At 51.0% G+C, this 284734-nt stretch overlaps 5 protein-coding genes across 6 annotated transcripts; 1 reads left to right on the top strand and 4 right to left on the bottom strand.

The window, feature by feature from the left end:
• Positions 1-19751: 19751 nt before the first annotated feature.
• Positions 19752-21211, bottom strand: FOXS1 (forkhead box S1). Its single transcript, XM_060233187.1, has one exon. The coding sequence runs from the start codon at positions 21209-21211 to the stop codon at positions 19760-19762; it is 1452 nt and encodes a 483-aa protein (XP_060089170.1). The 3' UTR covers positions 19752-19759.
• A 3569-nt stretch (positions 21212-24780) lies between these two features.
• On the bottom strand, positions 24781-64368 carry LOC132567506 (interferon regulatory factor 4-like). Its single transcript, XM_060233185.1, has 8 exons — positions 64190-64368; positions 55518-55710; positions 53259-53350; positions 51640-51751; positions 47053-47187; positions 42059-42454; positions 36527-36645; positions 24781-25226 (listed from the first exon to the last, which is right to left on the bottom strand). Exons 1-8 carry the CDS (start codon positions 64361-64363, stop codon positions 25089-25091), a joined length of 1359 nt encoding a protein of 452 aa, XP_060089168.1. The 5' UTR covers positions 64364-64368; the 3' UTR covers positions 24781-25088.
• A 36269-nt stretch (positions 64369-100637) lies between these two features.
• On the bottom strand, positions 100638-127820 carry DUSP15 (dual specificity phosphatase 15). Its single transcript, XM_060233184.1, has 7 exons — positions 127690-127820; positions 120104-120137; positions 116638-116720; positions 112642-112691; positions 107513-107587; positions 103897-104071; positions 100638-101350 (listed from the first exon to the last, which is right to left on the bottom strand). The coding sequence occupies exons 1-7, from the start codon at positions 127708-127710 to the stop codon at positions 101144-101146; spliced, it is 645 nt and encodes a 214-aa protein (XP_060089167.1). The 5' UTR covers positions 127711-127820; the 3' UTR covers positions 100638-101143.
• An 11637-nt stretch (positions 127821-139457) lies between these two features.
• TTLL9 (tubulin tyrosine ligase like 9) lies at positions 139458-228456 on the top strand. Its single transcript, XM_060233183.1, has 14 exons — positions 139458-139535; positions 158285-158331; positions 164491-164583; positions 169123-169234; positions 190048-190233; positions 206554-206622; positions 213365-213455; positions 215054-215094; positions 215184-215271; positions 216375-216433; positions 219938-220134; positions 221398-221511; positions 224522-224644; positions 228331-228456. The coding sequence occupies exons 1-13, from the start codon at positions 139521-139523 to the stop codon at positions 224556-224558; spliced, it is 1149 nt and encodes a 382-aa protein (XP_060089166.1). The 5' UTR covers positions 139458-139520; the 3' UTR covers positions 224559-224644; positions 228331-228456.
• A 10691-nt stretch (positions 228457-239147) lies between these two features.
• On the bottom strand, positions 239148-260458 carry PDRG1 (p53 and DNA damage regulated 1). 2 transcript variants are annotated; one of them, XM_060233181.1, is made up of 5 exons: positions 260291-260458; positions 254592-254667; positions 247937-248011; positions 245428-245508; positions 239148-239618 (listed from the first exon to the last, which is right to left on the bottom strand). In XM_060233181.1, exons 1-5 carry the CDS (start codon positions 260378-260380, stop codon positions 239536-239538), a joined length of 405 nt encoding a protein of 134 aa, XP_060089164.1. In that variant the 5' UTR covers positions 260381-260458; the 3' UTR covers positions 239148-239535. The 2 variants fall into 2 exon arrangements, with proteins under 2 accessions (XP_060089164.1, XP_060089165.1); XM_060233182.1 differs by lacking the exon at positions 247937-248011.
• Between the last annotated feature and the right edge of the window lie 24276 nt (positions 260459-284734).

The following is a 284734-nucleotide window of genomic DNA, read 5'->3' as shown; positions in this document are numbered from 1 at the left end:
AGTATTTGTGAATGTCCTGCATTGTGCATGGGGTTGGACTAGATGACCCTGGAGGTCCCTTCCAACTCTGTGATTCTGTGACCTTCTTGAGGTGGAACAGAAGCCAGTTGGGGTGGGTGCAGAAGTATTTGTGAAGGTCCTGCATTGTGCACGGGGTTAGGCTAGACAACCCCGGAGGTCCCTTCCAACTCTATGATTCTGTGATCTTCTGGGGGTGGAATACAGGTCAGTGGGGGTAGGTGCAGAGGTATTTGTGAATGTCCTGCATTGTGCACGGGGTTGGACTAGATGACCCTGGAGGTCCCTTCCAACTCTGTGATTCTGTGATCTTCTTGGGGTGGAACAGAAGCCAGTTGGGGTGGGTGCAGAAGTATTTGTGAAGGTCCTGCATTGTGCACGGGGTTGGACTAGACAACCCCGGAGGTCCCTTCCAACTCTATGATTCTATGATCTTCTGGAGGTGAAATAGAGGTTAGTGGGGGTGGGTGCAGAGTGTTTGTGAAGTTCCTGCATTGTGCACGGGGATGGACTAGGGATCCTTCCAACTCTATGATTCGATGATCTTTTGGGGGGTGGAATAGGGTTCAGTGGGGGTGGGTTCAGAGGTATTTGAGAGCCAGTTTGGTGCAGAGACTCTCTGCACACCAATGCTCTACCACTGAGCTATGGCCCCACTCTCAGGATTCAAAAGTGTTTCCATTTGGGGCAAGTTCACAACATCTGCACGGACCAGTCGTGCCAGGGGGTTTAGCGCCCTCCACGGCTGATTTCTTTGGGCTGCTCACGAGTAAGGTGAGCCTCTTTCAAACCACAAGCGCTCCAGCACGTGAACGGAATGCAACAGGTTTGACCACCCACATGGGCTGAGCCTGCACAGTGAAGAATTCAGTGATCTTTGTGGGAGTGACACAAGACCCATGGGGAGCTTTTCCCATACTTTCCTTGCCTCGGTCCCTCTCTGTTGGGCCATCCAGTTCAGAGCTATCCGGGAGAACCGGGTTTGATTCCCCACTCCGCCACTTGCAGCTGCTGGAATGGCCTTGGGTCAGCCGTAGCTCTCGCAGGAGTTGTCCTTGAAAGGGCAGTTTCTGTCAGCGCTCTCTCAGCCCCACCCAGCTCACAGGGTGTTTGTTGTAGGGGAGGAAGGGAAAGAAGATTTTAAACTGCTTCGAGACTCTGATTTATAGAGAAGAAAAGGGTATAAATCTACGGTCTTAAGAACATAAGAACATAAAAGAAGCCATGTTGGATCAGGCCAACGGCCCATCAAGTCCAACACTCTGTGTCACACAGTGGCAAAAAATTTTTTATATACACACATACACTGTGGCTAATAGCCACTGATGGACCTGTGCTCCATATTTTTATCTAAACCCCTCTTGAAGGTGGCTATACTTGTGGCCGGTCACCACCTCCTGTGGCAGTGAATTCCACATGTTAATCACCCTTTGGGTGAAGAAGTACTTCCTTTTATCCGTTTTAACCTTTCTGCTCAGCAATTTCATCGAATGCCCACGAGTTCTTGTATTGTGAGAAAGGGAGAAAAGTACTTCTTTCTCTACTTTCTCCATCCCATGCATTATCTTGTAAACCTCTATCATGTCACCCCGCAGTCGACGTTTCTCCAAGCTAAAGAGTCCCAAGCGTTTCAACCTTTCTTCATAGGGAAAGTGCTCCAGCCCTTTAATCATTCTAGTTGCCCTTCTCTGGACTTTCTCCAATGCTATAATATCCTTTTTGAGGTGCGGCGACCAGAACTGCACACAGTACTCCAAATGAGACCGCACCATCGATTTATACAGGGGCATTATGATACTGGCTGATTTGTTTTCAATCCCCTTCCTAATAATTCCCAGCATGGCGTTGGCCTTTTTTATTGCAGACGCACACTGTCTTGACATTTCTTCTTCTTCTTCTTCTTCTATTTCTGAATTTCCTGCATGGTGCAGGGGGTTGGACTAGATGACCTCTTTAGTTTGGAGAAACGTCGACTGCGAGGTGACATGATAGAGGTTTACAAGATTATGCATGGAGGGAGAAAGGAGAGAAAGAAGTACTTTTCTCCCTTTCTCACAATACAAGAACTCGTGGGCATTCGATGAAATTGCTGAGCAGTCAGGTTAAAACGGAGAAAAGGAAGTCCTTCTTCACTCAAAGGGTGATTAACATGTGGAATTCACTGCCACAGGAGGTGGTGGGGGCTACAAGCATAGCCAGCTTCCAAGGGGGTTAGATAAAAATATGGAGCAGAGGTCCATCAGTGGCTATTAGCCACAGTGTGTGTATATATGTGTGTGTGTGCGTATATATATACACACACACACACACACACATATATTGGCCCCTGTGTGACACAGAGTGTTGGACTGTATGGGCCACTGGCATGATCCAACAGGGCTTCTCTTATGTTCTTATGTGACACAGAGTGTTGGACTGGATGGGCCACTGGCCTGATCCAACAGAGCTTCTCTTATGTTCTTATGTGACACAGAGTGTTGGACTGGAGGGGCCATTGGCCTGATCCAACAGGGCTTCTCTTATGTTCTTATGTGACACAGAGTGTTGGACTGGATCGGCCATTGGCCTGATCCAACAGGGCTTCTCTTATGTTCCTCTGTGACACAGAGTGTTGGACAGGATGGGCCATTGGCCTCATCCAACATGGCTTCTCTTATGTTCTTATGTGACACAGAGTGTTGGACTGGAGGGGCCACTGGCCTGATCCAACAGGGCTTCTCTTATGTTCTTATGTGACACAGAGTGTTGGACTGGAGGGGCCACTGGCCTGATCCAACAGGGCTTCTCTTATGTTCTTATGTGACACAGAGTGATAGACTGGATGGGCCACTGGCCTGATCCAACATGGCTTCTCTTATGTTCTTATGACCTCAGAGGTTTCTTAACTCTATGAGATCCCCACTTGGCCGTGAAGCTCAGTGACCATGCATGAAGCTCCCTTCCAGCGTTGCCATCGTGCCTTCTGCTCTCTGCACACCCCCCCCTGCTTCCCATCTCAGCAGTGAAAAACAATATTTTGGGGACATACATCACGCTGGCGTCTGAAACGCGGCTGTCGGCACAGGGAAAGTCTGGCTGCAGTTTCCCTCCTTCGGACGGTCCCTGGGGGCACGGAAGGAAGCCAGCTCGGATGAAGCGTGCCCGGGGCTGTCTGGTTCCCACAGACCCAAGCTGGGCCTGCTTCACCCGAGGCCTGGAGGGTCCCAAACCGGGGCTGGGAACAGGCCCTCTGAAACGCAGCTGCCTGCCTTTCCTCTCCCAGGGATGAGAAGCGCACAGCATGAGAGCCAGGCTGCCGGAGGACACAGCCGTGGGGCCCTGGGGGAGCAGGCTTGCGTTGGCAAGAAAATTGCCCTCGAAGAGAAGCCCCCACTAGAGTCCAGGAGGAAGCCGGGAAGACTGAGAAGCCAGGAGTTGCCTTAGGGAAGAAGAAGAAGAAGAAGAAGAAGAAGAAGAAGAAGAAGAAGAAGAAGAAGAAGAAGAAGAAGAAGAAGAAGAAGAAGAAGAAGAAGAAGAAGAAGAAGAAGAAGAAGAAGAAGAAGAAGAAGAAGAAGAAGAAGAAGAAGAAGAAGAAGAAGAAGAAGAAGAAGAAGAAGAAATTGGACGTATATCCTGTCCTCCACTCCGAATCTCAGAGTCTCAGAGCGGCTCACAATCTCCTTTATCTTCCTCTCCCACAACAGACACCCTGGGAGGTGGGTGGGGCTGAGAGAGCTCTCCCAGAAGCTGCCCTTTCAAGGACAAAGTCTCAGAGCGGCCTTCCCTTCCTCTCCTACAACAGACACCCTGTGAAGCAGGTGGGGCTGAGAGGGCTCTCCCAGAAGCTGCCCTTTCAGGGACAGAATCTCAGAGCGGCCTACAATCTCCTTTCCCTTCCTCCCCAACAACAGACACCTATGAGGTGGGTAGGGCTAAGAGGGCTCTCCGAGAAGCTGCCCTTTCAAGGACAAAGTCTCAGAGTCACCTACAATCTCCTATCCCTTCCTCCCCAACAACAGACACCTATGAGGTGGGTAGGGCTAAGAGGGCTCTCCCAGAAGCTGCCCTTTCAAGGACAAAGTCTAGGAGTCACCTACAATCTCCTTTCCCTTCCTCCCCCACAACAGACACCCTGTGAGGTAGGTGGGGCTGAGAGAGCTTTCCCCAGAAGCTGCCCTTTCAAGGACAGAGTCTCAGAGCGGCCTACAATCTCCTTTATCTTCCTCCCCCACAACAGACACCCTGTGAGGTAGGCGGGGCTGAGAGAGCTCTCTCAGAAACTGCCCTTTCAAGGACAAAGTCTCAGAGTGATTTACAATCTCCTTTATCTTCCTCCCCCACAACAGACACCCTGTGAGGTAGGTGGGGCTGAGAGAGCTCTCCCAGAAGCCGCCCTTTCAAGGACAGAGTCTCAGAGTGGCTTACAATCTCCTTTATCTTCCTCCCGCACAACAGTCACCCTGTGAGGCGGGCGGGGCTGAGAGGGCTCCGACAGCAGCTGCGCTTTCAAGGCCAACTCCTGCGAAAGCTGTGGCTGACCCAAGGCCATTCCAGCAGGTGCAAGTGGAGGAGTGGGGAGTCAAACCGGGTTCTCCCAGATACGAGTTCAAGCACTTCACCACTACAACAAACTGGCTCTCAGGAACGGTTGACGGCAACAGGAATAGAGGAAGAGCCAACAGTAGCCTGAAAAAGCTCTTTAGAGGCATGTTTGAGGAAAAGAAGAACGTTTCTCAGAGAGGGACTGAGGCAAGGAAAGTATGGGAAAACCTCCCCGTGGGGCGGCAGGCTCGGCCCACGTGGGTGGTCAAACCTCTTGCATTCCGTTCACGTGCTGGAGCGCTTGTGGTTCGAAAGAGGCTCACCTTACTCGTGAGCAGCGCAAAGAAATCAGCCATGGAGCGCTCTAAACCCCCTGGCACGACTGGTCTGTGCAGATGTTGTGAACTTGCCCCAAACAGAGGGGGCCGTAGCTCAGTGGTGGAGCACTGGTGTGCAGAGAGTCCTAGGTTCAAACCCCAGCATCTCCAGTTGAGGAATAGGAGAAGGATATTGGATTAATACCTCTCGCTTCAGTCAGACTCTCAGAGCAGCTTACAGTCTCCATCCCCCTCCGCACAACAGACACCCTGCAAGGCAGGTGGGGCTGAGAGAGGTCTGAGAAAAATGCTCTTGAGAGAACAGCTCTGACAGAACACGTGACTGACTGGGTAAACATCCGGAGCAGAGGTCCATCGGTGGCTATTAACCACCGCATATTGTTGGGGGAAAGACATGGAAGTAGTGACAGACTTCACATTTCTGGGCTCCAAGATCACTGTAGATGGTGACTGTAGCCAGGAAATTAAAAGACGTTTGCTCCTTGGGAGGACAGCTATGGCGAACGTGGGCAGTATAATAAAAAGTAGAGACAACAAAAGTCCGTATAGTCAAAGGGATGGTATTCCCAGGAGTAATGTATGGCTGTGAGAGCTGGACCATAAGGAAGGCCGAGCGCAGAAGAATAGATGCTTTTGAGATGTGGTGCTGGAGAAGACTCTTGGGAGTCCCTTGGACTGCAAGAAGATCCAATCAGTCAGTCCGAAGGGAGATCAACCCAGACTGTTCCCTGGAAGGTCAGATGCTGAAGCTGAAGCTCAAATCCTTTGGCCACCCAATGAGAAGAGAGCACTCCCTGGAGAAGACCCTGATGCTGGGAAAGGGAGAAGGCAAAAGAAGGGGATGGCAAAAGAGGAGATGGCTGGACAGCGTTACTGATGTCACCAACAAGAATTTGAGCAGACTTCGGAGGATGGTGGAAGACGGGGGGCCTGGCGTGACTTTTTCCATGGGGTCGCAAAGAGTCAGACTCGACTGTGCGACTGAACAACAACAAATTGTTGGAGCCAGGGCTGGTGCGTGGAAGTTGGCGAAGTAGGCAGTCGCCCAGGGCGCCACCTGGCCTAGGGGGCACCACTGGACGACCGCTCCCCGACGCATGACTCTGGCTCCTGACCGCTGTCCCCTTGCCCTCTCCCATCACCAAGCTGCCCTCAACAAAGCCAAGCCACCCCCTTCTCTCCCCGATGCGCCACTTGGCCTCCCACCTCATCCTATCCTCCCACCCTCCTTCCTGGCGTGGCCGGCAAACGCTTCTTCGCACCGTTTTTCAAATAACTTTTCACATTTTCTTTTGGAAAAATTAAAATTAAAAATCAGTAAATTAAAAATGTGAAAAGTTTCAAGTTTGGCGCTCTTCGGTTTCCCTATATTTTTTAGTAATTGGGGGGGGGGGGGCTCTGGTGGATGATTCGCCTAGAGCACCAGAAAGCCTAGCGACCAGCCCTGGTCGGAACTCTCTGTCTGGGGCAAGCGATGCTCTGTATTCTTGGTGCCTGGGGAAGGGGCAACAATGTAAGGACTTCTAGTGTCCTGGCCCCACTGGTGGACCTCCTGATGGCACCTGGGTTTTTTGGCCACTGTGTGGACTGGATGGGCCATTGGCCTGATCCAACATGGCTTCTCTTCTGTTCTTATATGGAGCAGAGGTTCATCAATGGCTGTTAGCCACAGCATATTGTTGGAACTCTGTCTGGGGCAGTGATGCTCTGTATTCTTGGTGCTTGGGAGGGGCAACAGTGGGAGGGCTTCTAGTGTCCTGGCCCCACTGGTGGACCTCAGAGTAATGGACTAGATGGGATATTGGCCTGATCCAACATGACTTCTCTTATGTTCTTATGTCTGGGGCAGTGATGCTCTGTATTCTTGGTACTTGGTGGGGTAACAGTGGGAGGCCTTCTGGAGTTCTGGCCCTACTGGTTGGCCTCCTTATGGCACCTGGTTTTTTGGACACTGTGTGACACAGAGTGTTGGACTGGATGGCCCATTGGGATGATCCAACATGGCTTCTCTTGTGTTCTTATGTGACACAGAGTGTTGGACTGGATGACCCTTTGGGATGATCCAACAGGGCTTCTCTTATGTTCTTATGTGACACAGTGTTAGACTGGAGGGGCCATTGGGATGATCCAACATGGCTTCTCTTATGTTCTTATGTGACACAGAGTGTTGGACTGGATGGCCCTTTGGGATGATCCAACAGGGCTTCTCTTATGTTCTTATGTGACACAGTGTTAGACTGGAGGGGCCATTGGGATGATCCAGCATGGCTTCTCTTATGTTCTTATGTGACACAGAGTGTTGGACTGGATGGCCCTTTGGGATGATCCAACAGGGCTTCTCTTATGTTCTTATGTGACACAGTGTTAGACTGGAGGGGCCATTGGGATGATCCATCATGGCTTCTCTTATGTTCTTATGTGACACAGAGTGTTGGACTGGATGGCCCTTTGGGATGATCCAACAGGGCTTCTCTTATGTTCTTATGTGACACAGTGTTAGACTGGAGGGGCCATTGGGATGATCCAACATGGCTTCTTTTATGTTCTTATGTGACACAGAGTGTTGGACTGGATGGCCCATTGGGATGATCCAACAGGGCTTCTCTGATGTTCTTATGTGACACAGAGTGTTGGACTGGAGGGGCCTTTGGCCTGATCCAACATGGCTTCTCTTATGTTCTTATGTGACACAGAGTGTTGGACTGGATGGGTCACTGGCCTGATCCAACATGGCTTCTCTTATGTTGTGAGCCGCCCTGAGTCCGCTTGCGGAGAGGGCGGGATATAAGCTTAATGTAATAAATAACAAATAAATAAATAATGTTCTTATGTGACACAGAGCGTTGGACTGGATGGCTCATTGGGATGATCCAACATGGCTTCTCTTACGTTCTTATGACCCAAGGTCACCTAGCAGTCGCACGTGGAGGAGTGGGGAATCAAACCCGGTTCTTTAGATTAGAGTCCACCACTCTTAACCACTGCACCAGACTGTGATAGGAAAGACCTCAGCCTGAGACTGTGGAGAGCGGCTGCCAGCCTGAGTAGCCAAAACTGACCGTGATGGACCACAGATCTGGTTCAGTAGTAGGCAGCTTCATGTGGTCAACCTTTTAATGGGGAGAACCCCATTGCTCTCTCCCCAGCCCCCCCATATGCTCTTCTTTATCACTTTGGCAATTCCCTTTTTCCCCCAAGGAAGAAAAGGTTTGGGGAAGGGAGTTCTCTCACCACAACAACCCGGTGAGGGAGGCCAAGCTGAAAGTCTGTGACACCCAGGGCCACCCAGCTAGCTTCCCTGGGTGTCACAGCGGAGATTCAAACCCTGAGTCACCCGGAGTCCTAAATCCAGCCCTCTACCCACTGCACCACTCTCCCTCAAGGCCTCTGCTGTCCACTTCTTAGGGTTGCCAATCCCCAGGTGGGGGCAGGGGAACCCCCGGTTTGGAGGCCCTCCCCCCGCTTCAGGGTAATCAGAAAGTGTGGGGAGGGGAGGGAAATGTCTGCTGGGCACTACATCATTCCCTATGGAGACCCATTCCCATAGGGTATAGCGGAGAACTGATCTGCCAGTATATGGGGCTTGAGGGGGGCTGTTCTTTGAGATTGAGGCACCAAATCAGCGTAGCATCCGACGCTTCTCCTCAAAAGGCCCTCCAAGTTTCAAAAAGATCGAACCAGGGGGTCCAATTCTATGATTCCCCCCAAAAATGGGATGGAGAAAGTAGAGAAAGAAGTCCTTTTCTCCCTTTCTCACAATACAAGAACTCGTGGGCATTCGATGAAATTGCTGAGCAGTCAGGTTAAAACGTATAAAAGGAAGTACTTCTTCACCCAAAGGGTGATTAACATGTGGAATTCACTGCCACAGGAGGTGGTGGCGGCCACAAGTATAGCCACCTTCAAGAGGGGTTTAGATAAAAATATGGAGCAGAGGTCCATCAGTGGCTATTAGCCACAGTTTGTGTGTATATATAAAATTTTTTGCCACTGTGTGACACAGAGTGTTGGACTGGATGAGCCATTGGCCTGATTCAACAGGGTTTCTCTTATGTGACACAGAGTGTTGGCCTGGAGGGGCCACTGGCCTGATCCAACATGGCTTCTCTTATGTTCTTATGTGACACAGAGTGTTGGACTGGAGGGGCCATTGGCCTGATGCAACATGGCTTCTCTTATGTTCTTATGTGACACAGAGTGTTGGACTGGAGGGGCCACTGGCCTGATCCAACAGGGCTTCTCTTATGTTCTTATGTGACACAGAGTGCTGGACTGGAGGGGCCATTGGTCTGATCCAACATGGCTTCTCTTATGTTCTTATGTGACACATAGTGTTGGCCTGGAGGGGCCATTGGCCTGATCCAACAGGGCTTCTCTTCTGTTCTTATGTGACACAGAGTGTTGGACTGGAGGGACCACTGGCCTGATCCAACAGGGCTTCTCTTCTGTTCTTATGTGACACAGAGTGTTGGACTGGAGGGACCACTGGCCTGATCCAACAGGGCTTCTCTTATGTTCTTATGTGACACGGAGTGTTGGACTGGATGGGCCATTGGCCTGATCCAACAAGGCTTCTCTTATGTTCTTATGTGACACAGAGTGTTGGACTGGATGGGCCATTGGCCTGATCCAACATGGCTTCTCTTATGTTCTTATGTGACACAGAGTGTTGGATTGGATGGGCCATTGGCCTGATCCAACAGGGCTTCTCTTATGTTCTTATGTGACACAGAGTGTTGGATTGGATGGGCCATTGGCCTGATCCAACAGGGCTTCTCTTATTTGACACAGAGTGTTGGATTGGATGGGCCATTGGCCTGATCCAACATGGCTTCTCTTATGTGACACAGAGTGTTGGACTGGAGGGGCCACTGGCCGATCCAGCAGGGCTCCTCTTATGTTCTTCTGTGACACAGAGTGTTGGACTGGAGGGGCCACTGGCCTGATCCAACAGGGCTTCTCTTATGTTCTTATGTGACACAGAGTGTTGGACTGGAGGGGCCACTGGCCTGATCCAGCAGGGCTTCTCTTATGTTCTTATGTGACACAGAGTGTTGGACTGGAGGGGCCACTGGCCTGATCCAGCAGGGCTTCTCTTCTGTTCTTATGTGACACAGAGTGTTGGACTGGAGGGGCCACTGGCCTGATCCAACAGGGCTTCTCTTATGTTCTTATGTGACACAGAGTGTTGGACTGGAGGGGCCACTGGCCTGATCCAGCAGGGCTTCTCTTATGTTCTTATGTGACACAGAGTGTTGGACTGGAGGGGCCACTGGCCTGATCCAGCAGGGCTTCTCTTATGTTCTTATGTGACACAGAGTGTTGGACTGGAGGGGCCACTGGCCTGATCCAGCAGGGCTTCTCTTATGTTCTTATGTGACACAGAGTGTTGGACTGGAGGGGCCACTGGCCTGATCCAACAGGGCTTCTCTTCTGTTCTTATGTGACACAGAGTGTTGGACTGGAGGGGCCACTGGCCTGATCCAACACGGCTTCTCTTATGTTCTTATGTGACTCAGAGTGTTGGACTGGAGGGGCCACTGGCCTGATCCAACATGGCTTCTCTTATGTTCTTCTGTGACACAGAGTGTTGGACTGGAGGGGCCATTGGCCTGATCCCACAGGGCTTCTCTTATGTTCTTCTGTGACACAGAGTGTTGGACTGGAGGGGCCACTGGCCTGATCCAACACGGCTTCTCTTATGTTCTTAAGTGACACAGAGTGTTGGACTGGAGGGGCCACTGGCCTGATCCAGCAGGGCTTCTCTTATGTTCTTAAGGTGCCCCTATCCTTCCTTATTTCCAATGGAGGGAAGGCATTTCAAAGGTGTGCGGTCTCTTTAAATGTGATGGCCAGAACTCCCTTTGGAGTTCAGTCATGCCTGTCGCACCCTTGCTCCTGACTCCACCTCCAAAGTCCCCAGAGATTTCTCTAACTGGACTTGGTAACCCTCCAGCTTCCGCTGCAGGCGGGTGGGCTCCGGCTTTGCAAAACGTCGCAGACCCCAGAGTTCAGGTGAGCGATGCCCCGGGGGTGGATTCGACAAGGACTTCCTTCCTTTCACCAGCAGACCAGCCCCTGGCACAGTGGCTCCAACAGCACAAGGAAACTGGAGGCAGAGGGGAGGACTTCCTGCCTCCTCCTCCCAGAGGCTGGCAGTCCAGATGTTGACGGGCTGAATCTTTTGGATGTATCCCAGCTGGTGAGTCTGCTCTCTGTTCTTTGAATGGGGTTGCCGATCGCCAGGCGGGGGACAGGAGAAACCCCTAAGGGTCCGTGACCACCAACCTCATGAAGAGAAATTCTTTTACGCGGAATGAAAACAGGAATATGTCAAAACGCTCGCCTATACAAAATATATTCAATAAGCACACCCCGATGTACAAAACACCCACACTAAGTGCACCAGTTTGCAGGTGAGAGCGTTTTGAAACACTATTAAGATTTTAAAAACCTTGGAGGTTTTTCGGCAGAGGCTCAATGGCCCTCTGGCAGCGATGAAGATCCTGTGGATTTAGGGGGAGGGGTCTGTGAGTTTCCTGCATTGTGCAGGGGGTTGGACTAGATGACCCTGGAGGTCCCTTCCAACTCTAGGATTCTATGCTTTAACTGGGCTCTCCTTCCTTGGAGGTTTTTCAACAGAGGCTGGATGGCCATCTGACAGCAATGAGGATCCTGTGAATTTAGGGGGAGATGTTTGTGAGTTTCCTGCATTGTGCAGGGGGTTGGACTAGATGACCCTGGAGGTCCCTTCCCACTCTAGGATTCTGTGTGTAAGAATTTCTCTTTATGAGGCTGGTTGTCACGGAAGGGTTTTCTCCTGTCACTCTCTGCCGCGATTCTCTTTTGGTTTGCACAATCCCCAGGTGGGGGCAGGGGATCCCCCGGTTTGGAGGCCCTCCCCTCGTTTCAAAGTCATCAGAAAGTGGTGGTGGTGGGGGGGAAATGTCTGCTGGGCACTCCATTGTTCCCTATGGAGGCCGATTCCCATAGGGTAGAATGGAGAATCGATCTGCCGGTATCTGGGGCTCTAGGGGACTGTTTCTCGAGAAAGCGGCACCAAATTTGCAGCATAGCATCTGATGCCTCTCCCTAAAAGACCCTCCAAGTTTCAAAAAGTCTGGAGCAGGGGGTCCAATTCCATGAGCCCCAAAAGAGGGTGCCCCTATCCTTCATTATTTCCAATTGAAGGGAATTATTTCAAAGGCGTGTGGTCCCTTTAAATGTGATAGCCAGAACTCCCTTTGGAGTTCAATGATGCTTGTCACACCCTTGCTCCTGGCTCCACCCCCAAAGTCTCCTGGCTCCATCCCCAGAGTCCCCAGATATTTCTTGAATTGGACTTGGCAACTCTAGCTGGCAACTCTAGCTGGACACTACATTATTCCCTATGGACACCGATTCCCATAGGGGTATAATGGAGAACTGATCTGTGATATCTGGGGCTCAGGGGGGGGGGGCTGTTTTTTGAAGTACAGGCACCAGATTTTCATCATAGCATCCAGTCCCTCTCCTCAAAACACCCTCCAAGTTCCAAAAGGATTGGACCAGGGGGTCCAATTCTATGAGCCCCCAAAGACGGTGCCCCTATCCTTCATTCTTTCTAATGGAAGGGAATTATTTAAAAGGTGTGAGGTCCCTTTAAATGTGATGGCCAGCACTCCCTTTGGAGTTCAGTCATGCTTGTCAGACCCTTACTCCTGGCTCCACCCCCCAAAGTCTCCTGGCTCCACCCCCAAAGTCCCTAGGTATTTATTGAGTCAGACTTGGCAACCCTATCTTCGAAGGGATCGGTGACCCATGAAAGCTACTACCCTGCCACAAATGCAGTTCGTCTTTCAGGTGCTAAAGGACTCTTGGACCGATTTCCCACTAGCTTTATGCTGCCCTCACTCTGTTCTCTGTAGGGCTTCCGTGGGATTTCACACTCTCTGCCCCGGGGCTGTAACTTGCTCTGCCCCTTTCACGCAGCAAACAAGAGCCTCTAAAAACCAGCTTCTGTTTGCCGTGTGAGAAAGGCGAAGCTGGCTGCAGCCCCCGGGAGAGATGGTGTGAAATTTGACAGAAGCCCTGCGGAAAATAAAAGCGTGGGAGCGGTGGAAGGCGAGTGGGAAATCAGTCTTGCTCTTTTCAACTGTTCCAGACAGACTAACGTGGCTGCCTGTCTGGATCTATCTCAATGGAAAGCGCCACAATTTTTGTTCCTCTTGAAGGTGCTTGAAGGAGAGCCAGTTTGGTGTTGTGGTGAAGTGTGCGGACTCTTATCTGGGAGAACCAGGTTTGTTTCCCCACTCCTCCACTTGCAGCTGCTGGAATGGCCTTGGGTCAGCCGTAGCTCTCTTATCTGGGAGAACCGGGTTTGATTCCCCACTCCTCCACTTGCAGCTGCTGGAATGGCCTTGGGTCAGCCGTAGCTCTGGCAGAGGTTGTCCTTGAAAGGGCAGCTGCTGTGAGAGCCCTCTCAGCCCCACCCACCTCACAGGGTGTCTGTTGTGGGGGAGGAAGGTAAAGGAGATTGTGAGCCGCTCTGAGACTCTGTCCTTGAAAGGGCAGCTGCTGTGAGAGCCCTCTCAGCCCCACCCACCTCACAGGGTGTCTGTTGTGGGGGAGGAAGGGAAAGGAGATTGTAGGCCACTCTGAGACTCTGTCCTTGAAAGGGCAGCTTCTGGGGGAGCTCTCTCCACCGCACCCACCTCACAGGGCATCTGTTGTGGGGGAGGAAGGGAAAGGAGATTGTGAGCCGCTCTGAGACTCTTCGGAGTGGAGGGCGGGATATAAATCCAATATCTTCTTCTATCTTCTTCTAAAGGACTCTTGCTCACTTCTATAGCTACAGACAGACTAACACAGTAACCCGTCTTGATGAGTCTGATCTTGTGCATTTAACCAGCGTTTGGTGCTCAGAATTACAGAATTAAAACGGTAAAAGGGGCCCATAGACCATCCGGTCCAGCTAGGTTTGCGGGTCTTCTCCCCTATCTACAAGACGTGGGTGGGGGTTTGGGTTACCAGTTCCAGGTCAGGAAACTGATGCTTGGTGTTGTGATGAAGTGTGCGGACTCTTATCTGGGAGAACCAGGTTCGATTCCCCACTCCTCCCCTTGCAGCTGCTGGAATGGCGTTGGGTCAGCCATAGCTCTTGCAGAGCTGTCCTTGAAAGGGCAGCTTCTGGGGAGAGCTCTCTCAGCCCCACCCACCTCACAGGGGGTCTGTTGTGAGGGGAGAAGACATAGGAGATCGTGAGCCACTCTGAGTCTCTGATTCAGAGAGAAGGACGGGGTATAAATCTGCCGCCGTCTTCTTTTTATAGCACCTAATAATGTAGTTTTAAATTGTTTATATGTGTTTTATTTTTTATAATTGTATTTACATTATTAGGGTTTGTAGAATCTTTCGGGCTCAAGTGCCGTGTTCTACTGGAGAAAGTTTTTCTTCCAGACGTTTCGTTCACAGCTGCGGAGAACATCCTCAGTGGCGTTGCAGCCGGAGCAGGCGCTCTGACCTTCTTGGCTGCTGTGCGTTGAGTCAACGCAGCCAAGAAGGTCAGAGCGCCTGCTCCGGCTGCAACGCCACTGAGGATGTTCTCCGCAGCTGAGAACGAAACGTCTGGAAGGAAAACTTTCTCCAGTAGAACACGGCACTTGAGCCCGAAAGATTCTACAAACCCTAATGATGTTACCAGCCGTGAAAACCTGAAATCTTTGTATTTACATTGTTTTACTCCGGCTGTTACAGAGTCCGCTCGCGGAGTGGGCGGCATATAAATCTAAAGTAAATGCATAAATAAATTCTTCTTCTACACAGGCCCTGATAAGAAGAGCCACGCTGGATCAGACCTGGGATCTATCTAGTGCAGCCTCCTGTCTCACACAGTGGCCAACCTATTCTGCAGCAGAGGGTTAGCAATATGGCATAGAGGCTGAGGCCTTCATAAGAACATCAGAAGAGCCCTGCTGGATCAGACCACGGAGGGTCCATCTTAGTCCAGCCTCCTGTCTCACACAGTGGCCAGCCAGTTCCTCTGGAGGGCCAACAACAGGGCAGAGAGGCCGAGGCCTTCCTCTGAGAAGAACATCAGAAGAGCCCCACTTGGTCAGACCAGAGAGGGTCCATCTAGTCCAGCCTCCTGACTCACACAGTGACCAGCCAGTTCCTCTGGAGGGCTGACAACAGGGCAGAGAGGCTGAGGCCTTCCTAAGAACATCAGAAGAGCCCTGCTGGATCAGGCCAGTGAAGGTCCATCTAGTCCAGCCACCTGTCTCACACAGTGGCCAGCCGGTTCCTCAGGAGGGCCAACAATAGGGTATGGAGGCCGAGGCCTTCCCCTGAGAAGAACATCAGAAAAGCCCTGCTGGATCAGGCCAGTGAAGGTCCATCTAGTCCAGCCTCCTGCCTCACACAGTGGCCAGCCAGTTCCTCTGGAGGGCCAAAACAGGGCAGAGAGGCCGAGGCCTTCCTAAGAACATCAGAAGAGCCCTGGTGAATCAGACCAGGGAGGGTCCATCTAGTCCAGCCTCCTGTCTCAGCCAGGGGCAACCATTTCCTCTGGAGGCCAGCAACAGGGCATAGAGGCCGAGGCCTTCCCCTGATGTTACCCCCTGGGCCAAATACCTGCTCTTCCATGGAAGTTCTCTGGGTGACCTTGGGGCCAGTCACAGTCCCTCAGCCTAACCTACCTCACAGGGCTGTTGCAAATATAAAATGGAGGAGGGGGGACCAATGTAAACCACTTTGGGTCCCCATGAGGAGAGAAAGATTGTGGCATCAATGAAGTCAGTCAGTAAACTAAATAAAATACAATGGAACTGGGTTGGAGGGGGAGCGGGAGCTGTAACTAGTTCTGTTAACTTTGGTTGTTAAAAATTCTAGTCCTGTCAGCTGAGTGCATCTGAGCATATGCAGAACGCCTTCACTGTAGGGAACCGAATAGTTTTTAAAAACTGAATTAAGGAGCACACATTTGATTATTGGGCATTCGATGAAATTGCTGAGCAGACAGGTTAAAACGGATAAAAGGAAGTACTTCTTCACCCAAAGGGTGATTAACATGTGGAACTCACTGCCACAGGAGGTGGTGGCGGCCACAAGCATAGCCATCTTCAAGAGGGGTTTAGATCAAAATATGGAGCAGAGGTCCATCAGTGGCTATTAGCCACAGTGTGTATGTATATATAAAAAATTTTTGCCACTGTGTGATACAGAGTGTTGGACTGGATGGGCCATTGGCCTGATCCAACATGGCTTCTCTTATGTTCTTATTATGTGTGGACTGCCTTTCCCCGCTGACGGAAAGCAGCTTTTAAAATGCATGGATGCAAAATTGGCCTGTTTCTGAGCATGTGCAAAGGGCCTCCTTCTTAAGATGCCATTAAATTAATTTTAAATAACCTTGGATAAAGTGGGGAGGATAACTGAAATGCAGAAAACATCCCCCCCCCCCCCAGCTTCACTTTCTGACTAGAATGACTTTCTGACCAGCCCCGTAGAATTGCCAATGGACATTCTCAAACAACGTTCCCTCTAAGCTGAGTTTAGCGTGAGCTAGCTCACAGATTTTTAGCCTCAAGCTCACGCATTTTTGTCACTTCTGATTATATGCAGGCCCTGCGAAACCTCGTACAGTTCTGCCGGGCCTGCAAGACGACACTCTTCCACCAGGCAATTGCAGGTTAGTTCACTGGCTACTAAAGTCTCCGAATAATATCGGGACCACCTCTTACAATCTGCTTCATATAGAACATCTGGACCATTAAGACCTGCTTCTCCCACGAAAATGGACTTGGTGGGAAAAATCCTGGAAACAGCAGAGCTGGACTTTCTATCCCAGCTGTCGGCTGGGAGATCTAAGGAAGAAGCAAGAAAATATTGGATGAAATTCTATGCTTGGGTAGACACTCAAGACTCTTAAGATTCTCTGGTGTGAACGCATTTCTCCCTTTCCCCCCTGTATTTTATATTACAAAATTGCCTTTACTGGAATTGTCAAAACCAATAGATATCTTAACCAAAAGATTTCTAATATAAAATATTAAAATGTTGATGATGTTTAGCTTAGAGATAATAATATGGGACAATTTAAGTAAAGTATCGTAGCTGTAGGCTTGTACTCTTTGAAAATATCTTTATGCAGAATAAGGTTCAAATGTCTTGGGCTATTCCCTACCCCTATTTGTTCTGAAACTAATAAAACTTTTTAAAATTGTAAGATCTGCTTCTACTGAGAACATCTCGCTGGAATAGCCAGACGACACACCTAAGATCATAGTGCCTGAAATGTTAATTTCTGTGTTTGGAATTGTTTTTATTGTTTTAATGTTTTATGGTCTGTTTATATTCGTGCGTATGCATGACCATGTGAGCCCCCCCCCCCCCCCGAGCCTGCCTCGGCGGGGGAGGGCGGGATACAAAGTGAATAAAATGAATAAATAAATACGAGGACTGCCTTTCCCCACTAACAGAAAGCAGCTTTTAAAATACATGGATGCAAAACTGGCATGTTTCTGAGCATGTGCAAAGGACCGCCTTCTTAAGATTCCATTAAAGCTAGCTCACAGATTTTTAGCCTCCAGCTCACACATTTTTGTCTTAGCTCAGGAAGGACGATTCGCATGCTCATGCTCCTAAAATCAAAGGTTTGCTCGATTTTTTAATTTTACTGCATACTGCCGTTTTGTTGCTTTCGCACGCTCATGCTACTCAGATCAAAGGTTTGCTCAAGTTGTCAATTTTACTATTCTGTCATTGTACCATTTTACATTCTAAACCACTGGCCTACCAGACAATTTGACTTCACTGTCATTGGTTCTTAAATCTGTACCACGTTGCATTCTGGGCCACGGCCTACCAGCTCTGTAGGGCTCTGTTCAGCTCTGTATGGCTTTGCTCCCTGTGCTGGATTCCTCGTCCGATGATGTGTGCTTAAGAGCACACGAAAGCTGACGTTCTCAAAAAAAAATGGGTTGGTCTTAAAGGTGCCACTTGGGTTTTAAATAAAAATGGGTTGGTCTTAAAGGTGCCTGCTTTGTTCAACTGCTTCAGACCAACACGGCTGCCCGCTTGGATCTATCCACTTTGAGACCAGTAGCTCACAAAGTAGGATTTTTGCTCACAAGGCTTCGCAGCTTAGAGGGAGCATTGTTCTCAAACCACACTGTGAAAGCAGTCCACCCCCTCCTCAAGGGGACTTCTGGTGAAACTGGCTGTCCCCCAAGATGAATTGTCGTCATCAGAAGATATTGGATTTATATCCCGCCCTCCACTCCGAAGAGTCTCAGAGCGGCTCACAATCTCCTTTCCCTTCCTCCCCCACAACAGACACCCTGTGAGGTAGATGAAGATATTGGATTTATATCCCGCCCTCCAATCGGAAGAGTCTCAGAGCGGCTCACAAGCTCCTTTCCCTTCCTCCCCCACAACAGACACCCTGTGAGGTAGATGAAGATATTGGATTTATAACCCGCCCTCCACTCCGAAGAGTCTCAGAGCGGCTCACAATCTCCTTTCCCTTCCTCCCCCACAACAAACACCCTGTGAGGTGGGTGGGGCTGGAGAGGGCTCTCACAGAAGCTGCCCTTTCAAGGACAACCCCTGCCAGAGCTATGGCTGACCCAAGGCCATGCCAGCAGGTGCAAGTGGAGGAGTGGGGAATCAAACCCGGCTCTCCCAGATAAGAGACCTCACGCTTAACCACTACACCAGACTGGCTCTCCTTACCATCAGGTAAGGGGTGGCCAAACTTGTTTAAAATAAGAGCCCTGTGGAATAAATGTCAGATGTTTAAGAGCCACAAGACATGGACATCAGATGTTTGAGAGCTGCAAGACATGAATGCCAGATGTTTGAGAGCCGCCAAATGGGAGGGCGGGAGGAGAGGTGGAAAGAAAGCATTTTTAAATGCCTTCTCCAAGCCGGCCAATGAGGCATTGGGGGCTTTGAGAGCTACACGATATGTGTGAAAGAGCCACATGTGGATCCCAAACCACAGTTTGGCCGCCCTTGGCTCTTAAGTTATGTTAGATACTATTTTGTTAATTCTGTGATTCTATAATTTTATAGGTTTTGTAATTATGATATTGTCTAGTCTGGAGAAGAGTCCCGTGGCGCAGAGTGTTAAAGCTGCAGAACTGCAGTCCTAAGCTCTGCTCACGACCTGAGTTTGATCCCCGGCGGAAGCTGGGTTTTCAGGTCACTGGCTCGAGGTTGACTCAGCCTTCCATCCTTCCGAGGTGGGTAAAATGAGCACCCAGCTTGCTGGGGGGAAAGTGTAGGTGACCGGGGAAGGCAATGGCAAACCACCCCGTAAAAAAGTCTTCCGTGAAAACGTGAAAGCAACATCACCCCAGAGTCGGAAACGACTGGTGCTTGCACAGGGGACCTTTCCTTTCCTAGTCCGGATGTGGTTTGTTTAATGTTTCTGTAAAGTTTTTAACGTTGCAAGCTGCCCACAGCCCGCTTGAGGGAAAGGGTGGGGTACAAACAGAAAAGTAAATTAAATTATTCAAGACAAACCGTAGGCTGGCCGGTTACACACCTGTAGCAAACATGGCAACCGTCTTGCTGATCCCGTGGCATCACCCATTCAACCGTGCCCCCCACCCCTTCTGTTCAGCGCCCACCCAGACTCACAGGTAGAAACGCAGCATCTGTAAATGGAGTATGCATTTATTCCAGTGGCTAAGATCCAAAAACAAAAAAGAGAGAGAACACAGTGTCATCTATGGGGCGGGAGATTTTCCGTGGGGCAGTCTCTGTTCCATGCAGTCCCTTTTGGCCTTGCTGGGCAGCTATCAATAACTTACGTGGGATGTCAGAGTGCTCGAGGTCCCATCCTCTGGGGTGCTGAGGAAGAGCAGAATTGGAACCCAGCTCTCCCCCGCCCCGGGTCACTCGAAGAACAGCATGCCGGGTGTCCTGTAGAGACAGTGGGGGAGACTCATCTGGTAACCGTTTCCCCCCTGGAGGGAGAAAGGGGTCCCGGCCCAGGACTCCTGCTCCCCTTGAAGCTGCATGAAGGGGGCGGGCGGGAGGGGGGCCGCGGAGACAGGGGCCGCGGGAGCTGCCAAGAGGTGCTCCAAAGCCGCCCCGCAGCCGGGGTCGTTGACGCAGAAGTTCAAGGCCTGCAGACGGCACTGGTAGTTCCCGCCCAGGGTCTCCGGGCCGGAATACCCCAACGAACCAAAAACAGGCAGCGCCGATGGCTTGGCGTAGCTCTCGCCGTCAAAGGCGGGCAGGCAGCCGGGGGGAGGTTGCCCGCTGCACCTCTGAGTGGCCTTGCCGGGCCCCAGTAGAGTTGCGAAAGACGGGCTCGGCGGGCACAAGGACTGGGGCGCCTCCTTGCCGTCTTGCCCCGCCTTGGGAGACGCTCGAACCCCTTTAGGGTTGCTTGGGAGGCTCTCCTTGGCATCAGCGTGCGGCCGGGTGAGCCGCTGGGTCATCCTCTCACCAAGGAGCGTGCCCTGCCCGAGCTGGTGACTCTGGATGTCCCTGAGAGGGGCTTCTTTCCCTTGAGAGCTCTCCGTCAGGGAAGGGTAGCTGAGATCTTTCTCCAGGAGGCAAGGTTTGGATCCCACTGGGTCCTGTGGGTACAGGCAGAGCGGCCTAGAACTCGGGACGCAGAGCTTGGCACACGCCAGGCTTCCGGAGCCTGGTTGTTCTTGGCAAGAGAGGCCTACGGCAGGCGCCTCCAAGGCCAGAGCCTTCCCCAAGGCTGCCATCTCCGAGCAGGAGCTGTGAAGCCGGTTGGCGGCCGCAGGGGAAGACGGATCCCTTTCCACCTTGATTGCCTTCGCAGGCACAGTCGGCCCAGTTTGCTCCAACCGGCCGTCGGGCCGAGTCTTCTCACCCTGGCCGCTCTCCGTAGGCCGCGCCGGGCCCCTTTTGCGGGTGAAACGCCTCCGCCGTCGCAAGAAGCTGCCGTTCTCGAACATGTTGTAGCACTCGGGGTCCAGGGTCCAGTAGTTGCCCTTGCCCGGCTTCTTGTCATCGCGGGGCACCTTGACGAAGCACTCGTTGAGCGAGAGGTTGTGGCGGATGGAGTTCTGCCAGCCCTGCCGGTTGTCCCGGTAGTAGGCAAAGCGGCCCATGATGTACCGGTAGATGCCGCTCAAGGTGAGCCTCCGCTCCGGCGTGCTCTGGATGGCCATGGTGATGAGGGCGATGTAGCTGTAGGGGGGCTTGGCGGTGCCCTCGTTCGATGGTTCTTGGGGGCCCTGGAAAGGCTCCAAACTAGAGTAGAGGCCCATGCCCAGGCCTAGCTGGCTGGCTGCTCGTTGCACGCCGACGGGGTTCAAGCTGGCCCGGGATGCAGCAACGGCTGCGGGATATCCCAGCTGCATCCTCTGTCTAGCCACAGCGGCCGAACCAACCTTCTCCCACCACTGGCTTTAAACTCCGCAGCCGCCCAGCCTCCTGCGTCTACAAAAGGCAACTGATGGAGCTGCCCGGCTCCACCTCCTGGCTGCAGAGAGCCAAAGGAGGGGCCGGCCTGCTCTCCGTTCCCGTTCTCAGGGCAGGAGGAAACACCCCCTCCGGACACTGGCTCAGCTGTTGCCAGACAGAGTGGGTGGATGGAGGATGGAGAATGCAGTGGGAAAACTCAGCCCCCCCCCTCCCTTCACTCCAAGGAGATTTCGAAAAGACTGCCTGCCCGGGGCACAGAATTTGGACCAACAGGTCATCACCTCTTGCTCTGAAGCTTTCCTTGCAGTAATGCAGTTGTTTTAGGGAATCTCTTTCCTTACTACTCAAAAGCTCAGAGAGCCCATGTGATCAGGGCAAAGAGTGCCTTTTCATTGATAGCCCCTGCTGGGTCAGACCAGGGAGGGTCCATCTAGTCCAGCCGCCTGCCTCACACAGTGGCCAGCCAGTTCCTCTGGAGGGCCAACAACAAGGCAGAGAAGCCGAGGCCTTCATAAGAACATCAGAAGAGCCCTGCTGGATCAGACCAGTGAGGGTCCATCTAGTCCAGCCTCCTGTCTCACACAGTGGCCAGCCAGTTCCTCTGGAGGGTCAACAACAGGGCAGAGAGGCTGAGGCCTTCTTAAGAACATCAGAAGAGCCCTGCTGGGTCAGACCAGTGAGGGTCCATCTAGTCCAGCATCCTCTCTCACACAGTGGCCAGCCAGTTCCTCTGGAGGGTCAACAACAGGGCAGAGAGGCCAAGGCTTTCAGAAGAACATCAGAAGAGCCCTGCTGGATCAGACTGGGGAGGGTCCACCCAGTCCAGCCTCCTGTCTCTCACAGTGGCCAAGCAGTTCCTCTGGAGGGCCAACAACAGGGCAGAGAGGCTGAGGCCTTCATAAGAACACCAGAAGAGCCCTGCTGGATCAGACCAGTGAGGGTCCATCTAGTCCAGCATCTTTTCTCACACAGGGGCCAATGACAGGGCAGAAAGGCTGAGGCTTTCCCTTGATTTTGCCTCCTCACTCTGGTATTCACACAAGTGTGTATCTAGGTTTCTCTTTGAAATCTGTGACCCAGAGGTGAGAAACGTCAACTGCGGGATGACATGATAGAGGTTTACAAGGTGGGGTGGAGAAAGTAGAGAAAGAAGTACTTTTCTCCCTTTCTCACAACACAAGAACTCATGGGCATTCAATTAAATTGCTGAGCAGTCAGGTTAAAATGGATAAAAGGAAGTACTTCTTCACCCAAAGGGTGATTAACATGTGGAATTCACTGCCACAGGAGGTTGTGGTGGCTACAAGCATAGCCAGCTTTAAGAGAGGATTGGATAAAAATATGGAGCAGAGGTCCATCAGTGGCTATTAGCCACAGTATATATGTGTGTGTGTGTGTGTACACACACACATATATTGGCCACTGTGTGACACAGTGTTGGACTGGATGGGCCACTGGCCTGATCCAACATGGCTTCTCTTATGTGACACAGAGTGTTGGACTGGATGGGCCATTGGCCTGATCCAACAGGGCTTCTCTTATGTTCTTCTGTAACACAGAGTGTTGGGCTGGATGGGCCACTGGCCTGATCCAACAGGGCTTCTCTTATGTTCTTATGTGACACAGAGTGTTGGACTGGAGGGGCCACTGGCCTGATCCAACATGGCTTCTCTTATGTTCTTATGTGACACAGTGTGTTGGACTGGATGGGCCACTGGTCTGATCCAACAGGGCTTCTCTTATATGGAGCAGAGTTCCATCAGTAGCTATTAGCCACAGCGTATTGATGGAACTCTCTGTCTGGGGCAAGTGATGCTCTATATTCTTGGTGCTTGGGGGGGCACAGTGGGAGGGCTTCTAGTGTCCTAGCTCCACTGGTGGACCTCCTGATGGCACCTGGTTTGTTTGGCCACTGTGTGACAGAGTGTTGGACTGGAGGGGCCACTGGCCTGATCCAACATGGTTTCTCTTATGTTCTTAAAAAAAACCCATCTGGAAAAGCCCTGAGAAAGTGAAATTAGCCATGGGAATCAAGATTGAAAGACCGCTCTCTTTCTAAGCGGGTTCCTGGTGCCCTCTAGTGGCGCACGCCAGAAATGAATTCAATCCCAAAGACGCCTCTCTGCCCATTTGTGTGTGTGCAGTCTGCCATTAAATTGCTTCCCACTAATGGTGACCCTTTGGAGGAATATCATCCAGAACGTTCTGTCATTCACAGCCTGGCTCAGGTCTTGCAGCCTGAAGGCCCTTGAGGCTTCCTCGGTGGAGTCTATCCATCCCACATTGGACTCACCTCTTCAGCTGCCTTCAGCTTTTCCTACAAGATACTGCATGGGATAGAGAAGGTAGAGAAAGAAGTCCTTTTCTTCCTTTCTCACTGTACAAGAACTCATGGGCACTCCATGAAATTGCCAAGCAGTCGGGTTAGAACAGATAAAAGGAAGTCCTTCTTCACCCAAAGGGTGATTAACACGTGGAATTCACTGCCACAGGAGGTGGCGGCGGCTACAAGCATAGCCAGCTTCAAGAGGGGATTGGATCAACTTCTGGAGCAGAGGTCCATCAGTGACTATTAGCAACAGCCTATTGTTGGAACTCTCTGTCTAGGGCAGTGATGCTCTGTATTCTTGGTGTTTGGGGGGGGGGCACAGTGCAAGGGCTTCTAGCCCCACTGGTAGACCTCTTGATGGAACTTGGGGGTTTTTGGCCACTGCGTGACACAGAGTGTTGGACTGGATGGGCCATTGCTCTGATTCAACATGGCTTCTTTTATGTTCTTATATGAAGCAGAGGTCCATCAATGGCTATTAGCCACAGGGAACTGTGGAACTGATGGAACTCTCTTTCTGGGACAGTGATGTTTTGTATTCTTGGTGCTTGGGGGGGCACTTGGTGCTTATCCAGATGGGTTTTTATAAGAACATAAGAGGAACCATGTTGGTTCAGGCCAGTGGCCCATCCAGTCCAACACTCTGTGTCACACAGTGGCCAAACAAACCAGGTGCCATCAGGAGGTCCACCAGTGGGGCCAGGACACTAGAAGCCACTTGGTGCAGTGGGAGGGCTTCTAGTGTCCTGTCTCCACTGGTGGAACTCCTGATGGATGGGTTTTTTGGCCACTGTGTGACACAGAGTGTTGGACTGGAGGGGCCACTGGCCTGATCCAACATGGCTTCTCTTATGTTCTTATGTGACACAGAGTGTTGGACTGGAGGGGCCACTGTCCTGATCCAACAGGGCTTCTCTTATGTTCTTATGTGACACAGAGTGTTGGACTGGAGGGGCCACTGGCCTGATCCAACAGGGCTTCTCTTATGTTCTTCTGTGACACAGAGTGTTGGACTGGATGGGCCATTGGCCTGATCCAACATGGCTTCTCTGATGTTCTTATCCTTGAACCCAAGTCTGTCTGGATTGACAATAGCACCCCCTCTATGCAAAGCGGGCACTCTCAGCCATGACCACATAAGCCGTGGTTCGTAAGAACTAAGCCAAACACAGACACTTTATTCATTAAAAACATTTCCCGGTTGTTTTTCTACCAAACGAGGTGGGGTGTAAAAAAGCATTCGAGGTGGCTCGATTCGATTTTCACAGACGTTCATGGCACACATTCCAGAAGCTCGTCAGTCTAGGTGGTTCAGATGCGGCAGACGGGCCAAAATTAGGATGGGAAACATGTCCGACAAACACACCCTGGACAGCAGAACTGGAGGCTGCCGAGAATGGCCAAACCTTCTCTTCCAGAGGAGGCGTCTCGTCAACAGTTGTCGTTCACGTCCCCCAAAAAGCGATCTCGTCCTCATTCCAGAGTCAAGGAGGACACCTCTGTTTCAGAATCTGGACAATATTCTCAGGACCAGCCAAAGGGCAGGACGCAGAATCCGGCAGCGACCCCGGCCCGAGCCGCTGGGCGTGTTGGAAGAGATCGCGGGCAAAGGCCGGCTCCACCTGGAGAGCAACAGTTGGAACGTCATTGCAAGGCTGGGATTTGGGGCAAGTGCGAACGGATGTTTTCTAGCCCAAAGGTTGGGCCCGACGCGACACGGTTCTCTTGTGCAAAGTTCTCGCTTCTTCTACGAGACAGAGATTGCAAAAGGGAAAACCAGGGGCGGAATTCTAGCAGGGAGCTCTTTTGCTTACAAGGCTCTTTTTTTGTAAGCTCTTGGAGGATTGGCTACATTGTGGGGGGGAAGGGGCAGGCCTGTAGCCACGAGAGGCCGGAGGGGGCCCGGTCCCTCTGTTCACCCCCCCTTCAGCTGTATGGCTGCTGAGGGCTCCCCTCGAGCTGCCCTGGCGTGACCGCACGCCACCGCTCCCCCTCGCCTCTGCCATGGCCCCTCAGCCTCGCCTCTCCTTGGCTTCCCCCCTCTGCCTCTCAGCCTCCAACCGCTGTCCACCCCCAGCCAGGAGGCGTGAGGAGTGGAATGGGAAGGGGCAAAAGAGGCGCCGCTTTCTCCTCAGCAGGAATTTATAGAGCTGTGCAATTTGAAGCTCAAAGAGCCCCATCGGCCCGCACAGGCGCGCGAGAAGCTCCCCGACGTCCAAAGCCGCTGCTGTCCGCTCCGGTGGGGGTGGGAGGGCAAGACAGGAAGCTTCTTGCTAGCAAAACAAGCGTCTCCCCCTCCACACACACACCCTGAAGCGGCACTGCTGTTTGTTTCCCCTCCTCCCCCCCCCGCCGGCCCTCCCTGCTTCGCGCCTCTGCTGGGACAATTCTACGGCTGCCACCGGGATGACTATGGAGGGAGGTGGTTGCTGCTCCTGAGAACTGGAAGGGACGGAGAGGCAGGAGGAATCCTCTTTTTGACGCTTTTTAAAAAGTGCCATTATTTTGGGCCCGGCGCCTTCCCCCCATGCACCTAAAAATTTACCCTGTGGGCCTCCCAACCTAAAACTTTCTGGCAATGGGCCCGTTTGGGTGGGGGTGATCCAACATTGGCCTGATCCAAGATGGCTTCTCTTATGTTCTTACTTGACACAGAGTGTTGGACTGGAGGGGCCACTGGCCTGATCCAACAGGGCTTCTCTTATGTTCTTCTGTGACACAGAGTGTTGGACTGGAGGGGCCACTGGCCTGATCCAACATGGCTTCTCTTATGTTCTTCTGTGACACAGAGTGTTGGACTGGAGGGGCCATTGGCCTGATCCAACAGGGCTTCTCTTATGTTCTTCTGTGACACAGAGTGTTGGACTGGAGGGGCCACTGGCCTGATCCAACATGGCTTCTCTTATGTTCTTCTGTGACACAGAGTGTTGGATTGGAGGGGCCACTGGCCTGATCCAACAGGGCTTCTCTTATGTTCTTATGTGACACAGAGTGTTGGACTGGAGGGGCCACTGGCCTGATCCAACAGGGCTTCTCTTATGTTCTTATGTGACACAGAGTGTTGGACTGGATGGGCCACTGGCCTGATCCAACATGGCTTCTCTTATGTTCTTCTGTGACACAGAGTGTTGGACTGGAGGGGCCATTGGCCTGATCGAACATGGCTTCTCTTATGTTCTTATGTGACACAGAGTGTTGGACTGGATGGGCCACTGGCCTGATCCAACAGGGCTTCTCTTATGTTCTTATGTGACACAGAGTGTTGGACTGGATGGGCCACTGGCCTGATCCAACAGGGCTTCTCTTATGTTCTTATGTGACACAGAGTGTTGGACTGGAGGGGCCACTGGCCTGATCCAACAGGGCTTCTCTTATGTTCTTATGTGACACAGAGTGTTGGACTGGAGGGGCCACTGGCCTGATCCAACAGGGCTTCTCTTATGTTCTTATGTGACACAGAGTGTTGGACTGGAGGGGCCACTGGCCTGATCCAACAGGGCTTCTCTTATGTTCTTACATGACACAGAGTGTTGGACTGGAGGGGCCACTGGCCTGATCCAACAGGGCTTCTCTTATGTTCTTATGTGACACAGAGTGTTGGACTGGAGGGGCCACTGGCCTGATCCAACAGGGCTTCTCTTATGTGACACAGAGTGTTGGACTGGAGGGGCCACTGGCCTGATCCAACAGGGCTTCTCTTATGTTCTTATGTGACACAGAGTGTTGGACTGGAGGGGCCACTGGCCTGATCCAACAGGGCTTCTCTTATGTGACACAGAGTGTTGGACTGGAGGGGCCACTGGCCTGATCCAACAGGGCTTCTCTTATGTTCTTATGTGACACAGAGTGTTGGACTGGAGGGGCCACTGGCCTGATCCAACAGGGCTTCTCTTATGTTCTTATGTGACACAGAGTGCTGGACTGGAGGGGCCATTGGCCTGATCCAACAGGGCTTCTCTTATGTTCTTATGTGACACAGAGTGCTGGACTGGAGGGGCCACTGGCCTGATCCAACAGGGCTTCTCTTATGTTCTTATGTGACACAGAGTGTTGGACTGGAGGGGCCACTGGCCTGATCCAACAGGGCTTCTCTTATGTTCTTATGTGACACAGAGTGTTGGACTGGAGGGGCCACTGGCCTGATCCAACAGGGCTTCTCTTATGTTCTTATGTGACACAGAGTGTTGGACTGGAGGGGCCACTGGCCTGATCCAACAGGGCTTCTCTTATGTTCTTATGTGACACAGAGTGCTGGACTGGAGGGGCCACTGGCCTGATCCAACAGGGCTTCTCTTATGTTCTTATGTGACACAGAGTGTTGGACTGGAGGGGCCACTAGCCTGATCCAACAGGGCTTCTCTCATGTTCTTATGTGACACAGAGTGTTGGACTGGAGGGGCCACTGGCCTGATCCAACAGGGCTTCTCTTATGTTCTTATGTGACACAGAGTGCTGGACTGGAGGGGCCACTGGCCTGATCCAACAGGGCTTCTCTTATGTTCTTATGTGACACAGAGTGTTGGACTGGAGGGGCCACTGGCCTGATCCAACAGGGCTTCTCTCATGTTCTTATGTGACACAGAGTGTTGGACTGGAGGGGCCACTGGCCTGATCCCATAGGGCTTCTCTTATGTTCTTATGTGACACAGAGTGTTGGACTGGAGGGGCCACTGGCCTGATCCAACATGGCTTCTCTCATGTTCTTATGTGACACAGAGTGTTGGACTGGAGGGGCCACTGGCCTGATCCCACAGGGCTTCTCTTATGTTCTTATGTGACACAGAGTGTTGGACTGGAGGGGCCATTGGCCTGATCCAACAGGGCTTCTCTTATGTTCTTATGTGACACAGAGTGTTGGACTGGATGGGCCATTGGCCTGATCCAACAGGGCTTCTCTTATGTTCTTATGTGACACAGAGTGTTGGACTGGAGGGGCCACTGGCCTGATCCAACAGGGCTTCTCTTATATTCTTATGTGACACAGAGTGTTGGACTGAAGGGGCCATTGGCCTGATCCAACAGGGCTTCTCTGATGTTCTTATGTGACACAGAGTGTTGGACTGGAGGGGCCATTGGCCTGATCCCACAGGGCTTCTCTTATGTTCTTATGTGACACAGAGTGTTGGACTGGAGGGGCCATTGGCCTGATCCAACAGGGCTTCTCTTATGTTCTTATGTGACACAGAGTGTTGGACTGGATGGGCCATTGGCCTGATCCAACAGGGCTTCTCTTATGTTCTTATGTGACACAGAGTGTTGGACTGGAGGGGCCACTGGCCTGATCCAACAGGGCTTCTCTTATATTCTTATGTGACACAGAGTGTTGGACTGAAGGGGCCATTGGCCTGATCCAACAGGGCTTCTCTGATGTTCTTATGTGACACAGAGTGTTGGACTGGAGGGGCCATTGGCCTGATCCCACAGGGCTTCTCTTATGTTCTTATGTGACACAGAGTGTTGGATTGGAGGGGCCACTGGCCTGATCCAACAGGGCTTCTCTTATGTTCTTATGTGACACAGAGTGTTGGATTGGAGGGGCCACTGGCCTGATCCAACAGGGCTTCTCTTATGTTCTTATGTGACACAGAGTGTTGGAGCGTATGGGCCATTGGCCTGATCCAACATGGCTCCTCTTATGTGACACAGAGTGTTGGACTGGAGGGGCCACTGGCCTGATCCAACAGGGCTTCTCTTATGTTCTTATGGGGCACAGAGTGTTGGACTGGAGGGGCCACTGGCCTGATCCAACAGGGCTTCTCTTATGTTCTTATGGGGCACAGAGTGTTGGACTGGAGGGGCCATTGGCCTGATCCAACAGGGCTTCTCTTATGTTCTTATGTGACACAGAGTGTTGGACTGGAGGGGCCACTGGCCTGATCCAACAGGGCTTCTCTTATGTTCTTATGTGACACAGAGTGTTGGACTGGAGGGGCCACTGGACTGATCCAACAGGGCTTCTCTTATGTTCTTCTGTGACACAGAGTATTGGACTGGAGGGGCCACTGGCCTGATCCAACAGGGCTTCTCTTATGTTCTTATGTGACACAGAGTGTTGGACTGGAGGGGCCACTGGCCTGATCCAACAGGGCTTCTCTTATGTTCTTATGTGACACAGAGTGTTGGACTGTAGGGGCCACTGGCCTGATCCAACATGGCTTCTCTTATGTTCTTATGTGACACAGAGTGTTGGACTGGAGGGGCCACTGGCCTGATCCAACAGGGCTTCTCTTATGTTCTTATGTGACACAGAGTGTTGGACTGGAGGGGCCACTGGCCTGATCCAACAGGGCTTCTCTTATGTTCTTATGTGACACAGAGTGTTGGACTGGAGGGGCCACTGGCCTGATCCGACATGGCTTCTCTTATGTTCTTATGTGACACAGAGTGTTGGACTGGAGGGGCCACTGGCCTGATCCAAGAGGGCTTCTCTTATGTTCTTCTGTGACACAGAGTGTTGGACTGGATGGGCCATTGGCCTGATCCAAGAGGGCTTCTCTTATGTTCTTCTGTGACACAGAGTGTTGGACTGGAGGGGCCACTGGCCTGATCCAACAGGGCTTCTCTTATGTTCTTCTGTGACACAGAGTGTTGGACTGGAGGGGCCACTGGCCTGATCCAACAGGGCTTCTCTTATGTTCTTCTGTGACACAGAGTGTTGGACTGGATGGGCCACTGGCCTGATCCAACAGGGCTTCTCTTATGTTCTTCTGTGACACAGAGTGTTGGACTGGATGGGCCATTGGCCTGATCCAACAGGGCTTCTCTTATGTTCTTATGTGACACAGAGTGTTGGACTGGAGGGGCCACTGGCCTGATCCAACAGGGCTTCTCTTATGTTCTTCTGTGACACAGAGTGTTGGACTGGAGGGGCCACTGGCCTGATCCAACAGGGCTTCTCTTATGTTCTTCTGTGACACAGAGTGTTGGACTGGATGGGCCACTGGCCTGATCCAACAGGGCTTCTCTTATTTTCTTCTGTGACACAGAGTGTTGGACTGGAGGGGCCACTGGCCTGATCCAACAGGGCTTCTCTTATGTTCTTCTGTGACACAGAGTGTTGGACTGGAGGGGCCACTGGCCTGATCCAACAGGGCTTCTCTTATGTTCTTATGTGACACAGAGTGTTGGACTGGAGGGGCCACTGGCCTGATCCAACAGGGCTTCTCTTATGTTCTTATGGGACACAGAGTGTTGGACTGGAGGGGCCACTGGCCTGATCCAACAGGGCTTCTCTTATGTTCTTATGTGACACAGAGTGTTGGACTGGAGGGGCCACTGGCCTGATCCAACAGGGCTTCTCTTATGTTCTTATGTGACACAGAGTGTTGGACTGGAGGGGCCACTGGCCTGATCCAACAGGGCTTCTCTTATGTTCTTATGGGGCACAGAGTGTTGGACTGGAGGGGCCATTGGCCTGATCCAACAGGGCTTCTCTTATGTTCTTATGTGACACAGAGTGTTGGATTGGAGGGGCCACTGGCCTGATCCAACAGGGCTTCTCTTATGTTCTTATGGGACACAGAGTGTTGGACTGGAGGGGCCACTGGCCTGATCCAACAGGGCTTCTCTTATGTTCTTATGTGACACAGAGTGTTGGACTGGAGGGGCCACTGGCCTGATCCAACAGGGCTTCTCTTATGTTCTTATGGGGCACAGAGTGTTGGACTGGAGGGGCCACTGGCCTGATCCAACAGGGCTTCTCTTATGTTCTTATGGGGCACAGAGTGTTGGACTGGATGGGCCACTGGCCTGATCCAACAGGGCTTCTCTTATGTTCTTATGTGACACAGAGTGTTGGACTGGAGGGGCCACTGGCCTGATCCAACAGGGCTTCTCTTATGTTCTTATGTGACACAGAGTGTTGGACTGGAGGGGCCACTGGCCTGATCCAACATGGCTTCTCTTATGTTCTTATGTGACACAGAGTGTTGGACTGGAGGGGCCACTGGCCTGATCCAACAGGGCTTCTCTTATGTTCTTATGTGACACAGAGTGTTGGACTGGAGGGGCCATTGGCAGCGGCGTCACTAGGGCGGGGCCAAGGAGGGCATCGGCCCTCCCCCAGAGCGTTCTCATTGGCCCCAGGCACTGACCCATGGCCCCCCCAACAGGAAGGGGCTGGAAGGGGGATCCATTCCTTTACAAGCGAGGGCACAGGCTGCAGAGAACTCTCCTTAGCGCCTGCTCACGTTTGTTCCCCGCCCTCTTTGCCCGATGCTAAAATGCTGCAATCCTCATAGCTTATCAGGAAAGGCAAACCCTTCCTTTGGAATTCCTGTTTGCTTAGAAATAAAGTGCAAGTGCTGCGGCTTGCCACGGGACTTTGCAACCTCTTTTTCAGTGCGCGGTAAGCAAACCTCGGCCTTCTAAGGCTTGCACGGTGAACCAACCTCGGCCTTCTCCTAAAGTTTGCACTCACTCGTCCCAAAAAAGCCTCCACGCGCAAACTCCGAGAAACTAACTAGGTCGTGAGCAATGCGCGTTCCAGAGCCCAGCCTTCCCTGTGTGTCTGCTCGTCTCTTGATTGGCAACGCCACGTTCCCAGCGGATTGGTCGGATCTCCCGGAGTCGGAGACGAACCACCAATGGGAAATGGGCATGGGGAGAAGGAGGGCGGGCTCAGAATGTTCCCCGGGAGGACCCGTCGCTGGAGGATCCCGGGAAGCCGATCTTCCAAACTGGGGGTTTTGCAAACTCGCTTTTATTCTCTGCAATCGTCTTTTTCCGCCGCCGCAGGCGCTTTGAGAGCAGGTAAAGGGAAGCGGTGGGCGGGCCGAGGTGCTTTTCCTCTGGGAGGAAAGCCTTGTTGAGAAGCCGAACTCGGGTCCTTGGTTCACCCGGCTGGGCCGGGTGCGAGGAGAGGGGAGATTCCCTTCTTTGCCCCGTGTGTGCGGAGGGGGTGACGCAGCCCTCCAAAAGGGGTGATGCCCAATGGGGGGGGGGGTGACTTGAATCACTTACACCCCAGGGTGCAACCCACCCTAGTGACGCCTCTGGCCATTGGCCAGATCCAACATGGCTTCTCTTATGTTCTTATGTGACACAGAGTGTAGGACTGGAGGAGCCATTGGCCTGATCCAACATGGCTTCTCTTACGTTCTTATGTGACACAGAGTGTTGGACTGGAGGGGCCACTGGCCTGATCCAACATGGCTTCTCTTATGTTCTTATGTGACACAGAGTGTACGACTGGATGGGCCATTGGCCTGATCCAACATGGCTTCTCTTATGTTATTATGTGACACAGAGTGTTGGACTGGAGGGGCCACTGGCCTGATCCAACAGGGCTTCTCTTATGTTCTTATGTGACACAGAGTGTTGGACTGGAGGGACCACTGGCCTGATCCAACATGGCTTCTCTTATGTTCTTATGTGACGCAGAGTGTTGGACTGGAGGGGCCACTGGCCTGATCCAACAGGGCTTCTCTTATGTTCTTATGTGACACAGAGGGTTGGACTGGATGGGCCACTGGCCTGATCCAACAGGGCTTCTCTTATGTTCTTATGTGACTCAGAGTGTTGGACTGGATGGGCCACTGGCCTGATCCAACAGGGCTTCTCTTATGTTCTTATGTGACGCAGAGTGTTGGACTGGAGGGGCCACTGGCCTGATCCAACAGGGCTTCTCTTATGTTCTTATGTGACACAGAGGGTTGGACTGGATGGGCCATTGGCCTGATCCAACAGGGCTTCTCTTATGTTCTTATGTGACACAGAGTGTTGGACTGGAGGGGCCACTGGCCTGATCCAACAGGGCTTCTCTTATGTTCTTATGTGACAAAGAGTGTTGGACTGGAGGGGCCACTGGCCTCATCCAACAGGGCTTCTCTTATGTTCTTATGTGACTCAGAGTGTTGGACTGGATGGGCCACTGGCCTCATCCAACAGGGCTTCTCTTATGTTCTTATGTGACTCAGAGTGTTGGACTGGATGGGCCACTGGCCTCATCCAACAGGGCTTCTCTTATGTTCTTATGTGACAAAGAGTGTTGGACTGGAGGGGCCACTGGCCTCATCCAACAGGACTACTCTTATGTTCTTATATGACACAGAGTGTTGGACTAAAGGGGCCACTGGCCTCATCCAACAAGGCTTATCTTATGTTCTTATATGACACAGAGTGTTGGACTGGATGGGCCACTGGCCTGATCCAACAGGGCTTCTCTTATGTTCTTATGTGACACAGAGCGTTGGACTGGAGGGGCCACTGGCCTGATCCAACAGGGCTTCTCTTATGTTCTTAAGTGACTCAGAGTGTTGGACTGGATGGGCCACTGGTCTGATCCAACAGGGCTTCTCTTATGTTCTTATGTGACTCAGAGTGTTGGACTGGAGGGGCCACTGGCCTGATCCAACAGGGCTTCTCTTATGTTCTTATGTGACACAGAGGGTTGGACTGGATGGGCCATTGGCCTGATCCAACAGGGCTTCTCTTATGTTCTTATGTGACACAGAGTGTTGGACTGGAGGGGCCACTGGCCTGATCCAACAGGGCTTCTCTTATGTTCTTATGTGACACAGAGTGTTGGACTGGAGGGGCCACTGGCCTGATCCAACAGGGCTTCTCTTATGTTCTTATGGGGCACAGAGTGTTGGACTGGAGGGGCCACTGGCCTGATCCAACAGGGCTTCTCTTATGTTCTTCTGTGACACAGAGTGTTGGACTGGAGGGGCCACTGGCCTGATCCAACAGGGCTTCTCTCATGTTCTTATGTGACACAGAGTGTTGGACTGGAGGGGCCACTGGCCTGATCCAACAGGGCTTCTCTTATGTTCTCATGTGACACAGAGTGTTGGACTGGATGGGCCACTGGCCTGATCCAACAGGGCTTCTCTTATGTTCTTATGGGGCACAGAGTGTTGGACTGGAGGGGCCACTGGCCTGATCCAACAGGGCTTCTCTTATGTTCTTATGGGGCACAGAGTGTTGGACTGGAGGGGCCACTGGCCTGATCCAACAGGGCTTCTCTTATGTTCTTATGTGACACAGAGTGTTGGACTGGAGGGGCCATTGGCAGCGGCGTCACTAGGGCGGGGCCAAGGAGGGCATCGGCCCTCCCCCAGAGCGTTCTCATTGGCCCCAGGCACTGACCCATGGCCCCCCCAACAGGAAGGGGCTGGAAGGGGGATCCATTCCTTTACAAGCGAGGGCACAGGCTGCAGAGAACTCTCCTTAGCGCCTGCTCACGTTTGTTCCCCGCCCTCTTTGCCCGATGCTAAAATGCTGCAATCCTCATAGCTTATCAGGAAAGGCAAACCCTTCCTTTGGAATTCCTGTTTGCTTAGAAATAAAGTGCAAGTGCTGCTGCTTGCCACGGGACTTTGCAACCTCTTTTTCAGTGCGCGGTAAGCAAACCTCGGCCTTCTAAGGCTTGCACGGTGAACCAACCTCGGCCTTCTCCTAAAGTTTGCACTCACTCGTCCCAAAAAAGCCTCCACGCGCAAACTCCGAGAAACTAACTAGGTCGTGAGCAATGCGCGTTCCAGAGCCCAGCCTTCCCTGTGTGTCTGCTCATCTCTTGATTGGCAACGCCACGTTCCCAGCGGATTGGTCGGATCTCCCGGAGTCGGAGACGAACCACCAATGGGAAATGGGCATGGGGAGAAGGAGGGCGGGCTCAGAATGTTCCCCAGGAGGACCCGTCGCTGGAGGATCCCGGGAAGCCGATCTTCCAAACTGGGGGTTTTGCAAACTCGCTTTTATTCTCTGCAATCGTCTTTTTCCGCCGCCGCAGGCGCTTTGAGAGCAGGTAAAGGGAAGCGGTGGGCGGGCCGAGGTGCTTTTCCTCTGGGAGGAAAGCCTTGTTGAGATGCCGAACTCGGGTCCTTGGTTCACCCGGCTGGGCCGGGTGCGAGGAGAGGGGAGATTCCCTTCTTTGCCCCGTGTGTGCGGAGGGGGTGACGCAGCCCTCCAAAAGGGGTGATGCCCAATGGGGGGGGGGTGACTTGAATCACTTACACCCCAGGGTGCAACCCACCCTAGTGACGCCTCTGGCCATTGGCCTGATCCAACATGGCTTCTCTTATGTTCTTATGTGACACAGAGTGTAGGACTGGATGGGCCATTGGCCTGATCCAAGATGGCTTCTCTTATGTTCTTATGTGACACAGAGTGTTGGACTGGATGGGCCATTGGCCTGATCCAACAGGGCTTCTCTTATGTTCTTATGTGACACAGAGTGTTGGACTGGATGGGCCATTGGCCTGATCCAACATGGCTTCTCTTATGTTCTTCTGTGACACAGAGTGTTGGACTGGATGGGCCACTGGCCTCATCCAACAGGGCTTCTCTTATGTTCTTATGTGACAAAGAGTGTTGGACTGGAGGGGCCACTGGCCTCATCCAACAAGGCTTATCTTATGTTCTTATGTGACACAGAGTGTTGGACTGGAGGGGCCATTGGCCTGATCCAACAGGGCTTCTCTTATGTTCTTATGTGACACAGAGTGTTGGACTGGAGGGGCCACTGGCCTGATCCAACAGGGCTTCTCTTATGTTCTTATGTGACACAGAGTGTTGGACTGGAGGGGCCACTGGCCTCATCCAACAAGGCTTATCTTATGTTCTTATGTGACACAGAGTGTTGGACTGGAGGGGCCATTGGCCTGATCCAACAGGGCTTCTCTTATGTTCTTATGTGACACAGAGTGTTGGACTGGAGGGGCCACTGGCCTGAGCCAACATGGCTTCTCTTATGTTCTTATGTGACACAGAGTGTTGGACTGGATGGGCCATTGGCCTGATCCAACAGGGCTTCTCTTATGTTGCCACGCCAATAAGGAAGCAAGACCTGTCTGGGTTCCCCCCTACTTTGCAAGGCGCTCGACAGATTCAGGAGCGGGGCAAGGGTCGATTTCTTTAGAACCGCAAAACTCCTGCAGAGCCAATCAGGTATGCTGTACTTTACGGCTGGGATACTCACCTGGGCCATGATAAGCTTGTGAAGTCTCTGACCAGGGGCGGCAGGATACTCCTCTCCGAAACAGAGGCGAATCTGGTACTGGGGGGGCTGCTCTCCATAGCACAAGTAGCCTCGTAACTCTGGGGGGCAGAAGAGATTCCAGCAGTGAACATAAGAGAAGCCCTGTTGGATCAGGCCAATGGCCCCTCCAGTCCAACACTCTGTGTCAAATAAGAACATCATAGAATCCCTGTTGGATCAGGCCAGTGGCCCATCCAGTCCAACACTCTGTGTCACATAAGAACATCATAGAAGCCCTGTTGGATCAGGCCAATGGCCCCTCCAGTCCAACACTCTGTGTCACATAAGAACATCAGAGAAGCCCTATTGGATCAGGCCAATGGCCCCTCCAGTCCAACACTGTGTCACATAAGAACATAAGAGAAGCCCTGTTGGATCAGGCCAGTGGCTCCTCCAGTCCAACACTCTATGTCACATAAGAACATACGAGAAGCCATGTTGGATCAGGCCAATGGCCCCTCCAGTCCAACACTGTGTCACAGAAGAGAAGCCCTGTTGGATCAGGCCAATGGCCCCTCCAGTCTAACACTCTGTTTCACATAAGAACATAAGAGAAGCCATGTTGGATCAGGCCAATGGCCCATCCAGTCCAACACTCTTGAGTCACATAAGAATATAAGAGAAGCCCTGTTGGATCAGGCCAATGGCCCATCCAGTCCAACACTCTGTGTTACACAGTGGCCAAAAACCCCCAAGTGCCACCAGGAGGTCCACTAGTGGGGCTAGAAGCCCTCCCACTGTGCCCCCGCAAGCACTCAGAATACAGAGCATCACTGCTCCCGACAGAGAGTTCCAACAATACACTGTGGCTAGTAGCCACGGACCTCTGCTCCATAGGCTTATCCAATCCCCTGTCTATGCTTGTGGCCTCCACCACCTCCTGTGGCAGTGAATTCCACACGTTAATCACCCTTTGGGTGAAGAAGGACTTCCTTTTATCCTTTTTAACCCGACTGCTCAGCAATTTCATGGAATGCCCACGAGTTCCTGTATTGTGAGAAAGGGAGAAAAGGACTTCTTTCTCCGCCTTCTCTATCCCGCGCATAATCTTGTCAACCTCTCTCGTGTCACCCCTCGGTCAACGTTTCTCCAAGTGAGCCACAGGTCTCTGAACTTGGCGAGGAGGGGGAGCAGAGAGGTCAAGTTGCTTCACATTCCCTCCCCGGGCCGGTCCTGGAGTATCTGGTGCCCCACGCATGGCTAACTTCTAGCACCCTCCCCCCCCCCCCCGCCCCACACAGATAACCAGTTTTCAAAAACAGATTTATTGTCTCCATGACTTCCAGGTGCACGCACACACACACAACAAAAAAAAAACACATTTAAATCAGCAGAGAGAGACTTACATCCTGGTACAACTAGGTGGGAAAGCTCAAGATGGGAAATGGAAATGGAAACAACCCTCAGGGTTATAGTGACCACAATTACTCAAATTTCATGCACTATAATTCCAGATGTATCTCTCTCTCGGCTTGACTTCGCGAACGAAGATTTAAGAAGGGTGCAGTAGTCCACGTCTGCTGCAACGTTAGGAAACACTCTCAAAATTGTCCTGACACAACAGAAGCTCGCAATACAAAGCAGAGTCCCATTATCACAGGAGGTGGACTTCATATCCCGCTTCGAAGTTCTAACAAATTCTTCATATAGTACGTTGACAGCCGACATCAAAGTCTTATCTATTTCCTAATAGGCAGCTGCTCAGAAAACGGCTGTAAATGTACTATATGAAGAATTTGTTAGAATAATTGAAGAAGGAAGAATATGAAGTTGTCTTTAAGAACATAAGAGAAGCCATGTTGGATCAGGCCAGTGCCCCATCTAGTCGAACACTCTGTGTCACACAAGAACATAAGAGAAGCCCTGTTGGGTCAGGCCAATGGCCCATCCAGTCCAACACTCTGTGTCACATAAGAACATAAGAGAAGCCCTGTTGGGTCAGGCCAATGGCCCATCCAACATTCTGTGTCACATAAGAACATAAGAGAAGCCCTGTTGGGTCAGGCCAATGGCCCATCCAGTCCAACACTCTGTGTCACATAAGAACATAAGAGAAGCCCTGTTGGGTCAGGCCAATGGCCCATCCAGTCCAACATTCTGTGTCACATAAGAACATAAGAGAAGCCCTGTTGGGTCAGACCAATGGCCCATCCAGTCCAACACTCTGTGTCACATAAGAGAAGCCCTGTTGGGTCAGGCCAATGGCCCATCCAGTCCAACACTCTTTGTCACATAAGAGAAGCCCTGTTGGATCAGGCCAGTGCCCCATCCAGTCCAATACTCTGTGTCACATAAGAATATAAGAGAAGCCCTGTTGGGTCAGGCCAATGACCCATCCAGTCTAACACTCTGTTTCACATAAGAACATAAGAGAAGCCCTGTTGGATCAGGCCAATGGCCCATCCAGTCCAACACTCTGTGTTACACAATTGCCAATACACACACACACTGTGGCTAATAGCCACTGATGGACCTCTGCTCCATATGCTTATCCAATCCCCTCTTGAAGCTGCCTATGCTTGTAGCCGCCACCACCTCCTGTGGCAGTGAATTCCACATGTTAATCACCCTTTGGATGAAGAAGGACTTCCTTTTATCCGTTTTAACCTGACTGCTCAGCAATTTCATTGAATGAAATTCATTTGGATTGCGCTTGAAATTACTGGAGTAGCCTCTGTGAAAAAAGACTGTGGAGTGCACCTTTGCTGGAAGGAACTTCGAAGCGGGATATGAAGTCGCCCTCCTGCGACGATGGGACTCTGCTTTGTATTCTGAACTTCTAGTGTGTAAAGACAATTTTGAGAGTGTTCCATAACTTAATGTATGTGTGCTTTTGCAGTTCACCTATAAATTTGGAATTACAGTGCATGAAATTTTGGTAATTGTGGTCACTATAACCCTGTGGGTTGTTTCCATTTTGCAATCCAGAGTGATCTCTCTCTGTGTTTTCAATTCAAACTCCAGGTGGGACCAGCAAATATCCAGCTATTACAATGGCTCTCCGGCCAACAGAGATCAGTTCTTCTGGAGAAAATGGCTGCTTTGGAGGGGGATTCTATGGCACGGGTCCTTTCTGAAGTCCCCACCAAGGCCAATCTTCGCCAAGCTCCAGCCCTCACACCTCCAGATATTCTTCACATAGAGCTGGCAGGAACTCCTACCTAATGCTCAGCAGCGAATGTTTTCGAACAAAAAGTTAGGTGAGAGATGCTTAATTTGGCGCCCCCTCAGGGCCGGCACTCTAAGCCATTGCCTAATTTGCATAGTGGAAGGGCCGGACCTGTCCCCTCCTTGGATGGAAAGGAAAGCAGAAGACCGAACAGGGAAGCATCCAAAGGGGCCCAGCTGAGGTCCATCAGTGGCTATTAGCCACAGCTTATTGTTTAAACTCTCTGTCTGGGGCAGTGATGCTCTGTGTTCTTGGTGCTGGGGGGTGCACAGTGGAAGGGCTTCTAGCCCCACTGGTGGACCTCCTGATGGCACTTGGTTTTTTGGCCACTGTGTGACAGAGTGTTGGACTGGAGGGGCCACTGGCCTGATCCAACATGACTTCTCTCATGTTCTTATATCTGGGGCAGTGAAGGTCTGTCTTCTTGGTGCTTGGGAGGGGCAACAGGGGAAGGGCTTCTAATATCCTGGCCCCACTGGTGGACCTCTTGATGGCACCTGGTTTTTTGGACACTGTGTGACACAGAGTGTTGGACTGGATGTGCCATTGGCCTGATCCAACATGGCTTCTCTCATGTTCTTATATCTGGGGCAGTGAAGCTCTGTATTTTTGGTGCTTGGGAGGGGCAACAGTGGAAGGGCTTCTAGCATCCTGGCCCCACTGGTGGACCTCTTGATAGCACTTGGGTTTTTTGGCCACTGTGTGACACAGAGTGTTGGACTGGATGTGCCATTGGCCTGATCCAACATGGCTTCTCTTATGTGACACAGAGTGTTGGACTGGATGGGCCACTGGCCAATTTAAAGTTAAAGTTGTTTTCTTTCCCCCTCCCTCCTCCATCTATTTTCCTTCCTTCCTTCCTTCCTCTCTCCCTCTCCACCTTCCTCCCTATCTCCCTTCCTTCCTCCCCACCTTCCTTCCTTCGTCTCTCCCTCCCCACCTTCCTTCATCTCTCCCTCTCCACCTTCCTTCCTCTCTCCCTCCCTTCCTTCCTCCCCACCTTCCTTCCTTCTTCTCTCCCTTCCCACCTTCCTCTCTCCCTCCCTCCCCACCTTCCTTCCTCTCTCCCTCTCCACCTTCCTCCCCACCTTCCTTCCTTCGTCTCTCCCTCCCCACCTTCCTTCATCTCTCCCTCTCCACCTTCCTTCCTTCTTCTCTCCCTTCCCACCTTCCTCTCTCCCTCCCTCCCCACCTTCCTTCCTCTCTTCCTTCCTTCCTCTCCACCTTCCTTCTCTCCCTCCCCACCTTCCTTCCTCTCTCCCTCCCTCTTTCTCTCCATCTTCTTCCCTCCCTCTCTCCCTTCCTTCCTCCCCACCTTCCTTCCTCTTTCCCTCTCCACCTTCCTCCCCACCCTCCTTCCTTCCTCTCTCCCTCTCCACCTTCCTCCCCACCTTCCTTCCTTCTTCTCCCTCCCGCCCCACCTTCCTTCCTCTCTCCCTCCCTCTCTCCCTCCCCACCTTCCTCCCCTCCTTCCTCCCCACCTTCCTTCCTCTCTTCCTCCCCACCTTCCTTCCTCTCTCCCTCTCCACCTTCCTCCCTCTCTCCCTTACTTCCTCCCCACCTTCCTTCCTTCCTCTCTCCCTCCCCACCTTCCTCCCTCTCTCCCTTTCTTCCTCCCCACCTTGCTTCCTTCCTCTCTCCCTCCCCACCATCCTCCCTCTCTCCCTTCCTTTCTCCCCACCTTCCTTCCTTCTTCTCTTCCTCCCCACCTTCCTTCCTTCCTCTCTCCCTCCCCACCTTCCTTCTTATCTCCCTCCCTCCCTCTCTCCCTTCCTTCCTCCCCACCTTCCTTCCTCTCTCCCTCTCCACCTTCCTCCCTCTCCCCCTTCCTTCCTTCCTCTCTCCCTCCCCACCTTCCTCCCTCTCTCCCTTCCTTCCTCCCCACCTTCCTCCCTCTCTCCCTTCCTTTCTCCCCACCTTCCTTCCTTCCTCTCTCCCTCCCCACCTCCCTTCTTTCCTTCCTCTCTCCCTCCTTCCTCTTCCTAGCTGCCCTGAGTCTGCCTTTGGCGGGGGAGGGCGGGATACAAAAATAAATTTATTATTGTTATTATTATTATTATTCCAACTTTGGCCACTCTTGCCATATATGCTGCAAGACCACCAGTGGGTGTGTGTGTGTGTGTGTGTGTGCGCGTGCTGGAGACCCTGCCTCCCACTCCAGGTCCTTCCAGATCAGGCCTAAAAGGCCCCAGCCCCATTCTGGGAATGCATCCCCCCAAAGAACAGCCAAGGTTGTACCCTCAGGCCAAAGCGAGCTTCAGGGACCTGCCGCCAGGGAAGCGGAGAGAGCCGGACGCACTCACGCTGGAGGAATTGCTGTGTGTCCATCAGCTTGTACGTCTTCTCCCTCTCTAGTTTGTTGGGTCGGTCGCTGTGGGCTGCCAGGGGGCCCTTCCAGTAAACCCGGCCTTGGCACTGGCGCTTCAAGAAGAGCCCTTCGGGGGCCACCCAAAGGAGAACCCCCCGGTGCAAGTGGGGGAGCAGCCGCTGGACGATGTCGGCCATTTGGGTCGCCCGGCCGTTCCCAGCCAGGGCCTCCGGCGAGGGCAGCTGGATCTGCTCGATGCTGCTCGGACCGTACAGGCACTCATCTTCGGCCGGCACCGGGCAGTAGGTGATCCGGCACCCCTCTGCTGAGTTGGTGGTGACTTCTTTCACCAGCACTTTTGTGTAGTAAATGCGGATGTACAGCCAGCAATCTGGGGTCCAACGGCAGGGAGAGGCAAGAGAAACGTCAGTTAATTTTCAAGAACACACACCTGTCAATCTGTCTGAATGCTCAGGCTGGCCGATAACAGCACAAAGCAATCAAAATTAGAGGTGTGGAGGCCTGGAAAAGACCCAGAAAAATTCGGGGAGGGGGGGCCCTGCAAGACTACCCTCTTTCAACCGGCTTTTTCTTAATGCGGAATCTATTGTACCGTCGTCATGTAAAGTTGTGTCAAGATGAGTAACATCGAGATTGTAGCACCAAATTAAATTGTTAGTTTTAAATTTGATGGTTTTAATTAGAAGGTTTTCATGTAATAGGAGAGCCAGTTTGGTGTAGTGGTTAAGTGTGCGGACTCTTATCTGGGAGAAGCGGGTTTGATTCCCCACTCCTCCACTTGCACCTGCTGAAATAGCCTTGGGTCAGCCATAGCTCTTGTATGAGTTGTCCTTGAAAGGGCAGCTGCTCTGAGAGTCCTCTCGGCCCCACCCACCTCACGGGGTGTCTGTTGTGGGGGAGGAAGGGAAAGGAGATTGTGAGCCGCTCTGAGACTCTTTGGAGTGGAGGGTGGGATATAAATCCAATATCTTCATCTACCTCACGGGGTGTCTGTTGTGGGGGAGGAAGGGAAAGGAGATTGTGGGCTGCTCTGAGACTCTTCGGAGTGGAGGGAGGGATATAAATCCAATATCTTCATCTACCTCACAGGGTGTCTGTTGTGGGGGAGGAAGGGAAAGAAGATTGTGAGCCGCTCTGAGACTCTTCGGAGTGGAGGGCGGGATATAAATCCAATATCTTCATCTACCTCACAGGGTGTCTGTTGTGGGGGAGGAAGGGAAAGGAGATTGTGAGCCGCTCTGAGACTCTTCGGAGTGGAGGGCGGGCTATAAATCCAATATCTTCTTCTTCTTAATTGTAATATAATTGCCATATAATTATTTTTATTACTGTATTATTGTAATGTCTGCATTCTATGCCATGTAAGCCACTTTGAGCCTGCTTTGGCAGGGAGGGCAGGATATAAATTAAAAATTATTATTATTATTTTTTTTCCTGAAGCTTTTTTTGGGTCCCCCCCCCCAAAAATTGGGAAAATTGGGGGAAATAAAAAAAAATGATTATGGAACATTTTATTTTAACACGATGAATAAAGTATTTTTAGACAAGTTGTTCAAATATTTTCCAAATCAGTTCTAAAAAATATGTACGGTATCAGATTATTCTAATTTCTGCGCACTGAGGACAAGCAAGTCCTAGGACATGCCCATTCCTTGAAACTTAGTCCTACACTCCCTTATATACACTTCTCCCCTCTTCCATTCTTTTTAGGAGAATGAGTTTTTTATTTTTGTTTAATACTGTGAAGAGGAAATATGAATCATTGTTACTTCTGGATTTTTAAAAATTGTTTTGTGGAGGGTTTTTTTCGTCTGTTCCACATAAACTAGTAAACAGTTCGGGAGATTGTTGCGCCATTTCTTACAATTACAAATAAATATTATTTTAAAAGTCAATCCTGTTTAAAATAATAGTATGGATACACTCTATTTTTAAGATGCTAGTTGTGATAATTTCATGCCAAGTAAAATTGTCCATAGTCATATTTTATGTTCCTAAAGCAACAGAATGACTTTCAATCCGGAAAAGAACAAAGAAGCGCTAATGTAGTATTTTTTTTTTTCAATTTTTCTGAAAATCTCCGGGGGGGGTTTTTTTTGGGGGGGGAACGGAAAAAAACCTGGGTTTTTTTCTGAGCTTCAAAATTACCAGAAATTTTACATCTCTAGTAAAAATCAAGTAAAAGATATCCAACAAAGAAGAAGACCACTGTAGATTTACACCCTGCCTTGTTTCTGAATCATAGTCTCACAGCGGCTTACAATCTCCTTCATCTTCTCCCCCCACAACAGACACCCTGTGAGGTGGGTGGGGCTGAGAGAGCTCTCCCAGAAGCTGCCCTTTCAAGGACAGAGTCTCAAAGTGGCTTACAATCTCCTTTATCTTCCTCCCCCACAACAGACAGCCTGTGAGGTGGGTGGGGCTGAGAGAGCTCTCCCAGAAGCTGCCCTTTCAAGGACAGAGTCTCAGAGCAGCCTACAATCTCCTTCATATTCTCCCCCCACAACAGACACCCTGTGAGGTGGGTGGGGCTGAGAGAGCTCTCCCAGAAGCTGCCCTTTCAAGGACAGAGTCTCAGAGTGGCTCACAATCTCCTTTATTTTCCTCCCCCACAACAGACACCCTGTGAAGTGGGTGGGGCTGAGAGAGCTCCCCCAGAAGCTGCCCTTTCAAGGACAGAGTCTCAGAGCAGCTCACAATCTCCTTTATCTTCTTCCCTCACAACAGACATCCTGCGAGGCGGGTGGGGCTGCGAGAGCTCTTACAGCAGCTGCCCTTTCAAGGACAACTCCTGCAATAGCTATGGCTGACCTAAGGCCATTCCAGCAGCTGCAAGTGGTATCCAAAGTATCAGGTGCAACTGACCTGTATCCCCTCCCTTTTTTTACAATCAATGAAATTTGGGCAAAGAAATGCATTGTGTAAACCCCACCCGTGACTCTAAGCTTGGGGTTTTTTTAAAATCAAAATTCTGTGCCAAGAAAAGCCAGGCCGTGTGATCCATGAGCCGGACTCCGTTCTGAAGAAATTATTCACAGCTGTTTTATGATTTCAGTCGAGGATTCATAAATGGAAGTTGCTGTGCTAGTTAAGGAACACCCGGGGGATTTTTCATTCTGCGAACAGAGCAGAGAAGAATTCCCAGTCCCTTCGCAAAACTATCATTGGCATGTCATATTTTTCAAAAGCGTGCAAAATGTACTGGATGCCCATACACATCATTTACAATTCCACAAGGGCCCTCGCTCATGCGTTGGCCATCTAATAACAAAAAGACAGGGTGAGACGGGAAGTGAAGATAATCACCACATCCAGAGTTCCTTGGGAAAGTCATCACAACGGACGTGCTTTCACTACCAAGCCAGCTTTTCATTTCAAGGGAAGAACAGCTTTAAGAACACAAGAAGAGCCCTGCTGGATCACACCAGTGAGGGTCCATCTAGTCCAGCCTCCAGCCTCCTGCCTCCACTTCCTCTGGAGGGCCAACAACAAGGCAGAGGGGCTGAGGCCTTCATAAAAACATCAGAAGAGCCCTGCTGGGTCAGACCATTGAGGGTCCATCTAGTCCAGCCTCCTGTCTCTCACAGTGGCCAGCCAGTTCCTCTGCAGGGCCAACAACAGGGCATAGAGGCCGAGGCCTTCATAAGAACCTCAGAAGAGCCCTGCTGGATCAGACCAGGGAGGGTCCATCTAGTCCAGCCTCCTGTCTCACACAGTGGCCAACCATTTCCTCTGGAGGGCCAACAACAGGGCATAGAGGCCGAGGCCTTCATAAGAACCTCAGAAGAGCCCTGCTGGATCAGACCAGGGAGGGTCCATCTAGTCCAGCCTCCTGCCTCACACAGTGGCCAACCAGTTCCTCTGGAGGGCCAACAACAGGGCAGAGCGGCAGAGGCCTTCATAAGAACATCAGAAGAGCCTTGCTGGATCAGACCAGGGAGGGTCCATCTAGTCCAGCCTCCTGTCTCACACAGTGGCCAGCCAGTTCCTCTGTTGGGCATGAAGGCCGAGGCCTTCCCCTGATGTTGCCTCCTGGCTCTGGGATCCAGAGGATTGGTGCCTCTGAATGTAGAGGTTCCTCTCAGTCACCAAGGCTCACAGCTATCGACAGACTTATCTTCCATGAATCTAGCTAATCCCCTTTTAAAGCCGTTTATTCCTTTGGCCACCACTACATCCTCTGACTCTCTCTGGTCATGGACTTCTAGGGTTTCTGGCAAATAAACTTAAATTTCCTCTCATCCTATTAATTTTCATGCACGCAGTAAGTCAAGGGGTCAGAAGGAACTAGGGATCCAACAACAGGGCAGAGAAGCTATAAGAACACCTCTGGAAGAAATCGGAAATGTGAATGTTCTTATCTGCCAATTCTCCCAAAGTCCCTCCTTTCCTCAGACTAGGGGTCCCCAATCTTTTTGACGTTCTGAAACGGCGTAATGGTTGCAGCCACAAAATGGCTGCCACAGATTGCCTTCAGTCGCGCAGTGAAGAGCCTTGGGCTGTGGTGGCAGTTCCTGTTAACGCAACTTTTTAAACAATCTACACAGCCAATCAAATCTCCAACACCCAATCAGAAGCCTCGCTGGGCAAAAGCCCCACCTGGCCCTGCCTACTTTTTTTTTATACCCCACCCTTCACTCTGAATCTCAGTCTCAGAGCAGCTGACAATCTCCTTTACCTTCCCTCCCCCCACACAACAAACACCCTGTGAGGTGGGTGGGGCTGAGAGAGCTCTCCCAGAAGCTGCCCTTTCAAGGACAACTCTGCGAGAGCTATGGTTGACCCAAAGTCATGCCAGCGGCTGCAAGTGGAAGAGTGGGGAATCAATCCCGGTTCTCCCAGATAAGAGTCCACACACTTAACCACTACACCAAACTGGCTCTTCTTTTGGAAGTGTACCCACTGGCACTGTAAGCAATCCAAAAAGGGGGCTGGGGGCGACCTGTGGGGCACGTTCTTTTTCCCTACCTGAATTGACGTTTTCGGGGGACACGGGAAACGAAGGATTCAGACCCTGGGTCCAAGGACTCGCGAAACGAAGACCCGGATGACTGCGTAGCTGCGCTAAGTTCCAGTTGTAAAAATACCCTTTTATTTGGTAGCCTGGGAGAAAGAAATACAAGCCACGGCATTTAACTTTTATTAATCCGGTCTATTTGAAGCGGCGCACTGATTCCAACACGGATACTTCTCTGACCGATTTCCCACTAGCCTTCCGCCCCTCCCACACTCCTCTTCTCTGCGGGGCTTCCGTCGGATTTCACCCTATCTGCCCCGGGGCTGCGACTAGCTCTGCCTTTTCTGCGCAGCAAGCAAGATCCTCTAAAAACCAGGTTTTGTTTGTGTCAGAACGTGTAACTTTTGCTTTACTTGCCTTGACCAAACTGACTCCGTGCTGTAACTTAGTAATAACATAGAGTGCCTGACCACAGCAATTAACCCTGGCCCCTGTGCTATGCCAAATATTTAGGGCAGTAGGGCAGGCGGCAGATAGTCTCTGCTTAACATCCAGAGGTGCCCTTTGAAGACAGGCCGTTTGGCCTTCACAACAGGGGAGCATCCTCCCTTCTGATAACGAAGGCTGGGAAGAAGAGACACTTGTCTGAGACCGTGTGAATGATGGTTTTATTGTGCTTTGCTGATGGCATAAAATGTAACCAACTGCCAAGAAATGGCATTACTGTTATTTCGTTGCTCTAGTACTGTAGTTCTTCAATAAAGATCCTAACTTGTAACAAGTATTGGACTCGTCTGAAGTTCATCCAAGTTCTGACAGTTTGCTGCGTGAAAAAGGAGCTAGCTGCACCTGGGAGCGGGGGTTGAAATCTCACCCTCAGTGAATAGTGAGGGCCAGTGGAGACTGTACAACAAGCCGTCACCAACCCTACACGGACTGCCGCTGGCAGCGGAAACATCTATGGTAGTCCCTGAGAAGATTCTAGCAACAGCCCCTGAAGGAGAGACGGGAATTTGGCATTTCTCCTGGAAGGCATCAGGAGGTGGCATCCCCAAATCCCCTCCAGTACCACAGGGCTGTTCCCCAAATCCTGGCCCTCAAAAGCCAAGATACGAAGAAAGAAATCATAGAATCCTAGAGTCGGAAGGAATCTCCAGGGTCATCGAGTCCAACCCCCTGCACAATGCAGGAAACTCACAAACACCTCCCCCTCAATTCACAGGATCTTCATTGCTGTCAGATGGCCATCTAGCCTCTGTTTAAAAATCTCCAAGGAAGGAGAGCCCACCACCTCCCGAGGAGGAAGCCTGTTCCACTGAGGAATCGCTCTAACGGTCAGGAAGTTCTTCCTAATGTCAAGTTGGAAACTCGTTTGATTTAATTTCAACTCCTTGGTTCTGGTCTGACCTTCTGGGGCCACAGAAAACAATTCCACCCCGTCCTCTACAGGACAGCCCTTGAAGGACTTGAAGATGGTGATCCTATCACCTCTCAGCCGCCTCCTCTCCAGGCTAAACATGCCCAGCTCCTTCAACCTTTCGTCATAGGACTTAGTTGGAAGGGACTTCCAGGGTCATCTAGTCCAACCCCCTGCACAATGCAGGAAACTCACAAACACCGGCCCCTAAATTCACAGGATCCTCATTGCTGTCAGCTGGCCATCTAGCCTGTTGAAAAACCTCCAAGAGAGGAGAGTCCAGTTAAAGCATAGAATCCCAGAGTTGGAAGGGACTTCCAGGGTCATCTAGTCCAACCCCCTGCACAATGCAGGAAACTCACAAACACCGGCCCCTAAATTCACAGGATCTTCATTGCTGTCAGATGGCCATCCACCCTCTGTTGAAAAACCTCCAAGGAAGGAGAGCCCACCACCTCCCAAGGAGGAAGCCTGTTCCACTGAGGAACTGCTCTAACCGTCAGGAAGTTCTTTCTAATGTCGAGCCGGAAACTCTTTTGATTTAATTTCAACCCATTGGTTCTGGTCCTACCTTCTGGGGCCACAGAAAACAATTCCACCCCATCCTCTATAGGACAGCCCTTCAAGGACTTGAAGATGGTGATCCTATCACCTTTCAGCCGCCTCCTCTCCAGGCTAAACATCCCCAGCTCCTTCAACCTTTCTTCATAGGACTCGATCTCCAGACCCCTCACCATCTTCGTCGCCCTCCTCTGGACCCGTTCCAGCTTGTCTATATCCTTCTTAAAATGTGGTGCCCAAAAGTGAACACAAGACTCCAGGTGAGGTCTTACCTGAGTGGAGTAAAGCGATACCATCACTTCACATGATCTGGACACTAGACTTCTGTGGCAAAATCGCATTTGGCTTTTTAGCCACCAAATGCCAGTTTTAGACTTCTCCCTTCCAACCTGATTACAAGTTCAGAGGGCAGCCGTGCCCGGCTGCTGAAGAAGAGCAAAACATGAATCCAGGAGCACCTTATCGGCCAACAAGATTTTTGGGGAATGACCTTTTGAGACTCGAAGCTCCTTTTGTCCAGAGGCAGGGGGCTGTGGCTCAGCGGTAGAACATCTGTTTTGTCTGTGGAAGGTCCCAGGTTCAATCCCCAGCATCTCCAGTTAAAAGGACCAGGCAGGAGGTGATGGGAAAGACCTCAGCCTGAGACCGTGGAGAGCCAGGAGGAGGAGCCGCGTGGCTCAGGGGAAGAACCTCTCCTTGGCAGGCAGAAGGTCCCAGGTTCAATCCCCGGCATCTCCAGTTAAAAGGACCAGGCAGGAGGTGATGGGAAAGACCTCAGCCTGAGACCCTGGAGAGCTGCTGCCAGTCTGAGTAGACGAAACACTGACTTTGATGGACTGATATAGGAGGAAAAGGAGGAGATTGAATTTATACTCCACCCTTCACTACCCAAAGGATTCTCAGAGCAGTTTATAATCTCCTTCCCCTTCCCCTCCTCACAACAGACGCTCTGTGAGGTAGGTGGGGCTGAGAGAGCTCTGACAGAAATTGCTCTTGAGAGAAAGTGCTCTGTGAGAACTGCGACTGTCCCAAGGTCACTCCAGCAGCTGCATGTGGAGGAGTGGGGGATCAAACCCGGTTCTCCCAGATAAGGGTCTGCACACTTAATCCTACACTCGGATTTAGCCACCCTAATTATGTATTTGTCCCCAGCTTTAGACAGGATTTTTAAAAGGAAGACACAGTACTGTGGTCTGAACTCTCTGCTCATGACCTGAGTTCGATTCCGGCGGAAGCTGGGTTCAGGTAGCCGGCCCAAAGTTGACTCAGCCTTCCATCCTTCCGAGGTCGGTCAAATGAGTCCCCAGCTTGCTGGGGGGAAAGTGTAAAAGGCTGGGGAAGGCAATGGCAAACCACCTCGTAAAAAGTCTGCCATGAAAACATTGTGAAAGCAACATCACCCCAGAGTCGGAAACGAATGGTGCTTGCACAGGGGACCTTTCCTTTCCTGGTGCCACTGCTACAAATTGTGGGCAAGCAAGTCTATTTGAAGCAACACTGACAATGAAACGCAAGATATCCCCCATGAATTCCACACAACCAGGATGCGGCCTAACATTTTCGCGAGATGTGAGGTACCACATGCTCCTTTAGCAACCACTCACTGGACTCCCTTCATCGCTCAACAGAGCCTGAACAGTTTACCTCACTGATGTCGTGAGGTAAACTACCACTTGGCCAAACCGAGTGGGCAGGCAGCTGTGGTGCAGAAGAATTTGAGAGACATGTCTCTAACGCCACGCCATTGCTACGCCATGCTGTCCTTTTGAAAAACTCACATCCCCCTCTCCAATATGTCTCAAGCTAGATTTCTATGCTAAGGAGACAGCCCATAGGTATCTGGTAGCAATAATTCCTGAGATGATGTACAGGTGGTATATGACTCCGAAAAAGCTGGCTAGGATGAGTAAGAAGATATCGGATAGATGTTGGAAATGTAGAAAACACGAAGGTTCTTTTTTTCACATGTGGTGGACTTGTAAAAAAGCGAAAGAGTATTGGAAGATGATACAACAAGAAATCTCCAAAATTTTGGGTTAGGACTTCAAGAAAACTGCAGAGACTTTTTTGCTTGGGTTACAATTAGAAAAATTTCCAAAGGAAGACAGGACTTTAATTTGGTACTTGCTCTCAGCTGCTAGGACATTGTATGCGCAGCTGTGGAAACAGGGAAAAATACCAGAGAAATGGGACTGGATTGTGAAAGTTTTATCGTGGAGTGAGATGGACAAATTAACTAAAACTTTAAAAGACTATGATCTAGATATATTCAAAAAGGAGTGGAAGAAATTTAAAAGATATATGGAGAAAAAATGGAATATAAAAAGTCATTTTATAATTTTTTTAGTAGTAATGAGAGAAGAAAAATATTGAACTTTGATTGGTTAGCGGTACCTTTATAATTGAATTTAAATTTATAACTTTGGGGAAGTCAAATATTGGAGGGAGGGGGGGTTGAAATACCATATGGGTTAGTATAGAAAAGAGACAATTAATTACTGTAACCATATGTTATTAATAAATTGTTAAAACAATAATTCCTGAGAAGGGGGAAGCTAACTCCCTCAGGAATGCCCGGGCCTGCCATGAACACTTCCCAGTCAAGACGCTTTGCCGTTACCTGGTTGCTCGTCTTGGTTTGGCTTCTGCACATTCTGTCGGGCTGAGGCCGCCTGAAAGGTCCCCGCTGGGCCGTCCGTGCTCTCTTGGCCTGACTCTGAGGACATGTTGGCCTACAGAGGAGGGACAGAGATTGAGCGAGATTGAGAGCTAACTTCTGTGGTCCAGGACTTCACATGATTTCTCAGGGCATCCATTTTCTTTTTGGGTGGTGGTGGGAAACACGGTCAAGTCATAGACAACCCATGGTGACCCCAGAGGGTTTTCAGGGCAAGGGACATTTAGAGGCGGTTTTCCATTGCCTGCCCAGTCCAATCCCACCTTACAGGCCAACAGAATTTTCCTGGGTACGGCAAGTACCCCCTGTCAATTTCCCAGAAGTTGCAAGAAATCATGCAAGAAAGGGGGAGGGACGGTGGCTCAGTGGTAGAGCATCTGCTTGGGAAGCAGAAGGTCCCAGGTTCAATCCCTGGCATCTCCAACTAAAAAGGGTCCAGGCAAATAGGTGTGAAAAACCTCAGCTTGAGACCCTGGAGAGCCGCTGCCAGTCTGAGAAGACAATACTGACTTTGATGGACCAAAGGTCTGATTCAGTATAAGGCAGCTTCATATGTTCATATGTTCACACAGTCCATTCTTTGGGGAGGTTTTATTCCTTAAACAACATGGAGGCAAAACAGTGTTTTGCTAAGACTGACGTCTTCCCTCAGGGGGTCCCTTATGCAGCTCACCCTAACCGTTCAAGAGCCTCGTGGCGCAGAGTGGTAAAGCTGCAGTACTGCAGCCTGAACTCTCTGCTCACGACCTGAGTTCGATCCCGGCGGAAGCTGGTTTCAGGTAGCTGGCTCAGGTTGACTCAGCCTTTCATCCTTCCGAGGTCGGTCAGATGAGTGCCCAGCTTGCTGGAGGGAAAGTGTAGATGGCTGGGGAAGGCAATTGCAAACCACCTCGTAAAAAGTCTGCTTGCATAGGGGGACTACCTTTGCAAGGATGACTCAGCCTTCCATTCTTCTGAGGTCAGTAAAATGAGGACCCAGCTTGCTGGGGGGAAAGTGTAGATGGCTGGGGAAGGCAATTGCAAACCACCTCGTAAAAAGTCTGCCGTGAAAACGTTGTGAAAGCAACGTCACCCCAGAGTCGAAAGTGACTGGTGCTTGCACAGGGGACTACCTTACCTTACCTTAACCGTTATACATTCAAGCAAAGCGGGAAAGGCAAGGCGGGAAGGGTTTTGACGGGTCCCCTGCCCCAAAATCCTGGCAACCCAGGTGCAGGTTAATCACACTCTAATGCAGCAACTGACCTTGGGCCTGGATGGAAACATCATGAATAACAAGTTTCACAGATAAGCCAAGCTGGTATACAAAGGGAGTAAATGCAATAGGAAAGCATGCAAGAGACATACAATAGTGTTCAAATTAAAACTTACTGTGGCAACCAGACGCTTGACACCTCCCAGAAATCAATCTTCCGGTTGCATTTTCTCATTCCATAACCCACCGCTGCACAGATTGACTGAACTTGTTTTCTATGTTCTGCAATCCGCCTTGGATCTCCGTGGAAAAGGGGGGCTATCAATAAAGTCAATACTTTTTTTTTTAAAAAAAAGAATGCTTTTACCTTGCTTAGCTGACCGCCCGCTCTGCTCTCTTGGTGCCCAGAGGCTGAGGGCTGGGCAGGATCCAGGATGGTCTCCTTGCCGTTTTCCTTGTCTTAAGAGAGGGAGAGAGCAAAAACACATAACATAAGAGAAGCCATGTTGAACATAAGAGAAGCCATGTTGGATCAGGGCAATGGCCCATCAAGTTCAAAACTCTGTGTCACTCAGTGGCCAAAAGAACCCAAGTGCCATCAAGAGGTCCACCAGTGGGGCCAGGACACTAGAAGCCCTCCCAATGTGCCCCCCCCAGCACCAAAAATTCAGAGCATCACTGCCCCAGACACAGAGTTACAACAATACACCGTGGCAAATAGCAATTTATGGACCTCTACTCCAGATGTTTATCCAATCCCCTCTTGAAGCTGTCTATGCTTGCAGCTGCCACCACCTCCTGTGGCAGTGAATTCCATGTGTTAATCACCCTTTGGGTGAAGAAGGACTTCCTTTTATCTTTACTAAGGGGCACCGTACAGAGCAGGGAACCAATGGCCCAGTGTCTCTACCAGACCAGGTGGTTAACAGGATCAGAGAAAGACAACTGAGCAGTGCAGAAGATTCATTCAGGTAAGGCTATGAAATGAGGCCGATCTCCGGTCTTTTATTCCATTTCCTCACCCACTCCCGGTGTACACTGTCATTGGCCAGTTTTCTCCCTCAGCTTCCAGTCTGTTTGTCTCCCACAACAGCCACCCTGAGGGTTCAGCCAAAAAAACCAGGTGCCATCAGGAGGTCCATCAGTGAGGCCAGGACACTAGAAGTCCTCCCACTGTGCCCCCCCTAAGCACCAAGAATACAGAGCATCACTGCTTCAGACATAAGAACATAAGAGAAGCCATGTTAGATCAGGCCAGTGGCCCATCCAGTCCAACACTCTGTGTCAAGAAGTGGCCAAAAAACCCAAATGCCACCAGGAGGTCCACCAGTGGGGCCAGTACACTTGAAGTAGGGTTCCCATTTTCCACAGTTATTTGTTTGCACTTTTCCTTTACTGTGGTACTCTAGGTTGCTCATTCTCCAGGTGGGGCCTGGAGATCTCCCAGAATTACAACTGCTTTCCAGACGACAGAGATCGGTTTCACTGGAGGCAACGGCTCCTTCCAGGACCAGGTTCTATGGCCTTATGCCCCCCTGGGTCCCCCCCTTCCTTCCCAAACCCTGCCTCCTGACATGAACATATGAACATCTGAAAGCTGCCATCTACTGAATCAGACCCCCCCCCCTTGGTCCATCAAAGTCAGTCTTGTCTACTCAGACTGGTAGCGGCTCTCCAGGGTCTTAAGCGGAGGTTTTTCACGCCTACTTGCTTGGACCCTTTTGAGTTGGAGATGCCGGGGATTGAACCTGAGACCTCCTGCTTACCAAGCAGATGTTCCACCACTGAGCCACTGTGCCTCCCCGATAATAAACATACGAAGCTGCCTTATACTCTCAGACCCTGAGTCCATCAAAGTCAGTCTTGTCTACTCAGACTGGCAGCGGCTCTCCAGGGTCTCAAGCTGAGGTTTTTCACGCCTACTTGCTTATTGTTATGTGGGATCTATTGTTGGAAGCCGCCCTGAGCCATTCGTGGGAAGGGCGGGATATAAATTCTAAATAAATAAAAAATAAAAATGCCGGGGATTGAACCTGGGACCTTCTGCTTACCGAGGAGATGCTCTACTCCTGAGCCATGGCCCCTCCCCAGCTAGTTCCTAACCGAAGCCCTTCCTCTGAGACCCTGGAGATCAGCTGCTGGTCTGAGCAGGCGATACCGCCTTTGATGGCCCAATGCTTTGGTCCAGTACAGGGCAACACGTGCTAAGAAAAGAGGAAAGGTCCCCTGTGCAACTCTGAGGTGATGTCACATCACACCATTTTCACTGCAGACTTTTTACGGGGTGGTTTGCCATCACTTTCCCCAGTCCTCTACGCCTTCCCCCCAGCAAGCTGGGGACTCCTTTGACCAACCTTGGATGGATGGAAGGCTGAGTCAACCTGGAGCCGGCTACCTGAAAACCCAGCTTCCACCAGGGATCGAACTCAGGTCGTGAGCAGAGCTTAGGACTGCAGTACTGCAGCGTTAACACTCTGCCGTCGCCTCTGCAAGAGGCCCGGGCTCTCACCGCCCCACCCCTCGCAACACCGAGAGGCCACTCACCGCACCCAGCCCCTGCAGAACCTGCAAGGCCAGTAACCCCCCCCCCCCCGCAAGAAGCGCCCCCCCCTCCCCAGGACGGTACCGGCATCATGGGCTTCCTGCGGCGAGACGACGCGGTAGACCTTGTAGGGTTCGGAGATGTCAAGGTGGCTCCGCTCGGGCACCTCCTGGAAGTCGACGCTCTTGTTGAGGGCGCAGCGCAGGCGCGTCTTCCAGACCGACGGGTCCGCCTTGTCCAGCCCTTCGTGGAACTTGCCTTTGTGGATGGCCCAGGCCTGATGGGGGGTGGGGAGGAAGGGCGCAAGGAAGAAGAAGACGACACTGGATTTATATCCTGGCCTCCACTTAGAATCTCAGAGCGACTCACGATCTCCTTTCCCTTCCTCCCCCACAACAGACACCCTGTGAGGTAGATGAAGATATTGGATTTATATCCCGCCCTCCACTCTGAAGAGTCTCAGAGCGGCTCACCATCTCCTTTCCCTTCCTCCCCCACAACAGACACCCTGTGAGGTAGATGAAGATATTGGATTTATATCCCGCCCTCCACTCTGAAGAGTCTCAGAGCGGCTCACCATCTCCTTTCCCTTCCTCCCCCACAACAGACACCCTGTGAGGTAGATGAAGATATTGGATTTATATCCCGCCCTCCACTCTGAAGAGTCTCAGAGCGGCTCACCATCTCCTTTCCCTTCCTCCCCCACAACAGACACTCTGTGAGGTAGATGAAGATATTGGATTTATATCCCGCCCTCCACTCCGAAGAGTCTCAGAGCGGCTCACAATCTCCTTTACCTTCCTCTCCCACAACAGACACCCTGTGAGGTAGATGAAGATATTGGATTTATATCCCGCCCTCCACTCTGAAGAGTCTCAGAGCGGCTCACCATCTCCTTTCCCTTCCTCCCCCACAACAGACACCCTGTGAGGTAGATGAAGATATTGGATTTATATCCCGCCCTCCACTCAGAAGAGTCTCAGAGCGGCTCACAATCTCCTTTCCCTTCCTCCCCCACAACAGACACCCTGTGAGGTAGATGAAGATATTGGATTTATATCCCGCCCTCCACTCCGAAGAGTCTCAGAGCGGCTCACAATCTCCTTTCCCTTCCTCCCCCACAACAGACACCCTGTGAGGTAGATGAAGATATTGGATTTATATCCCGCCCTCCACTCCGAAGAGTCTCAGAGCGGCTCACCATCTCCTTTCCCTTCCTCCCCCACAACAGACACTCTGTGAGGTAGATGAAGATATTGGATTTATATCCCGCCCTCCACTCCGAAGAGTCTCAGAGCGGCTCACAATCTCCTTTACCTTCCTCTCCCACAACAGACACCCTGTGAGGTAGATGAAGATATTGGATTTATATCCCGCCCTCCACTCTGAAGAGTCTCAGAGCGGCTCACCATCTCCTTTCCCTTCCTCCCCCACAACAGACACCCTTTGAGGTAGATGAAGATATTGGATTTATATCCCGCCCTCCACTCTGAAGAGTCTCAGAGCGGCTCACCATCTCCTTTCCCTTCCTCCCCCACAACAGACACTCTGTGAGGTAGATGAAGATATTGGATTTATATCCCGCCCTCCACTCCGAAGAGTCTCAGAGCGGCTCACAATCTCCTTTACCTTCCTCTCCCACAACAGACACCCTGTGAGGTAGATGAAGATATTGGATTTATATCCCGCCCTCCACTCTGAAGAGTCTCAGAGCGGCTCACCATCTCCTTTCCCTTCCTCCCCCACAACAGACACCCTGTGAGGTAGATGAAGATATTGGATTTATATCCCGCCCTCCACTCCGAAGAGTCTCAGAGCGGCTCACAATCTCCTTTCCCTTCCTCCCCCACAACAGACACCCTGTGAGGTAGATGAAGATATTGGATTTATATCCCGCCCTCCACTCTGAAGAGTCTCAGAGCGGCTCACAATCTCCTTTCCCTTCCTCCCCCACAACAGACACCCTGTGAGGTAGATGAAGATATTGGATTTATATCCCGCCCTCCACTCCGAAGAGTCTCAGAGCGGCTCACCATCTCCTTTCCCTTCCTCCCCCACAACAGACACCCTGTGAGGTAGATGAAGATATTGGAATTATATCCCGTCCTTCACTCCGAAGAGTCTCAGAGCGGCTCACCATCTCCTTTCCCTTCCTCCCCCACAACAGACACCCTGTGAGGTAGATGAAGATATTGGATTTATATCCCGCCCTCCACTCCAAAGAGTCTCAGAGCGGCTCACAATCTCCTTTCCCTTCCTCCCCCACAACAGACACCCTGTGAGGTAGATGAAGATATTGGATTTATATCCCGCCCTCCACTCTGAAGAGTCTCAGAGCGGCTCACCATCTCCTTTCCCTTCCTCCCCCACAACAGACGCCCTGTGAGGTAGATGAAGATATTGGATTTATATCCCGCCCTCCACTCCGAAGAGTCTCAGAGCGGCTCACAATCTCCTTTCCCTTCCTCCCCCACAACAGACACCCTGTGAGGTAGATGAAGATATTGGATTTATATCCCGCCCTCCACTCCAAAGAGTCTCAGAGCGGCTCACAATCTCCTTTCCCTTCCTCCCCCACAACAGACACCCTGTGAGGTAGATGAAGATATTGGATTTATATCCCGCCCTCCACTCTGAAGAGTCTCAGAGCGGCTCACCATCTCCTTTCCCTTCCTCCCCCACAACAGACGCCCTGTGAGGTAGATGAAGATATTGGATTTATATCCCGCCCTCCACTCTGAAGAGTCTCAGAGCGGCTCACCATCTCCTTTCCCTTCCTCCCCCACAACAGACACCCTGTGAGGTAGATGAAGATATTGGAATTATATCCCATCCTTCACTCCGAAGAGTCTCAGAGCGGCTCACCATCTCCTTTCCCTTCCTCCCCCATAACAGACACCCTGTGAGGTAGATGAAGATATTGGATTTATATCCCGCCCTCCACTCCGAAGAGTCTCAGAGCGGCTCACCATCTCCTTTCCCTTCCTCCCCCACAACAGACACCCTGTGAGGTAGATGAAGATATTGGATTTATATCCCGCCCTCCACTCCGAAGAGTCTCAGAGTGGCTCACAATCTCCTTTCCCTTCCTCCCCCACAACAGACACCCTGTGAGGTAGATGAAGATATTGGAATTATATCCCGCCCTCCACTCCGAAGAGTCTCAGAGTGGCCCACAATCTCCTTTCCCTTCCTCCCCCACATCAGACACCCTGTGAGGTAGATGAAGATATTGGAATTATATCCCGTCCTTCACTCCGAAGAGTCTCAGAGCGGCTCACGATCTCCTTTCCCTTCCTCCCCCACAACAGACATCCTGTGAGGTAGGTGGGACTGAGAGAGCTCACTCGGAAGCTGCCCTTTCAAGGACAACCTCTGGAAAAGCTAAGGCTGACTCAAGGCCATTCCAGCAGCTGCAAATGGAGGCGTAGAGCATCAAACCCGGTTCTCCTCACTTAACCACTACACCAAACTGATTTATATCCCGCCTTCCGTACTGAATCTCAGAGCGGCTTTCAAGGATAACTCTGCCAGAGCTCTGGCTGACCCAAGGCCATTCCAGCAGCTGCAAGCAGAGGAGTGGGGAATCAAACCCGGTTCTCCCAGATAAGAGAGCTTTGGCTGACCCAAGGCCATTCGAGCAGCTGCAAGGGGAGGAGTGGGGAATCAAACCCGGTTCTCCCAGATAAGAGAGCTCTGGCTGACCCAAGGCCATTCCAGCTGCTGCAAGGGGAGGAGTGGGGAATCAAACCCGGTTCTCCCAGATAAGAGAGCTCTGGCTGACCCAAGGCCATTCCAGCAGCTGCAAGGGGAGGAGTGGGGAATCAAACCCGGTTCTCCCTGATAAGAGAGCTTTGGCTGACCCAAGGCCATTCGAGCAGCTGCAAGGGGAGGAGTGGGGAATCAAGCCCAGTTCTCCCAGATAAGAGAGCTCTGGCTGACCCAAGGCCATTCCAGCAGCTGCAAGTGGAAGAGTGGGGAATCAAACCTGGTTCTCCCGGATAAAAGTCCGCACACTTCATTTGTTCTGAGGGCCCGATCTGACATAAATGAGACCTTGTTGGACCGAACTATGTTGGGCCCTGCCGTGTGTGTATCTGTGTAAGATAACGTTGCAGAGGTATAAACTTTATAAAGGACACGGGCCAGAGGAGAGAAATCCATCCACCTGGATAGAATTAAAGATTTTTTTTAAAACTTAAAATAAAACCTGCTGGAACTTAAATCTGGTACTTGCTCTCAGCTGCTAGGACATTGTATGCGCACTTGTGGAAGCAAGAAAAAAAATACCAGAGAAATGGGATTGGATTGTAAAAGTTATGACATGGAGTGAAATGGACAAGTTAACAAGGACCTTAAGAGACTATGATTTAGAAGTATTTAAGATGGAGTGGAAAAAGTTCGGAAGATATGTAGAAAAAGAGTGGAAAATAAAAGGATATTGGACAATTTTTGATAATGACTAAATACAAGAGGGAGGAGGATATTAATTTTGGTTCTTATTAATTAAGGGTACCTTTAATATTAAGATTTTAAGTCTATAACACTGGCGGGGGTCAAGTAACGGGGGGAGGTGTGGGTAGAAAGTAATATATGGGATAGATTAAAAAAAAGTAATTATTAATGAAGTAAGAAATTGAAATTTATTACCATATGTTACTAATAAAATTGTTTGAAATCAACAAAATAAAACCTGCTTAAAACATTAGCACTCGTTGGACTTAAAGGTGCTTTCTTGCTATCTCTCCCATGGGATCCAGGGAACGTGGCAAAGGAAGCTCTGGCTCTTTCCTTCCTTCCCCAGGGGACCAGGAGGGGGAAGGAGCCTCAGCCAATAGAAATAAGAGAGGCTTGGCTCAGTAGTTCTGCTGCGCAATTGAGAGAGCCTGGCAAAGCAAGCTCTCCCTCCCCCCTTCCTCCCCAAGAGAAGAGCCTCAGTCAATGAAGAAAATAGAGGCTTTGCTCTGTAGCTCTTGTGTGATTGAGCGAGCCTTGCTATTAAGCGAGCTCAGAGGTCTGATAGGAGCCCTCTGAGGGCCTAATTAGGACCCTGGGCTGCATAGAATGATAGAGTTGGAAGGGACCCCCAGGGTCATCTAGTCCAACCCCCTCCCACACACAATGCAGGAAATTTACAAATACCGCCTCCTAAATTCACAGGATCCTCATTGCCGTCAGATAGCCATCTAGCCTGTTTAGATCTACATCTAAACATCTACATGCGCCCCCTTGCCCAGATTGCCCGGAGATACGGGCTGGGTTGTCACCAGTATGCGGATGACACCCAGCTCTATCTACTGATGGGCGGCCGGGCTGACGATGTCCCTATAAACTTGGACCGGGCGTTGCAAGCTGTGGCAGATTGGATTAGGTCAAGTGGGTTGAAATTGAATCCAGCGAAGACAGAGGTCCTTTGCCTAGGGCGCGGCGGTCCGGAGGGAGGGATCTCCCTTCCAGCTTTTGACGGTGCGTCACTGGTACCAGTGCGCAGGGTCAGGAGCTTGGGAGTGCTACTGGAGTCTTCCTTGACAATGGAGGCCCAGACAGCAGCCACTGCCAAATCCGCCTTCTTTCATCTTAGGCAGGCGAGGCAGTTGGCTCCCTTCCTGGAACGCAATGACCTGGCAACTGTGATCCATGCAACGGTTACCTCGAGGCTAAATGCCCTCTACGTGGGGCTGCCCCTGTGCCGAATTCGGAAACTGCAGCTAGTGCGGAATGCAGCAGCCAGACTGCTATTGGGCCTACCTCGGTGGGAACATGTACGGCCTAGGCTGCGGGAGCTGCATTGGCTGCCAATTGTTTACCGAGTTCGTTACAAGGTGCTGGTTATTACCTTTAAAGCCCTATATGGCCGAGGACCTGCCTACCTTAGGGACCGCCTCTCTCCATATGTTCCCCAGAGAGCACTACGACCCAGTTCTCAAAACCTTCTGGAAGCACCTGGGCCAAAAGAGGCCAAACTAAAAACAACTAGAGAACAGGCCTTCTCTATAAAAGCACCCCAATGGTGGAACCAGCTGCCGGAAGAGGTGTGGGCCCTGCGGGATCTTGGCCAATTCCGTAGGGCCTGCAAAAGCGCCCTCTTCCGGCTAGCCTTCTAAGATGGAGCTTGGAATAAACACCACGCCATCATTAACATAACTGAGAGAGTAGCACTATTAGATTATATTTTTGAGACTGTTTTTAGATTATTTAAATATTTAATTGTTAACTGTATTGAACTGGATAATCTTGTTTTATTGTTTTAATATGGCTTTTGCCATGTCCTGTAAGCCGCCCTGAGCCTGCCTCGGCGGGGAGGGCGGGGTATAAATAAAATTATTTATTATTATTATTATTATTATTATTATTATTATTATTATTATTATTATTATTATTATTATTTTAGAGTTGGAGGGGACCTCCAGGGTCATCTAGCTCTTCCCCCTGCACAATGCAGGAAACTCACAAATACCGTCGTCCCCCCCTTAAATGTGCAGGATCAGAATTGCATGTTTAACACCCCTGCCCTACACCACACTGGAGGGGGGGATTGGAGGCTCCAGCAGGGCTCTCCAGTGCTCCCTGCTGGCTGCGTCTCATCACTTAGGGGGCGGTGTTTGTGAGTTCCCTGCATTGTGCAGCGGGTTGGACTAGATGACCCTGGAGGTCCCTTCTCATTCTAAGATTCTATGATTCTAAGATCCTGTGAACTTAGGGGGAGGTGTTTGTGAGTTTCCTGCATTGTGCAGGGGGTTGGACTAGGTGACCTTGGAGGTCCCTTCCACTCTATAATTCTATGATTCTAAGCTTCCACAGGCTTTCTCGGGAGGTGGTGGGCTCTCCTTCCTTGGAGGTTTTTCAACAGAGGCTAGATGGCCATCTGACAGCAATGAAGATCCTGCGAATTTAGGAGGAGGTGTTTGTGAGTTTCCTGCATTGTGCAGGGGGTTGGACTAGATGACCCTGGAGGTCCCTTCTAATTCTAAGATTCTAGGATTCTAAGATCCTGTGAACTTAGGGGGAGGTGTTTGTGAGTTCCCTGCATTATGCAGCGGGTTGGACTAGATGATCCTGGAGGTCCCTTCCAACTCTAAGATTCTAGGATTCTAAGATCCTGTGAATTTAGGGGGAGGTGTTTGTGAGTTTCCTGCATTGTGCAGGGGGTTGAACTAGATGATCCTGGAGGTCCCTTCCAATGCTAAGATTCTATGATTCTAAGAGCCTGTGAACTTAGGGGGAGGTGTTTGTGAGTTCCCTGCATTGTGCAACGGGTTGGACTAGATGACCCTGGAGGTCCCTTCTAATTCTAAGATTCTATGATTCTAAGATCCTGTGAACTTTTGTTAAAATTTTTGTTAAAATTTTAAGGTTTTTTAGGTTTTTAAATGTTTTGACTTTTAAATGTAATAATTCTGAACTCTGTTTACTGTTTTATTGTTTGCTGTGAGCCGCCCTGAGCCATTTTGTGGGAAGGGCGGGATATAAGTTATAGAATAAATAAATAAATAAACTTAGGGGGAGGTGTTTGTGAGTTCCCTGCACTGTGCAGCGGGTTGGACTAGATGACCCTGGAGGTCCCTTCCAATGCTAAGCTTTTATGATTCTAGAATTCTAAGATCCTGTGAATTTAGGGGGAGGTGTTTGTGAGTTCCCTGCATTGTGCAGCAGGTTGGACTAGATGACCCTGGAGGTCCCTTCCAACTCTAGGATTCTAAGATCCTGTGAACTTAGGGGGAGGTGTTTGGGAGTTCCCTGCATTGTGCAGCGGGTTGGACTAGATGACCCTGGAGGTCCCTTCCAACTCTAGGATTCTAAGATCATGTAAATTTAGGGGGAGGTGTTTGTGAGTTCCCAGCATTGTGCAGCGGATTGGACTAGATGACCCTGGAGGTCCTTTCCGACTCTAGGATCCTAGGATTCTAAGATCCTGTGAATTTAGGGAGGTGTTTGTAAGTTCCCTGCATTGTGCAGGGGGTTGGACTAGATGACCCTGGAGGTCCCTTCCAACTCTAAGATTCTAGGATTCTAAGATCATGTAAATTTAGGGGGAGGTGTTTGTGAGTTCCCAGCATTGTGCAGCGGATTGGACTAGATGACCCTGGAGGTCCCTTCCGACTCTAGGATCCTAGGATTCTAAGATCCTGTGAATTTAGGGGGGTGTTTGTAAGCTCCCTGCATTGTGCAGGGGGTTGGACTAGATGACCCTGGAGGTCCCTTCTAATTCTAAGATTCTAGGATTCTAAGATCCTGTGAATTTAGGGGGAGGTGTTTGTGAGTTCTCTGCATTGTGCAGCGGGTTGGACTAGATGACCCTGGAGGTCCCTTCCAATTCTAAGATTTTATGATTCTAGGATTCTAAGATCCTGTGAATTGAGGGGGAGGTGTTTGTGAGTTCCCTGCATTGTGCAGGGGGTTGGACTAGATGACCCTGGAGGTCCCTTCTAATTCTAAGATTCTAGGATTCTAAGATCCTGTGAATTTAGGGGGAGGTGTTTGTGAGTTCTCTGCATTGTGCAGCGGGTTGGACTAGATGACCCTGGAGGTCCCTTCCAATTCTAAGATTTTATGATTCTAGGATTCTAAGATCCTGTGAATTGAGGGGGAGGTGTTTGTGAGTTCCCTGCATTGTGCAGGGGGTTGGACTAGATGACCCCGGAGGTCCCTTCCGACTCTAGGATTCCACAATCCGACCCTGTCCCCAGCGCCCCCTGCCGGCGGCGCCCCGAAAACGCGCCGGGCTCCCAGGCTCGACGGGGCGGGCCCGACGGTACCTTGAAAAGCGCGGCGTCCTCCCGCTGCCGGTAGTCTTGCTTGGCGGCGTGCTTCCAGGGGATGCGGAAGAGCTGCCGCTCGCGGTCCTCCCAGCGCAGCCCCGGGTAGCGCCCGCTCTCCACCTGCGCGATCAGCCACTCCTTCAGCCGCAGCGGGGGGCTCGCCTCGGCCATGAGAAAATCCCTGCCTCCCGCCGGCTCCGGGAGCTCTCCCGGAACGACGCGGGCTGCGGCCCAGAGGAAAGGAAGCCGGTACCCTGGAGAGAGGCGGGAGCTTGAGAGGGCGCCGTCGATTCCACGACAACGTCCCCCCCCCCAACCCACCCCTTCTGCACCCCCGCCGGGAGCTGGCAACCGGCGGCAGCGGCGGCAGCCCCCCTCGGCTTTACCTGCCTCGTGGACGCCTCCCCCGATAGCAGCTCCTTTTTGTGTGCCCAGCGCCACCCAGCAGGCGAAACCGAAAGCGCCGCGGGCGGTTTCGCTTTCGCTCCGGCTCAAGCGCCTCTGCCCTCCTCCCCCACCTCCCCGTTGCCTTTTTCCCCGGGCGGCGCGCAGAAAAGGGAAACCTGGAAGGCACCGCCATGCCCAGCCGCGCCTCCCAGGGCCCGGGGAGGGAGCACAGAGCGGTGGCGTTATCTGACACAGATAACAATAGAACAAAGCAGGAGTCCAGCTGCACCTTCAAGACCAACAAAGTTTGTTGACAGCAATGAAGATCCTGTGAATTGAGGGGTCCCATGCTCTTTAACTTGTTCATAAATGATTCGGAGTTGGAAGTGAGCAGTGAAGTGGCCAAGTTTGCGGATGACACTAAATTGTTCAGGGTGGTGAGAACCAGCGAGGATTGTGAGGCACTCCAAAGGGACCTGTTGAGGCTGGGTGAGTGGGCGTCAACGTGGCAGATGCGGTTCAGTGTGGCCAAGTGCAAAGTAATGCACATTGGGGCCAAGAATCCCAGCTACAAATACAAGTTGATGGGGTGTGAACCGGCAGAGACTGACCAAGAGAGAGATCTTGGGGTCGTGGTAGAGAACTCCCTGAAAATGTCAAGACGGTGTGCGTTTGCAATAAAAAAGGCCAACGCCATGCTGGGAATTATTAGGAAGGGAATTGAAAACAAATCAGCCAGTATCATAATGCCCCTGTATAAATCGATGGTGCGGTCTCATGTGGAATACTGTGTGCAATTCTGGTCACCGCACCTCAAAAAGGATATTATGGCATTGGAAAAAGTGCAGAAAAGGGCAACTAGAATGATTAAGGGTGTGGAACACTTTCCTTATGAAGAAAGGTTAAAACGCTTGGGGCTCTTTAGCTTGGAGAAACGTCGACTGAGGGGTGACATGATAGAGGTTTACAAGATTATGCATGGGATGGAGAAGATAGAGGAAGAAGCCCTTTTCTCCCTTTCTCACAATACAAGAACTCGTGGGCATTCGATGAATTGCTGAGCAGTCAGGTTAAAACGGATAAAAGGTACTTCTTCACCCAAAGGGTGAGCCGCCCTGAGCCACTTCGGTGGGAAGGGCGGGATATAAATTGAAATAAACTCGAAACTTGATGAACATGTGGAATTCACTGCCACAGGAGGTGGCGGCGGCTACAAGCATAGCCAGCTTCAAGAGGGGGTTAGATAAAAATATGGAGCAGAGGTCCATCAATGGCTATTAGCCACAGTGTGTATATATGTGTGTGTGTGTGTGTGTGACAATGGAAAAACTCATCCGAGAGCTACTGTTTGCTGATGATGCTGCACTCATCTCCCACTCGGTATCAGCTCTGCAGCATATGACGTCCTGCTTTGCAGAGGCTGCCAAGCTATTCGGCCTAGAAGTTAGTCTGAAGAAGACAGAAGTTCTCCACCAGCCTGCACCCCAGGAAGATTATCACCCTCCCTGCATCACTGTGGGTGAATCAGTTCTGAAGACAGTCCAGCAGTTCAGCTACCTGGGGTGCATCATCTCCTCAGATGCCAAGATCGACAAGGAGATTGACAACAGGCTGGCAAAGGCAAACCGTGCATTTGGCCGACTGCACAAAAGAGTGTGGAGCAACAAGCATCTGAAAAAAGGCACAAAGATCAATGTTTACAAAGCTGTTGTGATGACAACCCTCATCTATGGCTCCGAATCGTGGGTTTTATACCGTCATCACCTGCGACTCCTTGAGCGCTTTCATCAGCGCTGCCTTCGCACCATCCTCAACATCCACTGGAGTGACTTTGTGACCAACACTGAAGTCCTCAAGCGGGCAGAGGTTACCAGCATCGAGGCACTGCTGTTGAAGACGCAGCTGCGCTGGGCAGGGCATATTTCTAGGATGGAAAACCACCGCCTTCCCAAGATTGCCCTGTATGGCGAACTCTCCACCGGCCATCGAAATAGAGGGGCACCAAAGAAGAGGTACAAGGACTCCTTGAAGAAATCCCTTAGCACCTGTCACATCAACCATCACCAGTGGTCTGACCTAGCCTCAGATCGCAAAGCATGGAGGCACACCATCCACCAGGCTGTCTCTTCCTTTGAGAACGCACGCATAGCTGGTCTTGAGGACAAAAGGAGATTGAGGAAGAATCGCACTGCTACAGCACCAACCCCAAATCAGACTTTTCCCTGCAGCTACTGTGGCCGGACCTGCCTGTCCCGCATTGGTCTTGTCAGCCACCAGCGAGCCTGCAGCAAACGTGGACTATTGCACCCTTCTTAAATCTTCGTTCGCGAAGCCAAGCCGAGAGAGAGAGAGAGTGTGTGTGTGTATGTATATATATATATATATATATATATATATATATATATATATATATAATTTTTCTTATGTTCTCTTATGTACGAAACCCATTCGTTATCCTGAAGTGGAGTGCAATAAAAGAGAATCTATTGTAATGTTTTTGTTGTTCAATCTCTGGGTTAAATCAAACCTCTAAGTAACCCGTGCCCTCCTTTTAACCCAGCGCAATCAACCTTTTGTACGGGACTTCGTACATAGGACTGTTCATTTTTACTCATGTATGAATTTTGCGTGCTTGTGCACTTCTGTAATATATTGCAGCTTGCTACTTTTGCATTAAGTGTTTGGTATTTTCGGCGCTGTTGTTTTCGGATGCGTAGTTGATACTGTGCCGTCACTGGTTTCCATCTATTCCATGCCCAGAAGATGGCAAAAAAAGAAAAAGCCCTCCAGGATCACTTGCCAACTGGCCTGGAGAAAAATTGCTGACTGACCCCCGAGTGTTGCGATCAGCAGTTTCCCTGGGTGTGTAATCAGTAGGGGCAGGCGGGGAGAAGTTACCCTTGCATAGGGTGCTAGATAGTCTAGGGCAGGCCCTGCAGTTGAAGTTTTCCCAGGCAGGGAGGTGCCGAGATGGAGTTAACCCTCACTCGGTCGGTTCCTGCATGCTGGGCTTCTGTTAAAGAGCTAACAGAAAAGGGTCGCAGGCCAGTTTGGTGTAGTGGTTAAGTGTGCAGACTCTTATCTGGGAGGACTGGGTTTGATTCCCCACTCCTCCACTTGCAGCTGCTGGAATGCCCTTGGGTCAGCCATAGCTCTGGCAGAGGTTGTCCTTGAAAGGGCAGCTGCTGTGAGAGCCCTCTCCAGCCCCACCCACCTCACAGGGTGTCTGTTGTGGGGGAGGAAGGTAAAGGAGATTGTGAGCCGCTCTGAGACTCTTCAGAGTGGAGGGCGGGATATAAATCCAATATCATCTTCTTCTTCTACCCGTAGCTCCTGAGAAAAGCAGACAGATGGATCAGAGCTGTATAAATCAATGGTGCGGTCTCTTTTGGAATACTGTGTACAATTCCGGTCACCGCACCTCAAAAAGGATATTATAGCATTGGAAAAAGTGGAGAAAAGGCAACCAGTATGATTAAAGAGTTGGAACACTTTCCCTCTGAAGAAAGGTTAAAACGCTTGGGGCTCTTTAGCTTGGAGAAACGTCAACTGAGGGGTGACACGATAGAGATTTACAAGATTATGCATGGGTTGGAGAAAGTAGAGAAAGTACTTTTCTCCCTTTCTCACAATACAAGAACTCGTGGGCATTCAATGAAATTGTAGAGCAGTCAAGTTAGAATGGATAAAAGGAAGTACTTCTTCACTGAAAGGGTGATTAACACGTGGAATTCACTGCCACAGGAGATGGTGGCGGCTACAAGCATAGCCAGCTTCAAGAGGGGATTGGATAAACATATGGAGCAGAGGTCCATCAGTGGCTATTAGCCACAGTGTTTTGTTGGAACTCTCTGTCTTGGGTAGTGATGCTCTGTATTCTTGGTGCTTTGGGGGGGGGGCAAAGTGGAAGGGCTTCTAACCCCACTGGTGAACCTCCTGATGGCACTTGGTTGTTTTTTTTTTTGTGGCCACTGCGTGACACAGAGTGTTGGACTGGATGGGCCATTGGCCTGATCCAACATGGCTTCTCTTATGTCCTTATGTGACACAGAGTGTTGGACTGGAGAGGCCACTGGCCTGATCCAACATGGCTTCTCTTATGTTCTTATGTTACACAGAGTGTTGGACTGGATGGGCCATTGGCGTGATCCAACAGGGCTTCTCTTACGTTCTTATGGTCATGGATTGCTCTCTGTGTGAGAAAGATGCTCTTCTTCCTCTAACAGCTCAGTTTCTGGAGGGAATTCTCCAGCTTTTCTCATTGCTGTTTCTCCTTGCTGAGGAGAAAGCCTTCCCTGTTGAATTTCCGCCAGCACCTCCACAAGTTGAAAACCCAGCGCCCCCTATCGGAAAGATGCTAGTGCCGCTTTATGTCCCCTCCCTACCACTCCGTAACGAGACTAAGTGCACTTGCGCTGTCAGAAATTTCTCCGTAGAGAACTCTAGGAAGGGATTTCGCCTAGAATCTATGATATACCATAGAGCAGGGGTGGCCAATGGTAGCTCTCCAGACTTTTTTTGCCTACAACTCCCATCAGCCCGAGCCATTGGGCATGCTGGCTGAGGCTGATGGGAGTTGTAGGCAAAAAAACATCTGGAGAGCTACCGTTGGCCACCCCTGCCATAGAGTCCTGTCTCCAAAGCCGCAATCTGGGGATGAGCTGTAGTTCCATGAGAACTCCAGGTCCCACCTGGAGGGTGGCAGTGTCAGTTGCATGGGGCAGTGCGACCCATGTATGTTGCCTGATCTCCTTGGAGGAAAGGCAGGATACAAATGCATCCCGTAGAAATCCCTTTCCCCTCTCTGAAGAAGCGAGGCGGGAGTTTCGTGTCCTCCCCAGGACTGAACAGGGATATTGGGTTTTTAAAAATCTCATTACATATGCTAAACCCAGTTTCACCAAGGATGGCTATATATTCACAGTAGCCACAGTATCTTTTAGGATAGTGTATCAGAATACTGTTTTTGTATCGACATACTCAAACAAGGGATATTGGCTGTTTATCTCATTACATATACTAAACCCATCTTCCACTATATTTTATTGCATTTTTTTTCTAATGGCAAGCTAGAACGATGTATCTATTTAAGTTACGTGTTAAAAGGTAAATTTGGACAGGAAAAACTTTTGGGAAAGAAATGTCCTCATTTTGTCCCACAACAAAAAATGCAAACGAGTGACCATATACTAAGTAGTATATGGAAATCAGTCCAAATGTCCAAAACATGGATATTCAAGAAGAAGAAGAAGATATTGGATTTATATCCCGCCCTCCACTCCAAAGAGTCTCAGAGCGGCTCACAATCTCCTTTCCCTTCCTCCCCCACAACAGACACCCTGTGAGGTGGGTGGGGCTGGAGAGGGCTCTCACAGCAGCTGCCCTTTCAAGGACAACCTCTGCCAGGGCTATGGCTGACCCAAGGCCATGCTAGCAGGTGCAAGCGGAGGAGTGGGGAATCAAACCCGGTTCTCCCAGATAAGAGTCCGCACACTTAACCACTACACCAAACTGGCTCTCCAAAGTTCAAGTCCCAAAGTAGTGTGGTGACAAGCCAATCGATTAAGTACTTGTTTCTTTCCAGTCTTCATCAGACCTGGGACCACTAACAAAAGAAAATATTATACAAAAATATTAGAAGGGCATTCAGACACCACCAACCCTCTTCCAGTGAAAAAGTATATTATACATATTGATTCAATTATATGGATTTTTTGGGACTTTTTTAGGACTTGTTTTGGACATTTGGACTGATTTCTATATACTTCTTAGTAAATTGGTCACTAGCTTGCATTTTTTGTTGCGTTACCCTTTATAGTGACCTCTCTCAGATTGTACTCTACTCATTTTGTCCCAGGCTTATTAGCAATAGAATAATTAACAGAGATTCTCACATTCTGACATGTTACGGTTTTATTGGCGTCCCAAGCCAATGCAACCCAGATCAAAGGTTTTCTGAATTTGTTCATTTTGCTATTCTGTCATGCAGGGGTGTTTTTTTGAGCAGGAACCCCCCCGGAACGCAGTTCCGGCTGGCTTGGCATCAGAGGGTGTGGCCTAATATGCAAATGAGTCCCTGCAGGGCCTTTTCTACAAAAGCACTGTGGGATGTCAGGAGGTGTGGTCTAATATGCAAATGAGCTTCTGCTGGGCTTTTTCAACAACCCCCCCCCCCCCAGTGCTATGGGATTTTAGCTTTGTACCGCTTTGCATTCTAAACCTCACCAGCTATACGTGGCTCTGCTTATTGTACCTCATTCCTCGTCTGAAGAAGTGTGCATGCACACAAAAGCTTCCCTTCTGAATAAATGTTGGTCTTAAAGTTGCTACCGGACTCCTCCTTTGTTCTGAATAAAAGTTTGTGCTACTGGGCTCCTTTGTTCTACTGCTTCAAACCAACATGTCTGCCCACCTGGATCTATCATCCTTTAAACAGCTGTAGTCTCTCTCTCTCTCTCTCGGCTTGACTTCGTGAACGAAGATTTAAGAAGGGTGCAGTAGTCCACGTCTGCTGCAGGCTCGCTGGTGGCTGACAAGACCGATGCGGGACAGGCAGGTCCGGCCACAGTGGCTGCAGGGAAAAGTCTGATTTGGGGTTGGTGCTGTAGCAGTGCGATTCTTCCTCAATCTCCTTTATAGAAGAACAGAAAAAACTTGAACAATCGCTCTTGACGTATCCTCCAGAGGAAGCGGAGTCCCGGCGGCGGCGGAAGATTGCAGCAGCAGATGACCTGGGAGACAGAACTGCAAGACAGGTTGCCGGCACAGTGCAAAAGTATTTCACATCATCCCTGCGGTTAGCTCTGCAGACAGGAGGCAGTTCTCGTCCCCAGCCTGCAGGTGGCGGTGTCCGTTCGGGCTTTTGTTTCCCGCCGGAGTGCTTGGGGCGCCGCACGCGCTGAGGGCGGGCGAAGCCGTCGGCCCGTCGCTTCCGGCCCGGCAGCCGGAAGCGGGAAGCCGAGGAACCGCCGGAGCGGTTTGGCAGCTGCACGGGGCAAGATGGCGTTCCGGGAGGAGGAGGCGCTGAGGGAGTTCGTGGCCGTGACCGGGGCCGAGGAGGAGCGGGCGCGCTTCTTCCTGGAGTCGGCGGGCGGAGACCTCCAGGTAGCCCGGCGAGGAGGCCAGGCCAGGCCTCCCTCACCAAGGACCCCCAACCCAGCCAGCCTGCCCCCACCCTTGAGGTTGCCAATCCCCAGGTGGGGGCGGGGGACCCCCCGTTTTGGAGCCCCCCGCTTCAGGGTCATCAGAAAGCCGTGGGGGGGAGGGAAATGTCTGCTGGACACTCCATTATTCCCTATTCTCATAGGAAACAATGGAGAATTGATCCTTAGATATCTGGGGCTCTGGTGGGGCTGTTATTTGAATTTGAGGCACCACATTTTCAGCATAGCATCCAGTGCCCCTCCCCAAAATACCCTCCAAGTTTCAAAAAGATTGGACCAGGGGGTCCAATTCTATGAGCCCCCAAAGAAGGTGCCCCTCTCCTTCATTATTTCCAGTGGAGGGAAGGCATTTAAAAGGTGTGCAATGGTCTCTTTCTATGTGACGGCCAGAACTCCCCCTTTGGAGTTCAGTTGTGCTTCTCACAACCTTGAGGGTCATCAGGAAGTGGGGTGAGGAGGGGAGGGAAATGTCTGCTGGGAACTCCATTATTCCCTACGCAGACTGATTCCCATAGGGTATAATGGAGAATTGATCCGTGAGTATCTGGGGCTCTGGAGGGACTGTTTTTTGAGGTAGAGGCACCAAGTTTGCAGTATCCGATGCCTCTCCTCAAAACACAATCCTAGCTTCAAAAGGATTGGACCAGGGGGTCCCATTCTATGAGCCCCCCAAAAGGTGCCCGCATCCTTCATAATTTCCAATGGAGGGAAGGCATTCAAAAGGTATGTGGTCCCTCTAAATGTGACGGCCAGGACTCCCTTTGGAGTTCAATTCTGCTTGTCACACCCTTGCTCCTGGCTCCACCCCCAAAATCTCCTGGCTCCACCCCCAAAGTGCCCAGATATTTCTTGAATTGGACTTGGCAACCCCTTCCCCAGCCCAGAAAAGATGGCCGAGGGACCCCCTCCCCCCACCAGGACTCCGGGGCCTCCCCCAACATGGGCAGCACTCTGGGGGCTTCTCCCCCCTCCTTCCCTCCCTCCCCTGGGGGGCATTGACTTTCCCCCGCCCATAGTCTTTCTCGTGGGCCTTCTCTCCCCTCCTGGTTTCTGCCCACGGGCACTGCCTGCCAACCTCCAGGTGGTATAGAATGATCAGAAGCAAAACCTACCATGAAATCCAGCCTCTATCCAAATAATGTAAACTTAGTCCTCCAGCAGCCCTGGCCCCACTCAATGCACAGCAGCCAAGAAGGTCAGAGCGCCTGCTCCGGCTGCAACGCCACTGAGGATGTTCTCCGCAGCTGAGAACGAAACGTCTGGAAGGAAAACTTTCTCCAGCAGAACACGGCACTGGAGCCCGAAAGATTCTACAAACCCTAATGATGTTACCAGCCGTGAAAACCTGAAATCTTTGATAAACTTAAAGAAATAGTTCATATATTCGTTTTAAACAAGTAGAAAACGTTAGTGAAAAACTTTTGTCGAAATATGGAACGGTAGCACCAGAACACCAGTCCCTCTTTATCTCACAACAGAAAGTCGTAAATTTCTTCGGAAGGCCCTGGTGAGTTGAACGATGTTTAATCCGTTCAGAGTCTTTAAAGATAAACAGCCCGGATTGATGGATTGCGAGCTGTTTAGCTTTAAAGACTCTGAACGGATTAAACATCGTTCAATTCACCGGGACCTTCCCAAGAAAGTTACGACTTTGTGTTGAAACAAATCAGCCAGTATCATAATGCCCCTGTATAAATCGATGGTGCGGTCTCATTTGGAATACTGTGTGCAGTTCTGGTCGCCGCACCTCAAAAAGGATAGCATTGGAGAAAGTCCAGAAAAGGGCAACTAGAATGATTAAAGGGCTGGAACGCTTTCCCTATGAAGAAAGGTTGAAACGCTTGGGGCTCTTTAGCTTGGAGAAACGTCGACTGCGGGGTGACATGATAGAGGTTTACAAGATAATGCATGGGATGGAGAAAGTAGAGAAAGAAGTACTTTTCTCCCTTTCTCACAATACAAGAACTCGTGGGCATTCGATGAAATTGCTGAGCAGACAGGTTAAAACGGATAAAAGGAAGTACTTCTTCACCCAAAGGGTGATTAACATGTGGAATTCACTGCCACAGGAGGTGGTGGCGGCCACAAGCATGGCCACCTTCAAGAGGGGTTTGGATGGAGATATGGAGCAGAGGTCCATCAGTGGCTATTAGCCACAGTGTGTGTGTATGTATAAAATTTTTTGCCACTGTGTGACATAGATTGTTGGACTGGATGGGCCATTGGCCTGATCCAACATGGCTTCTCTTATGTTCTTATGTGTTGTGAGATAAAGAGGGACTGGTGTTCTGGTGGGTGTTCTGGCGCCACCGTTCCTTATTTCCATCAAAAGTTTTTTACTATTGTTTTGTACTTGTTTAAAATGAATATATGAACTATTTCTTTAAAGTGGACTAAGGTTACGCTACTTGGATAGAGGCTGGATTTCACAGTAGCGTTTGCTTCTGATCATTTTATTCCGGTTTGCCGTGATTCTCTTTTCTGGTTACACAACCTCCAGGTGATGCCTGGAGTTCTCCCGGCTGTAGAGGTCACTCCCCCTGGAGGAAATGGCAACGTCAGAGGGCAAACTCTATAGCAGGGGTGGCCACACTTGCCTAACATAAGGTAATACGATTTAGTTTATTAATTATTTAAACACATAACAGAATTGTAACTAGCAAAAGAGGGGGAAAAAACCCAAATTATGACAAAATTCCATATAAACTAGTTACTTACTTGCATCAGTATCTATCCATAGAGAGGCAGAGACGTGAACATCAGATGTCTGAGAGCCACAACAGAGGAAGGCAGGCAAATAGATTTGGGGGGGGGGGTAGGAAGAAGTGGGAAGAAAGCAACTTTAACTTTAAATGATTCCTGGAGCTCTCCTGGAATCACAACTGTGTTGGGTGGAGGTGGAAGGAAAGTAACTTTAAATGGCGCCTGAAGCTCTCCCGGGATCACGACTGCATTCCAGGCTACAGAGGTCACTTCCCATGGAGGGAATGGCACTGTCAGAGGGCAAACTCTATAGCAGGGGTGGCCAAAGAGACCCAGTTTGGTGTAGTGGTTAAGTGTGTGGACTCTTATCTGGGAGAACCGGATTTGATTCCCCACTCCTCCACTTGCAGCTGCTGGAATGGCCTTGCCATAGCTCTGCAGAGGTTATCCTTGAAAGAGCAGTTTCTGTCAGAGCTCTCTCAGCCCCACCCACCTCACAGGGTGTCTGTTGTGGGGGGAAAAGATATGGGAGATCGTAAGCCGCTCTGAGTCTCTGATTCAGAGAGAAGGGCAGGGTATAAATCTGCAGTTCTTCTTCTTCAAAGTTGCTTAGCATAAGAGCCACATAGAATAAGCATCAGATGTCTGAGAGCAAACGAGACATGAATGTCAGATGTCTGAGAGTCACAACGAAGGAAGGCAAATATACGGGAGAGGTGGGAAATTGCATTTTGGGCTGCATCAAGAGTATTTCCTGCTCCAAGGAGAATTTATCACCGCTGTTTTCCCCTTGTACTTGACCTGGGTCATGACCAGGTCAAAGCATCTTTTCCTGTTGTTTCCAGGAAGTCCCTTCCTGTAACCTCTCTAACAGTGAACCACTCCACCTCTATTCCCTGGTTGGAGAATGGGGGGGTGGGTTTCTCTCCTGTCAGCTGCATTAGCATTTCTAAAGAGGTAGCTGTGGTTTCTTTCCCTCTTTGGCTTGTCTTTCACTCAGAGGGAAGAAAATGGTTAAAATGGACAGCGGAGCCCTGCTTGTTGCCAACATCCCAGGAGACAAGAAGAAGATGATATTGGATTTATATCCTGCCCTCCACTCCGAAGAGTCTCAGAGCGGCTCACAGTCTCCTTTCCCTTTCTCCCCCACAACAGACACCCTGTGAGGTGAGTGGGACTGATAGAGCTCTCCCAGAAGCTGCCCCTATAAGGACAGAGTCTCAGAGCTGCCTACAGTCTCCTTTACCTTCCTCCCCCACAACAGACACCCTGTGAGGTGGATGGGGCTGAGAGAGCTCTCCCAGAAGCTGCCCTTTCAAGGACAAAGTCTCAGAGCGGCTCACAATCTCCTTTATCTTCCTCTCCCACAACAGACACCCTGTGAGGTGGGTGGGGCTGGAGAGAGCTCTCAAAGCAGCTGCCCTTTCAAAGACAGAATCTCAGAGTGGCCTACAATCTCCTTTCCCTTCTTCCCCCACAACAGACACCCTGTGAGGCGGTTGAGGCTGGAGAGGGCTCTCACAGCAGCTGCCCTTTCAAGGACAGAGTCTCAGAGCGGCTCACAATCTCCTTTATCTTCCTCTCCCACAACAGACACCCTGTGAGGTGGGTGGGGCTGGAGAGAGCTCTCAAAGCAGCTGCCCTTTCAAAGACAGAATCTCAGAGCGGCTCACAATCTCCTTTCCCTTCCTCCCCCACAACAGACACCCTGTGAGGTAGATGAAGATATTGGATTTATATCCCGCCCTCCACTCCAAAGAGTCTCAGAGCGGCTCACAATCTCCTGCACCTTCCCCCCCTCACAACAGACACCCTGTGAGGTGGGTGGGGCTGGAGAGGGCTCTCACAGCAGCTGCCCTTTCAAGGACAACCTCTGCCGGAGCTATGGCTGACCCAAGGCCATTCCAGCAGGTGCAAGTGGAGGAGTGGGGAATCAAACCCGGTTCTCCCAGATAAGAGTCTGCACACTTAACCACTACACCAAACTGGCTCTCCAAGCACCTTTAAGATCAATGAATGCTAACATTTTAATCATGTTTTAAAATATATATTTGTGTTTGTCTGTGTTCTTTATAAAATTTGTATCTCTGCTACCGAAACTTAAAATAGGTATGCACATGGCCCAGCCCGACAAGGTTTCATTTATGTCAGATCCGGCCCCCATTACAAATGAGTTTGACACCCCTGATCTAATGAATCGCCAGGAGGCCGCCTACACGGGTTAAGTGGGATATCCATACAGGCCTTCTGGGCATTACGGTCTGACCCTGGGACTGCCTCAGCCCAGGGTCAGACCTACGGAGACTCCCAATGCAAAGATCAAATCCAGCAGGTGCCCAGCCTGTGGAGTGGGGTTGGACACATATTGAGAGAGTCCTAGCGCCACCATAAGGCCCCCGTAGCGCAGAGCGGTAAAGCGGCGGCACTGCAGACCGAGCTCTCTGCTCATTACCTGAGTTCAATCCTGGCAGAAGCTGGGTTCAGGTAGCCGGCTCGAGGTCGACTCAGCCTTCCATCCTTCCGAGGTCGGTCAAAGGAGTCCCCAGCTTGCTGGGGGGAAAGCGTAGAGGACTGGGGAAGGCAAGGGCAAACCACCCCGTCAAAAGTCTGCCGTGAAAACGTCATGACGTGACGTCACCCCAGAGTCGGAAACGACTGGTGCTTGCACAGGGGACTACCTTTACTAGCACCACCATGGATGACACTAGGTCCGTCACCTGGGTAGAGGCTGTGTCGCCGAAGACTATAAGCTGAGGGTACTCCAGTGTACAGCCTGCTACAGCCTTCATCAGTAAGACACTGGCTGGTGCGTTAGGCGGTTGGTACACCAGCCGCCTAACCAGCCGCATGCCAAGCAGAGGCTCTAGATAAAGAAGATGATGATACTGGATTTCTATCCCACCCTCCACTCTGACTCTCAGAGTCTCAGAGCGGCTCACAATCTCCTTTACCTTCCTTCCCCATAACAGACATCTTGTGAGGGGCTGAGAGAGCTCTGACAGAAGCTGCCCTTTCCAGGACAGCTCTGTGAGAGCAATGGCTGACCCAAGGCCATTCCAGCAGCTGTAAGGGGAGGAGTGGGGAATCAAACCTTGTTCTCCCAGATAAGAGTCTGCACACTTAACCACTACACCCAACTGGCAGCTTACAATCTTCTTCCCTTCCTCTCCCCACAACAGACACCCTGTGAGGTGGGTGGGGCTGAGAGAGCTCTCCCAGAAGCTGCCCTTTTAAGGAGCTGCCCTTTTAAGGCCATTCCAGCAGCTGCGAGTGGAGGAGTGGGGAATCAAACCCGGTTCTCCCAGATAAGAGAACTATGGCTGACCCAAGGCCATTCCAGCAGGTGCAAGCGGAAGAGTGGGGAATCAAACCCGGTTCTCCCAGATAAGAAAGCTCTGGCTGACCCAAGGCCATTCCAGCAGGTGCAAGTGGAGGAGTGGGGAATCAAACCCGGTTCTCCCAGACAAGAGAGCTATGGCTGACCCAAGGCCATTCCAGCAGCTGCAAGTGGAGGAGTGGGGAATCAAACCCGGTTCTCCCAGATAAGAGAGCTATGGCTGACCCACGGCCATTCCAGCAGCTGCAAGTGGAGGAGTGGGGAATCAAACCCGGTTCTCCCAGATAAGAGAGCTCTGGCTGACCCAAGGCCATTCCAGCAGCTACAAGTGGAGGAGTGAGGAATCAAACCCGGTTCTCCCGGATAAGAGTCCGCACACTTAACCACGACACCAAGCCAGTGACCTGCTTGGGAAGTGGGCAGGGAACCAGATGTGGCCCTCTGACTGGCAAAATTGCCTCTTCAACCCTTGCTCACTTCATTTGCATGGATGTCAGCTGTCTGGCCTCAGTTGTTGCAAGACGGGAGACCATTAGAGACGGGGCAGAAGCGAAAGGGGGGGGGGGAAGTCAAGTGGGTGACCTCATCTAAAACTCTCCGGCTGATGAGGCGATTAATGTACGTTTCAGGCTCTGTGCGGCAATTAGCCAGCATGAATAATTGAACGCTTTTCGTAGGACGACTCTCGAATACCAAAGCCCCTCCGGCTCCCGATGCTGCGAGGAGTGTGTGTGGAACTGCATTTTTTTGTGCAGTAATTGCGAAGAGAGAGATTTCCCCACAGCGGGGCGATCGGATCCAGCGGTGGGATTTGGACCTTCTTTTCGCAAACACACGCAACCCTTCATCCCAAACAGTCCCTCTGGGGATCGAGACATGTAATTCAGACAAGGCTGGGCATCGGACCAAGTAGGCAATTGAGTCTCAAATATTATCTAATAATAGTCCGGCAGTTGAAAATTGAATAATTTATTAGAACGATAAGAGAGGATTTGGCTACCGGCTACAGTGACTGCTTTCGAGAAGGCAGCCAGATTGCAGACAGAAGAAGATGATATTGGATTTCTATCTCGCCCTCCGCTCCGAATCTCAGAGTCTCAGAGCAGCTCACAATCTCCTTTCCCTTCCTCCCTCACAACAGGCACCCTGTGAGGTAGATGAAGATATTGGATTTATATTCCGCCCTCCACTCCGAAGAGTCTCAGAGCGGCTCACAATCTCCTTTCCCTTCCTCCCCCACAACAGACACCCTGTGAGGTAGATGAAGATATTGGATTTATATCCAGCCCTCCACTTCGAAGAGTCTCAGAGCGGCTCACAATCTCCTTTCCCTTCCTCCCCCACAACAGACACCCTGTGAGGTAGATGAAGATATTCCATTTATATCCCGCCCTCCACTCCGAAGAGTCTCAGAGCGGCTCACAATCTCCTTTCCCTTCCTCCCCCACAACAGACACCCTGTGAGGTAGATGAAGATACTGGATTTATATCCCGCCCTCCACTCTGAAGAGTCTCAGAGCGGCTCACAATCTCCTTTCCCTTCCTCCCCCACAACAGACACCCTGGGAGGTAGTTGAAGATATTGGATTTATATCCCGCCCTCCACTCCGAAGAGTCTCAGAGTGGCTCACAGTCTCCTTTATATTCCTCCCAACGGAATTTATTTTACTATATAGTCCATTTTGAATCTTCCTCAGGGGAATATATTATAATTCATCTGATGTCCTGAAGGTCTGGTAATTGGCTTTCTCAAGATCGCTGAGGTCTATAAATAAAGTGCAAAATGTGCAATAACCTTTTCAACATTCACTGTAATTATACAGTATTATTACTGAGCTCATTACAGTACTCACCATTGAAGGATCAACATGAATTGTATGTACGTATCTAGCTTAGGAACACCAAACTTTCCCTGCTCATTGCTGAAAGCGTTCAATGTAACATCGAAAGAGTACTGAAATTGGCGAGAGCCAAGGGTCTAAAACGGGGAGACAAGAATATAAAAGTACTTAAAGACATACCTTGGTCAATTAGGCAAAGACGTTTTGGCTACAAGAAGATTACCACCTGGCTAATTAAACATTCTATCCAATTTAGATGGCTATTTCCAGCAGGTGTGTATTTCTCCTATCAATCCAGGAGGTTCAACGTAACGACTTTGGACGAGATGGAGGAATTCTGGACTAAATTTGTTGACCCAAACAATAAAGACTCTGGATCGGGAGAGGACTCAGATGAGGGAACAGACCCTGATGCCACAGATAAAGACAACCCTCATAATAAGAAAAATGGAAGGGTCAAGACTACGGCACAGACTCAAAAGGAACAGAGGAGGATACTGGATAGTAAAGGATAGTAATGTCGTTTTGTTACATCGCATTTGTCTCATTACATATACTTAACCCATTTTCATTTTATGTATTCTTTTTTTCTAAAGAGAAGCTAGGATGATGTTTACAATGTATAGAATGATGTTAAAAAGTAAATTAGGTGGACAAGATCCAGGAAATCCGTGCCCTTTTGTTTTACCTAGACTTGCAGGGACAGCAATTAACAGGCAGCTTTTATTACCTTTTATTGCTATCCACACCAAATGGTCTTCCAATTTATTACACTATTTTGCCATTTGATCCTAACTTCTATATGTTGTTACACAATGTTCTATAACGTTGTGAAAGCAACGTCACCCCAGAGTCGGAAACGACTGGTGCTTGCACAGGGGACCTTTCATGAACATATGAAGCTGCCTTCTACTGAATCAGACCCTTGGTCCATCAAAGTCAGTATTGTCTTCTCAGACTGGCAGCGGCTCTCCAGGGGCTCAAGCTGAGGTTTTTCACACCTATATGCCTGGACCCTTTTTTGGAGATGCCAGGGATTGAACCTGGGAGCTTCTGCTTCCCAAGCAGATGCTCTACCACTGAGCCACCATCCTTCCTTTCCTTTCCTTTCCTTTCCTTTCCTTTCCTTTCCTTTCCTTTCCTTTCCTTTCCTTTCCTTTCCTTTCCTTTCCTTTCCTTTCCTTTCCCTCCCCTCTATACATTCTATACTTGTCTTAGCAGTATGTGCGAAAAGGATCTAGGGGGTCTTAGTGGACCATACGCTGAACATGAGTCAGCAGTGTGATGCGGTGGCTAAAAAGGCAAATGCAATTTTGGGCTGTATCAACAGAAGTATAGTGTCCAGATCACGTGATGTGATGGTATCGCTTTACTCTGCTCTGGTAAGACCTCACCTGGAGTCTTGTGTTCAGTTTTGGGCACCACATTTTAAGAAGGATATAGACAAGCTGGAACAGGTCCAGAGGGGGGTGACAAAGAGGGTGAGGGGTCTGGAGACCAAGTCTTATGAGGAAAGGTTGAAGGAGCTGGGGATGTTTAGCCTGGAGAGGAGGCGGCTGAGAGGTGATAGGATCACCATCTTCAAGTCCTTGAAGGGCTGTCCTATAGAGGATGGTGTGGAATTGTTTTCTGTGGCCCCAGAAGGTCGGACCAGAACCATGGGTTGAAATTAAATCAAAAGAGTTTCCGGCTCAACATTAGGAAGAACTTCCTGACCATTAGAGCGGTTCCTCAGTAGAACAGGCTTCCTCGGGAGGTGGTGGGCTCTCCTTCCTTGGAGGTTTTTCAACAGAGGCTAGATGGCCCTCTGACAGTGAGGAAGATCCTGTGAATTTAGGGAGATATATTCGTGAGTTTCCTGCATTGTGCAGGGGGTTGGACTAGATGACCCTGGCGGTCCCTTCCAACTCTATGATTCTATGATTCTAACTTTGTATCAGTCTGCACTCTTAACCCACCAACTACATGTATTTCAGCCCACTGTACCCTATCCCCTTGTCTGGAGAAGCATGTATGCATACAAAAGCTGACATTCTGAATAAAACTTTGTTGGTCTTAAAGGTGCACTTGAGTCCTACTTTGTTCTATCGTTTTGTTCCTAATCTATGTAATACAATCAGTCAACACTAGATGGGAGTTGCACACTTGCTGTGTCATTAAAGGTGTTGGTTCGATTTACCGCAATTTCTGTGGATTGCTTTAAAGACAAATAATACACAGGTGACTGAAATGTCATGGCTAGAACTAAGTTCACAAATAGCATGAGCTATCAAAATCCTGGTTTAAACCTGCTGGGTCCTTCATGTTGTATCTAAAGGTATATTTAGCTTCTAACTGTAAGAAAGCCTTCTGAACATGCACATTGTTGTAGGGGGGTGATTGCTATTTGAGAACAGCACTGGATTTTAGCTCTTCTTCGGTGTGACTCATATTAATGAAATGTTGTACTGAAAAGGAGCAGGGATAGTGTGATGACGTAGCTCCTGTGCGATTGGGCAAGCCTGGTAAATCATGCTGTGATGCATCCGTTACAGAAATCTCACGGTCAACGCTTTGAGCCTAAGATCCAGGGGAAGCCATGAAATGGCTGGGCATTGCGAGCTGTTGTACAAAAGTTGCTTCATGTGCTGGTCAGCCAATGGAGAAAAGAGAGGCTTTGCTTTGTAGCTCTGTGTCAAGCATGGTAAAATTCCATTGTTAATTGATTGTTTTATGATCCTGTTTAAGTCTGGTCTGGAGAGTGTCATGAAGGGATCAACCTTGTTGCCTTGTTATTCTTTCCCTTCCCCCTTTTCCCACTTTATGGCTAGGAATTAAAAGTAGTGGGCGTCAACGTGGTGGGTGAGTGGGTGAGTGGGCGTCAACGTGGCAGATGCGGTTCAATGTGGCCAAGTGCAAAGTAATGCACATTGGGGCCAAGAATCCCAGCTACAAATACAAGTTGATGGGGTGTGAACTGGCAGAGACTGACCAAGAGAGAGATCTTGGGGTCATGGTAGATAATTCACTGAAAATGTCAAGGCAGTGTGCGTTTGCAATAAAAAAGGCCAACGCCATGCTGGGAATTATTAGGAAGGGAATTGAAAACAAATCAGCCAGTATCATAATGCCCCTGTATAAATCGATGGTGCGGTCTCATTTGGAGTACTGTGTGCAGTTCTGGTCGCCGCACCTCAAAAAGGATATTATAGCATTGGAGAAAGTTCAGAAAAGGGCAACTAGAATGATTAAAGGGCTGGAACACCTTCCTTATGAAGAAAGGTTGAAACGCTTAGGGCTCTTTAGCTTGGAGAAACGTCGACTGAGGGGTGACATGATAGAGGTTTACAAGATAATGCATGGGATAGAGAAAGTAGAGAAAGAAGTACTTTTCTCCCTTTCTCACAATACAAGAACTCGTGGGCATTCGATGAAATTGCTGAGCAGACAGGTTAAAACGGATAAAAGGAAGTACTTCTTCACCCAAAGGGTGATTAACATGTGGAATTCACTGCCACAGGAGGTGGTGGCGGCCACAAGCATGGCCACCTTCAAGAGGGGGTTAGATAAAAATATGGAGCAGAGGTCCATCAGTGGCTATTAGTCACAGTGTGTATGTGTGTGTGTATGTATGTATATATATATATATATATATATATATATATATATATATATATATATATATATATATATATATATATATATATATATATTTGGCCGCTGTGTGACACAGAATGTTGGACTGGATGGGCCATTGGCCTGATCTAACATGGCTTCTCTTATGTTCTTATGTAGTGAGAACTGAAACCAAGTAATCAGCACCTTCTCAGGCATCCCGTGAAGGGAGTATAGGCCATCTGGAGAAAGCAAGGACGAAGTCCTGATAACGGGATGGGAAACTAGACATTTATGATAGTTTATGTGTGAATGCTACCCCGCAACCCCATCCCTTGGAATCCTTTTGAAGTAAGCCTTAAAAGTATTGTACCAATGTATCAGTTTCATTCTTCTCAAGAACTTGCTATACCAAAGTATCGGTCTATCAATAAAGGTAGTCTTTGTATCAACTTCGACTCGCCATTGAACCCGCATGCTTGACACTCTGGTGCGATTGAGCAAGCCTGGCAAAGCAAGCTGTGATGAAGAAGGAAGCAAGAGAGAGGGAGAAGGAAGCAGACGACAGTGAGTTGCTCACGGGCCTGATAGGAGCCCTCTGGGAGCCTGATCTGGCCCTGGAACCTCACGTTTTACACCCCTGGTCTAGACAGAAGACTCTGTCTGGGGCAGTGATGTTCCACGTGTTTGTGGTGCCCCAAAAAGTGGTTTTAAGGGAAGAGACAAACAGAGCTGGTTTGCCATTGCTTTCCTCCATGTAGCAACCTCAGCTTTCCCTGGTGGTCTCCTGTCCAAGTATCGCGTAGCTTCTGAGACCTGATGAAATCAGGCTAGTCTGGTCTATCCAGGTCAGGGTGTCTTTTTTAATTACACCATTTTAAACACCCTTCTGACAGAATCATAGATTTGGAAGGGACCTCCAGGGTCATCTAGTCCAACCCCCTGCACAATGCAGGAAACCCACAAATACCTTCCCCTAAGTTCACAGGATCCACATTGCTGTCAGATGGCCAGCTAGCCTCTGTTGAAAAACCTCCAAGGAAGGAGAGCCCACCACCTCCCAAGGAGGAAGCCTGTTCCACTGAGGAATCGCTCTAATGGTCAGGAAGTTCTTCCTAATGTTGAGCTGGAAACTCTTTTGATTTGATTTCAACCCATTGGTTCATGTCCTGCCTTCTGGGGCCACAGAAAACAATTCCACACCCTCCTCTATAGGACAGCTCTTCAAGGACTTGAAGATGGTGATCCTATCACCTTTCAGCCGCCTCCTCTCCAGGCTAAACATCCCCAGCTCCTTCAGCCTTTCCTCATAGGACTTGGTCTCCAATTCAAGAAATATCTGGGGACTTTGGGGGTGGAGCCAGGAGACGTTGGGGGTGGAGCCAAGTGCAAGGGTGTGACAAGCATAATTGAACTACAAGGGGAATTCTGGCCATCACATTTAAAGGGACCGCACACCTTTTTTAAATGCCTTCCTTTCATAGGAAATAATGAAGGATAGGAGCACCTTCTTTGGGGGCTCATAGAATTGGACCCCCTGGTCCAATCCTTTTGAAACTTGGGGGGTATTTAGGGGAGAGGAACTGGATGCTATGCTGAAAATCGGGTTTCTCTACCTCAAAAAACAGCTCTGCCAGAGCTCCAGATACCCACAGCTCAATTCTCCATTATACCCTATGGGAATCGGGTTCCATAGGGAATGATGGCGTGCCCAGCAGACATTTCCCTCCCCCCCTCGCTTTCCGATGACCCTGAAGTGGGGGGAGGGCCTCCAAACCGGGGGATCCCCTGCCCCCACCAGGGGATTGGCAACCCTAGTCTCCAGACTCCTCACCATCTTTGTCGTGAGGGACCTTTCTTATGGAAGCCATTCATAAGCCTGCCTTGCTCCCAAGCAACTGGGAGGGGCCACAGCTCAGTGGGAAGAGCATCCGCTTGGCACGCAGAAGGTCCCAAGTTCAATCCCCAGCGTCCCCAGTTAAAAACAGTCAAGCAGAAGGTGATGTGGAAGACCTCAGCGTGAGACCCTGGAGAGCGGCTGCCAGTCTGAGTAGGCGATACTGACCTCGATGGACCCAGGGTCTGATTCAGTAGAAGGCATCTATCCATATGACTCAGCATCTTCTCTCCTTAAGGTGCTCATGAAGCCGAATCAGGCGTTATTACTCCAGAACTGGGGTGGCCAAACTGTGGCTCTTCCACATATTTTGTGTGGCTCTCGAAGTCCCCACCACCCCATCGGTTGACTCGGAGAAGGCGTTTCTCTCTTTTAATCACTTCTCCAAGCCAAGCCAGCCAGCAGCTTGGAGAATGCATTTAAAGTTAAAGTTGCTTTCTTTCCACCACTTTCTCCCTCCTCCCTCTCCATCTTCCTTCCTTCCTTCCTTCCTTCCTTCCTTCCTTCCTTCCTTCCTTCCTTCCTTCCTTCCTTCCTTCCTTCCTTCCTTCCTTCCTTCCTTCCTTCCTTCCTTCCTTCCTTCCTTCCTTCCTTCCTTCCGTTTGGTGTAGTGGTTAAGTGTGCGGACTCTTATCTGGGAGAACCGGGTTTGATTCCCCACTCCTCCACTTGCACCTGCTGGAATGGCCTTAGGTCAGCCATAGCTCTGGCAGAGGTTGTCCTTGAAAGGGCAGCTGCTGTGAGAGCCCTCTCCAGCCCCACCCACCTTTCAGGGTGTCTGTTGTGGGGGAGGAAGGTAGAGGAGATTGTGAGCTGCTCTGAGACTCTTTGGAGTGGAGGGCAGGATATAAATCCAATATCTTCATCTACCTCACAGGGTGTCTGTTGTGGGGGAGGAAGGTAGAGGAGATTGTGAGCCGCTCTGGGACTCTTTGGAGTGGAGGGCAGGATATAAATCCAATATCTTCATCTACCTCACAGGGTGTCTGTTGTGGGGGGAAGGTAAAGGAGATTGTGAGCCGCTCTGAGACTCTTCGGAGTGGAGGGCGGGATATAAATCCAATATCTCCATCTACCTCACAGGGTGTCTGTTGTGGGGGAGGAAGGGAAAGGAGATTGTGAGCCGCTCTGAGACTCTTCGGAGTGGAGGGCGGGATATAAATCCAATATCTCCATCTACCTCACAGGGTGTCTGTTGTGGGGGAGGAAGGGAAAGGAGATTGTGAGCCGCTCTGAGACTCTTCGGAGTGGAGGGAGGGATAAAAATCCAATATCTTCATCTACCTCACAGGGTGAGACCCAACAAGATTTTGGGCATAGGCACTTTTCAAGAGCCAAGTCTTATTATTTATTTATTTATTTGTTCGATTTACTATATCCCGCCCTACCCCACCAAAGTGGGCTCAGGGCGGCTTACAATACAGAATGCTAACAGTAAATCGGTTTAAAATACATTAATGATTATACAATAAAATACATTAAAAATACATAAAACTCACATCAATAAGCTGCTATGCTATGCTACCTCTTCCTTAAGTCAATTCTTCAAGTATTCCAGTGTTCAAAATTCTGATGTTCATAAGTTTAAATATTCAGGCATCCCGATCTCAATCAGTTGTATGCCAACCGGAAGAGGGCTGTTTTACAGGCCCTGCGGAACTGTTCAAGGTCCCGCAGGGCCCTCACCTCCTCCGGGAGCTGGTTCCACCAACAGGGGGCTGCAATTGAGAAGGCCCTGTCTCTGGTCGCTTTCAGATGGGCCTCCTTTGGCCCAGGGATTATAAGAAGGCTCTGAGACCCCGATCTCAGCACTCTCTGGGGAACATGTGGGGAGAGACGGTCCCTAAGGTAGGCAGGTCCTAGGCTCCTAGGACGTGTTACCTATTCTAAGTTGTTCTATTTGGATTATTCTTGAAACAGAGAACAAGAAGCTCTGCTTCTGGAATTTCAACATATGTGTGATTTTTCTTTTTAAAAAGTAATTTGTGTAGGTCTCAATCTACTGCAAGGCTAACAAATTAATACTGTCTGTTCTTAACTGTTATTTAACAAATGCCAGTACTTCAGTGCTTTCTATTCTTAACTTGTCATTTAACAGGATTTGACTGCACGGCTAACCACTATTTTCGGACTGGCGGAACAACCAGTTCCGGAGCATACTCAGATCCAGGTTGTACAAAGGTGAAAGTCGGGGGTCTTATCTGCACAGGTGTGGATTGACAGAGCTGCGGGCCAGTTTGGTGTAGCGGTGAAGTGCACGGACTCTTATCTGGGAGAACCGGGTTTGATTCTCCGCTCCTCCACTTGCAGCTGCTGGAATGATCTTGGGTCAGCCAGAGCTCTTGCAGAGTTGTCCTTGAAAGGGCGGATTCTGTCAGAGCTCTCTCAGCCCCACCTACCTCATAGGGTGTCTGTTGTGTGGGGAGAAGGTAGAGGAGATTGGAAGCTGCTCTGAGTCTCTGATTCAGAGAGAAGGTAAAGGTAAAAGGTAGCCCCTTGTGCAAGCACCAGTCGTTTCCGACTCTGGGGTGATGTTGCTTTCACAACGTTTTCACGGCAGACTTTTTACGGGGTGGTTTGCCATTGCCTTCCCCAGTCTTTACACTTTCCCCCCAGGAAGCTGGGTCCTCATTTGACTGACCTCGGAAGGATGGAAGGCTGAGTTAACCTTGAGCCAGCTACCTGAACCCAGCTTCCGCTGGGATCGAACTCAGATCGTGAGCAGAGAGTTCAGACTGCAGTACTGCAGCTATATACATTTGCAGTCTTCTTAAGCGTGCGGACTCTTAGCTGGGAGAACCTGCTGATGTGACCTTGGGTCAGCCACAAGATCTCAGAGAGCTGTTCCTCTCAAGAGCAATTGGCTCAGAGCTCTCTTTCAGCTCCACCGACCTCACAGGGTGTCTTTTGTGGGGAGGGGAAGGGAAAGGCGATTGTAAACTGCTCTGAGACTCCTTTGTGTAGCAAAGGGCAGAGTAGAAAGCCAGTCTCCTCCTCCTCCTCTATATATCAGGAATACCTAGTCTTTTTGAGCCTGTGGGTACCTTTGATATTCTGAAACAGGCAGTGAGCACAATTACAACATGGCTGCACCAGGAGGTGGGGCCAGTCACAAAATGGTGCTGCAGGAGGTGGAGCCAACCACAAAATGTCACGGAGTGAGGATATATATAACTGTAAAAATAGCTGAAGGGAAATTGCTGTATTCCAAATTGTTACAATGCCTGGAACCAATACCTCCCCAGGACTCAACAGGAATACTGTTGTTGTTTTTTTAAATCTGGTTGCATATGCTAAACCCATTCTCACCAAATAGTGCTACGCATCCACTGTATTCTAGTTTATTTTTTTTGTGTTGGTGTATTGGAATAATGTTTGCAATACCATGCAACATATTTGAGTCGATTTCTCTGACCGAACGACACCTCTAGGAAAAAGAGGTTGTTTTGTTTAACCCGTGTTTGATGGGAGACCAGTGCAGCATGACAACAAACTCTAAATGTATTAATCTTTACAATTAAGAATCCTAATGACAACTTCTCGCTGTCAAGGAACATAAGAACATAAGAGAAGCCATGTTAGATCAGGCCAATGGCCCATCCAGTCCAACACTCTGTGTCACACAGTGGCAAATTTTTTTTGTGGCTAATAGCCACTGATGGACCTCTGCTCCATATTTTTATCTAAACCCCTCTTGAAGGTGGCTATGCTTGTGGCCGCCACCACCTCCTGTGGCAGTGAATTCCACATGTTAATCACCAATTCTCATGTTAATCATATCAATCTCCAATTCTGACATATTTATATCCTTGTGATGCTGTTTCCCCCCACTAGTTGAACCCTACCAGGTCACAACAATTCTGCACCATCACAGAGAGGTCCCGGAAGGTAGGACCGGAACCAAGGGGTTGAAATTCAATAAAAAGAGTTTCCGGCTTTTTTTTTTTTTTTTGAAAATTATAATTTTATTAACACCAACAAGCATACATAAATAAAGAAAAATAACCTGATTAGAGGTTGATTGTGGCTATATCACTACATACCAATAACGCACATCATAAATTATATAAAAGAAACATATCAATAACCATTAAACAATACAGATTTTCCTAAATATCTTCATACACATCCTTTAATCTCTAGCCAACTGTACACTTTTTCCCATTTCTTTATGGCATCACATTTCGATAAACCTCTTACCATATTTGACAAAATATCCATTTCAGCAACGTTTAAAATTTTTTTAATTATTTCCTCCTGTTGGGGGATTTCTTTCTGTCTCCAGACTTCAGCAAATAACATTCTGGCCGCAGTTAAAATATACACTGCAATATACTCATCTTCTCTAGGAATTTCATTTCGTACCATCGAGAGTAACATTATCTCTGGTTTGAGTTGAAAACTCACCTTTCAGATCTCAGTTAATAATCTGTGCACAGCCACCCAATATTTTTTAGTTACTTCACAAAACCACCATACATGAAAGAACGAACCAGTCGCATATCCACACTTCCAACAATTCGGGGAAAGAGACGGGTTTATTTTACTCAATTTTTCTTTATGTATGCTTGTTGGTGTCAATAAAATTATAATTTTCAAAAAAAAAAAAAAGAGTTTCTGGCTCAACATTAGGAAGAACTGCCTGACCGTTAGAGCGATTCCTCAGCGGAACAGGCTTCCTCGGGAGGTGGTGGGCTCTCCTTCCTTGGAGGTTTTTCAACAGAGGCTAGATGGCCATCTGACAGCAATGCGGATCCAGTGAATTTAGGGGGAGGTGTTTGTGAGTTTCCTGCATTGTGCAGGGGGCTGGGCTAGATGACCCTGGAGGTCCCTTCCAACTCTAGGATTCTATGACACCACCTTGAAATGATGGTATCAATTTACTCTGCTCTGGTTAGACCTCACCAGGAGTCTTGTGTTCAGTTTTGGGCACCACATTTGAAGAAGGATCTAGACAAGCTGGAAAGGGTCCAGAGGAGGGCAACGAAGATGGTGAGGGGTCTGGAGACCAAGTCCTATGAGGGAAAGGTTGAAGGAGCTGGGCGTGTTTAGCCTGGAGAGGAGGCGGCTGAGAGGTGATAGGATCACCATCTTCAAGCCTTTGAAGGGCTGTCCTCTAGAGGATGGCGTGGAATTGTTTTCTGTGGCCCCAGAAGGCAGGACCAGAACCAATGGGTTGAAATTACATCAAAAGAGTTTCCAGTTCAACATTAGGAAGAACTTCCTGACCGTTAGAGCGGTTCCTCAGTGGAACAGGCTTCCTCCTTGGGAGGTGTTGGGCTCTCCTTCCTTGGAGGTTTTTCAACAGAGGCTGGATGGCCATCCTGACAGCAATGCGGATCCTGTGAATTTAGGGGGAGGAAAAATAACCACAACATCTAAAGCAGACTGATAGAAATCTTCATCATGCCACTAGAGTCACATAGGAGAAAGCCATTTAAAAAGAGCAATGGGAGTAAGGTTTTCCGATGACAATTCTAATTCAAGAAGCATTTTAAGGTAGACGCTGAGCTGGTGTCATTTAGTCCACCTCCCAGTGATGTCAGGGTGTGTGTGTATTATTATTATTATTATTATTATTATTATTATTATTATTATTATTATTATTATTATTATTATTATCATCATCATCATCATCATCATTATTATTAGGAGAGCCAGTTTGGTGTAGTGGTTAAGTGTGCGGACTCTTATCTGGGAGAACCAGGTTTGATTCCCCACTCCTCCACTTGCACCTTCTGGAATGGCCTTGGGTCAGCCATAGCTCTGGCAGAGGTTGTCCTTGAAAGGGCAGCTGCTGTGAGAGCCCTCTCCAGCCCCACCCACCTCACAGGGTGTCTGTTGTGGGGGAGGAAGGGAAAGGAGATTGTGAGCCACTCTGAGACTCTTCGGAGTGGAGGGCGGGATATAAATCCAATATCTTCATCTACCTCACAGGGTGTCTGTTGTGGGGGAGGAAGGGAAAGGAGATTGTGAGCCGCTCTGAGACTCTTCGGAGTGCGAGGGCGGGATATAAATCCAATATCTTCATCTTCCTCACAGGGTGTCTGTTGTGGGGGAGGAAGGGGAAGGAGATTGTGAGCCGCTCTGAGACTCTTCGGAGTGGAGGGCGGGATATAAATCCAATATCTTCATCTACCTCACAGGGTGTCTGTTGTGGGGGAGGAAGGGGAAGGAGATTGTGAGCCGCTCTGAGACTCTTCGGAGTGGAGGGCGGGATATAAATCCAATATCTTCATCTACCTCACAGGGTGTCTGTTGTGGGGGAGGAAGGGAAAGGAGATTGTGAGCCGCTCTGAGACTCTTCGGAGTGGAGGGCGGGATATAAATCCAATATCTTCATCTACCTCACAGGGTGTTTGTTGTGGGGGAGGAAGAGGAAGGATATTGTGAGCCGCTCTGAGACTCTTCAGAGTGGAGAGCAGGATATAAATCCAATATCTTCATCTACCTCACAGGGTGTCTGTTGTGGAGAAGGAAGGGAAAAGAGATTGTGAGCCGCTCAGAGACTCTTCGGAGTGGAGGGCGGCATATAAATCCAATATCTTCATCTACCTCACAGGGTGTCTGTTGTGTGGGGGGGAGGAAGGGGAAGGAGATTGTGAGCCGCTCTGAGACTCTGTCCTTGAAAGGGCAGTTGCTGTCAGAGCTCTCTCAGCCCCACCCACCTCACAGGGTGTCTGTTGTGGGGGAGGAAGGGAAAGGAGATTGTAGGCTGCTCTGAGCCTCTGTCCTTGAAAGGGCAGCTGCTGTGAGAGCCCTCTCCAGCTCCACCCACCTCACAGGGTGTCTGTTGTGGGGGAGGAAGGGAAAGGAGATTGTACTCCACTCTGAGCCTCTGTCCTTGAAAGGGCAGCTGCTATGAGAGCCCTCTCCAGCCCCACCCACCTCACAGGGTGTCTGCTGTGGGGGAGGAAGGGGAAGGAGATTGTGAGCCGCTCTGAGGACTCTTCGGAGTGGAGGGCGGGATATAAATCCAATATCTTCATCTACCTCACAGGGTGTCTGTTGTGGGGGAGGAAGGGAAAGGAGATTGTGAGCCGCTCTGAGACTCTTCGGAGTGGAGGGCGGGATATAAATCCAATATCTTCATCTACCTCACAGGGTGTCTGTTGTGGGGGAGGAAGGGAAAGGAGATTGTGAGCCGCTCTGAGACTCTTCGGAGTGGAGGGCAGGATATAAATCCAATATCTTCATCTACCTCACAGGGTGTCTGTTGTGGGGGAGGAAGGGAAAGGAGATTGTGAGCCGCTCTGAGACTCTTCGGAGTGGAGGGTGGGATATAAATCCAATATCTTCATCTACCTCACAGGGTGTCTGTTGTGGGGGAGGAAGGGAAAGGAGATTGTGAGCCGCTCTGAGACTCTTCGGAGTGGAGGGCGGGATATAAATCCAATATCTTCATCTACCTCACAGGGTGTCTGTTGTGGGGGAGGAAGGGAAAGGAGATTGCGAGCTGCTCTGAGACTCTTCGGAGTGGAGGACGGGATATAAATCCAATATCTTCATCTACCTCACAGGGTGTCTGTTGTGGGGGAGGAAGGGAAAGGAGATTGCGAGCTGCTCTGAGACTCTTCGGAGTGGAGGGCGGGATATAAATCCAATATCTTCATCTACCTCACAGGGTGTCTGTTGTGGGGGAGGAAGGGAAAGGAGATTGTGAGCCGCTCTGAGACTCTTCGGAGTGGAGGACGGGATATAAATCCAATATCTTCATCTACCTCACAGGGTGTCTGTTGTGGGGGAGGAAGGGAAAGGAGATTGTGAGCCGCTCTGAGACTCTTTGGAGTGGAGGGCAGGATATAAATCCAATATCTTCATCTACCTCACAGGGTGTCTGTTGTGGGGGAGGAAGGGAAAGGAGATTGTGAGCCGATCTGAGACTCTTCGGAGTGTAGGGCGGGATATAAATCCAATATCTTCATCTACCTCACAGGGTGTCTGTTGTGGGGGAGGAAGGGAAAGGAGATTGTGAGCCGCTCTGAGACTTTTTCGGAGTGGAGTGCGGGATATAAATCCAATATCATCATCATCATCATCATCATTATTATTGTTACTATTATTATTTATTTTTATTCCGCCCATTCTCCCACTGGGGGCTCAGAGTGGGGTACTGCAAATAGAAATAAAATCACAATAAAATCATAATAAAACCAGTTACAACATTCATCAGAGTGCAGCAAGATGATTCGGCCAGATGGCATGACAGCAAGGTGGTACCGCACAAAATAGTACCGCAGCACAGCATCACAGTGCAGTAGAGCAGCAGAGCAGTAGGGGGGAGGCCGACCGATCTAATGGATAGATGCCCGCTGCCTCATCCAAAGACCTGGCGGAGCAGCTCCGTTTTGTAGGCCCTGCGAAAGGCCAGCAAGCCCAGGTAGGGCCCGGATCTCCATAGGGAGCTGATTCCACCAGGTCGGGGCCAGGACCGAAAAGGACCTGACCCTGGTAGAGGCAAGAGGGGCATCTCTTGGGCCGGGGACTATCAGAAGATCTTGGGAGGCTGAACGAAGCGACCTCCGGGGCGTATATGGGAGGAGACGGTCTCAGGCCGCGCAAGGCCCTAAAAGTCAAAACGAACACCTTGAAACGGATTCGGTGCTCTATAGGCATCCAGTGCAGATCACGGAGCGCCGGCCGTACGCTCACCCGTACAGGTGATGCAGTCAGCAGGTGAGTCGTGCTATTCAGCTCCAGCACCTCTTTTTCCGGGCAATGACCCCTGAGTATCATCGCTGACATTCTGAAGACCCAGATGGAGAAGATTCTCTTCCCAGTCACAGTGAAACATCCGTTGGTTGTCATCATCTGGCTCAGCTGGAAGATTCCATCGCCCCCTGGATTTGCTACGCAAGAGCGGAATAAGGTTGCCAATCCCAAGGTGGGGGCGGGCGATCCCCCGGTTTGGAGGCCCTCCCCCCGCTTCAGGGTCGTCAGAAAGCGGGGGGAGGGGAGGGAAATGTCTGCTGGGAACTCTATTATTCCCTGTGGAGATTTATTCCCATAGAAAATAATGGAGAATTGATCCACGGGTCTCTGGGGGGCTGTTTGTCGAGGTAGAGGCACCAAATTTTCTGTACAGCATCTAGTGCCTCTCCCCAGAATACCCCCCAAGTTTCAAAAAGATTGGATAAGGGGGTCCAATTCTATGAGCCCCAAAAGAAGGTGCACCTATCCTTCATTATTTCCTATGGAAGGAAGGCATTGAAAAGGTGTGCTGTCCCTTTCAATGCGACGGCCAGGACGCCCTTTGGAGTTCAACGATGCTTGGCACAGCCTTGATCTTGGCTCCACCCCGAATGTCTCCTGGCTCCACCCCCAAAGACCCCAGATATTTCTTAAATTGGACTGGAGATCAGTTGTAAAAGCGGGAGATCCCCGGGCCCCACCTGAAGGCTGGGAACCCCTAAATACAAGGTCAACCTTAGTGGCATTACAGCAATATTACTGGAACATCTCTTATATTTTCAAGCTACGAAAAGGTCATCAAGATTTTTTAACATATTGTCTTATGTTTAAGGGGGCTCACCTCATCGGGGGGCTCACAGGGCTACTTGCCATCGGGCAAGCTGACTGGTCCACCACTGTCCCCAAAGTCCCCAGATATTTCTCGCATTGGACTTGGCAACCCTATATGAAATAGCCAGTGGGAAGATGGGCTTTCGGGGTCCTTCCATTTCCCAGAATGCGCGCGAGAGAAGACGACGACAACTGCAGATTTATACCCCGCGAATGGTCAAGCAGCAGTACCGTGATCTGAACTCGACCTGAGTTCGATTCCGGCAGAAGCTGGATTCAGGTAGCCGGCTCGAGGTTGACTCAGCCTTCCATCCTTCCGAGGTTGGGTGAAATGAGTACCCGGCTTGCTGGGGGGGAAGTGTAAAAAAGACTGGGGAAGGCAAGGGCAAACCACCCCGTAAAAAGCCTGCCGTGAAAACGTGAAAGCAGAGTCACCCCAGAGTCGGAAACGACCGGTGCTTGCACAGGGGACCTTTCCTTTCCTTTTCCTTCTCTCTGAAGCAGAGACTCAGAGCGGCTTACAATCTCCTATATCTTCTCCCCCTGCACAACAGACACCCTGTGAAGTGGGTGGGGCTGAGAGGGCTTTCCCAGCAGCTGCCCTTTCAAGGACAATTCCTGCGAGAGCTCTGGCTGACCCAAGGCCATTCCAGCAGCTGCAAGTGGAGGAGTGGGGAATCAAACCGGGTTCTCCCAGATAAGAGTCCACACACTTAACCACTACACCAAACTAGCCCTCAGTACGGTTAGGCGGCTGGTATACAAACCTGGAAAACCGGGTTTGATTCCCCACTGGGAATCAAAGCTATGGTCAGCCATAGCTCTCGCAGGAGTTGTCCTTGAAAGGGCAGCTTCTGTTAGAGCTCTCTCAGAGAGAGAGAGAGAGAGCAGCCCTCCCTGAGTGAAACAAAAATGATGAATTTGCTGATTCTCTTTCCAAGCGACTCAGCCGGCCAAACTGCTCTCCTCCAGGGAGTGATGACAACGCATGTGCCGCACGAACAATGTGGGGAAAATATGATGCCGTTCAGCATGCAGCCACAGTCCGGCCTGTTGCGAACGCCACAAAGCCCCCTTCCCTGGACATTCTGTGCCACAGCCTGAGTCCTTTTCCTTTCCAAGAAAGGGCTGCTCGCCCCAGGTCAGAGTTCCGGTCTAGGGTTGCCAAGTCCAATTTAAGAAATATCTGGGGACTTTGGGGGTGGAGCCAGGAGACTTTGGGGGTGGAGCCAGGAGACATTAGGGGTGGAGCCAAGATCAAGGCTGTGACAAGCATAATTGATCTCCAAAGGGAGTTCTGGCCATCACATTTAAAGGGACGGCACACCTTTTCAATGCCTTCCTTCCGTAGGAAATAATGGATAAGGGCACCTTCTTTTGGGGCTCATAGAATTGGACCCCCTGGTCCAATCGTTTTGAAACTTGGGGGGTATTTGGGGGAGAGGCACTAGATGCTATACTGAAAATTTGGTGCCTCTACCTCAAAAAACAGAAACCCAGAGCCCCAGATACCTGCGGATCAATTCTCCATTATTTTCTATGGGAATAAATCTCCACAGGGAATAACAGAGTTCCCAGCAGACATTTCCCTCCCCTCCCCCCCCGCTTTCTGATGACCCTGAAGCGGGGGGGAGGGCCTCCAAACCAGGGAATCTCCTGCCCCCACCTGGGGATTGGCAACCCTACCTGGCAACCAGTATTTTTAGACCCAGTCCGCCACTATTTGGGGATGCAGCCAGGAGCAAGGGCGGGACCACACACCGTTTAAACGCCTTCCCCTTTTAAATGCCTTCCCTCCATTGGAAATAATGAAGGATAGGGGCACCTTCTTTTGGGCCTCATAGAATTGGGCCCATTGGTCTAATCTGTTTGAAACTTGGCAGGTCTTTTGAGGAAAGGCGCCGGATGCTATGCTGCAAATTTGGTGCCTCTATCTCAAAAACAGGTCCCCCCAAGCCCCAGATACCCGCAGATCAATTCTCCATTATACCCCATTGGATGACAAATCGTCCATATCTCAAAACCTGTGAATAAAGTCAAACATACAATTATAATGCGTGTGTTTTTTTGCCAGACCAAAGTTTATTTTTACACAGAAAATTAAGGATAAATATGTTTTAGTCATAAAACAGAGCCCATTTGTTTTCTTTTAACAGAGTCCTTATATAAGGCACACTTCTGCTTGTTTTAAGAGCCCCGTGGCGCAGAGTGGTAAAGCTGCAGTACTGCAGTCTGAGCTTTCTGCTCATGACCTGAGTTCGATCCTGGTGGAAGCTGGGTTCAGGTAGCCGGCTCCAGGTTGACTCAGCCTTCCATCCTTCCGAGGTCAGTAAAATGAGTCCCCAGCTTGCTGGGGGGAAAGTGTAGCTGATTGGGGAAGGCAATGGCAAACCGTCCTGTAAAAAGTCTGCCGTGAAAACGTTGTGAAAGCAACATCACTCCAAAGCTGGAAACAACTGGTGCTTGCACAGGGGACTACCTTTTACCTTTACCTTCTCTCTGAATCAGAGACTCAGAGCAGCTTACAATCTCCTCTACCTTCTCCCCCCGCAACAGACACCCTGTGAGGTGGGTGGGGCTGAGAGGGCTGTAAAGCTGCAGTACTGCAGTCTGAGCTCTCTGCCCACAACTTGAGTTTGATCCCGGCGGAAGCTGGTTTCAGGTAGCTGGCTCCAGGTTGACTCAGCCTTCCATCCTTCTGAGGTCAGTCAAATGAGTACCCAGCTTGCTGGGGGGGAAGTGTAGCTGACTGGGGAAGGCAAGGGCAAACCACCCTGTAAAAAGTCTGCCGTGAAAACGTTGTGAAAGCAACATCACTCCAAAGCTGGAAACGACTGCTGCTTGCACAGGGAACTACCTTTACCTTTTTTTCTGCTTGTTTGGTATCTGTTAACTTCTTCTGTTAGAACGAATGAAAGAAACAGTGGAAAGCAAATTCGCTATAGTTTACTCGCCTGCTTTTATTGGAACCAGAAAGAACCCCAATTTGTAATAAATACGAGTTTGCAAAGGGATTCGCACTTGGAGCAATTACATCAAAAATTTGGGATCTACCTAGACATTGTCCAGGTAGTAAAGCCATCATTGATACAAGCCACATAAATGGTTAACTGCTTGTTGTTGGGACTGGCTTTTCAGCAGAACCCTTTATGGGACGTTAGATTTACTGAAGAACTTTGAAAGACTTCTGATCCACAAAGAGGACCTGGAAATACCTTGTGACCCGTGGAGGGGGTTATTTCAGACCTCTATTCGATCTCATGTACGTTCCCTGTAATCCACTGGAACAAAATTTCTATTTTGTAACAACGCACTGAAGGAAAATTTCTATTTTGTAAAATTATAATATATTTGTCAAAGATTTCAGGTTTTCACGGCTGGCATCATCATTAGGGTTTGTAGAATCTTTCGGCTCAAGTGCTGTGTTCTACTGGACAAAGTTTTCCTTCCAGATGTTTCGTTCTCAGCTGCGGAGAACATACTCAGTGGCGTTGCAGCCGGAGCAGGCGTTCTGACCTTCTTGGCTGCTGTGCATTGAGTGAGGCCAGGGCTGCTGGAGAGCTGCTATTTCTAGAATGGAGGGGGTGTGGTGAGAGGGCAATTGGTTTGTGAATGTACCCATTGTTTGGTGGGGCTTCCTTGAATGTACCCACCAAACAACGGGTACATTCACAAACCAATTGCCCTCTCACCACACCCCCTCCAGCCTAGAAATAGCAGCTCTCCAGCAGCCCTGGCCTCACTCAATGCACAGCAGCCAAGAAGGTCAGAACGCCTACTCCGGCTGCAACGCCACTGAGGATGTTCTCCGCAGCTGAGAACGAAACGTCGGGAAGAAAAACTTTCTCCAGTAGAACACGGCACTTGAGCCCGAAAGATTCTACAAACCCTAATATAATATATTTGACTTTATTCACACGTTTTGAGATAGTGAGATATAGATATTTTTCATCATATTTGAGTGTTCTTAATAATTTCGGGTTGGGCTTTTTTTATAGCAGGAACTCCTTTGCATATTAGGCCACACCCACCCGATTGAGCCAATCCTCCAAGAGCTTACAGGGCTCTTCTTACTGTAAGCTCCAGGAGCATTGGCTACATTAGGGGCGTGTGGCCTAATTTGCAGAGGAGTTCCTGCTACAAAAGAAGCCCTGGTACCGGTTGATATTTCTGTTGCATGTGCTGTATGTAGCCTTCTCCTCCTTTATTTTTCGCCTCCAGGTGGAGCCTGGAGATCTCCCGCTTTTATAACCGATCTTCAGCTGGCGGAAATCAGCTCCCCTGGAGAAAATGGCTGCTTGGAAGGGTGAGCTCTGTGGCATTGGACCATGCTGAGGCCCCTCCCCGAACCCCGCCCTCTCCTGGCTCCACCCCCAAAGTCTCCAAGTATTTTCCAACACACACCTGGCAACCCTGTAACCTGCGCCACCCCTGCTTAGCTTCCAAGATCCAATAAGGTTAGGCTAGCCTGAGCCATCCAAGTTGGAGCGTTTTTTTTTGTACAAGACACGCTCTTGTCTCACCTCTGTGCATTAAGTACTTCTTCACCCAAAGGGCGATTAGCACATGGAATTCACTGCCACAGGAGATGGCGGCAGGTACAAGCATAGCCAGCTTCAAGAGGGGATTGGATAAACATCTGGAGCAGAGGTCCATCAGGGGCTATTAGCCACAGCATATTGTTGGAACTCTCTGGGGCAGTGATGCTCTGTATTCTTGGTGCTGGGGAGGGGGCAACAGGCTTACAGTGTCCTGGCCCCACTGATGGACCTCCTGATGGCACCTGTTTTTTTTGGCCACTGTGTGACACAGAGTGTTGGACTGGATGGGCCACTGGCCTGATCCAACAGGGCTTCTCTTATGTTCTTATGTGACACAGAGTGTTGGACTGGATGGGCCACTGGCCTGATCCAACAGGGCTTCTCTTATGTGACACAGAGTGTTGGACTGGATGGGCCACTGGCCTGATCCAACAGGGCTTTTCTTATGTTCTTATGTGACACAGAGTGTTGGACTGGATGGGCCACTGGCCTGATCCAACATGGCTTCTCTTATGTTCTTATGTGACACAGAGTGTTGGACTGGAGGGGCCACTGGCCTGATCCAACAGGGCTTCTCTTATGTTCTTATGTGACACAGAGTGTTGAACTGGAGGGGCCATTGGCCTGATCCAACAGGGCTTCTCTTATGTTCTTATGTGACACAGAGTGTTGGACTGGATGGGCCACTGGCCTGATCCAACAGGGCTTCTCTTATGTTCTTATGTGACACAGAGTGTTGGACTGGAGGGGCCACTGGCCTGATCCAACAGGGCTTCTCTTATGTTCTTATGTGACACAGAGTGTTGAACTGGAGGGGCCATTGGCCTGATCCAACAGGGCTTCTCTTATGTTCTTATGTGACACAGAGTGTTGGACTGGATGGGCCACTGGCCTGATCCAACAGGGCTTCTCTTATGTTCTTATGTGACACAGAGTGTTGGACTGGATGGGCCATTGGCCTGATCCAACATGGCTTCTCTTATGTGACACAGAGTGTTGGACTGGAGGGGCCACTGGCCTGATCCAACATGGCTTCTCTTATGTTCTTATGTGACACAGAGTGTTGGACTGGAGGGGCCATTGGCCTGATCCAACAGGGCTTCTCTTATGTTCTTACGTGACACAGAGTGTTGGACTGGAGGGACCACTGGTCTGATCCAACAGGGCTTCTCTTATGTTCGTATGTGACACAGAGTGTTGGACTGGAGGGGCCACTGGCCTGATCCAACAGGGCTTCTCTTATGTTCTTCTGTCTGGGGTGGTGATACTTTGCATTTGTGGTCCTTGGAGGGGGGCAACAGTGGGAGGGCTTCTGGAATTGCGGCCCTGCTGGTGGACCTCCTGAAGGCACTTGAGCTGGGCCCCTGTGTGGCACAGAGTGTCGGACCGCACAGGCCACCGGCCTGATCCAACATGGCTTCTCTTATGTTCTCAGTCACACTTGAAGACCTGATGCGCCCTTTGCATAGAAAAGCTGTTTACTGCGCAACAACCATCTGTGCGAGAACCAGTCTTCCCCGTTTCTTGTCTTCCACCCCCACCTCCCACCCCCCAGTTCAAGGCAACAGTAACTGAAAAAATTCCTGTTTTCCTGCCAAAGAACCTGCGTTGGGAAGTCTTTGACCAGCAGAGGATTCCCAGTCTCGTGTGAAAAATTCAGTCCGCAAGACAGGCCACGAAGCCTTCGCACCGGGCTTTGCTAGCCAGAGGGCCATTGGAGTCAATCTGCGAAACATTTCCCGGGTGCCTCTTCCTGTATTAACCACCTCCGTCCTGCAGGCGAAAGAAACCGAGGCAGATACTGGTTACCTCTGAACAGCTCCGCCTTCTCAACCGCACAGTGTCCGTTACCACTGAAATTTCCCTCTTTTGTTTCCGGGTGCCAAGTGCGTTCCTTGCCCAGCTCGGGCCTCCGCCAGTCCAATGTGTGTCGTTTCTACGGTTTCCCGGCGTGCCCGAGGGAGGTTCATTTCAGACACCCAGGGAGGCAGGAGAACGTCTCCTTCACTCGCAGCAGGAAGGGGCCCGTGGGCTTGGTACTGTGACTCTCGGGCACCAGAGTTTGCCGAGGCAGGTCAGTGGGAACTCTTTTGTCACCGGGCAGCAGGCCTCGGATATCCTCGTCATCGCTGAAAGGGGACGCTCCGTACTTGCGCTCCAGCCGTCGCCGAATCTGCCAGGGGCATAAAAGAAGTAGTCAGCATAGGTTCTCCCGCCCTGGAGGTTCCCAACCCACAAGCCCAATGGGAACTGCCCCGACGTCGCCAGCGCAATGACGTCAACCGGAAGTGATGTCATCGCGCCGGGGCGCGGCCGGCCACTCTAGGCATTTCCGGGGAAACTCTATGGGTTTTTTTTCCCCAGACACTCTAGCAATTTGGGAGGGAAAACTCTATAGCCACTGGGGACTTGGGAACCCTGAGTCAGCAACAGATGCGGAGCTGGGCAAGCCTTCAGAGGTGCATGCGGCAAGTCCAGCGTGTGGCACTTTGGAAAATAGAATCGCATTTCTTGAAATGATTTCTAAGTCAGACTTGAAGGAATCTGTGAAGTTTGGGGGAAACTTAGAAGATGGGGAGAGGGCTATATCAACAGAAGTTTAGTGTCCAGAGCCAGTTTGGTGTAGTGGTTAAGTGTGTGGACTCTAATCTGGGAGAACCGGGTTTGATTCCCCACTCCTCCACTTGCAGCTGCTGGAATGGCCTTGGGTCAGCCATGGCTCTCTTATCTGGGAGAACCGGGTTTGATTCCCCACTCCTTCACTTGCACCTGCTGGAATGGCCTTGGGTCAGCCACAGCTCTCTTATCTGGAGAACCAGGTTTGATTCCCCACTCCTCCACTTGCACCTGCTGGAACGGCCTTGGGTCAGCCAGAGCTCTCTTATCTGGGAGAACCGGGTTTGATTCCCCACTCCTCCACTTGCACCTGCTGGAATGGCCTTGGGTCAGCCATAGCTCTCACAGAGGTTTTCCTTGAAAGGGCAGCTTCTGGGAGAGCTTTCTCAGCCCCACCTACTTCACAGGTGTCTGTTGGGGGGGGGGGGGAAGGTAGAGGAGATTGTAAGCCATTCTAAGATCTGAGATTCAAAGTGCAGGGCGGGGTATAAATCAAATATCATCTTCTCCTACGTGATGGTATTGTTTTACTCTGCTGTGGTTAGACCTCACCTGGAGTCTTGTGTTCAGTTTTGGGCATCACAGTTTGGGAAGGATATAGACAAGCTGGAACAGGTCCAGAGGAGGGTGACAAAGATTGTGAGGGGTCCGGAGACCAAGTCCAATGAAGAAACGTTGAAGTAGCTAGGCGTGTTTAGCCTGGAGAGGAGGCAGCTGAGAGGTGATAGGATCACCATCTTCAAGTACTTACACCTCTGAGAGAACTTCTGGCTGAGCCAAGGTCATTCCAGCAGCTGCAAGTGGAGGAGCGGGGAATCAAACCCAGTTCTCCCAGATAAGAGAGCTATGGCTGACCCAAAGCCATTCCAGCAACTGCAAGTGCAGGAGTGGGGAATCAAACCCGGTTCTTCCAGATATGAGAGCTCTGGCTGACCCAAGACCATTCCAGCAGGTGCAAGTGGAGGAGTGGGAATCAAACCCGGTTCTCCCAGATAATAGAGATCTGGCTGACCCAAGGCCATTCCAGCAGCTGCAAGTGGAGGAGTGGGGAATCAAACCTGGTTCTCCCAGATAAGAGAGCCATGGCTGACCCAAGGCCATTCCAGCAGCTGCAAGTGGAGGAGTGGGGGAATCAAACCCGGTTCTTCCAGATAAGAGAGCTCTGGCTGACCCAAGGCCATTCCAGCAACTGCATGTGAAGGAGTGGGGAATCAAACCCAGTTCTCCCAGATAAGTGAGCTCTGGCTGACCCAAGGCCATTCCAGCAGCTGCAAGTGGAGGAGTGGGGAATCAAACCCGGTCTCCCAGATAAGAGAGCCATGGCTGACCCAAGGCCATTCCAGCAGCTGCAAGTGGAGGAGTGGGGGAATCAAACCCGGTTCTCCCAGATAAGAGAGCTATGGCTGACCCAAGGCCATCCCAGCAGGTGCAAGGGGAGGAGTGGGGAATCAAACCCGGTTCTCCCAGATAAGAGTCCGCCCACTTCACCAATACACCAAACGAGCCCTCAAACTGACAAGTGCCATCAAATTGCTTCTGACTCATGGTGACCCTGTGACTCTCACATGCTGAGAGCCAGTTTGATGTAGTGGTTAAGACTGGTGGACTCCAATCTGGGAGAACTGGATTTGATTCCCCACTTCTCCTCCACATGCATCTGCTGGGTGACCTTGAGTCAGTCACAGCTCTCTCAGCTCCACCTACTGCCCTGGGTGTCTGTTGTGGGTGGAAGAAGGGAAGGAGATTGTAAGCTACTCTGAGACTGAGTGAAGGATGGGGTATAAATGCCATCTCCTCCTCCTTGTCCAAAACATCCTATCCTAATAGCATTGCTCAGATCTTCACAAAGGAGGGCCCTTGTTGCTATCTTGCTGAAATCCATCCGTCTCCTTTCGGTCTTCTGCTTTTCCTGCAGCTTCCTAGTATCATCATCATTTGCTTTGGGCCAAATGTTTATGGGAATACCCATCCGGAGAACCTGAGCTGGCTTACCAGCTATTCCTAAAGACCCACTCTTCATAGAAACAGAGCAGACCCAGTTGGTACCTACCTGGTTCCCCAACCCAAGCCAGCCCTCCCAACCCCACAACTTCTCGCTCTCACCTTCCGCGCAGACCTGCTTTTCCCGTACTCCTCCAGCTGCTGACGAAATCCAGGGTTCGGGTTGGCAACCGGCCGCACTGCCTTGACGGCCTCCAACGCCTCGTGCCAGTTCAGCTGGGTCACCGCCATGACGTACACCAGGACAATGGTGGTACTGCGAGAGATCCCGGCAAGGCTGTGGCCAGGAGGAAAAGAGACAGACACATCCCTGCCTTAGAATCATAGAATCATAGAGTTGGAAGGGTCCTAGAATCATAGAGTTGGAAGCGACCTCTAGGGTCATCGTTCAACCTGCTGCACAATGCAGGAAACTCACAGATACCTCCCCCTAAATTCACAGGATCCTCATTGCTGTCAGATGGCCATCTAGCCTCTTTTTAAAAACCTCCAAGGAAGGAGAGCCCACCACCTCCCAAGGAGGAAGCCTGTTCCACTGAGGAACTGCTCTAAACTCACAAACCCCTCCCCCTAAATTCACAGGATCCTCATTGCTGTCAGATGGCCATCTTGCCTCTGTTTAAAAACCTCCAAGGAAGGAGAGCCCATCACCTCCCAAGGAGGAAGCCTGTTCCACTGAGGAACCGCTCTAACGGTCAGGAAGTTCATAGAATCACAGAGTTGGAAGGGACCTCCAGGGTGATCTAGTCCAACCCCCTGCACAATGCAGGAAACCCTCAAACACCTACCTCAAATTCACAGGATCCTCATTGCTGTCAGATGGCCATCTAGCCTCTGTTTAAAAACCTCCAAGGAAGGAGAGGCCACCCACTCCCGAGGAAGCCTGTTCCACTAAGGAACCGCTCTAAACTCACAAACCCCTCCCCCTAAATTCACAGGATCCTCATTGCTGTCAGATGGCCATCTAGCCTTTGTTTAAAAGCCTCCAAGGAAGGAGAGCCCACCACCTCCCAAGGAGGAAGCCTGTTCCACTGAGGAACTGCTCTAACGGTCAGGAAGTTCTTCCTAATGTTGAACCAGAAACTCTTGATTTAATTTCAACCCATTGATTCTGGTCCTGCCTTCTGGGGCCACAGAAACCAATTCCACACCATCCTCTATATGACAGCCCTTTAAGGACTTGATGGTGATTATATCACCTCTCAGCCGCCTTCTCTCAAGGCTAAACATGCCCAGCTCTTTCAACCTTTCTTCATAGGACTCGGTCTCCAGACCCCTCAACATCTTCGTGGCCCTCCTCTGGATTTATTCCAGCTTGTCTAGATCCTTCTTAAAATTTGTTGCCAAAAACTGACCACAATACTCCAGGTGAGGTCTTACCAGAGCAGAGGTAAGCAATAACATCACTTCACGTGATCTGGACACTATACTTCTGTTGATACAGCCCAAAATTGTATCTCTGGCCCTCAGCCAGTTTGGTGTAATGGTGAAGTGCATGGACTCTTATCTGGGAGACCCGAGTTTGATTCCCCACTCCTCCACTTGCACCTGCTGGAATGGCCTTGGGTCAGCCATAGCTTTGGCAGAGGTTGTCTTTGAAAGGGCAGCTGCTGTGAGAGCCCTCTCAGCCCCACCCACCTCACAGGGTGTCTGTTGTGGAGGAGGAAGGGAAAGGAGAATGTGAGCCGCTGAGACTCTGATTCAGAGATAAAAGGGGGGTATAAATCCAATCTTCTTCTCTCACCATACCCATCTTACTGGGAGGAGTAACAGCAAATAGCATTGGCATTCCTGGGAAAGAATGCCATTTAACATGCAAAAAGAACTGCACTGAAGCTCTAGCTTGTCCGAACAGAAGCATATCAGAAGAGCCCTGCTGGATCAGACCAGGGAGGGTCTATCTAGTCCAGCCTCCTGTCTCACACAGTGGCCAACCAGTTCTTCTGGAGGGCCAACAACAGGGCAGAGAGGCCGAGGTCTTCATAAGAACATCAGAAGAGCCCTGCTGGGTCAGACCAGTTAGGGTCCATCTAGTCCAGCCTCCTGTCTCACACAGGGACCAGCCAGTTCCTCTGGAGGGACAACGACAGGGAATAGAGGCTGAGGCCTTCATAAGAACATCAGAAGAGCCCTGCTGCATCAGGCCAACAGTTCATCTAGTTCAGCCTCCTGTCTCACACAGTGGCCAACCAGTTCCTCTGGAGAGCCAACAACAGGGCAGAGAGGCTGAGGTCTTCATAAGAACATCAGAAGAGCCCTGCTTGGTCAGACCAGTGAGGGTCAAACTAGTCCAGCCTCCTGTCTCACACAGGGGCCAACGAGTTCCTCTGGAAGGCCAACAACAGGGCAGAGAGGCCGAGGCCTTCATAAGAACATCAGAAGAGCCCTGCTGGGTCAGACCAGTGAGGGTCAAACTAGTCCAGCCTCCTGTCTCACACAGTGGCCAACCAGTTCTTCTGGAGGACCAACAACAGGGCAGAGAGGCTGAGGTCTTCATAAGAACATCAGAAGAGCCCTGCTGGATCAGACCAGGGAGGGTCCATCCAGTCCAGCCTCCTGTCTCACACAGTGGCCAACCAGTTCCTCTGGAGGGCCAACAACAGGGAAGAGGCTGGGGCGTTCCCCGATGTTGCCTCTTAGCTCTGTGATATAAAGGTTTACTGCCTCTGAATGTGGAGGTTCTCCTCAGTCACCATGTTTAGTAGCCATCAGCAGGCTTCCCTCCATGAATCTATGGAATCCCTTTTGAAGCTGTTTATGGCCATCCCTACATCCTCTGGCAACCAGTTCCACATTTGAATAACTCTCTATGTAAAGCAGTATTTCCTTTTGTCCACCCTGAACCTACTGGCCATCAGCTTACAAAGAAGAAGAACTGCAGATTTATACCCCGCCCTTCTGTCTGAATCAGAGACTCAGAGCGGCTTGCAATCTCCTTTCCCTTCCTCCCCAACAACAGACAACTTGTGAGGTGGGTGGGGCTGAGAGAGCTCTGCCAGAAGCTGCCCTTTCAAGGACAGAGTCTCAGAGTGGCTCACAATCTCCTATATCTTCCTCCCCCACAACAGACACCCTGTGGGGTGGGTGGGGCTGAGAGAGCTCTGCCAGAAGCTGCCCTTTCAAGGACAGAGGCTCAGAGCGGCCTACAAACTCCTTTCCCTTCCTCCCCCACAACAGACACCCTGTGAGGTGGGTGGGGCTGAGAGAGCTCTGCCAAAATCTGCCCTTTCAAGGACAGAGTCTCAGAGTGGCTCACAATCTCCTATATCTTCCTCCCCCACAACAGACACCCTGTGGGGTGGGTGGGGCTGAGAGAGCTCTGCCAGAAGCTGCCCTTTCAAGGACAGAGGCTCAGAGCGGCCTACAAACTCCTTTCCCTTCCTCCCCCACAACAGACACCCTGTGAGGTGGGTGGGGCTGAGAGAGCTCTGCCAGAAGCTGCCCTTTCAAGGACAGAGGCTCAGAGTGGCTCACAATCTCCTATATCTTCCTCCCCCACAACAGACACCCTGTGGGGTGGGTGGGGCTGAGAGAGCTCTCTCAGAAGCTGCCCTTTCAAGGCAGGCCCAAGGCCATTCCAGCAGCTGCAAGTGGAGGAGTGGGGAATCGAACCCGTTTTTTTTCAGATAAAGAGTCCACGCACTTAACCAATACACCAAACTGGCTCTCTATTAATGGAATTCCCCCTCGTCTTTGGTAGCGAGAGCCATGAACGTACCAATGCACCAGGCAGTTTCCTCCACGCAGGCGACAGGAATGGATGAAATGAATGCATTCTTTGAAATGCTTCTTGCTGGGGCGGGAGGGAAGCAAAGCAAAAATGTTATGAACGGAGTCACCAGATCGAGTTCCAGACAAAGCAGCACGTAGGCAGTCAAAGGAAGAGGGCATGGGGTTGTAACATCCCCCTTTGCTTGTGGATTCCCAGAGTGGAGCCCTTAGGCGCTCATTCTCATGTCTGTTCAGCAGAGACAAGCTGGCTCAAAGCATCAGCCATTTATTTGCAAGGAGCTGACTCCAACCATCAACACCTTCAGCTAACATGCAATAACTGAAAACTGAAACTAGAGCTCCACCCAATTAAGAACATAAGAACATAAGAGAAGCCATGTTGGATCAGGCCAATGACCCATCTAGTCCAACACTCTGAGTCACATAAGAACATAACAGAAGCCCTGTTGGATCAGGCCAGTGGCCCCTCCAGTCCAACACTCTGTGTCACATAAGAACATAAGAGAAGCCCTGTTGGATCAGGCCAGTGGCCCATCCAGTCCAACACTCTGTGTCACATAAGAACATAACAGAAGCCATGTCGGATCAGGCCAGTGGCCCCTCCAGTCCAACACTCTGTGTCACATAAGAACATAAGAGAAGCCCTGTTGGATCAGGCCAGTGGCCCATCCAGTCCAACACTCTGTGTCACATAAGAACATAACAGAAGCCCTGTTGGATCAGGCCAGTGGCCCCTCCAGTCCAACACTCTGTGTCACATAAGAACATAAGAGAAGCCCTGTTGGATCAGGCCAGTGGCCCATCCAGTCCAACACTCTGAGTCACATAAGAACATAAGAGAAGCCCTGTTGGATCAGGCCAATGGCCCCTGCAGTCCAACACTCTGTGTCACTTAAGAACATAAGAGAAGCCATGTCGGATCAGGCCAGTGGCCCCTGCAGTCCAACACTCTGTGTCACATAAGAACATAAGAGAAGCCATGTTGGATCAGGCCAGTGGCCCCTCCAGTCCAACACTCTGAGTCACAGAAGAACATGGCTGATTTCGCACTGACCTTTTACTGGCGCGACCACCCTCCTCACGCCGGCGGATCTGCAGGGATTTCGCACCAGAAGCGCCGGCGCAGCCAAAAGAGCCGGCAACTTCCGTCGCGAAACCCGCTCAAACGGAAACCGCCAAGAAGCAGGAAAACGTTTGAGCGGGTTTCGCGACGGAAGTAGCCGGCTCTTTTGGCTGCGCCGGTGCTTCTGGTGCGAAATTCCTGCAGATCCGCTGGCGTGAGGAGGGTGGTCGCGCCAGTAAAAGGTCAGTGCGAAAACGCCCCATAAGAGAAGCCCTGTTGGATCAGGCCAATGGCCCCTCCAGTCCAACACTCTGTGTCACATAAGAACATAAGAGAAGCCACGTTGGATCAGGCCAGTGGCCCCTCCAGTCCAACACTCTGAGTCACATAAGAACATAAGAGAAGCCATGTTGGATCAGGCCAGTAGCCCCTCCAGTCCAACACTCTGTGTCACATAAGAACATAAGAGAAGCCCTGTTGGACCAGGCCAGTGGCCCCTCCAGTCAAACACTCTGTGTCACATAAGAACATAAGAGAAGCCACGTTGGATCAGGCCAGTGGCCCCTCCAGTCCAACACTCTGTGTCACATAAGAACATAAGAGAAGCCCTGTTGGATCAGGCCAGTGGCCCATCCAGTCCAACAGTCTGTGTCACATAAGAACATAACAGAAGCCCTGTTGGATCAGGCCAGTAGCCCCTCCAGTCCAACACTCTGTGTCACATAAGAACATAAGAGAAGCCCTGTTGGATCAGGCCAATGGCCCCTCCAGTCCAACACTCTGTGTCACATAAGAACATAAGAGAAGCTACGTTGGATCAGGCCAGTGGCCCCTCCAGTCCAACATTCTGTGTCACATAAGAACAGAAGAGAAGCCCTGTTGGATCGGGCCAGTGGCTCCTCCAGTCCAACACTCTGTGTCACATAAGAACATAAGAGAAGCCCTGTTGGATCAGGCCAGTGGCCCTTCCAGTCCAACACTCTGTGTCACATAAGAACAGAAGAGAAGCCCTGTTGGATCGGGCCAGTGGCCCCTCCAGTCCAACATTCTGTGTCACATAAGAACAGAAGAGAAGCCCTGTTAGATCAGGCCAGTGGCCCCTCCAGTCCAACATTCTGTGTCACATAAGAACAGAAGAGAAGCCCTGTTGGATCAGGCCAATGATCCATCTAGTCCAACACTCTGTGTCACACAGTGGCAAAAAAAAAAGGAGGTTCACAAGCGGGGCTAGAAGCCCTTCCACTTTGCCCCCCCCCCCCCCGCAAGCACCAAGAATACAGAGCATCACTGCCCCTGACAGTTCCAATAATATGCTGCGGCTAATAGCCACTGATGGACCTCTGCTCCATATGCTTATCCATTCCCCTCTTGAAGCTGTCTATGCTTGCAGCCGCCACCACCTCCTGTGGCAGTGAATTCCACATGTTAATCACCCTTTGGGTGAAGAAGTACTTCCTTCTATCCGTTTTAACCTGTCTGCTCAGCAATTTCATCGAATGCCCACGAGTTCTTGTGTTGTGAGAAAGGGAGAAAAGTCCTTCTTTCTCTACTTTCTCTTTTTTTATATATATAAATACACAATTTTATTTGGTAACATGGTAACAAATTATATTTCTTGCATCATTAATAACTTCTTTTATCTATCCCATATATTACTTTTCACCCACTCCTCCCCCCGTTACTTGACCCCCGCCGGTGTTATTTACTTAAAATACTAATATTTAAAGGTACCCTTAACCAACAAAAACAAAAATTAATATTCTTCTTTTTCCCCCTAAAACTTAATCATTATCAAAAATTGTCCAATGCCCTTTTATTTTCCACTCTTTTTCTACGTACTCGTGGGCATTCGATGAAATTGCTGAGCAGACAGGTTAAAACGGATAAAAGGAAGTCCTTCTTCACCCAAAGGGTGATTAACATGTGAAATTCACTGCCACAGGAGGTGGTGGCGGCCACAAGCATGGCCACCTTCAAGAGGGGATTAGATAAAAATATGGAGCAGAGGTCCATCAGTGGCTATTAGCCACAGTTTGTGTGTGTGTGTGTGTGTGTGTGTATATATATATATATATAATTTTTTGGCCACTGTGTGATACAGAGTGTTGGACTGGATGGGCCATTGGCCTGATCCAACATGGCTTCTCTTATGTTCTTACGTATCTTCTGAACTTTTTCCACTCCATCTTAAAAACCTCTAAATCATAGTCTCTTAAAGTTCTTGTTAATTTGTCCATTTCACTTCTTTCTCTGCTTTCTCCATCCCATGCATAATCTTGTCAACCTCTCTCATGTCACCCCGCCGTCGACGTTTCTCCAGGCTAAAGAGCCCCAAGCGTTTTAACCTTTCTTCATAGGGAAAGTGTTCCAAACCTTTCATCATTTTAGTTGCCCTTTTCTGCACTTTTTCCAATGCTATAATATCCTTGAGGTGCGGTGACCAGAATTGTACACAGTACACACAATTGGACCAAACCAAGTCACAGAGATGTAATGGTTGAGAGATAAGGGCAGTGAGGACTATTCAAATGGGACCAATGTTCCCTCTAAGCTGAGTTAGTGTGAGCTAGCTCACAGGCCTTTTTAGCCTCCAGTTCACGCATTTTTGTCTTCGCTTCGGAAAAATGGGCCAATTAATTTATGCAGCAGCTCACAACTTTAATGCCAAATAGCTCACAAAGTAGATTTTTTTTTTGCTCCACGGTTTAGAGGGAACGTTGGCCATAGCTGTGGGCAAAATGCCCAGTTTCTACCCAGGTTTGCAAATGGAGTTCCGCATTGATCGGCCAGAGAATCAAACTGCCTAACCTGTTTCTGCACACCGGAGCTGAGGCACAAATAAAACACACGACTGCAAAACTTGAGCCAAACGATACTGTCTGGATATTGCTCCGGGCAACCGGATTATACAAGAGAACTTGTTTACTGAGTCTCCGCACGCACATTTCCTCCAGTGAAAGGACCTGCCTTGGAGCCAACCCCTTTCCCCCTTGTTTGCCTGCTTCTTTCCTGAGCAGCGAGATACAAAGGAGACGATTTGGGGTGGACGGAGACTTATTCCCATAGAAAATAATGCAGAATTAATCCACGGGTATCTGGGGCTCTGGGGGGGGGGGCTGTTTTTTGAGATAGAGGGACCAAATCTTCAGTATAGCATCCAGTGCCTCTCCCCAAAATAGCCCCCAGGTTTCAAAAAGATTGGACCAGGAGGTCCAATTCTATGAGCCCCAAAAGAAGGCACCCAACAGGGCTTCTCTTCTCTTATGTTCTTATGTGACACAGTGTTGGACTGGAGGGGCCATTGGCCTGATCCAACAGGGCTTCTCTTATGTTCTTCTGTGACACAGAGTGTTGGACTGGATGGGCCACTGGCCTGATCCAACAGGGCTTTTCTTATGTTCTTATATGACACAGAGTGTTGGACTGGAGGGGCCACTGGCCTGATCCCACAGAGCTTCTCTTATGTTCTTATGTGACACACAGTGTTGGACTGGAGGGGCCATTGGCCTGATCCAACATGGCTTCTCTTATGTTCTTATGTGACACAGAGTGTTGGACTGGAGGGGCCACTGGCCTGATCCCACAGAGCTTCTCTTATGTTCTTATGTGACACACAGTGTTGGACTGGAGGGGCCATTGGCCTGATCCAACATGGCTTCTTATGTTCTTAAGGCCGTCGCCACCGGAATAGCACCAACTCAATATTCTGTTTTATTCTGTTTAACTGTTTTAATCATTGTATATCTATTTTATTATTGAATGTGCAGTTTTAATACTCATTAATTTAATTGTTTGTGGGATGTAAATCAAATCAATAAATAAATGCTGAACACTACCAGCCTATATGTGGTTTATGACTTGTTGCCAACAACGGGGATCGTGGTTTCTCTTAATTCTGTAATTAGAATTAATTCTGTAATTCTGAGACTATTTCGTCGGATGTAGTTTGTTTGATGTTTTCCTAAGGTTTTCAATGTTGTAAGCTGCCCAAAGCGCACTTGCGGGATAGGGCCGGGTATAAATCGAAAAATTAAATTCAATTAAATACTTACATGTTAGCTTCCGGCATATCTGGCAGAGCAATCCGAAAGTAGGTGATTCCCTGAAACGGCACAGACAGAGGGTGGGGACTGATTGACTGATGTCATGAGATTTATATCCCGCAAGAGTCCAGAGACACCGGGGGGCTGGTTCTAAGCGCCATCTCTGCTAACTAGCCTGTCGCTTCCACCATTTCACCAAGCGCTTGGGAACATCTTGCGAACGTCGTAAAGTGGCTCGGAATTCTCCGCAAGGGAATCATCTAGGGTTGGCAATCCCCGGGTGAGCAGGAAATAGACACACGTCTCTGTGAAAAACCAGCCTCAGCGGTAATTGCAAATTATACAGGCGATTTATTCTTTAGCAACGTTGCCGCTAGAGGATTCTGAAGCTCAGCTCTTTTGTAAAATGTATGAATGCTCGTAGGAGCTTGCAGAAGCCGCGTTGTGAAACGGGGGATCAAGTACGGCCCTGTCACCTTCTGTGTGCCTTGCTGCACTGAATTATCTTACTGAAACATAGTTGAAGAGACCTTGGAGCGCTGGGCTCCTTAGAAGAACCTACCTTCACCACAACCCGAACTGCATTCCCGGACTCTCTCAGCGTTGATTCGTTTATTGAGAAACTTGGGTGTGGTCTTTGCTTCTTGATCGATTTCACTTTATATTATTACTTCGTCTTTATTTGTAAATCACCTGCATAGTTTGTAATTCCTGTGGAGGCTGGTTTTTCACAGACTTGTGTCTATTTCCTGTTCCATTTTTCCGCGATTCTCGGTCGGTTGCCTAATCCCCAGGTGAGGGCAGGGGATTCACCCAGCTTGCAGGCCCTCCCCCCCGCTTCAGGTTCATCAGAAAGCAGGGGGGGGGAGGGAAATGTCTGCTGGGCACTCCATTATTCCCTATGGAGACCGATTCCCATAGGGTATAATGGAAAATTTATCTGCGGGTACCTGGGGCTCTTGGGGGGGCTGTTTTTTGAGGTGGAGGCACCAGATTTTCCACATAACATCCTGTGCCTCTCCCCAAAATACCCTCCAAGTTTCAGAAGGATTGGACCAGGGGGTCGAGTTCTATGAGCCCCCCAAGAAAGTGTCCCTGTCCTTCACTATTTCCAAATGGAGGAAAGGCATTTAAAAATGTGCAGTCCCTTTAAATGCGATGGCCAGAGCTCCCTTTGGAGTTCAGTAATGCTTATCACAGCCTTGCTCCTGGCTCCACCCCTAATGTCTCCTGGCTCCACCCCCAAAGTCTCCAGGCTCCACCCCCAAAGTCCTCAGATATCTCTTGAACTGGACTTGGCAACCCTAGAAGAAGAAGAAGATGAAGATATTGCATTTATATCCCGCCCTCCACTCCGAAGAGTCTCAGAGTGGCTCACAATCTCCTTTACCTTCCTCCCCCACAACAAACACCCTGTGAGGTGGGTGGGGCTGTAGAGGGCTCTCACAGCAGCTGCCCTTTCAAGGACAACTTCTGCCAGAGCTATGGCTGACCCAAGGCCATTCCAGCAGGTGCAAGTGGAGGATTGGGGAATCAAACCCGGTTCTCCCAGATAAGAGTCCGCACACTTAACCACTACACCAAACTGGCTCTCCCTAGAATCATCTGTTCCACACCCTTGCACACACCCTCGTCAAGGGCTGTTGTGTAGCCCCAAGGTGGCTTCAATGAGGCTTGCAGAACAGAAACTCTAAGGGGATTGGACCCTCCCAGGTCAGATCTGTCTCTCACTCCGCCTTCCCTAACAGTACCGACTAGGGTTGCCAAGTCCTATTCAATAAATATCTGGGGATTTTGGGGGCGGAGCTAGGAAACTTTGGGGGTGGAGCCAGGAGACATTGGGGGTGGCGCCAGGAGCAAGGGCGTGACAAGCATCATGGAACTCCAAAGTTCTGGCTATCACATTTAAAGGGACAGCACGCCTTTTAAAATGCTTTCTTTCCATAGGAAATAATGAAGGAGAGGGGCACCTTCTTTGAGGGCTCATAGAATTGGACCCCCTGGCCCAATCCTTTTGAAACTTGGGGAGTATTTTGGGGAGAGGCACTGGATGCTATACCGAAAATATGGTGCCTCTACCTCAAACGACAGCTCCCCCAGAGCCCCAGATACCCATGGATCAATTCTCCATTATTTCCTATGGGAATAAGTCTCCATAGGGAATAATACAGCTCCCAGCAGACATTTCCCTCCCCCACCTGCTTTCTGATGACCCTGAAGCGGGGGGAGGGCCTCCAAACTGGGGGAATCCCCTGCCCCCACCTGGGGATTGGCAACCCTAGTACCGACTGAAGACCAAACGATCAGCGGTGGGAGACCCACAATTTTTAAAGTGCTAATAGCTTCTATGGGGACGTTCAAACTTTCCTCCCACGTTATTTAGATCCACCCCCCCCCCCCAGTTGTTATTTGTTGTAGGGGAAAAATTTAGAGCTGTACAATACCCAGGCCTTGGATTCAGCAGGAGCTCACAGGAGCGCAGCCCCTGAACCTTTCGGAGGGTCCCCCCTCCTCCTCCCCACCTGCCTTGTCCATTGAATAGGAGGTGCAGCTGCATAACAATCCCTGGATTAGAAGAGGGGGCAGCCAGCCATCTACCAGGATCTTTGCCTCGCCCCCAGCAGCCCTCATGAACCCCTGGAGAAGCCCACGCCACCCTTTCTCCACTCCTTATGTGATTTTGGGCAACGGGTGGCTTGCTGGCCCTTTGACTGTGAAAGGGGGTGGCCCAAGAGAGCCCCAGGTGAGGGAGGCCTGCTTGGGCTGGTTGGATCCTATATGGCCTGGGACCTGCCTACCTGAAGGACCGTCTCTCCCCACATGTTCCCCAGAGAGCACTGAGGTCAGGAACACAAAATCTCCTCACTATCCCCGGGCCAAAAGAAGCCCGTCTGAAAGCCACCAGAGAAAGGGCTTTCTACGTTATGGCCCCCGTATGGTGGAATCAGCTGCCGGAAGAGGTGAGGGCCCTGCGGGACTTAGCGCAGTTCCGCAGGGCCTGTAAGACGACCCTCTTCTGGCTAGCCTATACCTAGCCTACATTTACCTAGGATAACAACTTGAGGAAACTGGCCAGCCATCTGTTTACAGGAAACTGAATTACTCTGTTTTAATGTTTTAACTGTTTAACTATTTAACTGTTTTATATTTGAAATTGTTTAATTTTAAGTTTGTTTAATTGTTGGAAGCCGCCCTGAGCCATTCGTGGGAAGGGCGGGATATAAAACCCAAATAAATAAATAAATAAATAAATAAATAAATAAATAAATAAATAAATAAATAAATAAATCTCTACTCATCCCAAGCAGGCCTCGCTCACCCGGGGCTCTCCTTTCTTGCTTCAGGTTGCTTTTGGCTGGTGGGGGGGTAGCATACGTGAATGAGTGATGATAATGAGCTCCACCACCTATTTTTCTATAAAACGACCCCTGACAATACCTGCAAGTGGAGGAGTGGGGAATCAAACCCGGTTCTTCCAGATAAGAGAGCTCTGGCTGACCGAAGGCCATTCCAGCAGCTGCAAGTGGAGGAGTGGGGAATCAAACCCGGTTCTCTCAGATAAGAGAGCTCTGGCTGACCCAAGGCCATTCCAGCAGCTGCAAGTGGAGGAGTGGGGAATCAAACCCGGTTCTCCCAGATAAGAGATCTCTGGCTGACCCAAGGCCATTCCAGCAGCTGCAAGTGGAGGGAGAGTGGAGGGGGGAAGGCCTAATTCGGTTCCTCTGCCCTGCTGACACCCTAGGCAACCACCAAGTTTGCCTAGTGGGTTAGCCGGCCCTGCTTCTTCCCTCCACGGGGATTACTGACATCCTTAAAGGGAAGTTATTTACTTCCAAGGAGGGCAGACTGCATGGTACAGCCCGATCTTGTCAGATCTCAGAAACCAAGCAGGGTGAGTACTTGGAGAATCTGTATGAGAAACTAGATCCTCCTGTGACATAACTTCCGGGTCTTTGGCCATTTCCTCTGGAGGAATCCGGAGAAGGCAGGTCTACACATCCGTACCGGAATATACGGCTGTGGCGATTCATGAATGGAGAGGATGTGGGTGATGTTGTTCCGGCTCAGCTGGTCGAAATCTTTGGCATCTGGAAGAAAGAAAGGAGTCGGAAGTAGAAGCCAAGGAATGCTTCTTCCAGCCATCGGCAATGTGCTGGCAGCTGTCTATGCCCGGATATCACAAGTTATTATGAAACTTGGAACAAACAACCCCCAGGACAAAACCGGGATATTGGTTTCTTATCTCTTTACATATGCTAAACCCATTCTCACCAAGTAGAGCGACACACCCACTGTATTTCTCTTTTAGAAAAATAATGAAAGAGCCCTGTGGCGCAGAGTGGTAAAGCTGCAGTACTGTAGTCTGAGTTCTCTGCTCACGACCTGAGTTCAATCCCGGCGGAAGCTGGGTTCAGGTAGCCGGCTCAAGGTTGACTCAGCCTTCCATCCTTTCGAGGTCGGTAAAATGAGTACTCCGCTTGCTGGGGGGAAAGTGTAGATGACTGGGGAAGGCAATGGCAAAACACCCCATCAAAAGTCTGCTGTGAAAACTTTGTGAAAGCAACGTCACCCCAGAGTCGGAAATGACTGGTGCTTGCACAGGGGTCTATCTTTACCTTTTTATTCGAGTAATGTCTTTTTTATATTGGCAAACTGGAATAAGGGAATTGGTTATTTCTCTAATGACATATGCTAAACTCATCTCCCACTGTAGTCTGATGTTTTGTTTTGTATTGGCAAACTGGAATGAGTGTTTATAGTGTTATGCTACATGTTAAAAAGTAAATTAGGTGGACAGAAACACCTCTAAGAAAAAAGATGTTCTCAGTGTAACCCAGGCTTGAGGAGAAATAAAGCAATTAACAGACTCCACATTTCTTGCCTTGGGTCATTCTCCAATTCTGACATGTTTATTGCCTTTGCTGTTTTCCCACGCAGCCGATGCTATCCAGACCAAACTTGTTATTCTTTGTTTGTTATTTCACCATTGGATTCTAATGGGACTACCTCGGTGGGAACACGTGTGGCCTAGGCTGCGGGAGCTGCACTGGCTGCCAATTGTATACCGGGTTCGTTACGAGGTGCTGGTCATTACCTATAAAGCCCTATACGGCCGAGGACCTGCCTACCTCAGGGACTGCCTCTCTCCATATGTTCCCCAGAGAGCTCTGACAGAAGCTGCCCTTTCAAGGACAGAGTCTCAGAGTGGCCTACAATCTCCTTTTCCTTCCTCCCCCACAACAGACACCCTGTGAGGTGGGTGGGGTTGGAGAGGGCTCTCACAGCAGCTGCCCTTTCAAGGACAACCTCTGTGAGAGCTCTGGCTGACCCAAGGCCATTCCAGCAGCTGCAAGGGGAGGAGTGGGGAATCAAACCCGGTTCTCCCAGATAAGAGAGCTCTGGCTGACCCAAGGCCATTCCAGCAGCTGCAAGGGGAGGAGTGGGGAATCAAACCCGGTTCTCCCAGATAAGAGTCCGTACACTTCACCACTACCCCAAACTGCCAGGAGGAGGTGCCGAAGAGCAGCAGCGTAACCTTCTCCAGCAATTCTTAGAATCCCCCCGGGATGGATGGATGCCCAGGTTTTATTTCAGACAGTGGAAGCAGGTGGCAGGCACCCAAGGCTGTTCCCACCCCCCCGCCCCCCTCTACTGACGCACGCTTGACATTCTTTCCAAAGCAAACGCTGAGGGCAGCAAATAGTAAACATCCAGCTGGAGAAACCTGGACCCTCTCTACGAGGGCTGCATTTAGCAAGTTGCCAGGAACCAAACAGATACACCCAAAAAGATGGCTGCAAATGTTGACTTTGCTTATGGCATCAGTTAAACAAAATACAAATTCCACGCTAGCCGTTATTGGGACAAGGGCTGCGAATAAAACAGCCAGTATCGCAATGCATAGAAGAGGAGGAGGAAGATGATGATGAAGAAGACGACGAAGAAGCATTATGTCTTATTAACACGTGGCATTCACTGCCACAGGAGGTGGTGGCAGCTGCAAGCATAGCCAGCTTCAAGAAAGCCTTGGATTAACATCTGGAGCAGAGGTCGATCAGTGGCTATTAGCCACAGCGTATTGTTGGAACTCTCTGTCTGGGGCAGTGATGCTCTGTATTCTTGGTGCTGGAGGGGGCACAGTGGGAGGGCGTCTAGTGTCCTGGTCCCACTGATGGATCTCCTGATGGCACCTGGGTTTTGGCCACTGTGTGACACAGAGTGTTGGACTGGATGGGCCACTGGCCTGATCCAACAGGGCTTCTCTTATGTCTGGGGCGGTGATGCTCTGTATTCTTGGTGCTTGGGGCGGGGGAACAGTGGGAGGACTTCTAGCCCTCCTTGTGAACCTCCTGATGGCACTTTTTTTTCTGGCCACTGTGTGACACAGAGTGTTGGACTGGATGGGCCATTGGCCTGAACCAACATGGCTTATGTTCTCTTATGTTCAGAAGAAGACGAAGAAGAAGTTGGGTTTATACTCTGTCCTTCACTCTGGATCTGAGAGTGGCTTACAATCCCCCACAAAAGACACCCTGTGAGCTGGGTGAGGCTGAGAGAGCTCTGACAGAAGCTGCCCTTTCAAGGACACCTCTGTGAGAGCTATGGCTGACCCAGGGCCATTCCAGCAGCTGTAAATGGAGGAGAGGGGAATCAAACCCGGGTCTCCCAGATAAGACTAGATGGACCCTCACTGGTCTGATCCAGCATGGCTCTTCTGATGTTCTTATCAGGGGAAGGCCTCGGCCTCTCGGCCCTGTTGTTGACTGTCAAGAGAAACTGGTTGGCCACTGTGTGGGACAGGATGCTGAACCAGATGGACCCTCACTGGTCTGATCCAGCAGGGCTCTTCTAATGTTCTTCTCAGGGGAGGGCCTCGGCCTCTCTGCCCTGTTGTTGGCCCTGCAGAGGAACTAGCTGGTCACTGTGTGAGACAGGAGGCTGGAGTAGATGGACTTTTCCTGTCTGACCCAGCAGGGCTCTTCTGATGTTCTTATGAAGGCCTCAGCCCCACTGCCTTGTTGTTGGCCCTTCAGTGGAACTGGTTAGACACTACGAGACAGGAAGCTGGACTAGATGGACCCTCACTGGTCTAATCCAGCAGGGCTCTTCTTATGCTTTGATGAAAGCTTCTATGCCCTGTCGTTGGCCTTCCGAAGGAACTGGATGGCCCCTGTGCGAGACAGGATGCTGGACCTGATGGACCATGGGCCTGTTGCAGCAGGGCTCTTCTGATGTTCTAACATTATCCTATTTCCCTCCACTGCTTGACAGGCAGGCATGCCACAGGTAAAGTCTGCCCTGCCATGGAAATGAAGCAATTGGGAAAACTACCGTATATCTAGCCATTTTTCCTCACCCTGCATCTATTCAAAATGCAGGCGTCCTATCAAGGTAAAAGAAATTCCCAGCAATAGTGGCCTCTCTTTCTCACCCAGCTCCCCTCAAGGTCAACAGTGCTCACTCAACTTACCTACAAAGTTCCCGAGGTAAAGTCCGGGGAGAACCTGAAAGACACAACAGTGAAGTCTGTGTGAGCTGAGCATCCTGGTCTCAGGAACAGACAGAGCTTTTTTTAAGGAAAAGCCCAGCAGAACCTCATTTGCATTTTAGGCCACACCCCCTGATATCACCGTGGTTTCACAGAGGGGGGGTTTCTAGGGAAAGCCCAGCAGGAACGCATATGCATATTAGGCCACACCCCCTGACATCTCCATGGTTTCACACAGGATTTTTTTTTAGAAGAAGCCCAGCAGGAACTCATTTGCATATTGAGCCACACCCTCTGGCATCACTGTGTTTTCACAGAGGGGGCATTTGTAGGGAAAGCCCAGCAGGAACTCATATGCATATTAAGCCACACCCCCTGACATCACCATGGTTTCACACCATTTTTTTTTTTGAAAAGCCCAGCAGGGACGCATTTGCACATTAGCTCACACCCGCTGAAGCTGGAACTGTGTTTGGTGAGCCAGTTCGGTGTAGTGGTTAAGTGTGCAGACTCTTCCTTCCTTCCATCCCCCAACATCTGTGTTGTGCAGATAAAAGCTAGGCTTGAAGACTGACACAGGCTGCAAAGCCTGAGCTCCGTTTTCCTTCTTTCCATCCCCCAGCATCCCTGTGTTGGCCTTTGACCTGGAAGTGACACCACAGGACATGACATAATTCCTGTCTCCTGGCTCCACCCCCAAAGTCTCCTGGCTCCACCCCCGAATTTTAGTGGGCCATGAAGGAGAAGTGTAAATAACCGGGCCACGGGGGGGGGCAGAGTTTGGGAAACCCTGGTGTAGTGGTTAAAGTGTGTGGACTCTTATCTGAGAGAACCGAGTTTGATTCCTCGTTCCTCCACTTGCTCCTGCTGTAATTGCCTTGGGTCAGCCATAGCTTTGAGAGCCAGTTTGGTGTAGTGGTTAAGTGTGTGGTTAAGTGGTTAAGTGTGCGGACTCTTGTCTGGGAGAACCGGGTTTGATTCCCCACTCCTCCACTTGCACCTGCAGGAATGGCCTTGGGTCAGCCATAGCTCTGGCAGAGGTTGTCCTTGAAAGGGCAGCTGCTGTGAGAGCCCTCTCAGCCCCACCCACCTCACAGGGTGTCTGTTGTGGGGAAGGAAGATAAAGGAGATTGTGAGCCGCTCTGAGACTCTGAGATTTGGAGCGGAGGGTGGGATATAAATCCAATATCTACTTCTGGGAACAGATCAGCTCCTTAGAGGAGCAGAACTCATCATGGTCTCCCAGCTCTATGCAGAACATCACAGGGTAGGGGTGGCCAAACTGTGGCTCGGGAGCCACATGTGGCTCTTTCACACATATTGGGCGTTTTCGCACTCACTTTCAGCCGGCGCGACCCCCCCTCTTCACCGCGCAGGATCTGCACGGATTTCGCAATAAATGCCACGGAGCAGCCTTTTGCGCCGGAAACTCCCGGCGAAAAAGCCGCTCAAACATAAACCGCCAAAAAGCAGTTTCCGTTTGTGCGGCTTTTGCGACGGGAGTTTCTGGCTCTTCCGGCTGATCTGTGGCATTTAGTGCGAAATCCGCGCAGATCCTGCGCGGTGAAGAGGGGGGTCGTGCTGGCTGAACATGAGTGCGAAAACGCCCATTGTGTGGCTCTCAAAGCCTCCACCACCTTGTTGGCCGGTTTGGAGAAGGGATTTGTCTCTTTAAATCAGTTCTCCAAGCCAAGCCAGCCAGCCAGTAGCTTGGAGGATGTATTTAAAGTTAAAGTTGCTTTCTTTCCACCACTTCCTCCCCTCCTCCCCCATCTATTTGCCTGCCCGCCTTCCTTCCTGCACTCAAACATCTGACGCTCATGCCTTGAGAGCCAGTCTGGTGTAGTGGTTAAGTGCGCAGACTCTTATCTGGAAGAACTGGGTTTGATTCCCCACTCCTCCACTTGCACCTGCTGGAATGGCCTTGGGTCAGCCAGAGCTCTCTTGTCTGGGAGAACCGGGTTTGATTCCCCACTCCTCCACTTGCACCTGCTGGAATGGCCTTGGGTCAGCCAGAGCTCTCTTATCTGGGAGAACCAGGTTTGATTCCCCACTCCTCCACTTGCAGCTGCTGGAATGGCCTTGGGTCAGACATAGCTCTGGCAGAGGTTGTCCTTGAAAGGGCAGCTGCTGTGAGAGCCCTCTCCAGCCCCACCCACCTCACAGGGTGTCTGTTGTGGGGGAGGAAGATAAAGGAGATTGTGAGCCGCTCTGAGACTCTTCGGAGTGGAGGGCGGGATATAAATCCAATATCTTCTTCTTCTTCTTCTTGGGTCAGCCGTAGCTCTCTTATCTGGGAGAACCAGGTTTGATTCCCCACTTCTCTGCTTGCAGCTGCTGGAATGGCCTCGGGTCAGCCATCGCTCTCTCAGGAGTTGTCCTTGAAAGGGCAGCTTTTGTCAGAGCTCTCTCATCCCCACCTACCTCACAGAGTGTCTGTTGTAGGGGGGCGGGAGGTAAAGGAGATTGTAAGCCGCTCTGAGACTCTGAGAGTCAGAGTGTAGGGCGGGATATAAATCCAATATCGACTTCTTCAAACATCTTACATTTATTCTGCATGGCTCTTACATTAAACAAGTTTGGCCACCCCTGTCATACGGCTTGCGGGGAGGGCAGGAAATAAATTTAATAAAATAAAAATAAATAAAACCACCATCTTGTCCACTTTCTGTTTTTCCTGAGAATCCAGTTTTTCTTTTCCTTTGCAGCTCTGAACCTTTCCCTTTCTGGAAGGGACATCAACTGGATACGCAGGAAGGGAGGGGAACAAGCTGAACTTGTTTTATTTATTTAATTGACACCTCCAAGGACAACCCAAAGGCTGAGATCATTCGCCACTCCTCCATTCTCACCACAACAGCCCTAGGTGGTAGGCTTAGGCTGAGAATGTGTGACCAAAGGATATTATAGCATTGGAAAAAGTCCAGAAAAGGGCGACTAAAACTATTAAAGGTTCGGAACGCTTTCCCTATGAAGAAAGGTTAAAACGCTTGGGGCTCTTTAGCTTGGAGAAACGTCGACTGCGGGGTGACATGAGAGAGGTTGACAAGATTATGCGTGGGATGGAGAAGGTAGTGAAAGAAGTACTTTTCTCCCTTTCTCACAATGCAAGAACTCGTGGGCATTCGACGAAATTGCTGAGCAGTCGGGTTAGAAATGTTAAAAGGAAGTCCTACTTCACCCAAAGGGTGATTAACATGTGGAATTCACTGCCACAGGAGGCGGTGGCGGCCACAAGCATAGCCACCTTCAAGAGGGGTTTAGATAAAAATATGGAGCACAGGTCCATCAGTGGCTATTAGCCACAGTGTATGTGTGTATATAACATTTTTTGCCACTGTGTGACACAGAGGGTTGGACTTGATGGGCCATTGGCCTGATCCAACATGGCTTCTCTTATGTTCTTACTTTTCTCCCTTTCTCACAATACAAGAACTCGTATTGGGGGTTTGATTCCCCAGTTCAATGAAATTGCTGAGCAGTCGGGTTAGAACGGATAAAAGGAAGTCCTTCTTCACCCAAAGGGTGATTAACATGTGGAATTCACTGCCGCAGGAGGTGATGGCAACTACAAGCATAGCCAGCTTCAAAAGGGGAATGGATATATATATATATGGAGCAGAGGTCCATCAGTGGCTATTAGCCACAGCTTATTGTTGGAATTGTCTGGGGCAGTGATGCTCTTGGTGCTTGGGGGGGGGCGGGGCAAAGTGGAAGGGCTTCTAGCCCCACTTGTGAACTTCCTGATGGCACTTGGGGGGGGGGGGTTTGGCCCCTGTGTGACACAGAGTCCGCACACTTAACCACTACACCAAACTGGCTCTCAGAAGTCCAGGGTCGCTACGCAGAGGCAGGCAATGGCAAGCAACCTCTGTTCCTCTCTTGCCTTGAAAACCCTACGGGTTGCTCAGAAGTTGGCTGCAAACTGGCCCCGTTTTCGACAATCGCTTTGCCCAAACCTGGATGTCTCAGGTAATGTTCCCCCAAAGCTGAGTTAGCGTAAGGTAGCTCACAGTCTTTTCTCTTCCGACTCACACCTTTTTGTCTTAGCTCAGGAAAAAATGGCCCCAGAGCAAAACTAATGGATGCAGGAGCTCACAAAGTAGACGTTCTGGTCACAAGACTCCACAGCCTAGAGCTTGTATTGGTCCCAGGCTAGCCCTATCTCATCAGATCTCAGAAGATACGCAGGATCAGCCCTGATTAATACTTGGAGGAGAGCCAGTTTGGTGTAGTGCACCGTTTCCCATTTGCAGGGTCATGACCTGGTACTGGGCCATGGAAGCCTCAATACCGGGCCACAAGAAAAGCCAAAGCTAGCCCCGTCCCCAGCAAAGCATGAGCTCTGCTCTGCTTCCTTCCTTTCCAATCTCTCTGTTGTGCAGAGAAAAGCTAGGCTTGAAGCCTGAGCTCCGTTTTCCTTCCTTCCACCCCCCAACATCTGTGTTGTGCAGATAAAAGCTAGGCTTGAAGACTGACACAGGCTGCAGAGCCTGAGCTCCGTTTTCCTTCTTTCCATCCCCCTGCATCTCAGTGTTGGCCCTTGACCTGGAAGTGACACCACAGGACATTACATAATTCCTGTCTCCCGGCTCCACCCCCAAAGTCTCCTGGCTCCACCCCCGAATTTTAGTGGGCCATGAAGGAGAAGTGTAAATAACCGGGCCACGGGGGGGGGGGGGAGTTTGGGAAACCCTGGCGTAGTGGTTAAAGTGTGCGGACTCTCATCTGAGAGAACCGAGTTTGATTCCTCGTTCCTCCACTTGCTCCTGCTGGAATTGCCTTGGGTCAGCCATAGCTTTGAGAGCCAGTTTGGTGTGGTGGTTAAGTGTGTGGTTAAGTGGTTAAGTGTGCGGACTCTTGTCTGGGAGAACCAGGTTTGATTCCCCACTCCTCCACTTGCACCTGCTGGAATGGCCTTGGGTTAGCCATAGTTATCGCAGGACTTGTCCCTTGAAAGGGCAACTGCTGTGAGAGCTCTCTCAGCCCCACCCACCTCACAGGGTGTCTGTTGTGGGGGGAGAAGACATAGGAGATTGTAAGCCGCTCTGAGTCTCTGATTCAGGGAGAAGGGCGGGGTATAAATCTGCAATTCTTCTTTCGTAGGACTTGACCTTGAAAGGGCAGCTGCTGAGAGAGCCCTCTCAGCCCCACCTACCTCACAGGGTGTCTTTTGTGGGGGGGAAAAGATAAAAGAGATTGTGGGACGCTCTGAGAGTCAGAGTGAAGGGCGGTATATAAATCCAGTATCATCATCATCTTCATCATCAGCACCTGAGAACTCCAGAGCTACGACGTGGAGGCAGGTAACGGCAAAACCACCTCTATTTATCTCTTGCCTTGAAAACCTCTCCAAGGGTTATCGTAAGGGTTATCCGCTGTGACTTGATGGCCCCTTTATTTCTTTATTATTTAAATTTATATTCCGCCCTCCCTGCAAACAGGCTCAGGGTGGATCACAACAATAAAAACAGAAGCAAATAGAATCAAGATAACCATTGAACAGCGATAAAGCAGTCTGCGGTTTCTTTAAAAACACAGGGTTTCCACCGGTTCACAGTTCACAGGCTGAGCTCTGTAAGATGGCAGATGGTACATTAACGATGTCCACAGTGCCAGCACGGGGGTTGGTTGCTAAGGTCTTTCCGGATGCCTCAGCCAAAGGCCTGGCGGAAGAGCTCCATTTAACAGACGCTGTGGAACGACAGTAATTCCCGCAGGCCCCTGATCTCTGGTGGGAGCACATTCCACCAGGCCAGAGCCAAGGCCGAAAAAGCCCTTTGGGTCAGGGAAAAACCAGCAGATCTCGACCCATGAGAGCTAGTTGGGTGTAGTGGTGAAGTGTTTGGACTCTTATCTGGGAGAACCGGGTTTGATTCCCCCCTCCTCCACTTGCACCACCTGGAATGGCCTTGGGTCAGCCAGAGTTCTCTTATCTGGGAGAACCGGGTTTGATTCCCCACTCCTCCACTTGCACCACCTGGAATGGCCTTGGGTCAGCCAGAGCTCTCTTATCTGGGAGAACCGGGTTTGATTCCGCACTCCTCCACTTGCAGCTGCTGGAATGGTCTTGGGTCAGCCATAGCTCTCACAGAGGTTGTCCTTGAAAGGGCAGCTTCTGTCAGAGCTCTCTCAGCCCTACCCATCTCACAGGGTGTCTGTTGTGGGTGGGGGTGGGAGATAAAGGAGATTGTGATCCGCTCTGAGATTCTGTCCTTGAAAGGGCAGCTTCTGTCAGAGCTCTCTCAGCCCCACCCACCTCACAGGGTGTCTGTTGTGAGGGAGGAAGAGAAAGGAGATTGTGAGCTGCTGAGACTCTGAGATTCAGAGTGGAGGGTGGGATATAAATCCAATATCTTCTTCTTCAAAGGGATTGGACTCCCCCCCCCCACAAAGAATGTCAAGCTTAAGTGTATCTTAGGTGAAAAAGCACAGAGGGTTGAAGTATATTAAGATTCTAAACATGGCTCCAACATAAAACAAGAAGAAGAGATTGGATTTATACCCCGCTGTTCACTAGCCAAAGAACTCTCAGAGTGGCTTACAGTCTCCTTTCCCTTCCCACAACAGACACCCTGTGAGGGAGAAGGGGCTGAGAGAGCTATGGCAGAAACGGCTCTTGAGAGGAACAGCTCTGACAGAGTTATGACAGACCCAAGGTCACCCAGCTGGCTGCATGTGGAGGAGGAGGAGAAGAATAAAAAGATATTGGATTTATATCCCGCCCTATACTCTGAATCTCAGAGTCTCAGAGCAGTCATCTCCTTTACCTCCTCCCCCCGCCCACAACAGACACCCTGTGAGGTGGGTGGGGCTAAGAGAGCTCTTACAGCAGCTGCCCTTTCAAGGACAACCTCTGCCAGAGCTCTGGCTGACCCAAGGCCATTCCAGCAGGTGCAACATAGCATCCAGTGCCTCTCCCAAAAATACCCCCCCCCAAGTTTCAAAATGATTGGACCGGGGGGTCCAATTCTATGAGTCCCAGAAAAAGGTGCCCCTATCCTTCATGGAGGGAAGGCATTGAAAAGGTGTGTGGTCCCTTTAAACGCGATGGACGGAATTCCCTTTGGAGTTCAACGATGCTTGTCACAGCCTTGATCTCGGCTCCACCCCTCATGTCTCCTGGCTCCACCCCCAAAGTCTCCTGGCTCCACCCCCAAAGTCCCCAGAGATTTCGTGAATTGGACTTGGCAACCCTAATCCATCCCCCCTCCCTGGCCTGTTCCGCACGGCTTCTCCTGCCTCCTGCTCCTCGGCCTGCTCCTTTTCCTACTTGCAGTGCACCGTGGCCTGCTCAGCTCTCCTGGCTCTGGCTGCCACTGACGATGCTTTTGCCAGCTCAGCCGTGGCAAAAAGAAAATGAAAAAAGCAGCCTGTGTGTCGAGGCCTGGGAGTCAGGGGGGCAGTGCCCCCACAACACCCCCCTGTGGCCACTGGCCTGCCGCCACCACCTCTCTACCTGGCTTCCCGCACAGGGCTGCTGTCCTGAGCAAGCGGGAGAAGGGAGAACAACAAAAGCTGCCTCGGTAGGAAAAGCGGGATCAAAACGAAGGAACGGAATCCTATACCTTGGTCATGCCGTTGCCCATGGTCTGAAGCGACTGCAGGCGGCTGTAGCCGAAAACAGGCGTCCTTTCGCGCAGTTCTCCTCTCTTACTGGCAGCGCGCAGAGACCAGGTGAGGTTTGCGCCTCTGGGCCCCGCGCAGCCTGCCACCACCTTCCACCTCTTGAGACGACTGGTGCCTCTGGAGATCTCCCAGCAGCTGAGTATCTGGGGGGTGGGGAGAGCTCTCAGTCTCAGCAGAGGCCCATGGCAGGCTCGTCCTCTTGCGCCTTCCTCCAAGAGGGCAAAGAAGCGACTCTGGAAAGTGCCTTTCCCCTGGCCGTTCCCTGATCTTGGCACGCTGACGGCGGAGGGGGAAAAAAACCCCACCTCTTATGCAACCGCGTGGGTGTGCCAAGGCCGGGCGGCACTGCCGCTCCGCAAGTCAAAACACACAAAGCGCCAGTGTTGGGGAAGAGAACAAAGCCTTTTGTCAGCCCACATCACCCCCCACCGAGGGCCGGCAAGTCCAGGCGTGATGCGAGCTCCGCTTCCTGGCGTCCCCTCCGGGGGCATCCCTGAATTCCAGGATGCTTCTATCCCACCACCGTGCCCCCCAGAGTCCCAGGGCAAAACGGCAGCTATGTTAGGGTGGCCAAGTCTAGTTCAAGAAATAGCTGGGGATGTTGGGGGTGGAGCCAGGAGACTTTGGGGGTGGCGCCAGGAGACTTTGGGGCTGGAGCCAGGATACTTTGGGGTGGAACCAGGAGACTTTGGGGGTGGCACCAGGAGACTTTAGGGTAGATCCAGGAGACTTTGGGGGTGGCGCCAGGAGACTTTGGGGGTGGTGCCAGGAGACTTGGGGGTGGCGCCAGGAGACTTTGGGGGTGGATCCAGGAGACTTCAGGGGTGGATCCAGGAGACTTTGGGGGTGGATCCAGGAGACTTTGGGGTGGAGCCAGGAGACTTTGGGGTGGAGCCAGGAGACTTTGGGGGTGGATCCAGGAGACTTTGGGGATGGCACCAGGAGACTTTGGGGGTGGCTCCAGGAGACTTTGGGGGTGGCGCCAGGAGACTTTGGGGTGGATCCAGGAGACTTTGGGAGTGGATCCAGGAGACTTTGGGGATGGCGCCAGGAGACTTTGGGGGTGGAGCCAGGAGACTTTGGGGTGGATCTAGGAGACTTTGGGGGTGGCACCATGAGACTTTAGGGTAGATCCAGGAGACTTTGGGGGTGGTGCCAGGAGACTTTGGGGGTGGCGCCAGGAGACTTGGGGGTGGCGCCAGGAGACTTTGGAGGTGGCGCCAGGAGACTTTGGGGGTGGATCCAGGAGACTTTAGGGGTGGATCCAGGAGACTTTGGGGGTGGATCCAGGAGACTTTGGGGTGGAGCCAGGAGACTTTGGGGTGGAGCCAGGAGACTTTGGGGGTGGAGCCAGGAGACTTTGGGGATGGCGCCAGGAGACTTTGGGGGTGGCGCCAGGAGACTTTGGGGTGGCGCCAGGAGACTTTGGGGGTGGATCCAGGAGACTTTGGGGGTGGATCCAGGAGACTTTGGGGATGGCGCCAGGAGACTTTGGGGGTGGCGCCTGGAGACTTTGGGGGTGGAGCCAGGAGACTTTGGGGGTGGATCCAGGAGACTTTGGGGGTGGCGCCAGGAGACTTTGGAGGGTAGCACCAGGAGACTTTGGGGGTGGAGCCAGGAGACTTTGGGGGTGGAACCAGGAGGCATTGGGGGGGTGGAGCCAGGAGCCAGGTTGTGACAAGCATAAGTGATCTCCAAAGGGAGTTCCGGCCATGACATTGAAAGGGACGGCACACCTTTTAAATACTTTCCCTCCATTGGAAATAATGAAGGATAGGGGCACCTTCTTTTGGGGCTCATAGAATTGGACCCCCTGGTCCGATCTTTTTGAAACTTGGAGGATATTTTGGGGAGAGGCACTGGATGCTATACTGAAAATATGGTGCCTCTACCTCAAAAAACAGCTCTCTCCAGAGCCCCAGATACTGCAGATCAATTTTCCATTATACCTTAAGGGAATCGGTCTCCATAGGGAATAATGGAGCGCCCAGCAGACATTCCTCCCTCCCCCGCTTTCTGGTGAACCTGAAGTGGGGGAAGGGCCTCCAAACCGGGGGATCCCCTGTCCCCACCTGGAGATTGGCAACCCTAAGCTATGTGCATGGGCCGGAGACACAGGGTGGGTGGGTGGGGCTCTCATTAGCGCATCTGTGTGACTCAGCCAAGCAAGTGTGCAGCATGTGAGAGGGGGAGGCCCAGGGAAGACACTGTTCTGGCGGTGGAATGTGTGCGCAGGGGACGGCAGCAGATCTGGTTACCACCTCAGATGTCACATGGCAAAAATAGAACCTGCCAACGAAAGGACACTATGGGTGGGCTGGAGATGGGTACTTAGTAGCCGGGGAGCAGCTGTAATGGAAACTGGGGAGGCTCATCAAAGAGCTGACTGAGTCTATTTTTTACCTGCACAGTCGCTCTATGGCTGCACACAAATAAAGCAGAGGTCCATCAATGGCTATCAGCCACAGCGTATTGTTGGAACTCTCTGTCTGGGGCAAGTGATGCTCCGTATTCTTGGTGCTTGGGGGGGGCACAGTGGGTGGGCTTCTAGTGTCCTGGCCCCATGGGTGGACCTCCTGATGGCACCTGGTTTATTTGGTGTTGGACTGGATGTGTTGGACTGGATGGGCCATTGGTCTGATCCAACATGTCTTCTCTAATGTTCTTATATGGAGCAGAGGTCCATCAGTGGCTCTTAGCCACAGCGTATTGTTGGAACTCTCTGTCTGGGGCAGTGATGCTCTGTATTCTTGGTGCTCGAGAGGGGCACAGTGGGAGGGCTTCTAGCCCCACTGGTGGATCTCCTGGTGGCACGGGGTTTTTGGCCACTGTGAGACACAGAGAATTGGACTGCATGGGCCACTGGCCTGATCTAACATGGCTTCTCATGTTCATATATGAAGCAGAGGTCCATCAATGGCTATTAGCCACAGCGTATTGTTGGAACTCTTTCTGGGGCAAGTGATGCTCTGTAGTGTTGGTGCTTGGGGGGGGGCACAGTGGGTGGGCTTCTAGTGTCCTGGCTCCACTGATGGACCTCTTGATGGCACCTGTTTTGGGTTTTTTTGGCCACTGTATGACACAGAGTGTTGGACTGGATGGGCCATTGGCCTGATCCAACATGGCTTTTAAAATGTTTTCTTATGTTCTAATGTGAAGAAGAAGGAGGAGGAGGAGGAGGAGAAGAAGAAGTTCGGTTTATACCCTGTCCTTCATTCTGAATCTCAGAGTCTCAGAGCAGCTTACAATACCCCACAACAGACACCCTGTGAGGTGGGTGGGGCTGAGAGTGCTCTCCCAGAAGCTGCCCTTTCAAGGACAACTCTGCGAGAGCTCTGGCTGACCCAGGGCCATTCCAGCACCTTCAAGTGGAGGAGAGGGGAATCAAACCCAGTTCTCCCAGATAAGAGCCTGCATGTCATGACCCCTGACGAGGAGGAGCTGGAAGGGTTAACACACCTGGAAGAGTTGCCAGCCAGTTCCTCAGCTGAACAAGCAGCAGCTGGCCCATCAATCATTCTCCAGGCACCAGTGTCAGCTGTTGATGATCAATCTCCTCCAAGCTCTCCTCCTCCCATCTCAAGAGTTCGAAGCAGGGTCCGGAAAGAACTTTCAGAGCGAAGACATGAGGCATGCCGATACTTCAGATCTCTCAGCCCTGCGTTCTAGCAGAGTCACTTCCTCCAGGGAGCAGGCTGATTGAGACTCCCATATAGCTCCCACCCAGGACCTGGTAACCTTGTGGAAGCAACAAGTCTGTTCTCTGGCTTCCATCCGCCTCCTTCCTGATCCTGACCTGCTTGATTTCCTTGGCACCCTGACCTTGTGGCTTTTGGACATTGACTTCTGATTCCGGTTTGTGTTTCTGCATTGGTGACTTGGCTCCTGCTTGAATTCATGGACTTTGGCCTTGGACTGGCTTGGGACTCCAGCCTGCCTGCACCCGGAGAACGTGACAGAGCGCACTTAACCGCTACACCAAACTGGCTCTATGATGTGGCCTCATTTGGAATGTTATGAACCGTTCTGACCACCGTATTTCAGAAAGAAGAAGAAGAAGAAGATATTGGATTTATAACCCGCCCTCCACTCCAAAGAGTCTCAGAGTGGCCCACAATCTCCTTTACCTTCCTCCCCCACAACAGACACCCTGTGAGGTGGGTGGGGCTGGAGAGTGCTCTCACAGCAGCTGCCCTTTCAAGGACAACCTCTGCCAGGGCTATGGCTGACCCAAGGCCATGCTAGCAGATGCAAGTGGAGGAGTGGGGAATCAAACCCTGCTCTCCCAGATAAGAGAGCTCTGGCTGACCCAAGGCCATTCCAGCAGCTGCAAGCGGAGGAGTGGGGAATCAAACCCGGTTCTCCCAGATAAGAGAGCTCTGGCTGACCCAAGGCCATGCTAGCAGGTGCAAGTGGAGGAGTGGGGAATCAAACCCGGTTCTCCCAGATAAGAGTCCGCGCACTTAACCACTACACCAAACTTGCTCTCCAAGGATTTTGCGGTGATGGGGAAAGTGTTGGCCTGATCCAACATGGCTTCTCTTATGTTCTTAAAGCATATGGGTGTGTGTGTGTGTGTGTGTTCTGTCTGCAACCTCAGGGCCAGACTTCAGGTGGGCAGGACCAGTTGGGGAAAATCTTGGAGCTCAAGGACAGCAGAGGCTTGGAGAGGGCAGCAGGCTTGGCAGGACGTGATGTGGTGATGGGCCACAGATTCGGGGCAGACAAAAGGAGATGCCTCTTTACATGGAGAGTGATTAAGATGTGGAATCTGCTGCTGAAGGATGTAGCGATGGCCAAAGGAACAGACAGCTTTAAAGGGGGATTAGGTGGATTCAAGGAGGAGAAGTCTATCGATGGCTACTAGCCCTGGTGGCTGAGAGGAACCTCCACATTCAGAGGCAGCCAGACTCTGAATCCCAGAGGAAGGGGGCCACTGTGGGGAATGCCTCGGCCTCTCTGCCCTCTTGTTGGCCCTCCAGAGGAACTGGCTGGCCACTGTGTGAGACAGGAGGCTGGACTAGATGGACCCTCCCTGGTCTGATCCAGCAGGGCTCTTCTGATGTTCTTGTGAAGGCCTCAGCCTCTCTGCCCTGCTGTTGGCTCTCTGTAGGAACTGGTTGGCCACTGTGTGAGACAGGAGGCTGGACTAGATGGACCCTCCCTGGTCTGATCCAGCAGGGCTCTTCTGATGTTCTTGTGAAGGCCTCAGCCTCTCTGCCCTGCTGTTGGCTCTCTGTAGGAACTGATTGGCCACAGTGTGAGACAGGAGGCTGGACTAGATGGACCCTCCCTGGTCTGATCCAGCAGGGCTCTTCTGATGTTCTTATGAAGGCCTCAGCCTCTCTGCCCTGTTGTTGTCCCTCCAGAGGAACTGATTGGCCACAGTGTGAGACAGGAGGATGGACTGGATGGCCCCTCCCTGGTCTGATGCAGCAGGGCTCTTTTGATGTTCTTAGGAAGGCCTCAGCCTCTCTGCCCTGTTGTTGGCCCTCCAGAGGAACTGGTTGGCCACTGTGTGAGACAAGAGCCTGGACTAGATGGACCCTCAGTGGTCTGACCCAGCAGGGCTCTTCTGATGTTCTTGTGAAGGCCTCAGCCTCTCTGCCCTGTCGTTGGCCACTGTGTGAGACAGGATGATGGACTAGATGGACCCTCACTGGTCTGATCCAGCAGGGCTCTTCTGATGTTCTTATGAAGGCCTCGGCCTTTCTGCCCTGTTGTTGGCCCTCAAGAGGAACTGGTTGGCCACTGTGTGAGACAGAAGGTTGAACTGGATGGACCCTCCTTGGTCTGATCCAGCAGGATTCTTCTGATCTTATGAAGGCCTCGGCCCCTCTGCCCTGTTGTTGGCCCTCCAGAGGAACTGCTTGGCCACTGTGAGATGGGAGGTTGGAATGGATGGACCCTTCCTGGTCTGATCCAGCAGGGCTCTTCTGATGTTCTTATGAAGGCCTCGGTCCCTCTGCCCTGTTGTTGGCCCTCCAGAGGAACTGGCTGGCCACTGTGTGAGACAGGATGCTGGACTAGATGGACCCTCATTGGTCTGACCCAGCAGGGCTCTTCTGATCTTATGAAGGCCTCAGCGTATCTGCCCTATTATTGGCCCTCCAGAGGAACTGGTTGGCCACTGTGTGAGACAGGAGGCTGGACTAGATGGGCCCTCACTGGTCTGATCCAGCAGGGCTCTTCTGATGTTCTAATGAAGGCCTCGGCCTCTCTGCCCTCTTGTTGGCCCTCCAGAGGAACTGGTTGGCCACTGTGTGAGACAGGAGGCTGGACTAAATGGACCCTCCCTGGTCTGATCCAGCAGGGCTCTTCTGAGGTTCTTATGAAGGCCTCGGCCTCTCTGCCCTGTTGTTGGCCCTCCAGAGGAACTGGTTGGCCACTGTGTGAGACAGGAGGCTGGACTAGATGGACCCTCCCTGGTCTGATCCAGCAGGGCCCTTCTGATGTTCTTATGAAGGCCTCGGCCTCTCTGCCCTGTTGTTCGCCCTCCAGAGGAACTGGCTGGCCACTGTGTGAGGCAGGAGGCTGGACTAGATGCACCCTCCCTGGTCTGATCCAGCAGGGCTCTTCTGATGTTCTTAGGTCAGACTGTGCCAACAACAATGGGCGTGGGCTTGTTGTGTCGCAGGCGATGAGGCAAAAGGGCGTTCCTCCCGCTCATTACCATGGTCTGGGTCATGTCAGCCCCCACCTAGACTGCTTAGCTGTGCCTGCTCTGGACTCTTTGAACGTCCCAATCTGGCCTTTCAGGGACCCCTGAGCAGCAACAGCCCCTCCCCAGCTTGGCAAGAAGAAACACACCTTTTCATGGGGCCATGTCCCTCCTTGGGCCAAGCGCCACCAGAAAGTGTCAGTCAGGTGTGGCAGCCGCAGGTGTCTGCTCTAACCGTGTGATTTGTGTCTCACAACCCTGGTATTTACTGGGTTGCCTCCCAAAGGGATTGCCTCACCGGGCAGACAGCCGCATCCCCAAACAAACACCTTCGATGCCAGTTACAGCTGCCAGCACCTCCTCCTGGCAGTTTGGTGTGGTGGTGAAGTGCACGGACTCTTATCTGGGAGCACCGGGTTTGATTCCCCTCTCCTCCACTTGCAGCTGCTGGAATGGCCTTGGGTCAGCCAGAGCTCTCTTATCTGGGAGAACCGGGTTTGATTCCCCCCTCCTCCACTTGCAGCTGCTGGAATGGGCTTGGGTCAGCCAGAGCTCTCTTATCTGGGAGAACCGGGTTTGATTCCCCACTCCTCCGCTTGCAGCTGCTGGGATGGCCTTGGGTCAGCCAAAGCTCTCTTATCTGGGAGAACCGGGTTTGATTCCCCACTCCTTCCCTTGCACCTGCTGGAAGGGCCTTGGGTCAGCCAGAGCTCTCTTATCTGGGAGAACCGGGTTTGATTCCCCCCTCCTCCACTTGCAGCTGCTGGAATGGGCTTGGGTCAGCCAGAGCTCTCTTATCTGGGAGAACCGGGTTTGATTCCCCCCTCCTCCACTTGCAGCTGCTGGAATGGGCTTGGGTCAGCCAGAGCTCTCTTATCTGGGAGAACCGGGTTTGATTCCCCCCTCCTCCACTTGCAGCTGCTGGAATGGCCTTGGGTCAGCCAGAGCTCTCTTATCTGGGAGAACCGGGTTTGATTCCCCCCTCCTCCACTTGCAGCTGCTGGAATGGCCTTGGGTCAGCCAGAGCTCTCTTATCTGGGAGAACCGGGTTTGATTCCCCACTCCTCCACTTGCACCTGCTGGAATGGCCTTGGGTCAGCCAGAGCTCTCTTATCTGGGAGAACCGGGTTTGATTCCCCACTCCTCCACTTGCACCTGCTGGAATGGCCTTGGGTCAGCCAGAGCTCTCTTATCTAGGAGAACCGGGTTTGATTCCCCACTCCTCCACTTGCAGCTGCTGGAAGGGCCTTGGGTCAGCCATAGCTCTCGCAGAGCTGTCCTTGAAAGGGCAGCTTCTGGGAGAGCCCTCTCAGCCCCACCCACCTCACAGGATGTCTGTTGTGGGGGAGGGAGATAAAAGGAGATTGTAGGCCGCTCTGAGACTCTGTCCTTGAAAGGGCGGCTTCTGGGAGAGCCCTCTTAGCCCCACCCACCTCACAGGATGTCTGTTGTGGGGGAGGAAGATGAAAGGAGATTGTGTGCTGCTCTAAGATTAGGAGTGGTGGCAGGATATTAATCCAATTTCTTCTTCTTCTTCTTCTTCGAGCCAGTTTGGTGTAGTGGTTAAGTGTGCGGACTCTTATCTGGGAGAACCGGGTTTGATTTCCCACTCCTCCACTTGCAGCTGCTGGGATAGCCTTGGGTCAGCCATAGCTCTGGCAGAGTTGTCCTTGAAAAGGCAGCTTCTGTCAGAGCTCTCTCAGCCCCACCCAGCTCACAGGGTGTCTGTTGTGGGGGAGGAAGGTAAAGGAGATTGTGAGCCGCTCTGAGACTCTGATTCAGAGAGAAGGGCGGGGTATAAATCTCTAGTTGTCTTCTTCTTCCACACTCCTCCACCTGCTCCTGCTAGAACGGCCTTGGGTCAGCCATAGCTCTGGCAGAGGTTGTCCTTGAAGGGGCAGCTGCTGGCAAAGCTCTCTCAGCCCCACCCACCTCACAGGGTGTTTGTTGTGGGGGCAGAAGATAGAGGAGATTGTAAGCCGCTCTGAGACGCTGAAATTCAGAGTGGAGGGCAGGATATAAATCGAGTATAATCATCATAATCATCATCATCTTCTTCTTCTTCTTCTTCTTCTTCTTCTTCTTCTTCTTCTTCTTCTTCTTCTTCTTCTCCTCCTCCTCCTCCTCCTCCTCCTCCTCCTTTTCTGGGTGCTGGGCCATGAAATGGCACCTTCTTTCCTTCCCTGTCTCCAGCTGCGGACCGGAGATCTTCTGGAATTACAGCCAGTCTCCAGACGACAGAGACCAGTTCCCTGGAGAAAAGCAACAGCTATGGTGGGTGAACTCTGTGGCGTTATACCCTACTTAGGTCCCAACTCCCCCCCCCTCCCCCAATCTCCAGGCGTTTCCCATCCCAGCTATCTAGAATCGTAGAGTTGGAAGGGACCTCCAGGGCCATCTAGTCCAACCCCCTGCACAATGCAGGAAACTCACAAACACCTCCCCTAAATTCACAGGATCCTCATTGCTGTCAGATGACCTTCTAGCCTCTGTTGAAAAACCTCCAAGGAAAGAGAGCCCACCACCTCCCGAGAAAGCCTTTTCATTGAGGAACTGCTCTAACGGTCAGGAAGTTCTTCCTAATGTTCAGACGGAAACCCTTTTGATTTAATTTCAACCCATTGGTTCTGGTTTTACCTTCTGGGGCCACAGAAAACAATTCCACCCCATCCTCTAGATGAACAGCCCTTCAAGGACTTGAAGATGGTGATCCTGTCACCTCTCAGCCGCCTCCTTTCCAGGCTAAACATGCCCAGCTCCTTCAACCATTCTTCATAGGACTTGGTCTCCAGACCCCTGAACATCTTCGTCGCCCTCCTCTGGACCCGTTCCAGCTTGTCTAGATCCTTCTCAAAATGTGGTGCCCAAAACTCCCAGGCGAGGTCTTACCAGAGCAGAGTAAAGCGATCCCATCACTTCATGTGATCTGGATACTAGACTTCTGTTGATACAGCCCAAAATTACCCTGCAACATCCTTTTCTCTGAGAGAATCTACCCTCCATCCACTTTGTTACTGCCCCCTGGATTTCTATTCTGCCCGGTATAGTCTACTTGTAGAATTCTGCAAAGACAACGGTTTGTTTATTGAGAACTCACATTTCAGGCACATGACATCACCTGATAGCCAATATAGAAACCAAAGAGATTACATAATCGGAAGCAGAAGATGGAGAAGCTACGGGAAAACAAGACCTGATGTTGTTTGTGGTACAGACCATGAATCGTTAATATAGAAAATCGGAAGAAAGCTGAAGAAAAACACCAAAACGTTCAGAGTCAGAATACAATCGAAGAAACATTTCTTGTAGAGTTTGAAGACCCTGTAAAGAACAGGTTTGCAGTACTAAGTTCAAGTGATTGTGAACCAGAAGAACTATGGGTTGAAATCAGGCACATTATCAAAGGAGAATACCAAAGGGTGATTAACATGTGGAATTCACTGCCACAAGAGGTGGTGGCGGCCACAAGTATAGCCACCTTCAAGAGGGGTTTAGATAAAAATATGGAGCAGAGGTCCATCAGTGGCTATTAGCCACAGTGTATGTGTGTATATAACATTTTTTGCCACTGTGTGACACAGAGTGTTGGACTTGATGGGCCGTTGGCCTGATCCAGCATGGCTTCTCTTATGTTCTTATGTTCTAACACACAAAGACTATTCCTGTACCCAAAAGGAAGGAGAAGAGGAGGAGGAGGAGGAGGAGGAGAAGGAGAGGCTGGACAAGGACTAGATGGACTAGATGGACCCTCACTGGTCTGATCCAGCAGGGCTCTTCTGATGTTCTTATGAAGGCCTCAGCCTCTCTGCCCTGTTGTTGGCCCTCCAGAGGAACTGTGTGATGCAGGAAGCTGGACTAGATGGACCCTCACTGGTCTGATCCAGCAGGGCTCTTCTGATGTTCTTATGAAGGCCTCGGCCTCTCTGCCCTGTTGTTGGCCCTTCAGAGGATCTGGCTGGCCACTGTGTGAGACAGGAAGCTGGACTAGATGGACCCTCACTGGTCTGATCCAGCAGGGCTCTTCTGATGTTCTTATCAGGGGAAAGCCTCAGCCTCTCTGCCCTGCTGTTGGCCCTCCAGAGGAATTGGTTGGCCATTGTGTGAGGCAGGATGCTGGACTAGGTGGAAACTCACTGGTCTGATCCAGCAGGGCTCTTCTGATGTTCTTATGAAGGCCTCAGCCTCTCTGCCCTGTTGTTGGCCCTCCAGAAGAACTGGTTGGCCACTGTGTGAGGCAGGTTTGGAGGCCCTCCCCCCCCCACTTCAGGGTTGTCAGAAAGCAGGGAGGAGGGGAGGGAAATGCCTTCTGTGAAGTCTTATTCACTATGGAGATTTATTCCCATAGAAAATCATGGGGAATTGTTCTGGGGGTATCTGGGGCTCTTGGACAGCTGCTTTTTGGGGTAGAGGCACTGAATTTTCAATATAGCATCTAGTGCCCCTCCCCAAAATACCCCCCAAGTTTCAAAGAGATTGGACCAGGGGGTCCAATTCTATGACCCCAAAAGAAGGTGCCCCTATCCTTCATTATTTCCTGTGGAAGGAAGGCTTTGAAAAGGTGTGCCGTCCCTTTAAATGTGATGTCCAGGACTCCCTTGGGAGTTCAATGATGCTTGTCACAGCTTTGATCTTGGCTCCACCCCTAATGTCTCCTGGCTCCGCCCCCAAAGTCTCCTGGCTCCGCCCCCAAAGTCTCCAGATATTTCTTGAATTGGACTTGACAACCCTACTGTTGATTGTAACAAGGAAAAGGGATCACAGTAAATGGGACAAACAGTGGAAGTGAAGCAACTGCTGTGATGAATAACAAGATTTATTATAACCATTTAAAAACCTTCATATATTTTAACTGGACCTTTATTATAACGTGAGCTATGCAAAAATTTTAAATGTGGCGCGTTAAAATGCACGAAGGTTTTTAATTGGTTATAATAAATCGTGTTATGTTTGTCCCACCTTGGGGTCGGCAACCCGCATTTGCAGCCTCCGGCGCCGAGAATCGCCTCGGCCCCGCCCACCGCCTCAGCCCCGCCCACCGAGCTCCGCGGCCTGCTCGGGTTGCCATGGAGACGAGACGCGGCTGATGGCGGCTGGAGGCTGAGGGGCGCCATGGCCAAGAACAAGGTGGGGGAGGAGGGGAGGGGCACGCGAGACCCCTTGGTGGGGGGGGGGCCTCATGCCGCGTGGGGGAGGGGAGAAATTGGGGCGGGGGGAGGTCTCTGGACGGCGCCCCATGCAGTTTGGTAAAAGAAAGCAGGGCGGAGGGGGGGGGGCGGGGGGGAGCGTTGGTCGCAATGATGGACAGCTTTTTAAATTTGAAAAGAAACTTGTCTTAGGGTGGGTGGCCAAGTGCAAGTCAAGAAAGGTATGAGGACTTTGGGGGTGGAGCCAGGAGACTGGGGGTGGAGCCAGGTGACGGGGTGGAGCCAGGAGACTTTGGATTGGAGCCTGGAGACTTTGGGGGTGGAGCCAGGAGACTGGGGGTGGAGCCAGGAGACTTTAGGGGTGGAGCCAGGAGACTGGGGGTAGAACCAAGAGACATTGGGGGTGGTGCCAGGAGACTGGGGGTGGCACCAGGAGACTTTGGGGGTGGCGCCAGGGGACTGGGTGTGGAGCCAGGAGACTTTGGAGGTGGAGCCAGGAGACTGGGGGTGGAGCCATGAGACTTTGGATTGGAGCCTGGAGACTTTGGGGGTGGAGCCAGGAGACTGGGGGTGGAGCCAGGAGACTTTGGGGGTGGCGCCAGGGGACTGGGTGTGGAGCCAGGAGACTTTGGAGGTGGAGCCAGGAGACTGGGGGTGGAGCCATGAGACTTTGGATTGGAGCCTGGAGACTTTGGGGGTGGAGCCAGGAGACTGGGGTTGGAGCCAGGAGACTTTGGGGGTGGCGCCAGGGGACTGGGTGTGGAGCCAGGAGACTTTGGAGGTGGAGCCAGGAGACTGGGGGTGGAGCCATGAGACTTTGGATTGGAGCCTGGAGACTTTGGGGGTGGAGCCAGGAGACTGGGGGTGGAGCCAGGAAACTTTAGGGGTGGAGCCAGGATACTGGGGGTAGAGCCAGGAGACTTTGGGGTGGAGCCAGGAGACTGGGGGTGGAGCCAGGAGACTTTAGGGGTGGAGCCAGGAGACTGGGGGTAGAACCAGGAGACTTTGGGGGTGGTGCCAGGAGACTGGGGGTGGCACCAGGAGACTTTGGGGGTGGAGCCAGGAGACTGGGGTTGGAGCCAGGAGACTTTGGGGGTGGCGCCAGGGGACTGGGTGTGGAGCCAGGAGACTTTGGAGGTGGAGCCAGGAGACTGGGGGTGGAGCCAGGAGACTTTGGATTGGAGCCTGGAGACTTTGGGGGTGGAGCCAGGAGACTGGGGGTGGAGCCAGGAAACTTTAGGGGTGGAGCCAGGATACTGGGGGTAGAGCCAGGAGACTTTGGGGTGGAGCCAGGAGACTTTGGGGGTGGAGCCAGGAGACGGGGTGGAGCCAGGAGACTTTAGGGGTGGAGCCAGGAGACTGGGGGTAGAACCAGGAGACTTTGGGGGTGGTGCCAGGAGACTGGGGGTGGTGCCAGGAGACTGGGGGTGGTGCCAGGAGACTGGGGGTGGCACCAGGAGACTTTGGGGGTGGAGCCAGGAGACTGGGGGTGGAGCCAGGAGACTTTAGGGGTGGCGCCAGGGGACTGGGTGTGGAGCCAGGAGACTGGGTGTGGAGCCAGGAGACTGGGTGTGGAGCCAGGAGACTTTGGAGGTGGTGCCAGGGGACTGGGGGTGGAGCCAAGAGACTTTGGAGGTAGTGCCAGGAGACTTTGGGGGTGGAGCCAGGAGACTGGGGGTGGAGCCAGGAGTCTGGGGTGGCGCCAGGGGACTGGGGGTGGAGCCAGAAGACTGGGGGTGGAGCCAGGCGACTTTGGGAGTGGAGCCAGGAGACTGGACGTGGCGCCAGGAGACTTTGGGGTGGAGCCAGGAGGCTGGGGTGGAGCCAGGAGACTTTAGGGGTGGAGCCAGGAGCAAGGCTGAGACAAGCATCATTGAACTCCAAAGTGAGTTCTGGCCATCAAGTTGAAAGGGACTCCACTCCACTTGCACCTGCTGGAATGGCCTTGGGTTAGCCATAGATATTGCAGGAATTGTCCTTGAAAGGGCAGCTGCTGTGAGAGCCCTCTCAGCCCCACCCACCTCATAGGGTGTCTGTCATGGGGGGAGAAGATATAGGAAATTGTAAGCTGCTCTGAGTCTCTGATTCAGAGAGAAGGGCGGGGTATAAATCTGCAGTTGTCTTCTTTGAAATGCCTTCCCTCCAATGGAAATAATGAAGGAAAGGGGAACCTTCTTTGGGGGCTCATAAAATGGGACCCCCTGGTCCAATCTTTTTGAAACTTGGGAGGTATTTTGGGGAGAGGCACTGGATGCTATACTGAAAATATAGTGCCTCTACATAAATAAACAGCCCTCCCAGAGACCGGCGGATCAATTCTCCATTATTTACTATGGGAATAAGTCTCCATAGTGAATAATAGAGTGCCCAGCAGACACTCTATTATGGAGAGGGTGGTTGAGGGGTGATAGGATCACCATCTTCAAGTACTTGAAGGGCTGTCACATAGAGGATGGTGTAGAATTGTTTTCTGTGGCAGCAGAAGATAGGACCAGAACCAGTGGGTTGAAATTAAATCAAAAGAGTTTCCGGCTCAACATCAGGAAGAACTTCCTGACCGTTAGAGCGGTTCCTCAGTGGAACAGGCTTCCTCCTCGGGAGGTGGTGGGCTCTCCTTCCTTGGCAGTTTTTCAACAGAGGCTAGATGGCCACCTGACAGCAATGAGGATCCTGTGAATTTAGGGGGAGGTGTTTGTGAGTTTCCTGCATTGTGCAGGGGGTTGGAATAGGGGACATTGGAGGTCCCTTCCAACTCTAGGATTCTATGATTTCCATCCTCTCCCCCTGCTTTCTGATAACCCTGAATCTGGGTAAAGGTCTCCAAACTGGGGGATCCCCTGCCCCCACCTGGGGATTGGCAACCCTATGATTGACATCTTTGAGGAACTGCCTTTTTCTCATGGACATGCAGAGAGGAGCCCCTCCCCCCCGATCAGGGCAAACCTCCCCACACCCCCATGGATTGGTTTGACATTGGAAAAATCCCAGGTCAGCCCAAAGGCACCCCCGCTCCCAGAAATCGACCATGGAAAACCTAATAGTGAAACACAAACACACGCATATACACAAATGCACCCAGGCATGTATTCATGTAGGGTTGCCAATCCCTAGGTGGGGGCAGGGGATCCCCTAGATTGAAGGCCCTCCCCCTGCTCCAGGGTCATCAGAAAGTGGGGCGGGGTGGGGGAAAGAAATGTCTGCTGGGCACTCCATTATTCCCTATGGAGAACTGGTTCCCATAGGTATCATGGAGAATTGATCTGTGGGTATCTGGGGCTCTTGGGGGGCTGTTTTTGAAGCAGAGGCACTGCACTTGCAGCACAGCATCTAGTGCCTCTCCCCAAAAGACCCTCCAAGTTTCAAAAAGATGGGACCAGTGGCCCCTCCAGTCCAACGCTCTGTGTCACAGAAGAACATAAGACAAGCCCTGTTGGATCAGGCCAGTGGCCCCTCCAGTCCAACACTCTGAGTCACATAAGAACATAAGACAAGCCCTGTTGGATCAGGCCAGTGGCCCATCCAGTCCAACACTCCGTGTCACATAAGAACATAAGAGAAGCCATGTTGGATCAGGCCAATGGACCCTCCAGTCCAACACTCTGTGTCCCATAAGAACATGAGAGAAGCCCTGTTGGATCAGGCCAATGGCCCCTCCAGTCCAACACTCTGAGTCACATAAGAACATAAGACAAGCCCTGTTGGATCAGGCCAGTGGCCCATCCAGTCCAACACTCCGTGTCACATAAGAACATAAGAGAAGCCATGTTGGATCAGGCCAATGGCCCATCCAGCCCAACACTCTGTGCCACATAAGAACATAAGAGAAGCCATGTTGGATCAGGCCAATGGCCCATCCAGCCTAACACTGTCACATAAGAACACAAGAGAAGCTCTGTTGGATCAGGCCAATGGCCCATCCAGTCCAACACTCTGTCACATAAGAACATAAGAGAAGCCATGTTGTAGCAGCATTTTACCCCACTGAAGCCCCTCCTCTTCCCAAACCCCACCCTCTCCAGGCTGCATATCAAAATCTCCAGGAATTTCCTGACCTAGTACTGGGAAGTTTATGTCACCCTCCCTCCCCCCGAAATGGACTACTCCATAAATGGCCAATCAGGAACTGTGCAAGCAGAGCATGGAGGTGTCTCTGCTACGCTCTTGCCCCTCCACACCTGGAGCCAGCTACCTAAACCTAGCTTCCGCTGGGATCGAACCCAGGTCGTGAGCAGAGGGCTCTGACTGCAGTACTGCAGCTTTACCACTCTGTGCCATGGGGCTCTTCTACAGAGCCGAGATTGGAGTAAAGCAATTGGTGAGACCTGGAAATAGCAGCAAATACAACTAATAGCAGCAAATACAGCGAGAGCCAGTCTGGTGTAGTGGTTAAGTGTGCGGACTCTTATGTGGGAGAACCGGGTTTGATTCCCCACTCCTTCACTTGCACCTGCTGGAATGGCCTTGCGTCAGTCATAGCTCTCGCAGAGTTGTCCTTGAAAGGGCAGCTTCTGTCAGAGCTCTCTCAGCCCCACTCACCTCACAGGGTGCCTGTTGTGTGGGGAGAAGATACAGGAGACTGTAAGCCGCTCTGAGTCTCTGATTCAGGGCGGGGTATAAATCTGCAGTCTTCTTCTTCGATTGGATTAAGGCAATCAGATTATTGGTTATGCATTCTTTGTTCTCACCTGGTGGTGGTGGGAAGTTGCTGTCAGGTTACAGTTGACCCCGTGGGATTTTCATAGCAAGAGACATTCAGAGGGGGTTTGCCGTGGCACGCCTCTGCGTCACGACCCCTGGCTTTCCTTGGAGGTCTCCCATCCAAATAGTGCTGAGATCTGATAAGATCAGGTTAACCTGGCCCGTCCAGGTGAGAGCTGTTCTCACAAGACTATCTAACATACTTCCACTCATTTTCTGTAAAACGTAAGTAGGGATTCATGGTATGATACTCGTTAAGCTTAATGAGAGAGAAGCCTCTGCCTCAGGGGTGTCAAACTTATTTGTTATGAGGGCCAGATTTGACATAAATGATACCTTGTCGATCTGGGCCATGTGTGTCCTAAAATGCAATGCCAGGTAGCAGAAATATAAACTTTATAAAGGACACAGATAAACACAGTTAAAGATATTTTTTTTAAACTTAAACTATGCTTAAACTAGAGCACTTATTGGTCTTAAAGGTGCTTTCATGGTATCTTTTCCATGGGACTGGGGGAACTGGGCAAAGGAAGTTCTGGCTCTTTCCGTCCTTCCCCAGGGGACCAGAAGGGGAGGATTCTCAGCCAATTGAAGGAAGAGCGGCTTGGCTCAGTAGCTCTGCTGTATGATTGAGAGAGCCTGGCAAAGCAAGCTCTTTCTCCCCCCCTCCTCCCCAAGAGAGGAATCTCAGCCAATGAAAAAATAGAGGCTTTGCTCTGTGGCTCCTGTGTGATTGCTTGAGCCTGGCAGAGCAAGCTGTGATGCAGAAGGAAGCAAGAGAGAGGGAAAAGAAGAAGATGATACTGGATTTATATCCCGCCCTCCACTCCGAAGAGTATCAGAGCGGCTCACAATCTCCTTTCCCTTCCTCCCCCACAACAGACACCCTGTGAGGTAGATGAAGATATTGGATTTATATCCCGCCCTCCACTCCGAAGAGTTTCAGAGCGGCTCACAATCTCCTTTACCTTCCTCCCCCACAACAGACACTATGTGAGGTAGATGAAGATATTGGATTTATATCCTGCCCTCCACTCCGAAGAGTCTCAGAGCAGTTCAGAATCTCCTTTCCCTTCCTCCCCCACAACATACACCCTGTGAGGTAGATGAAGATATTGGATTTATATCCCGCCCTCCACTTCGAAGAGTCTCAGAGCGGTTCACAATCTCCTTTCCCGTCCTCCCCCACAACAGACACCCTGTGAGGGGGGTGGGGCTGAGAGGGCTCTCACAGCAGCTGCCCTTTCAAGGACAGAGTCTCAGAGCAGCTCACAATCTCCTTTACCTTCCCCCGCACAACAGACACCCTGTGAGTTAGATGAAGATATTGGATTTATATCCCACCCTCCACTCCGAAGAGTCTCAGAGCGGCTCACAATCTCCTTTCCCGTCCTCCCCCACAACAGACACCCTGGGAGGTGGGTGGGGCTGAGAGGGCTCTCACAGCAGCTGCCGTTTCAAGGACAACCTCTGCCAGAGCTATGGCCAAGGCCATGCCAGCAGCTGCAAGTGGAGGAGTGGGGAATCAAACCCTGTTCTCCCGGATAAGAGTCCCCACACTTCACCACTATACCAAACTGGCTCTCCAGAAGGAAGCAGCTGACAGCCAGTTGCTTGGGGGTGGGGCTGATAGGAGCCCTCCAGGGGCCTCATTTGGCCCCTGGGCTGCATGTTTGACACCCCTACTCTACCTAGACTCATGGACCAACCTGCCCTGGTCTAGGAAGCCAGGTGTTCACATTTTGGAGGTCACATTGCTTTGTATCATTTTGTTAGCCACTGAAACATTCACCAAAAAGTTTCCAACGTTCAGTACATATGAGCAAAAAAAACCCCAAACCAAACAACCCCACATTGAGTGGGTGTCTGTAACAAAACACACTTCATGCAGCAATCACCATCGCGCAAACAATGTACAATCTGGCAGTGGGGGAAATTTCATCTTTTTTTCCCACTCGTAAAATATTGTGGTTTGGGTGGTCAGAAAAAGAGAGCGATGTTCACACAATAAAACAATAACGTGGAGAGGAGAAAAATGCTAGCGTAGGCTGGAACCCTTCCAAGCGCTCTGTTGTGTCGATGTGACCTTTGCATGCCGTGCTTGAATTATTTGGTGGAGGGCGGGGAAAGAATGCCTGTCTCCGCTTCTTGTGCTTCGTGCTCTTAGCTACTGTTTGAGAAAGTTCCCTGAATGGGCTCTCCTTGCCTGTATTCAGGCTCCTCTATGCCTCTACCTGCCTGGAATCAGATCTCTCCGCTTTATTTCCTTGGTCTCCAGCTGTGCATTGCTTGTTTTCTGTCTCCAACAAGATCCATCCATGTTTTGATCCTAGGCAAGATCTTTCTTTAACCCACTGCCCGCCCTTCTGTTTCTCACTCTTCCTTGGCTTGGTCAAATTCTCATTCTGGTAACATATGAAGCTGCCTTCTACTGAATCAGACCCCCCTCGGCCCATCAAAGTCAGTCTTGTCTACTCAGACTGGCAGCGGCTCTCCAGGGTCTCAAGCTAAGGTTTTTCATACCTCCTTGCCTGGACCCTTTTCAGTTCGAGATGCCGGGGATTGAACCTGGGACCTTCTGCTTACCAAGCAGATTCTCTGCCACTGAGCCACCATCCCTCCCCTGCTCTCCAGGGTCTCAAGCAGAGGGTTTTCACACCTATTTGCCTGGACCCTTTTGAGTTGGAGATGCCGGGGATTGAACCTGGGACCTTCTGCTTACCAAGCAGAGGCTCTGCCACTGAGCCACCCTCCCTCCCCTGCTCTCCGGGGTCTCAAGCTGAGGTTTTCCACTCCTATTTGCCTGGACCCTTTTTAGTTGGAGATGCCGGGGATTGAACCTGGGACCTTCTGCTTACCAAGCAGATTCTCTGCCACTGAGCCACCATCCCTCCCCTGCTCTCCACGGTCTCAAGCAGAGGTTTTTCAAACCTATTTGCCTGGGCCCTTTTTAGTTGGAGATGCCAGGGATTGAACCTGGGACTTTCTGCTTACCAAACAGATGCTCTGCCACTGAGCCACTGTCCCTCCCCTGCTCTCCAGGGTCTCAAGCTGAGGTTTTCCATGTCTATTTGCCTGGACCCTTTTTAGTTAGAGATGCCGGGGATTGAACCTGGGACCTTCTGCTTCCCAAGCAGATGCTCTATCACTGAGCCACCGTCCCTCCCTTAAAGCTGCCTTCATTCCTTGTGAACATACGAACATATGAAGCTGCCTTATACTGAATCAGACCCTCAGTCCATCAAAGTCAGTATTGTCTCCTCAGACTGGCAGCGGCTCTCCAGGGTCTCAAGCTGAGGTTGTTCACGCCTGCTTGCCTGGACCCTTTTTAGTTGGAGATGCCGGGGATTGAACCTGGGACCTCCTGCTTACCAAGCAGATGCTCTACCACTGAGCCACTGAGTCTGAGTTTCATGCCCCGCATGGGAGACCCATGCAGTGGCCAAGTGAATACGAGACTACAGATCAAGGCAGGTAGTCAGTTGTGTTAATCTGTCTGTAGCTGTTCGGTAGTACCTTAAAGACGAACAGCATTCGTGGCAGGGGAGGCAAATTCGTGAGCCGTTGCTCTCTTCAGTTTGGTGTAACGGTTAAGAGTGGTGGACTGTAATCTGTAGAACTGGGTTTGGTTCCCCACTCCTCCTTCACATGCAGCTACTGGTATGACTGTGGGGCAGCTGCAGCTCTCTCGGAGCTGTGCTCTCAAGAGCAGTTTTCTCAGCACTCTCTCAGCCCCACCTACCCAGGAAGGGAGGGGAGATAGTAAGCTGCTTTGAAACTCTTAAGTGAAGGGTGGGGTATACATCCTCCTCTTCCTCTTCCTCCTGAATATAGGACATGCCTGCTGGTCAGACCAGTGGTCCATTCGTTCCTGCATCCCGTCTCAGCGGGCACTCAGATGCTCAAGAGGGACAGCAAATAGGACATCGATGTAAAGGCTTTCCTTTGATGCCACTTCTTAGCACTGCTGCTTAGAGGTTTATTGCCTTTGTAGACAGAAGTTCCTTTCAGCCACCATAGGTAGTAGCTATTGATATTCCTCTCTAACAGGAATCCGTCTAACCCAGGGGTGGCCAAACTGCGGCTCAGGAGCCACATGTGGCTCTTTCACACGTATTGCGTGGCTCTCAAAGCCCCCGCCACCCTGTCGGCCGGCTTGGAGAAGGCATTTCTCTCTTTAAATCATTTCTTTAAACCAAGCCAGCCCGTGGCTTGGAGAATGCATTTAAAAATTACAGTTGCTTTCTTTCCACCTCTCCCTCCCTCCCCATCTATTTGCCTGCCTGCCTTCCTTCCTGCCTTACATCTGGCGTTCACGTCTTGTGGCCCTCAGACATCTGATGTTTATTCTGTGCGGCTCTTACGTTAAGCAAGTTTGGCCACCCTGGGTCTAATCTCTTGTCAAAGCAAGTAAGCTTAAGAACATAAGAATTCACTGCCACAGGAGGTGGCGGCAGCTACAAGCATAGCCAGCTGTAAGAGGGGATTGGATAAAAATATGGAGCAGAGGTCCATCAGTGGCTATCAGCCACGGTATATATGTGTGTGTGTGTGTGTGTATGTATGTATGTATATATGTGTGTGTGTGTATGTATATATATATATATATATATATATATATATATATATATATATATATATATATATATATATATATATATATATATATATATATATATATATATATATATATATATGTATACACACACACACATATTGGCCACTGTGTGACACAGAGTGTTGGACTGGATGGGCCACTGGCCTGATCCAACATGGCTTCTCTTATGGTCTTATGTGACACAGAGTGTTGGACTGGAGGGGCCACTGGCCTGATCCAACATGGCCTCTCTTATGTTCGTATGTGACACAGAGTGTTGGACTGGATGGGCCACAGGCCTGATCCAACATGGCTTCTCTTATGTTCTTATGTGACACAGAGTGTTGGACTGGATGGGCCACTGGCCTGATCCAACATGGCTTCTCTTATGTTCTTATGTGACACAGAGTGTTGGACTGGATGGGCCACTGGCCTGATCCAACATGGCTTCTCTTATGTTCTTATGTGACACAGAGTGTTGGACTGGAGGGGCCACTGGCCTGATCCAACATGGCCTCTCTTATGTTCGTATGTGACACAGAGTGTTGGACTGGATGGGCCACAGGCCTGATCCAACATGGCTTCTCTTATGTTCTTATGTGACACAGAGTGTTGGACTGGATGGGCCACTGGCCTGATCCAACATGGCTTCTCTTATGTTCTTATGTGACACAGAGTGTTGGACTGGAGGGGCCACTGGCCTGATCCAACATGGCTTCTCTTATGTTCTTATAAGAGAAGCCATATTGGATCAGGCCAATGGCCCATCCAGTCCAACACTCTGTGTCACACAGCGGCCAAAAAACCCAAGTGCCATCAAGGGGTCCACCAGTGCGGCTAGAAGCTGGAAGTTTACACCCTACACCAGGGGTGGCCAAACTTGCTTAACATAAGAGCCACACAGACTAAGCATCAGATGTTTGAGAGCCGGAGGGAAAGAAGGGAGGGAGGGAGGGAGGAAGGAAGGAAAATATATGGGGGAAGAAGGAGGGAGGGAGAGGTGGAAAGAAGGTAGCTCTAACTTTAAATGCATTCTTCAAGCTGCTGGCTGGGTTAGCTTGGAGAAGTGCTTTAAAGAGACAAATGCCTTCTCCAAGCTGGCCAACGGGGTGGTGGGGGCTTCAAGAGCCACACTGTGAAAGAGCCCCACGTGGCTCCTGAGCCACAGTTTGGCCACGCCTGCCCTACACCCACCAGTCCTACATCTAACATAATAATAATAAGAAGAAGAAATTGGATTTATATCCCGCCCTATACTCTGAATCTCAGAGTGGTCACAATCTCCTTTCCCTTCCTTCCCCACAACAGACACCCTGTGAGGTAGGTGAGGCTGAGAGAGCTTTAACGGCAGCTGCCCTTTCAAAGACAACTCCTACGAAAGCTATGGCTGACCCAAAACCATTCCAGCAGGTACAAGTGGAGAAGTAGGAAATCAAACCCGGTTCTCCCAGATAAGGGAGCTATGGCTGACCCAAGGACATTCCAGCAGCTGCAAGTGGAGGAGTGGGGAATCAAACCCGGTTCTCCCAGATAAGAGAGCTATGGCTGACCTAAGGCCATTCCAGCAGCTGCGAGTGGAGGAGAGGGGAATCAAATCCGGTTCTCCCAGATAAGAGAGCTATGGCTGACCCAAGGCCATTCCAGCAGCTGCGAGTGGAGGAGTGGGGAATCAAACCTGGTTTTCCCAGATAAGAGAGCTATGGCTGACCCAAGGCCATTCCAGCAGCTGCAAGTGGAGAAGTAGGAAATCAAACCCAGTTCTCCTAGAGAAGAGTCAACGCTCTTCACCACTACACCAAACTAGCTCTCTTGTTGAAGAGTTGGATTTACACCCTGCCCTTTACTCAGAGAGGCTCACAATCTCCTATATCTGCTCCCACCACAACAGACACCCTGTGAGGTGGGTGGGACTGAGAGAGCTCTCCCAGAAGCCGTGGCTCAGTGGTAGAGCATCTGCTTTGCATGCGGACGGTCCCAGGGCTAGTCCTCAGCATCTCCAGTTTAAAAAGCACCAGGCAGTAAGTAGGGGAAGTGAAAGGCCCTTTTCTGCCTCAGACCCTGGACTAGCCACTGCAAGTCTGAGTGGGAAATACTGACCCTGATGGACGGAGAATCCGAGTCAGTAAAAGGCAGCCTCGTGTGCTCGTGAATCTATTCACCATCGACTTCTTTGGGTCTTTCTAAATTCTCTTATGGTTTGAAGCAGGGGTGGAATTCTGGCAGGAGCTCCTTTGCATATTAGGCCACACCCCTCAGATGTAGCCAGTCCTCCCAAGAGCTTGCAAAAAAAAAGCTTTGTAAGCTCTTAGGGGATTGGCTCCATCAGGGGTGCGTGGCCTAATATGCAAAGGAGCTCCTGCCAGAATTCCACCCCTGGTTTGAAAAGGGGAAAAAGCTCGCTTCGTTTCCTCCACCTCTGTCTTTCCACCCCTCCTCCAGTCATTTTTTTCTCTTTGAAATGAACGTCCTCAGATGTTTTCCCTTTTCGATGCTTCCTTGTTAGCGCTTTGAAACTTCCTTCCTACCTGGAGCGCTGTCAGCACCCGAAGAGCCCTAGTTAGGAAATGAACAGAAGAGGCTGGAGGGAAATTCCATCCAGGTGGCCGTCAGGAACTCGATAGAGGAGAACTAGATTGTCTAGTTAGGCTGGAAACAGGGCCTCTTGGAGGTCAGGAGAGACGCCTGGGCCGTGACCTTGTCTTGAGGCTCCTCCCTTGGCAGAGGCAAGGTTGGGAGCTATGCTGGGCCCAGGGGTGGGGAGAGGCAGGAAGCTGTGCTAGGCCCAGTGAAGCTCCGGTCCTCCTCCACTGCCTGCTGGAGAGCCCAGAAGCTCCCACTGATGCAGAAGGATGTTAATTTATGGTGTGCGCTACAGGCAGTCTGGTCCAATAGTTTAAAGGTGCACAATCCCTTCCTTCAGACAGGTGAGGGTCCATCTAGTCCAGCCTCCTGTCTCACACAGTGGCCAACCAGTTCCTCTGGAAGGCCAACAGCAGGGCAGAGAAGCCAAGGCCTTCTTAAGAACATCAGAAGAGCCCTGCTGGATCAGACCAGTGAGGGTCCATCTAGTCCAGCCTCCTGTCTCACACAGTGGCCAACCAGTTCCTCTGGAGGGCCAACAACAGGGCAGAGAAGCCAAGGCCTTCTTAAGAACATCAGAAGAGCCCTGCTGGATCAGACCAGTGAGGGTCCATCTAGTCCAGCCTCCTGTCTCACACAGTGGCCAACCAGTTCCTCTGGAGGGCCAACAACGGGGCATGAAGACCAAGGCTTTCATAAGAACATCAGAAGAGCCCTGCTGGATCAGACCAGTGAGGGTCCATCTAGTCCAGCCTCCTGTCTCACACAGTGGCCAACCAGTTCCTCTGGAGGGCCAACAACAGGGCAGAGAAGCCAAGGCCTTCTTAAGAACATCAGAAGAGCCCTGCTGGATCAGACCAGTGAGGGTCCATCTAGTCCAGCCTCCTGTCTCACACAGTGGCCAACCAGTTCCTCTGGAGGGCCAACAACGGGGCATGAAGACCAAGGCTTTCATAAGAACATCAGAAGAGCCCTGCTGGGTCAGACCAGTGAGGGTCCATCTAGTCCAGCCTCCTGTCTCACACAGGGGCAAACCAGTTCCTCTGGAGGGCCAACAACAGGGCAGAGAGGCTGAGGCCTTCATAAGAACATCAGAAGAGCCCTGCTGGATCAGACCAGTGAGGGTCTATCTAGTCCAGCCTCCTGTCTCACACAGTGGCCAACCAGTTCCTCTGGAGGGCCAACAACGGGGCATGAAGACCAAGGCTTTCATAAGAACATCAGAAGAGCCCTGCTGGATCAGACCAGTGAGGGTCCATCTAGTCCAGCCTCCTGTCTCACACAGTGGCCAAACAGTTCCTCTGGAGGGCCAACAACAGGGCAGAGAAGCCAAGGCCTTCTTAAGAACATCAGAAGAGCCCTGCTGGATCAGACCAGTGAGGGTCCATCTAGTCCAGCCTCCTGTCTCACACAGTGGCCAACCAGTTCCTCTGGAGGGCCAACAACGGGGCATGAAGACCAAGGCTTTCATAAGAACATCAGAAGAGCCCTGCTGGGTCAGACCAGTGAGGGTCCATCTAGTCCAGCCTCCTGTCTCACACAGGGGCAAACCAGTTCCTCTGGAGGGCCAACAACAGGGCAGAGAGGCTGAGGCCTTCATAAGAACATCAGAAGAGCCCTGCTGGATCAGACCAGTGAGGGTCTATCTAGTCCAGCCTCCTGTCTCACACAGTGGCCAACCAGTTCCTCTGGAGGGCCAACAACGGGGCATGAAGACCAAGGCTTTCATAAGAACATCAGAAGAGCCCTGCTGGATCAGACCAGTGAGGGTCCATCTAGTCCAGCCTCCTGTCTCACACAGTGGCCAACCAGTTCCTCTGGAGGGCCAACAATAGGGCAGAGAGGCTGAGGCCTTCATTAGAACATCAGAAGAGCCCTGCTGGGTCAGACCAGAAAGGGTCCATCTAGTCCAGCCTCCTGTCTCACACAATGGCCACTGAGTTCCCCTGGAGGGCCAACAACAGGGCAGAGAGGCTGAGGCCTTCCTAAGAATATCAGAAGAGCCCAGTGAGGGTCCATACTAGTCCAGCACCAAGTCTCACACAGTTCCTCTGGAGGGCCTAAAACAAGGCAGAGAGGCCGAGGCCTTTCCTTGAGAAGAAGAAGAAGATATTGGATTTATATCCCGCCCTCCACTCCAAATCTCCGTCTCCGAGCAGCTCACAATCTCCTTTACCTTCCTCCCCCACAACAGACACCCTGTGAATCGGGTGGGGCTGAGAGGGCTCTCACAGCAGCTGCTGGCGGGATGTGGGCCGGCGAGTTGGGAACCTTCTGGGCAGCCCCAGTTCTCCCAGATAGGAGTCTGTACACTTAACCACTACACCAAACTGGAAAATAGATGTGCTGCAGCTTGGCCACCCCTGGCTTAAGGGGTAAATAGCAAAGGGGGAAACCAATTGTGTTTTTCTGCTTGCACGAGGGCCCTGACCCAGCTTCACCCCTGCCCTTGCACAGGAATTCTGGTTCGTAGGCCTCTCCTGCTATGTGAAAGGCACCTTTGGTTATAAGTTTTATTTGCAGAGTTGCAGAATCTAGTTTGGATAAGCAGCCACGCTGCCATCGAATTGCATGGCGTTTCCCCCCCCCCCCAGTCGATTAACCGTCTGACTTTCAGACAGCTGATAAATTAATTAACTTATTAAATGCACATATTGCGAAACCTCTATGGAGATGTTTTTCGAAAGGAAGGTGACAGCGTGTCAAAAGTACGGGCTCGTTTAACGTTTAAAGCAGCTGATCGACAGATCGCAAGGTGTTGACGCCACGGCTGCTTCTGGCTCAGCTGCACCTCCACTGTCCCAGTTTTTCTGCAGCTACCAGGGAGAAAGAGAGAAAGCCAGTCCTGAGTCTTCTAGCATAGATAGCATGGCTGGTTGAATGCAGCTCAGCAGAGATCTGCCTCTTTCTCTCTCCAGTTCCTCTGGAAGGCCAACAACAGAGCAGAGAAGCCAAGGCCTTCCTAAGAATATCAGAAGAGCCCTGCTGGATCAGACCAGTGAGGGTCCATCTAGTCCAGCCTCCTGTCTCACACAGTGACCAGCCAGTTCCTCTGGAGGGCCAACCAGTTCCTCTGGAGGGCCAACAACAGGGCAGAGAGGCCGAGGCCTTCATAAGAACCTCAGAAGAGCCCTGCTGGATCAGACCTGTGAGGGTCCATCTAGTCCAGGCTCCTGTCTCACATAGTGGCCAACCAGTTCCTCTGGAGGGCCAACAACAGGGCATAGAGGCCGAGGCCTTCATAAGAACCTCAGAAGAGTCCTGTTGGATCAGACCTGTGAGGGTCCATCTAGTCCAGCCTCCTGTCTCACATAGTGGCCAACCAGTTCCTCTGGAGGGCCAACAACAGGGCAGAGAGGCCGAGGCCTTCATAAGAACCTCAGAAGAGCCCTGCTGGGTCAGACCAGTGAGGGTCCATCCAGTCCAGCCTCCTTTCTCACAGTGGCCAACCAGTTCCTCTGGAGGGCCAGCAACAGGGCATAGAGGCCTTCATAAGAACATCAGAGCAGAGTCTTTCTCTATGACAGGGAGAGAAAGAGACAGTAACAGACACACACACTAAGAGCACCTTGTTACCTTTCTGTGCTGGCTGAGTGATCTCAGAAGAAGAACATTCCACCTTTCTAGGTATGAGAATCAATTTTTTAGGAGCTGGTCTCATGTTATAAGCGGCCCCGTGGCGCAGAGTGGTAAAGCAGCAGTACTGCAGTACTGCAGTCTGAATTCTCTGCTCATGACCTGAGTTCGATCTGGCGGAAGCTGGATTCAGGTAGCCGGCCCAAGGTTGACTCAGCCTTCCATCCTTCCGAGGTCGGTCAAATGAGTCCCCGGCTTGCTGGGGGGGGGGGGAAGTGTAGATGACTGGGGAAGGCAATGGCAAACCACCCCGTCAAAAGTCTGCTGTGAAAACATTGTGAAAGCAACGTCACCCCAGAGTCGGAAACGACTGGTGCTTGCACAGGGGACCTTTCCTTTCCCTCATGTTTATAGCTGCCAGCTCCAAACAGAGCTGGGGAAACAGTTCTGATTCCCTGTATCCTTTGTATGATAGCATCTCCAAGTATCCGGAGGGTTGTCATGTAGAGGATGGAGTGGAGTTGTTTTCTGTCACCCCAGAAAGTCTGACCAGAGCCAACAGGTTGAAATTCAATCAGAAGAGTTTTGGAAGAACTTCCTGACAGTTAGGGCAGTTCTTCAGTGGGACAGGCTTGCCGGGGGGGCAAGGGTATCTCCTCCTATGGAGGTTTTAAACAAAGGCTAGATCAGGGGTGTCAAACATGCAGTTCGGGGGCCAAATCAGACCCCTGGAGAGCTCCTATCAGGCCCCTGAGCAACTGGCTGTCATCTGCTTCCTTCTCCCTCTTTGCTTCCTTCTGCATCACAGCTTGCTTTGCCAGACTTGCTCCATTGTACAGAAGCTACAGAGCAAAAACTCTGTTTTCTCCATTGGCTGAGGCTCCTCCCTTGGGGAGGAAGGGGGAGAGGGAGAGCTTGCTTTGCCAGGCTCTCTCAGTCTCAGGAGAGCTCCTGAGCCAAGCCTCTCTTCCTTCTATTGGCTGAGGCTCCTCCCCCCAATCACCTGGGGAAGGAAGGAAAGAGCCAGAGCTTCCTTTGCCCAGTTCTCTGAATCCCATGGGAGAAATACAAAGAAAGCACCTTTTAAGACCAATGAGTGCTAATCTTTTAAGCATGTTTTTAAAGTTTTTTAAATATATATATATTTGTGTTTGTTTATGTTCTTTATAAAATTTATATCTCTGCTACCTAATCTTAAATAGGTACACACAGGGCCCGGCCTGACATGACTTCGCCCGACCCATCATGGCCCGGCCCCTCAAGGTCTCATTTATGTTCTGGCCCTCATAACAAATGAGTTTGACACCCCTGGGCTAGATGACCATTTGACAGCAGTGCTGATTCTGTGAGAGGGAGGGCAGGAAGAGATGAACCAGTGCTTGGCTCTCATGGTCCTTTCTTATATGCCCAGAGTAATGCCCATCCCTAAGAACATAAGAGCATAACAGAAGCCCTGTTGGATCAGGCCAATGGCCCCTCCAGTCCAACACTCTGTGTTACATAAGAACATATGAGAAGCCCTGTTGGATCAGGCCAATGGCCCCTCCAGTCCAACACTCTGTGTCACATAAGAACATAAGAGAAGCCATGTTGGATCAGGCCAATGGCCCATCCAGTCCAACACTCTGTGTCACATAAGAACATAAGAGAAGCCCTGTTAGATCAGGCCAATGGCCCATCCAGTCCAACACTCTGTGTCACATAAGAACATAAGGGAAGCCCTGTTAGATCAGGCCAATGGCCCATCCAGTCCGTGTCACATAAGAATATAAGAGAAGCCATGTTGGATCAGGCCAGTGGCCCATCCAGTCCGTGTCACATAAGAACATAAGAGAAGCCATGTTGGATCAGGCCAATGGCCCCTCCAGTTCAACACTCTGTGTCACATAAGAACATAAGAGAAGCCCTGCTGGATCAGGCCTATGGCCCATCCAGTCCAACACTCTGTGTCACACAGTGGCCAATATATGTGTGTGTGTGTGTATACGCACACACACACACACACACACACACATATATATATATATACACACATACAAACACTGTGGCTAATAGCCACTGATGGACCTCTGCTCTGTATTTTTATCCAGTCCCCTCTTAAACCTGGCTATGCTTGCAGCTGCCACCACCTCCTGTGGCAGTAAATTCCACATGTTAACCCCTCTTTTGGGATCAGGAAAGAATTTTCCTCCAGGTCAGATAAACCCACCTATCCTGGAGGGTATGGGGTTTTTTTGCCTTCAACTGAGCATAGATCAGTGGTCACTGAGGGTTTGGGGGAAAGGTAGTTGTGGATTTTTTGCATCGTGCACGGGGTTAGGCTAGATGACCCTTGAGGTCCCTTCCAGCTTCATGTTGCTAAGTACCAGCATTGGTCTCATGTTTATAGCCATCAGCTATACACAGAGGTAAGGAAACAGTCCCTGCATCATATTGTAGTGCTGCTGGGATTTCTGTTATTTTTTTAGCCACCACAGAGCAAGTTTCCAGCATAATCTATAACAGGGGTGGCCAACGGTAGCTCTCCAGATGTTTTTTTTGCCTACACCTTCCATCAGCCCCAGCCAGCATGGCCAATGGCTGGGGCTGATGGGAGTTGTAGGCAAAAAAACATCTGGAGAGCTACCGTTGGCCACCCCTTATCTATAAGAACATAAGAGAAGCCATGTTGGATCAGGCCAGTGGCCCATCCAGTCCAACGCTGTGTCGCACAGTGGCCTATACACACACACACACACACACACACACACTGTGGCTAATAGCCATTGATGGACCTCTGCTCCATATTTTTATCCAATCCCCTCTTGAAGCTGGCTATGCTTGTAGCCGCCACCACCTCCTGTGGCAGTGAATTCTACATGTTAATCACCCTTTGGGTGAAGTACTCCCTTTTATCCGTTCTAACCTGACTGCTCAGCAATTTCACTGAATGCCCACAAGTTCTTATATTGTGAGAAAGGGAGAAAAGGACTTCTTTCTCTACTTTCTCCATCCCATGCATAATCTTGTAAACCTCTATCATGTCACCCCGCAGTCAACGTTGCTTCAAGCTAAAGAGCCCCAAGCGTTTTAACCTTTCTTCACAGGGAAAGTGTTCCAAACCTTTAATCATTCTAGTTGCCCTTTTCTGCACTTTTCCCAATGCTATAATATCCTTGTTGAGGTGTGGTGACCTGAATTGTACACAGTATTCCAAATGAGACCGCACCATGGATTTATACAGGGGCATTATGATACTGGCTGACTCCTGTTTCACTCCTCTACTTATCTCGTTGCAGAACGTGAACCACAAAGGGCCTTATGGTTACCAAAAGCTGAAAGAGCGGTGAGTTTCCCCCCCACTCCCGGCCTCTAGTTTGAAAATCCCTTCCTATGAGCTGTGTAAATGGGAGAAGGGGGAGGCGCTTTTATGGACTGCTGGGGGGAGAGCAGTGGGCAAAAACCATCAGTAGAATGTTGCTGTAACTAAGGCATGTGTTGATTCTCTTGTGGCTTCTAAAAGCCGAAGCGTGTTTGGCACAGGCGGGAGACAGAGGCGTCAAGGGTAACAAAGCAAAGCAGCGTTGCATGAATACGCCCGTCACTGCTTTCAAGATTTATACCCTTGCAATGCTACCTGCCTACCGGAGCGTATGAGAAAATCAGGGGGGGGGGGGGAATCATATTGTGTTTTATACATTATTGCAAAGATTTTGATCGTGTGGATCGTGAAAAGCTGCGGTTGGTTTTAAAAGAAAGGGGTGCGCCACAACATTTGACGGTGCTGATGTGTGTGCAGTCTGTACTCTGGACAAGAGTCCACTGTTAAACAGGGCTGCCGAGCCGTGTTCCCTCTAAGCGGAGTTAGCGTGAGCTCGCTCACAGATTTTTCGCCTCCGGCTCACACGTTTTTGTCTTAGCTCAGGAAGGATGACCCCCAAGAGCACAATAGCTCACAAAGTGGAATTTTTGCTCACAGGACTCTGCGAGTAAGAACATTAGAGAAGCCCTGTTGGATCAGGCCAATGGCTCATCCAGTCCAGCACTCTGTGTCACATAAGAACATAAGAGAAGCCCTGTTGGATCAGGCCAATGGCCCATCCAGTACAACACTCTGTGTCACGTAAGAACATAAGAGAAGCCATGTTGGATCAGGCCAACGACTCATCCAGTCCAACACTCTGTGTCACATAAGAGAAGCCATGTTGGATCAGGCCAACGGCCCATCCAGTCCAGCACTCTGTGTCACATAAGAACATAAGAGAAGCCCTGTTGGATCAGGCCAACGACTCATCCAGTCCAACACTCTGTGTCACATAAGAGAAGCCATGTTGGATCAGGCCAACGGCCCATCCAGTCCAGCACTCTGTGCCACATAAGAACATAAGAGAAGCCCTGTTGGATCAGGCCAATGACTCATCCAGTCCAACACTCTGTGTCACATAAGAACATAAGAGAAGCCCTGTTGGATCAGGCCAATGGCCCATCCAGTCCAACACTCTGTGTCACATAAGAACATAAGAGAAGCCCTGTTGGATCAGGCCAATGGCCCCTCCAGTCCAACACTGTGTCACATAAGAACATAAGAGAAGCCCTGTTGGATCAGGCCAATGGCCCATCCAGTCCAACACTCTGTGTCACATAAGAACATAAGAGAAGCCATGTTGGATCAGGCCAATGGCCCATCCAGTCCAACACTCTGTGTCACATAAGAACAAAGAGAAGCCCCGTTGGATCAGGCCAATGGCCCCTCCAGTCCAACACTCTGTGTCACATAAGAACATAAGAGAAGCCATGTTGGATCAGCCCAATGGCCCCTCCAGTCCAACACTCTGTGTCACAAAAGAACATAAGAGAAGCCCTGTTGGATCAGGCCAATGGCCCATCCAGTCCAACACTCTGTGTCACATAAGAACATAAGAGAAGCCCTGTTGGATCAGGCCAATGGCCCCTCCAGTCCAACACTCTGTGTCACATAAGAACATAAGCGAAGTTATGTTGGATCAGGCCAATGGCCCATCCAGTCCAACTCTGTATCACACAGTGGCCAGTATATATACACATTGTGGCTAATAGCCACTGGTGGACCTCTGCTCCATATGCTTATCCAATCCCCTCTTGAAGGTGGCTATGCTTGTAGCCGCCACCACCTCCTGTGGCAGTGAATTCCACATGTTAATCACCCTTTGGGGTGAAGAAGGACTTCCTTTTATCCGTTCTAACCCGACTGCTCAGCAATTTCTTCGAATGCTGACAAGTTCTTCTTATTGTGAGAAAGGGAGAAAAGGACTTCTTTCTCTACTTTCTCCATCCCATGCACCATCTTGTAACTTGGAATACTTGGAGCTACTGGCCCAGCGGGAAGTATGTACCACTGAATTGTGAATACTACGGAGGCTGTAGGGCTGCAGAGATAAGCAACATTATAGGAAATATTTTTGAAGCTGACATATGGTTTAAAGAGCCGCAGAGTAAAGGCTTAAAAAAACAGTGTATAGTAAAGAAACAAGGCACCATCAGACTGCTGCACTCAAAATCAATAAGACGGTCCCAGAGGAAGGATCATAAGGGTCCGAAACGAGAACGGACTGGTTTTGCATCGTCGGACTGTATTGTTTGGAAAGAACTTGATATCAGCTTATGTGCTTTGGATGGTATTTGTCGCTGAAATTGACATTGTAATGCTATGTTGTGAATGGAAAGCATTGCAATTATATTTTGATATTGTTTTGTAACACGGAGAGTATCTTTTTTGTCATTTCCTGTGCGATTGAGAGAGCCTGGCAAAGTAAGCTCTCCTTCCCCCCCTCCCTCCCCAAGGGAGGAGCCTCAGCCAATGGAGAAAATAGAGGCTTTGCACTTTAGCTCTGGTGCGATTGAGCAAGCCTGGCCAAGCAAGCTGTTATGCAGAAGGAAGCAAGACAGCGGTAGAAGGAAGCTGTCAGACCCTGGAAAAATTACTCTGAGAAATATTTAGCTTAAATAACTGAAATGAAATGCTTAGCTTAACTGACTCCATTTTCTAACCTCTGTTACTAACCCAGGGAAGGAAACTTGCATATCAAAGTAGAAGCATAGTTATTACTAACATTGGTGTGAATTCCTGTCCCTGGAACTAACAAAAGCAGCTTCCCTTTGAAGATAAAATACCCCCGGGGAAGGCGGTTTGGCCATCCTTGTGAGATCAAGGACCACTCGGAGATAAGAGAAAGTAACTGTGTGAAATGTATCACTTCAAGCTTAGAATGCATGGGAATGTAGGATTGTTCAGAAACCTTTGATGTACAATTCCTCAAAGTAATTCCTCGCCCACGAAAATGTATCAGTTCCAATCTTTCCACGCTCAGAAACTATGAACTCTCAAATAAAGCCTTAAACTTTGTGTCGAATGGAGTCTGGTTGATTTGAAGTTCCATCGTCTGACAGAAGCAAATGACAGCCAGATGCCGGGGGAGCCTGAGAGGAGCCCTCCGGGGGCCTTATTCGGCCCCCCGGCCGCATGTTTGACACCTCTGCTTTAAATGGTGCCCTCAAGTGGGTGGACCTGAGCCAAACAGAAATCCCAGACCAGCTCTTTGCTCACACTTCCATCTCAAAATCATTTACGCAGTTTATGACACTCTGTTGTCCAAAAGGCTAAGAACCTCTTGAATCTTGAGTGGAAATGCATTCCAGTTAGGCAGAACGGAGCTCGACTTAAGAACTTGCTAAGCGTTCCCTGTGGGATAAGGCTTAGCCGACACATGTTGTTCGAAACACAGCTGTGAAACTCCCTCCTGCCCATGACGGAGCATCATGCTTCAAGCAAAAGGACGATTAAGCAAATGAGCGACGATGCCTTGTAATTAGGAGATATTGCCTGGTCCAAAGAACCGTGGAATTACTTCTGCAGACCCAAGGGAATTTTAGGCCTGGTGTTTTTCAAACATGACGTCCCTGTGCTGTATAACAAGCTTCTTTTGAAGCTCTGAGACTTCGCGTTCATAGAGAGAGGTTTACCACCGAAGAATGGACCGAAAGGCAAGTGTTATATTAAAAGTCCGGGGTACGATGATAACTAGAGCCCAGTGGCGCAGAGTGGTAAAGCTGCAGTACTGCAGTCCTGAGCTCTGCTCACGTCCTGAGTTCGATCCCGGCGGAAGCTGGGTTTTCAGGTAGCCGGCTCCAGGTTGACTCAGCCTTCCATCCTTCCGGGGTCGGTCAAATGAGGACCCAGCTTGCTGGGGGGAAAGTGTAGAGGACTGGGGAAGGCAATGGCAAACCACCCCGTCAAAAGTCTGCCATGAAAACGTTGTGAAAGCGACGTCACCCCAGAGACGGAAACGACTGGTGCTTGCACAGGGGACCTTTCCTTTAAGGGAACCCGTGGCGCAGAGTGTTAAACCTGCAGTACTGCAGTCCTAAGCTCTGCTCACGTCCTGAGTTCGATCCCGGCGGAAGCTGGGTTTTCAGGTAGACAGCTCGAGGTTGACTCAGCCTTCCATCGGTCAAATGAGGACCCAGCTTGCTGGGGGGAAAGTGTAGATGACTGGGGAAGGCAAGGGCAAACCACCCCTTAAAAAAAAGTCTGCCGTGAAAATGTTGTGAAAGACGGAAAGCTGGGTTTTCAGGTAGCCGGCTCGAGGTTGACTCAGCCTTCCATCCTTCCGGGGTCGGTCAAATGAGGACCCAGCTTGCTGGGGGAAAGTGTAAAAGACTGGGGAAGGCAAGGGCAAACCACCCCGTCAAAAAAAAGTCTGCCGTGAAAATGTTGTGAAAGCAACGTCGCCTCAGAGTCAAAAACGACTGGTGCTTGCACAGGGGACGACCTTTCCCTTTTTATGATGATATCTGGAGGGGCCATGACTGGTGAGCGCACCTGGTTAAAGAATCTCAGGTAGAAGATGCTGAGAAGGACTGTGGAAGGGGCTGCGGCTCACTGGCAGAGCCCCTGCTTAGCACGGAGAAGGCTTCTGGTCCCATCGTCACCTCCGGTTAAAGGGATCAAATAGCGAGTGATGTGAAAAAACCTCTTCCTGAGACGCTGGAGAGCTGCTGCCAGTCTGCCTAGGCCCTAGACCAGGGATGAGGAACCTCCGTATACGGCCCTCGAGGTCAGTTGGTGTGGCCCTCGGGGATTGCTGGACCGAACCGAGCCACGTGGCAGCCTCCCTGAGGCCTGGCTGGCCAGCGAGGATCGTGGAGCCCATCCGCGCTGTGCGGCAGCCTCCCCAGGGCCAGGCAGGGATCACAGGGCCCGGATGTACTGTGCGGCAGCCTCCCTGGGGCCTGGCTGGCTGGCCAGAATTGCTGCAGGACCTGGGAAAGTTACTGTCCCCGTTCAGTTTGCACTTGATTATCACAGAGGGTGTGGCCTATTATGCTTATCCAGTTTGGTGTAGTGGTTAAGTGTGCGGACTCTTATCTGGGAGAACCGGGTTTGATTCCCCACTCCTCCACTTGCACCTGCTGGAATGGCCTTGGGTCAGCCATAGCTCTCTTATCTGGGAGAACCGGGTTTGATTCCCCACTCCTCCACTTGCAGCTGCTGGAATGGCCTTGGGTCAGCCAGAGCTCTCTTATCTGGGAGAACCGGGTTTGATTCCCCACTCCTCCACTTGCAGCTGCTGGAATGGCCTTGGGTCAGCCATAGCCCTGGCAGAGGTTGTCCTTGAAAGGGCAGCTGCTGTGAGAGCCCTCTCAGCCCCACCCACCTCACAGGGTGTCTGTTGTGGGGGAGGAAGGGAAAGGAGATTGTGAGCCGCTCTGAGACTCTTTGGAGTGGAGGGCGGGATATAAATCCAATATCTTCATCTACCTCACAGGGTGTCTGTTGTGGGGGGGGGAAGGGAAAGGAGATTGTGAGCCGCTCTGAGACTCTTTGGAGTGGAGGGTGGGATATAAATCCAATATCTTCATCTACCTCACAGGGTGTCTGTTGTGGGGGAGGAAGGGAAAGGAGATTGTGAGCCGCTCTGAGACTCTGGAGTGGAGGGCGGGATATAAATCCAATATCTTCTTCTTCTTCTAATGAGTGTGTGACCTAATATGCTAATATTAGGGGATGCGATCTAATACGCTACTGAGTTCCTGCTGGGCTTTTTCTACAAAAAAAGCCCTGGACCCCTATGCATTTGCCTAAGGTGGCGGGCCAGATGTGTGTGTGTGTGTGTGCCAGATTAGGCTCTCCCCACATGACTTCAAATAGAAAAACAATTGTTTGCATTAATTTTGCCAGCCTGAATCCTTCTCCCTCGACGGAGCACTGTTTTTTAAGTTGATGATTTTGTACGGCCCGCAAATGATGTTATAAATATCCATATGGGCCCTTGGCAGAAAAAAAGGTTCCCCACCCCTGCCCTAGACAATGCCGACTTTGATGGATCAAGGATTTGATTCAGCAGAAGGTAGCTTTGTGTGTTGGTGCGACTTTTTCCCCTGCCCAGAATGTGAGGCTGGGAGGAACACCGGTAGGAGGAAGATTCATGCGGAACATGTCTTTTTCTTTCCTTTCCTTTTTGTACAGAGAAGGACGAGCTTGCATCCGATTCAAGTGTGCCCTCACCAACACCATCTTAGACGTCCTTCGTCAGAGGCCAGGATGGGTGGAAGTAAAAGAGTAAGACTCATGTTTCTTCTTATTCTGGGCACCAGGGTTTCAGCAGAGTTTGGGGTGCAAATTCCCCTCCTTAGCTAAGAAGCCATAGTACAAACGTGGGATCAGGATTTCTGGTAGGAAAGAGCAAGAATCCAGCAGGACCTTAAAGACTAACAACATTTGTGGCGGGGAGGAGGAGTTATGGAGAGCTGTGAGAGCTCTGGTTGACCCAAGGCCATTCCAGCAGCTGCAAGTGGAGGAGGGAATCAAACCTGGCTTCTCCAAGAGAAGTGTCCGCACACTTAACCACTACACCAGACTGGCAAGAAGAAGATACTGGATTTATACCCACCCTGCAGTCTAAATCTCAAGAGTCTCTGAGCAGTCACAATCTCCTTTACCTCCCCACCCCACAACAGAAATCCTGTGAGGTAGGTGGAGCTGAGAGAGCTCTCACAGAATTTGCCCTTTCAAGGACAACTCCTGTGAGAGCTGCGGCTGACCCAAGGCCATTCCAGCAGCTACAAGAAGAGGAGTTGGGAATCAAACCCAGTTCTCCCAGATTAGAGTCCGCGCACTTAACCACTACACCAGACTGGCTCTCAAGAAGAAGATACTGGATTTATACCCCACCCTGCACTCTGAATCTCAAGAGTCTCTGAGCAGTCACAATCTCCTTTATCCCCCGCCCCCCCACAACAGACACCCTGTGAGGTGGGTGGGGATGAGAGAACTCTGACAGAATCTGTCCTTTCAAGGACAACCCCTGGGAGAGCTACGGCTGACCCAAGACCATTCCAGCAGCTGCAAGCGGAGGAGTGGGGAATCAAGGAGTGAGCAGTGAAGTGGCCAAATTTGCGGATGACACTAAATTGTTCAGGGTGGTGAGAACCAGAGAGGATTGTGAGGAACTCCAAAGGGATCTGTTGAGGCTGGGTGAGTGGGCGTCAACGTGGCAGATGCGGTTCAATGTGGCCAAGTGCAAAGTAATGCACATTGGGGCCAAGAATCCCAGCTACAAATACAAGTTGATGGGGTGTGAACTGGCAGAGACAGACCAAGAGAGAGATCTTGGGGTCATGGTAGATAATTCACTGAAAATGTCAAGACAGTGTGCGTTTGCAATAAAAAAGGCCAACGCCATGCTGGGAATTATTAGGAAGGGAATTGAAAACAAATCAGCCAGTATCATAATGCCTCTGTATAAATTGATGGTGCGGTCTCATTTGGAGTACTGTGTGCAGTTCTGGTCGCCGCACCTCAAAAAGGATATTATAGCATTGGAGAAAGTTCAGAAAAGGGCAACTAAAATGATTAAAAGGCTGGAACACCTTCCCTATGAAGAAAGGTTGAAACGCTTAGGGCTCTTTAGCTTGGAGAAACGTCGACTGAGGGGTGACATGATAGAAGTTTACAAGATAATGCATGGGATGGAGAAAGTAGAGAAAGAAGTACTTTTCTCCCTTTCTCACAATACAAGAACTCATGGGCATTCGATGAAATTGCTGAGCAGACAGGTTAAAACGGATAAAAGGAAGTACTTTTTCACCCAAAGGGTGATTAACATGTGGAATTCACTGCCACAGGAGGTGGTGGCGTCCACAAGCATAGCCACCTTCAAGAAGGGGTTAGATAAAAATATGGAGCAGAGGTCCATCAGTGGCTATTAGCCACAGTGTGTGTGTGTGTGTGTGTATATATATATATATATATATATATATATATATATATATATATATATATATATATATATATATATATATATATATATATATATATATATATATTTGGCCGCTGTGTGACACAGAATGTTGGACTGGATGGGCCGTTGGCCTGATCTAACATGGCTTCTCTTATGTTCTTAAACCCAGTTCTCCCAGAGAAGAGTTTGCACACTTAACCACTGCATCAAATTGGCTCTTCCTAGGTTTCTGTCCTCTCATGTTTCGAATGTCTTCTTCATTGACCACGTGATTATGTCTCTGGAACCAAGGCTCATAGCATTGTAACTGTTATATATATGGTTTGTGGAGCCAGGAGAGCAGAGCTTGTGGACTGGAGAACAATGGGCAGTAGGATCCAAATACCTTGCCGCCCTGCACCAATCACAGACCCCTGCCTGTTTGAATGAACCAATGGCATGCTTGCGCAGGAACTTAGAGTTATAGATAGGTTTGGCCCGTGGGCCCATTTCCTAGTCTTGTTAGTGCAGCCATCTGCCATGCCGCCGCTAATAAAGAGCTGCTATCACAGTTGCCTCGTCTCCTCGATGCTTTAAACCCACTATATTATAGTAAGGAAATAAATTCCAGCATTTACACAGGCGAAATGGTTCTCCACTGGAGGCTGGAAACTCTATACTACTCCCCCTCCCCTGGCATGGCCTATTCACACTTGCTTTCTTCTAGCTCCTTCCTTTCTGCCTGAGCCTTTTGTCTCTCTCCTTCTGGGAGAGCCAGTTTGGTGTAGTGGTTAAGCGCACGGACTCTTATCTGGGAGAACCAGGTTTGATTCCCCACTCCTCCACTTGCACCTGCTGGAGTGGCCTTGGGTCAGCCAGAGCTCGGGGAGAGGTTGTCCTTGAAAGGGCGGATTCTGTCAGAGCTCTCTCAGCCCCACCTACCTCACAGGGTTTCTGTTGTGGGCGGGGAGGGGGAGGTAAAGAAGATTGTGACTGCTCAGAGACTCTTGAGATTTAGAGTGCAGGGTGGGGTATAAATCCAGTACCTTCTTGAGAGCCAGTCTGGCGTAGTGGTTAAGTGTGTGGACTCTTATCTGGGAGAACCGGGTTTGATTCCCCACTCCTCCGCTTGCAGCTGCTAGAATGGCCTTGGGTCAGCCGTAGCTCTTGCAGGAGTTGTCCTTGAAAGGGCAGCTGCTGTCAGAGCTCTCTCAGCCCTACCTACCTCGCAGCGTGTCTGTTGTGGGGGAGGAAGGGAAAGGAGATTGTGAGCTACTCTGAGATTCAGAGTGGAGGGCAGGATATTAATCCGATATCTTCTTGTCCCTCTCCCTCCTTTGACCTTCCCATCCCATTCTCTCCTTTCCATCTCTCCTCCTGTGTATTGGGCCTGCAGCCTTCTGTCTCTCCTGTGCCAAAGATGCGGCTGGGTGAGGCAGACCAAGCCTGTGCCGCTGCGACTGTGCCACATTGCTGATCCTCTCCCTCAGCCACCACCCCTCTGCGGGCACGGTTCCTTGGCACCCCTGCTTTCGGACATTTCCTGGCCAGCCTAGTCTGTGACACCTCAGCGCTTGGCCAGGGTTGTGCCGGTGCCATCTGGCTTCCCTGAGCCCCTCCCGCACCTTCTGTCAGCCTCAGTGAATGCCAGGTCTCTCCCTAACTCTGGTTGAAGAACACAAGAACAGATTCTGCCAACTATCCAGCTTGCAGTTCCCCAAATCTCCTCTGGAAGCTTTAGAGGAAAGGAAAGGAAAGGTCCCCTCCCCTGTGCAAGCACCAGTCGTTTCCGACTCTGGGGTGATGTTGCTTTCACGTTTTCATGGCAGACTTTTTACAGGGTGGTTTGCCCTTGCCTTTCCCAGTCCTCTACACTTTCCCCCCAGCAAGCTGGGGACTCCTTTGACCGACCTCGGAAGGATGGAAGGCTGAGTCAACCTGGAGCCGGCGACCTGAACCAGCTTCCAGTGGGATTGAACTCAGGTCGTGAGCAGAGCTTAGGACTGCAGTTCTGCAGCTTTAACACTCTGCGCCACGGGGTCCCTTAAAGGAAAGGTTCCCTGTGCAAGCACCAGTCGTTTCCAACTCTGGGGTGACGTTTCTTTCACAACGTTTTCACGGCAGATTTTTTATGGGGTGGTTTGCCATTGCCTTCCCCAGTCTTCTACGCTTTCCCCCCAGCAAGCTGGGTCCTCATTTGCCCAACCTCGGAAGGATGGAAGGCTGAGTCAACCTCAAGCCGGCTATCTGAACCAGCTTCCGCTGGGATCGAACTCAGGTCGTGAGCAGAGCTTAGGACTGCAGTACTGCAGCTTTAACACTCTGCACCACGGGGCTCATTTAAAAGATGGGGGTTACAATAACTTCCTTGCAGCCCTCAGGAATGGAGGCAGATTTTAGTGATAGCCCTGCAGCAAGCCGGAGGAGGGCCAGAGTCTGCAAAAACCAGTTCTTTCCTTCCTGCATAGATGCTAAAAGCATCTCCTCAGTAGCCAAAGGGGACCGGCTGCTTTGGTGGTTTATAGAACTCAATTTTCAATCCCATAGAAAGTTTCAGAGGGTTGCTGTGTCAGTCTGCAGTAGAACAGCTAGATCAGGGGTGTCAAACATGCAGCCTGGGGGCCAAACCAGGCCCCTGGAGTTTGGTGCAGTGATTAAGTGTGCGGACTCTTATCTGGGAGAACCCGGTTTGATTCTTAACCGCACACTTAACCGCTGCACCAAACTGGCTCTCTGTGTGTGAAAAACAGATTTTATGCTGTTTACAGGTCTGAACATTAGTTACCAAACCCCCAAAAGCTGTGAAGAGAGGCAAGGAGAGAGAGAGCAAAGGTCTTGTGGTCACACCTTATTGGGTGTTGCCTCACCTTTCTTTACAGGGAAGGCGACTGGGACTTCTACTGGTGCGACATCCGCTGGCTCCAGGAGAACTTTGACCACACCTATATGGACGAGCATGTTCGCATCTGTCACTTCCGCAATCACTATGAAGTAAGCGATCCAGGCATGAGAGAAGCTCCATGGCTTGGCTCCCGGTAATTTCAGACAGGTGTGAAGGGCTCAGACCGAAACCTCCTGCTGTGCAGATGTTGTGGATGGCAATATTCAAAATATGAGGAAGGGCTGTAGCTCAGCGGCAGAACATCTGCTTGGCATACAGAAGGTCCCAGGTTCAATCCCCGGCATCTCCAGCTACATGGACCTGGTAGGAGGTGATGTGAAAGACCTGCGCCTGAGACCTCAGAGAGCCATTAGGAAGAGCTGTGGCTCAGTGGCAGAGCATCAGCTGAGCATGCAGAAGGTCCCAGGTTCAATCCCCAGCACCTCCCATTAAAAGGACCAGGCAGGAGGCGATCGGAAAGACCTCAGGCAGAGACCCTGGACAGCCAGGAGGGGGAGTCATGGCTCAGTGGAAGAGCCTCTGCTTGGCATGCAGAAGGTCCCAGGTTCAATCCCCGGCATCTCCCATTAAAAGGACCAGGCAGGAGGTGATGGGGAAGACCTCAGCCTAAGACCCTGGAGAGCCAGGAGGGGGAGTCATGGCTCAGTGGAAGAGCCTCTGCTTGGCATGCAGAAGGTCCCAGGTTCAATCCCTGGCATCTCCCATTAAAAGGACCAGGCAGGAGGTGATGGGGAAGACCTCAGCCTGAGACCCTGGAGAGCCAGGAGGGGGAGTCATGGCTCAGTGGAAGAGCCTCTGCTTGGCATGCAGAAGGTCCCAGGTTCAATCCCCGGCATCTCCCATTAAAAGGACCAGGCAGGAGGTGATTAGGAAGACCTCAGCCTGAGACCCTGGAGAGCCAGGAGGGGGAGTATTGGCTCAGTGGAAGAGCCTCTGCTTGGCATGCAGAAGGTCCCAGGTTCAATCCCCAGCATCTCCCATTAAAAGGACCAGGCAGGAGGTGATGGGGAAGACCTCAGCCTGAGACCCTGGAGAGCCAGGAGGAAGAGTCATGGCTCAGTGGAAGAGCCTCTGCTTGGCATGCAGAAGGTCCCAGGTTCAATCCCCAGCATCTCCAGTTAAAAGGACCAGGCAGGAGGTGATGGGAAAGACCTCAGCCTGAGACCCTGGAGAGCCAGGAGGAGGAGTCATGGCTCAGTGGAAGAGCCTCTGCTTGGCATGCAGAAGGTCCCAGGTTCAATCCTCGGCATCTCCAGTTAAAAGGACCAGGCAGGAGGTGATGGGAAAGACCTCAGCCTGAGACCCTGGAGAGCCAGGAGGAGGACTCATGGCTCAGTGGGAGAGCCTCTGCTTGGCATGCAGAAGGTCCCAGGTTCAATCCCCGGCATCTCCAGTTAAAAGGACCAGGCAGGAGGTGATGGGAAAGACCTCAGCCTGAGACCCTGGAGAGCCAGGAGGAGGAGTCATGGCTCAGTGGAAGAGCCTCTGCTTGGCATGCAGAAGGTCCCAGGTTCAATCCCCGGCATCTCCAGTTAAAAGGACCAGGCAGGAGGTGAAGGGAAAGACCTCAGCCTGAGACCCTGGAGAGCCAGGAGGAGGAGCCGTGGCTCAGGGGAAGAGCCTCTGCATGGCATGCAGAAGGTCCCAGGTTCAATCCCCGGCATCTCCAGTTAAAAGGACCAGGCAGGAGGTGATGGGAAAGACCTCAGCCTGAGACCCTGGAGAGCCAGGAGGAGGAGCCGTGGCTCAGGGGAAGAGCCTCTGCATGGCATGCAGAAGGTCCCAGGTTCAATCCCCGGCATCTCCAGTTAAAAGGACCAGGCAGGAGGTGATGGGAAAGACCTCAGCCTGAGACCCTGGAGAGCCAGGAGGAGGAGTCATGGCTCAGTGGGAGAGCCTCTGCTTGGCATGCAGAAGGTCCCAGGTTCAATCCCCGGCATCTCCAGTTAAAAGGACCAGGCAGGAGGTGATGGGAAAGACCTCAGCCTGAGACCCTGGAGAGCCAGGAGGAGGAGTCATGGCTCAGTGGAAGAGCCTCTGCTTGGCATGCAGAAGGTCCCAGGTTCAATCCCCGGCATCTCCAGTTAAAAGGACCAGGCAGGAGGTGATGGGAAAGACCTCAGCCTGAGACCCTGGAGAGCCAGGAGGAGGAGTCATGGCTCAGTGGAAGAGCCTCTGCTTGGCATGCAGAAGGTCCCAGGTTCAATCCTCGGCATCTCCAGTTAAAAGGACCAGGCAGGAGGTGATGGGAAAGACGTCAGCCTGAGACCCTGGAGAGCCAGGAGGAGGAGTCATGGCTCAGTGGAAGAGCCTCTGCATGGCATGCAGAAGGTCCCAGGTTCAATCCCCGGCATCTCCAGTTAAAAGGACCAGGCAGGAGGTGATGGGAAAGACCTCAGCCTGAGACCCTGGAGAGCCAGGAGGAGGAGTCATGGCTCAGTGGAAGAGCCTCTGCATGGCATGCAGAAGGTCCTAGGTTCAATCCCCGGCATCTCCAGTTAAAAGGACCAGGCAGAAGGTGATGGGAAAGACCTCAGCCTGAGACCCTGGAGAGCCAGGAGGAGGAGCCATAGCTCAGTGGAAGAGCCTCTGCATGGCATGCAGAAGGTCCCAGGTTCAATCCCCGGCATCTCCAGTTAAAAGGACCAGGCAGGAGGTGATGTGAAAGACCTCTGCCTGAGATCCTAGAGAGCCAGGAGGAGGAGCCGTGGCTCAGGGGAAGAGCCTCTGCTTGGCATGCAGAAGGTCCCAGGTTCAATCCCCGGAATCTCCCATTAAAAGGACCAGGCAGGAGGTGATGGGGAAGACCTCAGCCTGAGACCCTGGAGAGCCAGGAGGAGGAGTAATGGCTCAGTGGCAGAGGCTCTGCTTGGCATGCAGAAGGTCTCAGGTTCAATCCCCGGCATCTCCCATTAAAAGGACCAGGCAGGAGGTGATGGGGAAGACCTCAGCCTGAGACCCTGGAGAGCCAGGAGGAGGAGTCATGGCTCAGTGGCAGAGGCTCTGCTTGGCATGCAGAAGGTCCCAGGTTCAATCCCCGGCATCTCCAGTTAAAAGGACCAGGCAGGAGGTGATGGGAAGACCTCAGCCTGAGACCCTGGAGAGCCAGGAGGAGGAGTCATGGCTCAGTGGAAGAGCCTCTGCTTGGCATGCAGAAGGTCCCACGTTCAATCCCCAGCATCTCCCATTAAAAGGACCAGGCAGGAGGTGATGGGGAAGACCTCAGCCTGAGACCCTGGAGAGCCAGGAGGAAGAGTCATGGCTCAGTGGAAGAGCCTCTGCTTGGCATGCAGAAGGTCCCAGGTTCTATCCCCAGCATCTCCAGTTAAAAGGACGAGGCATGAGGTGATGGGAAAGACCTCAGCCTGAGACCCTGGAGAGCCAGGAGGAGGAACCATAGCTCAGTGGAAGAGCCTCTGCATGGCATGCAGAAGGTCCCAGGTTCAATCCCCGGCATCTCCAGTTAAAAGGACCAGGCAGGAGGTGATGTGAAAGACCTCTGCCTGAGATCCTAGAGAGCCAGGAGGAGGAGCCGTGGCTCAGGGGAAGAGCCTCAGCTTGGCATGCAGAAGGTCCCAGGTTCAATCCCCGGCATCTCCCATTAAAAGGACCAGGCAGGAGGTGATGGGAAAGACCGCAGCCTGAGACCCTGGAGAGCCAGGAGGAGGAGCCATAGCTCAGTGGAAGAGCCTCTGCATGGCATGCAGAAGGTCCCAGGTTCAATCCCCGGCATCTCCAGTTAAAAGGACCAGGCAGGAGGTGATGTGAAAGACCTCTGCCTGAGATCCTAGAGAGCCAGGAGGAGGAGCCGTGGCTCAGGGGAAGAGCCTCTGCTTGGCATGCAGAAGGTCCCAGGTTCAATCCCCAGCATCTCCCATTAAAAGGACCAGGCAGGAGGCGATGGGAAAGACCTCTGCCTGAGATCCTAGAGAGCCAGGAGGAGGAGCCGTGGCTCAGGGGAAGAGCCTCTGCTTGGCATGCAGAAGGTCCCAGGTTCAATCCCCGGCATCTCCCATTAAAAGGACCAGGCAGGAGGCGATGGGAAAGACCTCAGCCTGAGACCCTGGACAGCCAGGAGGGGGAGTCATGGCTCAGGGGAAGAGCCTCTGCTTGGCATGCAGAAGGTCCCAGGTTCAATCCCCGGCATCTCCCATTAAAAGGACCAGGCAGGAGGTGATGGGGAAGACCTCAGCCTGAGACCCTGGACAGCCAGGAGGGGAAGTCATGGCTCAGGGGAAGAGCCTCTGCTTGGCATGCAGAAGGTCCCAGGTTCAATCCCCGGCATCTCCCATTAAAAGGACCAGGCAGGAGGTTATGGGGAAGACCTCAGCCTGAGACCTTGGAGAGCCAGGAGGGGGAGTCATGGCTCAGTGGAAGAGCCTCTGCTTGGCATGCAGAAGGTCCCAGGTTCAATCCCCAGCATCTCCCATTAAAAGGACCAGGCAGGAGGCGATGGGAAAGACCTCTGCCTGAGATCCTAGAGAGCCAGGAGGAGGAGCCGTGGCTCAGGGGAAGAGCCTCTGCTTGGCATGCAGAAGGTCCCAGGTTCAATCCCCGGCATCTCCAGTTAAAAGGACCAGGCAGGAGGTGATGGGAAAGACCTCAGCCTGAGACCCTGGAGAGCCAGGAGGAGGAGCCGTGGCTCAGGGGAAGAGCCTCTGCTTGGCATGCAGAAGGTCCCAGGTTCAATCCCCAGCATCTCCCATTAAAAGGACCAGGCAGGAGGCGATGGGAAAGACCTCTGCCTGAGATCCTAGAGAGCCAGGAGGAGGAGCCGTGGCTCAGGGGAAGAGCCTCTGCTTGGCATGCAGAAGGTCCCAGGTTCAATCCCCGGCATCTCCCATTAAAAGGACCAGGCAGGAGGCGATGGGAAAGACCTCAGCCTGAGACCCTGGACAGCCAGGAGGGGGAGTCATGGCTCAGGGGAAGAGCCTCTGCTTGGCATGCAGAAGGTCCCAGGTTCAATCCCCGGCATCTCCCATTAAAAGGACCAGGCAGGAGGTGATGGGGAAGACCTCAGCCTGAGACCCTGGACAGCCAGGAGGGGAAGTCATGGCTCAGGGGAAGAGCCTCTGCTTGGCATGCAGAAGGTCCCAGGTTCAATCCCCGGCATCTCCCATTAAAAGGACCAGGCAGGAGGTGATGGGGAAGACCTCAGCCTGAGACCTTGGAGAGCCAGGAGGGGGAGTCATGGCTCAGTGGAAGAGCCTCCGCTTGGCATGCAGAAGGTCCCAGGTTCAATCCCCGGCATCTCCAGTTAAAAGGACCAGGCAGGAGGTGATGTGAAAGACCTCTGCCTGAGATCCTATAGAGCCAGGAGGAGGAGCCGTGGCTCAGGGGAAGAGCCTCTGCTTGGCATGCAGAAGGTCCCAGGTTCAATCCCCGGCATCTCCAGTTAAAAGGACCAGGCAGGAGGTGATGGGAAAGACCTCAGCCTGAGATCCTAGAGAGCCAGGAGGAGGAGCCGTGGCTCAGGGGAAGAGCCTCTGCTTGGCATGCAGAAGGTCCCAGGTTCAATCCCCGGCATCTCCCATTAAAAAGACCAGGCAGGAGGTTATGGGGAAGACCTCAGCCTGAGACCTTGGAGAGCCAGGAGGGGGAGTCATGGCTCAGTGGAAGAGCCTCTGCTTGGCATGCAGAAGGTCCCAGGTTCAATCCCCAGCATCTCCCATTAAAAGGACCAGGCAGGAGGCGATGGGAAAGACCTCTGCCTGAGATCCTAGAGAGCCAGGAGGAGGAGCCGTGGCTCAGGGGAAGAGCCTCTGCTTGGCATGCAGAAGGTCCCAGGTTCAATCCCCGGCATCTCCAGTTAAAAGGACCAGGCAGGAGGTGATGGGAAAGACCTCAGCCTGAGACCCTGGAGAGCCAGGAGGAGGAGCCGTGGCTCAGGGGAAGAGCCTCTGCATGGCATGCAGAAGGTCCCAGGTTCAATCCCCGGCATCTCCAGTTAAAAGGACCAGGCAGGAGGTGATGGGAAAGATTTCAGCCTGAGACCCTGGAGAGCCAGGAGGAGGAGTCATGGCTCAGTGGGAGAGCCTCTGCTTGGCATGCAGAAGGTCCCAGGTTCAATCCCCGGCATCTCCAGTTAAAAGGACCAGGCAGGAGTTGATGGGAAAGACCTCAGCCTGAGACCCTGGAGAGCCAGGAGGAGGAGTCATGGCTCAGTGGAAGAGCCTCTGCTTGGCATGCAGAAGGTCCCAGGTTCAATCCCCGGCATCTCCAGTTAAAAGGACCAGGCAGGAGGTGATGGGAAAGACCTCAGCCTGAGACCCTGGAGAGCCAGGAGGAGGAGTCATGGCTCAGTGGAAGAGCCTCTGCTTGGCATGCAGAAGGTCCCAGGTTCAATCCCCGGCATCTCCAGTTAAAAGGACCAGGCAGGAGGTGATGGGAAAGACGTCAGCCTGAGACCCTGGAGAGCCAGGAGGAGGAGTCATGGCTCAGTGGAAGAGCCTCTGCATGGCATGCAGAAGGTCCCAGGTTCAATCCCCGGCATCTCCAGTTAAAAGGACCAGGCAGGAGGTGATGGGAAAGACCTCAGCCTGAGACCCTGGAGAGCCAGGAGGAGGAGTCAGTGGAAGAGCCTCTGCATGGCATGCAGAAGGTCCCAGGTTCAATCCCCGGCATCTCCAGTTAAAAGGACCAGGCAGGAGGTGATGTGAAAGACCTCTGCCTGAGATCCTAGAGAGCCAGGAGGAGGAGCCGTGGCTCAGGGGAAGAGCCTCTGCTTGGCATGCAGAAGGTCCCAGGTTCAATCCCCGGCATCTCCCATTAAAAGGACCAGGCAGGAGGTGATGGGGAAGACCTCAGCCTGAGACCCTGGAGAGCCAGGAGGAGGAGTAATGGCTCAGTGGCAGAGGCTCTGCTTGGCATGCAGAAGGTCCCAGGTTCAATCCCCGGCATCTCCCATTAAAAGGACCATGCAGGAGGTGATGGGGAAGACCTCAGCCTGAGACCCTGGAGAGCCAGGAGGAGGAGTCATGGCTCAGTGGCAGAGGCTCTGCTTGGCATGCAGAAGGTCCCAGGTTCAATCCCCGGCATCTCCAGTTAAAAGGACCAGGCAGGAGGTGATGGGAAGACCTCAGCCTGAGACCCTGGAGAGCCAGGAGGAGGACTCATGGCTCAGTGGAAGAGCCTCTGCTTGGCATGCAGAAGGTCCCACGTTCAATCCCCAGCATCTCCCATTAAAAGGACCAGGCAGGAGGTGATGGGGAAGACCTCAGCCTGAGACCCTGGAGAGCCAGGAGGAAGAGTCATGGCTCAGTGGAAGAGCCTCTGCTTGGCATGGGTCTCAGGCTGAGGTCTTTCCCATCACCTCCTGCCTGGTCCTTTTAACTGGAGATGCCGGGCATTGAGGCACCCGAGACTTTTGATTCTGGGTGACTTCAATGTCCATGCCGATGACGTGACCTCCAATCAGGCGATGGACCTAGTGTCTTCCATGGCGACACTAGGACTCTCCCAAGTAGTTACGACACCCACTCACCAGGCCGGTCACATGTTAGACTTGATCTTCGCGTCGGGAGTTTTAGTGGACGATCTTGCTTCTATAGCGGTGCCATGGTCGGATCACTATGCCCTCAAGGCTCGTGTGGACGTCCCACCCCAACCCCGTTTGGGCGGCGAGCTTATTTTAGCTCGCCCGCGGAGCCTGATGGACCCGGAACGGTTCCTGACGGCTCTGCGGGATCCCTGCCCCCCTGGCGATTCCCTCGATGACCTGGTGGAGTCCTGGAATAATAGGCTCACCGGAGCCATCGACGAGATCGCGCCTAGGCGTCCTCTGCGCCCTCGCGCAAGGCCGACACCCTGGTATAACCAGGGGCTGCGTCGGCTGAAACGGGGACTCAGACGACTAGAGAGGCAATGGCGGCGTACTCGAGACGAAGCGACTCGAACATCTTATAGAGAGGTTATGAAGTCCTATGAGATGGCAGTCAAGGCCGCAAAGAAAACTTACTTTGCGGCGGAGATTGCGTCCGCAATTTCGCGCCCGGCACAACTGTTCAATACAATCCGGACCCTTACAACGCTGCCACAGGGCAGACCAAATTTTAATGAATTGGAAATTGGCTGTGAGGCTTTTGCGGATTTTTTTGCGGATAAAATCGCATCGCTCCGTTCCGACTTTCCTGCCATATTAGATACAGTTAGCGAACCTGAGGCTCCGTGCCTGTCTTCGGATCGCGTCCTGGACGGCTTCGGCGCGCTCAGCCTGGAAGAAGTTGACAGGATCCTCCTATCTGCACGCCCAACAACTTGTAAATTGGATCCATGCCCCTCCTGGCTTATTAAGACCTGCCGGAGGGAGCTAAGATATCCTATACGGGATATCATAAATAGATCCCTACTGGAGGGGCATTTTCCATCAGCGCTCAGAGAGGCGGTGGTCCGTCCCCTCTTGAAGAAAACATCGTTAGATCCGACCGAATTGGCACACTATCGGCCGGTATCGAATTTGCCCTTTTTGGGCAAACTTATCGAGAGGGCAGTGGCGTTGCAGCTACAGAGCTTCCTGGAGGACGCTTCTATCCTTGACCCCTACCAGTCTGGTTTTCGCCCGGGCCACGGGACGGAGACGGTGCTGGTCGCCCTGGTGGATGACCTTCAGCGGCATCTGGATCAAGGCGGCTCGGCAGTGCTGATGTTGTTGGACCTATCGGCAGCGTTCGATATGGTCGACCATCGGCTTCTGGCGCGCCGCCTTGCCGACGCAGGGATTCAGGGGTTGGCCTTGCAATGGTTTTCCTCTTTCCTTGACGGTCGGGGACAAAGGGTGGCGATTGGGGAGGAACTGTCCCGGAGACACACGCTTGATTGCGGGGTGCCTCAAGGGGCGGTGCTCTCCCCGATGTTATTTAACATCTACATGCGCCCCCTTGCCCAGATTGCCCGAAGGTACGGGCTCGGGTGTCACCAATATGCTGATGACACCCAGCTCTATCTGCTTATGGATGGCCGGCCCGCCTGCGCCCCAGAAAATTTGGACCGAGCGTTACAGGCAGTGGCTAGGTGGTTTAGGCTGAGCGGGCTGAAGCTGAATCCGGCGAAGACAGAGGTCCTGTGCCTTGGTCGCTGCGGCCCGGGAAGGGAAATCCCCCTGCCAGTTTTTGACGGCGCGCCACTAACAGCGTCGGGCAGGGTTAAGAGCCTGGGGGTGCTGTTGGAGCCTTCACTGACAATGGAGGCCCAGATAGCAGCCACTGCCAAGTCCGCGTTTTTTCACCTTCGGCGGGCGAAGCAGTTGGCCCCCTTCCTGGAACGTGACGACCTGGCAACAGTGATTCATGCTACGGTCACCTCGAGGTTAGACTACTGTAATGCCCTCTACATGGGGCTACCCTTGTGCCGGACCCGGAAACTGCAGTTGGTGCAGAACGCTGCTGCCCGGCTGTTATTAGGGCTCCCAAGACGGGAGCACATTCGGCCGGGGCTCCGGGATCTGCACTGGCTGCCAGTAATATTCCGAGTTCGGTACAAGGTGTTGGTTATTACCTTTAAAGCCCTATATGGCCTAGGACCTGTCTACCTTAGGGACCGTCTTTCCCCACACGTTCCCCAGAGAGTACTACGCTCGGGTTCACAAAACCTGCTGATAGTCCCCGGGCCAAAGGAGGCCCGTCTAAAATCCACCAGGGATCGGGCCTTCTCAGTAACGGCACCTTATTGGTGGAACCAGCTGCCGGAGGAGGTGCGGGCCCTGCGGGACCTAGGGCAGTTCCGCAGGGCCTGTAAGACAGCCCTCTTCCGGCAGGCCTATAATACTGACTGACAAGGAAATCTTTTGGATGGAACAAAATGCATCTGTAGACCGCCGGTTTTTTATCTATCTTGCTTTTATTAATTTATGGTTTTAATTTTACTTGTAAGTGTTTTAAATTGTAGTATTTGTATTATCATGTTGTAAGCCGCCCTGAGACACTTCGGTGCGAAGGGCGGGGTATAAATCCCAATATAAATAAATAAATAAATAAATAAATGCAGAAGGTCCCAGGTTCTATCCCCAGCATCTCCAGTTAAAAGGACCAGGCATGAGGTGATGGGAAAGACCTCAGCCTGAGACCCTGGAGAGCCAGGAGGAGGAACCATAGCTCAGTGGAAGAGCCTCTGCATGGCATGCAGAAGGTCCCAGGTTCAATCCCCGGCATCTCCCATTAAAAAGACCAGGCAGGAGGTTATGGGGAAGACCTCAGCCTGAGACCTTGGAGAGCCAGGAGGGGGAGTCATGGCTCAGTGGAAGAGCCTCTGCTTGGCATGCAGAAGGTCCCAGGTTCAATCCCCAGCATCTCCCATTAAAAGGACCAGGCAGGAGGCGATGGGAAAGACCTCTGCCTGAGATCCTAGAGAGCCAGGAGGAGGAGCCGTGGCTCAGGGGAAGAGCCTCTGCTTGGCATGCAGAAGGTCCCAGGTTCAATCCCCGGCATCTCCAGTTAAAAGGACCAGGCAGGAGGTGATGGGAAAGACCTCAGCCTGAGACCCTGGAGAGCCAGGAGGAGGAGCCGTGGCTCAGGGGAAGAGCCTCTGCATGGCATGCAGAAGGTCCCAGGTTCAATCCCCGGCATCTCCAGTTAAAAGGACCAGGCAGGAGGTGATGGGAAAGACCTCAGCCTGAGACCCTGGAGAGCCAGGAGGAGGAGTCATGGCTCAGTGGGAGAGCCTCTGCTTGGCATGCAGAAGGTCCCAGGTTCAATCCCCGGCATCTCCAGTTAAAAGGACCAGGCAGGAGGTGATGGGAAAGACCTCAGCCTGAGACCCTGGAGAGCCAGGAGGAGGAGTCATGGCTCAGTGGAAGAGCCTCTGCTTGGCATGCAGAAGGTCCCAGGTTCAATCCCCGGCATCTCCAGTTAAAAGGACCAGGCAGGAGGTGATGGGAAAGACCTCAGCCTGAGACCCTGGAGAGCCAGGAGGAGGAGTCATGGCTCAGTGGAAGAGCCTCTGCTTGGCATGCAGAAGGTCCCAGGTTCAATCCCCGGCATCTCCAGTTAAAAGGACCAGGCAGGAGGTGATGGGAAAGACGTCAGCCTGAGACCCTGGAGAGCCAGGAGGAGGAGTCATGGCTCAGTGGAAGAGCCTCTGCATGGCATGCAGAAGGTCCCAGGTTCAATCCCCGGCATCTCCAGTTAAAAGGACCAGGCAGGAGGTGATGGGAAAGACCTCAGCCTGAGACCCTGGAGAGCCAGGAGGAGGAGTCAGTGGAAGAGCCTCTGCATGGCATGCAGAAGGTCCCAGGTTCAATCCCCGGCATCTCCAGTTAAAAGGACCAGGCAGGAGGTGATGTGAAAGACCTCTGCCTGAGATCCTAGAGAGCCAGGAGGAGGAGCCGTGGCTCAGGGGAAGAGCCTCTGCTTGGCATGCAGAAGGTCCCAGGTTCAATCCCCGGCATCTCCCATTAAAAGGACCAGGCAGGAGGTGATGGGGAAGACCTCAGCCTGAGACCCTGGAGAGCCAGGAGGAGGAGTAATGGCTCAGTGGCAGAGGCTCTGCTTGGCATGCAGAAGGTCCCAGGTTCAATCCCCGGCATCTCCCATTAAAAGGACCATGCAGGAGGTGATGGGGAAGACCTCAGCCTGAGACCCTGGAGAGCCAGGAGGAGGAGTCATGGCTCAGTGGCAGAGGCTCTGCTTGGCATGCAGAAGGTCCCAGGTTCAATCCCCGGCATCTCCAGTTAAAAGGACCAGGCAGGAGGTGATGGGAAGACCTCAGCCTGAGACCCTGGAGAGCCAGGAGGAGGACTCATGGCTCAGTGGAAGAGCCTCTGCTTGGCATGCAGAAGGTCCCACGTTCAATCCCCAGCATCTCCCATTAAAAGGACCAGGCAGGAGGTGATGGGGAAGACCTCAGCCTGAGACCCTGGAGAGCCAGGAGGAAGAGTCATGGCTCAGTGGAAGAGCCTCTGCTTGGCATGCAGAAGGTCCCAGGTTCTATCCCCAGCATCTCCAGTTAAAAGGACCAGGCATGAGGTGATGGGAAAGACCTCAGCCTGAGACCCTGGAGAGCCAGGAGGAGGAACCATAGCTCAGTGGAAGAGCCTCTGCATGGCATGCAGAAGGTCCCAGGTTCAATCCCCGGCATCTCCAGTTAAAAGGACCAGGCAGGAGGTGATGTGAAAGACCTCTGCCTGAGATCCTAGAGAGCCAGGAGGAGGAGCCGTGGCTCAGGGGAAGAGCCTCAGCTTGGCATGCAGAAGGTCCCAGGTTCAATCCCCGGCATCTCCCATTAAAAGGACCAGGCAGGAGGTGATGGGAAAGACCTCAGCCTGAGACCCTGGAGAGCCAGGAGGAGGAGCCATAGCTCAGTGGAAGAGCCTCTGCATGGCATGCAGAAGGTCTCAGGTTCAATCCCCGGCATCTCCAGTTAAAAGGACCAGGCAGGAGGTGATGTGAAAGACCTCTGCCTGAGATCCTAGAGAGCCAGGAGGAGGAGCCGTGGCTCAGGGGAAGAGCCTCTGCTTGGCATGCAGAAGGTCCCAGGTTCAATCCCCAGCATCTCCCATTAAAAGGACCAGGCAGGAGGCGATGGGAAAGACCTCTGCCTGAGATCCTAGAGAGCCAGGAGGAGGAGCCGTGGCTCAGGGGAAGAGCCTCTGCTTGGCATGCAGAAGGTCCCAGGTTCAATCCCCGGCATCTCCCATTAAAAGGACCAGGCAGGAGGCGATGGGAAAGACCTCAGCCTGAGACCCTGGACAGCCAGGAGGGGGAGTCATGGCTCAGGGGAAGAGCCTCTGCTTGGCATGCAGAAGGTCCCAGGTTCAATCCCCGGCATCTCCCATTAAAAGGACCAGGCAGGAGGTGATGGGGAAGACCTCAGCCTGAGACCCTGGACAGCCAGGAGGGGAAGTCATGGCTCAGGGGAAGAGCCTCTGCTTGGCATGCAGAAGGTCCCAGGTTCAATCCCCGGCATCTCCCATTAAAAGGACCAGGCAGGAGGTGATGGGGAAGACCTCAGCCTGAGACCTTGGAGAGCCAGGAGGGGGAGTCATGGCTCAGTGGAAGAGCCTCTGCTTGGCATGCAGAAGGTCCCAGGTTCAATCCCCGGCATCTCCAGTTAAAAGGACCAGGCAGGAGGTGATGGGGAAGACCTCTGCCTGAGATCCTAGAGAGCCAGGAGGAGGAGCCGTGGCTCAGGGGAAGAGCCTCTGCTTGGCATGCAGAAGGTCCCAGGTTCAATCCCCGGCATCTCCAGTTAAAAGGACCAGGCAGGAGGTGATTAGGAAGACCTCTGCCTGAGATCCTAGAGAGCCAGGAGGAGGAGCCGTGGCTCAGGGGAAGAGCCTCTGCATGGCATGCAGAAGGTCCCAGGTTCAATCCCCGGCATCTCCAGTTAAAAGGACCAGGCAGGAGGTGATGGGGAAGACCTCTGCCTGAGATCCTAGAGAGCCAGGAGGAGGAGCCGTGGCTCAGGGGAAGAGCCTCTGCTTGGCATGCAGAAGGTCCCAGGTTCAATCCCCGGCATCTCCAGTTAAAAGGACCAGGCAGGAGGTGATGGGGAAGACCTCTGCCTGAGATCCTAGAGAGCCAGGAGGAGGAGCCGTGGCTCAGGGGAAGAGCCTCTGCATGGCATGCAGAAGGTCCCAGGTTCAATCCCCGGCATCTCCAGTTAAAAGGACCAGGCAGGAGGTGATGGGAAAGACCTCAGCCTGAGATCCTAGAGAGCCATGAATGGGGCTGTGGCTCAGTGGCAGAGGCTCTGCTTGGCATGCAGAAGGTCCCAGGTTCAATCCCCAGCATCTCCAGTTAAAGGGATCAAATAGTAAGTGATGGGAAAGAGCTCTGGCTGAGGTCCTGGAGAGCAGCTGCCCGTCTGCGTAGACCAGGGGTGGCCGAACTTGCTTGACGTAAGAGGCACACCGAATAAGTGACCACCACACTTGCTCTTTTCTACCGCTACAGACAAACACAGCTGTCCATCTTGATGTCCAAGGCGGTTGGGCAAAATATATAAGGACGTGCGGAGCAAAGTTTGAGTCCAGTGGCACTTTTAAGTCCAACAGAAGTTTTATTCTGGGTATAAGCTCTTGTGTTCACACATCCTTGCTTGAATATTTTTTGCGTGCGCACACACTTCCTCGGGTATCTGAAGAGCTGTGCGTGCACGCCAGAGATCGTATCCAGAATAAATGTTTGTTCGTCTTAAAGGTGCCACCGGACACAAATGTTGTGCTGCTGATTCAGACAAACGCCGCTACCCACCTGAATCTATGAACATGCAGTCTCATGATACAGCCTAATCAATTGGACGTTGACCCGCCTATTATCTATGCCAGGGGTGTCAAACATGCAGCCCCGGGGCCGAATCAGCCCCCCGGAGGGCTCCTATCTGGCCCCCAAGCAACTGGCTGTCATCTGCTTGCTTCTTCTTCTCATTTGCTTCCTTCGGCATAACAGCTTGCTTTGCAAAGTTGCTCAGTCACACAGGAGCTAAAGAGCAAAAGCTCTATTTTCTCCATTGGCTGAGGCTCCTCCCTTGGGGAGGAAGGGGAGAAGGCAGAGCTTGTTTTTCCAGGCTCTCTCAATTGCACAGTAGAGCTACTGAGACAAACCTCTCTTCCTTCTATTGGCTGAGGCTCCTCCCCCTTCTGGTCCCCTGGGGAAGGAAGGGAAGAGCCAGAGATTCCTTTGCCCAGTTCCCTGGATCACATGGCAGAGATACAAAGAAAGCACCTTTAACACCAATGGGTGCTAACATTTTAAGCATATTTAAGGAGGTTTAAAAAAAAACTTTAATTGTGTTTGTCTGTGTCCTTTGTAAAGTTTATGTCTCTGCTACCTAATCTTAAATAGGTACACACATGGCCCGGCCCAATGTGGCCCAGTCCAACAAGGTCTCATTTATGTCAGAACCAGCCCTCATAACAAATGAGTGACATCCCTGATCTATGACTAGAGAGCCAGTTTGGTGTAGTGGTTAAGTGTGCGGACTCTTATCTGGGAGAACCAGCTTTGATTCCCCACTCCTCCACTTGCAGCTGCTGGAATGGCCTTGGGTCAGCCATAGCTCTCATATCTGGGAGAACCGGGTTTGATTCCCCACTCCTCCACTTGCAGGTGCTAGAATGGCCTTGGGTCAGCCATAGCTATCGCAGGAGTTGTCCTTGAAATGGCAGCTGCTGTGAGAGCCGTCTCAGCCCTACCCACCTTACAGGGTGTCTGTTGTGGGAGGAGAAGCTATAGGAGATTGTAAGCTGCTCTGATTCAGAGAGAAGGAAAGGAAAGGTCCCCTGTGCAAGCACCAGTCGTTTCCAACTCTGGGGTGACATTGCTTTCACAACGTTTTCACGGCAGACTTTTTGCCATTGCCTTCCCCAGTCCTTTACACTTCCCCCCCAGCAAGCTGGGTACTCATTTTACCGACCTCGAAAGGATGGAAGGCTGAGTCAACCTTGGGCCGGCTACCTGAATCCAGCTTCCGCCGGAATGGAACTCAGATCGTGAGCAGAGAGCTCAGACTGCAGTACTGCTCCTTTACCACTCTGCGCCACGGGGCCGCTGAGAAGGGCAGGGTATAAATCTGCAATTCTTCTTCTTCTTCTATGCAACATCAGTGGAGCATTTGTAGAGTGTTCTGAATGGTTCAGAGACAATTATTAATGGTATTCTAAAGATAGGATAGGGTGACTTTGTTCTGGCAGCTGCCTCTGAAGTGTAACTTGCAATGTATGGCTTTTCTTCCTGCCCACGTTTCTTATGTTTGATGTGTTTGTATGTTAAACACTTGTGGAAGGAAACCAGAACCTCAGTCGGAGCATGATTAAACTAAGGTCATTCAAGGTCTTCTCATTATCAACACATTGTCTTTTTTATTTTTAATATTTTATTGACTAATACACATACATAAATAAACATACATCGAACACAATAACTACCACCTACCCCCCCTCCCACCACCAAGAGCTCTTTACCATATTTGGTGGCAGTGTAATCATGCCAAAAATATTGGGCCCAAATCAATATTTGGTGCCAGAAAATCTTTAAAATAAGACTTCCACATACCCCAGAATTATATTTACTGAGCGTTGTTAAAGAAAATATGCCCAAACTGGGAAAAAAAAACTTTTGGTACATGTTGATGATGATATTGGATTTATATCCCGCCCTCCACTCCGAAGAGTCTCAGAGCGGCTCACAATCTCCTTTCCCTTCCTCCCCCACAACAGACACCCTGTGAGGTAGATGAAGATATTGGATTTATATCCCGCCCTCCACTCCGAAGAGTCTCAGAGCGGCTCACAATCTCCTTTCCCTTCTCCCCCACAACAGACACCCTGTGAGGTAGATGAAGATATTGGATTTATATCCCACCCTCCACTCCAAAGAGTCTCAGAGCGGCTCACAATCTCCTTTCCCTTCCTCCCCCACAACAGGCACCCTGTGAGGTAGATGAAGATATTGGATTTATATCCCACCTTCCACTCCAAAGAGTCTCAGAGCGGCTCACAATCTCCTTTTCCTCCCCCCCCCCACAACAGACACCCTGTGAGGTAGGTGAAGATATTGGATTTATATCCCGCCCTCCACTCCAAAGAGTCTCAGAGTGGCTCACAATCTCCTTTCCCTTCCTCCCCCACAACAGACACCCTCTGAGGTAGATGAAGATATTGGATCTATATCCTGCCCTCCACTCCGAAGAGTCTCAGAGTGGCTCACAATCTCCTTTCCCTTCCTCCCCCACAACAGACACCCTGTGAGGTAGATGAAGATATTGGATCTATATCCTGCCCTCCACTCCGAAGAATCTCAGAGTGGCTCACAATCTCCTTTACCTTCCTCCCCCACAACAGACACCCTGTGAGGTAGATGAAGATATTGGATTTATATCCCACCCTCCACTCCAAAGAGTCTCAGAGCAGCTCACAATCTCCTTTCCCTTCCTCCCCCACAACAGACACCCTGTGAGGTAGATGAAGATACTGGATTTATATCCCACCCTCCACTCCAAAGAGTCTCAGAGCGGCTCACAATCTCCTTTCCCTTCCTCCCCCACAACAGGCACCCTGTGAGGTAGGTGAAGATATTGGATTTATATCCCGCCCTCCACTCCAAAGAGTCTCAGAATGGCTCACAATCTCCTTTCCCTTCCTCCCCCACAACAGACACCCTGTGAGGTAGATGAAGATATTGGATTTATATCCCGCCCTCCACTCCGAAGAGTCTCAGAGCGGCTCACAATCTCCTTTCCCTTCCTCCCCCACAACAGACACCCTGTGAGGTGGGTGGGGCTGGAGAGGGCTCTCACAGCAGCTGCCCTTTCAAGGACAACCTCTGCCAGAGCTATGGCCGACCCAAGGCCATTCCAGCAGCTGCAAATGGAGGAGTGGGGAATCAAACCCGGTTCTCCCAGATAAGAGTCCGCACACTTAACCACTATACCAAACTGGCTAGAATTTTATTTGCCAAATATTGGAAGGTCCCTAAAATACCTGATAGGGATTAATTTTTACAAAAGTTTTCAGAAGCTGCTGAATTGGATACGTTAACGATGAGATTAAGAGGAGGGAATTTACGGGATTGTAAAAAGACTTGGGATCCACTGTATCTAGGGATAAAAAGTATGGGAACTGAAACGAGGAATTCGAAATTGTGTTATGGAAATATCAACGCATTGTCATGTCCCAACCAGGGAGACCAAAGAAGGAGAACTTTGGGGAGATGCGATACCCAGGGATTACCTTTTTTTTGGAAGCAAAGGCACTAAACTGGGAAAAAACCCAAACAGACAGCAAACCGTGGGTCTCTATGAATCATAACTAGCATGATATTTCAGCGCTTATGTGAATGAACAACATGAAGGAACAGAGGGAAGGGAAGAAAGGGCTGGTTTAGAATGTTTCCCAAGCGTCATTGTGTAGAAAAAGGTGCGGGAGCTCATTAGCACGACTCATTTGCATGGGCCACGCCCCCCTGACATCATTGGAAAGTGTACTAAATTCTGTCAGCTCAGCATCTAGCTTAAAATGCTTCTCGAATTAGAGTTGTCATCATAAAACCTGACTCCCGTCCAGGGTTCCCTCTAAGCTGAGTTTGCGTGAGCTAGCTCACAGATTTTTCGTTCAGGAAGGATGTCTCCAGAGAAGAAGAGTTGCAGATTTATACCCCGCCCTTCTCTCCGAATCAGAGACTCAGAGCGGCTTACAATCTCCTCTATCTTCTCCCCCCACAACAGACACCCTGTGAGGTGGGTGGGGCTGAGAGGGCTCTCACAGGATGAGGAGACTGCAGATTTATACCCTGCCCTTCGCTCTGAATCAGAGACTCAGAGCAGCTCACAATCTCCTCTATCTTCTCCCCCCACAACAGACACCCTGTGAGGTGGGTGGGGCTGAGAGGGCTCTCACAGAAGGAGGAGACTGCAGATTTATACCCTGCCCTTCGCTCTGAATCAGAGACTCAGAGCAGCTCACAATCTCCTCTATCTTCTCCCCCCCACAACAGACACCAAGTGAGGTGGGTGGGGCTGAGAGGGCTCTCACAGCAGCTGCCCTTTCAAGGACAACCTCTGCCAGATCTAATGGAGAACCCAAGGCCATTCCAGCAGCTGCAAGTGGAGGAGTAAACGGATAAAAGGAAGTCCTTCTTCACCCAAAGGGTGATTAACATGTGGAATTCACTGCCACAGGAGGTGATGGCGGCTACAAGCACAGCCAGCTTTAAGAGGGGATTGGATAAAAATACGGAGCAGATGTCCATCAGTGGCTATTAGCCACAGTATATGTATATATATGTGTGTGTGTGTGTGTGTGTGTACACACACACACATATATTGGCCACTGTGTGACACAGAGTGTTGGACTGGATGGGCCATTGGCCTGATCCAACATGGCTTCTCTTATGTTCTTATGTGACCCAGAGTGTTGGACTGGATGGGCCATTGGCCTGATCCAACATGGCTTCTCTTATGTTCTTATGTGACACAGAGTGTTGGACTGGAGGGGCCATTGGCCTGATCCAACAGGGCTTCTCTTATGTTCTTATGTGACACAGAGTGTTGGACTGGATGGGCCATTGGCCTGATCCAACATGGCTTCTCTAATGTTCTTATGTGACACAGAGTGTTGGACTGGATGGGCCATTGGCCTGATCCAACATGGCTTCTCTTATATTCTTATGTGACACAGAGTGTTGGACTGGAGGGGCCATTGGCCTGATCCAACAGGGCTTCTCTTCTGTTCTTATGTGACACAGAGTGTTGGATTGGAGCGGCCATTGGCCTGATCCAACATGGCTTCTCTTATGTTCTTATGTGACACAGAGTGTTGGACTGGATGGGCCATTGGCCTGATCCAACATGGCTTCTCTTATGTTCTTATGAGTGGGGAATCAAACCCAGTTCTTCCAGAAAAGAGTCCACACACTTAACCACTACACCAAACTGGCTCTCTCTGAGCACACTCATTTATGCAAGTAGCTCCCAACTTTAATGCCAGTAGCTCACAAAGTGGGATTTTTGCTCACAAGACTCTGCAGCTTAGAGGGAACATTGCTCCCCATCATATTTTTTAAATTACTCTCTCCTATGCGGCCACAGTGGCATGCTGAAGATTTCCATCCGCCTGCTTTCTATGTTTTGGTTATTTCCCCATTTTTTGCAGTGTGGGGGGGGGGGATATTAGTAAGGATGTCACATCTTAGAGTTCAGCAACATTCTTACAGGGGATTTGAACAATGGAGCCCAAAAGCAAGTATTTATGGGGGGGGCGCAGGTAAGAAAGAAAGAGCAAAATAACATTTGGAAGTTCTGGAGCTCTGCTCCTGTGAGCTGCTTTCCAAAATGTGGCCTGCTATTTTATAAAATGAAAATAAATCAGTTTTTAAAAGACTGTCCTTACTTTGGGGAGGGGTTGTGGCTTTGTGACAGAGCATCCACTTGGCATGCAGAAGGTCCCAGGTTCAATCCCTGGCATCTCCAATTAAAAGGACCAGGTGGGAGGAGATGGGAACGACCTCAGCCTGAGACCCTGGAGAGCCAGAAGGGGGAGCCGTGGCTCAGGGGAAGAGCCTCTGCTTGGCATGCAGAAGGTCCCAGGATCAATCCCCAGCATCTCCAGTTAAACGGACCAGGCGGGAGGTGATGGGAAAGACCTCAGCCTGAGACCCTGGAGAGCCAGGAGAAGGAGCTGTGGCTCAGGGGAAGAGCCTCTGCTTGGCATGCAGAAGTTCCCAGGTTCAAACCCCAGCATATCCAGTTCAAAGGACCAGGCAGGAGGTGATGGAAAAGACCTCAGCCTGAGACCCTGGAGAACCAGGAGGAGGAGCCGTGGCTCAGGGGAAGAGCCTCTGCTTGGCATGCAGAAGGTCCCAGGTTCAATCCCCGGCATCTCCCATTAAAAGACCAGGCAGGAGGTGATAGGAAAGACCTCAGCCTGAGACCCTGGAGAACCAGGAGGAGGAGCCGTGGCTCAGGGGAAGAGCCTCTGCTTGGCATGCAGAAGTTCCCAGGTTCAAACCCCAGCATATCCAGTTCAAAGGACCAGGCAGGAGGTGATGGGAAAGACCTCAGCCTGAGACCCTGGAGAGCCAGAAGGGGGAGCTATGGCTCAGGGGAAGAGCCTCTGGTTGGCATGTAGAAGGTCCCAGGTTCAATCCCCGGCATCTCTAGTTAAAAGGACCAGGCAGGAGGTGATGGGAAAGACCTCAGCCTGAGACCCTGGACAGCCAGGAGGGGGAGCCATGGCTCAGGGGAAGAGCCCCTGCTTGGCATGTAGAAGGTCCCAGGTTCAATCCCCAGCATCTCCCATTAAAAGACCAGGCAGGAGGTGATGGGAAAGACCTCAGCCTAAGACCCTGGAGAGGCAGGAAGAGGAGCTGTGACTCAGTACACCAAACATCCATTTAGATCTAATATCTCGGCAGCGGTCGTTTGCTATCTCCATTTGTTGAGGCCGGCCTGGTTTTTCTCTTCACACGTGCAGCTGACCCGGAAGAACTATATCGTGAAGAACCTGAAGCGCTTCCGGAAGCAGCTGGAGCGGGACTCTGGGAAGCTGGAGGCCGTGAAATGCGACTTCTTCCCCAAGACGTTCGAGATGCCCTCGGAATACCACCTGTTTGTCGAAGAGTTTCGCAAGAACCCTGGCATCACCTGGATTATGAAACCGGTAAGGGAGCGGAGTTTTAAGAGCGGGCAGGAAGAGATACCCCAATCCTTCCAGCATGTCTTCAAGTACTTGAAGTGCTGAGGTGGCCAGCGGTAGCTCTCCAGATGTTTTTTTGCCTACAACTCCCATCAGCCCCAGCCATTGGCCATGCTGGCTAGGGCTGATGGGAGTTGTAGGCAAAAAGGCATCTGGAGAGCTACCCTCGGCCACCCCTGATGTAGAGGTTGGTGTGGAATCATTTTCTGTGGCCCCGGAAGGTAGGACCAGAACCAGAGGGTTGCAATTAAAAGAGTTTCCGGGCTCAACATTAGGAAGAACTTCCTGACCGTTAGAGCGATTCCTCAGTGGAACAGGCTTCCTCCTCGGGAGGTGGTGGGCTCTCCTTCCTTGGAGGTTTTTCAACAGAGGCTAGATGGCCATCTGACAGCAATGAAGATCCTGTGAATTTAGGGGGAGGTGTTTGTGAGTTTCCTACATTGTGCAGGGGGTTGGACTAGATGATCCCGGAGGTCCCTTTCAACTCTATAAATCTATATTCTATTAGGAAGAACTTCTGACTGTTAGAGCGGTTCCTCAGTGGAACAGGCTTCCTCCTTGGGAGGTGGTGGGCTCTCCTTCCTTGGAGGTTTTTCAACAGATGCTAGATGGGCATCTGACAGCAATGAAGATCCTATGAATTTAGGGGGAGGTGTTTGTGAGTTCCCTGCATTGTACGGGGGGTTGGACTAGATGGCAGGTGATAGGATCACCATCTTCAAGTACTTGAAGGGCTGTCCTATAGACAATGGGGTGAAATTGTTTTCTGTGGCCCCGGAAGGTAGGACCAGAACCATTGGGTTGAAATTAAAAGAGTTTCCGGGCTCAATATTAGGAAGAACTTCCTGACGGTTAGAGCGGTTCCTCAGTGGAACAGGCTTCCTCCTTGGGAGGTGGTGGGTTCTCCTTCCTTGGAGGTTTCTAAACAGAAGCTAGCTGGCCATCTGACAGCAATGAAGATCCTGTGAATTTAAAAAGGTAAAGGTAGTCCCCTGCGCAAGCACCAGTCGTTTCTGACTCTGGGGTGACGTTGCTTTCACAACGTTTTCATGGCAGACTTTTTTACAGGGTGGTTTGCCATTGCCTTCCTCAGTCATCTATGCTTCGCCCCCCAGCAAGCTGGGGATTCATTTGACCGACCTTGGAAGGGTGGAAGGCTGAGTCAACTTGGAGCCAGCTACCTGAACCAGCTTCCGCTGGGATTGAACTCAGGTCATGAGCAGAGGGCTCCGATTGCAGTACTGCAGCTTTAAGACTTTGTGCCACGGGGCTCTCTAAAGGTAAAGGTAGTCCCCTGTGCAAGCACCAGTCGTTTCCGACTCTGGGGTGACGTTGCTTTCACAACATTTTCACAGCAGGCTTTTTACGGGATGGTTTGCCCTTGCCTTCCCCAGTCATCTACACTTTCCCCCCAGCAAGCTGGGTCCTCATTTGACCGACCTCGGAAGGATGGAAGGCTGAGTCAACCTCGAGCTGGCTACCTGAACCAGCTTTCGCTGGGATCGAACTCAGGTCGTGAGCAGAGGGCTCCGACTGCAGTGAGTTTCCTGCATTGTGCAGGGGGTTGGACTAAATGACCCTGGAGGTCCCTTCCAATTCTGCGATTCTATGATTCTATGACTAAGTGGAGTATAGCACCATCTTGCTAGAACCTTGTCGCTTTGCTGGGATACATCCATTGATTTAGGCGCAGTGGCCTCTGATGCCCAGACGGCGTCCCATTGCTCTTGTGTAAAGCTCATTCTCCTTGATCCCACCGGCTCGCCTCCTCGCGCTAGCGGGAAATCCTCTGCCTGTTCTGGAGGTTGGCAAGGCGCTGAGCAGAGCCGAGGAAGTGCTGCGCCATCTCCAGATGACGGGGCAAACGTCTTGACTCCTGCGTCCGCCCCACGTAATTGCCTCCCAACACCCATCTGCCAGGGCTCACAGATTTGCCAGGCAAATGAAAGCTGGCACCGGGTGCTTTCCCCTTACTCCACCGCAGATGGAGCAAATAAGGGGTGGGGTTTTTTTTCCTGAGCCGGGGAAAGGGAGGCAATTATGCAAAACTAGCTGGTGAATTACTGCCAGGAGGATAACAGGCAGCGATTATCTAAGCCTACAAATGATAATTTGCGTTAATTGCCAGCGAGAAACCTTACATTAAGCCGATTTGGGCCCACGTCTTCAATTAGCGTGTGGGGAAAACCAGGAAATGCTAAACGGGACTAATAGATACATACACACATGTATATATAATTCAGGGTTGCCAAGTCCGACTCCAGAAACGTCTGGGGGACTTTGAGGGTGGAGACGGGAGACTTTGGGGGTGCAGCCAGGAGCAAGGGGGTGACAAACTCAGTTGAACTCTGAAGGGAGTTCTGGCTATCATATTTAAGGGGACCGTGCTCCTTTTAAATGCCTTCCCTCCACTTGGAATAATGGAGGATAGGAGGGTTTGGGGGTTCATAGAATTGGAGTCCCTGGTCTGATCTTTTTGAAACTTGGGGTTGTTGGGTTTTTTTTGAGGAGAGGTACTAGATGCTATAACTGCTCCGTGGCACGGAGTGGTAAAAGCTGCAGTACTGCAGTCGGAGCCCTCTGCTCATGACCCGAGTTTGATCCCAGCGAAAGCTGGTTTCAGGTAGCCGGCTCCAGGTTGACTCAGCCTTCCATCCTTCCGAGGTTGGTCCAATGAGCTTGCTGGGGGGAAAGCGTAGATGACTGGGGAAGGCAGGGGCAAACCACCCCGTCAAAAGTCTGCTGTGAAAATGTTGTGAAAGCAACATCACCATTCTTTCCCGTGGCCCAGTTATTTTTACACTTCTCCTTCGTGACCCACTAAAATTTGGGAGTGGACCCAGGAGACTTTGGGGGTGGAGCCGGGAGAAAGGAATTATGTCATTTCCTGTGGTGTCAAGGGCCAAGTGATGTCACTTCTGGGGTACACTGAACCAAAACTCCACCTTTTCCTGTGATGTCACTTCCAGAATGTCCACCAGTGGGGCCAGGGCACTAGAAGCCCTCTCACTGTTGCTTCCTCCCCTCCCAGCACCAAGAATACAGACAGAGCATCACTTGCAGGGAAAGAAAGAAAGGAGGGAGGGCAAAGGGGAAAAAAAAGCCTTCCTCACCATCAGATGACCTCAGCCAGCAACAATTCTGCCCAGGGGTCATTTGGTAAAAATGCGGGGGGCGGGGGGAGAAGGAAGGAGAGGCAGCCCAGCTCCTTTCTGCACAACAGAGAGACGGGGGAAGGAAGGAAGCCAAACACAGCTCAGACTTTGCAGCCTGTGTCAGTCTTCAAGGCTAACTTTTCTCTGCACAACAGAGAGACGGGGGGAAGGAAGCCAAACAGAGCTCAGACTTTGCAGCCTGTGTCAGTCTTCAAGGCTAGCTTTTCTCTGCACAACAGAGAGACGGGGGAAGGAAGGAAGCCAAATGGAGTGCAGGCTTTGCAGCCTGTGTCAGTCTTCCAGGCTAGCTTTTCTCTGCACAACAGAGAGACAGGGGAAGGAAGGAAGCCAAACGGAGCGCAGGCTTTGCAGCCTGTGTCAGTCTTCAAGGCTAGCTTTTCTCTGCACAACAGAGAGACGGGAGAAGGAAGGAAGCCATATGGAGCGCAGGCTTTGCAGCCTGTGTCAGTCTTCAAGGCTAGCTTCTATCTGCACAACAGAGAGACGGGGGAAGGAAGCCAAACGGAGTGCAGGCTTTGCAGCCTGTGTCAGTCTTCAAGGTTTTCTCTGCACAACAGAGAGATGGGGGAAGGAAGGAAGCCAAGTGGAGCGCAGGCTTTGCAGCCTGTGTCAGTCTTCAAGGCTAGCTTTTCTCTGCACAACAGAGAGATGGGGGAAGGAAGGAAGCCAAACGGAGTGCAGGCTTTGCAGCCTGTGTCAGTCTTCAAGGCTAGCTTTTCTCTGCACAACAGAGAGACGGGGGAAGGAAGGAAGCCAAACGGAGTGCAGGCTTTGCAGCCTGTGTCAGTCTTCAAGGCTAGCTTTTCTCTGCACAACAGAGAGACGGGGGAAGGAAGGAAGCCAAGTGGAGCGCAGGCTTTGCAGCCTGTGTCAGTCTTCAAGGCTAGCTTTTCTCTGCACAACAGAGAGATGGGGGAAGGAAGGAAGCCAAGTGGAGCGCAGGCTTTGCAGCCTGTGTCAGTCTTCAAGGCTAGCTTTTCTCTGCACAACAGAGAGATGGGGGAAGGAAGGAAGCAGAGCAGAGGTCATGCTTTGCTGGGGGTGGGGCTAGCTTTGGCTTTTCTGGTGACCCAGTAGTGAGGCTTCCGTGGCCCTGTACCGGGTCACGACCCTGCAAATGGGAAACACTGCCCTATGGGAATCGGTCTCTGTAGGGAACAATGGAGTGCCCAGCAGACATTTCCCCCCGCCCCCCGCTTTCTGATGACCCTGAAGCGGGGGGGGGCTCCCTGGGGATTGGCAACCCTAGAAGAGGTGGGTCAGGCCGATCTCTCCCACCCCCTGTCCCTGCCTTGGGAGGCTCTGATGGGGTGGGACGGCGGCATTTAAAAAAAAGAAAGAAAACATTTTAAACAAATAAATGTAAGTAAAATCTCAGACTCGACGGCTCCCGCAGGGCTCAGAGCGATGTATCTTTCGAGCAGCTGTCACTTGAGCGAGGGGAAGAAAAATCTCCTGGAAAAAAACCTGCGATAAAAATATTTCTTTCCTTTCCTTACAAAATGTTCTGCTGGGGGTGAGGGGGGCGAAGGAATATGCAGGCCTTAAACCTGAGAAGGTAATATACGAGTCTGAGCTACAGACGCTTTAACGGCCCAATATCTCATGTCCCGCGAGGCTCGGAAAAGCTTGCTTTATCACCAGGGGGTGGGGAGGGGATTCCGGGATTTCAGGAGCCGATTCGGGCAAGACGGCCGGCCGCTGTGAGGCCACAGAGGCGGCCTTGGCTGGCAAGAGGCCCATCCAGGAAGGACACGATTTGTGGGGGCCACCAGCGGGAGAGCCTTGCTTGCTATAACTGGCAGCTCTCAAAAGCTTCTGCTTTGCTAAATTTGTTGCGGTTGTTGTTCAGTCGCACGGTCGAGTCCCACTCTTTGCGACTCCACGGAGAAAGTCACGCCAGGCCCTCCTGTCTTCCGCCACCCTCCGAAGTCTGCTCAAATTTGTGTTGGTGACATCAGTAACGCTGTCCAGCCGTCTCCTCTTTTGCCGTCCCCTTCTTCTTTTGCCTTCTGTCTTTCCCAGCATCAGGGTCTTCTCCAGCGAGTGCTCCCTTCTCATTGGGTGGCCAAAGCATTGGAGCTTCAGCCTCTGACCTTCCAGGGAACAGTCTGGCTTGATTCCCCTTAGGACTGACTGATTGGATCTGATAAATTTGTTACCCTTTAGTATTGGGGCCCCCACCCTTTTTGGACTTGTGGGCTTCTTGTGAGTTAGGTCTCACGGTAGGGTTGCGAGGTCCGATTCAAGAAATATCTGGGGACTTTGGGGGTGGAGCCAGGAGACTTTGGGGGTGGAGCCAGGAGCAATCTTGTGACAAGCGTCATTCAGCTCCAAAGGGAGTTCTGGCCATCATGTTGGAAGGGACTTCACACCTTTTAATTGAATCTGGCACTGAGTTCAGGCAGTCAGGAGCTGGGCCAGAATATTCCTTGGCCAGCCACTGGAGAGCCAGTTTGGCGTAGTGGTTAAGTGTGCGGACTCTTATCTGGGAGAACCAGTTTTGATTCCCCACTCCTCCACTTGAACCTGCTGGGATGGCCTTAGGTCAGCCATAGCTCTTGCAGGAGTTGCCCTTGAAAGGGCAGCTTCTGTCAGAGCTCTCTCAGCCCCGCCTACCTCAAAGGGTGTTTGTTGTGTGGGGGTGGGGGGTGGGAAGGGAAAGGAGATTGTGATCACTCTGAGATTCAGAGTATAGGGTGGGATATAAATCCAATATCATCCTGAAACCCCCACCCACCCCCCCAGCTGCTTTTCTGCTAAACAGGGAGCTGTTTCAGCAGCTATTTCAGGGACTTTATAGCACCCACGATATTTTGGTGTTCACTAGACCGAGCACCGCTTTCTTAGATGGCTTCGATTCTCGTTTGTGCATTATGACGCTCCTTGGGAATTATCCCGCTATTTTAAATGATGCCAGCTCAGCGTTTCCTTTTGCGAGCCGGTGTCGCACGCCGACTCAGGTTGCCTCCCCATGAAGGTTCTGCTCCATGCTTTCCCTCCCCCCGCCACAAATGGAGGGGGGGATGTCCCATCAGAGGAACTGGATGGCCACCATGTGGGACAGTCAGCCAGTGAAGATCCTTGTGCTGTGGGGACAGCTTAGAATCACAGAATCATAGAGTTGGAAGGGACCTCAAGGATCATCTAGTCCAACCCCCTGCACAATGCAGGAAACTCACAAACACCTCCCCCTAAATTCACAGGATCTTTATTGCTGTCAGAGGGCCATCTAGCCTCTGTTTAAAAACCTCCAAGGAAGGAGAGCCCATCACCTCCCAAGGAGGAAGCCTGTTCCACTGAGGAACCGCTCTAACAGTCAGGAAGTTGTTCCTAATGTTGAGCTGGAAACTCTTTTGATTTAATTTCAACCCAATTGTTCTGGTCCTACCTTCTGGGGCCACAGAAAACAATTCCACCCCATCCTTTATATGACAGCCCTTCAAGGACTTGAAGATGGTGATCCTATCACCTCTCAGCCGCCTCCTCTCCAGGCTAAACATGCCCAGCTCCTTCAACCTTTCTTCATAGGACTTAGTTGGAAGGGGCCTCCAGGGTCATCTAGTCCAACCTCCTGCACAATGCAGGAAACCCACAAACACCTCCCCCTAAATTCACAGGATCCGCATTGCTGTCAGATGGCCATCCAGTCTCTGTTTAAAAACCTCCAAGGAAGGAGAGCCCACCACCTCCCGAGGAAGTCTGTTCCACCGAGGAACCGCTCTAATGGTCAGGAAGTTCTTCCGAATGTTGAGCCGGAAACTCTTTTGATTTAATTTCAACCCACTGGTTCTGGTCCTACCTTCCGGGGCCACAGAAAACAATTCCACACCATCCTCTATAGAACAGCCCTTCAAGTACTTAAAGATGGTGATCCTGTCACCTCTCAGATGCCTCCTCCCCAGGCTAAATATGCCCAGCTCCTTCAACCTTTCTTCATCATAGGACTTGCCAAAGCCGTGCTTTTAAAAATCTGCACATGCAGTCAGACCAATCAGAAGGAACTCTGTCAGTGGCCAATGCAGTCAGTGGCCAATCAGAAGCCTTGCTGGGCAAAAGCCCTGCCTGTTCCCACCCACTTTCTAAAGACACTCCAGAAAAAGTTTGGGCAGGCACCTTTTTGCCCATTGGAACCCTCGCGGGGACCCCTGGAATAGACAGTTATCCTGGTCAACAGAGGGAGTGTGTCTAGTCAGTTGTGACCTGGAAATGCAGCTTCCGGTCAGACGTCAGAGTACTAAGGGAGGATAGATCCCAGTAGGCAGCCATGTTGGTCTGAAGCAATAGAACAAAGAAGAAGAAGATATTGGATTTATATCCTGCCCTCCACTCCGAAGAGTCTCAGAACGGCTCACAATCTCCTTTCCCTTCCTCCCCCACAACCGACACCCTGTGAGGTGGGTGGGGCTGGAGAGGGCTCTCACAGCAGCTGCCCTTTCAAGGACAACCTCTGCCAGAGCTATGGCTGACCCAAGGCCATTCCAGCAGCTGCAAGTGGAGGAGTGGGGAATCAAACCCGGTTCTCCTAGATAAGAGTCCGCACACTTCACCACTACACCAGACTGGCTCTCCGCAGATCCCTATTTGTGATTCTTTTAATCTTCTAAAAACATTCCCATGATTCTACACTGCCCACTTATATTAAGAATTGCTCTTTGCCATTCCCATTTGGTCTGATGAAGTCTGCTTAAGAGCATACGAAACCTTACATTCTGCATAAAACTTAGTTGGTCTTAAAGTTGCCACTTGTCTACTGCTTTCTACTAAGGGAGGAGTTATGCTTGTTCCCAGTTTGTTTCATAATTGCTGGTAATAAATCCTTGAGTTGTTGAAGGCAGGCCTATCTCCCGTCTGAGTACTAGCCCGGGCCGACCCTACTTAGCTTCTGAGATCTGATAAGATTGAACTAGACAGGGCCCTCTAGGTCAGGGGCAAAAAGGCATACAGAGGTGGCCTTGCCATTGCCTGCCTCCATGTAGCAACTCTTTACTTCCTGGAGGTCTCCCATCCAAATGCTATTCTGATTGTATGGCACTGTGTGTAGAATAGCTAGGAGATCATAAGATTTCAATGCAGCCAGAAGCACTAGCTCTTTTTGCGGTATGCACCACTAGGTGGCGAGCTAGACTTGTTTTTAAGGCAAGACACGGCTTCTTTTTTTTTGTAGTGGGACCTCCTTTGCCTGTTAGGCCACACACCCCTGATGTAGCCACTCCTCCGAGAGCTTACAGTAGGCCCTGTAAGCTCTTGGAGGATTGGCTACATCAGGAGGGTGTGGCCTAATATGCAAAGGAGTTCCTTGTACAAAAAAAAAGCCGTGGGCAAGAGGCATTTCAGGGGCGGTTTGCCATTGACTGCCTCTGTGTCAGAAGTCTGGTATTCCTTGGAGGTTGCCCTTCCATATACTAGCCGAGGCCGACAATGCGTAGCTTCCAGATCAGGATAGCCTGGGTCAACCAGGTCGAGAGGAATGTCCCCTCTAAGCTGCAGAGCTTGGTGTGAAAAAAGTCTACTTGTGAGCAACTGGCGTTAAAATTGAGTTACTCCCTAAATTATTGTGCTCTGGGGCCATTTTTCCTGAGCTAAGACAAAAAGGTGTGAGCTGGAGGCTAAAAATCTGTGAGCTAGCTCACGCTCACTCAGCTTAGGGGGAACACTGGTCGAGGCAGAGATGCCCAGAGGTGGTTTGCGTTTTGCCTGCCTCTGCATAGCAACCCTGGACTTCCTTTTTTGCATCTCCCCTTTGGGGAGGGACGGTGGCTCAACGGTAGAGCATCTGCTTGGTAAGCAGAAGGTCCCAGGTTCAATCCCCGGCATCTCCAACTATAGAAGGTCCAGGCAAGTAGGCATGAAAAACCTCAGCTTGAGACCCTGGAGAGCAGGGGAGGGACGGTGGATCAGTGGTAGAGCATCTGCTTGGTAAGCAGAAGGTCCCAGGTTCAATCCCCGGCATCTCCAACTATAAAGGGTCCAGGCAAGTAGGCGTGAAAAACCTCAGCTTGAGACCCCGGAGAGCAGGGGAGGGACGGTGGATCAGTGGTAAAGCATCTGCTTGGTAAGCAGAAGGTCCCAGGTTCAATCCCCGACATCTCCAACTATAAAGGGTCCAGGCAAGTAGGCGTGAAAAACCTCAGCTTGAGACGCTGGAGAGCCGCTGCCAGTCTGAGTAGGCAATACTGACTTTGATGAACCGAGGGTCTGATTCAGCATAAGACAGCTTAATCTGCTCATGTCCACAAAGGCTTCGTAGTCTTAGGTATCTGCTCTTGCTGCAGTTGCGGTGGAAGATGAAAGCACAGACGGGGAGGGATGGTAGCTCAGTGGTAGAGCATCTGCTTGGTAAGCAGGAGGTCCCAGGTTCAATCCCTGCCAACTCCAACTAAAAAGGGTCCAGGGAAACATGCGTGAAAAACCTCAGCTTGAGACCCTGGAGAGCCATGAATGGGACAGTGGCTCAGTGGTAGAGCATCTGCTTGGTAAGCAGAAGGTCCCAGGTTCAATCCCCGGCATCTCCAACTTAAAAGGGTCCAGGCAAGTAGGCGTGAAGAACCTCCGCTTGAGACCCTGGAGAGTCGCTGCCAGTCTGAGTAGACAAGACTGACTTTGATGGACCGAGGGTCTGATCCAGTAGAAGGCGTCTTCATATGTTCAGGGGAGGGATGGTGGCTCCGTGGTAGAGCATGTGCTTGGTAAGCAGAAGGTCCCAGGTTCAATCCCCGGCATCTCCAATTCAAAAGGGCCCAGGCAAGTAGGCGTGAAAAACCTCAGCTTGAGACCCTGGAGAGCTGCTGCCAGTCTGAGAAGACAACATAAGAACATAAGAGAAGCCATGTTAGATCAGGGCAATGGCCCATCCAGTCCAACACTCTGTGTCACACAGTGGCCAAAAAAAAATTATATATATATTAATATATATATATATATATATATATATATATATATATATATATATATATATATATATATATATATATATATATATATATATATATATATTAATATATATACACACACACACACACACACACACACTATGGCTAATAGCCACTGATGGACCTGTGCTCCATATTTTTATCCAAACCCCTCTTGAAGGTGGCTATGCTTGTGGCCGCCACCACCTCCTGTGGCAGTGAATTCCACATGTTAATCACCCTTTGGGTGAAGAAGTACTTCCTTTTATCCGTTTTAACCTGTCTGCTCAGCAATTTCATCGAACGCCCACGAGTCAGACAAGACTGACTTTGATGGACCGAGGGTCTGATTCAGTAGAAGGCAGCTCCATATGTTCATATGTTCCTTGGGGGGGGGGGGGCTCCCATCCATACTTACGGGGCTGACCATACTTAACTTCCAAGAGCTGAGAAAATTGGGCTTGTCTTTGCTACAAAGCACAGCTGGGCTCAGTGAAGCACTGTTTTTGACTGCTTTCTAGCCTGCCCGTACTCAAAAGATGACACCGACTGCCATGATTTACAGTTCTGAAAAGGCAGCCCCCCCCCTTAGAAACTTTCCCTGACTCTCCTTGCAAAAACAATGGGAACTTTGGCCTGAAACGGGGAAGAGATAGACAGCCCGGTAATGCACGGCGCCATAAAGATTTTACCAGCCATCCTCGGGGACCGCCAGTGTAACTCACCCGTGGCCTTGCCACTCATGAGTAATGCCACCCTCCCATATCCCTGCCTGTAAAACTTTTATACCCCAGCACACCATCAAGCATTCGCTTTTATGTCGCTAAATAAAACAGCATCGTCAGCCTTGGAAATGCAGCTGGGAAAAGGCGGGAGGATAACGGCGTTCCTCTGAGCTGCAATGGAGAAATCTGTGGGCGCCAAAGCGACAGAAATCCAAGAAGAAGAAGAAGAAGACTGCAGATTTATACCCCGTCCTTCTCTCTAAATCAGAGACTCGGAGCAGCTCACAATCTCCTATCTCTTCTCCCCCCACAACAGACACCTGGTGAGGTGGGTGGGGCTGAGAGAGCTCTCCCAGCAGCTACCCTTTCAAGGACAACCTCTGCCAGAGCCAAGGTTGACCCAAGACCATTCCAGCAGGTGCAGGTGGAGGAGTGGGGAATCAAACCCGGTTCTCCCAGATAAGAGAGCTATGGCTGACCCAAGGCCATTCCAGCAGGTGCAGGTGGAGAAGTGGGGAATCAAACCCCGTTCTCCCAGATAAGAGAGCCATGGCCGACTCAAGGCCATTCCAACAGGTGCAGGTGGAGGAGTGGGGGATCAAACCCCGTTCTCCCAGATAACAGCTATGGCTGACCCAAGGCCATTCCAGCAGGTGCAGGTGGAGGAGTGGGGAATCAAACCCCGTTCTCCCAGATAAGAGAACTCTGGCTGACCCAAGGCCATTCCAGCTGCTGCAAGTGGAGGAGTGGGGAATCAAACCCGGTTCTCCCAGATAAGAGAACTCTGGCTGACCCAAGGCCATTCCAGCAGTTGCAAGTGGAGGAGTGGGGAATCAAACCCCGTTCTCCCAGATAAGAGTCCGCATACTTAACCATTACACCAAACTGGCTCTTGCGAGGGGGGGAGGCCTCAGAGTTACCCCATGAAGCTGCCTTCTACTGAACCAGACCCTCAGTCTATCAAGATCAGTGTTGTCTACTCAGACTGGCATCGGCTCTTCAGGGTCTCAGGCAGAGGTCAGTAGTGGTGAAGTGTGCGGAATCTGATCTGGGAGAACCGGGTTTGATTCCCCACTATTCCACTTGCAGCTGCTGGAATGGCCTCGGGTCAGCCGTAGCTCTCTTATCTGGGAGAACCGGGTTTGATTCCCCACTCCTCCACCTGCACCTGCTGGAATGGCCTTGGGTCAGCCAGAGCTCTCTTATCTGGGAGAACCGGGTTTGATTCCCCACTCCTCCACTTGCAGCTGCTAGAATGGCCTTGGGTCAGACAGAGCTCTCTTATCTGGGAGAACCGGGTTTGATTCCCCACTCCTCCACCTGCACCTGCTGGAATGGCCTTGGGTCAGCCATAGCTCTCTTATCTGGGAGAACCGGGTTTGATTCCCCACTCCTCCACCTGCTGCTGCTGGAATGGCCTTGGGTCAGCCAGAGCTCTCTTATCTGGGAGAACCGGGTTAGATTCCCCACTCCTCCACTTGCAGCTGCTGGAATGGCCTTGGGTCAGCCAGAGCTCTCTTATCTGGGAGAACTGGGTTTGATTCCCCACTCCTCCCCTTGCAGCTGCTGGAATGGCCTTGGGTCAGCCAGAGCTCTCTTATCTGGGAGAACCGGGTTTGATTCCCCACTCCTTCCCTTGCAGCTGCTGGAATGGCCTTGGGTCAGCCAGAGCTCTCTTATCTGGGAGAACCAGGTTTGATTCCCCACTCCTCCACTCGCACCTGCTGGAATGGCCTTGCGTCAGCCATAGCTCTCTTATCTGGGAGAACCGGGTTTGATTCCCCACTCCTCCACTTGCAGCTGCTGGAATGGCCTTGGGTCAGCCAGAGCTCTCTTATCTGGGAGAACCGGGTTTGATTCCCCACTCCTTCCCTTGCAGCTGCTGGAATGGCCTTGGGTCAGCCAGAGCTCTCTTATCTGGGAGAACCGGGTTTGATTCCCCACTCCTCCACTTGCACCTGCTGCAATGGCCTTGGGTCAGCCAGAGCTCTCTTATCTGGGAGAACCGGGTTTGATTCCCCACTCCTCCACTTGCAGCTGCTGGAATGGCCTTGGGTCAGCCAGAGCTCTCTTATCTGGGAGAACCGGTTTGATTCCCCACTCCTCCACTTGCAGGTGCTGGAATGGCCTTGGGTCAGCCAGAGCTCTCTTATCTGGGAGAACTGGGTTTGATTCCCCACTCCTCCCCTTGCAGCTGCTGGAATGGCCTTGGGTCAGCCAGAGCTCTCTTATCTGGGAGAACCGGGTTTGATTCCCCACTCCTTCCCTTGCAGCTGCTGGAGTGGCCTTGGGTCAGCCAGAGCTCTCTTATCTGGGAGAACCGGGTTTGATTCCCCACTCCTCCACTTGCACCTGCTGGAGTGGCCTTGAGAGAGCCAGAGCTCTCTTATCTGGGAGAACCAGGTTTGATTCCCCACTCCTCCACTCGCACCTGCTGGAATGGCCTTGGGTCAGCCAGAGCTCTCTTATCTGGGAGAACTGGGTTTGATTCCCCACTCCTCCCCTTGCAGCTGCTGGAATGGCCTTGGGTCAGCCGAGCTCTCTTATCTGGGAGAACCGGGTTTGATTCCCCACTCCTCCACTTGCACCTGCTAGCATGGCCTTGGGTCAGCCAAAGCTCTCTTATCTGGGAGAACCGGGTTTGATTCCCCACTCCTCCACCCGCACCTGCTGGAATGGCCTTGGGTCAGCCAGAGCTATCACAGAGGTTGTCCTTAAAAGGGCAGCTGCTGTGAGAGCTCTCTCAGCCCCACCCACCTCACAGGGTGTCTGTTGTGAGGGAGGAAGATAAGGGAGATGGTGAGCCGCTCTGATGCAGAGAGAAAGGCAGGGTATAAACCTACGGTTTTCTTCTTCTGCAGTCTCCTAGGTTCCCTCTCTTTTTCACCCTGACTCAAGATTGAGCCTCTGGCCTTCAATATAGATAAGGATTGTATTTCTTTAGCGTGTGTTTATGGCGCCGCAGACAAGTTTACTATTGCCTTGGCAAAGCAGCATCAAACACACGCAAAATATTTCCTGCTAGGTGCGGGGACTGAAGGGGATGGCGGGGGGGGGAGCGTAATGGTTTCCATGAGATTTGATTGGTAGGGCCAGTAACCCTTGGGCCCACCCCCTCGCAGCGGGCCCAGCAGGGATTGCACGTCCCTGGTTCTGGTTCAAATCCGCCCCTCCTCCGTGGCCCCACCTATACTATAGTGGGTTTAAAGCATTGCAGAGACGAGATCGTAGTGAGGACAGCTCTTTATCAGCGGCAGCCTGCTGATGGCTGCTTAAGAACATAAGAGAAGCCCTGTTGGATCAGGCCAGTGGCCCTTCCAGTCCAACGCTCTGTGTCACATAAGAACATAAGAGAAGCCATGTTGGATCAGGCCAGTGGCCCCTCCAGTCCAACATTCTGTGTCACATAAGAACATAAGAGAAGCCCTGTTGGATCAGGCCAGTGGCCCTTCCAGTCCAACACTCTGTGTCACATAAGAACATAAGATAAGCCATGTTGGATCAGGCCAATGGCCCCTCCAGTCCAACACTCTGTGTCACATAAGAACATAAGAGAAGCCATGTTGGATCAGGCCAGTGGCCCCTCCAGTCCAACACTCTGTGTCACATAAGAACATAAGAGAAGCCATGTTGGATCAGGCCAATGGCCCCTTCAGTCCAACACTCTGTGTCACATAAGAACATAAGAGAAGCCATGTTGGATCAGGCCAATGGCCCCTCCAGTCCAACACTCTGTGTCACATAAGAACATAAGAGAAGCCATGTTGGATCAGGCCAATGGCCCCTTCAGTCCAACACTCTGTGTCACATAAGAACATAAGAGAAGCCCTGTTGGATCAGGCCAGTGGCCCCTCCAGTCCAACACTCTGTGTCACATAAGAACATAAGAGAAGCCCTGTTGGATCAGGCCAGTGGCCCCTCCAGTCCAACACTCTGTGTCACATAAGAACATAAGAGAAGCTCTGTTGGATCAGGCCAATGGCCCCTCCAGTCCAACACTCTGTGTCACATAAGAACATAAGAGAAGCCCTGTTGGATCAGGCCAGTGGCCCATCCTGTCCAACATTCTGTGTCACATAAGAACATGAGAGAAGCCCTGTTGGATCAGGCCAATGGCCCATCCTGTCCAACATTCTGTGTCACATAAGAACATAAGAGAAGCTCTGTTGGATCAGGCCAGTGGCCCATCCTGTCCAACATTCTGTGTCACATAAGAACATGAGAGAAGCCCTGTTGGATCAGGCCAATGGCCCATCCTGTCCAACATTCTGTGTCACATAAGAACATAAGAGAAGCTCTGTTGGATCAGGCCAATGACCCCTCCAGTCCAACACTCTGTGTCACATAAGAACATGAGAGAAGCCCTGTTAGATCAGGCCAATGGCCCATCCTGTCCAACATTCTGTGTCACATAAGAACATAAGAGAAGCCCTGTTGGATCAGGCCAATGGCCCCTCCAGTCCAACACTCTGTGTCACATAAGAACATAAGAGAAGCCCTGTTGAATCAGGCCAGTGGCCCATCCAGTCCAACACTCTGAGTCCCATAAGAACATAAGAGAAGCCCTGTTGGATCAGGCCAGCGGCCCCTCCAGTCCAACACTCTGTGTCACATAAGAACATAAGAGAAGCTCTGTTGGATCAGGCTGATTGCCCCTCCAGTCCAACACTCTGTGTCACATAAGAACATAAGAGAAGCCCTGTTGGATCAGGCCAATGGCCCCTCCAGTCCAACATTCTGTGTCACACAGTGGCCAATATATGTGTGTGTGTATATATACACACACACATATATGCATACATACATATACACACATACATATATACTGTGGCTAATAGCCACTGATGGACCTGTGCTCCATATTTTTATCTAAACCCTTCTTGAAGGTGGCTATACTTGTGGCCACCACCACCTCCTGCGGCAGTGAATTCCACATGTTAATCACCCTTAGGGTGAAGAAGTACTTCCTTTTATCCGTTCTAACCTGTCTCTGATTCTCATTCAAACATCTGAGGTTCCTGTCTTGTGGCTCTCAAACATCTGATATTTATTCTCTGTGGCTCTTTCATTAAGCAAGTTTGGCCACCCCTGTTAGAGAGCAACGTGATTTTTTTGGGGGGTGGGGTGGTGGTGGTGAAAGCATTTGTGCTGAAAGATCTGCACAGGTTACCCATCTGTTTTGAGACACAGTACAATGTGCTGGTTCTACCTCTGACGCTAGGTTTGCCAGCTCTGGTTCGGGAAATACCTGGCGATTTTTTTGGGGGGGGTGGGGGTGGGCCCTAAGGAGTGGTGGGTTTGGGGAGGAGAGGGACTTGCCTAGGCGGATCCTGCATCGAGAAGGGCGGACTAGACTGCCTCTGTGGCTCCTTCCAACTCTGTGATTCTTTCAAAGCTCAAAGCCTCTGTTGTCCTTTGCTGGGTGGTGCCGGTGACTGAGAACGAGTAACCCTTTCCTCTTCCCTCCTGTAGGTCGCCAGGTCTCAAGGGAAAGGCATCTTTCTCTTCCGGAAGCTCAAGGATGTGATTGATTGGAGGAAGGTGAGGTGCCTCCTTCTTCTCACCTCTCAGCTTGGGTGAGCATCAGCTGCTCGAGGCTGATGCCCCGTTCTCTCCCTCCTCTTCTCGGCTAGCCATGGCAGGGGGTTAAGGGTGGGTGGGTCGACTCACCCGAAGTCGGGGGGGGGGGTGATGGTGGCCCTAATACCTTACGGTCTTTTCCAGGGGTCGTTTTGTAGAAAAATAGGTGGCGGAGACCATTAGCATAACTCATTCGCATACGCTGCCCACTCCCCCGGGCAAAAGCAACCCGATACGAGAAAGGAGAGCCCCGGGTGAGCGAGGCCTGCTTAGGCTGGCTAGAGATCCAGCCAGCCCGAGCAGGCCTCACTCGCCTGGGGCTCTCCTGGGCTGCCTCCTCCCCCACCCGTCAAAAGGCCAGCAAGCCACCCATATCATGAAAATCACATCGGAAGTGGGAAAAGGGTAGCGTGGGCTTCACCAGGGTTTAACGAGGGCTGCTAAAGGCGTGACAAAGCCCCTTGTGTCTGGCTGGCTGCCCGGTCTCCTCATCCAGGGATTGTTATGCAGCTGCCCCTGCTGTTCAATGGACAAGGTAGGTGGGGAGGAGGAGGGGGAACCCTCAGAAAGGTTCAGGAGCTGTGCTTCTGTGAGCTCCTGCTGAATCCGAGGCGTGGTCTTTTCTAGCCATGTATCATGGCTTCCTCCAGGAAAACGAAAATGTACTGGGTTGGAAGCATGAGGATGCCAGGAGATAGTGAATTCAGCTCTTTATTCAGTGATTCAGCATAGTAAGGTAAAAACAGAACTGAATTGCAGGGCCGATGGCCCCGCTTATATGCATGCAAATAACCCCACCCCAAAACCCATTACATAAGAACATAAGAGAAGCCCTGTGGGATCAGGCCAGTGGCCCCTCCAGTCCAACACTCTGTGTCACATAAGAACATAAGAGAAGCCCTGTTGGATCAGGCCAATGGCCCCTCCAGTCCAACACTCTGTGTCACATAAGAACATAAGAGAAGCCCTGTTGGATCAGGCCAATGGCCCCTCCAGTCCAACACTCTGTGTCACATAAGAACATAAGAGAAGCCCTGTGGGATCAGGCCAGTGGCCCCTCCAGTCCAACACTCTGTGTCACATAAGAACATAAGAGAAGCCCTGTTGGATCAGGCCAATGGCCCCTCCAGTCCAACACTCTGTGTCACGCAGTGGTCAATATATGTGTGAGTGTGTGTGCATATACACACACACACACACATATATTCACACTATGACTAATAGCCACTGATGGACCTCTGCTCCATATTTTTATCTAACCCCCTCTTGAAGCTGGCTATGCTTGTAGCCACCACCAACTCCTGTGTGGTGAATTCCACGTGTTTATCACCCTTTGGGTGAAGAAGTACTTCCTTTTATTCATTCTAACCCGACTGCTCAGTAATTTAATTAAATGCCCACGAGTTCTTGTATTGTGAAAAAGGGAGAAAAGGATTTCTTTCTTTACTTTCTCCATCCCATGCATAATCTTGTCAACCTCTATCATGTCACCCCTCAGTCGACGTTTCTCCAAGCTAAAGAGTCCCAAGCGTTTCAACCTTTCTTCATAGGGAAAGTGCTCCAGCCCTTTAATCATTCTAGTTGCCCTTCTCTGCACCTTCTCCAATGCTATAATATCCTTTTTGAGGTGCGGCGACCAGAACTGCACACAGTACTCCAAATGAGACCGCACCATCAATTTATACAGGGGCAGTATGATACTGGCTGATCTGTTTTCAATCCCCTTCCTAATAATTCCCAGCATGGCGTTGGCCTTTTTTTATTGCAATCGCACGCCGTCTCAACATTTTCATTTTCAAACCACTCTAGGCTAACAGCTGGCCGAAGGATCCCTGATGGGCCTCCTTCCTGCATCCGGGTGACTCTTGTTCTGGGCTCTCCAGCTCAGCCAAGTCTCTGCTGGCCCTAAGGCCAACTCCAGTCCCAATACATAACAGAAACACAGACATTCCCTTCTTGGGAGTTTCAGCAGAATGCCATGGCTTCTGCCACCGGTGATATTGGAGAAGCGGGAACTGTAATAGCGCATGCCCTAGCTGGGACTTGGCTTTATTTTGGATCCTGCAGAAGTCGCCGGTGGTCCTAGCAGAGCAGGCCATACAGTCCGTTCCCACCCTGACCTCAAGGGAATGGTCATCGGACCACGTCGAGGCCATGAGAGATCTCCATAGTTGGGGTTTGGAACGGAGCTTCTGCCAGGTCACGGAGGCTGATGGGCATGGATTGATGTGGGGGTGGCTATCAAGTTAGATTTTCGTCCAGTAGCAGTGGGAGAGACCAGAGAGATTTCCAGAGTATACGTTTCAAGAGTCGAAGCTCTGCTTTTAACTGTCTAGTGTGGCTTTTTTTTGGTGACAGCCAGTTTGGTGTAGTGGTTAAGTGCGTGGACTCTTATCTGGGAGAACCGGGTTTGATTCCCCACTCCTCCACTTGCAGCTGCTGGAACGGCCTTGGGTCAGCCATAGCTCTCTTATCTGGGAGAACCGGGTTTGATTCCCCCACTCCTCCACTTGCAGCTGCTGGAACGGCCTTGGGTCAGCCAGAGCTCTCCTATCTGGGAGAACCGGGTTTGATTCCCCACTCCTCCACTTGCAGCTGCTGGAACGGCCTTGGGTCAGCCAGAGCTCTCCTATCTGGGAGAACCGGGTTTGATTCCCCACTCCTCCACTTGCAGCTGCTGGAATGGCCTTGGGTCAGCCATAGCTCTCTTATCTGGGAGAACCGGGTTTGATTCCCCACTCCTCCCCTTGCAGCTGCTGGCATGGCCTTGGGTCAGCCATAGCTCTCTTATCTGGGAGAACCGGGTTTGATTCCCTACTCCTCCCCTTGCAGCTGCTGGCATGGTCTTGGGTCAGCCATAGCTCTCTTATCTGGGAGAACCGGGTTTGATTCCCCCACTCCTCCACTTGCAGCTGCTGGAACGGCGTTGGGTCAGCCATAGCTCTCTTATCTGGGAGAACCAGGTTTCATTCCCCACTCCTCCACTTGCAGCTGCTGGAACTGCCTTGGGTCAGCCATAGCTTTCTGTAGGAGTTGTCCTTGAAAGGGCAGCTTCTGTCAGAGCTCTCTCAGCCTCACCCACCTCACAGGGTCTCTGTTGTGGGGAGGGGGATGGAAGGTAATGGAGACTGGGACCACTCTGAGATTCAGAGTATAGGCAGGATATAAATCCGATGTCGTCTTCTTTTATTTTTTGGCTTGCAGAGTTTCTTTGCATTACAGAGTTGTATGTGCTCCTTGTTTGTGGACTTCTCCAAGTCTGGATTGAGGAAAACAGGCCTGCATTTGGATTAGACCCTTCTACCCCCTAGCCTGTGAGCCAGTTTGGAGTAGTGGTTAAGTGTGTGAACTCTTATCTAGGACAACCGGGTTTGATTGCCCAGTCTTCCACCTGCACCTGCTGGAATGGCCTTGGGTCAGCCATAGCTCTCACAGAGTTGTCCTTGAAAGGGCAGCTTCTGGGAGAGCTCTTTCAGCCCCACCCACCTGACAGGGAATCTGTTGTGGGGGGGAGAAGATATAGGAGATTATAAGCCACTCTGAGTCTCTGATTCAGAGAGAAGGGTGGGGTATAAATCTGCAGTCTTCTTGTCTGGGAGAACCGGGTTTGGTTCCCCACTCCTCCACATGCAACTCCTGGAGTGAACTCGAGTCAGTCGCAAGTTCTCACAGAGCTGTTCCTCTCAAGAGCAGTTTCTGTCACAGCTCTCTCAGGCCCACCTGCCTCATAGTGTGTCTGAGACTCCTTTCGGTAGCCGCTCTGAGACTCCTTTGGGTAGTGTAGAGCAAGGTATAAATCCCATCTTCTTTTTCTCTAAGAATAGTAATAGCAAACCACAAAATGGCAACAGACATATTCCTGTAAGAGAAACCAGGCAGAGATGTCTTAAACAAATGAGCCAAGTGACAGAATGCAGGCTAAGGCCATGCTCTTCCCAGTGTCCACACTAAGTCTGATTTCAGGGGGAAGCCCCCTGCCATAGGGTTGCCAACCTCCAGGTGGGAGCTAGACGTCTCCAGGAATTATGACTGCCCTCCAGACTGTATCCATTGCTCCTTTATGACTTGTTTGCTTATTTCAGGGATACAATAGTCAAATAAATAAAATCAGTTTTCCACTTCTTCTGGAGAGAATCATAGAGTTGGAAGGGACCTCCAGGGTCATCTAGTCCAACCCCCTGCACAATGCAGGACCCACAAATACCTATCCCAAATTCACAGGATCTTCATCACTGTCAGATGGCCATCTAGCCTCTCTTGAAAAACCTCCAAGGAAGGAGAGCCCACTACCTCCTGAGGAAGCCTGTTCCACTGAGGAACCGCTCTAACGGTCAGGAAGTTCTTCCTAATGTTGAGCGGAAACTCTTTTGATTTAAATTCAACGCATTGGTTCTGGTCCTACCTTCTGGGACCACAGAAAACAATTCCACACCATCTTCTAGATAACAGCCCTTCAAGGATTTGAAGATGGTGATCATATCACCTCTCAGCCGCCTCCTCTCCAGACTAAACATGCCCAGCTCCTTCAACTTTTCCTCATAGTGTCCAGACCCATCACCATCTTTGTCGCCCTCCTCTGGACCCGTTCCAGCTTGTCTATATCCTTCATAAAATGTGGTGCCCAAACTGAACACAATACTCCAGGTGAGGTCTTACCAGAGCAGAGTAAAGCGATACCATCACATCACGTGATCTGGACACTATAATTCAGTTGATACAGCCCAAAATTGCATTTGCCTTTTTAGCCACCGCATCACACTGTTGACTCATGTTCAGCATATGATCCACCAAGACCCCTAGATCTTTTTTGCACATACTACTGCTAAGACAAGTCTCCCCCATTCTATAAACATGCATGGGATTTTTCCTACCGAAATGCAGAACTTTACATTTATCCCTGTTAAAATTCATTTTATTGGTTTTAGCCCAGTTTTCCAGCCTGTCAAGGTCATCCTGTATCCTGTTTCTGTCTTCTTCTGTGTTTGCAACCCCTCCCAATTTAGTATCATTGGCAAATTTAATAAGCATTCCCTCTATTCCTTCATCCAAATCATTGATAAAGATGTTGAACAAAACAGGTCCCAGGACAGATCCTTGAGGCACTCCACTTGTCACTCCTCTCCAAGAGGATGAGGAACCATTCACAAGCACTCTTTGGGTGCAAACTGTCAACCAGCTACAGATCCACCTAAAGGTAACAGGATCCAAACCACATTTTATCAACTTGTCAACAAGGATAGTAAGCGGCCCCGTGGCACAGAGTGGTAAAGCAGCAGTACTGCAGTACTGTGGTCTGAACTCTCTGCTCACAACCTGAGTTCGGTTCCGGCAGAAGCTGGATTCGGGTAGCTGGCCCAAGGTTGACTCAGCCTTCCATCCTTTCGAGGTGGGTAAAATGAGTCCCCAGCTTGCTGGAGGGAAAGTGTAGATGACTGGGGAAGGCAATGGCAAGCCACCCCGTAAAAAGTCTGCTGTGAAAACATTGTGAAAGCAACGTCACCCCAGAGTCGGAAACGACTGGTGCTTGCACAGGGGACCGTTCCTTTCCTTTCCAACAAGGCTATTATGTGGAACCTTATCAAAAGCCTTACTGAAATCAAGATAAATGACGTCTACAGCATTCCCCTGATCCAGCAAGGTAGTCACTTTCTCAAAAAAAGAGATCAGGTTAGTCTGACATGACATGTTCTTGAGAAAACCATGCTGGCTCTTAATAATCACATCCATTCTTTCTAAATGTTCCAGGACCGACTGTTTGATGATTTGTTCTAATACTTTTCCAGGTATAGACGTCAAACTGACGGGTTGGTAGTTACCCGGATCCTCTATTTTCCCCTTCTTGAAGATGGGGACAACATTTGCCCACCTCCAATCTTCCGGCACCTCTCCTGTTCTCCAAGAATTCTCAAAAATAATAGCCAGAGGCTCAGAAATTACATCCGCAAGCTCTTTTAGTACCCTTGGATGCAATTCATCTGGCCCTGAGGACTTAGTTTCATTTAAAGAAACTAGGTGTTTATGTACTACCCCTATGCTGATCCTAGGCTGGAACTTCATACCCTCCTTATATGTTCTGCTTTCGCCATGTTGAGACACCGTTTCCCTCTGAAGAGAAGACTGAGGAAAAGTAGGAATTGAGCAGTTCCGCCCTCTCTTCATTACCTGTTACAATTTCACTTTATTGCCCTCGCAATATCTTCTTTGAAAGGTAGACCGCCTGGCGTTATTCCCCACCGACCTCCCTCTTCTCCCTCATCCCCTCCCCCCGGGCTCCACCCCAAATTTCCATGTATTTCCAAACCGAGGGTTAGCAACCTGATCCACACACTATGAAATCAGACAGCATTTAGCAAGAACCAAGTTCTGGAGGGCCTTGGAAGAAGAAGACTGCAGATTTATTCCCCGCCCTTCCCTCTGAATCAGAGACTCGGAGCAGCTCACAGTGTCCTAGATCTTCTCCCTCCCACGACAGACGCCCTGTGAGGTGGGTGGGGCTGAGAGAGCTCTCCCAGAAGCTGCCCTTTCAAGGACAACTCCTACGAGAGCTATGGCTGACCCAAGGCCATGCCAGCAGCTGCAAGTGGGAGGGGAATCAAACCCGGTCCTCCCTGATAAGAGTCCAGGCGCTTAACCACTACACCAAACTGGCTGTCACCAAACTTGCTCTTCGCCAGCTAAGCAAGGCACACAATTCCTTCCACAGGACGGCGCCCGTCTCGACGACCAGAAAGAAGAGACTGCGGTGGAGAGTTACGTCGCTCAGCGCTACATCGAGAACCCGTACTTAATTGGGGGTGAGTCGCCTGCCTGCATCTTCCGGGGAGGGACGGTGGCTCAGGGGTAGAGCACCTGCTTGGTAAGCGGAAGGCCCCAGGTTCAATCCCCGGCATCTCCAAAAAAGGTTCCAGGCAAAAAGGCATGAAAAACCTCAGCTTGAGACCTTGGAGAGCCAGTCTGAGTAGCCAATACTGACTTTGATGGACCTTTGAGGTTCTGATTCAGTAGAAGGCAGCTTCATGGGGATGGGCTGTGGCTCAGTGGCAGCTCTGTTTGACACGCAGAAGGTCCCAGGTTCAATCCCCGGCATCTCCAACTAAAGAAGAAGAAGAAGATGATATTGGATTTATATTCCGCCCTTCACTCAGAAGAGTCTCAGAGCGGCTCACAATCTCCTTTACCTTCCTCCCCCACAACAAACACCTTGTGAAGTGGGTGGGGCTGGAGAGGTCTCTCACAGCATCTGCCCTTTCAAGGACAACCTCTGCCAGAGCTATGGCTGACCCAAGGCCATTCCAGCAGGTGCAAGTGGAAGAGTGGGGAATCAAACCCGGTTCTCCCAGATAAGAGTATGCACACTTAATCACTACACCAAACTGGCTCAGGCAAAGAGGGTCCAGGCAAAGAGGCGTGAAAAACCTCCGCTTGAGACCCTGGAGAGCCGCTGCCAGTCTGAGTGGACAAGACTGACTTTGATGGACCGAGGGTCTGATTCACTATAAGGCAGCTTCATATGTTCATATGTTCACCAGTGATTTTATGGGAGGGACAGTGGCTCAGTGGTAAAGCATCCGCTTGGTAAACAGGTCCCAGGTTCAATCCCCGGCATCTCTAACTGAAAAGGGTCCAGGCAAGTAGGTGTGAAAAACCTCCACTTGAGACCCTGGAGAGCCGCTGCCAGTCTGAGCAGACATGACTGTCTTTGATGGGCCGAGGGTCTGATTCACTATAAGGCAGCTTCATATGTTCATATCTCTAAGGGGAGGGACGGTGACTCAGTGGCAGAGCATCTGCTTGGGAAGCAGAAGGTCCCCGGTTCAATTTCCGGCATCTCCAACTCAAAAGGGTCCAGGCAAATAGGCATGAAAAACCTCAGCTTGAGACTCTGGAGAGCCGCTGCCAGTCTGAGTAGACAAGACTGACTTTGATGGACTGAGGGTCTGATTCAGTAAAAGGCAGCTTCATATGTTCATATATCTAAGGAGAGGGACGGTGGCTCAGTGGTAGAGTATCTTTTTGGTAAGCAGAAGGTCCCAAGTTCAGTCCCCAGCATCTCCAACTCAAAAGGGTCCAGGCAAGTAGGCGTGAAAAACCTCAGCTTGAGACCCTGGAGAGGAGGGGGGGGGTGGAGGCTCAGTGGTAGAGCATCTGCTTGGTAAGCAGAAGGTCCCAGGTTCAATCCCTGGCATCTCCAACTCAAGAGGGTCCAGGCAAGTAGGTGTGAAAAACCTCAGCTTGAGACCCTGGAGAGCAGGGGAGGGAGGGTGGCTCAGTGGTAGAGCATCTGCTTGGTAAGCAGCAGCTGCTGGAATGGCCTTGGGTCAGCCTGGACCCTCTTTGCCTGACCCCTGGGGCTTAGCGGCCCTATCTGAAGCTGTTTCTCTTTGGTGTGCAGGCCGAAAATTCGACTTGCGGGTGTACGTCCTGGTGATGTCGGTGAGTGAACGAGCAGCCCCCAGCCCACCCAGATGCCATGAAGAGCTTGGAGGCTCTTCCTTCTCACCCCCCGTTTCTTTTTCTCCTAGTACCTGCCGCTGAAAGCCTGGCTGTACCGGGATGGCTTTGCTCGCTTCTCCAACACGCGCTTCACTCTGAGTTCCATCGATGACCAGTGTATCCTGACCTGGCCTCACTCTCCGTGGTCCAGTGAGGAGCCCAGCACCTTTCCTGGTGGCTGCCGAGTGTTTTTAAACCGGGGCCTAAAGGGCTCTTCTTACAGGGCCTGATGTAAGCTCCAGGAGAATTGGCTACATCAGGGGTGTATGGCCTGATATGCAAAGGAGTTCCTTCTGCAAAAAAGCCCTGAATGTAACAGTGGGCAGGGCCTTTTGTAGCAGAAACAACTTTGCATATGAGGCCACACCCCCTGATGTAGCCAATCTCCTGGAGCTTAAAGCAGGCTCTGTACAAAGAACCCTGTAAGCCAGGGGTGGCCAACGGTAGCTCTCCAGATGCTTTTTGCCTACAACTCCCATCAGCCCCAGCCAGCATGGCCAATGGCTGGGGCTGATGGGAGTTGTAGGCAAAAAACATCTGGAGAGCTATCGTTGGCCACCCCTGCTGTAAGCGCTTAAGCTTATTATACCATTTATTTATACAGGGACATTATGATACTGGCTGATTTGTTTTCAGTTCTCTTCCTAATAATTCCCAGCATGGCGTTGGCCTTTTTTACTGCAGTAGCACACCGTCTCGACATTTTCGGTGAGTCATCCACCATGACCCTTCTTCCTTCTTCCCTCCCTTCCATCCTGTCTTGTGGCTCTCCAAATCTGACATTTATTCCATGTGGCTCTTACATTAAGTGAGTTTGGCCACCCAAAGTTAAAGTTGCTTTCTTTCCACCTCTCTCTCCTCCATCTTCCTTCCTTCCTCCCTTCCTTCCATCCTGTCTTGTGGCTCTCCAGATCTGACATTTATTCCATGTGGCTCTTACATTAAGTGAGTTCGGCCACCCAAAGTTAAAGTTGCTTTCTTTCCACCTCTCTCCCTTCCTTCCTTCTAGAAAGAGGATGAGATATGCCTGTCTGGGATTTATATTTCCAGGTGCAATACAGGGACGCCGTCACCCATTTTTCTTCTTTCTTCATGTGTCTTTCAGCAGCTGGAGGCGGTTGGGGGAATAAACTAACCGGAAGCTGAACCGGGTCGGGAGTGGGCGGGCGGTTTAGGGGCCAGGTTTGTCTTCCCGATGTGCAGTCCTTACCTCCTGCCAGATGTTCACCTGACAAACGTCGCCGTGCAGAAGACGGCCCCTGACTACGATCCTGAGAAGGTGAGCGGGGAGGATTCGGCAGGCCGGCAACCCCCAGGCCTCGGAGGAGCGGGTGTGGATGCTCTTGGCTTTGGGGCAGGTGTGGCTTGGCTAAGGGAGATCCTGTGTCACAATCTTGGTGGATGCAAGAAAAGCAATGAGTCCTGTAGCTCACGGTAAAGCCAGGCACGATGCGTCAAGGTCCACATATCTGGATTTGCGGCGGGATGTTCCTGCGGAAAACAAAAAGACCTTATCTACTTCCAGGAAGTCCTGACCATAGAGTTCTGGCAATTCCTAGAGCTACCTGGAAGTGACAAGGGGTAGCTTTAGCAACTGCTAGAAATTCTATGGTAATCTGCCGGGATGCTGCCCGCTCCTCCCACCATCCAGCAGTTGCCAAGCAAGACACCATCCGGATCTCATTGGTCCAATCACAACCCTGTTCCCCACTCCCACCCCGACTCTCCGCGCATTTATCGTTGAATTCATTTTAAAAATATTTTTATATATACCAGTTTTGAGCAGACTTCGAAGGATGGTGGAAGACAGGAGGGCCTGGCGTGACTTTGTCCGTGGGGTCGCAAAGAGTCGGGCTCGACTGTGCGACTGAACGACGACAACATATATATGCCGATAAAGGCTTGTCTTCTTCTTGATTTAATTCCTTTGTCTCTTGCCTTTCTCTCTGACGGGGACCCAAAGTGCTGACCTGGTTCTCCTCTCCTCCATTTCATCCTTGCTGCAACCCTGCGAGGTAGGCTAGGCCAAGACATCAGGGCTGGCCCGAGGTCACCCGAGCAGAGTTCGAGTCCAGCAGCACTTTTAAGACCATAGAAAAAAAAAGGGCCTCCCTGAGTTTAAGCAAGACTATAATAGAAGAAACGTCAGGGTGAAACTATGTTATAAAACATTTGTGTGATAGGGAAAACCCTCTTGGCCTCTACTTCAGAGTAGACTCTGCTCCTAAATCATCTAAGATGATCAGTGTAAATGTGCATCAAAGGCACCTTAATATTCTGAAGCTTCTACCTTTAAAAACACACTACACTATGAAACGCAAGAGTGCACGCAGCTACTTAGACATAACCTCTTTTCCCAAACAGTCTGTGTCACGACTCGGACCTTCAGGTAGAGACGGATGGCTGCTGATGTCTTGGCAGTTGGCCAGAGCGTTTGCAGCCGGCTGGGGCTCTTTCAAGGAGCAGCAGAAACGTTATCTTTCAGTCCTAATTAGTCAACACCATAAATCAGTCCGGTCGAATGCAGAGGGTCAAAAGCCAGAGGAAGCAAGCCGAATATAGTCAAAGTACCTAAGTCAGTCCACAGAGCAAAATCAGAGTCCAGTTCCAAGTCCAAGGTTCAAGCTGGGTCAGGAGCACACGGGTTCTCTCAGCAGGCAAGAGGGTGCGGGGCGGGGTCACGTCCGAGTAGGATCGTTCATTGCCAGCACAGTTTGCCCTAAGGCCAGGGTTACAGATATACTGTGCTGGCTTGTTACCTCGTTAGTACTCCAGGCTTAGATCTCTCCTCCCCCGCATGCGTGCTTCTCTCCGTCTGTTTCTAAACTCCTGCCATCTCCTTTCACGGAGCCGGCTCACAGGTGGTGGAGATTCAGGAGGGGATGAGCTAGGGCCCAGCGTGGCCTGATCAGTTCCAGGTGGCTCCTGCTCAGAGTTAGCAGGGGCTGGGTCTGGGGCAGGCATGACAGTCTGCACTAAAATGAATTCAAACAGTCCGCCGAAAAATAAATCGGAGGGCGCACACAGGCACTTTTAAAGTGCACACAGGCGCTTTTGAAAGGTTGAGAGTCTGCTTTTGACTCATAAACCAAAATCACGAGGAAACCATCTGCAACGAATCCTTTCATCCAGATTGCACACAGGCACTTTAGCAAACGAATTATCCCACTTTGCGGCCTCGCCCGTTCAGCCCACGGTTGTTTCAGCGAGGGGCAGGATAAAGAGTCAGTTCATCCACAGGAAGCCAGGCCACCTCAGCCAGTGTCAAGCGTTTCGTTGCCTTTGTCAAGACGGATGGCTTTTAAGCGGAACCCCAAAATCCTGTCTTTTCCTCACAAGGCTCTAGCTCAGGGGTGGCCGACGGTAGCTCTCCAGATGTTTTTTTGCCTACAACTCCCATCAGCCCCAGCCAGCATGGCAAAAACATCTGGAGAGCTACCGTCGGCCACCCCTGCTCTAGCTCACTCTTTGTAAAGTTTTGTTCAAGGCGTAAGCTTTTCCCAGTTTGGTGTAGTGGTGAAGTGTGCAGACTCTTATCTGGGAGAACCGGGTTTGATTCCCCACTCCTCCACTTGCACCTGCTGGAATGGCCTTGGGTCAGCCAGAGCTCTCTTATCTGGGAGAACCGGGTTTGATTCCCCACTCCTCCACTTGCAGCTGCTGGAATGGCCTTGGGTCAGCCAGAGCTCTCTTATCTGGGAGAACCGGGTTTGATTCCCCACTCCTCCACTTGCAGCTGCTGGAATGGCCTTGGGTCAGCCAGAGCTCTCTTATTTGGGAGAAGCGGGTTTGATTCCCCACTCCTCCACTTGCACCTGCTGGAATGGCCTTGGGTCAGCCAGAGCTCTCTTATCTGGGAGAACCGGGTTTGATTCCCCACTCCTCCACTTGCAGCTGCTGGAATGGCCTTGGGTCAGCCAGAGCTCTCTTATTTGGGAGAAGCGGGTTTGATTCCCCACTCCTCCACTTGCACCTGCTGAAATGGCCTTGGGTCAGCCAGAGCTCTCTTATCTGGGAGAACCGGGTTTGACTCCCCACTCCTCCACTTGCAGCTGCTGGAATGGCCTCGGGTCAGCCAGAGCTCTCTTATCTGGGAGAACCGGGTTTGATTCCCCACTCCTCCACTTGCAGCGGCTGGAATGGCCTTGGGTCAGCCATAGCTCTGGCAGAGGTTGTCCTTGAAAGGGCAGCTGCTGTGAGAACCCTCTCCAGCCCCACCCACCTCACAGGGTGTCGGTTGTGGGGGAGGAAGGTAAAGGAGATTGTGAGCCGCTCTGAGACTCTTCGGAGTAGAGGGCGGGATATAAATCCAATATCTTCATCTACCTCACAGGGTGTCTGTTGTGGGGGAGGAAGGGAAAGGAGATTGTGAGCCCCTCTGAGGCTCTTTGGAGTGGAGGGCGGGATATAAATCCAATATCTTCTTCTACCTCGCAGGGTGTCTGTTGTGGGGGAGGAAGGGAAAGGAGATTGTGAGCCCCTCTGAGACTCTTCGGAGTGGAGCGCGGGATATAAATCCAATATCTTCATCTACCTCTCAGGGTGTCTGTTGTGGGGGAGGGAGGTAAAGGAGATTGTGAGCCCCTCTGAGACTCTTCAGAGTGGAGGGCGGGATATAAATCCAATATCTTCATCTTCTTCTTGTGCGCACACCCGCTGCTTCAGACTCATATCTCCCAGGCCGCCCAGTGAGCATCCAGGGCACGAGTGGGGATCGGAATCCGCCTCTCCCAGTGGGCAATCCAGCCCTCTTAACCGTGACCCTGCCTCTCTGTGCCGGCAGGGCTGCAAGTGGATGATCCAGCAGTTCCGCCTCTACCTGACGGCCAAGCACGGAGCGGAGGCGGTGGAGCGCCTCTTTGCCGAGATGGACAACATCTTCATCAAGAGCCTGCAGAGCGTCCAGAAAGTCATCATCAGCGACAAGCACTGCTTCGAGCTCTACGGCTATGACATCCTCATCGACCGAGGCCTCAAGCCGTAAGGGGCAGGGGGAACTGGGAGGGAGGGAGGCAGGGGGCAGCAGTCTATTGGGTGGGTGGGAGCCCAGGGGCCCTGAGGAATGTCCCATGGGAACTGGGGACGCCTTGGCGTGTTTTCCAGTCCCCAGGAAGAACGCCCAAGTGTGACAACCTGTTGGGCACAACTGCAGTCGAAGCAGCTTCATGTATTTGTATGTCTATTTAGATCTTTAAATTTTATTTATGTTATTTATAGAATCATAGAGTTGGAAGGGACCTCCAGGGTCATCTAGTGCAACCCACTGCACAATGCAGGAAACTCACAAATACCTCCCCTAAATTCAACAGTCCAACACTCTGAGTCACATAAGAACATAAGAGAAGCCCTGTTGGATCAGGCCAGTGGCCCCTCCAGTCCAACACTCTGTGTCACATAAGAGAAGCCCTGTTGGATCAGGCCAATGGCCCCTCCAGTCCAACACTCTGTGTCACATAAGAGAAGCCCTGTTGGATCAGGCCAGTGGCCCATCCAGTCCAACACTCTGTGTCACATAAGAGAAGCCCTGTTGGATCAGGCCAATGGCCCATCCAGTCCAACACTCTGTGTCACATAAGAGAAGCCCTGTTGGATCAGGCCAATGGCCCATCCAGTCCAACACTCTGTGTCACATAAGAACATAAAAGAAGCCATGTTGGATCAGGCCAATGGCCCATCCAGTCCAACGCTCTATGTCACATAAGAACATAAGTGAAGCCCTGTTGGATCAGGCCAATGGCCCATCCAGTCCAACACTCTGTGTCACACAGTGGCCAAAAAAACCCAAGTGCCAGCAGGAGATCCACCAGTGGGACCAGGACACTAGAAGCCCTCCCCCAAGCACCAAGAATACAGAGCATCACTGCCCCAGACAGAGAGTTCCAACAATACGCTGCGGCTAATAGCCACTGATGGACCTCTGCTCCATATGCTTATCCAATCCCCTCTTGAAGCTGGCTATGCTTGTAGCCGCCACCTTTGAACCTATGGCACATCAGCATTAATGATCACATTAAATGATCCCACTTTAGGCAACTTTAAAGCTCCCACATAAACACAGGTGATGCACTCGCGCCAGACTCTCCATCAGCCACACTGTTACAGATTTGCAGTGTTCCGAAGTCAAGCCTCCTGTCCAACTCACCCTTTTCAGCAGGCAGCCTGTCTGGCAGACAGATGGTGCAACTTCTTCCCCTCCCTGCTGTTTCTTGTCCCTGTCCCCCCCCCCCCCCCCGCCCACAACAGGTGGCTCCTAGAAGTCAATGCTTCTCCCTCCCTCACCGCCAGCAGCCAGGAGGACTACGAACTCAAAGCCCGTCTTCTCGAGGACACGCTGAACATCGTGGACATGGAAGGCAGGTACGCACCTTACGAGCAGTTTCCTGAATATGCCACCTGGGCCTCTGCTAATGTTATGTGAAGCTGTTCTTCGTTCCGTTAAAGGCTCCGCGGCCGCAACCTGTGATGCGGACCTGTTTTCTACTGAATCAGAACCTCGGTCCATTGGGCTCCGTACTGTCTGCACTAGGGGTGGCTTAACATAAGAGCCACGTGGAATGTTTGAGAGCCACAAGACATGAATCGGAGGGAGGGAGGAGCCTGTGATGCGAACCTGTTTTCTACTGAGAGCCAGTTTGGTGTAGTGGTGAAGTGGGCGGACTCTTATCTGGGAGAACCAGGTTCGATTTCCCCACTCCTTCACTTGCATCTGCTGGCATGGCCTTGGGTCAGCCAGAGCTCTCTTATCTGGGAGAACTGGGTTTGATTCCCCACTCCTCCACTTGCAGCTGCTGGGATGGCCTTGGGTCAGCCAGAGCTCTGGCAGAGCTGTCCTTGAAAGGGCAGCTGCTGTGAGAGCTCTCTCCAGCCCCACCCACCTCACAGGGTGTCTGTTGTGGGGAGGGAGGGTAAAGGAGATGGTGAGCCGCTCTGAGACTCTTCGGAGTGGAGGGCGGGATATAAATTCAATATCTTAATCTACCTCACAGTATCTGTTGTGGGGGAGAAGGTAAAGGAGATTGTGAGCCGCTCTGAGACTCTTTGGAGTGGAGGGTGGGATATAAATGCAATATCATCATCTTCTTCATCATCTGAATCAGAACCTTGGTCCATTGAACTCAGTACTGTCTGCACTAGGGGTGGCTTAGCATAAGAGCCACGTGGAATGTTTGAGAGCCACGAGACATGAATGTCGGAGAAAGGGAAGGGAGAGGAGAGAAAGAAAGAAAGAAAGAAAGAAAGAAAGAAAGAAAGAAAGAAAGAAAGAAAGAAAGAAAGAAAGAAAGAAAGAAAGAAAGAAAGAGAGAGAGAGAAAGAAAGAAAGAAAGAAAGAGAGAGAGAGAGAGAGAGAAAGAAAGAAAGAGAGAGAGAGAGAGAAAGAAAGAAAGGGAGAGAGAGAGAGAGAGAGAAAGAAAGAAAGAAAGAAAAAGAAAGAAAGAAAGAAAGAAAGAAAGAAAGAAAGAAAGAAAGAGAGAGAAAGAAAGAAAGAGAGAGAGAAAGAAAGGAAGAGAGAGAGAGAGAGAAAGAGAGAGAGAGAGAAAGAAAGAAAGAAAGAAAGAAAGAAAGAAAGAAAGAAAGAAAGAAAGAAAGAAAGAAAGAAAGAAAGAAAGAAAGAAAGAAAGAAAGAAAGAAGATGGGGGAGGGAGACAGAGGTGGGAAGAAAGTAATTTTGACTTTAAACACACTCTCCAAGCTTCCAGCTGGCTTGGCTTGGAGAAGAGAGAAATGTTCTCCAAGCCGGCTGACGGGGCAGTGGGGTCTCCGAGAGCCACACAATGTGTGTGAAGGAGCCACATGTGGCTCCCGAACCCCAGCTTGGCCACCCCTGGTGCACACGGATTCCCCGCAGCTTTCCAGGGTCTCAGGCAGAGAAGGGGCTTCCACATCTCCTGCCGCTTGTTCCTTTGGCTGGAGACTAACAATGCTAAGAGACCACAGAAGACAATACAATAAGCACAACACCCACGTGATTAGTTTTGCTGCCTACAGGGTTCACATTTTACAGAGTCCGAGACGTGCCACTGCCCAGGTGGAATTGACTATCAAGCGTATCAGCATGCTCAGGAATTGTTAAATTGTGGACCTCTTGCTGTGTATTCCGTGCAAAGCTATACAGCGTTGAAGCCAGGGCTTTTTTTGAGCAGGAACACGCAGGAACGCAGTTCCGGCTGGCTTGGCATCACGGGGTGCGGCCTAATATGCAAATGAGTTCCTCTGGGCTTTTTCTTCCAAAAAAAGGCCTATGTGAAACAATGGTGACATCAGTGGGGTGTGGCCTAATATGCAAATGAGTTCGATACTGGGCTTTTTCTACCAAAAAAGCTCTGGTAGAAACTGAATAACAGGAGAGCCAGTTTGGTGTAGTGGTTAAGTGTGTGGACTGTTATCTGGGAGAACCGGGTTTGATTCCCCACTCCTCCACTTGCAGCTGCTGGCATGGCCTTGGGTCAGCCACAGCTCTGGCAGAGGTTGTCCTTGAAAGGGCAGCTGCTGTGAGAGCCCTCTCCAGCCCCACCCACCTCACAGGGTGTCTGCTGTGGGGGAGGAAGGAAAAGGAGATTGTGAGCTGCTCTGAGACTCTTTGGAGTGGAGGGCGGGATATAAATCCAATATCTTCATCTACCTCACAGGGTGTCTGTTGTGGGGGAGGAAGGGAAAGGAGATTGTGAGCCGCTCTGAGACTCTTTGGAGTGGAGGGCAGGATATAAATCCAATATCTTCTTCATCTTCTACTTCAACCAATGGCAAAAAAAAATATTGTGTAAGACTGTAATTCAAGTTATAACTGTTACACTGGAAACATAACATCCACTGAGTGAAACTGGTTACACTGATGTTATGTCGATGACTGGGGCAGGCAATGGCCAAGGGAAGGAAGGTCCCCTGTTGCAAGCGCCAGTCGTTTCCGACTCCGGGGTGACGTTGCTTTCACAATGTTTTCACGGCAGACTTTTTTATGGGGTGGTTTGCCATTGCCTTCCCCAGTCATCCTCACTTTTCTCCCCAGCATAAAAAGTCTGCCAAGAAAACGTCGCGTCACTCCATGGGTCGGGTAACGACTCTGTGCTTGCACAGGGGACTACCTTTACCTTTTTAAAATGCTTATTGTATTGCCTTTGACTGGAGATGCCGGGGATTGAACCTGGGACCTTCAGCACGCCAAGCAGAGGCTCTTCCACTGAGCCACGGGCCCATCCTGCATCAGCTTTGGTGAGCTGACGCAAATACTTGATCGTGGAATCACAGAGTTGGATGGGACCTCCAGGGTCATCTGGTCCAACTTTCTGCACCATGCAGGGACTTTACAATACCTCTCCCTCACACACATCCACAGTGACCCCTGTGCCGTACTCGGCCTTTGTTCCTACAGGTTGACAGGGAAGGAAAAAACGTGTCGGGGGCTTTGACCTGATCTGGAATGACGGTCCCATCAGCAGAACAGACGGGAATCTGGACACACCAATGAACGGCTTTGTGGCAAACACACATCTAGGTAATTTGCTGGATAGACATGGCTGGCTGGCCCATGGCGGGTGTGGGCTTGGAGAGAAGAGCCTGGGAACTGGGCAGAGTGTGCTGCTTTTGCTGTTGCTTCCTGGCTTCCTGGCTCCGACGGGCATGCAGCCTCTTCACCAGAAGAGAGCAGGGGCTAGCCTTAGACACTTGGCAGATCACTTCAGTTTGGTGTAGCGGTTAAGTGCACGGACTCTTATCTGGAAGAACTGGGTTTGATTCGCTACTCCTCCACTTGCACCTGCTGGAATGGCCTTGGGTCAGCCAGAGCTCTCTTATCTGGGAGAACCGGGTTTGATTCCCCACTCCTCCACTTGCAGCTGCTGGAATGGCCTTGGGTCAGCCAGAGCTCTCTTATCTGGGAGAACCGGGTTTGATTCCCCACTCCACCACTTGCAGCTGCTGGAATGGCCTTGGGTCAGCCAGAGCTCTCTAATCTGGGAGAACCGGGTTTGATTCCCCACTCCTCCACTTGCAGCTGCTGGAATGGCCTTGGGTCAGCCAGAGCTCTCTTATCTGGGAGAACCGGGTTTGATTCCCCACTCCTCCACTTGCAGCTGCTGGAATGGCCTTGGGTCAGCCAGAGCTCTCTTATCTGGGAGAACCGGGTTTGATTCCCCACTCCTCCACTTGCACCTGCTGGAATGGCCTTGGGTCAGCCAGAGCTCTCTAATCTGGGAGAACCGGGTTTGATTCCCCACTCCTCCACTTGCAGCTGCTGGAATGGCCTTGGGTCAGCCAGAGCTCTCTTATCTGGGAGAACCGGGTTTGATTCCCCACTCCTCCACTTGCAGCTGCTGGAATGGCCTTGGGTCAACCAGAGCTCTCTTATCTGGGAGAACCGGGTTTGATTCCCCACTCCTCCACTTGCACCTGCTGGAATGGCCTTGGGTCAGCCAGAGCTCTCTCTGAGTTGTCCTTGAAAGGGCAGATTCTGTCAGAGCTCTCTCAGCCCCACCCACCTCGCAGGATGTCTGTTCTGGGGGGGAAAGGAGAATGTAAGCCGCTCTGAGACTCTTGAGATTCAGAGTATAGGGCGAGATATAAATCCAATATCATCTTCTTCTTCTGGGGCTCTGTCCTGGCTGCTTTGGATTCAGAAGAAATAGGATTTATATCCTGTCCTCCACTCCGAAGAGTTTCAGAGGGGCTCACAGTCTCCTTTATCTTCCTCCCCCACAACAGACACCCTGTGAGGTGGGTGGGGCTGAGAGGGCTCTCACACCAGCTGCCCTTTCAAGGACTGAGTCTCAGAGGGGCTCACAGTCTCCTTTATCTTCCTCCCCCACAACAGGTACCCTGTGAGGTGGGTGGAGCTGACAGGAATCCCACAGCAGCTGCCCTTTCAAGGACAACCTCTGCCAGAGCTCTGGCTGACCCAAGGGCCATTCCAGCAGGTGCAAGTGGAGGAGTGGGGAATCAAACCCGGTTCTCCCAGATCTGTGCACTTAGCCACTACACCAAAATGGTGCATGCTTACAATGGACTGGATGGGCCACTGGCCTGATTCAACAGGGCTTCTCTTATGTTCTTATGTGACACAGTGTTGGACTGGAGGGGCCATTGGCCTGATCCAACAGAGCTTCTCTTATGTTCTTATGTGACACAGAGTGCTGGACTGGAGGGGCCATTGGCCTGATCCAACAGGGCTTCTCTTATGTTCTTATGTGACACACAGTGTTGGACTGGAGGGGCCACTGGCCTGATCCAACAGGGCTTCTCTTATGTTCTTATGCGACACAGAGTGTTGGACTGGAGGGGCCACTGGCCTGATCCAACAGGGCTTCTCTTATGTTCTTATGTGACACACAGTGTTGGACTGGAGGGGCCACTGGCCTGATCCAACAGGGCTTCTCTTATGTTCTTAAGTGACACAGAGTGTTGGACTGGATGGGCCACTGGCCTAATCCAACAGGGCTTCTCTTATGTTCTTATGTGACACAGAGTGTTGGACTGGAGGGGCCACTGGCCTGATCCAACAGGGCTTCTCTTATGTTCTTGTGTGACACAGAGTGTTGGACTGGATGGGCCACTGGCCTGATCCAACAGGGCTTCTCTTATGTTCTTATGTGACACAGAGTGTTGGACTGGAGGGGCCACTGGCCTGATCCAACATGGCTTCTCTTATGTTCTTATGTGACACAGAGTGTTGGACTGGATGGGCCATTGGCCTGATCCAACAGGGCTTCTCTTATGTTCTTATGTGACACAGAGTGTTGGACTGGAGGGGCCATTGGCCTGATCCAACATGGCTTCTCTTATGTTCTTATGTGACACAGAGTGTTGGACTGGAGGGGCCACTGGCCTGATCCAACAGGGCTTCTCTTATGTTCTTCTGTGACACAGAGTGTTGGACTGGAGGGGCCATTGGCCTGATCCAACAGGGCTTCTCTTATGTTCTTCTGTGACACAGAGTGTTGGACTGGATGGGCCACTGGCCTGATCCAACAGGGCTTCTCTTATGTTCTTGTGTGACACAGAGTGTTGGAGTGGATGGGCCACTGGCCTGATCCAACAGAGCTTCTCTTCTGTTCTTATGTGACACAGAGTGTTGGACTGGAGGGGCCACTGGCCTGATCCAACAGGGCATCTCTTATGTTCTTATGTGACACAGAGTGTTGGACTGGATGGGTCATTGGCCTGATCCAACATGGCTTCTCTTATGTTCTTATGTGACTCAGAGCGTTGGACTGTAGGGGCCACTGGCCTGATCCAACAGGGCTTCTCTTTTGTTCTTATGTGACACAGAGTGTTGGACTGGATGGGCCACTGGCCTGATCCAACAGGGCTTCTCTTATGTTCTTCTGTGACACAGAGTGTTGGACTGGATGGGCCATTGGCCTGATCCAACAGGGCTTCTCTTATGTTCTTATGTGACACAGAGTGTTGGACTGGAGGGGCCATTGGCCTGATCCAACATGGCTTCTCTTATGTTCTTATGTGACACAGAGTGTTGGACTGGAGGGGCCACTGGCCTGATCCAACAGGGCTTCTCTTATGTTCTTCTGTGACACAGAGTGTTGGACTGGAGGGGCCATTGGCCTGATCCAACAGGGCTTCTCTTATGTTCTTCTGTGACACAGAGTGTTGGACTGGATGGGCCACTGGCCTGATCCAACAGGGCTTCTCTTATGTTCTTGTGTGACACAGAGTGTTGGAGTGGATGGACCACTGGCCTGATCCAACAGAGCTTCTCTTCTGTTCTTATGTGACACAGAGTGTTGGACTGGAGGGGCCACTGGCCTGATCCAACAGGGCTTCTCTTATGTTCTTATGTGACACAGAGTGTTGGACTGGATGGGTCATTGGCCTGATCCAACATGGCTTCTCTTATGTTCTTATGTGACTCAGAGCGTTGGACTGTAGGGGCCACTGGCCTGATCCAACAGGGCTTCTCTTTTGTTCTTATGTGACACAGAGTGTTGGACTGGATGGGCCACTGGCCTGATCCAACAGGGCTTCTCTTATGTTCTTCTGTGACACAGAGTGTTGGACTGGAGGGGCCACTGGCCTGACCCAACAGGGCTTCTCTTATGTTCATATGTTCTCCAGCTGGGCTCCCTGACCTACTGAAGCTCGGCTCAGGCAGGGCGAACAGCCGATTCTCTTTCGCCATGGAGAGGGGACAGGCCCTGACGTAACGCCTTGTTACTGCTTTCATCCCAGGCTACAACAACGACAGGAAGAAGCAACTGAAGCAGCTTTTCAAGACTCTTCAGGCACAGCAGAAAGTTTAACCTCCGCAGCCGAAGCCTCGCGGGAGAGACGCAGTCAAGAGCGAGCCGACGGCTTGCAGGCTTCTCTTTTGCACCACGTAGCCTCTTCCCCGTGGAACTGCCTCCGCGTGCGGCCACCAAGACGGCCCTTGCTTTTTGAGAGCATGAGGCCAGTCCCCGGGGGAAGGACAGCTCTAACTGGAGCAGGCTGCCCACAGGCCCAGCACGACTTTTAACCTGGACGCCTTAGAAGGTTGGATCTGTTGCAGGGAGCTGATAGCTGTGCACTGTGGGAGGCCGGAGTGGTGAGATGGGGGAAGAAAGGACTTTCACTCCCCCCCCCCCCACCTCCAGGATGCTTGAGCGGCCACCCTCGGCTACACCGACAGCTGGAGGGAGCAACACTTCCCAACTGAACACCCTCGTCCCTGCTGCCTGCATTGCGATAAGTGCAAATAAAACTTAATGCCTTCATACTGCAAAGAACCCAGAAACACGCTCTTTTGGGGTTTGATTGGAGAACTGGGGAAGGGAGAAGAGGCCAGCGTCTACACCGCCAACTGCTTCTGAGAGCCAGTATGATGTAGTGCAGGGGTGGCCAACGGTAGCTCTCCAGATCTTTCTTTTTTTTTTGCCTACAACTCCCATCAGCCCCAGCCATTGGCCATGCTGGCTGGGGCTGATGGGAGTTGTAGGTAAAAAAAAAAAGATCTGGAGAGCTACCGTTGGCCACCCCTGGCGTAGTAGTTAAGCGCACCGACTCTTATCTGGGAGAACCGGGTTTGATTCCCCAATCCTCCGCTTGCACCTGCTGGGATGGCCTTGGGTCAGCCATAGCTCTCGCAGGAGTTGTCCTTGAAAGGGCAGCTTCTGGGAGAGCTCTCTCAGCCCCACCCACCTCACAGGGTGTGTGTTGTGGGGGAGGGAGGTAAAGGAAATTGTGAGCCGCTCTGAGATTCGGAGTGGAGGGCGGGATATAAATCCAGTATCTTCATCTACCTCACAGGGTGTCTGTTGTGGGGGAGGGAGGTAAAGGAGATTGTGAGCCGCTCTGAGATTCGGAGTGGAGGGCGGGATATAAATCCAATATCTTTTTTCTTATGATGATGATATTATGACGATATTGAATTTATATCCCGCCCTCCACTCCGAATCTCAGAGCAGCTTACAATCTTCTTTATCTTCCTCTCCCACCACAGACACCCTGTAAGGTGGGTAGGGCTGAGAGAGCTCTGACAGAAGCTGCCATTTCAAGGACAACTCTTACGAGCGCTCTGGCTGACCCAAGGCCGTTCCAGCAGGTGCAAGTGGAGGAGTGGGGAATCAAACCCGGTTCTCCCAGATAAGCGTCCAGGCATTTAACCACTATACCAAACTGGCTCTTCTGCAGACATGCCAGACAAGTGCATAGAATTTTTGGCCTTGTTGATGATACACAGCTCATCTCCGTGATCTGGGATTCCCCAACATGGTACCCACTGAGCTTTCCAGAAAGTGGGCTGGGCCATTTTAAGACAAGGCTTGTTATTGGCTGCCTTCGTTCAAATCAAGACCTTTGAGAAAGGCCGTTTGACTCCTGAGGCAGCCATTTTGGGTTGGCGTTCACACCCCCTCTCAGAGGCTCAAAAATGATGGGTTCCCTTGCCCTAGGCCAGGGGTGTCAAACTCAGTTATGGGGGTTGGATCTGACATAAATGAGACCTTGTTGTGCTGGGGCAGGCCGGGCCATGTGTGTACCTATGTAAGATTAGGTAGCAGAGAGATAAACTTTATAAAGGACACAAACACAATTGAATATATTTTTTAGAAAATTTTAAAAACATGCTTAAAACGTTAGCACTTGGTCTTAAAGGTGCTTCCTTTGTATCTCCCCCATGGGATCCAGGGAACTGGGCAAAAGAAGCGCTCTGGCTTTTTCCCTCCTTCCCCAGGGGACCAGGAGTGGGAAGGAAGAGATGCGTGGCTCAGTAGCTCTTCTGTGCGACTGAGAGAGCCTGGAAAAACAAGCTCTGCCTCCCCCCTTCCTCCCTGAGGGAGGAGCCTCAGCCAATAGAGAAAATAGAGGCTTGGCTCTGTAGCTCCTGTGTGATTGAGCAAGCCTTGCAAAGCGAGGTGTGATGCAGAAGGAAGCAAGAGAGAGGGAGAAGGAAACTGACGATAGCCAGTTGCTTGGGGGCCTGATTCGCCCCCCAGGGCCGCCTGTTTGACACCCCTGCCCTAGACACACTGCTCCTACTCTTCCGTTGGCAGGGGATGCCTGCGGTAGGTATGAAAGGAGCCAGAGCCAACCAGTGAGGCACTGCTTGCACATAAATGTGTCCCACAGGGGAAAAAAATAACTTTTTTAACAGAAGAATCCTCACGTTTCCCATCTGGCACTAAAGCCCGCAGCCAAAGTGCTCCCCTCCAAGTTTCCCCTCCCCTCCTCCCCGCCGCCACCTGTATCTCCTCTTGCCCAAGAACATCTGTTGCAACATCAGACTCGGAACGTGCTTCTGTAGGGCGAGACCTCGATTTTATGGAAAGCCAGGGATTAATGGGTTTCACTATTTGGGGATAACCGGCTCGTAATGGAATACGCCAGCCTCAGCGAACGGCTTTGCTCGGATAGCAATTTAAAGATTGAATAGCTAACCTTGAAGAGAATTTCCGCTCGTCAGCCAGGTAAGGAGAATCTCCTGACGTGCTTCCCAGTCAAGCAAAGCTAACAGATTCAAGCCAGCTGGTACTTTCCCACCCCTAATTTAAGAAGAAGAACAAGATATTGGATTTATATCCCGCCCTCCGCCCCGAATCTCAGTGGGTGTTTTCACACTGAGTTTGTGACTCTCTATCACCGCACTGGAAACTCACCTTTTACATTACCTAACGTTCTCACAACCGTTTTGCATCGTAGCTGCCCCGAAGTATCTATATTTGTTTCAGTGAGATGAGTTTTGGAGCTGCTGCTGCTGCAACGTTTTTCTCTGCACTAATTTTGATCTGGTCTATAGGCATTTCAAACTTGTACTGTAGAAGTTTTCAAGCGTTTTAAAAGACCTCCTCCAAAAGCCACCACAAGGTGCAGTAATTGGCATGAGAACTGACGGCACTTGAAAATTTTTTACGTATCATTGCTTGCCTCATCTAGTAATTTAAATTGGTATGGTTTCTGCAGTGTTGACACGATTTCCAAGCAATGGTATACATTTAACTAAGCACTGGTATTCTGGCTGCCCTCTGATCAGAGACAACCCTCCCCCCCCCAAACTGAAACGCTTAAATGTAAAAGGCAAATAATTAAAGCGGAACAGTGGCAGGCGATATGAAGACTCTAAAACTCTGGATCAAACTGAATGTAAAAACGCCCAGAGTCTCAGAGCGGCTCACAATCTCCTTTACCTTCCTCCCCCACAACAGACACCCTGTGAGGTAGATGAAGATATTGGATTTATATCCCGCCCTCCACTCCAAAGAGTCTCAGAGCGGCTCACAATCTCCTTTCCCTTCCTCCCCCACAACAGACATCCTGTGAGGTAGATGAAGATATTGGATTTATATCCCGCCCTCCACTCCAAAGAGTCTTCGAGCGGCTCACAATCTCCTTTCCCTTCCTCCCCCACAACAGACACCCTGTGAGGTAGATGAAGATATTGGATTTATATCCCACCCTCCACTCCCAAGAGTCTCAGAGCGGCTCACAATCTCCTTTACCTTCCTCCCCCACAACAGACACCCTGTGAGGTAGATGAAGATATTGGATTTATATCCCGCCCTCCACTCCGAAGAGTCTCAGAGCGGCTCACAATCTCCTTTCCCTTCCTCCCCCACAACAGACACCCTGTGAGGTAGGTGAAGATATTGGATTTATATCCCTCCGTCCACTCTGAAGAGTCTCAGAGTGGCTCACAATCTCCTTTACCTTCCCACCCCCCCCCCCCCATCTAGTCACTGTTTAAAAACCTCCAAGGAAGGAGAGCCCACCACCTCCCAAGGAGGAAGCCTTTTCCACTGAGGAACTGCTCTAACGGTCAGGAAGTTCTTCCTCCTGTTGAGCCGGAAACTCTTTCGATTTAATTTCAACCCATCGGTTCTGGTCCTACCTTCCGGGGCCACAGAAAACAATTCCACACCATCCTCTGTAGGACAGCCCTTCATATCCTTGAAGATGGTGATCCTATCACATCTCATCTAGTCCAACCCTCCGCACAATGCACGGAACTCACAAACACTCCCCCCTAAATTCACAGGATCTTCATCGCTGTCAGATGGACATCTAGCCTCTGTTGAAAAATCTCCAAGGAAGGAGAACTCACCACCTCTTGAGGAAGCCTGTTCCACTGAGGAACTGCTGTAACAGTCAGGAGGTTCTTCCTCAGGTTGAGAAGGAAACTCTTTTGATGTAATTTCAGCCCACTGGTTCTGGTCCTGCCTTCTGGGGCCACAGAAGACAATTCCACACCATCCTCTGTGTCAGACTCTTTTCATTGATACTATTGCTAAATGCTGATTACTAACCATATTGATCAAAGCACATGTATGCTCACTAACCTATGACAGCAGAGCATATATGTGCTTTGATCAATATGGTTAGTAATCAGCATTTAGCAATAGTATCAATGAACAGAGTCTGACACTCTATAGGACAGCCCTTCAAGGATTTGACGATGGTGATCCTATCAGCTCTCAGCTGCCTCCTCTCCAGGCTAAACATCCCCAGCGCCTTCAACCTTTCCTCGTAGGACTTGGTCTCCAGATGAAAGATCCACAGTTTGGCCACCCCTGGTCTGTACTGTCTACTCACACTGGCAGCAGCTCCACTGGGTCCCAAATTGGGGGTCTTTCACGTCACCTACTGCCCGGTCCTTTAACTGAGGATGCCGGGGATTGAACCTGGGACCTTCTGCATGCTGAGCAGAGGTACCACTGAGCCACAGCCCATCCCGTTTTGGCACAAGGCCCCTGGTGTTCCCACCCCAGTGACTAGATCCCCAAAGTGACTATGTGTTCTGGAATGGATCCAGAGGAGGGCAACAAAGATGGTGAGCGGTTTGGAGAACAAGTCCTATGAAGAAAGGTTGAAGGAGCTGGGGATGTTTAGCCTGGAGAGGAGGCGGCTGAAAGGTGATACGATCACCATCTTCAAATCCTTGAAGGGCTGTCCTATAGAGGATGGTGTGGAATTGTTTTCTGTGGTCCCAGAAGGTCAGACTAGAACCAACGGGTTGAAATTAAATCAAAAGAGTTCCCGGCTCAACATTAGGAAGAACTTCCTGACCGTTAAGAGCGGTTCCTCAGTGGAACAGGCTTCCTCCTCGGGAGGTGGTGGGCTCTATTTCCTTAGAGGTTAGGGGTTAGACTAGATGACCCTGGAGGTCTCTTCGATCTCTAGGATTCTATGGTGAGCTCTCCTTCCTTGGAGGTTTCTAAACAGAGGCTGGATGGCCATCTGACAACAATGAAGATCCTGTGAATTTAGGGAGAGGCGTTTGTGGGTTTTCTGCATTGTGCAGGGGGTTGGACTAGATGACCCTGGAGGTCCCTTCCAACCCTATGATTCTATGATAGTTTGCTGGCATGGTCAGACACATTTCCGTGCATTAATGGCTCAATCGTGTAAGCTATTTTTTTTTAAATTCAATGCAGTCAGGAGTCAATAGTGACATCAATATTTAATTTTTTAATATAACAGAATTATTGGGCCTAAACATTCAGATCTTAATCTTTAGGGCATGGGTGTCAAACTCATTGTTATGAGGGCTAGATCAGACAATGAAGATCCTGTGAATTGAGGGGGAGGTGTTTGTGAGTTTCCTGCATTGTGCAGAGGGTTGGACTAGATGACCCTGGAGGTCCCTTCCAACTCTAGGATTCTACGGTGGGCTCTCCTTCCTTGGAGGTTTTTCAACAGAGGCTGGATGGCCCTCTGAAAGCAATGAAGATCCTGTGCATTGAGGGGGAGGTGTTTGTGAGTTCCCTGCATTGTGCAGGGGGTTGGAATAGATGACCCTGGAGGTCCCTTCCAACTCTAGGATTCTGTGGTGGGCTCTCCTTCCTTGGAGGTTTTTCAACAGAGGGTGGATGGCCATCTGACAGCAATGAGGATCCTGTGAATTTAGGGGGAGGTGTTTGTGAGTTTCCTGCATTGTGCAGGGGGTTGGACTAGATGACGATGGAGGTCCCTTCCAACTCTATGATGGTGTGACTTTCCCATGAAACCTCCAGGATTTTAGTGGCTAGCCTTGACTCCTATAGCAAAGTTAAATGTGCAGGGATTGGTCCTGATGCTGCCATGTAAAAGAAGAACCGAGTCCTGAACTCCCAATCCGAGCGCATGCTAGAAAGCCAGGTGGGGAAGTGCGCCACCTCCTGGCACACAAAAATGATGTTGGGAGGGAAGAGCTTCTGCCACATACTTTGGGAGAAATAATTTAAGCACGTGAGCACACACACACATGCACTCCAGGCATCTGACAAAGAGAGCTGTGTTTCTCAAAAGCTTAGGCTACAACAAAATGCGTTAGTCTTAAAGGTGCCACTAGGCTCTTTCCAGGGATGTCAAACATGTGGCTCAGGGGCCGAATCGGCCCCCGAGCAACTGGCTGTCATCTGCTTCCTTCTCCCTCTCTTGCTCCCTTCTGCATCACAGCTTGCTTTGCCAGGCTGTCTCGATCGCAGAGGCTCTACAGCGCAAAACCTCTATTTTTTCCATTGGATGAGGCTCCTCCCTTGGGGAGGAAGCGGGGGGGGGGGAAGAGACAGAGCTTGCTTTGCCAGGCTCTTCCAATTGCATAGCTTAGCCAAGCCTCTCCCTTCTATTGGCTGAGGCTCCTCCCCCTCCTGGTCCCCTGGGGAGGGAGGGAAACAGCCAGCGCTTCCTTAGCCCAGATCCCTAGATCCCATGGGAAAAATATAAAGAAAGCACCTTTAAGACCAACCAGTGCTAATGTTTTAAGCGTGTTTTATTTTAAGTTTAAAAAAAATCTTCAGTTGTGTTTGTCTGTGTCTTTTAAAAAGTTTATATCTCTGTTAAAAAGGTAAAAAAAGGAAAGGGTAGTCCCCTGTGCAAGCACCAGTTGCTTCTGACTCTGGGGTGATGTTGCTTTCACGACGCTTTCACGGTAGACTTTTTTATGGGGTGGTTTGCCCTTGCCTTCCCCAGTCATCTCCACTCCCCCCCGCCCTCATTTGACTGACCTCGGAAGGCTGAGTCAACCTGGAGCCAACTACCTGAACCCAGCTTCCGCCGGGATCAAACTCAGGTCGTGAGCAGAGAGTTCAGGCTGCAGCACTGAAGCTTTACCACCATGCGCCGTGGGGCTGCTACCTAATAATAAACAGGTACACACATGGCCCAGCTCGACATGGTCCGGCCGGACAAAGTCTCATTTAGGTCAGATGCATCCCTCATAACAAATGAGTTCGACACCCCTGTTTTACACACACCCGTGGTAATTCGCACAAGCGGACGTTCTTCGGGAGTCACTCTGAAGCCAGGCGCACAGCTGCGGGATTCCCAGGAAGCCCGCTCTGCCCTGAGCTTCAGTCAATTACCAGCATCTGCAATCGCTGACGGGGTGCGCACCGATGGGTGCACAGCTGGAGCCGAAGGCCCAGGCAGATGTTTCCGGCGGAGCCACTGGGTGCCTTCGCCCACCTGGATCCACCTGGCAGGGAAGACCATTTAGACCAGGAGTGTCAAACTCATTTGTTATGACGGCTGGATCTGACCTAAATGAGACTTTGTTGGCCTGGCCCATGTTGGGCCGGGCCATATGTGTACCTATTTAAGATGAACATACGAACATCTGAAGCTGCCTGCTACTGAATCAGACCCTCCTGGGTCCATCACAGTCAGTCTTGTCTACTCAGACTCGCAACGGCTCTCCAGAGTCTCAAGCTGAGGTTTTTCACGTCTACTTGCCTGGACCCTTTTGAGTTGGAGATGCCGGGGATTGAACCTGGGACCTTCTGCTTACCAAGCAGATGCTCTGCCACTGAGCCACCATCCCTCCCCTGCTCTCCAGAGTCTCAAGCTGAGGTTTTTCACACCTATTTGCCTGGACCCTTTTGAGTTGGAGATGCCGGGGATTGAACCTGGGACCTTCTGCTTGCCAAGCAGATGCTTTACCACTGAGCCACTATCCCTCCCCTGCTCTCCAGGGTCTCCAGCTGACGTTTTTCACACCTATTTGCCTGGACCCTTTTGAATTGGAGATGCCGGGGATTGAACCTGGGACCTTCTGCTTACCAAGCAGATGCTCTGCCACTGAGCCACCGTCCCTCCCCTGCTCTCCTGGGTCTCCAGCTGAGGTTTTTCATGCCTATTTGCCTGGACCCTTTTCAGTTGGAAATGCCGGGGATTGAACCTGGGACCTTCTGCTTGCCAAGCAGATGCTCTACCACTGAGCCACCATCCCTCCCCTGCTCTCCAGGGTCTCAAGCTGAGGTTTTTCACACCTATTTGCCTGGACCCTTTTGAGTTGGAGATGCCGGGGATTGAACCTAGTACCTTCTGCTTACCAAGCAGATGCTCTACCACTGAGCCACCATCCCTCCCCTGCTCTCCAGAGTCTCAAGCTGAGGTTTTTCACACCTATTTGCCTGGACCCTTTTGAGTTGGAGATGCCGGGGATTGAACCTGGGACCTTCTGCTTACCAAGCAGATGCTCTACCACTGAGCCACTATCCCTCCCCTGCTCTCCAGGGTCTCAAGCTGAGGTTTTTCACACCTATTTGCCTGGACCCTTTTGAGTTGGAGATGCCGGGGATTGAACCTGGGACCTTCTGCTTGCCAAGCAGATGCTCTACCACTGAGCCACCATCCCTCCCCTGCTCTCCAGGGTCTCAAGCTGAGGTTTTTCACACCTATTTGCCTGGACCCTTTTGAGTTGGAGATGCCGGGGATTGAACCTGGTACCTTCTGCTTACCAAGCAGATGCTCTACCACTGAGCCACCATCCCTCCCCTGCTCTCCAGAGTCTCAAGCTGAGGTTTTTCACACCTATTTGCCTGGACCCTTTTGAGTTGGAGATGCCGGGGATTGAACCTGGGACCTTCTGCTTACCAAGCAGATGCTCTACCACTGAGCCACTATCCCTCCCCTGCTCTCCAGGGTCTCAAGCTGAGGTTTTTCACACCTATTTGCCTGGACCCTTTTGAGTTGGAGATGCCGGGGATTGAACCTGGGACCTTCTGCTTGCCAAGCAGATGCTCTACCACTGAGCCACCATCCCTCCCCTGCTCTTCAGGGTCTCAAGCTGAGGTTTTTCACACCTATTTGCCTGGACCCTTTTGAGTTGGAGATGCCGGGGATTGAACCTGGGACCTTCTGCTTGCCAAGCAGATGCTCTTCCACTGAGCCACCATCCCTCCCCTGCTCTCCAGGGTCTCAAGTTGAGGTTTTTCACGCCTATTTGCCGGGACCCTTTTGAGTTGGAGATGCCGGGGATTGAACCTGGGACCTTCAGCTTACCAAGCAGATGCTCTACCACTGAGCCACCATCCCTCCCTTGCTCTCCAGGGTCTCAAGCTGAGGTTTTTCACGCCTATTTGCCTGGACCCTTTTGAGTTGGAGATGCCGGGGATTGAACCTGGGACCTTCAGCTTACCAAGCAGATGCTCTACCACTGAGCCACCATCCCTCCCTTGCTCTCCAGGGTCTCAAGCTGAGGTTTTTCACGCCTATTTGCCTGGACCCTTTTCAGTTGGAGATGCCGGGGATTGAACCTGGGACCTTCTGCTTACCAAGCAGATGCTCTGCCACTGAGTCACCATCCCTCCCCAAAACACTGCTTCACTGAGGCCAGCTCTGCTTTGTAGCACAGACAAGCCCAATTTTGTCAGCTCTTGGAAGCTAAGTATGGTCAGCCCCATTTTGTTCTTGGATGGGAGACTGTGATCCGCTCTGAGATTTGGAGTGGAGGGCGGGATATGAATCCAATATCTATCTACACAACGATCCAGCGAGGGAGGCTAAACTGAGAGAATGGCCCAACAGATCTCAAACCTGATCTCCTTGCTACGGTGGGACAGCGATCTCCAGTGCTCTGTTTGCTGTCCCACCGTAGCTGGACATATGGACATATGAAGCTGCCTTATACTGAATCAGACCCTTGGTCTATCACAGTCAGTCTTGTCTACTCAGACTGGAAGCCGCTCTCCAGGGTCTCAAACTGAAGTTTTTCACACCTATTTGCCTGGACCCTTTTGAGTTGGAGATGCCAAGATTAGGTAGCAGAGATATAAACTTTATAAAGGACACAGACAAATACAATTAAAGATTTCTTTAAAAAACTTAAAACATGTTTAAAACATTAGCACTTGTTGGTCTTAAAGGTGCTTTCTTTGAGTTTCTCCCATGAGGCCCAGGAAACTGGGCAAAGGAAGCTCTGACTCTTTCCTTCCTTCCCCGGGGGACCAGGAGGGGGAGGAACCTCAGCCAATGGAGAAAATACAGGCTTTGCTCTGTAGCTGCTGTGCGATTGAGCAAGCCTGGCAAAGCAAGCTGTGATGCAGAAGGAAGCAAGGGAGAAGGAGTAGGACGCAGACGACAGCCAGTTGCTCAGGGGCCTCATAGCCCGCCGAGGGCCTAATTCAGACCCCAGGCCACATGTTTGACACCCCTGGTTTATACCATGCAGCAAGACAGATGGCTGGGCGACACGGCAGGCAAGAGACTTTGCAGCTCTGCACCCTCAAAGTGCCCGAGATCACGTGAGAACTTATCCCCTTGGGTCAGAACGTGTGCAAGACAAACAAGAAAGACCGCGCCACCACCGCTCACACTTTTCAGATGTGCACGTGATTTAATCTGCCACAACGCCACACGTTCAGGTGATAACGCTGGTGTCCCGGTGCAGCGAGGGCTCCCAGGGCTAGCCCGATAACTCCACCCACCCACGTCCGTCCCCCTCATTCGACGGCTAATCGAACCGCGATTGCAAAACTGGAACCTGCCCCTGTGGCTGATGTGTGCCCCGCAAGCTGAAGGCGGACATCTGAGTGGTCTTCTCTGTGCAAATCTGCCAGGTCCTTTCCAGAAAAGGTGCCCGATGCTAAACGGCTCAGAGCGCCTCCTGCATCCGGTGCGTGTCTGTGAATGGCGCTCCCTTTTGCGCTGCCAGCAATTCTCTTTGGACTGTATTCTCCAGGGAGCAGCCACGGGGAGACGGCTTCAGCCGTCCAGCACTTTTTTAATAAACCACATCTCCTCGCTGCCCAGGGGCTTCAGATTGTAGCCTTTCAGCTCCGGTTGACCTTGGAGAAAGAAGGCAAGCAGGGGAAGGTGAGAATACATCACAGAAGTCCTATGGGAGCATTTGCCTAAGAGACAAGGGATTTCTGCCTTCTCTTGCACAGGCCACTGGGGGTGAGATTAGGTGGTGAACGACGGGGAGTATTGTTGATTGTTAATTATTAGTAAGAACAGCACTGCCGGATCAGACCAGTGAGGGGCCATCTAGTCTCACACAGTGGCCAACCAGTTCCTCTGGAGGTCCAACAACAGGGCAGAGAGCCCGAGGCCTTCATAAGGACATCAGAAGAGCCCTCCTGGATCAAACCAGTGAGAGTCCATCTAGTCCAGCCTCCTGTCTCACACAGGGCCAGCCAGTTCCTCTGGAGGGCCAACAACAGGGCAGAGAGGCTGAGGCCTTCATAAGGACATCAGTAGAGCCCTGCTGGGTCAGACGAGTGAGGGTCCATCTACTCCAGCTTCCTGTCTCACACAGTGGCCAACCAGTTCCACTGGAGGTCCAACAACAGACCATAGAGGCCGAGGCCTTCAGTTAAGAACATCAGAAGAGCCCTGCTGGATCAGACCAGTGAGGGCCCATATAGTCCAGCATCCTGTCTCACACAGGGGCCACCAACAGGGCAGAGAGGACAACGCCTTCATAACAACATAAGAAATGCCCAACTGGATCGGCCCAGTGGCCCATCTAGTCCAGCATCCTGTCTCACATAATGGCCAGCCAGTTCCTCTGGAGGGCCAACAACAGGGCAGAGAGGCCGAGGCCTTCATAAGAACACCAGAAGAGTCCTGCTGGATCAGACCAGGGAGGGTCCATCTAGTCCAGCCTCCTGTCTCACACTGGGGCCAATCAGTTCCTCTGGAGAGCCAACAGCAGGACAGAGAGGCTGAGGCCTTCATAAGAACACCAGAAGAGCCCTGCTGGATCAGACCAGTGAGGGTCCATCTAGTCCAGCCTCCTGTCTCACACAGTGGCCAACCAGTTCCTCTGGAGGGCCAACAACTGGGCACAGAGGCCACAGCCTTCCCCTTATGTTATCTCCTGACTCTAGGATTCAGAGGTTTACCGCCTCTGAACATAGAGGTTCCCTTTGGTCATCTAGAGAGAAGACAAAAAGAATAAGAGATCGGACTTACACCCCACCCTTTACTACCCAAAGGAGAGCAGTGTACAAACGCCTTCCGATCCCCTCCCCACAACAGACACCCTGTGAGGTAGGTGGAGCTGAGAGAGCTCTGTGAGAACCTGTGACTGACCCAAGGCCATTCCAGCAGCTGCAAGTGGAGGAGTGGGGGAATCAAACCCCGTTCTCCCAGATAAGAGAGCTCTGGCTGACCCAAGGCCATTCCAGCAGGTGCAAGTGGAGGAGTGGGGAATCAAACCCGGTTCTCCCAGATAAGAGAGCTCTGGCTGACCCAAGGCCATTCCAGCAGCTGCAAGTGGAGGAGTGGGGAATCAAACCCGGTTCTCCCAGATAAGAGAGCTCTGGCTGACCCAAGGCCATTCCAGCAGGTGCAAGTGGAGGAGTGGGGAATCAAACCCGGTTCTCCCAGATAAGAGAGCTCTGGCTGACCCAAGGCCATTCCAGCAGCTGCAAGTGGAGGAGTGGGGAATCAAACCCGGTTCTCCCAGATAAGAGAGCTCTGGCTGACCCAAGGCCATTCCAGCAGGTGCAAGTGGAGGAGTGGGGAATCAAACCGGGTTCTCCCAGATAAGAGAGCTCTGGCTGACCCAAGGCCATTCCAGCAGCTGCAAGTGGAGGAGTGGGGAATCAAACCCGGTTCTCCCAGATAAGAGAGCTCTGGCTGACCCAAGGCCATTCCAGCAGCTGCAAGTGGAGGAGTGGGGAATCAAACCCGGTTCTCCCAGATAAGAGAGCTCTGGCTGACCCAAGGCCATTCCAGCAGCTGCAAGTGGAGGAGTGGGGAATCAAACCCGGTTCTCCCAGATAAGAGAGCTCTGGCTGACCCAAGGCCATTCCAGCAGCTGCAAGTGGAGGAGTGGGGAATCAAACCCGGTTCTCCCAGATAAGAGAGCTCTGGCTGACCCAAGGCCATTCCAGCAGCTGCAAGTGGAGGAGTGAGGAATCAAACCCGGTTCTCCCAGATAAGAGAGCTCTGGCTGACCCAAGGCCATTCCAGCAGGTGCAAGTGGAGGAGTGGGGAATCAAACCGGGTTCTCCCAGATAAGAGAGCTCTGGCTGACCCAAGGCCATTCCAGCAGCTGCAAGTGGAGGAGTGGGGAATCAAACCCGGTTCTCCCAGATAAGAGAGCTCTGGCTGACCCAAGGCCATTCCAGCAGCTGCAAGTGGAGGAGGGGGGAATCAAACCCGGTTCTCCCAGATAAGAGAGCTCTGGCTGACCCAAGGCCATTCCAGCAGGTGCAAGTGGAGGAGTGGGGAATCAAACCGGGTTCTCCCAGATAAGAGAGCTCTGGCTGACCCAAGGCCATTCCAGCAGGTGCAAGTGGAGGAGTGGGGAATCAAACCGGGTTCTCCCAGATAAGAGAGCTCTGGCTGACCCAAGGCCATTCCAGCAGCTGCAAGGGGAGGAGTGGGGAATCAAACCCGGTTCTCCCAGGGTTAAGAGTCCGCGCACTTCACCACCACACCAAACTGGTTCTCAAGGCTAGGAGCTACTGACAGACCTCTCCTCCAGGAATCCATCTGATCCGTTTTTAAGACTGTCCTCACCTGTGGCCATCAGTGCATCCTCTGACGGGGAATCCCAAGTTATGTAAAAATTAAAGAGCGAACCGCCAGCGTTTGGAGCATATAATAAAATTAGCATCGTTTATTTATTTAATTCACCTTAAATCTGTATGCCACCCACTCCATATACGGACTCTGGGCGGCTCACGGTCATAATATACTAATAGCAGTACTTTATGATTATAAAACCAACACGTATAAACAATTTATAAATATAAAGCTTCAAAACGGTGCTACAACATCAGCAACGGGCAAGTGGCCGCCCAGAGGAGCATGCAAGCCACATTCAGAGCAGAGGCAGGTGGGGCCATATATGAACGTTTGAAGCTGCCGCCTTCTGAATCAGACCCCCCCTGGGTCCATCAAAGACAGTACTGTCTACTCAGACTGGCAGCGGCTCTCCAGGGTCTCCAGCTGAGGTTTTTCACGCCCACTTGCCTGGACCCTTTTGAGTTGGAGATGCCGGGGATTGAACCTGGACCTTCTGCTTCTCAAGCAGAGGCTCTACCACTGAGCCACCGTCCCTCCACTCCTATTTGCCTGAACCCTTTTGATTTGGAGATGCCGGGGATTGAGCCTGGTACCTTCTGCTTACCAAGCAGATGCTCTACCACTGAGCCACCGTCCCTCCCCTGCTCTCCGGGGTCTCAAGCTGAGGTTTTCCACTCCTATTTGCCTGAACCCTTTTGATTTGGAGATGCCGAGGATTGAACCTGGGACCTTCTGCTTCCCAAGCAGAGGCTCTACCACTGAGCCACCGTCCCTCCCCTGCTCTCCTGGGTCTCAAGCTGAGGTTTTTCACACCTACTTGCCTGGACCCTTTTGAGTTGGAAATGCCGGGGATTGAACCTGGGACCTTCTGCTTACCAAGCAGATGCTCTACCCCTGAGCCACCGTCCCTCCCCTGCTCTCCGGGGTCTCCAGCTGAGGTTTTTCAAGCCTACTTGCCTGGACCCTTTTTTTTTTAGTTGGAGATGCTGGGGACTGAACCTGGGACCTTCTGCTTACTGTGAGCCAATGCCGAACACTTCTGGGATGCAGGAAGCCGCTTTTGGATCCAGTCAGTCTTATAAACAGTCATGTGGACGAGCACACAAACATCCACGTGGCTGTAGGTCTTTGCTCAAAAAAGCAGCCTTGCTTGGATAGGAGCACATGAACACATGGGGCTGCCTTCTACTGACTCACACCACCGTTCCATCACAGTCTGTATGGTTTACTCAGGTCGGCAGCCACTCTCCAGGGTCTCAGGCAGAGGTCTTTCATATCACCTCCAACCTGATCTTTTCAACTGGAGATGCCGGGGATTGCACCTGGGAGTTTCTGTATGCCAGCAGAGGCTCTTCCTCTCAGCCACAGCTCCTCCTCCTGGCTCTCCAGGGACTCAGACTGAGGTCTTTCCCATCACCTCCTGCCTAGTCCTTTTAACTGGAGATGCCGGGGATTGCACCTGGGAGTTTCTGTATGCCAGCAGAGGCTCTTCCTCTCAGCCACAGCTCCCCCTCCTGGCTCTCCAGGGACTCAGACTGAGGTCTTTCCCATCACCTCCTGCCTGATCCTTTTAACTGGAGATACTGGGGATTGAACCCTGGGACCTTCTGCATACCAAGCAGATGGTCTCCCAGGGAGTGAAGGCCCCTCTCAGATGCTATCCCTTTATGTGACACAGAGTGTTGGACTGCACGGGCCACTGGCCTGATCCAACAGGGCTTCTCTTATGTTCTTATGTGACACAGAGTGTTGGACTGGATGGGCCACTTGCCTGATCCAACAGGGCTTCTCTTATGTTCTTATGTGACAGAGAGTGTTGGACTGGATGGGCCACTGGCCTGATCCATCATGGCTTCTCTTCTGTTCTTATGTGACACAGAATGTTGGACTGGATGGGCCCTTGGCCTGATCCATCATGGCTTCTCTTATGTTCTTATGTGACACAGAGTGTTGGACTAGATGGGCCACTTGCCTGATCCAACATGGCTTCTCTTGTGTTCTTATGTGACACAGAGTGTTGGACTGGATGGGCCACTGGCCTGATCCAACAGGGCTTCTCTTCTGTTCTTATGTGACACAGAATGTTGGACTGGATGGGCCCTTGGCCTGATCCATCATGGCTTCTCTTATGTTCTTATGTGACACAGAGTGTTGGACTGGAGGGGCCACTGGCCTGATCCAACATGGCTTCTCTTGTGTTCTTATGTGACACAGAGTGTTGGACTGGATGGGCCACTGGCCTGATCCAACAGGGCTTCTCTTCTGTTCTTATGTGACACAGAATGTTGGACTGGATGGGCCCTTGGCCTGATCCATCATGGCTTCTCTTATGTTCTTATGTGACACAGAGTGTTGGACTGGATGGGCCACTGGCCTGATCCAACAGGGCTTCTCTTATGTTCTTATGTGACACAGAGTGTTGGACTGGATGGGCCATTGGCCTGATCCAACAGGGCTTCTCTTATGTTCTTATGTGACACAGAGTGTTGGACTGGATGGGCCACTGGCCTGATCCAACAGGGTTTCTCTTACATTCTTATGTGACACAGAGTGTTGGACTGGATGGGCCATTGGCCTGATCCAACACGGCTTCTCTTATGTTCTTATGTGACAGAGTATTGGACTGGATGGGCCACTGGCCTGATCCAACATGGCTTCTCTTATGTTCTTAGCTTACAAGGCTCTTTCTTCTTACAGGGTCTACTGGAAGCTCCAGGAGCGTTGGCTCCATCGGGGTGTGTGACCGAATATGCAAAGGGGCTCCTGCTACAAAAAAAAGGCCTGCTTCTGAGCCTTCCCCAGCAGTGAGTGAGCCTCGCCCCCGCTTCCTGCTGTAGTTCCTCAGCCTCCACAAAAATTGTTCCCTGACTCGTGATGGACGTTCTGGGGCAAGGAGCCCGGCCTCTCTCCAAACAATGGGAAAGCAGATTTAAAGACTAGCTCGGCTCACTTCTCCCGCCTCCCGCCTGTCTCTTTGCCTGAAGACAAAGGACTGACATCTGCAGGAGGGCAGAGTGGAGGTGCCCGGGCGAAGACTCCTCGACTGACCCAGCTGGGGCCCCTTCTCGTTGCAGTCAAATCCGTCTGAGGCAGAGCCCGGCTAGTACATACCTTGAGCTTCCAGGAGACGGCTGACCTTCGCTTTGAGCTCTTCCCGCAGGCTGGCGATTTCTTCATTTAAGAGCGCTTGATCTGGAGAGAGAAAGGGGGGGAGGGAGGGAGAACTCGACTCGCTGGGCTGGCTTCAGGCACCGCCGCGCTCACGCTCGTTACTGCAATCGTTCCACATCGTTGCCGCTTCTCGGCTTGGCCCCAGCTGTGGGTCGGCTCGGCCGCAAACCTGTCGCCCGGCTTGCACGAAAGCTCCCGTCCCTCTTTGGCCCAAACGCACAGGCAGGCCCTGCGACACCCCCCCCCCCCGCCCAGCTACTGCCTAAACCAGGGGTGTCAAACATGTGGAATGATGGCCGGATCAGGTCCTCGCCGGAAGGCTCCTATCAGGCCCCTGAGCAACTGGCTGCCATCTGCTCCCTTCTCTCTCTCTCTCGCTTCCTTCTGCATCACTTGTGAGTGAATGCGAAACCAGAGAGCTCACGGGTGTGAGTAAGGTATATAGGGGAACACTCCGTGAGAGCTTTAGCTAATATATATTGAAAACGATATTTTAAACAATATTTTAAATCACAATATTTCCACATTAAGTTGAAATTCACAGTCCATTTAGAATCATAGAGTCACACACTCACAGAGTTGGAAGGGACCTCCAGGGTCATCTAGTCCAACCCCCTGCACAATGCAGGAAACCCACAAACACCTCCCCCTAAATTCACAGGATTTTCATTGCTGTCAGATGGCCACCTAGCCTCTGTTTAAAAACCTCCAAGGAAGGAGAGTCCACCACCTCCCGAGGAGGAAGCCTGTTTCACTGAGGAACCACTCCAAGTCAGGAATCCTAGAATCCTAGAGTTGGAAGGAACCTCCAGGGTCATCTAGTCCAACCCCCTGCACAATGCAGGGAACTCACAAACACCTCCCCCTAAATTCACAGGATCTTCATTGCTGTCAGATGGCCATCTAGCCTCTGTTTAAACATCTCCAAGGAAGGAGAGCCCACCACCTCCAAAGGAGGAAGCCTGTTCCACTGAGGAACTGCTCTAACGGTCAGGAAGTTCTTCCTAATGTTGAACCGGAAACTCTTTTGATTTAATTTCAACCCATTGGTTCTGGTCCTACCTTCTGGGGCCACAGAAAACAATTCCACCCCATCCTCTATAGGACAGCCCTTCAAGGACTTGAAGATGGTGATCGTATCACCTCTCAGCCGCCTCCTCTCCAGGCTAAAGGGATCTTCATTGCTGTCAGATGACCATTTAGCCTGTTGAAAAACCTCCAAGGAAGGAGAGCCCACCACCTCCTGAGGAAGCCTGTTCCTCTGAGGAATCGCTCTAACGGTCAGGAAGTTCTTCTTAATGTTGAGCTGGAAACTCTTTTGATTTAACTTCAACCCGTTGGACCTCGCTTGGAGTATTGTATTCAGTTTGGGTCACTGCATTTTAAAAAGGATACAGACAAGCTGGAAGGGGTCCAGAGGAGGGCGACAAAGATGGTGAGGGGTCTGGAGACCAAGTCCTATGAGGAAAGGTTGAAGGAGCTGGGAATGTTTAGCCTGGAGAGGAGGCGGCTGAGAGGTGATAGGATCACCATCTTCAAGGACTTGAAGGGCTGTCATCTAGAGGATGAGGTGGAATTGTTTTCTGTGGCCCCTTGGGAGGTGGTGGGCTCTCCTTCCTTGGAGGTTTTTAAACAGAGGCTAGCTGGCCACCTGACAGCAATGAGGATCCTGTGAATTTAGGGAGAGGTGTTTGTGAGTTTACTGCATCGTGCAGGGGGTTGGACTAGATGAGAGGTGACATGATCACCATCTTCAAGTATTTGAAGGGCTGTCATCTAGAGGATGGTGTGGAATTGTTTTCTGTGGCCCCAGAAGGTAGGACCAGAACCAAATCAAAAGAGTTTCCGGCTCAACATCAGGAAAAACTTCCTGACCGTTAGAGCGGTTCCTCAGTGGAACAGGCTTCCTCCTTGGGAGGTGGTGGCCTCTCCTTCCTTGGAGATTTTTCAACAGAGGCTAGCTGGCCATCTGACAGCAATGAAGATCCTGTGAATTTAGGGGGGAGGTGTTTGTGAGTTACCTGCACTGTGCTGGGGACTGGACTAGATAACCCTGGAGGTCCCTTCCAATTCTATGATTCTACGATTCTATAATTCTATGATGTAAATGTGACTTTGGCTATGTGATCACACACACTAAAGAATGCGCTTTCAATCCACTTCCAATGCGCATTCCAACAGGATTTTGCCAGTTCACACAGTAGAATCCAGTTGAAAAGTGGATTGAAAATCCATTAGTTAATAAGTGTGAGCCCAGCTTTCGGGTCAGGCCCCATGTGCCATAAAAACTCATATAAACTTTATAAAGATATAAGCATTATAAAGCTTGTGTCTCCACTACCTAGCATTACATTATGTGACCCACTAGGCCCGGCCCATCAAGGTCTCATTGATGTCAGATCCGGCCCTCGTAACCAATGAGTCTGACGCTCCTGCTCTAGGATCTCACCTTTCTGCAGCATCTCCTTGGTCTTCGCGTTTGGAAGCTGCACGAACATGCTCCCGAAGCACACCATAACTTTTTCTGAAAGCGAAGAAAGGGGGGGATGTTTAGGAGACCCAGTTCATGCACCAAGAGACACGTGTCGTTTTCTTTCTAAGTCCTGCAGCGCTTTACAGAGGGTCCGTTCCTGTAGTGCAGCGGTGTCAAACACGTGGCGAAGGGGCCGAATCAGGCCCTCAGAGAGCTCCTATCAGGCTCCCGAGCAACTGGCTGCGTCTGCTTCCTTCTTCCTTCCTTCCTTCCTTCTGCATCACAGCTTGCTTTTTAAGGCTTTCTCAATCATGCAGGAGCTACAGAGCAAAGCCTCCATTTTCTCCATTGGCTGAAGCTCCTCCCTTGAGGAGGAAGGGGAGGAGGAGCAGCTTGCTTTGCCAGGCTCTCTCCATGACACAGCAGGGCTACTGAGCAAAGCCTCTCCTCCTTCTATTGGCTGAGGCTCATCCCTCTCCTGGTCCTGGGGAAGGAAGTAAAGAGCCAGAGTTTCCTTTGCCCAGTTCCCTGGATCCTTTAAGAAAGCACCTTTAAGACTAACGAATGCTAATGTTTTAAGCATGTTTTATTTTAAGAGGTTTTTAAAAAAAAAAAAAAAAGTCTTTGTGTTTGCCTGTGTCCTTTATAAAGTTTATATCTCTGCTACCTAATCTTAAATAGGTTCACACACGGCATGGCCCACCATGGCTCCGCCCAACAAGGTCTCATTTATGTCAGATCCGGCCCTCATAACAAATGAGTTCGACACCCCTGGACTAGGGGCTCCAATTCTATGAAACCCCAAAGAAGGCGCCCCTGTCCTTTATTATTTCCAAATCAGGCCCCCCGAAGGCTCCTATCAGGCCCCCAAGCAACCGGCTGTCATCTGCGTCCTTCTCCTTCTCTCTTGCTTCCTTCTGCATCACAGCTTGGTTTGCACAGGAGCTACAGAGCAAAGCCTGTATTTTCTCCATTGGCTGAGGCTCCTCCCTTGAGGAGGACGGGGAGGAGGGACAGCTTGCTTTGCCAGGCTCTCTCAATCGCACAGCAGGGCTACTGAGCCAAGCCTCTCTTCCTTCCGCTTCCTGGTCCCCTGGGGAAGGATGGAAAGAGCCAGAGCTTCCTTTGCCCAGTTCCCTGGATCCCCCGGGAGAGATACAAAGAAAGCACCTTTAAGACCAACAAGTGCTAATGTTTTAACCATGTTTTAAGTTTAAAAAACCCTTTTAATTGTGTTTGTCTGTGTCCTTTATAAAGTCCTCTATGGAATTCACTGCCACAGGAAGTGGTGGCGGCCACAAGCATAGCCACCTTCAAGAGGGGTTTAGATAAAAATATGGAGCAGAGGTCCATCAGTGGCTATTAGCCACAGTGTGTGTGTGTGTGTCTGTGTGTGTGTGTATGTATGTGTATATATATATATATATATATATATATATATATAAATTGCCACTGTGTGACGCAGAGTGTTGGACTGGATGGGCCATTGGCCTGATCCAACAGGGCTTCTCTTATGTGACACAGAGTGTTGGACTGGATGGGCCACTGGCCTGATCCAACAGGGCTTCTCTTATGTGACACAGAGTGTTGGACTGGATGGGCCACTGGCCTGATCCAACAGGGCTTCTCTTATGTGACACAGAGTGTTGGACTGGATGGGCCACTGGCCTGATCCAACAGGGCTTCTCTTATGTGACACAGAGTGTTGGACTGGATGGGCCACTGGCCTGATCCAACAGGGCTTCTCTTATGTGACACAGAGTGTTGGACTGGATGGGCCACTGGCCTGATCCAACAGGGCTTCTCTTATGTGACACAGAGTGTTGGACTGGATGGGCCACTGGCCTGATCCAACAGGGCTTCTCTTATGTGACACAGAGTGTTGGACTGGATGGGCCATTGGCCTGATCCAACAGGGCTTCTCTTATGTGACACAGAGTGTTGGACTGGATGGGCCACTGGCCTGATCCAACATGGCTTCTCTTATGTTCTTATGTGACACAGAGTGCTGGACTGGAGGGGCTAGTGGCCTGATCCAACAGGGCTTCTCTTATGTTCGTATGTGACACTGAGTGTTGGACTGGAGGGGCCACTGGCCTGATCAAACAGGGCTTCTCTTATGTTCTTAGGTGACACCGAGTGTTGGACTGGATGGGCCATTGGCCTGATCCAACAGGGCTTCTCTTATGTGACATAGAGTGTTGGACTGGATGGGCCACTGGCCTGATCCAACATGGCTTCTCTTATGTTCTTATGTGACACAGAGTGCTGGACTGGAGGGGCTAGTGGCCTGATCCAACAGGGCTTCTCTTATGTTCGTATGTGACACCGAGTGTTGGACTGGAGGGGCCACTGGCCTGATCAAACAGGGCTTCTCTTATGTTCTTATGTGACACCGAGTGTTGGACTGGATGGGCCACTGGCCTGATCCAACATGGCTTCTCTTATGTTCTTATGTGACACAGAGTGTTGGACTGGATGGGCCACTGGCCTGATCCAACATGGCTTCTCTTATGTTCTTATGTGACACAGAGTGTTGGACTGGATGGGCCACTGGCCTGATCCAACATGGCTTCTCTTATGTTCTTATGTGACACCGAGTGTTGGACTGGATGGGCCACTGGCCTGATCCAACATGGCTTCTCTTATGTTCTTATGTGACACAGAGTGTTGGACTGGATGGGCCACTGGCCTGATCCAACATGGCTTCTCTTATGTTCTTATGTGACACAGAGTGTTGGACTGGATGGGCCACTGGCCTGATCCAACATGGCTTCTCTTATGTTCTTATGTGACACAGAGTGCTGGACTGGAGGGGCTAGTGGCCTGATCCAACATGGCTTCTCCGATGTTCTTATGGACAGAAGCTACAGATTAATAAGGTTTTATTCCATGGTGCAGACTGGGAGAAGGAGAAATCAATGCTCTCTTGAAAAAAAAACAAAAAACCAAACCTGCCTTCAGAGGAGAGAGACCGAGAGCCTTATTATCAGGAGTATGAGAGAGCGCAAACAGACAGCCTGCCCTTCGAAGGCTGAGGAGGCCTTTTCGAATGCTCCCAGGAACCAAAGAACCCTCCGAGGCCACAGGTCAAGCGCATCAGCCCTCCCCTCGCCTGCATTAATGCACCAGCCTCACCGTGTTGCAAGGGAAGTCAGAGAATCTGCTGCTTGCAAATCCCTCCCCAGGGAGAAGACGAGACGGCTGCCACTAGCTGGAGACATTAGTCACCCTGCTTAATGCGTACATCGAAAAACATTCCGCTTGCGATGGGACCGCGTGAGCTACCGAGGGGGGCAGTAACCGGCACAATTCTGAGAAGTTCCTGTAACTATTATAAGCCTCGCTGGAAGCCACTGCTGCTGGCCTCTTTCCTGTACTGGCCCCTCTCTGTTTACGGCTTTCAGGAAGCGCTCTGGAGTTACCGGCAGCGGCACGGCCAAACGGCTTCACCCTCTGCGGATTCTGCAAAAAGGCCTGAGTCGGTCAAGAGCAAAAGAAGAAGAAATCGGATTTATATCCCGCCCTCCACTCTGAATCTCAGAGTCTCAGAGTGGCTCGCAATCTCCTTTACATTCCTCCCCCCGCGACGGACACCGGTGAGGCGGGTGGGGCTGAGACAGCTCTGACAGAAGCTGCCCCTTTCAAGGACAGCCTCTGCCAGAGCCATGACTGACCCCAGGTCATTCCAGCAGGTGCAAGTGGAGGAGTGGGGAATCAAACCCGGTTGTCCCAGGTAAGAGTCCACGCACTTAACCGCTACACCAAACTGGGGCAACAGAAAACAATTCTACCCCATCCTCTATAGGACAGCCCTTCAAGGTGGGCTCTAATGGTCAGGAAGTTCTTCCTAACGTTGAGCTGGAAACTCTTCTGATTTAATTTCAGCCCACTGGTTCTGGTCCTACCTTCTGGGGCCACAGAAAACAATTCCACACCATCCTCTATAGGACAGCCCTTCAAGGAGTTGAAGATGGTGATCCTATCACCTCTCAGCTGCCAGCTCTCCAGGCTAAAAATCCCCAGCTCCTTCAGCCTTTCTTCATAGGACTTAGTGGGAAGGGACCTCCAGGGTCATCTAGTCCAACCCCCTGCACAATGCAGGAAACCCACAAACACCTCCCCCTAAATTCACAGGAACTTCATTGCTGTCAGATGGCCATCTAGCCTCTGTTTAAGAACCTCCAAGGAAGGAGAGCCCACCACCTCCCGAGGAGGAAGCCTGTTCCACTGAGGAACCGCTCTAGTGGTCAGGAAGTTCTTCCTAACGTTGAGCCGGAAACTCTTCTGATTTAATTTCAGCCCACTGGTTCTGGTCCTACCTTCTGGGGCCACAGAAAACAATTTCACACCATCCTCTATAGGACAGCCCTTCAAGGAGTTGAAGATGGTGATCCCATCACCTCTCAGCTGCCTCCTCTCCAGGCTAAACATTCCCAGCTCCTTCAGCCTTTCCTCATAGGACTTGGTATTTCCTTTTGTCTGTCCCAAACATACTCCCGATTGGCATCATTGGATGCCCTCGAGTTCTAGTATTCTGGAAGAGGGAGAAAAAGTCCTCTTTGTCTACTCTCTCAACCTAATACTTGTTTTTATAAACCTCTCCTGTTGTGTCCCCTCTTAGCCATCCCTTTTCTGAAGAAGATGATGATACTGGATTTATATCTCACCTTCCACTCTGAATCTCAGAGTCTCAGAGCGGCTCACAATCTCCTTTATCTTCCCCCGTAACACACACCCTGGGAGGGGCTGAGAGAGCTCTGACAGAAGCTACCCTTTCAAGGACAACTCCTGCTGACCCGAGGCCATTCCAGCAGCTGCAAGTGGAGGAGTGGGAGAATCAAGCCCGGTTCTCCCAGATAAGAGTACACGCACTTAACCACTACACCAAACCGGTTTGCAGTAGATTTGCAGCTTAAAGATACACACCTGAACAGCATATTCAAGATTGCTACAGCACAGACATTGTCTCCAGATTTCGATGCGATAATTTAGAGCAAGAGGGGTCAGTTAACAGAGATTGCTATATAAACAAAACACTGCAAGAGTGCTAATGTTTTAAGCATGTTTTATTTTAAGTTTTTTAAAAAAAATCTTTAATTGTGTGTGTTTGTGTCTGCTACCTGGCATTACGTTTTATGACACACCTGGCCCGGCTCGACAACGTCTCATTTATGTCAGCCATTATCATAATGCCCCTGTATAAATCGATGGTGCGGTCCCATTTGGAATAATTCTGGTCACCGCACCTCAAAAAGGATATTATAGCATTGGAAAAAGGACAGAAAAGGGCAACTAGAATGAGTAAAGGGCTGGAGCACTTTCCCTATGAAGAAAGGTTGAAACGCTTGGGGCTCTTTAGCTTGGAGCAACGTCGACTGCGGGGTGACATGAGAGAGGTTTACAAGATTATGCATGGGATGGAGAAAGTAGAGAAAGAAGTACTTTTCTCCCTTTCTCACAATACAAGAACTCGTGGGCATTCGATGAAATTGCTGAGCAGACAGGCTAAAACGGATAAAAGGAAGTACTTCTTCACCAGAAGGTGATTAACATGTGGAATTCACTGCCACAGGAGGTGGTAGCGGCTACAAGCATAGTCAGCTTCAAGAGGGGGTAGATAAAAATATGGAGCAGAGGTCCATCAGTGGCTATTAGCCACAGTGTGTGTGTATGTGTGTGTGTATATATATATATATACACAAAAAAATTTTGGCCACTGTGTGACACAGAGTGTTGGACTGGAGGGGCCATTGGCCTGATCCAACATGGCTTCTCTTATGTTCTTATGTGACACAGTGTTGGACTGGATGGGCCACTGGCCTGATCCAACAGGGCTTCTCTTATGTTCTTATGTGACACAGAGTGTTGGAGTGAAGGGGCCACTGGCCTGATCCAATAGGGCTTCTCTTATGTTCTTATGTGACACAGAGTGTTGGGCTGGAGGGGCCACTGGCCTGATCCAAAAGGGCTTCTCTTATGTGACACAGAGTGTTGGACTGGATGGGCCACTGGTCTGATCCAAAAGGGCTTCTCTTATGTTCTTATGTGACTCAGGGTGTTGGACTGGAGGGGCCACTGGCCTGATCCAACATGGATTCTCTTATGTTTTTATGTGACACAGAGTGTTGGACTGGAGGGGCCACTGGCCTGATCCAACATGGATTCTCTTATGTTCTTATGTGACACAGAGTGTTGGACTGAAGGGGCCACTGGCCTGATCCAACAGGGCTTCTCTTATGTTCTTATGTGACTCAGAGTGTTGGACTGGATGGGCCATTGGCCTGATCCAACATGGCTTCTCTTATGTTCTTATGTGACACTGTGTTGGACTGGAGGGGCCACTGGCCTGATCCAACAGGGCTTCTCTTATGTTCTTTTGAGTGATAGTCCTGTCTTAGGATGTAGGTCTTGGAAAGACATTTCCCTATGAGAACCTGAAAAGCCTTTGCCACTCAGATACTTATTTGCAGCACTTTTGTTCATCTTTCTCGGAAAAGAACTTAAGAAAGAAGAGACGCCGAGCCAACATGGTGACCCTGAGGCTCCCTTCGGACGCTAAGATTAAATAAATAAATTCTGAGCTCAGCGGACTAATGCCAACGTCATACATTCAAGAAGATCACTTCACCTGAGCCAGCCAGTTCCTTGCTCAGAGCTCTGAGCGCTTCCCGGTTCTGATTCCGTTTCTGATCCAGGGCCACAATCTGAAAAGACAGCGTTGGGTCAAGTTAACAAGGCTTTCTGCATAAACCGATCAAAGCTCCGGAAACAGACTTTGGCGGCCGCTGTCATCACACGTTGGTTGTTCGAGCGGCTTGTTACCTTTTACTTGAAAGATCTTTTTTAAAACAGCCACAGCCCTGCCATCTCTGACAAAATGAACATTAAATGCCAAGACAGCGTGCGATTGCAATAAAAAAGGCCAACGCCATGCTGGGAATTATTAGGAAAGGAATTGAAAACAAATCAGCCCGTATCATAATGCCCCTGTATAAATCGATGGTGCGGTCTCATTTGGAATACTGTGTACAATTCTGGTCACCGCACCTCAAAAAGGATGTTCTAGCATTGGGAAAAGTCCAGAAAAGGGCAACGAGAATGATTAAAGGTTTGGAACACTTTCCCTATGAAGAAAGGTTAAAACGCTTGGGGCTCTTTAGCTTGGAGAAACGTCGACTGCGGGGTGACATGATAGAGGTTTACAAGACTATGCATGGGATGGAGAAGGCAGGGAATGAAGTCCTTTTCTCCCTTCCTCACAATACAAGAACTCAAGGGCATTCGATGAAATTGCTGAGCAGTCGGGTTAAAACGGATAAAAGGAAGTCCTTCTTCACCCAAAGGGTGATTAACATGTGGAATTCACTGCCACAGGAGGTGGTGGTGCCTACAAGCATAGCCAGCTTTAAGAGGGAGTGTTGGACTGGATGGGCCATTGGCCTGATCCAACATGGCTTCTCTTACGTTCTTATGTTCTTATTGACTCTCAAAAGTTTCTCCCCTGGAAAATTTTACTTGTCTTTAAGGTGCTGTGGGACTTGATTTTTGTCCTGTTGGAAACTAATATGGCTACCCACCCAAAACCAAGTTACAACACCTCCCACCCTGATTTAGTATATTATCTAAGGATCTCACACTGGGCTGCCTGACTCCAGGGTGGCATAAAAAATTAGATCTCCAGATTACAGACATCAGTTTCCCTGGAGAAAACGGCTGCTTCAGAGGGCTATCTCTGTGCATTATGAGAGCCAGTTTGGTGTGGTGGTTAAGTGCGCAGACTCTTATCTGGGAGAACCGGGTTTGATTCCCCACTCCTCCACTTGCAGCTGCTGGAATGGCCTTGGGTCAGCCATAGCTCTTGCAGAGCTGTCCTTGAAAGGGCCGCTCCTGTCAGAGCTCTCTCAGCCCCACCCGTCTCATCTGTTGTGGTGGGGGGAAGGTAATGGAGATTGTAAGCCGCTCTGAGATTCAGAGTATACGGCGGGATATAAATCCAATATCATCTACTCCTTCATAGGGCGTTGGTGAAACCCCTTCCCAAATTCCTTTTCCGTGGTAGGGTTGCCAACCTCTGGGTGGGGCCTTGAGATCCCCCAAAATTCCAACTGATCCCCAGACTGCAGCGATCAGTTCCTCTGAAGAGAACGGCAGCTTTATTTATTTAGTGAACTTCTATTCTGCCCTTTCCCATAATGGGCTCGGGGGGGCTCTTATGGCACTGAGGACCACCCCTCCCCAAACTCTGCCCACACCAAATAAATCTCCAGGAGTTTCCCAAGCTGGAGATGGTGACCCTAAGAATCCTAAATATCAGCGTTTGGCCCACAATCCTCCCATCCGCATTTGGCAACAGCTATGTACAACAGAACAAAGGCTGAGTGCGGTGGTACTTTTAAGACCAAAGGGACTTTGATTTTGGATATAAGCTTTTGTGTGCAGGCACACTTTTTCAGACAGAACAAAGTAGGAGCCGAGTGCACCTTTAAGACCAACAAAGTTTTATTCAGAGTGTAAGTTTTCGTATGCAGGCACACTTCTTCAGACGAGGGGATCAGGGACACTGGTCTCAAATACATGTTGTTGGTGGGTTAAGAGTGCAAACTTCCCTATGAAGAAAGGTTGAAACGCTTGGGGCTCTTTAGCTTGGAGAAACGTCGACTGCGGGGTGACATGAGAGAGGTTTGCGAGTGCTCCTTTACCGCTCTGCGCCACGGGGCTGCTAAGACTGGAAGGCAGGCAGGCAAATAGATGGAGGGAGGGAGGGAGAGAGGTGGAAAGAAAGGTTCAAACGCTTGGGGCTCTTTAGCTTGGAGAAATGTCGACTCTGGGGTGACATGAGAGAGGCTTACAAGATTATGCAAGGGATGGAGAAGGTAGAGAAAGAAGTCCTTTTCTCCCTTTCTCACAATACAAGAACTCGTGGGCGTTTGATGAAATTGCTGAGCAGTCGGGTTAGAACGGATAAAAGGAAGTCCTTCTTCACCCAAAGGGCGATTAACATGTGGAATTCACTTCCACAGGAGGTGGTGGCGGCTACAAGCATAGCCAGCTTCAAGAGGGGATTAGATAAAAATATGAAGCAGAGGTCCATCAGTGGCTATTAGCAACAGTTTATTTATTTATTTATTTATTACGTTAAGTTATATCCCGCTCTCTCCGCAAGCGGACTCAGGGCGGCTCACAACATCACATTAATTCCATTAAAAACCAATAAAACATATAAAACATAATTACATGTTTAAATTATTTAAAACATTTAATGGTGCTGTATTAATACAGTACAGTATAGCGGTTCTGAAAATTCGATGGTGACCATCGGTACTCTTCATGGAGCTCTATATAATGTATAATATGTAATATAATATACATATATATACAGTGTGTATATATGTGTGTGTGTGTGTGTATATAAATTTTTGGCCACTGTGTGACACAGAGTGTTGGACTGGAGGGGTCATTGGCCTGATCCAACATGGCTTCTCTTATGTTCTTATGTGACACAGAGTGTTGGACTGGAGGGGCCACTGGCCTGATCCAACAGGGCTTCTCTTATGTTCTTATGTAACACAGAGTGTTGGACTGGAGGGGCCACTGGCCTGATCCAACATGGCTTCTCTTTTGTTCTTATGGGACACAGAGTGTTGGACTGGAGGGGCCACTGGCCTGATCCAACAGGGCTTCTCTCATGTTCTTATGGGACACAGAGTGTTGGACTGGAGGAGCCACTGGCCTGATCCAACAGGGCTTCTCTCATGTTCTTATGTGACACAGAGTGTTGGACTGGATGGGCCACTGGCCTGATCCAACAGGGCTTCTCTTCTGTTCTTATGTGACACAGAGTGTTGAACAGGAGGGGCCATTGGCCTGATCCAACAGGGCTTCTCTTATGTTCTTATGTGACACAGAGTGTTGGACTGGATGGGCCACTGGCCTGATCCAACAGGGCTTCTCTTATGTTCTTATGTGACACAGAGTGTTGGACTGGAGGGGCCATTGGCCTGATCCAACAGGGCTTCTCTTATGTTCTTATGTGACACAGAGTGTTGAACAGGAGGGGCCATTGGCCTGATCCAACAGGGCTTCTCTTATGTTTTTATGTGACACAGAGTGTTGGACTGGAGGGGCCACTGGCCTGATCCAACAGGGCTTCTCTTATGTTCTTATGTGACACAGAGTGTTGGACTGGAGGGGCCATTGGCCTGATCCAAAAGGGCTTCTCTTATGTTCTTAAGTGATACAAAGCTAAGATCACATGGCAAAACAGCGCAACCAATCAGAAGGTCGATGCAAGTGGGCAGCCGTGTTGGTCTGAAGCGGTAGAACGAAGTAGGAGTCGAGTTGCATCTTTGAGACCAACAAAGTTTTATTCAGAACGTAAGCTTTCATGTGCTCCAAGCGCACTTCATTGGACGAGGAATCAGGTACAGTGAGCAGAGCTACGCATAGCTGGTAAGCAGTGGTTTAGAATGCAAAATGGCACAAATTTAAGATCCAACGACAGAATAGTAAAATTAACAAATCGAGCAAACCTTTGATCTGGGTAGCATGAGCGTGAGAAAGCAATAAAACTGCAATATGTCAAAATGTGAGAATTAGAAGGCCATTTGGCCTAGAGAGGTATAAAAGATAATAAAAGTTGCACAGGAAAGCTGATACGCAAGTTTAAACTTTGTTGGATGCACAAATAAGCGAATACCCCAGATCAAACCGCTGGACTCGAACTCTGTCCTGCTGCTTCAGACCAACACGGCTCCCTAGGTTAATCTAGTATGTGCAGTAGACTGAAAAAGAAAGAAAAAGACCCAGTGAGTTTCCTCAACAGTGGGGAAGGGGGATTTAAAGCCGGGTCTCCCAGCTCCTATTCCAGGGGTGGCCAAACTTCCTTAACATAAGAGCCACAAAGAATAAATGTCAGATGCTTGAGAGTCGAAAGACGTGAACGTCAGATGTTTGAGAGCTACAACACTGGAAGGAAAAGGAAAGGTCCCCTGTGCAAGCACCAGTTGTTTCCAACTCTGGGGTGACGTTGTTTTCACGGCAGACTTTTTTTTACGGGGTGGTTTGCCCTTGCCTTCCCCAGTCTTTTACACTTTCCCCCCAGCAAGCTGGGTCCTCATTTGACCGACCTCGGAAGGATGGAAGGCTGAGTCAACCTTGGGCCGGCTACCTGAATCCAGCTTCCGCCGGAATCGAACTCAGGTCATGAGTAGAGAGTTCAGACCACAGTACTGCTGCTTTAACACTCTGCGCCATGGGGCTGCTAAGACTGGAAAGCAGGCAGGCAAATATATGGAGGGAGAGAGAGAGAGAGAGGTGGAAAGAAAGAAACTTTAACTCTAAATGCATCCTTCAAGCTCAGGCAAATAGATGCAGGGGGAGAGAGGTGGAAAGAAAGAAACTTTAACTCTAAATGCATCCTCCAAGCTCAGGCAAATAGATGGTGGGAGGGAGAGAGAGAGAGGTGGAAAGAAAGAAACTTTAACTCTAAGCGCATCCTCCAAACTCAGGCAAATAGATGGAGGGAGGGAGAGAGAGGTGGAAAGAAAGAAACTTTAACTCTAAGCGCATCCTCCAAGCTCAGGCAAATAGATGGAGGGAAGGAGAGAGAGGTGGAAAGAAAGAAACTTTAAATGCATCCTCCAAGCTCAGGCAAATAGATGGAGGGAGAGGTGGAAAGAAAGAAACTTTAACTCTAAGTGCATCCTCCAAGCTCAGGCAAATAGATGGAGGGAGGGAGAGGTGGAAAGAAAGAAACTATAACTCTAAGTGCATCCTCCAATCTCAGGCAAATAGATGGAGGGAGAGAGAGGTGGAAAGAAAGAAACTGTAAGTCTAAGTGCATCCTCCAAGCTCAGGCAAATCGAGGGAGGGAGGGAGAGGTGGAAAGAAAGAAACTGTAACTCTAAGTGCATCCTCCAAGCTCAGGCAAATAGATGGAGGGGGAGAGAGGTGGAAAGAAAGAAACTTTAACTCTAAGTGCATCCTCCAAGCTCAGGCAAATAGATGGAGGGAGAGAGAGGTGGAAAGAAAGAAACTTTAACTCTTAAGTGCATCCTCCAAGCTGCGGCTGCTTGGCTTGGAGGAGTGATTTAAAGAGCGCAATGCCTTCTCCAAGCCAGCCCATGGGGCAGTGGGGGCTTCGAGAGCCACACCCTAGGTGTGAAAGCCTGGCCACCCCTGTCCTATTCTAACATTCTCCAGCGCCACCTGGGGGGTGGCCTCCCTTGCAGGGCTGTTGTGAAGACTGCAACATTCCACCACGCGCATGCACAGTGGGGAGAAGGGGGGGGGTCAGGCTGAGATGGGGGTGCCCCGCCCCTCGCCTACCTGCTGCCTCCCCGCCAGCACCTCCTCGGCCAGCGCCTCCACCTCCGCCAGGTAGCGGAGCACGAAGTCCGGGCTTCGGTCGCCGTCCATGGCGGCCGCTGGGAAGCGAGGCAGGAGACGCCAGGCGGCGAGGCCTAGCCCGAGCACGGCCCGCGCAGGCGCCTCACCTCGAGTTAGGGCCGCGTCGCCATGGCAACAGGCTAGGCCTCCGCCGCCTCGCCTCGAGTTAGGGCCGCGTCGCCACGGCAACAGGCTAGGCCTCGGCGCGCCTCTCGTGGCGGACGGCGAGGGGGGGGGATCTGCTCTTCCTGCCCCACCCCTGCCAGGCGGCAACAGCTCCTGACCCGCGTGTGCACGTGTGAATCCTCGCATACCCTGCGCCCCCCCCTCCCAATTCATGGCGTCCCATTGTACATAGGTCAAAAGTGCTGCTCTTGAAGAACAGCATTCGCCCTCCCGCAGACGGCCGCCAATCCTAGGGTTGCCAAGTCCAATTCAAGGAATAGCTGGGGACTTTGGGGGTGGAGCCAGGAGACTTTGGGGGTGGAGCCAGGAGACTGGGGAGTGGAGCCAGGAGACTTTGGGGTGGAGCCAGGAGACTTTGGGGGTGGAGCCAGGAGACTTTGGGGGTGGAGCCAGGAGACATTAGGGGTGGAGCCAAGATCAAGGCGGTGACAAGCATAATCGAACTCCAAAGGGAGTTCTGGCCCTCCCATTTAAAGGGACGGCACACCTTTTCAATGCCTTCCTTCCATTGGAAATAATGAAGGATAGGGGCACCTTCTTTCGGGGCTCACAGAATTGGACCCCCTGGTCCAATCTTTTTGAAACTTGGGGGGTATTTTGGGGGGAGGCACTAGATGCTGTACTGAAAATTTGGTGCCTCTACCCCAAAAACAGCCCCCCCAGAGCCCCAGATACCCGCGGATCAATTCTCCATGATTTTCTATGGGAATAAATCTCCATAGGGAATAATAGAGTTCCCAGCAGACATTTCCCTCCCCCCCCCCCCGCTTTCTGACGAGCCTGAAGTGGGGGGAGGGCCTCCAAACCGGGGGATCTCTGCCCCCCACCTGGGGATTGGCAACCCTAGTTTGGGATCACCAACTAGCCATACAATCTCGAGATGGGGAGAGGAGATCCCCCTGCTTCAGGGTGATCAGAAAGCGGGGGGTGGGTGTGGGGGGGAGAGAGAAATGCCTGCTGGGTGCTCCATCATTCCCTATGGAGACAAATTCCCATAGGGTGTAATGGAGAATTGATCTGCGGGTATCTGGAGCTCTGAGGGCGGGGGGGGCTGTTGTTTGAGGTAGAGGCACCAAAGTTTCAGCATAGCATCCAGTGCCTCTCCCCAAAATACCCTCCAAGTTTCAAAAAGATTGGACCAGGGGGTCCAATTCTACAAGCCCCCAAAGTAGGTTCCCCTATCCATTATTTCCAAAGGAGGGAAGGCTTTTAAAAGGGGGGGTGGTCCCTTTAAATGTGATGGCCAGAACTCCCTTTGGAATTCAATGATGCTTGTCCCAACCTTGATCTTGGCTCCACCCCTAATGTCTCCTGGCTCCACCCCCAATGTCTCCTGGCTCCACCCCCAAAGTCCCCAGATATTTCTTGCATTGAGCCTGGCAACCCTACTCCTGCATGATGAACTGAAACATCATTTTCTGGGGGAAACTATTTACATGCAACCTGCCAACCTCCAGGTGGAGAATCTGGGATGCCAGCTTCCAGGTGGGACTTGGGGACCCCCTGGAATTACAGCTCTTCTCCAGATTACAGAGATCAGGTCCCCCCTGGAGAAAAGGGATGCTTTAGAAGGTGGCCCCTATGGGTGCATTTAAAGGTAAAAGGTAGTCCCCTGTGCAAGCACCAGTCGTTTCCAACTCTGGGGTGACGTTGCTTTCACAACGTTTTCACGGAAGACTTTTGGCGGGGTGGTTTGCCCTTGCCTTTCCCAGTCCTCTACGCTTTCCCCCCAGCAAGCTGGGTCCTCATTTGACCGACTTCAGAAGGATGGAAGGCTGAGTCAACCTGGAGCCGGCTACCTGAACCCAGCTTTCGCCAGGGATCGAACTCAGGTTGTGAGCAGAGGGCTCCGACTGCAGTACTGCAGCTTTACCACTCTGCGCCACAGGGCTCCTTCAGTGTAGATAGGAAAGGAAAGGTCCCCTTTGCAAGCACCAGTCGTTTTCGACTCTGGGGTGACATTGCTTTCGCAACGTTTTCACGGCAGACCTTTTTACAGGGTGGTTTGCCATTGCCTTCCCCAGTCCTCTATACTTAAGAACATAAGAACATAAGAGAAGCCATGTTGGATCAGGCCAATGGCCCATCCAGTCCAACACTCTGTATCACACAGTGGCCAAAAATCTGGGATGCCAGCTTCCAGATGGGACTTGGGGACCCCCTGGAATTACAGCTCTTCTCCAGATTACAGAGATCAGTTCCCCCCTGGAGAAAAGGGATGCTTTAGAAAAGCATCCCCCCTGGAGAAAAGGGATGCCACTGTGTGATACAGAGTGTTGGACTGGATGGGCCATTGGCCTGATCCAACGTGGCTTCTCTTATGTTCTTATGTTCTTAAGCTAATAGCCACTGATGGACCTCTGCTCCATATTTTTATCTAACCCCCTCTTGAAGCTGGCTATGCTTGTAGCCGCCACCACCTCCTGTGGCAGTGAATTCCACATGTTCATCACCCTTTGGGTGAAGAAGTACCTCCTTTTATCCGTTCTAACCCGACTGCTCAGCAATTTCATTGAATGTCCACGAGCTCTCGTATTGTGAGAATACCCAGCAAGCTGGGGACTCATTTGACCAACCTCAGAAGGATGGAAGGCTGAGTCAACCTGGAGCCGGCTACCTGAACCCAGCTTCTGCCGGGATTGAACTCAGGTCATGAGCAGAGCTTAGGATTGCAGTACTGCAGCTTTACCACTTTGCAGTACAGGGCTCTTCATGGGTACACTAAATAATGTGCTTTGCAACTGGATTTTTACTGTGTAAGAATAGCAAAAAAAAAAAAAATCCAGTTGCAAAATGCATTATTTAGTGTAATGTGAACGCACCCTATGTGGCACCATACCCCACCGAGGTCCCTGTCTTCCCCAAGCTCCATCCCCACATTTCCAGGAGTTTCCCCACCTGGAGATGGCAACCCAACCCCTCCATCCCCTGCGGGTGGCCAGAAGGGATCTAGCAACCCTAGACTACACAGACCAGTTCCCATGAAAAAAAAGACTGCTTTGGAGGAGGATTCTGTGGCATTATACTCTGCTGAGGTTTTTCCCTCTTCCGAAATGCAGCCCTTCCCAGGCTTTACCTCCCCAAATCTCCAGATATTTTCTGACTGAAAGTTGGCAACCCTAGGAGTGCCTACATTGGGTTGGTATGGCTTTGGTTAGGGTTGCCAGTCCCCAGGTTTGGAGGCCCTCCCCCCGCTTCAGGGTCATCAGAAAGCGGGGGGAGGGGAAATGTCTGCTGGGAACTCTATTATTTGCTATGGAGAACGAATGGAGAATTAACCGTTGGGTGCCCAGGGCTCTGGGAGGGCTGTTTTTTGAGGTAAGGGCGCCAGATTTGCAGCATAGCATCTAGTGCCTCTCCCCAAAATACCCTCCACGTTTCAAAAAAGATTGGACCGGGAGTCCAATTGTATGAGCCCCAAAAGAAGGTGCCCCTATCCTTCATTATTTCCAGCGGAGGGAAGGCATTTAAAAGATGTGCAGTCCCTTTAAATATGATGGCCAGAACTCTCTTTGGAGTTCAGTCATGCTTGTCACACCCTTGCTCCTGGCTCCACCCCCATTGTCTCCTGGCGCTACCCCCAAAGTTCCCGGACATTTCTTGACAGTGGCTTTCCTCCTTCCTCGACGGACGGGGACAAAGGGTGGCCATTGGGGGAGAGCGGTCCCGGAGGCACCCACTAGTATGCGGGGTGCCACAAGGGGCAGTTCTCTCCCCGATGCTGTTTAACATCTATATGCGCCCCCTTGCCCAGATTGCCCGGAGGTTTGGGCTTGGGTGCCATCAATACGCTGATGACACCCAGCTCTATCTACTAATGGATGGCCGGCCTGACTCCGTCCCAGAAAGCCTGGACCTAGCTCTGCAAGCCGTGGCAGGTTGGCTCAGACTGAGCGGGCTGAAGTTGAATCCAACGAAGACAGAGGTCCTTTGCTTGGGTCGCGGTGCCCTGGGAAGGGAAATCCCCTTGCCGGTCCTTGACGGTGTGCAGCTGGAAGCAGCACATAAGGTCAAGAGCCTGGGGGTTCTTCTGGAGCCTTCACTATCAATGGAGGCACAGATAGCGGCCGCTGCCAAGTCCGCGTTCTTTCATCTTCGGCGGGCGAAGCAGTTGGCCCCCTTCCTGGAGCGCCGTGACCTAGCAATGGTGATCCATGCTACGGTCACCTCGAGACTGGACTACTGCAACGCCCTCTACATGGGGCTGCCCTTGTGCCGAACTCGGCGGCTGCAGCTGGTGCAGAATGCGGCGGCTAGGCTGTTGCTGGGGCTCCCAAGGTGGGAGCACATACAGCCGGGGCTGCGCGGACTGCACTGGCTGCCAGTGGCATACCGAGTTCGCTACAAAGTGCTGGTTATCACCTTTAAACCCCTATATGGCCGAGGACCTACCTACCTGAGGGACCGTCTCTCCCCATATGAGCCCCAGAGAGCACTGAGGTCATCTGGAAAAAACCAGCTGAATGTCCCTGGGCCAAGGGAGGCTAGATTGAAGGCCACCCGGGATCGGGCCTTCTCCGTCACAGCTCCACTACTGTGGAATCAACTCCCTGAGGAGGTGAGGGCCCTACGATGCTTAGAGCAATTCCGCAGGGTCTGTAAGACTCACCTTTTCAGGATGGCCTTCAACTAGTAACAAGCTAGGAATACTGATGAAAATGCTTTTTGAAAATGCTTTTATTTACTGAATCCCACTGAAGATCCAATGTTTATAACGCCATATTGTTAATGTTAATTTTAATTATTTATAATCTGTTTTAACCTTGTTTTTATAACTGATGTACCGTATATTTTATGCTGTGAGCCGCCCTGAGCCTGCTCCGGCGGGGAGGGCGGGATAGAAATAAAAATTATTATTATTATTATTATTATTATTATTATTATTATTATTATTATTATTATTATTATTATTATTGAATTGGATTTGGCAACCCTATCTCCAGATATTCCGACTCAAAGTTGGCAACCCTAGGAGCTAGGCTTCCCGATCCCCAGGTCCCAGCGGGGGATCCCCCGGTTTTACAGGCTTCCCCCCTCCCCCAGCCAGCTGGCCGGCGGGGGAAGCCCCGCCCCCACAGCCATCATGCACCTCCATGAACGATTCCCATAGGGAATGATGGGGAATTGAACTGCGGGTATCGGGGGCTCTGGGGGGGCTGTTTTTTGAGATAGAGGCACCAAATTTTCAGTATAGCATCTAGTGCCTCTCCCCAAAATACCTACCAAGTTTCAAAAATATTGGACTAGGGGGTCCAATTCTATGAGCCCCAAAAGAAGGTGCCCCTATCCTTCATTATTTCCTATGGAAGGAATGCATTTAAAAATTTGTGCAGTCTCTTTAAATGTGATGGCCAGAAGTCCCTTGAAGTTCAATTATGCTTGTCACACCCTTGCTCTTGGCTCCGCCCCAATGTCTCCTTCTCCACCCCCAAAGTCTCCTGGCTCCGCCCCCAAAGTCTCCTGGCTCCACCCCCAAAGTCCCCAGATATTTCTTAAATTGGACTTGGCAACCCTACTAGGAGAGCCTACATGGGGTTGGCATGGCTCTGGTATTTATTTCGTTATCTGACTGTTGCCTGCCTGGGACCCTGATTTGTCAGGAAGAAAGATGGCGGGCAAAGATTTTAAATGAAATCAATCAATGAACGAATCAATGAAATCAATCAATAAATGAATGACTGCCGCCCTGAGCTCGCTTTGGTGGGGTAGGGCGGGATATAAATTGAAATAAATAAATAAAATTATAAGCTACTTCTTTTTGAAATGTGTATTTAAGCAATGTCATCCTTCATTTCCAGGTTTTTCCTGTCTCACTCATAGCTGTTGATGACTAAATCAGACCATCAGACCATTAAAGTCAGTTTTTTGTCTACTCAGGCAGGCAACGGCTTTCCAAGATCTCAGGTAAGGGCCTTTCTCATCAATTGCTGCCCAGTCATAGAATCATAGAGTTGGAAGGGACCTCCAGGGCAATCTAGTCCAACCCCCTTGCACAGTGCAGGAAACCCACAAATACCTACCCCAAATTCACAGTATCTTCCTTGAAATGGGGATGCTGGGGATTGAACCGGAGATCTTCTGTATGCCACTGAGCCATGGCCCCTCACCTTTCGTTGTCTCTATCATACACACACCACAAAAGTTAATAACCTAAATTGTTGGTTGCCTTGGGAACCCTTGTAAGGGCAGAAAGACGGGGATGGACGTTTCGTTCATTTTAAAAAAAAGCTATTTGCAGTAGGTTTGTGCTACACTCAAATAGCAGTTTCACAGCCCACAATGGATGGGCTGTGGTTGCAATCTGCATTATAAACTTTTAAAAGTTTCCATAATCCGGGTCTGGAAAACAAAGATGTATGCAGGGAGGTTTAACTGTATTTTGAAAAGTAAAAAAGGGGACATATTTCCCAACTGACTACAAGCGACCCCCTATCACAAATCGCCTTTCAATATCCCAACTCTTTAAGCTGCGAGAATTGCTCCTAACTAGAAATATTCCTAATTTTCCAACCCCAAAAGAGAACGTTTTGGTCAGCTTTTAAAAAAGAGCCCAAAAGAGGTTGGACACACACACACACACACACACACACACGACATATCCTCTAAAAAGAGGACATCTGGCAGACCTAAATAGCACAGCAGGTAGTGAAGTACAATGGGCTGACAACAATATCTGATATTTTTTTGTAAAAGCTGAGTAAATGCAAATAACACTTTCCAGGCAATAAACCCCATTGTATAGCTAATAGTAGGATTATGAGCAGATAGGTTTAGAATTGCTCTCTGAAGCTTGCCCATTTCATTTTGTAGCCTACCTGTGAGGTAGGCTAGGCTGGGAGAGGGTTAGGGTTGCCAATCCCCTGGTGGGGGCAGGGGATCTCCCGGTTTGGAGGCCCTCCCCTCACTTCAGGGTCACCAGAAAGCGGGGGGGGGGGGGGGAGGGGAGGGAAATGTTTGCTGGGAACTCTATTATTCTCTATGGAGACTTATTCCCATAGGAAATACTGGAGAATTGATCTGGGGCACTGTGTTTTGAGGTAGAGGCACCAAATTTTCAGTACAGCATCCAGTGCCTCTCACCAGGATATCCCCCAAGTTTCAAAAGGATTGGACCAGGGGGTCCAATTCTATGAGCACCAAAAGAAGGTGCCCCTATCCATTATTTCCTAGGGAAGGAAGGCATTTTAAAAGGCGTGTGGTCCCTTTAAATGTGATGGCCAGAACTCCCCCTTTGGAGTTCAATTATGCTTGTCCCACACTTGCTCCTGGCTCCACCCCCAAAGTCTCCTGGCTCCGCCCCTAAAGTCCCCAGATATTTCTTGAATTGGATTTGGCAACCCTAGAGAAGGTGACTGGACAAAGGTCGCTTGAAGCTTCCGAGACAGAGTTCGGGTTTGAACCCAGATCCCCTATCCTAGCGTGGCTCGATTGGAGTCCAGTTGTTGGTCAGTACCAGACACGAATCTCGCTATTCTATGCAGACCAGCATGGCAACCCTCTGATCAAAAGAATGTACGAGAACATAAGAGAAGCCAATTTGGATCAGGTCAATGACCCATACAGTCCAATACTCTCTGCCACACAGTGGCCAAAAACCAGGGGGCACCAGGAGGTCCACCAGTGGGACCAGAACTCCAGAAGCCCTCCCACTGTTGCCCCTCAAGCGCAAAGGCAACAGAGCATTGTTGACCCAGACATAAGAGAAGCCATGCTGGAACAGGCCAATGGCCCCTCCAGTCCAACACTCTGTGTCACACAGTGCCCCAAAACCAGGAGCTATCAGGAGATCCACCAGAGAGGCCAGAACTCCAGAAGCCCTCCCACTGTTGCCCTCCAATCACACAGTAGATCAGTGCCCCAGACAAAGTGTCCCTCTCTATTTATGGCTAATAGCCACTGACAGACCTCTGCTCCACATAATAACATAAGCCATGTTGGGTCAGGCCAATGGCCCATCCAGTCCAACACTCTGTGTCACACAGAAGCCAAAACCCAGGGGCCATCAGGAGGTCCACCAGTGGCTCCAGAACTCCAGAAGCCCTCCGACTGTTGTCCCCCAGCACCAAGAATACAGAGCATCACTATTCAAGACAGTGTTTAATCTATATCTTGTGCCTAATAGCCCCGGATGGACCTCTGCTCCATGTAAGAACGTAAGAGAAGCCATGTTGGATCATGCCAATGGCCGATCCAGTCCAATACTCTGTGTCACAGAAGAACATAAGAGAAGCAGTGTTGGATCATGCCAATGGCCGATCCAGTCCAACACTCTGTGTCACAGAAGAACATAAGAGAAGCCATGTTGGATCAGGCCAATGGCCCCTCCAGTCCAACACTCTGTGTCACAAAAGAATATAAGAGAAGCCATGTTGGATCATGCCAATGGCCGATCCAGTCCAATACTCTGTGTCACATTGTGGCCAAAAACCAGGTGCCATCAGGAGGTCCACCAGTGGGGCCAGAGCTTCAGAAGACCCCCTTTCTGTTGCCCCCAAGTGCCAAGAATACACAGCATCACTGCCCCAGACATAGTATTCTATCCATACTTTGGGGCTAATAGCTACCGATGGACCTCTGCTCCAAATAAGAATATAAAAGAAGCCATGTTGGCTTAGGCCAATGGCCCATCCAGTCCAACACTCTGTGTCACACAGAAGCCAAAACCCAGGGGCCATCAGGAGGTCCACCAGTGGCTCCAGAACTCCAAAAGCCCTCCCACTGTGGCCCCCAAAGCACCAAGAATACAGAGCATCACTATCCAAGACAGTGTTTCATCTATATCTTGTGCCTAATAGCCCCGGATGGACCTCTGCTCCATATAAGACCATATAATACTCTGTGTCACATTGTGGCCAAAAACCAGGTGCTGTCAGGAGGTCCACCAGTGGGGCCAGGACACTAGAAGCACTCCCACTGTGCCCCGCCCCCAAGCAACAAGAATACAGAACATCACATGCCCCAGACAGAGAGTACCATCTATAAAAACATAAGAGAAGCCATGTTGGATCAGACCAATGCCCCATCCAGTCCAATACTCTGTGTCACACAGTGACCAAAACCCAAGGCCCATCAGGAGATCCATTAGTGGGGCCAGAACGCTAGAAGCCCTCCCACTGTTGTCTCCTCAAGCACCAAGAATACAGAGCATCACTTGCCCCAGACAGAGAGTTCCATCTATAAGAACATAAGAGAAGCCATGTTGGATCAAGCCAATAGCCCATCCGGTCCAATACTCTGTGTCACACAGTGGTCCAAACCCAGGTGCCATCAGGAGGTCCACCAGTGTGACCAGAATTCCAGAAGCCCTCCCACTGTGGCCCCCCAAGAATACAGAGCATCACTGCTCCAAAGAGAGTGGTCGACCTATATCTCATAGTTATGAGCCACATTCTAGCATGACGCTCTAGTCCCTAGCCCGCACATCAGAACAATTCCAGACCACATGGCTATTATGCAAGCCGCCCAGGATTGTGGCAGAACTCCGAAAGGAGGACAGATTGCTCAAATACACGAGAGTATTTTGTGGAAAGCTCAGTTTCTCACCTCCTCGTCTCTAGACAAATATTTGTAGACAACTTGTACCCAAAACATTTTTTTTTTAAATTGGCCGAGTGCTGTTAAAATTGTTCCTCGGCATCTTTGGTTGGGATAACGAGCTCTTTGCAGCACAGCTCGCGCCGCGTTTACTCCGAAGGAAGCCCCACGTTGCTCCAAGGGGCTTACTCTCAAGTAAGGGAGAGGATTGGGCTGCAGGAGGTGTAACGTTCTGGAACAAAAAGGCTTTGGCAGAAGTTCCCCCCTTCTGCTCTTCAAATGTTCGCTCCAGCGCAAGCGCTGAGACTGGCAAAGAGCAATGGAGTTGTGTAACTCACAGAAAGAACTCGGGGTGGGGGGAGGGCGGGTTTCTAACGGAGAGACTGAGGGCACTTTGCAGCACCAGATCGAAACAGACGAGGTGTGCCCCAAAGTGTCTGCTGCCATCCCACACACCAAACACTGCACTTTCAATCCACTGTGAATTGTAGCAGGATTCAGAAAGGGCCTCAGCTAGAGTTGCCAGCCCCCAGGTAGGTAAGTAAAACAGAAAAAAACCCACCGTGTAACTATATGTTGCAACAGAACAAAGCAGTAAAGTGCACCTTTAAGACCGACTCAGTTTTATTTAGAACGTCAGCTTTCGTACGCTCTTAAGCAGGCTTCACCAGACAAAATGGGAATGGGAGCAGCGATTCTTAATATGTGGGCAGCGTGGAATCGTGGGACTGTTTTTAGCAGATGAAAAGGATCACAAATGGGGATCTGTGTTTGTTAGCGTTAGGACTAAACAGGGTTGAAAAAACACCGGAGAGTGTCTGCCGTAGCTGCGAAGTGCCATAAATCTAGGTAACGGTTCTGGCTTTGTTAGTTTAAATAGAGGACATGGTTTCGCAAGAGATTAGAACATCCGTATGGTTTGCCATAAGAGGGGTCGGTATATACAATAAGAGAAACAGCCAATATCCCCCATTTGAGTATGTCCATACAAAAAGACAAAAACAAAAGAAAACCACAAATATAAGTGCACAGACACTCTTTACTTGGATGTTGTTTCAAATGTCCCTTAAAGCAAAATACAGCCTATGGTTTGCAGTCAAAAACCTTAAATGGGAGGGACAGTGGCCTCATGGGAGGGACAGTGGCTCAGTGGTAGAGCCTCTGCTTGGTAAGCAGAAGGTCGCAGGTTCAATCCCCGGCATCTCCAACTCAAAAGGGTCCAGGCAAGTAGCCGTGAAAAACCTCCGCTTGAGACCCTGGAGAGCAGGGGAGGGACGGTGGCTCAGGGGTAGAGCATCTGCTTGGTAAGCAGAAGGTCCCAGATTCAATCCCCGGCATCTCCAACTAAAAAGGATCTAGGCAAATAGGCATGAAAAACCTCCGCTTGAGACCCTGGAGAGCAGGGGAGGGACGGTGGCTCAGTGGTAGAGCATTTGCTTGGTAAGCAGGCGGTCCCAGGTTCAATCCCCAGCATCTCCAACTAAAAAGGGTCCAGGCAAACAGGCATGAAAAACCTCAGCTGGAGACACTGGAGAGCAGGGAAGGGAGGGTGGCTCAGTGGAAGAGCTTCTGCTTGGTAAGCAGAAGGTCCCAGGTTCAATCCTCGGCATCTCCAACTAAAAAGGGTCCAGGCAAGTAGGCGTGAAAAACCTCCGCTTCAGACCCTGGAGAGCAGAGGAGGGGTGGTGGCTCAGTGGCAGAGCGTCTGCTTGGTAAGCAGAAGATCCCAGGTTCAATCCCCAGCATCTCCAACTAAAAAGGGTCCCGGCAAATAGGCATGAAAAACCTCAGCTGGAGACCCTGGAGAGCAGGGGAGGGAGGGTGGCTCAGTGGAAGAGCTTCTGCTTGGTAAGCAGAAGGTCCCAGGTTCAATCCTCGGCATCTCCAACTAAAAAGGGTCCAGGCAAGGAGGCGTGAAAAACCTCAGCTTGAGACCCTGGAGAGCAGGGGAGGGATGGTGGCTCAGTGGCAGAGCATCTGCTTGGTAAGCAGAAGGTCCCAGGTTCAATCCCCTGAAAATTTGGTGCCTCTACCCCAAAAAACAGCCCCCCCCCAGAGCCTCAGTTACCCGCGGATCAATTCTCCATGATTTTCTATGGGAATAAATCTCCCTAGGGAATAATAGAGTTCCCAGCAGACATTTCCCTCCCCTCCCCCCGCTTTCTGAGGACCCTGAAGCGGGGGGAGGGCCTCCAAACCGGGGGATCCCCTGCCCCCACCTGGGGATTGGCAACCCTAGTGCAGGCCCTGTGGAGCCTTAATCAGTTCCGCCGTCTTCCAGCTGGCCTTTTAATGTGGAACCATGGTATCATCGCCATGAAAACTATGTTTATACGCATATACCGCGACTGCAGCACCATATCGTACTGTGGTTTTAAATTATTAGTTTAAATGCTGTTTTAAATGTAATTGTACTTTTAATTGCTATGAATTGTATTGCTGTACTGCTGTAATGATGTATTTATGTCATGTAAGCCGCCCTGAGCCTGCTTCGGCGGGGAGGGCGGGATACAAATTAAAAATTATTATTATTATTATTTTGTCGAACCACCTCTCGGCAGAGCAGAGATTTGGGCTTCTGATGACCAGAACCAATGTTCCCTCTAAGCCGCAGAGTCTTGTGAGCAAAAGTTCTACTTTGTGAGCTACTGGCATGAGAGTTGTGAGCTGCTGCATAAATTATTGCGCTGTGGTGTCATCCTAGGGTTGCCAATCCCCAGGTGGGGGCGTTGGATCTCCCGGTTTGGAGGCCCTCCCCCCGCTTCAGGGTCGTCAGAAAGCGGGGGGAGGGGAGGGAAATGTCTGCTGGGAACTCTATTATTCCCTATAGAGTTTTATTCCCATAGAAAATCATGGAGAGTTGATCTGCGGGTATCTGGGGCTCTGGAGGGGCTGTTTTTTGGGGTAGAGGCACCAAATTTTCAGCATAGCATCTAGTGCCTCTCCCCAAAATACCCCCCAAGTTTCAAAAAGATTGGACCAGGGGGTCCAATTCTATGAGCCCCAAAAGAAGGTGCCCCTATCCTTCATTATTTCCTATGGAAGGAAGGCATTGAAAAGGTGTGCCGTCCCTTTAAACGTGATGGCCAGAACTCCCTTTGGAGTTCAATGATGCTTGTCACAGCCTTGATCTTGGCTCCACCCCTAATGTCTCCTGGCACCACCCCCAAAGTCTCCTGGCTCCACCCCCAAAGTCCCCAGATATTTCTTGAATTGGACTTGGCAACTCTACCTCATCCTTCCTGAGTGAAGAGAAAAATCTTTGCGCTGGAGGCTAAAAATCTATGAACTACCTCACGTTAACTCAGCTTAGAGGGCACACTGACCAGAACCATCCCTTGATCCGCCGCTTTGTGCTGGTCACCAACGAAAGTCCGAGAACATCAATTTTTTGCATCTATGGGAAGGGCGCAGGGGTGTCATCCCCACCCGCCACATATCTACGATGCTCGCGTAGATATAAAAAGCAGAAATAGCATTTCTGCACAATAAGGCCCTTCTCCACATTCTTCACTTCACCCCTCGCAATTCCCCCCATTCTTCTTCGCCCGGCGTTGACAACTCTCTCTTGCCAGAATATCCGGTGATGGATTATTTGCCGCAGAGACAGCATCGGAGTATTTGGCAAGCCCCACGTGGGGGTGGGGGGGGGGGGGTGGGGAGAGGGTGGCTATTTTGGTGGAAGCGAGTCAGCAGAACTTTTGATGAACTGGCAACTCTGCTGCATGAAGTCCTAAATTACGTTAATGTAATTAAACGGGCCCACTCGGTTGGTGAGAGGCAGCTGCTAAATGCACAAAAGCAATAAAAGTGAGAAATCTCGGCTGCTTGGAGACGGGTCCCTGCCAAAGAGCCGGCCAGTTGTCATTAGGAGACTGCAGAGTCTTCGTGGCTCGAAGGAGACACTTTTAGCAGCTGCTCGAGTTCCCTGGCGGAGACAGCATGATGCGCCATTGGAGCTGGACTCCTGAAAGAGTTTGGAAGAGGAGCAACAGATGAGAAGCCCAGAAGAAAGGCTGTGGGTTGTGGCTTGTGTTAGGACAACATTCCTGATTCTCCGAGTAGAGGCTGTATGAATATGAGAACATCAGAGGAAACAGTCAACCAGGGGCCAACCGGTTCCTCTGGAGGGCCAACAACAGGGCAGAGAGGCTGAGGCCTTCAGAAGAACATCAGAAGAACCCTGCTGGATCAGACCAGTGAGGGTCCATCTAGTCCAGCATCCTGTCTCACACAGGGGCCAACCAGTTCCTCTGGAGGGCCAACAACAGGGCAGAGAGGCTGAGGCCTTCCTAAGAACATCAGAAGAGCCCTGCTGGATCAGACCAGTGAGGATCCATCTAGTCCAGCATCCTGTCTCAACAGGGGCCAGTCAGTTCCTCTGGAGGGCCAACAACAGGGCAGAGAGGCTGAGGCCTTCCTAAGAACATCAGAAAAGCCCTGCTGGATCAGACCAGTGAGGGTCCATCTAGTCCTGCCTCCTGTCTCACACAGGGGCCAACCAGTTCTTCTGGAGGGCCAACAACAGGGCAGAGAGGCTGAGGCCTTCATTAGAACATCAGAAGAGCCCTGCTGGATCAGACCAGTGAGGGTCCATCCAGTCCAGCATCCTACCTCACACAGTGGCCAACCAGCTCTTCTGCAGGGACAACAACAGGGCAGAGAGACTGAGGCCTTCATTAGAACATCAGAAGAGCCCTGCTGGATGAGACCAGGGAGGGTCTACCTAGTCCAGCAGGGTCTGATCCAGCAGGGCTCTTCTAAGGTTCTTACGAAGGCCTCGGCCTCTCTGCCCTGTTGTTGGCCCTTCAGAGGAACTGGTTGTCCAGTGTGTGAAACAGGATGCTGGACTATGTGGACCTCTGGTCTGATCCAGCAGGGCTCTTCTGGTGTCCTTATATTCAGTCCACCCTGAAAAGCATCTTTCGCATCGGAGCCCTGTTGCCTGCGGAGCAGCTGTCGTTCTGGGAGCTCGCCAGGCCCCACCTGGCGGCTGGCAACCCCAAGTCCAGATACGAGCTGGTTCTGGAAGTCCCCCCACACCATGAATTAACAGACCGCCACCCCCCATGTTCAGTTGTTGATCCCAAACTAGGGTTGCCAATCCCCAGGTGGCGGCAGGGGATCCCCTGGTTTGGAGACCCTCCCCCCACTTCAGGATCGCCAGAAAGCGGGGGGAGGGGAGGGAAATGTCTGCTGGAAACTCTGTTATTCCCTATGGAGATTTATTCCCATAGAAAATAATGGAGAATTGATCTGCGGGTATTCGGGGCTCTGTGGGGGCTGTTTTTTGGGGTAGAGGCACCAAATTGTCAGTATAGCATCTAGTGCCTCTCCCCAAAATACCCCCCAAGTTTCAAAAAGATTGGACCAGGGGGTCCAATTCTATGAGCACCAAAAGAAGGTGCCCCTATCCATTATTTCCTATGGAAGGAAGGCATTGAAAAGGTGTGCCGTCCCTTTCAATGTGATGGCCGGAACTCCCTTTGGAGTTCAATGATGCTTGTCACGGCCTTGATCTTGGCTCCACCCCTGATGTCTCCTGGCTCCACCCCCAAAGTCCCCAGAAATTTCTTGAATTGGACTTGGCAACCCTATCCCAAACCCGAGTCGGGGGAAATGGGATTTTCACGCTGAGATGGCCAGATGACACCAGAGTGAAACTGAGAGGGAAACATGACTGAGAGAAAGAGCAGAGAAAGAAGGGGGGTGCAGTTTGAAGATAGATGTCTTGTCCCCTTGGGTTTCCCCAGCACCATCCAGCACAATAAATACATCAGGAGCCAGAAAAAGGCAAGGGGAAGAAAAAGGCAAGTGGCAGACACCTTGAAAGGAATTGGGAGCAATATGAGCGGAACAACACAGCCTTGAGAACTGAATTGGGAGCGTCTAACAGTTTTGATGGGAAGCCCACCTAGGGAGGGGAAGAAGAAGACTGCAGATCTATACCCCGCCCTTCACTCTGAAAGAGCCCCGTGGCACAGAGTGTTAAAGTTGCAAGACCGCAGTCCTAAGCTCTGCTCACGACCTGAGTTCGATCCCCAGGGGAAGCTGGGTTTTCAGGTGGCCGGCTTGAGGTTGACTCAGCCTTCCATCCTTCCGAGGTCGGTCAAATGAGCCTCCCGCTTGCTGGGGGGAAAGTGTAGATGACTGGGGAAGGCAATGGCAAAAAGGAAAAGAAAGGTCCCCCGTGCAAGCACCAGTCGTTTCCGACTCTGGGGTGACGTTGCATTCACAACGTTTTCACAGGAGGCTTTTTACGGGGTGGTTTGCCATTGCCTTCCCCAGTCCTCTACACTTTCCCCCCAGCAAGCCGGGGACTCATTTGACCGACCTCGGAAGGATGGAAGGCTGGGTCAACCTCGGGCCGGCTACCTGAACCCAGCTTCCGCCAGAATCAAACTCAGGTCGTGAGCAGAGTTCAGACTACAGTACTGCAGCACTGCTGCCTTAACACTGAGCCATGGGGCCGCTAAACCACCCCGTAAAAAGTCTGCCGTGAAAACACTGTGAAAGCAACGTCACCCCAGAGTCGGAAACGACTGATGCTTGCACAGGGGACCTTTCCTTTTCCTTTTCCTTCGCTCTGAATCAGAGTCTCAGAGCAGCTCACAATCTCCTTTATCTTCCTCCCCCACAACAGACACCCTGTGGGGTGGGTGGGGCTGGGAGGGCTCTCACAGCAGCTGCCCTTTCAAGGACAACTCCTGCCAGAGCTATGGCTGACCCAAGAACATTCCAGCGGGTGCAAGTGAAGGAGTGGGGAATCAAACCTGGTTCTCCCAGATAAGAGAGCTCTGGCTGACCAAAGGCCATTCCAGCGGGTGCAAGTGGAGGAGTGTGGAATCAAACCCGGTTCTCCCAGATAAGAGAGCTCTGGCTGACCCAAGGACATTCCAGCAGGTGCAAGTGGAGGAGTGGGGAATCAAACCCGGTTCTCCCAGATAAGAGAGCTCTGGCTGACCCAAGGCCATTCCACCAGCCGCAAGTGGAGGAGTGGGGAATCAAACCTGGTTCTCCCAGATAAGAGAGCTCTGGCTGACCCAAGGCCATTCCAGCAGCCTCAAGTGGAGGAGTGTGGAATCAAACCCGGTTCTCCCAGATAAGAGACCTCTGGCTGACCCAAGGCCATTCCAGCAGCCGCAAGTGGAGGAGTGGGGAATCAAACCCGGTTCTCCCAGATAAGAGAGCTCTGGCTGACCCAAGGCCATTCCAGCAGCCTCAAGTGGAGGAGTGGGGAATCAAACCCAGTTCTCCCAGATAAGAGAGCTCTGGCTGACCCAAGGCCATTCCAGCAGCCGCAAGTGGAGGAGTGGGGAATCAAACCCGGTTCTCCCAGATAAGAGAGCTCTGGCTGACCCAAGGCCATTCCAGCAGGTGCAAGTGGAGGAGTGGGGAATCAAACCCGGTTCTCCCAGATAAGAGAGCTCTGGCTGACCCAAGGCCATTCCAGCAGGTGCAAGTGGAGGAGTGGGGAATCAAACCCAGTTCTCCCAGATAAGAGAGCTCTGGCTGACCCAAGGCCATTCCAGCAGGTACAAGTGGAGGAGTGGGGAATCAAACCCGGTTCTCCCAGATAAGAGAGCTCTGGCTGACCCAAGGCCATTCCAGCAGGTGCAAGTGGAGGAGTGGGGAATCAAACCCGGTTCTCCCAGATAAGAGAGCTCTGGCTGACCCAAGGCCATTCCAGCAGGTGCAAGTGGAGGAGTGGGGAATCAAACCCGGTTCTCCCAGATAAGAGAGCTCTGGCTGACCCAAGGCCATTCCAGCAGGTGCAAGTGGAGGAGTGGGGAATCAAACCCGGTTCTCTCAGATAAGAGAGCTCTGGCTGACCCAAGGCCATTCCAGCAGGTACAAGTGGAGGAGTGGGGAATCAAACTGGGCTTTCCCAGATAAGAGTCAGCGCACTTCACCACTACACCAGGCTGGCTCCCTGGAGAAGGCAAGGAGCAAGAGAGGCTGGGGGGGGGGGGACTTGGCAACCCTCCCCCATCACCAGGTATGGAGAGGTACGCTGCCTTTGAAGACGATGACAGAAAGTCTTGTGGCATTTTAAAGCTTACCAAATATACTGCGGCATAAACTTCCATGAGCCAGAACGCCTTCCATCAGGGGCATGAATCAAACATGCGCGGAACGGCCTCTGGCTCACGGAAGTCCCTGCTGCAATAATTCCCCCCCTCTGTCTTTAAGGCACCACAAATTTGTGCTTTTTTAAATTTTGGCAGCAGCGGACCCCGCTCCTCTTTCCAAAGACAGTAGCGCATCTCCATAAGGAGCGGCTGCTCTTAGCTTTTACTGCCTTTTGCTGCCTTTTATGACATTTGATTATATTTTTATTGTTATTTTTCCCGGCTTGATGATCCCGTCAGCTGTTTCGGAAGGGCTGAGAAGCCGACGATCCATTTTTAGCAAATCAATAAATGATGGGAACAGTTATATTGCCCTGCTGCTGAGGACCCCGGCGAGTGCCGTCTCATCAGTTCTTGAAAGCCAAGCAAGGTCGGCGAGGGTTCCCAGCCTCCAGGGGGGGGCTGGAGATCTCCCGCTTTCACAACTGATCTCCAGCTGGCAGTGAAAAGCTCCCCTGGAGGATATGGGTGCTTTGAATGGTGGACTCAATGGCATTGTGGATGGATGGATGGATGGATAGATAGATAGATAGATAGATAGATAGATAGATGGATGGATGGATGGATGGATGGATGGATGGATGGATGGATGGATGGATGGATGGATAGATAGATAGATAGATAGATAGATAGATAGATAGATAGATAGATGGATGGATGGATGGATGGATGGATGGATGGATGGATGGATGGATGGATGGATGGATGGATGGATGGATGGATAGATAGATAGATAGATAGATAGATAGATAGATAGATAGATAGATAGATAGATAGATAGATAGATAGATAGATAGATGGATGGATGGATGGATGGATGGATGGATGGATGGATGGATGGATGGATAGATGATAGATAGATAGATAGATAGATAGATAGATAGATAGATAGATAGATAGACAGACAGACAGACATAGATAGACAGACGGATGGATGGATGGATAGATAGATAGATAGATAGATAGATAGATAGATAGACAGACAGACAGACAGACAGACAGACAGACATAGATAGATAGACAGACGGACAGATGGATGGACGGACAGACAGGCAGACAGACAGACAGATAGACAGACAGACAGACGGATAATAGATAGATAGACAGACAGATGGATGGATGGATAATAGATAGAGATAGACGGATGGATGGACGGACGGACAGACAGACGGGTAATAGATAGATGGATGGATGGATGGATAATAGATAGAGATAGATGGATGGACGGAGAGACAGACAGACAGATAGACAGACAGACGGATAATAGATAGACAGATGGATGGATGGATGGATAATAGATAGAGACAGACAGATGGATGGACAGACAGACGGATAATAGATAGATAGACAGATGGATGGATGGATGGATGGATGGATGGATGGATGGATGGATAATAGATAGAGATAGACGGATGGATGGACGGACAGATGGACGGACGGGTAATAGGTGGATGGATGGATGGATGGATGGATGGATGGATGGATGGATAATAGATAGAGATAGACAGACGGACAGACAGATAGATAGATAGACAGACAGACGGATGATAGATAGATAGATAGATAGATAGATAGATAGATAGATAGATAGATAGATAGATAGATAGATAGATAGATAGATGATGGATGGATGGATGGATGGATGGATGGATGGATGGATGATAGACAGACAGACAGACAGACGGACAGATGATAGATAGACAGACGGATGGATGGATGGATAATAGATAGATAGACAGACAGATGGATGGATGGATGGATGGATAATAGATAGATAGACAGACAGATGGATGGATGGATAATAGATAGAGATAGACGGATGGATGGACGGACAGACGGACGGACGGGTAATAGATAGATGGATGGATGGATGGATGGATGGATGGATAATAGATAGAGATAGACAGACGGACAGATAGATAGATAGATAGATAGATAGATAGATAGATAGATAGATAGATAGATGATGGATGGATGGATGGATGGATGGATGGATGGATGGATGGATGGATGGATGGATGATAGACAGACAGACAGACAGACGGACAGATAATAGATAGATAGACAGACGGATGGATGGATGGATGGATAATAGATAGATAGACAGACAGATGGATGGATGGATGGATGGATAATAGATAGATAGACAGACAGATGGATGGATGGATAATAGATAGAGATAGACGGATGGATGGACGGACAGACGGACGGACGGGTAATAGATAGATGGATGGATGGATGGATGGATGGATGGATGGATGGATGGATGGATAATAGATAGAGATAGACAGACGGACAGACAGATAGATAGATAGATAGATAGATAGATAGATAGATAGATAGATAGATAGATAGATAGATAGATAGATAGATAGATAGATAGATAGATAGATAGATAGATAGATGATAGATAGATAGATAGATAGATGATGGATGGATGATAGACAGACAGATAGATAGAGGCACCTTCTTTTGGGGCTCATAGAATTGGACCCCCTGGTCCAATCTTTTGGAAACTTGGAGGGTGTTTTGAGGAGAGGCCCCGGATGCTATGCTGCAAATATGGTGCCTCTATTTAAAAAATACCCAGCCCCCCAGCCCCAGATACTCGCAGATCAATTCTCCGATATACACTATGGCAGGGGTGGCCAGCGATAGCTCTCCAGATGTTTTTTTGCCTACAACTCCCATCAGCCCCAGCCAGCATTGCCAATGGCTGGGGCTGACGGGAGTTGTAGGCAAAAAAAAAGGTCTGGAGAGCTACCCTTGGCCACTCCTGCCCTATGGGAATTGATCTCCGTAGGGTATGATGCAATGCCAGGCAGACATTTCCCTCCCTGTCCCCGCTTTCTGATGCCCCTGAAGTGGGGAGAGGGCCTCCAAACCAGGAAATCCCCTGACCCCACCTGGGGATTGGCAACCCTATACCCTCAGTTTAAAAAGAAACATCTAGGAAGCTTGGCCTTGCCGACGCTCCCGGTTCCCAGGCCAATTCTGGCGCTGCCGGGAAAATCAGGAGTAATTTGAGCTTGCAGAGAGGCCCCCTCTGACTGACAGGCCGCCCCTGCCAATGGCCCGGCGGAAAGCCCACTTAGCGTCTGATGTCTGATGCAGCCCTTGTTCCCCCGTCATTCTTTTCCTGCCCGCGTCTTGTGGAGTGATCAGCAGCTGCCTGCCCCCAATCACCCGGCACTGCTGAGCTGCCGTTGAGGGCCGCTTCCTTCCTCTGCAGCTGTTTCTCCCCACCCCCTCCCCTCCGTGCAAGAGCAGCTGAAGAATGCTGGACAGTCTGACATTGCCCCCCACACACACACACACCTCTGGTCTGCTGCAGTTTTGTGCCCCTTAGGGTTGCCAATCCCCAGGTGCGGCAGGGACACAGGTCAAAATGTCCAGAAAAGGGCAACTAGAATGATTCAAGGGTTGGAACGCTTTCCCTAGGAAGAAAGGTTAAAACGCTTGGGGGCTCTTTCGCTTGGAGCAACGTCGACTGTGGGGTGACAGGAGAGAGGTTGACAAGATTATGCCTGGGATGGAGAGGGTAGAGAGAGAAGTACTTTCCTCCCTTTCTCACAATGCAAGAACTCGTGGGCATTCGACGAAATTGCTGAGCAGTCGGGTTAGAAATGTTAAAAGGAAGTCCTGCTTCACCCAAAGGGTGATTAACATGTGGAATTCACTGCCACAGGAGGTGGCGGCGGCTACAAGCATAGCCAGCTTCAAGAGGGGATTGGATAAAAATATGGAACAGAGGTCCATCAGTGGCTATTAACCACAGTATATATATGTGTGTGTGTGTACACACACACACACACACACATATATTGGCCACTGTGTGACACAGAGTGTTGGACTGAATGGGCCACTGGCCTGATCCAATATGGCTTCTCTTATGTAAAACGCCTCCGCGAAAGCCAGCCTCCGAAAGCAATGACAACAAAATACTTAAATGGATCTCAAAAGAGTTTGTATCTATTGGCACAGATTTGAGGAATGACACATTCAGAACTTACAAACCCGCACCCAAAGCCATTCAAAAGCAAATTAATGCCCAGACGTTCATAACAAGGTGCAGGTAGTAGTTCTAAGGGTAGAGTTGTCCACGGAGACCAAAGCTCCTCAGGTTACTTCTGTACAGCGAGGCACAGTGAAGAGAACGCGACGCGGTTGGAATGAAAGTCTCTTTTAAATGGTATTGTGGATTTTAAAAACATATATATATATATTTATTTTATTTATTTATTTGGGATTTATATCCCGCCCTTCCCACGAATGGCTCAGGGCGGCTTCCAACAATTAATCAAACTTAAAAGTAAACAATTTCAAATATAAAACAGTTAAATAATTTAAGCAGTTAAAACATTAAAACAGAGTATATATATGGTGGTTTTGGGTTCTGGGCCACTTATCAGCTTTTATTTTTTCCAGCTGTGTTTTGGTTATGTGTGACCTTGAAAGGAGTTGTCTTAATCTCCTTCTAATTAATGGTTACTCTCAGCTGCACTAGGAGAGTCAGCTTGGGTTGATTGGGTCTTCCGGGATGCCCAGTTTTGGTTGCCATCAGCCAGCTGAAGGGGATTTATACTATCAAAGATTTCAGGTTTTCACGGCTGGTAACATCATTAGGGTTTGTAGAATCTTTCGGGCTCAAGTGCCATGTTCTACTGGAGAAAGTTTTTCTTCCAGACGTTTCGTTCTCGGCTGCGGAGAACACGGCACTTGAGCCCGAAAGATTCTACAAACCCTAATGATGTTACCAGCCGTGAAAACCTGAAATCTTTGATAACACGCCACTGAGGATGTCCTCCGCAGCCGAGAACAAAACGTCTGGAAGAAAAACTTTCTCCAGTAGAACACGGCTCTTGAGCCCGAAAGATTCTACAAACCCTAATGATGTTACCAGCCGTGAAAACCTGAAATCTTTGATAACACGCCACTGAGGATGTCCTCCACAGCTGAGAACGAAACGTCTGGAAGAAAAACTTTCTCCAGTAGAACACGGCTCTTGAGCCCGAAAGATTCTACAAACCCTAAGGGATTTATACTGTTTCCCAAAACCGCTTAGTCATTGGAGGGTTTTTTTTTTTGGCAAAAAGCCATACTGCTTACCGGCTGGTGATTACGGGACTACGTAAGTAGTATTAGTTAGTTATATTTTACAACGTTGTTATTTTGTTTTCACCAGTCTATTCTGAAACTGCCTGCCAGCTCCATAAAGTCATATTTTTGCTTATCTTTGAGTTGCGTCTCCTTGTCCGTCAGTGCAAAGAAAACACCTTGTTCTGCCTTGGTGTGGGGGGAGTATAGGTTGTTGCACTTGTAACTGACTCTCCTAGTGCAGCTGAGAGTAACCATTAATTAGAAGGAGATTAAGACAACTCCTTTCAAGGTCACACACAACCAAAATGCTGCTGGAAAAATAAAAGTTGGTAAACAGCCCAGAAACCAAAACCACCACATATATTAGGCTTGCCAATCCCCAGGTCCCAGCGGGGGTTCTTCCGCTTTCCCAGTCTCCTTCCCGCCCCCAGTCAGCTGGCCGGCGGGGGGAAGCCCCACCCCCAAAGCCACCATGTGATTTTTTCCCCCCTCCGGAGACTCCAGTCTCTGATTGGAAAAGTTTCAAAACGATTGGACCAGGGGGTCCAATTCTATGAGCCCCAAAAGAAGGTGCCCCTATCCTTCATTATTTCCTATGGAAGGAAGACATTTAAAAAGGTGTGCTGTCCCTTTAAATGTGATGGCCAGAACTCCTTTGGAGTTCAATTATGAAGAAGAAGAAGAAGAACAACAACAACACAACATTGGATTTATATCCCGCCCTCCACTCCAAAGAGTCTCAGAGCGGCTCACAATCTCCTTTCCCTTCCTCCCCCACAACAGACACCCTGTGAGGTGGGTGGGGCTGAGAGAGCTCTGACAGAAGCTGCCCTTTCAAGGACAACCTCTGCCAGAGCTATGGCTGACCCAAGGCCATTCCAGCAGGTGCAAGTGGAGGAGTGGGGAATCAAACCCGGTTCTCCCAGATAAGAGTCCACACACTTAACCACTACACCAAACTGGCTCTCAATTATGCTTGTCACACCCTTGTTCCTGGCTCCGCCCCCAATTTCTCCTGGCTCCACCCCCAAAATCCCCAGATATTTCTTGAATTGGACTTGGCAACCCTAATATATATATATATATATGATTAGGTTTTTAAAATCCACAATACCATTTAAAAGAGACCTTCGTTACAGCGGTAGTACCGGATCCCACGTTTTGCAAAGGCTTCCACGAGCTGTACATGAATATAATTAATAAACCGTACATGAAATATTTAGCGTATCACCAGAGGGAATAATGCAAGCGGAGCGGAACCAGACCTTATAGAAAGTCTTATACAGATTACATGCTGATGCTCGCAATCACTTTTATCCAATATGCTTGTAGTCGTTTCTATCTGGCGCGGTCAATTTGCTAACCTGCTTCAAAAAAACAAACGCTCGTTTGTAAAACCCACAGGTGGATGCGATCTCAAAGTTCCTGAAAG

Source organism: Heteronotia binoei, chromosome 2 (assembly GCF_032191835.1).
Source record: "Heteronotia binoei isolate CCM8104 ecotype False Entrance Well chromosome 2, APGP_CSIRO_Hbin_v1, whole genome shotgun sequence".
In the NCBI taxonomy this organism is placed as follows: Eukaryota; Metazoa; Chordata; class Lepidosauria; order Squamata; family Gekkonidae; genus Heteronotia; species Heteronotia binoei.
Note: the sequence above shows the minus strand (reverse complement) of the source record. Positions and strands in the feature narration are given on the sequence as shown.

Excerpts from the sequence above, each read along its gene's own strand:
- FOXS1 (XM_060233187.1), bottom strand. The coding sequence starts at position 21,211 with ATGCAGCTGGGATATCCCGCAGCCGTTGCTGCATCCCGGGCCAGCTTG.
- LOC132567506 (XM_060233185.1), bottom strand. The coding sequence starts at position 64,363 with ATGGCCGAGGCGAGCCCCCCGCTGCGGCTGAAGGAGTGGCTGATCGCG. Across the intron at positions 53,351-55,517 it reads GCAGGAAGCCCATGATGCCG|ACAAGGAAAACGGCAAGGAG; the intron begins GTACCGTCCTGG and ends CCCTCTCTTAAG. Across the intron at positions 42,455-47,052 it reads CCCCGAAAACGTCAATTCAG|ATTGCTGGCTGTACATCCGC; the intron begins GTAGGGAAAAAG and ends GTTGGACCCCAG.
- DUSP15 (XM_060233184.1), bottom strand. The coding sequence starts at position 127,710 with ATGGGCAACGGCATGACCAAG. Across the intron at positions 107,588-112,641 it reads GATATGCCGGAAGCTAACAT|CAAGAAGCATTTCAAAGAAT; the intron begins GTAAGTATTTAA and ends CTCCCGCCCCAG. Across the intron at positions 101,351-103,896 it reads AAAGCAGGTCTGCGCGGAAG|ATTCGGCGACGGCTGGAGCG; the intron begins GTGAGAGCGAGA and ends TGCCCCTGGCAG.
- TTLL9 (XM_060233183.1), top strand. Across the intron at positions 158,332-164,490 it reads TACCAAAAGCTGAAAGAGCG|AGAAGGACGAGCTTGCATCC; the intron begins GTGAGTTTCCCC and ends CTTTTTGTACAG. Across the intron at positions 206,623-213,364 it reads ATGTGATTGATTGGAGGAAG|GACGGCGCCCGTCTCGACGA; the intron begins GTGAGGTGCCTC and ends TTCCTTCCACAG.
- PDRG1 (XM_060233181.1), bottom strand. The coding sequence starts at position 260,380 with ATGGACGGCGACCGAAGCCCGGACTTCGTGCTCCGCTACCTGGCGGAG. Across the intron at positions 248,012-254,591 it reads CAAGGAACTGGCTGGCTCAG|AAAAAGTTATGGTGTGCTTC; the intron begins GTGAAGTGATCT and ends CTTCGCTTTCAG. Across the intron at positions 239,619-245,427 it reads CCGTCTCCTGGAAGCTCAAG|GTCAACCGGAGCTGAAAGGC; the intron begins GTATGTACTAGC and ends TCTTTCTCCAAG.